The following is a 288,358-nucleotide window of genomic DNA, read 5'->3' on the forward strand; positions in this document are numbered from 1 at the left end:
CCTCTACTTTTTTTATGTAAGGTTGCGTCCCGGACGTATTTAAGCATCGACTATATCAGCCATCTGCTACAACAATTTCTTGTAAAATTGTGCGAGTAGTCATCGAAGGCGGAGCACAAAGCACACAATGCAGCAAGAGATTGTGTTGAAACAGAAAGATAGTTCCCTAAGAACGAAATATTCTGAAGAGAAATGGTATTAGCTGACACGGCAAGTGACTTGGATTGGTCGCTTATAATTCGAACTTAAGTAACACAGCATGTACCAAAGAAAGTTGAACGCGGCAGCACCGGGAAAGGAGTGGGCTGGAAGGTCGATCATATGAATATATTATGACCAGTGAAAAACGCAGATCTTTTTCTGCGCATGCATTGTCTCACGTTTATTGGAATGGATGCGATATCAAAAGCAACTGTTGTCTGACGTAACGTACTACATAGAGAACAACCGTATCAACGATGTACTTATAGCAACTCGACCAGGATTTCATGTTTAGACGTTAGACACGCTCAAGAGATTTCAACTTGTTTGTGTGTAACTTTTATCGGCCCTCTTTTTTAGACTTGATGCGCGTGCCGTGGACCGAAATAGGGCATGCGAATGAATTGGTACAAAAACCCATGTGAACGTCACTGTGGCGTCATGAGTTGACGTCACAGATCGTATAAGTTTTGACGTCATCGTGAACGTCACTGGACGCCGTCATCACATGGCCATCGCTGCTTGGTCCGAAGGTGCACTGATCCCGGAGGTTGTGCAACAAACACACGCGAGGTACAGAAACTTTCAGGTGTGGAAGAGCAGTGCATCGACTGAGAACCCGCGTAGGTAATTAACGCTGTGTCTCTCACACTGCGGCTTGTTACGTCTTGAAATAAGTCTGGTCCCCGATTGTACTATAACTCAATGCATTACCTATAATGTGCAGCCGGCTTTTGCCTTCAAGTGTTAGAATGTAACATGCTACCGAATTTTTTTCCCCCGAAAGTCGTGTGAATGCAATATATTGAAATTCAAATATTTGGCGCGTGAAAGTGCGCATGAATTAGTAATGAGGTGCACAGCAAGCCGAAATCTCTGCGCAAGTTTTATTTCTCGCATAGCCGACGTCGCCAAGAGGGGCCTTTTCTAAGCAGTCGCCTTGGCGTCACGGCGCGACCTTCGCTGTTGCATCACTTGCTTCACTGCGTCGCCCGAGATGGCAATCGTGGCTTTCGAGATCGACGAAAGGCAGCGCGGAAAGGATGTGCAATCCGCGATACCCGAGTCGTATTCACAAAATACTTCTTGCGCTAGAACTGTTCGTGAAGCTGGCTTCACACGACGACACGGATCTCTGATTCAGTCCGCCAGCCAGCGTGACGTCGTCGAACCGAAGAAGAAAAAAAAAAAAAAAGGCGACCGCTAGCAACTCATTTACGGCGGATTGGTGATCCGTCCCGGCGTCGTGTAATTCCGCTTAAGAGAGAAGCTCGGAGCAAGCCAATCACGATATGCCAGGACATGTCATTAGAGAAGATTGCAGGCCAACGAGAACACTTCTGACCGCAAGCTCGCTTCAAGAGGCAAAAACTCGCAAGGCTTTTTTCGCTCTTAAATGTTGGTTGCCATGGGCCCGAATGCAGTGCGCTACAATGTCCGCCATCACGATTGCTGCACTCTTAATTATCTTACGAATAGTTCTAGCCTACCTTACCTATACCCAACCTAACCTAACCTGTCGCCATTGCGAACCACCTTCGTTAATATAGGCGGCATAACTACTGGATTACGGGTGTTCTTTGAATAATTACTCGTAACAGCTTTTGAGATACGAATGACCCAGCTTTATTTCTAGTTTGCTTGCGGTAAATTATACCATCATGCATTCGGCCAATTCTTCAGCTACTGTAGCCGACTGTGTATGCAAGGAAATATATTAACAGGAATTTGTGGGAACAACACCGACATATCAAATACTTATAGCAATGAACTAACGGAATTCAATCTTGTCAGCGCTTATAAATTCGCTATAGTAGTCGCTTTCGTAGTACAAATGGCTTGCAGGGTGCTTTTCATTTTGCCCCGCAACTTCCCTTGGTCAATGGGGGGAAAGTCTATGTGCGAAAACCGTGTCTATTCACCGCGCTTTTGGATTGATAATCTTAGGAGTAACATAATAAAAGTCGCGCCGCGACTTTTATTATGTTATAAATGTTTTCTTACGTTATTAAATGTTATTTGTGTTTTAGAAGGTTTTTATGTTTCGGAATGTACCCACATAATGATTATGTGACATGCTTAGGGTAACTTGATTCCATTTACATCCAATTGGGCGCTTAAGTTAATTATAGTGCTAACACCTTGGTTACCGGATAATATGCAGCCCCCGCACGGGGTGTAGTGGTTATGGCGCTCGACTGCTGACCCGAAGGTCGCTGGGATCGAATCCCGGCCGCGGCAGCTTATTTTCGATGGAGGCGAAAATGTTTGAGGCCGTGTACTTATATTTAGGTGCACGTTAAAGAACCCCAGATGGTCGAAATTTCCGGAGCCCTCACTACGGCGTCTCTCATAATCATATCGTGGTTTTGGGACGTTAAACCCAGATATTATTATATTACAGGAGGATGGCAGCAAATCTTGCCACAGTTGTAACCACATTTATAGACATTTTTTTTTGTGTTCGACCTGTTTTGTTACCGTAAAAACATCTAATTAGATATAGTTTAGGGGTTGTTAGCAGCACGTTGTGCCAGCTTTATATAGAAGCGGTAAGCTCTTGTTTCTCTCTCGAATATCTTGTTTCCTAACCGTTACCACCTTCTCCACTCTGACGACGTGGATGTTTTCCATACCTTGACGTAACCTGGGCGAACACGTTGCGTAATGAAACCGAGAGGAAGTCTGTGCTGACACCTCACCTCGGCGGCAACCTATGCATAACGCATTTTCGCTCTGTGTTACCGCCCTGCCATTGCCTTACTGTTCTCCCCGATAACTTCGAGGTAACCAACCAACTGACTGAAAGATTAAGCGATGCAACGGTGTAAGCTTGCAGCCGCATCCGTGTGTCATCATATAATGGTGAGCCACCGAGCAAGTGCCTTTTTTTTTCCGCGCTGAAGTTTCTCAACATGACATGTACCTCGCTGTGAGTGAACACTATTAAAGGCTTGTAACACAAAACATAGGCGCAAATGGTAAAACTCGTTTGGCGCCGCTGCGTTTCGTTTGAGCGTCCGCGGAATGCTGCTGCTGCCTGTGTGCCTTGGCAGCCGTATATTTGAAGCCACTTTCGCGCATGCAATTTCAGCGCGCGGGACACGCGCTCCCGGGCAAGGTTATGCTTTCTCTCGCACTCATGCGCACGCATACACTTGCATACACGTTTTTTTTCCCCTCTCTTAAAGCAAGGAGAACGAGAAACGACAGCGATTTTACAGAAATTCCATTCCGTGCTTTGTTTAAACTGTTGACACCAGTTGTTTTTTATTAGTTATTGTGGTCATGCATGGTGCTGTTAGCGGCGCCTTCTAGAACTGTGCGTCGTCAAGAGCGAGCGTTTTCGCATGCATTTTCTTGTCGGACGAAACAGCGTGCAGCATTCCAGGCGCACCTGTTTTGTCAGACGGCACATGGCTAGGCGTTGAACGCGCTGATGAAACACCATGGCACGTGTCGGTAAACTTAAACTCTGCGCACGCCTAAAGTCCTCCGCTGCAGATGCGCAGTAGCGGAATGGAGGTTTGCGCTGAGTAAAATAATTGACAGAAGCGCCTGTGTCGCTGTGTACCTTCTTCTGTTATGCTATTTTATGAGCAGGCTATTCGAACATGCAACCGCTACAGTCTTGGTAAAGACGCGCTCTTTTCTTTTCCAAGACCAGAACACCATTGTTGTGTACGCACCTGCGCGAACCCTGGACGCACTTTTGGTCTGCAGGGAGCCTGAAGATGCACTCTAACTTTTTGTTTCACTACGGCGCTCGCCATATTCAAATTAAGCGTGCAAGAAGAGCAACAAAAACTTTGGAGAGGTCATGCGTCCTTATAAACTTTCCTTCCAACGTCTCTGCTGCTCCATAGTGGTTAGGAGAAGGCAGTGTTGTAGGCGTTACCAAAAAAATGCTTACGTTATTCGTTACGCGACCGCGAAAGAGGTACGCTTTACCGCACCACGTAACGCATTACCGTTATAGTTACAAAAAATAAAGTAACGCGCGTTACTTCATCGTTACAGTCCATGGTCAGAGTTACTAGATCGCTGCAGAAACAGAAAATACGTTTTATACTGTCTTATTTTACAGAGAGCTTCTGGCCTATAGTCAAGAAGTTTTTACCCGTAACACTGATTTAATGATAAAACTTTGCACAAATGTACGGGACTTTAGCAATATTCGTGGCTAAAATTGCTGCCCAGAGTTACCTCTGACGACTGCTAACAAAATAAAAGTGCACATGCAATAAGAAAAAGGAATGTTTAAGTGCAATTTGTTCGGAAATTAAATATATTTGCTCACACGAATCAATGTTCTTGTTTATTTTTTGCCACTTGTAGCTGCATCATCACCGCATATATTGGAATTTCATGAAAAGGAGAGTAGGGGGGTGAGGGGCAATAAAAATCTAAGAAACGTGACCCGTCACGTTACCGAAAAATGTAGCGAGCGCGTTATCAAGTTACCAAAAGAAAAAAAAAAAACTAGAATTGCAGCCAGTTCTACGCCGTGAAAACCGTCAGACAACGAAGCGGTATTCGCGCGAGTGTGTGATCGAGCACCTTAATTTCCGAGCACCTCATCGTCGTCATTTCGTTTTATTTATTTCTTTGTTCGCTCCTCTGGTCATGTGACCTGCGTAACGCCTAGTACTAAACTCGCGGACAACTCTTCTTGACAACGAAGGGAAAGCTGCGGGGGCGGAGCTTCTGCACATGTACTCCTACGCGAAGTAGTCCGGTATGGCGCGCCTTTCGCATTGCTGTGAAAAGTGACGGCTGCGCGCAATCAGCGTTTAATATCGACGCAGACGCCGCGTAGCGTTTGATAAAAGGCGCGACTTTCTCTCGCTTGCAAAAACGCAAAGTGACAACGTATAAAGTAAAACAAATGCAAATATTTCACTGGTGTGAGCTGCGTCCTGTCCGGAAGATCTACTTGTAGAAAATAAAGGAGTATTTTGTATACGTCTCACGCAGAAAATACGGATACAATTGTGGGACCACATTCATTAGCGGTAGGATACTCGCGATTTGGCTCTGGAGCGTTCGCTTCATTGCCAAGAAAAGTTGTCCGCGAGTATAGTACTACTACTACTATTACTATGACGATGCGACGACGACGGTACAGGGTAGACTAAGACAACTTCGCTGTAAAAGAAGGCTACCAGTAACGCCGTTATTTGTAGCACGTTACCGCAACACTGGGTACAGGTGACTATGCCTTCAAGGAGTCGCCGCACGCCCGCGCGCACACCCTGCGCGGACAAACGTGCACGTATGCATGCGAGCATTCAGTCTTGCCAACGGGACAAAAGCGAGTCAAACGCACAGCAGCGGGTAGAGAGGAGGCTGGACTGGCGCCCGCCTTGACCAGGCGCCCATGTGGTGGTGGAGCCCAGAGGGGGCTCGGGAGAAACGAATCGCGCGGCGTGCAACCGCGCCAGTCTTGCCCGTAGCGCTGCTGCGCGTGCTGACTGCCATCTGCGGCCTTCGTGACTCCGTTTCTCCAGAGCCCACCCGGGGTTTATGGCTTGCTTCAGTGGAGGCAGGAGGAGGCGACCAGCGCGACACTGCAACGGTTTCAGCTGTGCGGCCTCTCGTCGCTTTGATCGAGCGGCACCAGACGTGTGAGCCATACCCAAGTATCCAAAAAGAAGGAAACGGGCACGCAAAAGGAAATAGGGAAAGTTGATGAAAGTAACTTGTAGGCTTGCGCGCGCGTGGTGCGGTGCAACCATGTGTTTTGCTGGTGTCTTCACACACGGTTTATGACAGCTTCGCCCCCAATTTTATGACCGCCCACTAGAATCGTTTCAAAAACAATCTCGTGTTCTTTTCAACTCGTATGGCGATCTGTCTCGGTCGGTGCTCGGTCGCCCCCAATGTTGTATGACTCGCTTAGCTTCGCCCCCAATTTTATGACCGCCCACTAGAATCGTTTCAAAAACAATCTCGTGTTCTTTTCAACTCGTATGGCGATCTGTCTCATTCGGTGACCCTCGGTCGAATATCGAAATCGTGTGAGATCCCGATAGGAAAAACTTTTTTATTTTTTGCGCAATGTACTTATCTTTAGCAGCTCCTGTGTGCTTTTTTTTTTTCTTTTTTACAGCAAAACTGTTACGAGGTCACAACAGCCGATTTTGGTGCCGTAGTTGTCCGCCACCGCCTCCGTAACCTCTATCGCGCGAAATGAGGAAAAAAAAATCCAGGATCAGATGCGATTTGAACACGGGCCCTCTGCGTGAAAGTCCAGCCTTCTACCACAGGGCCACGCCGCCGCTTGAAAGTCCTCACATTAGCATATGTTATATAGCGTGATAGAAGAGTAAGATGATAACCAGGCATCGCACAGCGCGAATCGCACAGCGAATGTGTGGTTTAAAGCTTCCCAGCCACTACAAAGGGCTCAGCCATAATTCTTCATCGTCATCAGCCACAGCATCAACAGAGTGCACATAGTGCCTTACAGATGTGTAATGCGTACCTCGCTTCTCCGCAGAATGACGAATGGCATAGTGGGTGCTTCCCTACTACATAAAACTTATGATTTATGGTGTAGTGGATTATTTATTTATTTATTTATTTATTTATTTATTTATTTATTTATTTATTTATTTATTTATCATACCCAGAAGATACGTACAGTACATTATAGGGGAGGGTTAGGAGCAGTACGAGAAGTCAATGAAGACCAAAATGTCGACCGAAGCCCATGTTAAAAGAATTGTATCGCTTATTACTGTACACGTATCTTCACTATTGTCGATTAATGAAACGGCAGGTCACGTTATCTCACTTTGACCAATCACGTGAAAGCGCGCACATTTCAAATGTAGCGGCGCATTCACATCACGTGATCTCGCTAGCCAGTCGTGTAGATTCGCGCGCTTTCCTAACCACACGTTAGGCCACACGTTACCAGTCGTTAGCCAGTCGTATAGACGCGCTCCAGGGGCGTAGGCAGAAATTTTTTTAGAGGGGGGGGGGGGATGGTTTAACCAACCTTTATGTGTTCGTTCAGGCGTGCGTTTGTATGTGTGCGTACACACATGCAAAACTGGAATCTTTTCGGGTTGGGGAGGGGGGGGGCGTGGTTGAGCCACTCGATCCCACCCAGGTTACGCCAGTGACTCGCAAATCGCCATGCCGGAGACGCAGTGTTGCGAGCTCGCTAAGCGGAGGCAAAGCGCCAGCGGATAGCCGAAGACTTCGAAATAGGGACTCTCGAAGTCGAGGCAACACGGCAACGAAGGGTTGTCGCCACTGCTGAGGGCAGCACCACTGCGAAGAATCCCGCAGGGGGGTCATCGCGCAGAGACAGCATCGCTGTACGACCATCTTCACGGAGTGGATGGGTCTACCCCTTAGTTTCACTCAATCGCAGCTGTCCCGTCATTGTTTAAGGAGCAAGGTTACGGCCACGCAGGCTTTTGACGACAATGGCGTCCGAATATTAATATCTGGGGTATAACGTCCCAAAACCACGATATGATTATGAGAGACGCCATATTGGAGGGCTCCGGAAATTTCGACCACCCGGGTTCTTTAACGGGCGCCTTAATACACGGGCCACGGGCCTCAGACATTTTCGCCTCCATCGAAAATGCAGCCGCCGCGGCCGGGATTCGATCCTGCAACCTTCGGGTCAGCAGTCGAGCGCCATAACCAATGGCGGCCGAAGGCCCCCGGTGTTGAATTCCAAGAGCTGTTTAGTGTTTACTGCCCATCTTTACTACCGGAAAGCCAAGGACCAAAGGCAGGCCATGGTGAGAAGCACGTCATGACTTCGTTTTCATTTCTTTCATCCATTGTTAAGCGTCTTTTGGACTCGATGGAGGGGGCGGGACGCCGAGATGAAACTTTGCGCAATGCCCCCTCCCTGATGGGTGGAACCTTGCGCACGCCTTTGGGGTCTTAGACTTTTGAGGATTTGGGACACGTTTCTTGAAACACCCTGTATGTCATGCAGATTTTCCCTTCCGATTTCTTTTCTTTTTTGTCTTTTTACGACCTTCGAATCTCCACAATGTTTCTTTGCATGCCTTGTATCCAATTAGTCGCCTCTCTTTGTTACCTATTCACACATTCAATTGCTCTGTACTCTGGTCGCATTTTCGATGAAGGCGATGGAGGCGCGGTCCTCCACTACGGCGTGTCTCATATTCATATCGTGGTTTTGACACGAAAAACCCTGCACCTTATTATTATGCATACCAGCATGCGAATAACAATTCCTGGACTTGAGCCTGTTCTCTGGAGGGGTTGGTGTCTGATGCAGGTAACGATCACGACCAAGAAAGGTACCACTGTGAACTTGCTAAGAGAGGCGTTGCATTGAACCGTATCCAGTGGCGTACCCACTCGTTCACGAGTGGGGATATATATATATATATATATATATATATATATATATATATATATATATATATATAGGGTGTCCCAGCTATCTTTAGCCAAGGGTTTAAAAATACAATATTAGAGGCAGGCGAGTGAAATCACTTGCAAATTACTGACAGTCACCTTGCGCACTACAGACAATTTTTTGTTTGGTAATTAACTAATATGTTAATTAGGATTATTTAATTAGATTGCTAAGTACTGACTGTAGGCAAGAAATGCGGCTTGCAAAGTTCGAGGGCGTCTTCAGAAGCCCCAATTCTATTATTTGCGATAAAGAAAGTCTCACGTATACCATTTTTTCCAAGCTGCAAAGAAAGCCCGCGAAATACAAAAAGAACCACGTGACTAGCGCATTCGCCCGCCGCGAGAATGCTGCCCTCGGCCGTGGTTTGAGAGAACGAAATCAGCTGCTGCCGCGACTCGGCGGCTCCGTTGCAGCGGTAGGCTGATAAGTTGACGGTGATTTCGACGGCCGCAGCTCACTCTGTCGGCCGTATTATAATACATATATATATATATATATATATATATATATATATATATATATATATATATATATATATATATATATATATATATATATATATATATCGTGGTGGTGCCGTACATGCACAGGTTGTCACACAACCTGAAAAAGATAGCCCAGCGGTGTATATATATATATATATATATATATATATATATATATATATATATATATATATATATATATATATATATATATATATATATATATATATATATATGTGTGTGTGTGTGTGTTGGTCTATAGCTATGAATGACTACGAATTTATATACTAGGTGTCGTTCCTTACCCTCCTTTTCTCAGCTCAGGCGGGAGGGGGGGGCAAGCGTCGCTCACTCTGTCGGCCGTATTATATATATATATATATATATATATATATATATATATATATATATATATATATATTATAATACGGCCGACAGAGTGAGCGACGCTTGCCCCCCCCCCCCCTCCCGCCTGAGCTGAGAAAAGGAGGGTAAGGAACGACACCTAGTATATAAATTCGTAGTCATTCATAGCTATAGACCAACACACACACACACACACACACACACACACACACACACCACACACACACATATATATATATATATATATATATATATATATATATATATATATATATATATGAGAGAGAGATAACACTACATTTGCTCTCAATTTCACGTGATTTTTTATATACAGAGCGATAATTTTTTAAAACTGTTGTCTCAAATCACCGAAGATGCTACACAAACAGATTGTGCAGGCTGGGCCGCCCTGTACCGCGACAACACAGCAGTGTTTAATAACATTATGGAAGAATTACCGTTACTTTGAGAAAGTACAGCCACATTTAACCTGTTCTTCATCTGAGCATTCTATCTGCAAACTTCAGTCTCACTTTGGCGTTGTAAATACGATAAGTTTGAAGAACCTGCTTTGACTCTCGTACCTTAAAATCTCACTTATTAAACAAAACATGTGGCTGACAAAGCAAGGTACTTCGCAGAAGTCTTCAGAATAAGCCGAGTGCCAACTTTTTTTTTTTTACTGTGAGAGCCCTCTAATTTAAAGTCTTCGAGTCTGAAGAAGACCAAGTTAGTCAATTAACTTTTATGGAAACCCACATTGAGCTATCGCTGTGTATATAAGATTATGAATGACTACGAATTTATATACATAGGTGTCGTTCCCTGCCCTCCTTCTTTTCTCAGCTTGGGCGGGGGGTGGTGGGGTAAGCGGTGAAGTTACTCCTCCCATCCGGCTCCTCCAAGTAAATACGCCTACGTAAACTGTTAAGCTCAAATTTTGTTTTTTAAAATGTGGGCGATTATAACGTTAAACTACCCCGCATTGTTTCCTTCCGTATAGGTCGTTAGCTGTTAATGATTGATAAAAATTTTCCGGGTTATGCTCACAGCACCTGCTCGTAACACGGCGCAACAAATGACGCGTAAGTGATCCACCGCGTAATTACCACTTACGCACGACTACGTCAAAAAAAAAAAAGAAAAGAATGAACTATTTTCAATACGGCTATTGTTAGTCATTGCTTTTTCGCTATTCGTCAAAAAATTTCGGTGTGCCATAAAATCGCCTCTTTGTTACGCGACATCACAAGTCTGCGAAAACTCGCGGCGTTAAAATGAAGTGTGCACAATAAACAGCGCACTATGCAGAACAATAGGGAGTTTTCGAATAGGGGCCCCAAAAGTTTGGGGCCCCAAAGCGTTTTGCGTGTGCTGGCTTTGGTTCAAGCAGGAGCTAAGAGTTTTCGAATAGGGTCTGCGACGCTTGGGGCACTCCCCCTATTCTGTATGTCACTCTAGTCTTGGCCAAGAGCCGTTGCTTCAGTGCACGGGTGCCGTCATGTTTGTTTGACGCAAAGATTCCGTTTTGTATGTTCCGTTTTGTATGTTCGTGCGTGCGTCCCTGATCTTTTCTCAGTGGGGGGGGGGGGGGCTCTTGCCCCCCGGCAGATACGCCTATGACCGTATCAGATGTGCCCTTGAACCGCCATGCTGGCAAGAGATGGCACAATTAAAGCATGAGCAGTCAAATTGAAAGACTAGAGCCGGCGGGTTTTCCTGGCGAAGCTATCTATTGTAGTGTGAAGCGAGCTTGACTGGTCTGGGAATAGAGGAGCAGTCGAAGGACGACCGAGGAAGCCGGCGACGATGCCAAATGTGCACCTCCTCTTTCAGCGCACGAAAAAAAAAAAAAAAAAATCCGACCAGCTCTGGATCGAAGCTGATGGCCTTCCCCTAACGCATTTCTATGTTTTGCCAGTCTTTCAGATATGTTGTATCACTGCTCTGTAATTAAACACTCTTTGTTAAGCTTTGAGGTGTAAAACACAAAGTATCACGTGACAGTGGTGTGACTATGGTGGCGCGGACGCCATTTGTTGGGATAATGTTGCCATCTTCCTTTTTATAGGAAGTGTGTGTGTAATGCGATTTACCAAATTTCTGTGGCACATACGCGTTTATTACACACACACACACACACACACACACACACACACACACACACACACACACACACACACACACACACACAGCACACACACACACACACACACACAGCACACCACACACACACACACACACGCACACCACACACACACACACACACGCACACGCACACAGCACACACGCACGCACACACACCACACACACACACAGATATATATATATATTGTTCGATTAAGTGCTAAAGGTTAACTGATGTGTTTGGGGCGATAATGTATGAAGCCAACTGTCACAACTGAACTGAATTTAACAAACGTACACTTATGAATTTTATACAAATAAATATATTACTCCAAGTGTATTTAGGACATTTATTCAATGTGCCAATCCAATCAAGCACTAAAAGAAATTGCCATTTTGGAAACGATCTTTCAAAAATAACTCGGGATGCAAAGGGATAAAGATAAGTAAGGGCAAAGAAAACAATTCAAAGCAAATAACATTAGTTCACTCAGTGCATTGAGAACCTCAGGCCCGAAAAGGCTATATTTTATTTTCACATATACTTGTATAAAAAAAAGGTAGGCAGAATACATGCGTCTTTGGCATTACACCGGACTTGCAATGCACAACTGAACGAGAGAAAATTCACTGGTAAGATAAAGAGGCCAAGGTGCACCTTCTCTGATTCACGAGATGATAGCTTCACGCTCAGGTGCCTCGTTGAACAATGCTGTGCCGAGAACCTCTCCTTAAAAAAGGGGAGCAGGGGCCGGGCCCCCCAGGCCGCATAGATTTCTGTGGCACATGCCCGTTTGTTGGGCTAAGTGTTGCCCTTCATTTTAGTGGACCAGCGGTGAGTAGTGGGATTTACCCAATCTCTGTGGCGCATACCCGTTTATGATGCCCTCAAGCCTTACCACGGATCCCGGACATGAAGGCTCGTCCAATAACAGCTTCGCTGTTAAAAAGGAAGGCCGGAAATGCGGCGTCGCTCTAGAGATGCTGACGCGTATGTACCGAGACGGTACTTTACAAGCGGTAGGCGGGCCCAATGTAGCAATAGGGAGTTTTCGTATAGGGACCCCAGAAGTTTGGGGCCCCAAAGCCCTTTGCGTGTGCTCGCTTTGGGTCAAGCAGGAGCCAAGAGTTCTCGAATAGGGTCTGCGGCTCTTTGGTCACTCCCTATTCTAGGTCATTCTAGTCTTGGCCAAGGTCAGTGGGTGCCGTCACGTTTGTTTGACGCAATGCCTCTGGGGCAGGCTTTGGGGCCCCTATTCGGAAACTACCTATAGGTAATGTTGCTACGCTCTTCGGTATTGTCAATGCACCGCTGCGGCGGGGACCTCTTGAACATGAAAGGAGGCGTGTTTTTATGTGTATCTTGCTAGCAGACGGCCCAAAGAGGTCATCGTTGACGACTGGCCGGCGACGTGTCGTTCTCTTGCCGCTGTACGGGTGTACGCTGCCAGGCAGTAGTGCACCGCATCCCGATATTCCGTGGCAAATGACCACTGCGAAAGGTGCCTGTGCATTTAACTCGTCGACTGGCATAGTTCAATGGGATGCGCTCATTTTCCCTTACTCCAAGGTGCACATGCGCTCCTGCCTCTTGCATGCATTATAAATATATCTGTGGTTTGAAACTGCTGACGATTTTTCTTGCATGCATTTTAAATATATCTGTGGTTTGAAACTGCTGATGATTTGTTCTGCAAGCTTTTCAGTGAGGTAAGGGGAATCTTCTCGCAATATCTTTTCGGCATGCTTTCCCGCGCTTTCCGGTGCTTGCTATCGCTACTGATGACAGCGCCACCGCACATGTGAGCAACTGAACCGACTGAAGTGGCCGTTTGTTTATTAAAATTATAAAAATAACAGAATAAGTCGTCATGTGACCTGAATTATTTAGCTGTCAAAAAGCGGTTCAGAAAGATAAAAGATGCTTCTGACCACAGCTTTCATGGCAAATGTGCAAGTGAATCTTTGAGGCTATGCTATGGTAATATTGGTGGGGTCCAAAGCTTGACGCCTTGACGCAGCTACGGCTTCGCCGCTTGCAATAAAAAAAAAGAAAGGATCTTTAAACTTGTTATTGTCGATGTGCGAGTTTGGAAAATAGAGAAGGCAAGAGCGGACACCCAAACGCGCGTGCCCGGTTTTCTAATGCACAGGTATACTATTAACCCTGAATCTTGTGCTTTTGGGTACTGTGCACTGCCCAGATTCAGAAACGCGTCATGTCTTCCGTATTTCTAAAGATTGAAACATTTTTTGCTCACGGAACGAGCAGAACAACGGCCTCAAGATCTGCGTAATTTTTATTCAGAAGGCGCTGTCGCCGACGCCGAGGCGTGTAGAGGGAAAGCCAAGCCATGTTGTGATCGTGTTATAGCCAAGCAGTAGCGAAGTCGTAGCCTCCCGTGTCGCCGAGTGGATGTGTCGGAGCCACGTGCGTGCACCATGTCGGGCAAGAGGAGCAGTACGAGAGGCTTTAAAAAAGCCCCTGACCGTAGGGACAAAACGACAGAGTTCGCAAAGGCCAGAGCAGTAGCGCGAACCCGAGCCAACGGAAATTTCGTGATGAAGCGAAGAGCAAAGTGTTCGGAGCGTTCCCTCCTAAAGGTTGGTATACCGGGCACGTGCTTTTTGTGTATATAAAACTTCTTTTTGCTTTAGAAAGTATCGCTTGTTAAGTAACTTCTGTAAAGAGTGACTGAAACGTACGCTGCTTTTGCCATTGCATTGGTTTCTTGTGGTGGCTAACATCCTGCAGGACTATCTGCGCAGATGACAGCGTAGCTAGCCTTGCAGCTTGCCCACCGTCTTTCGTGCTGCATAAACGCCATGATTTTTGGACAGCTAGCCAGAAACAAAAGCAAATAAAACATGAAATGGTCAAGATCAATGCTGGTGCGAGCAGCATTTTATCTAAAGGGCATTCGTTTTGAAACGCATAAAGTACGTGCGCTATTCACCACTGGTGCGGAGAAATTTAGCCACGCCGCATTTTCCGGCGGTCAAGCGGTCAAATAGGTTGTGCACATAGGATACAGTCTCTAAGGGTGATGCAATTGTCTCGAAATAGGTTGTGCACATTGGGTACAGTCTCTAAGTGTGATGCAATTGTCTCATTGCTGTTCCCTATGCATGGTGCATGGATAAATAGGCTATCTCAGGAGCGCAGCCGTAAAATATTTCATGGGGTAACCCCCCCCCCCTCCCCCAAGAAAAAAACTGCAACCTGTAAAGATGTCATCCTGTAAGATAAACTGCGGACTGGTAAGCGTCAATGTGTAAATCGTGATGGTAGACTCGTCGTGAAGTGGTGGCCGCAGCGCAAGTCCTGGCGTTGTTAGGTATCAAGTTACAAAGAGCTTGATGCTTAGTGTACCTATTCGTTGCAGTCACTCTGTTAGCAGGTTTCCTTGCACAGACACACTTCGCCGTTTGATATGTCGCCATTCACAAAGTTTGCAGCCCACTTTGCATCATAGAAGATTCTCTCAAGAGAAGAAACCATGAGATCAAACGAAAAAAACCAGCTTACTTACGCGTACACGAGAAGAGAAGACGACAGACTCTTCTTGTGTATGCGTCCGTAAGCTGTTTTTTTCGTTTCTTCAAGTATGTACCAACAGGCCCAGCAACAGATTCTCTTGAGATCAACCCTAGTCGTGAAGCTAGCATCCACTTGGAGCACGTAATGCCGGCTGGCTACGCAAGTTTTATGGAAGTTCCCAAGTGTAGTTGTAAATTGTGATTGCGTATTCTTTCTGTTGCAGCATTTTTTTATATAGGTGCTCCAAATATTAATAAGAATGACATTTGTTCACAATCAAATTGAAAAAGTTACCTATGGTGCTTTTGGCACCGCCAGTCAATGTAGTTGCCTGTGTTACGTTGCTCACCTTGCTGAAAACTTGCAAATTAGCTTATGCCAGGTGCTTAAATATGTTGGATGACGATCAACTGTGTGTGTTTCTACAATATTGTCAAAGCAGCTTCAGCATCCCTTTGATCCAATTACACAGACCAACCACTGGCACAGTAGAACTAATGCACAATGCAAAGCGGACATTCAGCGAGTTGGTTTGTCTGCAAACTTCTGGGCGCGAGTGCAGTACAAGTTTACTGGGGGCATAAACATAAGTGTTGGCATGGTGATGCCATCTGATTGTACAGAGCTCACAGAAGCAATTATTACAGTAACAAAGCCTACATCACTTTGCTGCTGGCATAAATTTTTGCAAGAGGCATAGTTGCTTTTTTTAACCCTGTTTTTGGCAAGAATGCTTGTCGAACACAGAGGAATGTACCTATAGTTGTTAGGTGAAGTTAAACATGTTGCTACAATCATCTGGTAACTTAGTGTTCCTCTAATGACCTTCTGTACACAGTACACGCTGCAAGTAACTTTAGCGACTGTTTAACATTCTGGCTCTGTACATTCTGTACAAATAATCACTGAGACCTACTTAAGTGCCTCGACCTGGTCCAGTCACATTTGTGCACTTTCCCATCTGCCCTACATTAGTATGAATGCAAGACAAGGGGATGCAGTTCATCTCTGTAGTACGCTGTGCGTTTTCTTGGTGTACCCTCAGTTTTGGCGATTTATCCATTTTTACATAAGCACTTTCTCTTGTATTCTTACCTTAACCTTTATGTCCTGTAATTTTCATGGCTGATGCCCTTATTGAACAGTCTGAAGTGCATGCAAAGAAATTGTGGTTAGTGCATCTTTCCTTCAACTTGTCCCCTGGGCAAAGAAGCTGGTTTTCTGAACTTTGCTGAAAAAATAAAGGTGCTATGAGCTTTTGAATTCATCATTTTAAGACTGCTGGAGAATAGGGTTGGCGGTTACTGTTGGCCACCCTGGTAAAATAGTGTTGCCATAAAGTGCAGTGCAGTTACGAGCAACAACTCTGCTGGCTCACTGAAGCAAGATTCCCACAGAAGATCCTGCCCTCCCTAGGCAGGAGCTTTTGTCGAAGGTGGAATAAGGCCAGTAAAATATGTTTAGTCCTGGTGCTTCTTGTCCAGATCTGGTTCTGCTATTTGTGCATGGTTTCACATGCAACTTACAGAGAAGCAGCAAGACACACCACAAAGCAAAGCCCCTTTATGTTGGAAAGTAGCGACACCCTCCTCTGTGCATCCATTCTCCTCTATTTTCCTCTGATTGCTTTGTCTCCCTCGCGCTGTGCACAACACACTGAGCCCTCCACTGGCGCACACACATTTGTGACAGTGCGACCAAAACTTAACAGGTTCATGCCGGCTGTAGAAATGTAAAAAATAGCCAGAAGTTTTATCATGTTTTCGTGATGTCGGGGTCACCTGATGGGGCGCTGTCATGCACAGCAACCTATCAACGTGGTGGAAGCGCCAGTGCGGCAAACAGAGGGGAGCAAAGAGAGGAGGTTGGTGGCATGGGTGAGGATGTCGCGGCATACTGCTTTCCTGAATAGAGGTGCTTTACACAAAACATAAATGTGGTTTTTAGCTCCTTCACATAACAGCAATGGAAAATGCTTCACTCACTGCACTGAATGTACCAGGAAATGACTAAACACTGTACTCAAGATGTTACTTTCAACTGTAAGCACTTGCTAGTTGCTATGAAAAGAGTGCTGTGCAGTATACATCTTATGTTTCTCATGCATGTGGTTATCTTACTGAGAGCATTGTCATTTCGTGTTGTCTCATTTCATTTTCTTGCTGTTGGATCGATTTCTGCACAAAATTTCTGTACAGGTATGTTTGTCCATGTGCGTTTCCCCTTTACACAAGTTTCTGCATGTTCTTATTCAAGGCGCTGGAACACTGACAGTGGAGAAACTTCAGCAGCACAATGGCTGTGCTTATGAAGATTCTGTGGTTGGGGCAGACGATGCAGTGGATAAACTCAGCATTGCCGAGACTGAAAGCAATCGCACTGCTGAATCGGACTGGACTCTTGGCTCTATTGTGACAATGAACAGGCAAGCGAATGAGGTTTTTGTGTTTATTCTTATGCATTTCTCTGATGCTGGGTTGTTCTATCACATTGGGCAATTTGGAAACATTAGCAATACCATTTTTCGTAGCAGTTGTGCTGTGTTATCTGCCATGCTGTGTTGATGTCTGAATTCAGGAATTAAGACCTCAAAGGCAATTAAAAAAATACATTTATCATGCCAGTCTTGCTGTAAGAGTTGTGAATCTGTTTTACAAAATACTACTAGTCTTTGCGTATTCTCGCTAACTGGCCATTTTTTATTTTGAAGTTAAAAAAAATTCTTGAACTCTCTTCGGTGCCACTGTCTTTTTATGCTTCAGAAATTTTAGTCTAGATTTGTATTAAGAAATTTTGTTACCAAAGGCATTATTGACTGGCATTTGAGCACAAGAAATGTTGTTACCAAAGGCATTATTGGCTGTCCATTTGAGTACCCGCTACTATCTGCAGATGCCTCGTTAAAGAGACACTGAAGCATTTACCAAAAAAAATTGGTTGTATGGCACCATTTAAAAATTTTTCATGCTGTGAGCTCTAAATGCTGCCTAAAATAAGCTTAAAGTAGAGCAAATGTCTATTTGGCAAAAATAAGCAGCAGGTTCATCGAGCACTACCATGCATCTCTTTACCGCCTATGATTGGGAGGAGCTTCATGACATCTCCTTGAGGGTCCTCAAAGCAACTCGCTGTGCTTCAAAACAAGTGATGCCACCATTGCATGTGTTGTCAGTGTTTTTATTGCTTGACATAAGCACATCACTCTTATTTGGGCTAACTTAATCGCTATGAGTTCTCTGTACAGATGTGCATGTTTGGGCCATGGTCACCCATGGACCAGTAGGTCAATTTTATTCATGCAGGCCAAATGACAGCTTATGATTGCTGAAATTGTGATGCTTGGATCGTGACCGATTTGATCTTGGACCGATCGAACTTGCGGCGCTGTATGTTCTGGCATGCGTCATATGATAATACAGGACACATGCAATGGGGTGTCTGAACAAGTGAGCAGTGCATAGATGCCACCCAGATCCAGTGCTTTGCACGTAGTACATATACCCGCCACAGTGGTCTACTGGTTAAGGTGCTCGACTGCTGACCCGCAGGTCACAGGATCGAATCCCGGCCGCGGCGGCTACATTTTCGGTGGAGACGAAAATGTTAGAGGCTCGTGTACTTAGATTTAGGTGCATGTTAACCCTTTGTGCGACAGCGGGACACATACGTCCCACTTTTCCGTCTGCAGGATAAATTTTCTCCCACATCACCCGTTGCAATTAGTGCAACGATAAATCACTCATATCTTACCTAAGTCTTCGTATTCTCGAGGAAAAAATCTTTTACCACACTTTCAAGGGCGGAAGCAGTGTTACAGTGACGTTGAATTTCGATCAATTTTTCATGATAGCTTCGCAATTTTCTTCTTCTTCAGATAGAAAAAGCCTACCCATCTAAATGCCAGATATTTCCTCTTTTTTCTGGTTTTTCAGAGAGGTGATTTTAGCTTCCAGTCATCAGGTGTTTTTGTAAATTTGCGGAATAGCTTGACCGATAAATGCATCAAAACAATCTCCTGCGATATTGCCACGCTCATTCCTCAGCGTAATTGCAGATATTGGTGCGTGGAAATATTTTTCTTGATATCATATACCTCTTTGAAGAGTAGGCGCTTATTCAGGGACAAACAGCTGTACTCTACAATTTCGACAGCCAAAGCAAGGACAGGCAAATGGTTGGTTAATGCGGTGAAGTAAGCTTTGTAATAACAGACCACAGCGCTATGACGGCTCAGAAGAGGCGCAGCTGCAGCTGGTGTTCTACTGCTGGAATGAGATCCCCACAACTTTCCTCAGCTCACCTTGAGAAGCGATACTCCGTGCCACTTGCTTCGGCCGTTTCGTCCTAAATACCCGTTGATGCAATCTCGAGATGGTGCCTTCATGAGACAGTGCTTTCCTACTTTTTGAAAACAATTTCATGAGTCAGTGGGACATATATGTCCCACTTTTTTTCAGTAAACTGCTGGCTTGATTTGATGAAATTTGTTTTATACTATTTCTTTGGAGCTTATATGAATACACCACAGCCATTTTATACATGTCATAAGTATAGGCAAACCCACAAAGGGTTAAGAACCCCAGGTGGTCAAAATTTCCGGAGCCCTCCACTACGGCATCTCTCATCATATCGTGGTTTTGGGACGTTAAATCTCAACATTATTATTATTATTATTGCATGTACATATGGAAGACTTGGTATTAGCATTCACATCAAGAAGTATGAAATAAACAACTTTTGCACGGCGCTTATTCATTTTGCACGAACATAAGGATAAAAGCATCCCTTGGCGGTAAAAATGTGGGAATAGGGCACTGTCATGATTATTCTGCTGACTGCCATGGGTGGGGACAGCGACGCCATGGAAAATTCTGTTCATTTAACTTGTCATATAGTGCTTGTAATTGACAGGATTAATATTTCACTTTCATGCTGTGCATTATGTGCAGTTGGTTTTCTTGACTACCCGACACCACCTGAGACAGGTGGTGTCGCTGTTTTTTTGTGCTCTGGCTTTGCAGTTTCAATCTTGCAGGCGGTTTGGTATTGGACGCTGCTTTACAAACTAGGCCCACTTTATACATCATTGGAAGCGATTTTGATTGTGTGAGACACAACTGTAGCCATTTTTTTAAAATGGTGCTGGGAGCGGTGATGCCAGCAGATTCATCAGCCAAGGGCAGGCTTAAAGGATCGGAGCAGTGAGAACCGGCCAGTAGTACCTCCTCTCTGGTAGGCAACACTGGACTTATGTCTAGCTGTCTTGATGGCGGCCTAGCAAACTGCATTACAGATAGGCTTTGCACGTAGTCGCGGTCTCTCAAATCCCCCGAGCACAGCACACTTGCTTTTGTACGTTTGAAGGTCTTCTCTTGACAGCAGTTACCCACCCAAAAGCCATAGTCTTATCTTTTGAAGAAGTTGCATTTGACAAATTCTCTCAGCCGTAGTTGCTATTTCGGCAAAATGTGGCAGAACCTCGGCATGGCTGTCCCTTTGTTAACTGGCAAATTGGCCATGTAGCAAAGGCCGTACAATAACATCTGGATCTGGTGAAAGTGGTATTGTGAGAATCCTTAAATTAAGGTGTACAAGAAAACTGAACGTGTGCAGCAAGAGATCACCACAAACTATACTACTGATCTTCGCTAAGCAGCACAAATGGGCACCAACTGATGGCAGCAGTCTCGCTTGTGTCCTCATGATGTCACTTCTCTAAGTTTTTCTCTGCTGCCCTCATTCCCTATACCTATGTTGGCTTATAGCGTCGCTGTTTAATAACATGTCATTGATTCCAAACATTAATTAATTCTGAGAATTCGTAATATCTTCAGTGTCTCTTTAATGGAATGATTGCCATGGCAGTGGCCAGAAGTACTTGCGTAGCAAAAGTTTTGAGGCCGTTGGTCACAAAACGGTATATCAGGCTCACTTTTTGCTAAATGTGTGGCAGTTATGCCACCACTACAGTGGGAGAGAAACATAAAGCAAAGTGTTTATTACATGTGGTTGCAGAAATGCTGAAGGTCATGACTGTTGGGCATTCATTCCTATTCCTGCATTTTCATGCTAATTTTTTCTTCTGTTCTACTTTCAGACTACTTCACAATGGGACCCAACGTCGGAACTGCACAAGAGATGTTAGCAATGTACAATGCATCAACTGAGATCATAAAGACCAAGGGTGGTCAGCAGACTGAGATGAGTACTTTGCTGTTCTGATGACAACACTAGAAGCTGTTGATGCTGATATTTCGAGAACATCAGCTGCTGCTCTGCTAGCAATTTTTGCCAAGAGGTGGGTGGGTTCATTTGCTGGTTTTTTAAAGGGGCCCTGCAGGACACAATTGGCTGATTTGAGCATTCTTGTGCTGCATTTTTACCATGGCCATTGCGCGCCGGCACCATGCTTTATGATCTGCTAGAATTAGACAGTAGTGACACTACTGTGCTTGTGGTCACATTAACAGTGTCATGACGCGCACTGACATACATTCCTGCCCCGTTTTTCATCTCTCTCTCCCCTCCTCCCGTCATGTAGCCTTCAGTGCGTTTGTCGTGACGAAAGGAGAGAAAAAAAAAAACAAGTGTGCGACCAATTCGTAACTCCACTTGCACTTGACGAATTCAAAGACATTTTTACAGCAGTCGATTTCTGAGGCAATAAATTAAAATTGTTTAGGGCCCTTTTAATTTTGAAGTAATTCTTGCAAATCAACCAATTTATATGTGTGTATTTCACCTTACAGGTGCCTACTGCTGTTCTTAGGAAAGAAGTTTTCTTGGGATAACAACCATGTGCATAAACTTCATGCAATCATATGCACAGTCCCAACATGTCATGCTGCTTCGTAATGTACGTATATGCAGTGCTCTCATTGGTGTCGATGGTTGCATTAATTGATGCTGTGTTCATGCCAGTGCTTTCACATCATGTTTGCTTTCTACTTTTATTTATTTGTTAATGGTCTGATTAAGCTGTGAACTGGCAGATGAGATTGTGACTGAGGTTTGCGAAGAACCGTATGGTTAATGTTGGAAATGGCATAAGTACTTCGAGGTGTAAATAAACGAATAGCCAACGTTAGCTTGTTTTTCAGGCCTTCCCTTAAAGGGACACTAAAAGTAAAATGATTTTTCTAATATGAGTAAATTTCTCTTTCCAACTCTAAAATTGCCACGCTTGCCACGAGAAGATGCTTGGCAAGTGAAAAAACGCGTAAAAGAAAATGCGTGTGGCGAACGTTGCCTTAAATTTCCGGACCAAACGCCGTGACGTCATGGATTGGCATCTACTAAGTGCTACGTAGTGCCTAATCTGTAAAAATGAAGTACATTGCCCTCTTAGGGGGCTATAGACTTAACACAGAAAGTTTAGGGAAATTTCGTTAAGGCAATGATATGAAAAAATACGCTTTGAAATCCGCAACATTGCTCGCGGAGATTTCGGCGCCAAATTTGAAAACAAGGTTCTCTATTAATAAACCTATGATGGTGAAATTAAAGACATTAGAGTTCTTAGAGTACAATTAATCAATCTAAACCGATTCATTGTGTCACTTTAGTGTCCCTTTGATGCATGTACTACTGCAAATTAACATCATTGTTCAGACTTAAGAGTGGGGCGGTAGAGGAGGTTATACGAAACAGTATGTGCGTTTATCAGTGCAGTTTCCCTTTTTACAAGTTATTCCATGTAAGCACGTACTATTCGTAGAACACACAGCATACATCTGCTTATTCTGTTTGCACAAATAGTTCTATATCGATAGTGGTAAAATATTTTCATATTATGTTCAGCTGCTGGGCTTGCTGACTTCATGTTTGAAGTCGTGGACCTGGCCTCGTGAGTGAGTCATCTACGCTGCAAGTCTCAGCTTCATGTTTCCGTACATTGTCCATAGCAGGCCTAAGGTAAGAATAAAAAAGATCTCTGCCTTTTGTAAATCAAGTGTTAATTAAGCGACCAAACTTGCCTGCATTGTAGTCATATGTGCACTTTTTAACAAATAACATTGAAATGTGTGTGACCCGCCACGGTGGTCTAGTGGTTATGCTGCTTGACTGCTGACCGCAGGTCGCACGATCAAATCCTGGCCGCTGCGGCCGCTTTTTGAGGAAGGCACAAAATGCTTGTGGCCCGTGTGCTTAGATTTAGGTGCAGCGTTAAAGAACCCCAGGTGGGCCAAAATTTCCGGAGCTATCCACTACCGCGTCTGTCATAATCATATCTTGGTTTTGGGATATTAAACCCCAACAGTTATTATTACTAATGAAATGTCTGTGCCACCATTGTTATCTGTCAACCTTTTGGCGTGTGGCCATGGCAAAAAAGACTAAACGAAATCTTCCATCTGGGTGCATATCTCAACAACCTTTTTATGTCTGGAAAGCTTATAGTTATCTAGATCTGTATCATAAAAAATGTCCAGCATACAGTGGGGCCTCATGTTAACCTTTTTTTTCTATATACTATGTATGTTTTTTTTTCAGTGTCAGTTTTCCTTATGCCGTTTCATGACGTTGATTGCAGCTGTTCAGATGCTCACAGAGTAAGTAAGAGGTTTAAAGTTAAAAAATTTGCTCTTAAATTGAAATACAATGGTAAGGGGCTGAAGAATGCTATTTTGGCCAGCTGAGAATTCCTTAATGTGCACCTAAGGCATGGATATAATTGCTTTTAAGCTACATTGGAGTGTAGCCATGGCAGCCAGGCATTGAACCCCATCAGGGCTTATTAACTACTGGGCCACCACACTGGCGATTTTGATTTTGCTAGAGCTACAATATGAGGAAAATAGAAAAAATAACCCGAATTCAGGAGAGTTTGTGCACCAGAAAACCTGCCAGCTAGCATTTTAGGTTGAAATGGCGGCCCAGCATTGTGTGTAGTGAATGATATGGAATGCGTGGGGCATATGCAGTGCTTCGTTTAAAGAAAAAATGCCTCAGTAGCTTTAAATTCAAATGCGGCAGACTAATCGTAGCAAATTTTCTTATGAAAATCTGTGTACTTTTGATGGTGATGAAGTCGTGAAACAACTCGTGTAGTAGCGCTTAAATTTGTAGTAGCGCTTACAATGTTTTTGCTGTGGGAATTGTCTTGTCTCAGTTTGTTTAAAGCTTCTGTCAGTTTTTAAATACTATATGATTGTCATTAAGGGATAATATGTGCAACCCAAGAGGTTGCACATTCTCGTTGCACAGTTGAGATCACTTGTCTGTCCCTTTACTAAATGCATTCACATGTGAGCTCAGGGCTGCTGCAACATTACAGCTTTAGTAGTGAGCATCATGGTGTTAGGTGCTCTGGAATATTAAGATTAGGTTTATTTTAGCGTGCATTATAATTGCAAAATTAAGCCTGTTCTTGTGTTGTTTGTGCCTTGTGTGTGTGTGCAAGGCTGCTTGTGACATTCCTTAATCCCCGCACAGTTTCCTGCAATGCGCATTGTGTATCCTCTTCAGTTGTTCAGTGCATTATAATTTGTGGTGGTTTTATGGTGTGTATGTAGCTCTCTAAACTGAATTGTGGTTTTGGCTACCTAAACCACAGAGTTTAGGATAATTTAGATTGCGGCCTTATTAGGCTGCACAGTCCGATGATTATTGCGTTTGAGAGAACTGTATGGAGTATTTATTATGATTGATCCTTTCACCGTATCTGCTTGCTATGATAATAAAGATTGTTCGAGGTAAATTTTATTTTTGTACCCTGGTATGACGGTAAGGCTTTAATGAGTTATTTTTTTGCAACTAGCTTCGCAAGTTTGCTCAGAAGCTCATCTGCAGCATCCTGACAAGCAGCAGCATCATGTCTGTACCTGATGCTCCACCTACACATCCTGCAGTACCTGCCTCTTGTTTCCTTCTGCCTTCCAGTCATAAAGTCATCGGCAGGTGAGGTTAATTTGTGAAGTCCAAGTTCATGATCTTGATTTGCTTTCGGTCTACAGGTGTCTTGCGACTCCTCTTTGAGGCACGCAAATGTGCTTTAAGTTTAGAATAATTGTCACTGGAGCAAGCATTTCATAAGTGCCCTTGTGTAAACATTTGTTTCACAAACATTATTTTTTCTCTTCAGTGTTTGTTTTTCCTGCCACTGTTTATCATATTAACCATTCATATTCCTGTGAATTTCTCTCTCTGGATGTACATTAAGGTGTTCAGTTTCCAACATCGGATGTTTATTTTTGTGCACTTTGTTTCACAGACATTCTTTTTGCTGTTCCATGTTTGTTTTTCCTACCATGTTATCACATTGACCATTCATATTCCTGTGAATTTCTCTCACTTTGGATGCTCATTAAAAGTGTTAGTTTGCAACGTTGGGCATTCATTTATGCGCACTGACGACGTTGCAGTGATGTGATTGCAGTGTCATGGTATTTCTGTTCTACTTCTAAAGTGTCACAAAAATTTGTGTTACAGAACTTGTCAAAATTGAAAGTAGTTCACCGCACAGCTCAAACGCCTGAAAACACAAACCTCATCATAGTTCTTTTCTGCACGCGCGTTACAACCCACAGATCGCGCATCAAACAAGCCGGTGCAGTTGCAAGTGCTGCACAACCAACCAGATCAACATAATGCAACGACACTGCCTTTTCGTCACCTGCGTGTAAAGAGTAATCGGAACTTGGCAGAATGTGGCCGAAAATGACCAACATTTGTTAGAAAAATGCACTCCCTGGAGTGTGGCGCGCCGCAGCGTTCGATATATTGGATGTTTCGCTGTGCGGGAGTTTGATGTACGTGTGCACCAGCCCTATACTTTTGCATGGGAAATTCAAGGGCATTTCTCAACTGTTCGATATAGCCAATAATTCGATATATCCGAGTTTGATATACCGGGATCGCTGTATCTCACATCCCTAGAAATCAGCTTGCCAATCACCACGGTCAGGAATGGAGTGGCACCTCGTGGAAAATGCGTGCGTATGGTACAGCATGTGCACCGGCAGTGACTGTGCAAGCTGAGTAGCAGGGATGCAACAGCTGCGCCAATTGCGCCAATTTGATACTATTCCTTATTTTTGCGCCAAGCTGAGCCAAAACCGTGAAATTTGTTGAAATTGTGCCGTGCTGCGCCAAAATGCTCAACCAGCTTCAATATTTTCTCAGTTGCGCAAATTTTAGTGAGAAATGGAGGCCACGTTGGTCATCTGCAGCGTGGGCATCATCATCCAATACAGACGTGCAGACCCTAACCCCGCCGCGAAAGAAAAGAAAAAATGTCAGTTTCACCGCAAGGTTGAAGCAATGAATGCGATAGCAACAAATTGTAATGTTATACGAAGTGAGGCTGGCAGCAAACTCTTTTGTATCCAATCTCGCGTAACTCTACAAAACGTTGGTGTTAGAGAATATGGCCGCTCCAGGGAAAGATGCTCTTTCTGCACAGTGTCTTCACATTGAGAGCGCAGCACGTAGAAAGGTGTACGAGTCACCCGCTGATGGCTGCCGAGATAGCGTGCGCGCCAGCGATCGTGACCGGGCCTTGAAAATCACTTCAAAGTTGCTGTTCGAGTGACACCCCCCCTCCTGCCCCCTCGCGTCTTTTCATGCTCGTTGAAGACTGCTGGGGCTTTTCCTCTCTCCTTCGACGGCAGGCCTCCCGGGCGGAGTGGTGTTATCGCATGCGCCCTCCGAGCGACGGTGATGGCTGGCTAGTTTGATCTCTGCTTCAGCCGTGTTCATCGCCCGCACTCGCGTGCTTTTACCCTCGGTAGAACGTACTATGCGCGGGGGGATGTTATCAATTTAAGCTTTATACGGAACATGACGGCAAAAACCTGTCGAGAGGGTCCATATAATTGCCATCGAAATAAAAAGGACAGTGGTTCTCAAATTTCCTGATGCTTGTTTTATTGCGTGCAGAACGCTTGTTAAGCCTCTTTTGCTGCAGTACACTGGTGTCCTGCGGAAAAGCGTACTGAGATTTAGATGGGGCTATTAGTACTATTCAGGGACACAGCACATTTTGTTCCTTAATTACTCATTCGTGCACACGCTGTGTAATTACAAGTACTAGTATGATTGCCGACGTCTAAAAAATTAGGCAATCATTTGGATCTGCTGTGTATGGCATTTCTGCAGCCTTGAGAAACAGACAAAAACATGCGCCAGTTTTCTTTTTTCTCCATCCCCACTTGCTCCTGCTTTACGAATCCCGAATTTAGAGGTTGCCAGGTTCTCAGGTCCACATTAGCATTTGCAGTGCCTGTCGAATATTTGACAGGCCCTGCAAATGCTAATGTGGACTTAGTCATTGTTCGCACTTTGGGATGGCTCAACACACTGCTTTTATTGAAATAGCAGTGTTCACATGCACTGTGCACGAGTTAGCTGATTTTGAATGGTTTGTGCATATTTTTGTTTTCTTTTCTAAAAGTAAGCCTTCTTTAATAATATTGCGCACGCAACACGAAGACACAGAAAAAGTTTACAAGGACCAGCGCAGTGTCTTCGTGTTGTGTGCAATATTATCATTATGCAGCCAAACCAACTAGCCCGCCTTTCCGTTTTTTTGAAGCCTCCTTTGTTATACTGCTCCAAATTTGGGTTTTCATGCTAAAAAATTCAGGTTTTTTTCCGTAACCTGCTCCAAATTTGAATTTTTGTGCACCAAAAGCAGCATTTTGCTGCTCCAAAAATTGCTCTAAATCCTATTTCGCCTGTTGCCCCTGTTAGTAGGCCACATGCTGCATGCAACTAGGAATGATTGACTCCACATAGCATCAAATTCTGCATTTCAGTGAAGCTGTGGAGATCATCGAAAGTATCACGTTGTTTACGTGTACACTTGCATCGTGGAAAGTCAGTCAAGTTGTCCGCTCTTCCGCCACAGTTTTTGTGTTCTGCGTCATTGTTTCGAAATGATTCTTTGTATAGCAACTGTGCGAGAGAGCTGTAATTTTCTTCTGCACTTTCCTGGTATCAGCGGTGCTCGTCACGAGACGCAAATTTGCAATTGGCAGTTGGCTCATATTAAGCGGGGTTCCTGGCAGGTACCGAGCATATTCACGGGAGCCTATGCGAGAAGCAAAATGCGTGATGAGTTTACTGGCAGGCCTTGAGAGCTAAGCGTTTTTACTTGCCACAGTGGCTTACCATATCCTGCAGCTTAATAACCTAACCTAACCTAACCGAAAAGTTTCTATTCTTATTTGCATTTTGGTGAGACCACTGTGTGGTATAATGGCCCTCATTCCTTGTCCCTTGGTTACCCAAAAACTGAACCTGCATTTAATGGCTACTTTTCTAGTGTTTTTTTTTTTTTTTGAGGCAAACATATGTGAAGCATGAGTATCGAAAATCTATGATATTTTGTGTTAGGTGTCTTGCTGTTTGCTGTAAGCAAACTGCAGGGTGCAATTTCAGATCTTAGGCAACACCTGCACATTTAGGTAATAAGCTCTACACCTAAACCTCATTATAACAGGTCACATCTGCCATGAAAATAACTTTGTTATATCCGAAAATTCGTTATAAACGTTTATTTGTCACACTGCATTTATGACAAGACTATTCTTCATTTACTTCGTTTTAAACGATAATTCGTTATATCCTGGTTCATTATATCGAGGTTTGAGTGTATTTCTGTTCAGAAAAACTGTCTGCTGGGCATGTTTTCAACTCTTTTTTCTAGAGGTGTGCGAATATTCGAAAGTTTCGAATATCAGTCTAATATACATTTGCAGTATTCGTATTCGATTCGAATACCGTTGTATTCGAGAAGTTTCGTATATTCGAAGGGACTCGAATATTCAATCTTTTCGAATATTCGGTCGTATATATTACTGAAAAGAACTTCCAATTTGCGCCTTTACGGTAAGCGCATAGAACGGTCGACCAGTGATTACATTTGCCACGAGTGCGGTGATGCCCACACGGATAGCATCTTAACTACACGGGGGCGTGATGACGGCACTTCTCCGCGACGAACCAACAAACCTATCAACGATCATGAGCTGCCTGCTCAGCAGTGCGTGGTGGCTTAGCTCTGTTGCCACTGGTGTAAGTGTACTGCACGCTTTTAAGAACAGGTGACAAAAACACGCCGTCCCTGCCGACCCTTGTGCGGGGACCACTTCAATTAAGTGCGTGTTAAGTGCAGAAATGAAAGGGCTTGCCGTCGCTGCATTGCCCTGAGATCGTACTCTGCACACTTTTGCTCGGTCTGGTGCTTTCCGAGCGCGGAGAAATCACGCTGCACACGGACAAACACACGCGTACGTTACAGCGAACGTCCCGGCACTAAACTGGGTGAGCTTAGCAGGCGACGTGCTTCACAACTAACGAGGGACGCTCGGTAACGGATCGCCGTACAAACGTACGCGCAAGCATCGTCGTCGTCCGCTGTGCCGCGATGTCAGCCACTATACTTGGCATAGTTCTGAAGTTATTCGATGGTAACGCCAGTAGTAGGCACTTTTGGTAACCTTTACTGCGGCGTCATTGGCGTCATCACATATATTTCTTTCTAGCTAGCTGTTACGCTGCGTTCCCGACAGCGCCAAGAGTGCGCCTCTAGAATCCATCGAACGTGCATCACACCTGGGCGTATCGTTCGTGCGATCTCGCCAATCTCGCTCTTTCGCGAGCGTCAGTGTACTGCCGGCAGCAATGAGTGCACGAAGGTGTTCCTCGAAGTGGTGAAATAACGCGCTCATCGCCGAAACCGCATTTTGAACAGGAGTTGCGGCTCCGTAAACTCCAACAAAAAAAGGCGTATTCAGGGCGCCTTTTTACCGCCCAACAATAATGTCACCTATCTCGCGGGCTTTCCTTGCGTTATCACCACGCGCCCGGTGCTTCCCGATCATGAACGACATGGCTATCAGCATGACATAGCGTTCGTGATAGGAAAATAGCCAGCGCACAGTTTCGAGAAAAGAAAGGCAAGCAACCCCAATGATGATCGTTGTGTGGCTGATAGACGACACGGATACTCCCGTTTGCCTTAGAGTGTCGATGGTGATAACAGGATTGAAAGTGTATATAAAAATAACAGAAACATTAAGTTTGGGGGGGTTGTAGTGCCAAAACTCCCAAAACCCCAATATGATGATGATAGTGGGAGAATCCTGATCAGTTGTGACCCACCTGGGGTTCTTTAATGGGCACTGTTGCATTTGACCCCTTCATAATGCAGCTGGGAAGGACTCAAACCAGCGCCCTTGTACTCGCTAGTATGACGCCAGAGCCGCTAAGCCACCAAGGCTGGTGCGAACGCTTTTTTTAGTTGTTTTTCTAATACAGCGCTAAAGGAAAGAGAAAGTTTGTTGTTTGTTCAACATGTGAATTGAGCCTAAGCCATTAAGTCACAAGCTCCACTAAATATAGCAGTCATGCACTTCCTGGCAAGTACAGCTCAGACCACTTATAACGTAACCACTTACAGTGCAGTACGGCTATAATGCGGTTTTTTCTGCCTCCCGTTTACCCTCCCATAGAACTCCATGCATACGCATACCCTTATTGTGCAGTCCCCCGAGATGAAAGACCGGTTATAATGCGGCTGCCGGAACGTTCGCAGAGATGCGAGGGAGTGAGCGTGCTCTCAGCGGAGATGCCGGCGGGGGATAGAGCGGCGGCGGCGTTACGAAGGAGGAGCGGACGCGTAACGAACGAACAAGGAGCGGGGGGAGAAAAAAAGGGGGCGGCGGTGGGGGACAGCAGCTTGGCGCGGGTGCGTGGTGTGAGGAGGGGGAGCGGTTGCGTGGCCGACGGAGAAGCCTTTGCCCCCTTGACATGTGCGCTTTGCCCCGGCCGCATGAAATGTGCGCTTCGCTACGTACGGGCGCCCGCGTCCGCATCAAGAGCGCGTTACCGCTATTTGTCTCCGTCGGGAAAATAGTTGCTTCGTCGGTAGAGCACAGATATCGCGCGTGCAACCTCGATTCCCCCGCAAGTAACAATGCTTTGAGTCGTGATTGAGCTTTCGCCTTTGCCACCAACAGGCGGACTTACAAGCGTGAGAGACTTTTTCAGGATAGTTGCCGCGGCTGTTCTCCCAGACCGCGAACCGAAACTGCATTTCACGCGTGATGCCCTTGGTTTAGCTCGCGAGTGCGATCTCTTCTACAACCGATCTCCATGTTGCCTAGGGCAAGCTTCTCGCGACAGCATGCAAAGTTGCAACGCACACGCTAGGCCTAACGAGCGCTAGCTGCCATGTCGGCGGCCGTGGACTACAGAAGTTGCGGTTTGGTGCCGAGTCAATGAAACATTTTTCAGTTGTTGCATTTAGAAGGGGTGACTTACATCTTTAACGAAAACGCGGGCGGGCGTGTGAAACACTCGAGTGGTGGTTTGTGGTTGCCACCGTTTTTGACATTGCGCACGCGCAGTGTGCTACTGCAGCGACTTCCCGTGATGGCGCATTTTTTCCGTGTTCGTTACGTCGGCACCGCAGGTCCGCGGACGCTAACCATTCAACATTTCCAAATGTAAGCAGACGCAAACTTACGTCCCAGTCGCATATGCCTCGATAGTCGGAAACGCGCGCCTACCCGTTGGTCATGTTTTGCACACGTGCAACCTTTCAAAACTGTTGTTTTGGTTATAGTGCGGTACCGCTTATGGTGCGGATATTCGCGACTCTGGCGACTTACGTTATAAGCGGTCTATGCTGTACAGATATTCTCTTGTGCAATAACAGATTTTGTGTTGAAGCATACAAGTGTACAGTTTTCAACATAATATGTAGTAAAATAACAGATTACTAGTGTAAAAAAATTACCTCTTTTGACTACTCGGTATTCGGTTGTATTCGAAGCTATGTATTCGATTCGTATTCGAAAATTTGATATTCGCACACCCCTACTCTTTTCACATTTTCATACTGCAGCCCTTTTAGTACTATGGCGGGAGTGGGAAATTAAACAGGGTACAGAACACAGATGTAAGCAGCATGGGAGCGAAAACATAAACCAAATCAGTCGCTAGCATTCATGTTGGAAGTATAAATTCGTCCAACGGAAGACAATGAGTATCTCAAGGCAACGAGTTCTAAGGTTCAATAGTAAAAGAAAAGAATGAACGCAACAGTTCATGACCAATAGGGTAAAATATTAATATGGCGAAACAACAACTGCTGTATACCTGCTTTGTAAGCATGTGACCTTCAAGAGCCCACCACCTGGTTTGGATCTTGCTGACAGAGAAGCCTTGTTCATAGATCAAGTGGTGTCGATTGTTTCTGGAAAATGTGTAATGAGTGCATGGTTCAAAGCAATCAACACCAGGGCAGCTTGTCCTTCAGGAGGTGTGATAGGAAACTTGGTGATAGCCTCTTCGCTCCACTGCAAGAAAAGGCAGTGCAGCTTGCCTCCTGATAGCTTGGTAAAAGTACAGTTCTGTTTCTTCCATCTTTTCCAATGATGGTTCAATTAGAAATTTTATTTTTTGTTAAGTAGTGCCCTAATGACATTCAGCAGGGCCTAGTGTGGCAGGCCCCACTGAACAACATGGGTCTTTGTTGACCCATGTCATGCAATGTTTTATCACTTGTGGGCACTGAGCTCTGAGTTCGATTGGTTCTTCACACTACGACACCTTGCCTTGGCTCTCAGGCAGGGTTTGTAGTGGTTCTTGAAACCCTTTGAAAACCCTGGAATTTTCAAATAGCATTTTCAGGGCCTTCAAAACCCTTCAATTTTTGTAGGTCCTTAAATGTCCTTGAATTTTGTCAATACACTTTTGTTGAGCCAATTTTTAGCAGTTGCTTTTTGGATAGTTCTGTGCAAATAATCGAGCACATATTGCAGTTGTTGAATTCGCTATGACATTAATTTAAAATGGCCTCGCCACGGTGGTCTAGTGGTTATGGCGCTCGACTGCTGACCCGAAGGTCGCGGGATCGAATCCCGGCCGCGGCGCCTGCATTTTCGATGGAGGCGAAAATGTTTGAGGCCCTTGTACTTAGATTTAGGTGCACGTTAAAGAACCCCAGGTGGTCGAAATTTCCGGAGCCCTCCACTACGGCGTCTCTCATAATCGTATGGTGGTTTTGGGACGTTAAACCCCAGATATTATTATTAATTTAAAATGTGAAAGTATTTAAAAAGAACGAATAGACATATATTCTACTACATGTAGCCCGTCTTAAAGGTGGTTTCACTGCACCATGAGACTGCTGTGCCATGAAGCCACCTTGTCAGGGGAAATCCCTACCAGCACGAAGTCACACTTCTGCACTTCAGTAATTTTTTCTTTTAGAGCATCTTATATTGCGTAGGTATGAGAAATTTTTAAATTAAAGTATTTTTCCACATATAATTTGCATTCTACTACTATCAGATCATCCTGCTACTATTCGAATTCACTTCAAAATTATTCAACGCTAATTGTCATGCACTTTGAGCCTAGAAAGTTATATTCGCATGAGCCCACTTTTGATCAGTGGGTTAACGAGTATTTTATTTTGTGGCAGTGGGGAGAGAAAGGTGTCCGACCCCTTTGTAAATGTGCGAGTGTATGTGTATATATACTCATCAGGTGAACGTGTTCATGGCCTAGTTGGTACTTCCTATGTGTCATAATTGCCCTTAAAATGACAGAAATTAGGTTGGAAGTGCTGCCTGTGTTGTCGTGTTTGTGTTTCTTTTCTTTGTTTTTGTGTTATATTTGCGGCAATTGTCATCTATATAGTCATATAAATTTGAAAAAATTCTGAGGCTGGCGATGCACATTTTGTTTGTGTGTGCGTGTGCAAGCTCACGTAATACATCCATATTGTGAGGTGAATCAGTTTAAGCAAGCGAGCAGAAGAATACTGAAACTTGCAGGGAACAAAATATGAGCGAAGAAAGTAACTGGGTGTGTCCAGATAAGATCGAACACCAGGTCCCGGTCACCATTCCCGATTGTGATGAAATTTACTGCAGGTCTAGGCATTACACCCAGAACAATGGTTTCGCAGTTAGTTTTGCGAAAAAAAATTTTGTTCGCCTGAAAAAAAATATACAAATTTTGGCCGCAAAAAACGCTTTTCCGCCAATTTCGTGATTTCTGAATTTTGAGCGCACCTAGGGAAAAAACGGTGCACTTCTTCGTCACAATATTTATTCCCCTTAAAGAACAAGTGAAACACAATCTTATGAGGCTATTATTTTCCTTGCTTGTCGAAGCACTTTTGAAGAAAAAATCACAAACTTGGCAAATCGCACAAAATACCTGTATTTCAGGAATTTATTGCTGCAAGCACGTTAAAGTGAGGATAATAAAAATTGGTACATATTAACTTTGATACTCTCGCTCTCTTTTAAAATAATTTGCGTGGTTTTACCGTGCTCCGTTTTACTCGATAATTGGGCTGAAACGTAAGTGATTTACCAAAAACGCCGAACTTTGAAAATGATTTTCTCAAAAAGGCCATTTTTAATTTTTTTTTAAATCTCTCTGATTGAAGTCAAGGGCGTCATCTACCATTGTGCAGAAAAAAAACGTTGCATTATTTTGGTTGCTAACAAGTTATAGTGCGTCACATGTGACCATGCCAGCCTAGCGGCCGCGTCGTTCGTTATGTGCTGAAACTCGGATATAAGTTGCTCAAAATACTTGTACGTGACATAATCACAAATCAGCAGCTCCACACCAACAAATGCGCAGTCCGGTGTCATGGTTCAGCAAGCTTTGTCTTGCGATCAGCCGCTTGACAAACCCGCAGCAGCGGCCGCTCGATACTGCGGGCACTCATGTACATGAGTGCCGCTTCGACGGCGGATGAGCTCCGCCTGCGCGCGAAACTACGCTAAGAGGACGAATGAGATAAGGAATGCATCACTGTGAAAGTTAAAGGCCGTTAAGTGCCAACAAATGTCATAGTATGCAACGAAAACACTGCCGGCGATTTCCAGTGAGCGCCTTCAATACAGCACGGATGTATTTTTTCCCCTGCTGTTATGCCCGAAGCCGCATAATATCGTGATAAGCGCTCACTTGCGTTTAATATTCTATCTGCGGACGCACAACAATACAGTATTGTAAAAGCGGTTCTTTAATGAAGCAAAGGACTTGGACACACTTCTTTTCACAGCCGGCTGACACAAGTGTTCTGGCACGAGATGAACAACTGCAGTTTGAGTTGCTCGACCATCGGAAGCACGTATGACAGCTTTCTTTAGATGTCAATGGCTTTATTTTGTGTCATATGTTGCTCATAGAATGAACCTAATTATCTTTAGCCCATCAGAAGAGAGAAAGCAACACATGAGCGCACTACTGGAGGCGCTCATTGGGAAATCGCCGGCAGTGTTTTTGTTGCATACTATGACATTTGTTGGCACTTAACGGCCTTTATCTTTCACAGTGATGCATTCCTTCTCTCATTCATCCTCTTAGCGTAGTTTTCGCGCGCAGGCGGAGCTCATCCGCCGTCGAAGCGGCACTCATGTAACGTGAGTGCCCGCAGTATCGAGCGGCCGCTGCTGCGGGTTGTCAAGCGGCTGATCGCAAGACAAAGCTTGCTGAACCATGACACCGGACTGCGCATTTGTTGGTGTGGAGCTGCTGATTTGTGATTATATCACGCACAAGTATTTTGAGCAACTTATATCCGAGTTTCAGCACATAACGAACGATGCGGCCGCTAGGCTGGCATGGTCACATGTGACGCACTATAACTTGTTAGCAACCAAAATAATGCAACGTTTTTTCTGCACAATGGTAGATGACGCCCTTGACTTCAATCAGAGAGATTTTAAAAAAAAAATTAAAAATGGCCTTTTTGAGAAAATCATTTTCAAAGTTCGGCGTTTTTGGTAAATCACTTACGTTTCAGCCCAATTATAGAGTAAAACGGAGCGCGGTAAAACCACGCAAATTATTTTAAAAGAGAGCGAGAGTATCAAAGTTAATATGTACCAATTTTTATTATCCTCACTTTAACGTGCTTGCAGCAATAAATTCCTGAAATACAGGTATTTTGTGCGATTTGCCAAGTTTGTGATTTTTTTCTTCAAAAGTGCTTCGACAAGCAAGGAAAATAATAGCCTCATAAGATTGTGTTTCACTTGTTCTTTAAGGGGAATAAATATTGTGACGAAGAAGTGCACCGTTTTTTCCCTAGGTGCGCTCAAAATTCAGAAATCACGAAATTGGCGGAAAAGCGTTTTTTGCGGCCAAAATTTGTATATTTTTTTTCAGGCGAACAAAATTTTTTTTCGCAAAACTAACTGCGAAACCATTGTTCTGGGTGTAATGCCTAGACCTGCAGTAAATTTCATCACAATCGGGAATGGTGACCGGGACCTCGTGTTCGATCTTATCTGGACACACCCAACTGTGAAAAATTCTTTAGTTAGCTATTAATTCTGAAAAAGTGCCTGCTTTCGCTTGTGTGCAATGAAAGATATGCTTCATCCTGTAAAAGCTGGTGTTCTATTTTTCTACTATCTCAACAATTGTTGTTTCAGGTCCTTGAAAATTCTTCATTAATGCTTGAAAGTCCTTAAAAACTCTTAAATTTTTTTCATCAAAGTTGCTATGAACCCTGCTCTGTGATGATGCAGTTTTGGCCGTGCAGTTGTCACACTTCGCATATTTGCTTACCTTATCAGTGCCTCACACTGCACCACTGACACGAGCAACACATGGAGAAAGCCTTGCTCGGTTGTTAGTTGTGTGCGGAGGATGTAGCCGCTCATGTCGTGTCGTGTTGCCGACGTGTGCGTAGTCACGATGATGGGCTACACCTACCCCTAGTAGGGTTGAGAGGCTGATCGAGAAACCGAAACCAGCTGAAGTAGCCATGAGAAGGTTGTTCTATCCTCTGTAACTTCTGTATGACAACACTTATTCGCAAAATTCTTGCAGCAGCATCTTCACATCGGGCAAATATGCAGTTACCTCTTCACTGCAAATTTTGGACCTTGGGGTTGTTTACTGGCCCTTTCAGTGTTGATGTCAACTTCATGGAAAATGGTCTTTACACATAATTATTTGTAGGGGTGTTTTGCTTCACTTGAATATGGAGAAACATGTCATGCTGGTTATATCCATTGTTTAACAACATGCAACTGTTGTTTGAATTTGTAACACATTTGCTTTCGTTGTCTGCATTAATGTCTGCATTGCCTTGGTTTTGGAGAAGACTGAGATCATTCTCACCTGTTTTTGTTTTTTCTCTCTCACGTAGCAACATCCTTGCCAGTTTCAACATTGCACATCTTCGGCTTTTTCAAATTGGTGCTGCACCTGTTCCCTCAGGCAGAAGTTAAGGCTACATGTGAAGCAGTGCTCCAACTCATGGGGGCTGGCCACCCTGTGAGTGATCGTGTATTCTTTTGTGCATTGTAGAGTTGAAGAGCAGTTAATTTGCATGTGCAACTGTGAATTTTGCCATACTGCCAGGACTCTCGAAGGGACTGTCTCTCGCTTGGAAAAGTTCTTTGGATTACGGCGAGAATGGGAAAATTGTTAGTCATATTGGCTGAAACAATCATGCTTGTACCCCATAAACAATGGATCATATTTTAATTTAGCTCTGAAAGTTAGGAAAAATTGACCGCTAGCGTCGCCTAACAGTGATGTCTCAACTGATTGGTGTCCAATAAAGACCCACACATTATTCCGGTTGAAAACAAAAATGTACTACTTAAACTTGTATTTTATGCAGCCACTATAGTTACACCAAGTTTTGTGCTCAACTGCAGGGGTTTTTCATGTTGAGTCGACAAAACTGGAAAACTGGTAATAATGCTTTATTTGACCGAATGATTTTTCTAGACTATACTATTACTGTAACCATTTTAATGTTAAAACCGACCCCAAAAAAAAAACTACGTAATCCTGCAAAAACTGCACGTGCTTCCAGTTTCACTTTCACTGGCACATTTGTGGTTCTTTCCAGAGAAACCACTGTGAGGTTGCAACACTTCATACGGTACACTTTCCGTTGATACAAAATCGAATGGCAAGGGACGGCAATTTGAGAGGCCTTGTGTAGCACGGAAATGTTTGTGGTTGCCACTGTGCAAGGCATTTAAGGGGAGATGCTACTCGAAAAATGCAAGTTTTTTTCAAAATTACGTATTTTTTGTTTTTACTTGTTTTATCAAGTTTAGTTTCTCTACTTCCATGTAAAAAAAAAAATCGCGATTGTATTTAAACTGGAAAAAGGTTGAAATCACTTTTAAAGAGCGCAAGGCGGCTATTAAAAACTAAAAAGAGCTCATTGTCTAGAGTCCCCTGGAAAACACCACCTGGCTGCTTGACACTGCATTTCACATGAGGAGTTCACCAAAGCCACATGTTCAAAATAACCATGATTCGCAAGCTCTCATGATGGAAGAAATAATTTTAAAAAGCATCTTTTTGCCGCATAGATGAGGTTTCGCTTCTACCTTTAAAATGCATTTTTCTCGAGGTGCAATTTTGGGCAACTTCTTGAGTTTGTACATCACGTTTTCAGTACTTCTGATGGCCAGATCAGAACGAAATTTTTGCCACAGATTCCTTAACATGTGAAGAGTGCAATTATCTCCTTCAAAACCTGATATCACTTATATAATTATTACGAACTTAGGGTAAGCAATTAGTATTGTCTGAGCATTTTAAGACTTCTCATATTATAATTTTTCTTGTTCAGAAAGTGTGTCTTATACACACTTTCTACTTATATATTTGCATTGTACAGTTAATGTGGAGTAATATGAGCCATTAATGGCTCTTAACCATAAAAGTTTAGTGACAGAAAAAGTGTTCGCAAAAAGAGCTATATTTTACACATTGTCAAAGTACAAAATGAAAACTATGCAACTTACTATAAAACTGATTACATATTTAATATCAGTATAAAAGCTATGTAAACAGCTAAAATTTCATTGCCCAAGGCTACAGATTAAAGAAACTTTTTTTCCGAGTAGCATCTCCCCTTAATGTGTCTTGTGAATATATTCTGCTTGTGTATGCAGCTACCATACTATTGTCACTTTGCAGTGCTTGCCACAGGGCTAGCTAGTGAAGCTCCATAACTCCTTCAGGTACAAATTATGATCGACTGTCCGCATATGTGTCGAATTCGCACAACAGAATTCTAAGGCACTCAATATTAGTCACTTTGCAGCATAGATCGGCAAACTCACTCATGAGTCGACTCACTCAGACTCACTCAGTCTCAGGTCGAGCCGTGAGCTTGAGTGAGTCCGGGTGAGTAATATTTTGGTGAGCTTGAGTCCGAGTGAGTTCAGCTGAGAAAAATTTTAGTGAGTCTGAGTCCGGGTGAGTGGGGTAGAGGAAATTTTTAGCGAGTCTGAGTCCGAGTGAGCCCTAAGCGCAAAATATATTTCTTGAGTGAGTCTGAGTGATCTCCACACTATTTTGCCGACTTATGGTTCTATATACCTAACTTCAGCATTACTATCAGCCATACGTCGGCTCACGTTTATACTCCCGCCGACACACGCATAATTCCAAGCACTAGCGTTCATACGCCAGTTCAATATTTATTAAGAGGCGTGAGTTACATATAGAAGAGGGGTGGGGGGAGGGCAGGTTGACCTCCTTCCCGCATACTCTTTTACAGTAAGTTCTTGATAAAATATTTCATGTGAGCTACCTCTTTCAGTAAAAATGTCCTTGCTGGGTTGCAACCACTGATAACTCATATCTGAAGGTACGAGATCAAAAGGCGCCAAGAGGAGCACCAATTATGCGAGGTATTGGTGTTAAAGAGCATTGACACCATGGTCGAAAAAGCCAGTTATACGCTAACGGACTCGTGAGTCGACTCACTCGGACTCACTCAGACTCGGATAGAGCCGTGAGTCTGAGTCAGAGTGAGTAATATTTTCGTGAGCTTGAGTCCGAGTGAGTGCGGCTGAGAAAAATTTCAGTGAGTCTGAGTCCGAGTGAGTCCGGTTGAGGAAAATTTTGGTGAGTCTGAGTTTGAGTGAGCTCCTAGGGCAAAATATGTCATGAGTGAGTCTGAGACAGCTCCACATTTTTTGCCAACCTATGCTTTGCAGTGCTTGCCACTGGGCTAGGTAGTGAAGCTCCATAACTACTTTAGGCGCGAATTGTGATTGACTGTCCGCAGATGTGTCGAATTTGCACAACATAATTATAAGGCACTCGATATTACATTCCAAGAAAGAAAATGAAGTAATATGTTGTTTTGCATTAGTTTAGTAATGAATCCTAATTAGCATGCAATTACATAAATTAATTATTCCAGTCAGTCATGTTTTATTTTTACATAAAAAGAATCAAATAGTGTGCTCAAAATGCATAAGGTATTTGTTTTTCGTTGTTTTTGCTTGGAGCAAAGATAAGTAATACTTTTGATGTTGGTCTTGGAACTCGCCACGACGATTGAGTCGTCAAAAATCATAGGGCCTTCATCAATGTGGTCGGCTGCAGTCATACGTAGCACGTCGAGGTTAAAGGGAAGCTGAAGCACTTTTAAAAAAAATGTCTTTGGACTGTGTAATCATAGTTTGAGCCCTGCTGAATTCAAAAACCAATGTAAGAGTTCACGGAAGTGAAAGCAAATAGCATTTCTTGGCAAAAGACAGCGGCTGCAGCCGTAGGGCTTCTTGAGATGCTGAGTGAACGCGGTGACGTCATCTTCAGCGTGCCGCGTCATTGGCAACATCAGCACTGTTAAAGCATGGCCTTAGCGATCAGTTCCACCAACGTGTGCAGCCGGAACTAGTCACGGAGGCCACAGTTGAAGATACGGCAGTGCTGCGCAGCTCCGCCAAAGCTACAGACGATGACGCAGTTCCGGTTAGTTCGTTTCCACACGCACACTTTCTATGCGTTCGCGTGGGCAAAGCAAGACTAACTTTTCTTTCGCGTATTTTAAAGCTCCTGCTGCCAGAACAGCGGAAAAAATTACGTCATCGTTGACAATAATGTTGGTCCTTGTTAACTGAAAGTTTTACCGAATTCTAAAACCACTTCAGCTTCCCTTTAAGTAAAGATGATGTGGTCATGCAGAAGGTCAAATTCATCTTATGCGCAATATACATTATGTATTTTCTCACATATAATCCGCACCCTCAAGAGCGATTCGCGGGAAGTTTTCTAAAAAATAATCCATGCATATTGCCGTGAAGCCACCTTTGCAGATGGAATTAGCGTTTTTTGTTTTGACTTTAGCTCAATTTAAACAAATTTTTGTGCGGGTTACACGCAAGAAAATACGGTCTTGGTCTGTCTTGACCACTAGTCCAAAGAACTCGGAAAAACAAGTTGCGTTCACGTATGTGAATGCTCTGCCTCAAGAGGAGGGTGATTCCACGTAAGATCGAACAAACGATGGCTGGTCGACCTCTTAAGTTTATTTCAAAATTTTATATATTATTGCCTGATGAGTGGAAAGAAGAGATCCGCAATTTGTTTTGCCGCCAAAAAATTTTTCGAAGCACAGGAAATCAATAACGACGAAGAGGTGGAGTGGAGCGCTCATCCGCTCTGCTGTTTTGGCCAACTTTCGTTATGAATTGCACAAAATATATTAAAGTTACGTGGCTGAAATTTCTTTAAATATATGCATGTTTTTGCTTATTCTCAGGTATTTTTAGTTTTTTATGTGTTGGGTAGATGTTTTTATAAAAAACCTCAAAGTTGGCCCAATTGGCAAAATTTTCTTTACTTTGAAGGTCTTTATCTCAAAAAAGCCTTGTAGCAGAGCGACCAAAATTCCGCATTACGTTCTTGGCATACTTATCTACCAAACTGCCGAATCTTATATTTATATAACTTTTCAGTAAAGAGATATGATCTGGCTAAGTTCAAGAAAACACCGAACAATGGAAACTTCTGATGGCAATTAAAAAAAACCCCATTTTTTAAGTTTCTTAAACTTTGCCCACTTATTCTCCTCCATATCAGGTTTCACAATCATTGAAAACATGTTGCATGATATTGTTGCACTAATAGTTACGGCCCCTTCAATGAGACCCTTAGGCAAGGATTGGCAATTCCGACTTCTTGCCCAGCAAGTGTAGAAAATGCAGGCAGGATTGAATTTCTTTTTATTAAAAGGCCAACAGTACCGAAAAAGGTGTCGCCGGCAGTGAAGACGTTAATTTTGGTCACTGTAGCGGCCACGAGCGCGGGGCTACCGATCAGGCGCGCGCGCACCCGAGATGCTCGTTGTAAGAGACGGCGCAGTGAGAGCTCGTTTTCGCGTCCTCAGACCGATTGAGTTCGAAACGTAACACCTCTCGTGTGTCTTGAACGCACGTGCACCGGTAGTCGCAGTGATCTGGTTAATGACGTCGATTTCTTTTTCAGGGGGCATAAGAATGTCATCGCTAAACTGTGCGTTCCGTGAAGATCTTTCATTGCAATGGTAGCAAAAGCACGCGCAGCACACGTAGTCCGTCTCACTGACAGTCACTGATCTTTCGGGGCGTCAAACGTTCCTTTAAAGCATTTATGTCTAGGTCGGTAACTCTGCGAAATTTTGGCTTCTTTGCGGTAATTAAAGGAGTAGTACTGACACGATTTTGAGACATCGCAAAAGGGACATTTTTTGCTTCGTTGGTATGCAGTATCCATGCTGTTCACACACTGGAGTCGGAGAACACGTATAAAATATTTTAATTTGACTTTGGAAGTTTTCGCCGCTGAGCGTCTGCAAGCCAGCCACACTGCAAGGACATTATCCCGACGAGTCAAGACAGTTCCCCCGAGTTCGTGAGTTCTGCGTCCTGCATGCAGCCTATATCGTAGAAATCACTGTCAGGGTCACTGGACGACAATTCACTCATCGTTGTTTATGTGCACCATGAGCAGATGACGGATTTGCTGCAAGTACGTCGCGAGTTTCTGCATCTTCGTGACGTCACACTGCTATGAAACGACACTAAGAAGCCACCCCCTCGATATCGAAACCGAAAGTGTCTTTTTAAGGTGGCGCTAATTAAAATATATAGGATGCATTACCAGGCACCGCAATAGTCGTTTTAGGTTTCTCGACACCAGTATTTTTATTTAGAGCAACAATCCGAAATTTTCTAAAATTCGTGTCAGTACTCCTTTAAGCTTCTTATGCTTCGAAAGGTAGTCTCCACAATAGACTCATTCAGAGCTATACTTTCTCGCCATGAGACCCACAGGAGGAGCAGAGTAAGAGCAAAGCACAAGAACTCTCCGCGCCGAATGAAGTGTGAACAGCGCACCGAACGCGCGGCCAGTTCAGGCCGTCTGCTGCCGACATCTAATAGAGGCAAGCGCATCCGGTTTTTGATAGTTTTGCTTTTCTTTCCTTTCACATTCCATATTTTTCTTTGCCACTGGAGCGCCACGTTCATGCTTTCCACTGATCGCAACTGGCGCAGCGCAGTTTCTGTGGCAGCAGCGTGCATGAAGCGAGCGCTCATAGCTCCCTTATAGAGTTTCATCTTGCTTCCAAATCCGCCGTGTTATCAGCGCCTAGGTGAGATGCGAACAGAGGGCGGATAGAATAGCGAAGCTCCAGTGCACGTGCGTTCAAGTCACCCGAGAGATTTTACTGTTTCGAACTCAATCGGCCTGAGGACGCGAAAACGAGCTCTCACTGCGCCGTCTCTTACAACGAGCATCTCGGGTGCGCGCGTGCCTGCTCGGTAGCGCCGCGCTCGTGGCCGCTGCAGTGACCAAATAATTTCAAAATTAACGTCTTCAGTGCCGGCGACACCTTTTTCGGTACTGTTGGCCTTTTAATGAAAAGAAATTCAATCCTGCCTGCACTTTATACACTTGCTGGGCAAGAAGTCGGAATTGCCAATCCTTGCCTAAGGGTCTCATTGAAGGGGCCGTAACTAATAGTGCAACGACATTATGCAACATGTTTTTAATGACTGTGAAAGCTGATGTGGAGGAGAATAAGTGGACAAAGTTTAAGAATTTTGCATGCTCTGACGAATTGTCGTCAGAAGTTTCCATTGTTCAGTGTTTTCTTGAAATTAGCCCGATCATATCTCTTTACTAAAAAGTTATGTAAATATAAGATTCAGCAGTTTGGTAGATAAGCATGCGAAGAACGTAATGCGGAATTTTTGTCGCTCTGCTACAGGGCTTTTTTTTTGAGATAAAGACCTTCAAAGTAAATTTTGCCAATTGGGCCAATTTTGTGGTTTTTTATAAAAACATCTACACAACACATAAAAACTAAAAATACCTGAGCAGAATCTAAAACATGCATATATTTAGGTAAAGAAATTTCAGCCACGTAACTTTAATATATTTTGTGCAATTCATAACGAAAGTTGGCCAAAACAGCAGAGCGGATGAGCGCTCCACTCCACCTCTTCGTCGTTATTGATTTCCTGTGCTTCGAAAAATTTTTTGGCGGCAAAACAAATTGCGGATCTCTTCTTTCCACTCATCAGGCAATAATATATAAAATTTTGAAATAAATTTAAGAGGTCGACCAGCCATCGTTTGTTCGATCTTACGTGGAATCACCCAGCATAATTCTTGTGGTAGCAAAGGACCACAAGGGCATGCATGCATACACATGCCCAGAGAGACAGACAGATGGAGAGGGAGAGAGAGAAGTTGGACTCATTCAGTCTTGTTTCTTCGTGATCACCTGTCATTGTGGACTTTGTTAGTGCAAGTATTATGTGATCACCTTGTAATGGTATTGTTATTTTGGTTGCTCTCCACTGCGTTATCGTTAATCGTATTGCCTGAGGCTTTTGGCTGCGGTATTCCAGCACGCTTTTTTTTTTCCAGACTGTCGTGCGATGTGGCTTGGTCATGTTGCAGTCCTTCTTTTCTTCAAGGCCATGTGCTGCTGTAACATTGAGCCCAGAGTTAAATGCTCAGCTGGTTAATGTGAGTGCTTAATACCAATTTCGTTTCAGACTACTGTACCTACAGAATATTTCATGACTATTTTATTTCAGGCACTGTATGACTACAAGCCTGGTGTGCGAGATCACAAACTGTTCGATGTGTGGCTTGTCACTGTACAAGAAGCGTTGGCGAACCTACAAAGGTTAAAGCAATTGCAAATACAGTACTGCATGACTCGTATTGCACGCTATTATAGAGTGATGTCATTTATGTTGTTTCTTTTCCCTTTCAGTTCGTCAGATGAACTCTTCCTAAGCAACCTTCCAAAGTTTGTGGAGATTGTTGTTGAAAGCTGGCTCAGTGGAAGGTCGGAGACCATTTGCACTGCCTCAACAGTGCTGATGGTAAGCTGCCAGGGAATTGGTTTGAAATACCCTAGGCCAAGTTCGAGCACACTTGAATTGTGTTAGTTTTAAATTGGACTCTAAAGGTTATTCAAATCAATCCCAGTGTTCAAAGTAAAGGGACTGCTTACAGAGCTTTGGTATCCGACTTTTGGATGTGATAAACTAAAATTTGAGTTTAATGTTATGTCAATGTTATGTTGAGTAACGGATGTGACATGCAGATCAGGTTGAAAAAATCTATGTATGTTCTGCCTCCATTGAGTTATATAGTGTAGAGCTTCTTTAGTATACCTGAAATATTCTGGAGCTTCTTTAAAAAAAAAAAGGGACCAGGTAATCTGGCAAATTTTTCTCAATTAGGCCACCATAGGTGAACCATAGTAATTCTATTTGATCCATATTATCTGGTGTGGTAGCTTGGCAGGTAGGTGTCTTACTGGTAAGCTTTAGCGCAGGTTTGATTCAGGGCTACGGCAGCCGCATTTCGATGAGGGTGAAATGCAAAAGTGCCCCTGCACTTGAATTTAGGTGCATGTTAAGGAACCACAATTGGCCAAAATTAATCTGTGGTCCCACTGTGACGTGCCTCGTAATCATATTGTGGTTTTTGCATGCAAGTCAATTTTACAATGAAGTTGTTTGAAATAATTTATGTTAATTTGGAAAGTGCCTTACTATATAATATTTCTGCAGTTTATTAGTGATGCTTTCCAGATGGAAAATGGGTTGGATGTTGTATGAATTGGGCTACACATATGAACAAATTTCAGTGTTCTCGTCTCATCAAAAATTTGATTGCTATGTCATTTGTGCCCAACTGTAAATAGTTGCTGTATCTGCTAAATCCTGCTTGCTTCTAACCTGACTCCAACAGACTCCAAGGATATCCGTCTTTAAACAGAGCCACAAGAAAGCCAAATGTTGCCCTCGATTTTTATAGTACTTAACATTTCAAAATATGATTTCAGCTAACAGAATGAAAAAGTTGGGTTGACAATTTTTAAGGTGTTGCTATTGCAGATGTTTTTATCTCATTTTTACAGCCAGGCATGAAATATAATATGTAAGGTAGTCCATTGCTAGCCACTTATATGCCAGTTAAATGTATTGTTAGTTATTGCGGATTTACTTACGATACCAGCAAAAACTATTTTTCACTAAGGGTACATGTTACCGTATGTATTTTTGTGGTATGCATTAACCCATTGTAAAGCCTGTCACCTTCTCTGCACATTGGTTATCCTAAAAATATTTTTTGATTGAAGCACCTAGCCATTTTATATCTCTGCCAAAATGCCTGCTGCTGTGAAATGTACGCAACCACTCAGCGTACATTACTTTGAATGGCACGCAGCGTGCCAAGTAATGAGGCATTTCTATAAATTGCGTTTTCAGACATTGCTTAAGCAGAGCTTTCAAGCCTGCTTGGACAAGGAAGCAGAAAAGAGTCCTACAAATAGCTTGTGCCACACTACTGGTACCAAAGTTATCGAGCACTTGCAGCGAGCGTTGCACTACCAGTTTGCGTCGGCCTGGGACCTGGTGCTTTTGACATGGGCTGCTTGCTTTGAGGTATGTTCATTCACGTGATGGCATATTTCATTTGGCCACTAACTCGAACTCTTGCTCATTGCAGGTCCTCGGCAAGAAATGTGCACCTGACATGCTTCAGGTTTGCTTTTCAAATCTTGTGTATCATGAAAAATGTTTCTATTAACAAGTGTTACAGGGTCTGTTCCGAAAGTTCCTGGAATTTGTTTTTATAAATCATTTATTCAATATTAATTCACAATATTTTCAGAACTTTTCAAAGTATTCTCCCCCTGCCTCTATGCACCGTAGCCAATGCTTCACCCACTCATTGAAGGTGCCCCGGAAGCCGTCGATGGGCACCTGCTTGAGGTCATCGCAGTTGCTTTTACTGTCTCCAGCGTGTCATGCCAAGTTCCTTTCAAATTTCTTTTGATCCTTTGGAACGAAAAGAAGTCCGGTGGTGTTAGATCGGTGCTGTACGGTGGCTGGGGCAGTGTTGCTAAATCCATTTTGGCCAGCAATTAGGAGACGATGATCGTGTTGTGGCTTGGCTTGTTGTCATGGTGCAAGATCCACTTGTCATGAATTTCTTTTCGGACGCATCGAACCCTGTTGCACAAGTGTTCTAGCATTTTACAGTACAACTTCTTGTTGACTGTTTGTCCCTGTGGCACAAATTCACTGTGAACCATACTTTTTCTCTTTAAAAAACACAATCAGCATTGCCTTGATTTGAGATTTGCTCACGCTTGCTTTTTTCGGGCGAGGAGACTCCGTAATGTGTCACTTGCTGCTCAGACCTTCTCGGAACCCCTTGAGCCACATGAAGGTTTAGCTTTGTTTCATCACATCATCACCGTAGGCTTTCCGAAGCATTTTGAGCGTCTCTGCCCCATTTTTAAAAAACCCAGTTTCACACAAAACTTGATTGCCTAACGCTGCTACAAAAACTGCTTTATTATTTTTTTCTCTCGACGAGATTGCAGTAGGTACCTCTGCTCGGAGCATGACCTCTCAACAGCTGCCCGCAGGCAACTGAGACCAGTCTCATTGCGAAGTTTACATCCCCCACTAATTTCTCCGCCTGAAGCCCCGTCCCATCAGGTGGTGTTGCCGACTGCAAGAAAAATTCCGGGAACTTTTGGGACAGACCCTGTGCTCCTCAGTGCAGACCTTAAATGTTTTTTTCTTTTTTTTTTGCAGGCACTGAGCAATATTGCAGAGTTGCGTGAATCTCAGGCCTACTCAAACAGTGCTATGGTAGACAGAACTATAGCTACAGCTGTCAAGGCCATGGGACCCGAGCTTGTGTTGAAAGCCATTCCACTGGATATGAGTGGAGAAGAGTGAGTGGCTCTATCCATGTTGTGGGAGAAGTCCTGAGCTTATGTTTTGCTATATATATCTGACCCTGCTTCATTTCTTCTGTACATAAAAAGGGGCCAAGACTTCAAAAGGAGTTGGATGCTGCCACTCCTGCGTGACAACATACGGGCTACGCGGCTTTCTTTCTTCACGACCTACTTCCTCCCGCTAGCTTCTGCTTTCCACGAGTTGGGTACGTTTTGCCTGTGTCTTTTGGCAGTGGTATAGATGTGGTGTCATTTTTATGCATAGTAAGTCTTGTACCGCATTTACTCAAATCAAGGCAGGCCTCACTTTTGAGTCAGCACCCTGAAGTCCAAAGCAAGGAGAAAAAGAAAAAAAATTTAGCTGTTAACCAAACTTAAAGGGGGACATGACACTTAAAATTTTTATTTCTTGGTCTGTTTTGGTGAAACTTCCAGAGTTTATGTATATTTGTGTGCTGATTTCAAATATGCAATTATTTTTCTCGTATAATGTGTAGTTTTTCATATTAAAAATATTTGATGTTCCTTTTGGGGAGCAAGATTTTTTCTAAACTGAGCGAGTTACAATGTAAATCAGCATATCGCAGCAATTTGGAATTGGAACTGTGTGCAGTGCAACAAAAATGAATGTTCAAAACCCATTTGAACAAGAGTTCTAATATGAACATTCGAGAGCGAAATCCCAGCTTGAAATGAACTCTCGCTCAAATGTTCAACATACCATATCTTTTGTTCTAATGGGTTTAGAACATGCATTTTTGTTGCACTGCACAGAGTTCTGTTTCCAGATTGTGATATGCTGATTTACTTTATAACTCTGTTTAGAAAAAAATTAAAACCAGATACACGCCTGTGCAATTCGAGTAAACAGCGGAGCTGGCAAGCAAAGCACCACCACATGGGAAATGCAGATTGAGTTATTTCTTTCTTGCTTATTTCTTTATCTCTGTCTACATCTTCTTCTTTGTTTCTTCCATCTTTCTTTTTCTTAATCTCTTTATATATTGCCTTCTCTCCTCCTTTCCCTCATCCTCACTTCTTTCCCACCCCTTGCGGTGTTACACCGTGCAGTCTCAACAGAAAAAGATTGGCACAAGTCACCGGTTGCCGGAGCAAGATTGTGAGACGCGGCGCTGTTTTTCCCGAGCACACTGATATCGAGAGTGCCAAGCACATTCCATTTTCCAAAGCAGGGGAGGCCGGCGAAAAGCACTCCAACAAACAACTTTTTCGGGGCAACTGCGATAAAGATACGGTTGCTCACAACTCCAGTGAAAAAAGAAAAAAAAATCAGAAATCATGTGCATGGCCACACCTGCCGATAAGCAGTGAACAAGTTTCTTTAAGATATGGACTTCGCATGGGCCAACAGCAAGATGGGCTGTTTTCCGCCAGTCCACGGCCACCCCTGCTTTGGAAAATGGGATGTGCTTGGCAATGTCGCTATCGTCGTACTCGTGAGCAGCAGTGCCACATGTCGCAATTTTGCAGCTCCGGCCTCTGGTCACTTGTGCTAATATTTTTCCATTGAGACTGTACATGCTTGTGCTATGGTATACCCTTTCACCTCCTCCTTTTCCTCCTCACCCCAACATCAGTCCTCCTTCCCTCCATTTCTCTTGCCCCGCCACAGTGGTCTAGTGGTTATGGTGCTCGACTGCTGACTCGAAGGTCGTGGGATCGAATCCGGACCGCGGCGGCTGCATTTTCGTTGGAGACGAAAATGTTTGAGGCCTGCGTACTTAGATAGATTTAGGTGCACGTTAAAGAACCCCAGGTGGTCGCAATTTCCGGAGCCCTCCACTATGGCGTCCCTCATAATCATATCGTGGTTTTGGGACGTTAAACTCCAGATATTATTATTATCTTCCCTCCATTTCCCATCCCCTTGTTAAACTATACAAGGTTATGCCATGTTTTACCTTCCTCCTGACCCTCGAATCACTCCTCTCCCTCACTTCCTTTTCTACTTCCTTGCTATACCATAGTATGCATAGCTATGCTATGCTAGGAGGTGCATGGCACATACTATACAAGGCTATGTCACGCTTCCTCCGCCCTCCTCCTTTCCTTCCTCCTCACCACCACTCCCTTGTTATAATATACTACACTATGCATGCCTGTGACCCGCTTTCAGTGGCGCATACCCGCTCTAGATTTTGCGTCTCGCGCCGGAATCACCCAAGCTTAAACAGCTCCGCTGTTATAAATCTTGCTCAATAAGGATTCGACGGGGGCTAGTTGATATGGCATAGTTCTTTTTGCTGCACTGTACTGAAACACCAGGACAAAATAAGAAAACTGGACCCATATGTGCGCAAACTTGCAACTGATTATTGCTAACAATGCACGTCGTATATACACACACATGAAAGGGTGAGAGGCATATAAAAAAAGAGGTAAAAAGAAATGACGGTGAGCTGTGCAAATCTAGGATTCATGAAGACACATGTGGTTTGATGTAATGGGTGTCTATGAAATACATGGGCTAAAAAAGATAGCTCAGAAGCGTGGTACGAAAGTTGTGTTCTCAGCTGAGCTTCTTTGAAAGTAAAAGGGCTCTGGAAAAAAAGGTAATTCCGATAAAGAAACAGTTGCGGAATTAGGCATTCTAACAGGTATTTGGATTGTGTAGACGATGTGGCTTACGAAATTCCCCTCACGTGCGCAAAACCATACATAGGGCAGGCACGGCAGGCAGAACAATGTTTAAACATCAGATTAAGAGAACAGAGATATACGACTAAAATGCTACAGTCTCCAGGGCATTTAGCGGCGCACTGCGCACGGTGTGGGTGTAAACCTATGTTCAGCGATACCAAGGTTTTGGATCGCTGTAAGTAAAAAAAAGGATGAGAAATCATTGCTTACTTCATGCAAAAAAAATGATCCATCAAACCATGTAAGTTCGTTTGTCCTGGTGTTTCAGTATAGCGCAGCAAAAAGAATGAAAAATCTTGCTCCCATTTCAAGAATTCTTGCTTTCAAGAATTTCGCATTCTTGAAACAGTGTGGCAGTCCTTTTTTTGGTAATGAATGCCTCAGTAGGTACACTTCACTGCATGGCTGTTCATTCTCTCTGCTATTAGTATTCTTCACTGCATTACAGTAAAACTTCTACGATATGCTCAGTAAATGGAAATCTCTTAAATGGAATTGCTGCTTAAATGGAACAACTGCCTCTAATGTAATTTGCTTTGTACTTGAATTCTGCAGCCTTGTTCATCTCTCAGTAAACGGAACTCCTGTTAAACAGAGCATATTGTCTTCCCAGGGATGCAGCATAATCATGCACTAACACTACGGGCAGTAACTAAATGCTATGTAGAGTCCATGCAGAAAAAGATTAGCACAAGTGACCGTTCTGGCCAGCGGTTGCTTATGCTAATCTCTCTCTCTCTTTCTTTTTTTTTTCTTTTATGTGGTGACTCTACATTGAGGGAACACAGTTTCAGACATGGTGGCTGAGCGGACTATGTACTTGTCCAGCTTCTCCCAGTATGTGTGTGCATGTTCGTACGGCACTGTTGCTGTGCGAAAACTGGCACCCCTTCACTGAAACGCAGTACCTGCTGCCATGTTATGCCGATTAGCATTAGTGATTAGTGTGCACCTTGTTGCCTGTTCTGTTCGTGTGTCACTGCACCGGGGCCCTTGTACACATACGTTTACTGCACGAGTGTCTTTGCAGCCAGGTTTCTTCATGCACAAGCTGCTCATTTATGACCACGCATGGGCGTGGCACACATCGAGTAGGGCCAATGTGGTGACTGCTATGTTCTCTTTTCTGGAAGCGCGAGGCTGAAATGAATGGAGAAATGGCGAGTTTGGGTCTCCTATTAAAAGCGTGCAGCACGCTTGAAATGGCACTGTGCAACAAGCATTGCTGAGCAGTTAGTTGAATTGCAATAAGGTTGTCAGCAATAAGTTGTGCTTGGGCACTCGTATGTGGCTGCCATTGCCACACACAACACTGGAAGAGACACCAGTGTGCCCACATCAACCCCTATTTCGATGTAGGCACACTGGTGTCTCTTATACCCAATGGTCTGTTACATCAGTTGAACCCCTTTATAAGAGGGGTTCAACTGTATTACATTCCAAGAAAGAAAACAAAGTAATATGTAATTTTGTGCGAGTTTCAATAATTGTAATTGGCGTGTAATTAGATATTTAATTATTCTGCAGTCATAGAATGAAATCATAGGCTCAAAGTGCATGCGCAAAGTGTTTTTCATCATATTCATTTCGAATAAAGAAAACTAATATTTTTGATGTTAATCCTGTAACTGGATGGAAAGCGGCACATTGAACTACCCGTTGAATGTCGTAGTGCAAAGTGATTGACTAGTCATACAAAACACATTGAGGTTGTCAAGACACATTGACTATGCCGAAGGTTCAATTCATGCTATGTGCAGTGGATCTAGCTCTTTCTCAGCCACTAGGTCAAAGAACTGTAAAAACAAGTTGTGTCTACATGTGTGGGTGTTGCACCTCAAGGGCATAACACAATGTGCCTAGATTCGATGAAATAAAGTTGCTGTACACATCACATGGTGCACAGCTCTTCTTAATCGCAGTTGGTCTAAGCTATTTTATACATGCAGCTGAAGCTCCGGACAAGCCTGCATCGGTTACCAAGGCCTACGAGATATTGGAAAGGCAAATATGGTCACTTTTGCCTGGCTTCTGTACTAGGCCGACAGATTTTATTGAGGTATGAAGTTTAATCTTGTCCTTTTATAATGCATGTAAAAAAAAAAAAATGTGGTGCTTTTGCATACACCATGTGTTCATTGTTGTTGTGAGTAAAAAGAAAAAAACCTGCAAATGGTGGTTAGATTGAATTGTGGAGTAATGTGTGCGAGCAGCTCTGCTTTCATCATCAGTATGAGCAGTGCATAGTTGGAATGCGAGGCTGTTTGAAAGTTGTGTGTGGTTGAACAGTTCAACCATGGTCTTCAGCAGCCATTTGTAGTCTATCTAGTCTTGGTTGTTTGTGAGAAGGGGATGTCTTATTTTAGGTTTTTTTTTTTTATATAACTTCTGATAGATACAGTAGAACCTCGTTCATACGTTCTTGTGTAGTACGATTTCTAGGCTCCTACACTCGCAATCGCGAAAACAAAAACTAACCCAATAGTGTAATACGTTCTGGTTAATGCATTCCCAGAAAATACGATTATTCAGCAGCAACGTTCAGCACCGCAGGAAACTGCGGTCATATATGTTCTGCAGCCAGAAACTCATTCAGCCATGCAAAAAGGGCCCCCTCGTGTACTTGTGAAGCGCTAAGTGGCAGACTGCCGCTGGCGACTTCCCACGCGGCGACGGCGGCTTCTCCGGAGTGCCTAAATTCCCGCCTCCGCGTCGTCTCTGCTTTGCTCGATCGACCCCTCCACGTCGTTTCCAAATTGCTCGATCGCCTCCTCAGCCATTTTCTCAGCTCTCTGTCAACCACACACCAACCCGATGGCATGCGGCCACGCTGGCCATCAAAATCTTCACGGAAAGAATGAAGGCTGTCGTTTCTCCAGTCCGCCACGGTTCGGTACGAGACCTACGGGAACGCACGTGGCCCCCGCTGCTACACAACACACCGTGCCCTGTAACCATAGCAATGCCGCCATTGTGTGCAGTTTATATGGCCGATAACACGTCATTTCCTCCACACTTTTCTCCCAGAGCTCGTTCGTTTACGGGTTTCTCCGCCCATCGCGCGGCGCACTACCCGCGGGTAGCCAAAACCTGCCAGGACAAGTTTGTTCTGGAGAATATCTGGAAAGTTTCTGGCTATCAGACGCCAAAAAGATACGATGCGCGCTCGCCGCCATCTTTGTGAGGACTCGACAGATTGCAATGCGGACTCTTGGGGACTTCACCTTCAGTTGCCATTATGCCTGGCATTATCTTTTAAAGCCCATTCCGCCCATTCCGAGATGGTGTGATTACGAGTGGCGGTGAACATACTGCCACATGTCTAAATAAGTTAAAACAGAATGCAATCAGCGCGTGTGTGCGACGTAGTACGCGATAGCCGCGAGCAGCTGTCGCTTTCGGGGACGCTTATCACTTTCACGAGATTCCGCATACACAGTGCGCAGAGTTGAGCTTGTTAAGCCATTAGCGGCACGGTAGTTTTTTTCGCGGACTGGGCGAGTCGCGCGTGATCGTATCCCAATTGCGTATGCCCGAGAATATCGCTTCAGCTCTTCGCCAAGCCTAGCCAAATGTTTCCAAGCGGCAATGCAGAAAGAACCGATGCTCAAGCGGCGCAAAGTTTCGTTTGCTGCCACGGCGGTAGCGTCGCTTTACGTGTACGCTCGTTGTCCCAGCGTTCGATTTTGCAATATCCGGGTTGTCTCGGGATTTCAACACACGTGACGCACCTTCAATTGCCTGAGGAGAAAAATCCTAAAAGTGCACCTATACTTCTACATGTGCTCCAAACGGGACCTGTATAGCACTGTCATTCGAATACATGCAGGTGTTGTTAGTCAACTGGAATATATGGCCGTGTGCTGAACGAACACATGCTTTGTATTTTTGCATGTGCCACATGTAGTATGTCTAGCTAAACACATAGCACCATCCATCCACGGACTGTCTGAAATGTGCGTCTTGTGGGATGCATGCGCCAGACCAGCCATGCTCCAATGTGCTACACGCTTCACTCCAAATGCACCATCGATGTATAGTGACTGCAGTGCTGCCACTATTAATGGCACACACCATGCCAGGAGGAGGCAATGGGTGCTACGCTGAAGACCCAGCTGAGCACACAACTGTGGCCTCACTCATGCACATGTGCACGAGTGAGGCCACAAGGTTGGTTATCGCTGTAGAAACTTGCATATTGTACTTATATGCACTACACTAAAGCCTTTTTATTGCAGTTGCTCAAAATATTGCTATAAGTTGTCTGTGTTCAGTGCCCCTTGCCATTGAGATCGGCCTTTTGTCAAAACTTCTTTCATCTGGTGGCTGAACTTGCACCGTGCAGTGATGCGATTCCTGCACCAATTACGCCAAACTGTGTTAAGAGGCGAAAAGTGTTACATGCTGCTACATTTTGGCAAAAATCACATAATTTGTGCCGAACAGGTTTCGGGGTAAAAGAAGGCAGCAGGTAATCAACATAGTATATAGTCATGTTGCCATTGTAACTTTCAGTGGTCATGGAAGCAGACTCCGCTGACCATGAGAAAAGTTCTTTAGGTAGCGCCAAATCTGGCTCATGTCTGCAAGTTGGATATAAATAAATGAATAGGACCATGTCCGCTTCCTCATAGCCGCTAGCATAGTCAGTGTTGTTTTTAATATAGCTTCAACCATTTATAATGTATCAGTCCGAACTGGCTATGACACGATTTTGGCTCTTGGTTTATCCACTCCTAGAACTACACTTATATGCATACTGCTTCAGTGCAGCCCCCAAAGTGAAAGATCGGTTATAATGTGGCTGCAGGAAAACTGATTTTACTCCACATAATCACCTTGCACCCCCAAATCTGGGTCAGTGTTTTGGAAAAAGCATAATCATAAACCAAGTAAATATTAAATTATGACCCTTTATTCTAACAACCATTGCATGACAAACTAGTATCTGTTATTATCGTCATCTTGGGGAGCTGGCTGGCTCTCTGCCATTGCGCCAGCCATTTTGTTTTGTGGGGTAGAGCATTTAGTGCAGGGAAGCTGCCATTTGTTGGCAACCATATTTGGGAAAATTCACATCAAAACACTGTGCCACAATGTGTTTTTATTGTGTGAATTCATTAGTTTATTAGGTTTTTTTCACCCTTTTGGTGTTTGAGTTCAAATTTGCAATGTATGCATTATTCTGCCTTTTCACGATGTACTGTGGCTCTAATTTTGTATAGTGTGGTCATTGTTACCCACCTTTCTCCCTATTGCAGTCTGTTGTAATGATAAGCATTGACTTACACACATGAAGGGCTCAATGCTGAAAACTACTACGTACTGGCAAATCGCTAGTGTTCTGGCTTTCTTAGTTTTGCAGGAGCCTTGCCTTTGTAAATTCTTTCACAAGTTCTTTCACGGGAGGGTGTTAATAGGAGTGTCAGTTGCATGACCTGGCATGCCCTCTGTCTTAAAAAAAAAACATTGCTGATTGGCTAACATACTAGAAACTTATTTGTTAAGGGATGTGTTAAGGGATGGCAATTTTTTTCTCTTCCAGTCCTTTCCAAGGATTGCCAGAACACTTGGCGTCTACTTGGTCAATCGATTAGATCTGAGGCTTGACATCATGTCTGCTCTGCGGCACCTCATCAGCAGCAACATCATAAATGGTAAGTAATCAGTGGACCACGTTTTCATGCAAAATTTAAAATTTTTTTGTTCAGCAGCTTATGACCAAAACTCTTTTCCTCCTTCCTGCTTACTCCAGAGGAGGGTGTTCCAGAGATGCGTAGGTATGCGAAGAACTTTCTGCCAATCTTGTTCAACATCTACACAAGTGAGTCACCATCGCAATGTGAGGAAGGAATCCGCCTGGCTGCCTACGATACCATCAAGGCATTTGTTCAAATTGCAGATGACCAGGTAACCTGGGTCCTTTTAGTGCTTTCAATTCTTGTGCTAGTCGAAGGGACACTACAGTATCTCATTTTGTTGCAGCTTTGTGCTACGCTTTTCTTCAGTGCATCTGCAAAACTGTCAGATGAGCAGATTACTTCTCACAGCAAGTAAGTGTGCCATATTTGGATAGGGAGAAGCATTCTGGCAGAAAGTCATGCTTTGTAGGTCTGTTGCATAAACTTGTGTCATATACTCTTACTTAATAATTGCAGGCATGCCATCTTAGACCTGGCAAGATCCTTAGTCTGCAAAATGGGTCTTGAGAATGTTGAACGCCTGTACATGCTAGGCAAGGGCAACTTGGAGGTGAGAATCCATGTTTCTGTTCATTGTCTTCTAGATCATCTTTCGATCTGCTATTTGCATCACAGGAAATGTCTATTAGGAGAGTTGATGAATGCACCGTTGTCTTCAGCTGATTTTATATTGTATTTTACTCTTTGTACTTCGCTAACCTAGTCACTTACCACACACGTAGACTATGCAGCCTGCTTATTTTTGCATTTTTTTAATAATCGATATTTTGCTCTGTAGGACTCTGACCGTCGAGTACAAAAAAAGGCATACCGTGTCATGGAAGAAATTTGCCGTTGCCCAACTCCTGTTTGTAAGGAATTTATTGAAACTCATGTTGGAGAACTTAGTGAAGTTCTTCTGGATAGCCTGCAGAGCATAGCCCCAGGATCAAGAGCGGTATGTGTATCTATTTGTTATCACTTGATGTAATAAAAAAAAATGCTGTTATTCTAATAGTATATTTAAGAGCCTTCATTTGTAGTGATATCAAGTTGTTTACGGTTGTATGTAGGCTCGACTGTGCTGTTCCAATTCAGCTGTATTACTTACCACGCAGTTAGCCTCTGTGCGGACTGGTTTTCTCATATTGTGTGCCGGAAGAGAAGGCATTTGGAAGGAGATGCATGGGAAAGCATTGTGTTCAGTTCTCATAATGATCACACTGACAAAAACTGAGGATTGCAATCATTATGCGGGGCAACATTTTCAGAATTTGGAGCATCGAAAATTTAAACAAGTTACTGGTTTGAATTCTCATGATGTCTATACTGTGGCCATAACTAAAGAATCTGGTTGAACATGGTGCACCTCTGTAAAAAATGCATATGTTCACTATGCATTGCATTAATTGCTCCATGGAGAGTATGGTGCATATGTGGAACATTGATGTAAAGTTCTTTTGGGAAAACACTCGTTTAGTTATCTGGAATGCTTAATCTATGCTGTATCTGGAATGCTGTATCATAAGTTACCTGATAACTCTAGTGCGCCTGATAATTTAGTCGGCAAAGCCGACATTGCATTGTTACTACATTCTGCCTTTGCGACTAACTTCACCATGCCTCCCCTTATTTCTGCTGTGCTAGCAAACAACACAACTAATGTCGAGGCTATCCATATAGTGCATCTTCCACTATACAGGAACTGAGGGGTGCGATTTCTGATCCTGCTTCCTGTTGCAGAATCTGTATTCTCACTGTTGTCCCTTTTATCTGAAATGTCAAGCCAGTTTTTCATGGTGATAGAGATAAAAAAAACTAATTGCTTGCTGTATTCTGTTTATGACTACACTGCTACTGGCATCCCTTACAGCAGCATTAAGGTAGTGAAACTCAATTATGTAGTGAGATTGCCTATTGTTTCAAGCAGTTGAAGATGCCCCTAGCACCTTTGGACACTAAAGAGGAAACAATTTTTCTTGTGTTAGTAGGTTGCTCCTTTCACATTACCCTGCTGCGATAAGACAGGTGGTAAGCAGAAAACACGTAAAAAGAAAATACAGGTGGAAACATGCTACCTCGAGGTTCTTGCACAAACTCGCTGTTATGCAGATATTGATGGTGTCTGTAAGAGTCTTTATATAATTCTTTATAGGCAAATAATTAATGTATGCATTGTGTCGAAGGGAGCCAGAGATTTTGCAAGTTTCAGGAAGTTTTAATGAACCAGTGTGGCCGAAACGAAAAAAAGAAAAATGAAAATTGTTGAATGTGACTGACATTCAGGTTCTAAAATCCTGGCATGATATTCAAAACTGACACTTCAAACTTAATTTTCTCTCCTAATATAATGAGTTTGTGATCACTAAATTTGCAGCAGTAGAGCTTTCTAAGAAGGTGGATTATCAATCTGGACTGATTTAGTGTTTCACTTGAGTGTCCCTCTTAAAGTGCAATAGGTGGGAGGCGCTAGGCATTGCAGGTGTCTTACTTAAGTAAGAAGCTGAAAACGTATGAAAACCAGAAAGCGTAATCAGGAAACATTGCTTAAACAGTCACTGATTTCCAAAATGTCTTCACTGAGGCCTCTGCAATAGTATATGCAGTGATGGAAGTGCTGCTCCAATCGCTCCAAAAGAAAATGCTGCTACATGATGCTCCAAAGTGTAATATTTGTTAGTAACTGCCCCGAACCTGCTCCAAAATGGCAGTGGGAAACTAAAAGCAATGAACTTTAACCGTGTGACCATCCAGCGAGCCTAAACGAAACCAAAACAAGATGTATACTATCATCTTATGCTAGTATGCTTGCATACTAGCTGAATACTAGCACATTGAAAATGCCGCAAACACTGACACTATAATATATAATATGATTAAGCTGTATATTTGTACCTGACAAGCATACTATTTCGGTGAAATGTATGTGAGATTAGTTCGATATCATACTGACTACTAACTTCTGCTGTGATGGCTTTGATGTGTGACGGATTACATTTACCACTTTATCAGCCTTTACCTCATTTATGCCACAAGAACTGGTATTTTAAGTGTATAGCTCATTTAGCTGTTCTTTTTCTTTTTTTTTTAATTTTCAGTGCACGCTGTTTTGGTGAAATGAAAATAACATATTGCTTTGACCTCGTACCGGTTATGAACTGCTGCTTTGGTGATAGTTACATGTACTAATTGTGGCTGCTTTTATAATTTGGTGCTCAGCTTTATCGCTTTTATATCATTTCTGCCACAAGTACTGGTATTTTAAATATATATGTAGCTCATCTTACTTAGTGTTCAATGACCATCCATCTGCTTAATTGTTTGTTTCGTGCAATTTGCAGTGATTATTGCTTATGCAATATGTTTAATAAATGTTAATATTTATGAGATGCTTAAATGATGCTTTAAACTCTAGGAGTCATTTGGAATATTTTGCCATGTGCTCTGAAAACACCAATACCTGTTCGAAAGTACAATTTTTTCTGCTCCAGAATCTGCTCCAAACTGTACATCACTGTATATGCACATCCATCAGTGTTGCATGTAACCGTCATTGCAGTTTAAGCCATAATTCTTCATCGTCAGCCACATGCAGTATCAACAAAGTGGACATAATACCTTAGAGATGTGTAGTGGGTACCTCGCTTTTCCGCAGAAAGACGAATAATGGTGTATGGGTGCTGTCCTTCACAAAAATTGATTTATGGCGTAGTCAATACCTTGCGGAAAGCCGAAAATTCAGACACAGTTGACCTTGCTCCAGCACAAAGCTGCACTCAGAATTCGCATTAGGCAGTATCGTAATCATCGTTTACTTAAAGAGGCCCTGCAACACTTTTCAGCATGGCCGGAAAACACTGCTGATCTGTAGTTGAGGCTCCTGAAGACATGTGAGTGAAACATTATAGCGCAGTGTGTGGTCTGGAATTTGCAATTAATTCTCAAAGTCGGCTAGAAATCACTCCCTCTTGACAAATGATGCCATAAACCCATATGACTGCGCCATAAACCCAAAGTACACGGCCATTGGCTGATATGAACATCGTGAGCTGCATAGCTAATGGGGCTACTGCGGGATGGCTCGACATGCCTGCTCGCGATCACACTTAAGGTAAGCCGCACATTCGAAGAAGAAAAAAGTGCTCAAGCTCTTGATGTGCGTTGACAAGATTAGACAAACGGGCGCGCCTTCTCGCCTTTCGTTTTCGTCTTTTGTGTGCGCGCTGAAATGTTTCCAAGAATGTCCCAAACCAACTCGCCCAGCTCTCCATACTATTACATGTGACAAAGTCCTGTAACTCTGCTTTTACTTGACGAAATCCAAAATTTCTTGCGGCAGTCGATTCTTGAGGCAATGAACTCCTTTAAAGAAGCCATTCCATGATTACTTGGAAAAGTTGCAGAGCCCCTTTAAATCTCTTATTTATTTGTTGTGAAGAGAAACAAAATAACCCTTCATTTTCTATCTTGTACACCACTGGATGGAGGAGGAAGATTAAAGGTATTTGAAGATCAATAGAATCGTGCAGGTTTCCAGGAGCTGATGTTCACATTCACCTGAGTTGCATTTGTTCATAGCAGCTTACCTAATTTACTGAATTGCTTGCTTTGTGTGCAGCCACGCCTACGTTGTTTGGTCCTTTTGCTTGGTAACCTGAGTGTTGAGCACAAGTCTTTTGCGTGGACAGCTCTTCATGAGGTAAGTCTTCTGTATCATTTTTAGTTTCCTCATAAAGAGAGAGATGTATTTTGTTGTCCTGAAGTTAATGTAAAGTTAATCCTTTGCTGTTTAGTGCATCGTATTATTGCACATAAAACTACTTTTAACATAGAATTGGAGAGAAAACTTTCAGAATTCATGCCCTCTCTAGCAATGATACACTGCCTATAAACTTTAGCAACTTTTTTTCCTTAAAACAGTGCGTGATGCTAGCCCGACATACATTGTACAAGAACTTAAAAATAAACGATGTTTACCGTTTATTTGCCAGCTGTTGTATTTTGATTGTGAAAGACATTTGGGTGACCCTGCATGGCTAGCATTATTTGCTATATCATACATAACGCAGCATGCATGTATCGGTTGTACTGTGTAGAGAAGCTGAGATTGTTTTGCAGTGAAGACATGCATTGGATAAAAAGGACTGTTCAACTTTGGTTTGTCACACTCCTAAAGACTGTGCGAAACAAAAATTGACAAAGCCAAGATCTTAATGTAGCCAAATTTTTTAAGCTATCACTTAGTGAAGTTGATGGTGTCATCGAATTTAAAAAGAAAATGTGCCCTGGCTTGCAGGGACACTAAAGGCAAATATTAAATGAATTTGCATTGTTGGAATCGCGTTCCTGAAATCTCGTAGTGTTTGTTTGGTGCCAAGGAAATGCTTACTTTGAAAGAAAATCTCTTCCGCTTATTGTTAGTGCACTTCATACCACCTGCCTCGGAACAGGCTTGTGGCATAACATTTGCCATGCCCGCCCTTTATTGCCCGACAGCCTGCCCTGCGGTTTCTTGCTTCTTTTGCTGTAGCTCCTTTAAGTCAAGTGGAATACACCATTCGAGTATTCGACTTCACATGGATGTGTCATTTTGTCGAACTTGTAGTGAGAGCGAGTTTCATAAGTGAGCAAAGCACGCACATCAGTACGCAATTACGAAACTACCACTGAGACTAGAGCACGACAGCGGAGCACAGCCAAGTGAAAATGGAACTTTTAGACCACTTGTGTCGTTCTCAAGAATAACATCAAGAAGTTATTGTTTCCATATAAAAATCTGTATTATGTGGAGACAAAAATGGACAGCTTTATAGCACTCGTCAATGTCAGTGGCACTGCGAGGTGTCAGTTGACATCCACAAAGTGTTTGGTTGTTGGAATCCAAGATGCCAATGTGCTAATGCCTAGCAGCCCTTTTGGGCAGTCTCCGCACTAGGTGCTCTGTCTTAGGCAGACTATGCTCTCCATGTGGTTTGTCATGCAGTCCAAAGTATCAGTTCGTGGTTCTGATGAGTTGGCTTGTGATGTGCTTCCTAGTCCTAGACGTAACGCCAGTTTCTACAGCCGAGCTCACTTGGGCAAGGACTGTGCTCCCCCAGAGAGCACTGAATCAACTGAAAAGCGTACTTGAACCAACTGCATATTGGTTCACTTTAAATCATTTGCTTTTTGTGCCCTTGTTTTTGTGAAGAGGGGCGGCTGGCTGAAGCAACAGATTTGAAGGCTGAGAAATGCCCTTCCTAGCAAGACTAAGATGGTGGTGTATGGTTGTGCCGTTGTAAGCAAGTTTTTTTCTTGATTACTTTTCGGCACCTTGGCTGATAAAACAAATTTTTTTAGAGCTTTTCTATGCTGTTTCCAGCAAACATTAAAATCTGATGTCAAGCAGATGGTGACTACTGGTGACATCATGCAAAATTTCTAACTTTATACATGTCTGTTTTCAATTCTCTTGCAAACATAAATACGTCTGATCACACGTCAGTGCTGCACATACCAGAGCAAAGTTTAATATGGTTTTAAAGTAAATGCGTGTGCATATTGGAGTTGGCAGCACCTTGTCACATCGCTAATGAGTATTTGCAACAAAATTTTGAAGGCGAGATAACTTGTAAGGTAGATTTGTGTGGGCACACATAAATGATCACCAAAATATCAACAGCTGCTATAGCCTAGAAGTTACTTAAAATAGATTTTTAAGTGTGAGCCACATAACTGGGCACGAAAGTAAGCACAAGCACATTGCGACATTGTTATCAGCATCGACTTGGTTTGAATGTAAACAACCCACAACTACCTATGTCATGAGTTAGGGTTAGCTGCCATGCTCCTTGCGTGTACTCTCCTGCAGTTGTCAGCGCGGTGCTCGTGTTTACGCGTTTCTGGGTGTGTGTCACTGTTTTGTGTGTTCACCTGGCCAACTGTGTGCACAGACAAACCATGCTGGGTCCATCTTCTTTTGGTACTCTGAAACTGCAACTGCAACTGGACACTAAAAAAATGTCTCCAAATAACTGTCCTGTGCATGAGCAAACAAGGTTTCCAGCTGCGATAACTCCCTGGGACATTTCGCCGTTCTGCTAGCATTGTCGACAGTGCACTCGCCACGTAGACTTGTGCCCGATGGGGGCTACTGTCCCATCCCACAATCTGTTGCCGGGCTGTTTATGATACTGGCGGAGAACATGCCTGGTGTGTCACACCCTGTCTGATGGTACTGCAACATTGTCGTTTCATTCCTTCCCACACGAGGGGGTCGAGATTCAAAAAGTGCACTTTGAGCATTGCCAGAGTTCAAGCACATGTGATGTTATGTTGCTCCACTGTGCTGGGGCGCTAGTTTCTTACAATGTTAGGAGGATGTTTGGAGTGATGCCAATATTGATCATAATTAATGATCCTAAAAATAATTATGCATTATATTAAGGCATCAGATTCCATTTTGTGATTATCAGAAAATTGGTTTTCCTGGCCATATTTCTTGATGCAGTTGCCACATCCCTTTTTGAGGGGACGCAAGCTATATTTTAACTGAAAAAAAAAAAAAAAAGCTGCCTCGCCACGGTGGTTTAGTGGTTATGGCGCTCGACTGCTGACCCGAAGGTCGCGGGATCGAATCCCGGCCGCGGCGGCTGCATTTTCGATGGAGGCGAAGAGGTTTGAGGCCCGTGTACTTAGATTTAGGTGCACGTTAAAGAACCCCAGGTGGTCAAAATTTCCAGAGCCCTCCACTACGGCGTCTCTCATAATCATGTCGTGGTTTTGGGACGTTAAACCCCAGATATTATTATTATGTGAAAAAAAAAAAAGCTCAGAAAATAAGCTATTTTAATGCCATGCTGCTTCTGAATGATGTATGCTGCTGCATTAGGCATGTGCAACTTATGTCCTTGGTGGCTACTGATAATCTAACAAAAATATTTCAATATCTTCTTCTACATGTGGTCCAAAATTAGCTTTATTCATTTTCTTGCATTTTTTCAAAACAAGCCTTTACTCACCTGCTTCATTGTTTGGTGCAACAATTTCTACAGCTACTTTTACTACAATTTTGACATTACAGCGACATCTGTAAGGTTTTTATCTCTATGACGCTAAATGCATAAAGCTTGAAATGCTGCAAGCAGATTCTTTTCTTCCCCTAAATTTTTTAATCTGTTTTTGTTCTTGATTGTTAATAACTGTGCTGCCCATTGATCTTTAGTGGCCTGCTAAATTTCTAACTGTCGTTAAATTTGAAAACTGCTTGCAGCATTTTGATCCTTGTACATTCTGCTTTCCACATGTGCATTAAACATAACTTTTTCTCCAGTTTTTTTTTTGTTGTCGTCCCCAGTTATAGCAATAAACGTTTCATTATCTCTATAATTATTTGAGCCACCGAAAAAATGATTGCACTTTTAAAATCAGCACACACAAAAAAAATTGGAGGACGCTTCAGCTTCGTGTTCAAGAGTAGAAAGCGATAGCGTAATCGGGCCCCGTGCGTATCGCCTTCAACTGTGCCACAAGGAAAGCAACATTTCTGCACGTAACATTGGCCGTTTTCAAACTCCCCTAGAATGTCTGCTGCAAGTACAGTTGCGATGTGCCCACTATGCCTCTATAAAGTGCCAATGCACCTGTGCAGCTGCACATTTTATAATGGGTTGGCAGCTTCAAACCACCCACTCATCGCGCAATTCACATGTTTTGATGCCTGGTGCGATTCTGCGATTCTGTCACGCAATATCACATGCGTTAAAGACACTCCTCCCACTACATGAAATTCCTATAATAGCTTTTTTTCGAAGTGGTTTCGAGCAGTGGCGTGGCTCTGTGGTAGAATACCTGCTTGCCACGCAGAAAGCCTGGGTTCGATTCTCAGTCTGACCGAAGAGCAGCACTGCAGCCTGTATTCCTAGCGGTGGGCAGCTACATACAGTTCTTCCATACATGGCTCCACGATTGGCACCGACAGTCGCGAAAGCCACGTTTCATAGTAGAGTGCATGCTATCTTTATTTATTTATTTGCACCCAGTATTGAATTTTTGCTCACAAGCAACAACGCCGACACCGGAATTTCAGTGAAACGAGCTCTTTAACACTATTGCGTTCTGCTTTTCAGTTCATTCCATGTCCTCCCTTAAAATGTGCAAGCTGCATTCTTCTCTTTTAGTTCTTTGCAAGTTTTTCTGCCATTTGAGTGTATTTCTACACTGCAATAATTCGTAACTGCATGGTGTACCATTATATGCAACGTTGGCTTCCTAGATTACAGCCAAACATTTCTTCAGCTAAAGTAGGTTTGGAAATGCATATTGTCTGAGAGTCGTCAGAAAATTTAGTTTAACCTGCTCCCTCCCGTGTGCATAACTTAATTCCGTCTGCTTTCTAGCTCTCTGCTATAGAGAGGTGTTCACTACTAATTATTATAAACACTGCATGTCTGTAATAACAAATGTCATTCAGCTTACACTCGCTATATACTGATGCATGTGACTACTATGTTTTTCTAAGGAAGAGCACCTCTGTTTATTCGCAAATTAGGAAGTCTGATAATTGGAGAATGGAGGTCGTCATTAGTTTTTGGTTGACTATCACCAGGTGGGCTTATGTTTTGTAAATCACTGTTTGCAGGCAGTGCTGTCCACAAAAGTCAATGCTGCTAAGGTGCGGCAGGCAGCCTACGAAGTTGTCATAAGTGTGGGCAAGGCACTGATCCGTTGGCAGCCAGAGGACCCTGGAGCAGCTATTAGAGAGCTGGTGTCCCAGCTTACAGCAGGTTTCACAGGTGCTTCCTACCTAGTCAGCTGCACCATCTCGTCTCTCTCCGTTGCCCTCTTCGAGTTCAAAGGTACAAGTGCCCATTTCTGGTGTTTGGTGCAGATTATCTTATGTGCGATAATGAAATCAAATTTTCAGATGTGCTGAGCAAAACCAGCGTTTACACTTCACCTAGGTACCACGTGTCTGTGGAACACTGGACGTAGCTTAGTAGAATAACACTGATGGAAGTTAGAAAGCAGCTACTCCAATCCGATACAACAACATAAGCAATATAGCCCCAGGTACCATGCCCCATCAAAATATTGCTACTGCTACTGTCTATATCAATAGAATCTGATGGATAAGAATGAAGACATGCAAACTGATGTTCCTTGTTCACTAAAAAAATGTAACTGATGTTCTGCTGTAGTGCACTGTTAGACATCACTGCTTAAATCTACCAGTGTGAAAATGCTTAAAGATGGTTGTTTTGTGTGCAGATGTCTGCAGCAGTGACGTGCTGAATGCTGTAGTTGAGGCTGTGGAGATAGTCATGGCATCGCATAATCGGGAGATTGTGCAGGCAGCTCTTACTTTTGTGCGGATGCTGTTTGTCATCCTTACGCCAGAAGAATTGGCTCAGCATTTGAACAAGCTGGTAAGTTTGATAGATAGTTGGCCTTTTCATTGCCTGTTATGATTAGTTTAGCAGTAGTGTGAATGAACATTAAAAATATTGAGCTCATTCTAGCTCTTATCGCATATGATAGAGCTTGCTTCTGCTGTCTGGACCTGGTGGTCATTGCCATGTCCTGTTGTAGTTGCTTGTCTTTCAGATTTGCTTCTTGTGTATTTGTTCAGTGAGCGCTTATTTAATTAAGCGTGTGCTTCCCTTAGATCCCCAATCTGTGCTCAATGTCTGAAGACTGCCGGAAGCACTTCCGAATGAAGCTCCGGGACATCTTTGTCAAATTGATTCGAAAGTTTGGGTGAGTGTTTCTGCATGACCTCGTACTTATGTAAAAAAGCTTTGCACAACCCTTTGGCTGATGGGAATGACACCCAATTTTATGGTAGTAGCTGTTTTCTTTAGTGCAATGGAAAGCTTACCGGTCACACTTATTCATGGAATGATAATGCGGAAAACGCTGTGAAACATTTTTTTGTCAGAATTTTTTGATGTGTGGCGCCGATGATTGCTTAAACGTAACACATGCTGCCAACAGTGTTAGGTCAGCGTGGTACTGATTACAGTAAAACCTCGGTGATACGAATCTCACAGGGTCACGAAAAATATTTGTATCATCTGAACACATGAAAAATTAGTATGAGACTAAAGGAGGCTGGCATACGTTTTCATTTATTCGCAGGAGAGCAGCAACATCATAGACAGACATGAATGATTGCAAATAAAGTTTTTAGACGTCAGCAATCATACTGGTACTCGTAAATATGTGGTTCGTATATGTGCGTGTAATCAAAGGACCAAATGTGCCGTGACTCGCGACCATTCCTAATCTTAGTACGCTTTTCTGCATAACACCAGAGTACTGCGGTGAAAGTGACTTGGGGGGGGGGGTCTTTGAAAGCTGGAAATAGTGACTTTTTGAAGCAAACAATTTCAGAAACCATAGGTATTTTTTGCTTTAATCTGCAATGTTTCTAGCTTCATTGTCCTTGATCATTGTTTCACTGAATAAGATTGCAAAGTTTTAACCATATTTTTAGCCTTTTCTCAGACTATGGCTTTTGGCCACTTTTCTTGTTTCCTGCATCAGTATATTTGTACCTAGGATAGCTAGAGCTCCAATCTTTCTTGAAGCATGAAGCTAAAAAGCAGGGTAGGCAACTCTGGTAGTAAGGTTGTCATTTATGTAGGGATGGGCGAATACTAGTAAATTTGAGGTTCGAAGCGAATAGTGATTTGGTCAAATAATTTCGAATCAAATAGTTCGAATAGTACTCACCACATATTATTAAGAAAAATGAGCATTTTCGTCATGACCCTTGCACAATATTTTTAAGAATTTGAACTAGGTATGAGTGAATGTCACTTTTTTGGTTTGAAATGAAGTGGAAGAAACCTTGAATAGTATAAAAATTTGAATAGCAGTAGGGTGCAAGTTATAAGTGGTACAATATGTTACGATTTTAAAATTACTAGACTTAGCGCATATAAGCCCATATAACACGCTTTTAAACTTAAAAAAAAAAAAATATGTACATTTAACCTTGAAGTGTGGCTTCGCGGCAGTGCAGATTTCCCCTGGATGGGTGGTTTCACGGCACAGCAACCAGACGCTGCAGTGAAACCACCTTTACAGGGAGTTATGTGTGGTCAAATATATATATATATATATGCGTTCATTTCGAATACTTCGAAATTTCGAATATTTGAAACGCCCGAATCCCTACATTTATGGATCCAAAATTTTTTGCTTTTAATTTTAAATGTTCTTTATTATTTACAGTAGACTCTCGTGAAATGAAACCTGAAGGGACCAAGAAAATGTGTTCCGTTTGAACCGTAGTTCCATTTGCTGAGAGTTGAACAAGGGTGCAGAATTAAGTATAAAACCAATATTATTAGATGCAGTTATATTCCATGCAAGCAGCAATTCCGTTTAAGATTTCCGTTTACTGAGAGTCTGCTGTATGTGGAAACACTGAACTTCATTGTGCATAGTAGAACCTTGCACTCGTAGTTTTATATCGCCCAATCATGACCCATCTTTTTGAGCCTAGCATACATCAGTCATCTATTATTATGACAAAAGGAATTTTATTATACATGTATTTTACGCCCTTCATGGAGACCTGATTGTAGGCCACAAAAAGCCATGTCACGTTACCATTAGTATTCCACTGTTTAATTAACACTTGTGAGTGCAGTGTCAAATAACTTTTCCATTTCGAATCTACTTGCAGCATTGCACTCCTCATGAACTCCAGAATCCATCTAGTAGTTATGTTAAAAAGATACATTTTCATTATTTCAGCAAACAATAGAATGTGATTGCCAATTATCTCTGAAACTACTTGACCTATTAAGACACGATTAAATATTTTAAATCGGCTCAAGAAATTGAACAAACCTATGTAACTTCCATGTAATTTGGTCTGTAAATAAGTGACATTATCTATAGGACCCATGTCCCCTCTTAAGATTAAGAAGTGCTCCGCACGTGATAAATGCACGGCCAGAAAATTTTAAAACCATTGTCCTTTGTGTTTATTAGCTTCTTATCGAGACGTGGTTGGGGCCATTATTCCGGGGATTTACAGCTGTGCCTGCACAACTGAGAGGTCTGTTTAAAATTCGGGAGTCTCCCGGGCAAATCGGGGGTTGGCAGGTGGTGCGCGTCCCCAACAACTGTGCGTGTTGACATTGCGAGGCCTAGCTCCTTCGCCAAGCTCGTCCGCTTCCTCTTCTGGGCTTCTCGTACAGCTTTCGTAGGATCTTTGATTGCAAGTACATGGCTTGCTTCCATGTGGCAGGCAGATGTAAACACATTACAACGCTGCCTCGAGCGCAGCAGCACGCGTCATGTTGGGAAAAAAAAAGGAAGTAGTGCAACCCCAACGCCATTGGTAACCTAAAAGTGAAGACACACAAAGGTGCATTAGGGCCTCCAGTATTTGCGTACCATATGGGAGGATACGGCGTGCCACTGATAAGCGATGCTGATAACCCACCAAATTAGTGGCGTGGGATGCATGCCTGCACTAAGGTTCCCATGCCCTAATTTGGTTGCAGTGTCTTCCGCGGCAGCATGGGCAGCACATATTCATACCTCCGTGGTAGCGTACATTCGTATCAAACGTTGCGGGGTGAAAATCTGTTTGCAACAACCATACTCTAGCACACTGCAATATAATGGTCCTTGGCCAAGACCTTTGAAAAATTATCGCCCCAAAATTTGTACGAGCTGTGATCATTTCACCGAAGTTCTACTGTATACACCAGAAAACAAGTGAGGCCTTGTCAATCAAGCCTGAATTGTGGCAGTTCGTGTTAGTGCTCTGTGGTGCACCGCATATGCGACGCAACTGGTTTCCGGTTCCCGTGGTTGCCATGGAGGCAGTGGCGCTCCTCAATGTAAACTCTTTTAACTTAGTGATAAGCACAGGGCAAGAATTCTTGAGGAGGCGAAATGGTGGTCACTTGGGCGTCTTTATAAAGTCATGGAATCTAGCACAGCACTGACGCGTCCTCTGTCATAAGAGTCTGCTAGTGGAGGGAGAAAAACGCGTGTCGCGCTCTCCGACAAAGCTCGTTGATTCAAGGCCATTCAGCGCTAATTCGCCATTCACTGTTTACGCCAAAGTGCGTGTGTTTCTTGTGCGTTCTTGCTGGGTCCATATTTTTAGTTAGTTAATGGAAAAAATGGCGTCACATACAGGAAGATTACCTGAGTGAGATATCTTGTGGAACGGTGAAATCTATAATTTTTAGTAACATGAACTCGATAGGTTAGGTATAATTTTTAAAGCTAAAGCCTTAGATGCCTCATCAAACGCAAAAATTGACCATCGGCACCGTCAACATGAGTGATGCAAAAAATCGCCCCGTCATGACGTCACCACATGATGCTATCATAACATCACAGATCGCCAAAATTTGTGACGTCACATGACATCGTCGCTTTGCATGGCCTCTGTGATAGGTGGTCCTATCTTGGAGGCAGTGCAAAACCAGGTGAGGTGCAGAAAGCTTGTAATGCCTCCGATCCTGGAGGCAGCGCAAAACCACGTTAGCTGCAGAAAGCTTTTGCATAAGGGTAGGGCAGGATATACACATCGACTGAAGAAAAAGATAACTTTCGCCTTCGAGTCGTCTTAAGGGGAGACACTGCTCTTAAAAATGTTTTTTTATTTCTTGATCAATTTTGATGAAACTTTGTGACTTTGTGTATATTTTTGTGCTGATTTCAAATATGCGATTACTTTTCTAGTATATTGTGTAGTTTTTAAAATACAAAATATTTCATGTGCCTTTTGGGGAGCAAGATTATTTCTGAACTGACTAGGTTACAAAGTAAATCAGCATATTATGATAATCTGCATTCGGAACTGTGTGCAGTGCAACAAAAATGGATGTTCTAAACCCATTTGAACAAAAGTTATGGTATGTTGAACATTCACGAGTGATCAATTTCGAGCTAGAATTTCACTGATGAATGTTCACCATACCATAACTTTTGATCTAATGGGTTTAGAACACCCATTTTTGTTGCACTGCACACAGTTCCGATTGCAGATTATCGTGATATGCTGATTTACTTTGCAACTAACTCAGTTTAGAAAAAATCTTTCTCCCCAAAAGGCACATGAAATATTTTGTATCTTAAAAACTACACATCATACTATAAAAATAATTGCATATTTGAAATTAGCACACAAATATAGATTAACTCAGGAAGTTTCATCAAAATCGATCAAGAAATAAAAAACTTTTTTTCAAGTGCCATGTCCCCCCTTAATCTAATGCATAAGGGACCATATGAGTTTTTGCAACGAATGATGGGACTCTCCGAGAAGTGCTTCTCGCAAACTTAGTCACGAGGTGTGAGCTCTCGATCTTTCCTTGGTATGGCAAGAGCCCACGCTTCCAACCTCACCGGGTCACTAGGAACTTTGAAGGTTGCGTACTCACTCCTTGCAGGATGTGTACCCACTGTGTACCCACATCGTAAAGGAGCACTGGTGGAAATCTGCAAAGTGCTCTCCTTTGTTCATGGAGCAATACTTCTTTCTGCATGCTTTTGTTGCGGTGTGAAAAGTGCGCGCAAAGTTCGAGAAGTCAGCACCGCCGGCACAATGCGGAAGCCACTGAGTGCGCTAAAAAGACAGAAAGCCTGTAAATCGCAAAGGAATGCACGACAGCTTGCCCGCGCGAATTGGGAACTTTCCCTCCCAAGGTCATCTACGCAAGCGTGTGCACAACATGCAAGCTAGGAGTGAGGGGCCCATGCATACAGCGGACGTCGGCCACAACTACCAGCTCGTTCCAAGCACTGCATGACCTATTATTCGGGCAGTATCTATTAGTAATTGTAGCTAAAATATCTGTCAAATCTATCAATTGATGTCACAGGCAGAAATCTGAGAAATTTTACAACGTACGTGGCAGTATCACGATTTTTATACGTCGCGTCATCCATAGAAGAGCATGTAAACGATGGCAATGCGCCGAAAGCATCATCTGTCGTGCTGCAGCGAAAACAGCATTTCCTCCTTGATGCTATTGCGCCGCCCTCGCGCGCTGCGGTGGCCGAGCAGTTTCTCCTCCTCAAGTAACTTCTTTCTCCGTGGTAATAAGCATAGAATAGAGCACGAATGCCTTATAATATACAGACTGTAATATTAAGCACGAATTTTGGTGTGCCTAAATAGCAGGTGACTTGACATGCCAGTGTTAGTAGTGACTTTCCATCGCAGTTAAAATAAAATCCTTTTCAAATTGTGAAAAAAAATGCTTGTTTTTGTCACTATAATTATTAAATGGTCTTTCCACTTCCACCAGTGTATTACGACATGTTCTAGCCTCTTGCCAGTTGCTAGTGGTCACCAGCAAGTCTGTTGTCCGCAATGCCGACAGTGTTATGGTAATTTCGCTAGTGCATCTGGGAGTTTTGTCTGTCTCCCGTTACATTTGTTGTATGCACTTTTTTATTGCTTACACTAGAACCTCGTTACGTTTCCGAAAGGACCATGGAAAAAAAAAGCATGATGTGGAAAAGCATACGTAAATTTTTCAAATAGGGACATCTTTGGTTTGTTGGTCAGATGACAATTCAAGTACGAACAAGTTCGAACAATTCCTGCCAACTAAAATGTTACTTACTATTTTTTTCGCTGGCACACATAACATCAGCATGATTTCTACTTGCATACTTATTGTGAGGGTCAAACCATCTCTTGCAACCACATAATTAGCTGTAAGAGATAGAACTTTAGAGTTATTGAGTGTGAAAGCTCTTCTGCTTTGCAGTTGAAATTTTCAAATATTCAGCTATTCGAAAAACATTTGCTTTTTAAATTATGTTTAATGTAATTTGATTAGATATTCGAAAATATTGAATATTTGCGCACTCCTAGTTTTATATTGCTGAATCATGACCCATCTTTTTGAGTCTAGCATACATCGGTCATCTGTTATTACGAAAAATTAATTTTGTTAAACATGTATTTTACACCATTCACAGAGACCTGATTGTAGGTCATTATACAGCCATCTTACGTTACCATTAGTACCTTTAGTACTGTTACTGCCCTTGCATTGTGAATGCTTCTCAAGTCTAAAACTTGTCAAACCGCTTATATTCTATAGACCCTAATACAGATCACGTTTGGACATGGACAAAACTGATCCTTTCCATTCACAAGCATAGGTCGGCAAAAAATGTGGACCTCACTCAGGCTCTCATGGAATGTATTTTGCCCTTAGAGCCCACTCGGACTCAAGCTCACGGAAACAAAATTTTTCTCAACCGGACTCGCTTGGACTCAAACTCACCTAAATATAACTCACTCGGACTCGCTCAGACTCGCGGCTCGATCTGAGTCTGAGTGAGTTGACTCATGAGTCTGTTAGCGTATAATTAGTTTTTTGATCAGGATGTCAATGCACCTAAACATCAATATCATAATCGACGCTCTATGATAAGCATTTTGATCTCATACCTTCACATACGAGTTATCAGTGATTGAAATCCAGTAAGGACAGCTTTATTGAAAGATATGACTCACACATGATATTTTTATCAAGAATCTTGCAGGGGGAGTGGGGGTCGAGGTACTCTTCTGATCAATAAATATTGAGCTGCCGTATGAATGCTAGTGTGCTGAATCATCTGTGAGTAAGAAGTGACTACCAACGTGAGCCGTCATAAGGCTGAAGTTGAGTAGTTATCACCATAGGTCGGCAGAAAAATTTGGAGCTCAGACTCGCTCAAGAAATATATTTTGTGCTTAGGGCTCACTCGGACTCAGACTCGCCAAAATTTGTCTCAACCAGACTCGCTCGCCAAAATATTGCTCACCCGGACTCACTCAGATTCAGACTCGCGGCTCGATTTGAGTCGGAGAGACCGAGTGAGTCGACTCATGAGTGAGTTTGCCGATTTATGTTCACAAGTCGCACGAACATTTCTATGCCTGTGTGGCTTGGTTGACCGATAACCAATCCACACGGGCCGCTCCCTTCTTTTTGAATCTAACCACCTTGCAAACCACATGGTGTCTGTTATAAATTCTGTTAACAAGAGTGATAACTCATTACTTATCGCAATTGGACCGAAAGAAACAAACAGTTGCCAATGAATGGCCAGAGAAAAGACCTTATTTGAAAAAACACGTAGCAGCAAAAAAAAAAGGGGGGGAACTTCAACAGTTAATGCCCCCCACCCCACCCCCTCATGTCCAAGGTAACGTGGAAAAAAAAACCTTAATAAAATTTCTTCCATGTTACACCAACACTCTTGCACAACAGATGTCATTTATTTGCTTTATAGCAAAAGTTAGTTGAAGGTTTATGTATAGTCCAGCCCTTTAGCCAGGAATTTTTTTCAAGGGGGGGCTACTTGCTGAAAACCTTGACTATTGGAGAAAAACGCCTATTTTTATTTTTGGTAAAAAAGACTACTTTACCAATATTTTTTTTGGGGGGGGGGGGCTAGGGCCCCCTCCCCCTGGCTACGTGCCTGGTATAGTCCCTTTACACACTCAATAGCCTCCTTAATTTTACCCTTGTTAATTCGGAAAATTTTATAGTTCAAGGCTTGCCTTGTCCCAGCAAGATACCCTGTGAGAGTCAATGATGTAGTCAACAGCAGATCTTTTGGATGGCCGATTTTTTTGGCATGCTTGAAAATTCTGACGCTTTCGCGACACCACCACAAGCCCCATAGAGTCAGTGTATTTCGGACGCTGAAGCTATCCTTTATGCTTAAATTGCGAGTCGGGAACGCATTAATTGAAGCCACCATCTCTGCTGTGTCGATCATCTTGCAGACTCGAACCAGTGCTTTTGCAAGTCCATATGTTTGCGGCAGTGGCGGATTAAAAAAGTTGCCAGTATGCTAAGGTGTTACGGGGTGAAGCATACCAAGAATCTGAAGGCGCCACTGTCATGATGGCTATATGTATAAGCACCAGAAATGCTCGGAGGCGTGATGGCGGCAGGTGGCAAATGTGCCAGTGCGATTTCATTGCTGACAACCCTCGGTAGTGCATGTGGCCTAGCGCAGTTGTAAGCGAATTGTGCACTTTTAATAGGCGACAACTCAAAAGCGCTGCGCTGCTGTTCATTGCTGCCTCTTCGTGCGACAGCGCTAGGTGCGCCTTAAAGGCGTGTTGCTTTCAGGAACTCGCCATCGCCCTGCCCGTGTGTGGTCAGGAACACTCACGGTAAACGCGTGTGTATGGTGCAGAAAGCGCCCTGACAGTGACAGCGTGAGCTTAGTAGGCTACACGCAAATAGGAACGATCGGCTGGGTTCCCTGCAGGCATTGAATGTATTCACGAGAGCATGATAAGTGTACTGTTAGGCCTTGAGAGCTATTTCCAACGTGGTTGTAGTGATTTGACTGTCTGAATGAAGCAAAAAACCGTGAATTCGTTTTTTCGGACGATTTTGCGGCCCTTAGGGTGTCCGAAAAATTGGACGTTGATTGTACATCTATGGCAGTGTCCGTATGTTTGAAGAACACGTTACTCTTTTGTCCATAAAGTTCTTTCACCATGCAGTGATACAGAGGATTTTGTTTCTTGCGCCATTGATGCCATTCGGGATAGTGCATCGGCTATCACTTGCACATTCGCTTTAACATATTAAAGGGGCCCTCCAACACTATTCAACCCCCCATTTTTTACTTGCGGGTTGCGTAGACTGATGGCTGGGGATAATTTTAGCATAAGTTTAAGCACCGATATCAAATTATTTAGTATTTTAATCACGCGTTGAAGTCGCTACATCGCTGCTGACCGCATCATCGCGTAGTGGCGCTTGCCAGAACTATTGCGGGCGGAAATGACGAAGATGAGCGCTGGCCTATGATTGGATAAATGTAACGTTAAAAGTAATAACGGCGTTGCATCAAAGTTGAGATTATATTGTGCTTCGTTTTTCTTTTCTGTGCTTTTTCAATGAACCCCAAATAGCCGCCGTCGCAACAAAAAAATATCACTACACCCACAAAGTACGACAGAGGCGCCGGTTGCCATTTCGCCTCTGGTTGCTCTGGCTTTCTTTCTTTTCTTTTTTTTTTGCCTGCGCCGGTCGGATGTCCATATGAAACGCTTGCCCCTCTTCCTTCTTTTTGCGTCTGTACGTTTGCAAGCTGCCTCTTTCCGCATATGCTGTAGGCTCATGATTGTTGTTGAAACGGTGCAAGTAATCCTCTTCGTTGAATTGTTGTCGCTGCACACTTGTAACTTGTCGGGCTGCTCACCGAACAACCCACGTAGGGGCGACCGTGTTTAACCGCCCATGCCGCTCCACAAATTCCCTTCTCAGAATGAGAAGAGGGAATGACACGGAATGTCGTTGTAAGGAACAGCAGACAAAGCCTCCCCAGCCTCGCTTCGAAGCAGTAGCGCCCGCTCAAGTTCTGACAAGTCAGGTTTCAGGAACCACGTTTGCTACTAAGCAACAATGGTGTGCGAGCTTCCCCCACGTAAGAGCTTTCAGCCCATTTCATTGGAGCGCCATCCGACGTCACAGCATTGAGTGAAATGTGGTCACGTGACCCCGCGAAAATCGAGTTGAGGGTAGGCATTTTTTTTTTTCTTGTATTTTGAATTTTCTAAATCGAATAACTTCGTACTGCGTGCCGCTATCGCTGCCGTTCTTGCTGCACTAGTTCGTCCGTACTTCAGTCTACGCAATCCACGAGTAAAAAATGGGGGGTTGAAGAGTGTTAGAGGGCCCCTTTAAGGAGGCTCTTGTAGACATGCGAGTGGAATCTTATTGCTTTGCATGCCACAGTTTTTTCACATTCTCGTGTCGAAAGCTGCCAAAAATTGTTTGATTTCTCGTTTTGCTGTGTGGTCGTGGATAACTACCTGTAATTCCGCTTGTACCTATAAGATGTGAAGTTTTTGCAACAGGAGATTTGTGAGACTACCGTATTTACTTGATTCTACCGCGCCCTCGATTGTAATGCGCACCCGTCTTCCGCGACCCCCCCCCCCCCAAAAGAAAAGTAAAACATCGATTGTAATGCACACCCATTTTTCGTGAGAGAAAAGAACAAAAAAATATCTGCAGGAAACTTCGCGCATTCAGAAGAACAAGCACTTGGGTTTTAAAAAAAACTAAAGTTTCAAAAAAGTAAAACACTAAGTCAAAAAGCGGGCCTTGCCGCTAAAACTGTCACCACTACGGCAGCGATACGAGTCGCGTAATGGATCAGTCCTCGTCGCTGTCGGACAACTCCTTGTCGCTGTCAACGCACTTCGATTTCGGGAAACCGACCCTGCTTTGGTCCACTGAAACCTTTTCGTGAAGCTTTGCTGTAAAAAAATCTTCTGCTTCTGTTTGCGCCAGTCTCGCACGCACGTTTTCGGAACTCCGAACGACCGCAATGCGGCCCGATTTCCGTCCGTCTCTGCACATGTAATAACTATTCTTTTAAATGCGGCATCGTGGTGCACTCGTCGAGTGTTTGGAGTCGGCACTTCCATGCCGTCGATGTGAACGCAGAACGGGATGACAATCTCCTCAGCACACGTACGAACTGAAACAATAATGGCACAAATGGCCAAGGCGTGTAGGAGGCGGCCATTTTGAAATGCCGATGGCAATACGATAACCCGAGTTTTTTTTTTTTTTTTCGGTACTCGATTCTAACGCGCATGCGGTTTTTGGACTCATTTTACCGGAAAAAAGGTGCGCGTTAGATTCGAGTAAATACGGTATCTGGTGCAACAGGGTCCCCTCATCATTTGTAGTGGCACAGTGCCTGCATTGTAGGCAGGCTAGCATAGGTAATGAAGCCTCTAGCAGTGCTGGCGATCTTATTTTTCTACATCTGCATTTTCTCTTCATGTGCAGACATATAATTTACGTATGTATATATTGGCGTGGTTCGAGATGTGGCTTGTGGGCTTAGTGAAAGGCATGCGAAGTCGTTAATGCAGTGTGCTGTGAAGGCATGTTTGGTACATTGTCCGTTATTGATTTAATAACTGTTTGTTGCTAATTTGTCATTCTTCTCTTATTTGCTTGTTTTTAGCTATGAAAACATCATTGGACTCCTACCAGAGTCCTACCGGAAGTTAGCCGTCAAAATTCGTAAAGTTGAGAAACGAAAAAAGCGAAAGAAGGATGAGAAGAGCAGGGAGTATCAGTCCAAGGACAGACATGAGGATGATGTGGCCAGCAGCTCGGGCATCCTTGGACCATCTGCCACTGAAGGGTATTCATTTGCTTGTGCTTGCCTTCTCCGATGTGTTGACACAGTAGCAGGTAGCCTGTCTAAAAGTAAATAGTGCTAGTTTGCCGACTTATCATGCTAGTTTGCAGACTGCTAACTGGTGATTTACGAGGTCAGTGGGTCTCGACGAAATTCACTGGGTACATTCCTCTGCCGACTTGGCTTCCAACAGTTATTGTCCACAGTGTCTGGCACTACACATCCATATGCAAAGTATGCTGGGTATGAAAAGCAGACACTGAATGTAGCTGGCAGCATCGAAAAGTACAATGATCGTTAGCTAGTGTGTGGTGTTAAATGCTACTGTTGATAGAATTTGTTCTGCATGAATGGTGAAGTGGTAGGTAGCAAGTGATGTTGCATTGCTGGCTGCATGCATTCAGCAAGAAGTGGTCACTTCGATAGAGCAGCATAAACAACCGCGTTGTCTAGCTACCATTCACGTCAGTACTGGCATTAGTGATTCCATGCAAGGTATTTATATTATTGAACACAAACTGTATTGAAGTATGAGGAATGATCAGTAAGCAGGTATAGCAAAGCCTGCTCACCGTTTTAGATGTCTGGTTGCTCGCACCAGCGCAACTCGAGACGTGGTGGTGCTTGAATGTGCAAAATCTGCTTGTTTTGCTATCTTCTGATGTTATTTGATATGACTGAAGCAAGGTTTGTATTCTGTATCAAGTGAACAATAAGTGGTCACTGTACTATCGCGCTCAGTATGAGCTACATCACGTGAGTTGGGCCGAGCGCTCTGCCAGGTTGTATAATGGCGCCGATTATGGCATATTTTCGAGTTATCGGGAGAGAGTGTGGCTGTCCCTGCGAGTGCGCATCACCTCCACTGGCTTTCACCCTCGCCCTCGTTTTGCTCTTTGGTGATATCAGCTTCGGAAATGATAACTTCGAGGACGAAAGCAATCAAGTGGGGGTGATGCGTGCTCGCACGAGCAGTCAAACTCTCTCCCGATAACTCGAAAATATGCCATCATCGGCGCCACTGTACAACCTTGCAGAGCGCTCGGCCACGCGCTCGCGTGATGTAGCTCATACTGAGCGCGATAGTACCTTAACAGATGCACTGGTTGTTCCTTTGAGCTGTTACTAGCAACCTTTCCGGGGAAATAAGATCAATGGTTAGGGCTACTTCGTACCGGGATGTGCTGCTCTGGGTTATCAGACTGCAATAGGATGGAAGAAGGTGATAGAGCGAGTAGTGTTTGCTGCCACTTGCGCACAACCATGTGTGGCAACACGCAGCAGTGTCGTTGGGAAGCAGGAGTTTTAAAGCGCCGCGCCAACAACCATCAGATACTGTGGAAAATGACATGGTTGGTGCAAACGATTTTTCTTTTTGGCTTTAGGAGATTATTTTGTTTACTATATTCACTTATGGGTAAATTTTACAAGGTTTCAAGTACATGTATTTAATGAAGTCTTCAAGGGGAATTTTATTTACTTCGTTATATCCATGATTTCATTAGAATGAGGTTCACTTTCAAGTTGTTAGCCTTAAAATGCATTTCATTTGTTCCTTTACTTCGCTCGTATTTGAGTGTGGACTTTCGTAGGGTGCAATATGTTGCACATGCGCACTTTCTTTTTGCTCCGTGTTGTGTGCTGTTGGGCTGATTGCCTGTTGAATTTTTTTTAGGATTGAGCAGATTTTGCAGGACAGCAGTGAAGATGAATCTGATGATGGCGATGAGAACGTTGCAGCAAGTAGGAGAGGCAAGAAGGCTGCGTCTGCATGGATTGAAGAGCAAGGAGAAGATGACATAGTTGACTTCCTGGATAAATCTGCTGGAAAGCAGATACTGTGTATGTATATTGTATATCATGAACATGAAAGTGCAACATTAATGTGTGAAGTGCCATCTACTAAAGCAGTTTGTCTTCGCATATTTCCTCTTTATACAGCTACTGATCCTAAAGCACCGCCAAAAAGGAAAGGAAAATGCCCGTTTGAAATGACAGAGGATGGGCGGCTGCTTATACTGGACCCAGAGGCTGGAAAAGCTGAAAAGGATGGTAAGCAGCCCATCTGTTCAAGGGACACTAAAATTTAGTATAGTCTGATGAAGCACAAGGCGGTAGTGTGAGTGAGTAGCGTTTGCCACTGCTTGCATGCAGCCATGTGCATGTCGATACTTAAACACCAGCAGCGGTGTGTCCTCTTGAAAGCAGGGGTTAAGTTTTTCACATTTAAGCCATTTTGACCTAGTAAATGTCAAACCTGTTTTTGGAGCCTTTATAATACTGTAAAAATAGTACTGATATATATATAAAAATAAAAAGCTAGGCCAAGGCAGATAGCATAAAAACGCATGACGTCCTGGTAGGCTGGTGCAGCAATCCAAATGTTGGCATGACCAGTCTTTGATTTTTGTATATGGCCAAACTGTAATTGAAGTTTTTTTGGTGTATTGTAGTGTATTGTCATATAGCTATAGCTGTGGAGGATGCAAGTCAAACTAGTAAAGGCTGCACATCTTATTGGGTGAACCCATGGCCAGTAAAACAAAAGCACTCGCAGCACGATGATAGCAGCGAGCATGGTCATTGATCATCGAGAATCTGATTTGCAGGTGAAGCGCATCTGCAGTTATGCATGTGATGCAGGATGTAGTACTCAACCACTCATGTCATGCCAACAATCTGATTCAGTGCAGAGTGATAACATGTGCAACATTTTTAACCAGGAAAACCCAGTTACAATTAAAAAAACGAAAGTAACAACCTGGTTTTCTCTTTTGTGTTCCTTTAAATTGTGTGTGCAGTATGTCACCTACGCACTTTTTGCTTTACGTAGAGCCATCAAGCGAAACAGAAGAGGCAGCAAATGATCTTTTGGAGGCACTGTCTCACTACAAGGTTTGTGGTGCTTTACCTTCATTGTTTCAGATGAACCTTTATGCTGTGTGCAAAATGGTTTATCTGTTTAATAACATGATTATGTATTACCCAAAGAACCTGGGTAATATTTCAATAATCCAGATATGGGCTCTAATTCTTGTCTTTGTTGTCGAATGCAAACCCAAGCCAACTGAATATCATTCTCACTTGTTACCTTAAACAGGTGTTACATAAGGGGTAGAGTATACAGAGTGAACCAAGATATTGGTAACAGTCGTCAAATACTAAAGTGGCAAGTTTTTTTTTACAAGTCCCTGCTCGAGGCTTCCCTTTCTAATGACTCAAACCGCTATATTGGGACCCCGTAACAAGTCCGGCCCTAGAAGTGACATTTCAAACTATCATCCAATATCTGACATTCGTTCTATGTAAAATACTAACGCATAAGCTACTCATGGGTATTATAGCTCATTTGAATACTAATTCTGCAATTATGTCCTGCCAACACTTTTGTATAGGGTTTTCTTATGTTACATACAACAAAGGTTTCGTTACAATTTTTTTTGCTTGTGCAAAGCATGTGTCCTTCCCAACTCATTTGACTTGCCTTGTTACAGAGCAAGAAGCGAAAGGCATCTCTTGATGCAGATGGTGGAGAAGGCACATCAGGAGCAGCCAGTGGTACGTTTTCATGAAATTAAGCGACTGCCATCAATTCTGCAGTAAACTTCATTGATCCATCTTTGCATGTTCCATTGTTGTAGGTGCTGGACTCTCCAAAAAGAAAAAAACTGAGAAGGTATAAAATTGGAACGTGCTTCTTAGCTTGTTTATGCCATTTGAAGAGATTCATATACTGATCCATGCTCAATTTCATGCACAGACATCTGACGGGGATGCAAGGAAGGGCAAGTTGGAGCCCTATGCATACTTGCCATTGAACCGAAAGTTGCTGAACAAAAGGTAGGCTTGTGGGTAATTGGTCGTACGAATTTAACTTTAACGAGGAAGTGCTAAATGCATGGCACTTGCAGTTCTGACAGATCTGGCAATGGATCTGAAGAGATGTGACACAGTCAGCATTTCATGCTTGTCTGCTTGACACTGTGTCCATGCTGGTTGCTAAGTGCTTTTGTATACATGCGATTTTATCCAGGTTCAAGAAGAGGCCTGCGGCATTTAAGAGATTGCTTTCAGCTGCACAGAAAGGTGCACGAAAAGGACAAAAGACAAGAGCAGCCAATGTCAAGAAAGCCAAATATAATAAATAACATATTTATTAGTGTTTTTCTCCTAATTTCTTTTAAATTTTAATTTATTTAGCAGTTATTTATTGTACATAAAGTTCAATAAAAATGAATCTGTGTTTCATTCTGTGTGTCTGAAGAGATGCAACGCAGTCAGCATTTCATACTCGTCTAATTGAAACTGCATCCATGCTGGTTGCGAAGTGCTTTTGTTCAGAGTTACAGTAGTAACTCCTGAGAACATGCAAGCCAAACATTATAGCACAGCATGCGGCCTGGAATTTACAATTTTCAGTCAGTCATGGCCGTTGACCGATTTGAGCATCGTGAGCTGCATAGTTACCGTGGTAGCGACGGGATGCCGCCACGTGCCTGTGTGCGTGCACTCGCGATCACACTGAAAGTAAGCTGTGTGTGTGTGTGGTCATGACTCACGCCGGCGAAAGGATGCATTTTCTTGGCCCCTTGTCATCCCCCTCCCTGCGTAGCTTTCAGCGCGCTCGCTAGTACGAAAGGAGAGAAAAAGTGCTTAAAGCGTGCGGCAAATACCTTTAACTCTGCTCATACTTCACGGACTCGTGAAGCAATAAGCTTTTAATGAAGCCATTAGACGATTACTTTGAAAAATGTTGCAGGGCCCCTTTAATGGCAAAAAAGCTAAAGTGGTGAAAAAATTCAATTTGTTTGACAATGTGTAAGATGAGCAATGTATACATATTTGGTCACACATCCACGACACCATGAATATTCATTGAAGGCAAAATTTTATTCAACAGTGCACAAGTCTGCAGAATAGACAACCAAAAGCTTGAGACTGTCCATTGTCAATATATTAGTGAAAGTTCTTAAACTCTAGCAATGGATGAAGCAAAGGAAAAGCCTGGAGCTGCCATTTTGCAAACCTGCTGCTCCTCTGTGGCAGTAACCCAGTATACTTCGGTGGTAAAGTCTGCTGGTAGCACCACACATGTTTGTGCATATTGCAGCCACAACAGCCCGTGTAGTACTGAATTTCCTGACCTAGCTCTCTGGGTGGAATGTCATGGTGTTTGCCCATGCCATGCTGGGTAAATACCATGCTTTCTGGGTGGAAAGGGTGTTGGTGACATCGCATCTGCTGTTGCCAGCAGCGGCACACCAGGCAAATGTTCGTCATATGAAGCCATATGGTAGACTTTAGGACCATTACCTGCCTGCCAAGCCCCTACTTAGGGCCAAGGGTGTGCTCCCTCCCCCCTTCCCTCCAAATTTCTGGTTATGAGAAAAATTTGCGTACGAAATAGCTTACCTACAAAAGAATTCCATTAGGTCGCCCTCAGATGCATTTCTCAGGCAAGTGTTCGTCATATGAAGTCATATGGTAGACTTTTCAGGACCATTACCTGCCTGCCCAGCCCCTACTTCAAGGGTCAAGGGTGTGCTCCCTTCCCTCCAAATTTCTGGTTATGAGAAAAAGTTGTATACGAAATAGCTCAACTACAAAAGAATTTTATTAGGTGGCCTTCGGATGCATTTCTACAGGAGCGCGCGTTTTTTACAGGAACTGCAAGTATGGCAGTTTATGAATTTGCCTTGCTGGTTACAAACTGAAAGACAATGACTGAAGCCACAAGTGCAAAGATTTCACAATGATGAGTTTCCCATGGTAAGAGGTTGCCAGTTTGTCAAGAGCAGTGGTTACATAGAGATCTACAAGGGCTGTTGAGACCACAAATGCACAGTATTCCCTCGGTGCTTGTTCTAGCACTGAAAGCCTCTGTGCTTGGTGTGCTTTGCCACAACTGTAATAGTGCTGCAACTCAAGCGTGCAAGGGCGAGTTGCTCATAATCGCATTTTTGTAGTGCACCTTTATTATTTGTGAACATTGCCACAACTGTCCATTGCATGTCAATTTGTGGCTCTCCATAATGACCAGACGTGGCTGCTTGACCTTGCTCGAGTGTAACAGCTTAAGGGAAAGGGGGGGGGGGGTCATGCTTGATCTGTAATCGATGTTCCACTAATTTCTCTGTGACACTTCATAGCAGTTTAAACATATAATTAAATTGTCATCCTGAGGAGGCACAAAGATACTCCACAGGTTTGCGTTGTTGCCAGCAAGCAGCGAACAAGGAACATTGCAACTATGATGGCATGGCAAATGATAACAACCGTACTTAGTGTACAAGCCACAGGCTGGCTACAATTCAGCTCCGTAAGGCCTGCAATCGCTCTTGCATCTTGGTCACATCGTCTTCGTCTTCTGCCACAGCAGACGACGGACCAGCTTCTTGGATGTCTTCCGATGGCAAGGACTCTGTGACTGCAGTTGGGGCCTTGCCGAGCTGGCCTGAGAAAACGTAGTGAAATTCATTTCAAGCTAACACGAGTCCACTGTTAATGGAGGCCAACTCTGGCAATTTTTCAAGCTCTATGGATCTTAAAGAAATTGGCTGGGTGCGTGCGTTCCTATGCACGTTTCCGTCATTTACGCATAATTACTGGCTTGAGGGATGTGCACACTGCTTACAAACAAATTACCTCAAGCTGGCCACTTTGCTTCCCACACTCTGTGTGAGGTCGGCCTTGGCAAGGCAACAGAAGTGATGGAAGCACCAGTAGAAATATTCGGGGTTGCAGCATACTAACCGCTGCAGTGTTGGCCAGTGCCTCACTGGTGTCCTTGACGTTAAAAAGCTTTAAGGTATGAGGCAAAGTGGAAAAAGGGAATTTTTTCTTTTCAAAATGCCATTTTTTTGTTTTTGGTCATGTTAAATGCGCAATTTATTGCCCATCACTTTGCTGCACAAAGTTTCTGTCTACACAGTTTTTCAAAGATACAGGCAAAAATGTTAGACCACCAGTCATCTACGAAACCAAAACTGAAAGTGCCACTTTTGTGTCGCACTCTGTGTGAGGTCGGCCTTGGCAAAGCAACAGAAGTGATGGAAGCACCAGTAGAAATATTCGGGGTTGCAGCATACTAACCGCTGCAGTGTTGGCCAGTGCCTCACTGGTGTCCTTGACGTTAAAAAGCTTTAAGGTATGAGGCAAAGTGGAAAAAGGGAATTTTTTCTTTTCAAAATGCCATTTTTTTTGTTTTTGGTCATGTTAAATGCGCAATTTATTGCCCATCACTTTGCTGCACAAAGTTTCTGTCTACACAGTTTTTCAAAGATACAGGCAAAAATGTTAGACCACCTGTCATCTACGACACCAAAACTGAAAGTACCAGTTTTGTGTGCATCATAAAATTAGCTTGATATGTAGTACTTCGTTGGTTATTTAACAATCATGTCAAGTGCGAACATGTAATAATGCTCTAATAGCATTGTAAACCCATCATTTTTAATCATAAAAGTAATAAACCGCTCCAGGTGGATGTGCAATGTCGTACACATCAAGGACAGGTATGTGAGCCTGTAAATCATTAAATTTGCTTTGTATGATGCTGTGTCATTTTAATAATGGCAACAGAAGCACATTTGATATTTTGAAGCAAGTTGGCTTTGAGCCTGGCCCTCTACACTGCAAAAACTTGCCTCACAAACGATCGGCACCGCATCGCGAAAGCGTCCTATCACGGCACTGATGCTGCAAAGCAAGCTAGAAAAGAAAAGGGAATTTGCCGCTCGAGCAATGGCACACAAGAGTAAGAGATTTTAGGGCTCTTGGTCACCGTGTGTAAGCGCTGCACATGTTTCAAATCTTTCTTGAAGATTTTCTCAGAACTAACATTTTTGGTATTTTTCCGTATGCGAACATTCATAACGTTTTTGCTAATAAAGATTTTTCATTAAAACTTGGCACACTTCCTTATCACATTAGTGGGTCTGCAATGAACCTCAATAAGAAAAATTGTGCCACAAGATTTAATATGGCTGCCTGTTAGACGAAGGTGCCCCTAGTGTTAGAGCACAATTTTTTGGTTATTTAGTAAATATAACTAGTATTCATCTGATCTCATTTGTTTTGGTTCATTGCACTGACCAAAGCTTCTTTTATGTCTCTGCAAAAAATGAGGTGTTTTTGTTGAATGGAATTTGAGTTAGGACTGTTTGCGTGAGGCCCACTTTCAATGAAATTTTTAATTATGAAAAATTAACAAAAAATAGGACTTGCTTCCTCCTAAAACATCCTCCTAAAAAAGGTCTGCTTTACAATGTAGACTAATATCTAGTATTATCGCTTTCTAAAAATTTTTTTTTCCGACACTTGGCCTCGTACCTTAAAGCCAGCACATTTGGAATCGTGCCACTGTTGAAAATTTACATCAGCAATGAGGTGGAATACATTTATTATGTGCTTCCCTGGTTCATCTAGATGGCGCCACCTGTCCAGGCCACTGATGTTTGTGACTGTGGTAATTTGGTAAAGCGCTAGAGCTAAGTTTGTGGCCAAACTAAAATTCTCTGATATCATTATAAGAAGAATGAACGATTTTGTGAACAGCAGCATTTAGTGTCATGGTGATAGATAGGATCGATGAAATTTAATGCAAGCAAAGTACAAGCCACCTTTCACATGACGCACCAGGGAGGCACAATCATGAATTTACCAATGGCCAGAAATGTTCATTTGCCCGTAGCCACATTTGCGTAGGGCAGTACGACAGTAGCCAATGTCGACTTGCATCAGAAGTGCGCACACTAGCCATACTCGGTCATAGTGGCAACAGGTTAGCATCTATCTCCTTTTCTTATTAGTTTTTTACATCATTGTTCATGAGCCATGGTTCTGAGTTGATGCACATTAAGCAAATCATGTAGCTTGCGGGGGCACTGACACCAATTTTTGAAGCTGAGGTAAGTGCACCATACAAATCTCCTATAGCTCTGAGCAAGTGTGAAGCTCAGTAAATGCTGATATTTTTTTTTTTGACATTAAGCCAATACTTGCATGGTGCACCTACTGACATCGGCACTAGCATGCTGTATGGCTAGTTGTGAGGACAACGGCAGGTACCAAAACATACAAAATGGTCACTTATGCACACGTCGCCAATGAAGCGGAGCGGCCGTAGAAATGCCACAATATCTTGTGCGAGCATGTGGCTGTGACAAGCTCTTCTCAGTCTGCACTTACGCTTACCAGTACATTTTCTACGCTACTGAGGGCTTGCATTTTCATTAGACAAAAAAAAAGGAACAACTGAAAATTTTGTGTCAGTACCCCTTTAATACTGCCTATCATTGCAGCTTGGTACCACATAATTTGAACAATACAAACTCGAAAGCGGCAGTGCAATAAAACTATGCCTACGACTTTTCAAGTGTAGCACGTCGCTTCCCTCGCTACTTAAAGCACGCTACAAAGCCTCACATGCACTCAATTGTCCAAAACTTCCAGCGCAACATGTCACACATCACGGATACACTGCAATGCCTTGCATTCAAAAGCATGGTTTTGTAGTGCATGAAATGCTGGCAGCAGGGGCGTAGTCAGAAATTTTTTTCGGGGGGGGGGGGGGGGGGGGGTTCAACCATACTTTATGTATGTTTGTGCGTGCGTTTGTATGTGTGCGTGTATATATACGCAAGCAAAACTGAAAAATTTCGGGGGAGGGGGGGGGTTGAACCCCCCAACCCCCCCCTTGGCTACGCCCCTGGCTGGCAGTGAGTGCAGCACAGAGAGTGCTGGCGCTTTCTGCAGCCTGGGCAATGCCTGGGCAGTGTGTCGCACCACTTGCCAACACACTGATGTTGTAAGAGTAAAATGTGGCACCTATAACAGCAAAAACTTGAGGATAACACTCATTTTGCTTGTAATTTGAAATTTACCTGATGAAAACCTGAATTTGCATGCATTCTCACAGTTCCCTTTGCTCTTGAAGCCCCTTTGAATTTAGCTGCTAATCCGGAATCCCCCACTATGGTGTACTCCATAACAAGGTAGCAATTTTGGCATGTGAAGCCTCACAACTTTTAAGTATCTTAGTGACATCCAATGGGTTGAGCAGTACCAACCTGCAGTCAGCTCCCACAAGACTTTGTCGACTTCCTCCTGTGCCTCTTCCTCCAAGTCGTCCTGGTCATCAAGGCCTTCCATTGTGTCATCCAACATTTCTTCTATTATTCCTGCCTGAGTTAACAGACTTAATGAAAAAACGCTGCACAAAAAACACGAGGACAAGAAAGAAACACAACGCAAGTTAACAAAGCGAAATTAAGGCACTATAGAAAGTGGGCTGGTAATCTTTCTTTTCTTAAGCCATTGTAGGAAAACAGATGAATCTTGTGGTTTTACCATCACTGTGATCAGCCTATTTTATGTCCACTGCAGGACGATGGCTTTCCCCAATGATATGCACTGTCCTGTGTGAGCAGATTCGATTTCATGTGGTTTAGGTAGCTGAAGAAAACTGATATACTCGATCTAAGAAAAAATGTCAGCTCCGCCTGCAGAGAACTTACATAAGTGCTCCGTCCAATAGCACTTACTCATTGTCATGACATCAAGCGCTTCTCGAGTGCTTCAGACAGCTTACTTTGCCATAGAGACCCATGTTACTTACTCTCCTCCATATCAGGTTTCACAATCATTGAAAACATGTTGCATAATGTTGTTGAACTAATAGTTACGGCTCCTCCAATGAGACCCTTAGGCAAGGATTGGCAGTTCTGACTTCTTGCCCAGCAAGTGTATAAAATGCAGGCAGGATTGAATTTCTTTTTATTAAAAGGCCAGCAGGGTACCGAAAAAGGTGTCGCTGGCACTGAAGACATTAATTTTGAAATTATTTGGTCACTGCAGCGGCCACGAGCGCGGGGTTACCAAGCAGGCGCGCGCGCTCTCGAGATGCTCGTTGTAAGAGACGGCGCAGTGAGAGCTCGTTTTCGCGTCCTCAGATTGATTGAGTTTGAAACAGCAACACCTCTCAGTTGACTTGAACGCACGTGCACCGGTAGTCGCAGCGATCTGGTTAATGACGTTGATTTATTTTTCAGGGGGCATAAGAATGTCATCGTTAAACTGTGTGTTCCGTGAGGATCTTTCATTGCCGTGGTAGCAAAAGCACGCGTAGCACAAGTATAGTCCGTCTCACTGGCAGTCACTGATCTTTCGGGCGTTAAATGTTCCTTCAAAGCATTTATGTCTAGGTCAGTAACTCTGCGAAATTATGGCTTCTTTGCAATAATTAAAGGAGTACTGACACGATTTTGAGACATCGCAAAAGGGACATTTTTTGCTTCGTTGGTATGCAGTGTCAACGCTGTCCACACACTGGAGTCGGAGAACACGTATAAAATATTTTAATTTGACTTTGAAGTAGTTTTCATCGCTGAGCATCTGCAAACCAGCCCCACTGCAAGGACATTATCCCGACGAGTCAAGACAGTTCCCGCAAGTTTGCGAGTTCTGCGTCCTGCATGCAGCCTAAATCATAAAAACCACTGTCAGTGTCACTGGACGACAATTCACTCATCGTTGTTTATGTGCACCACGAGCAGGTGACGGATTTGCCGCTAGTACGTCGCGAGTTTCTGATCTCCGTGACGTCACACTGCTATGAAACGACACTGAGAAGCCACCCCCTCGATATCGAAACCGGAAGTGTATTTTTAAGGTGGCGCTAATTAAAATATATACGATGCTTAATAAGAACTTCTTGTTGGGCGAGTTGGTGAGTACTTAACATCGTGGTTTAGCACTAAAAAAAGACTTAACATCGTACTTAACATCGTGGTTTAGCGCTAAACCACGATGTTATATACGATGCATTCCCAGGCACAACAATAGTCGTTTTAGGTTTGTCGACACCAGTATTTTTATTTAGAGCAGCAATCCGAAGCTTTTTAAAATTCGTGTCAGTACTCCTTTAAGCTTCTTGTGCTTCGAAAGGTAGTCTCCACAATACAATCATTCAGAGCGATACTTTCTCGCCATGAGACACACAGGAGGAGTAGAGTAAGAGCAAAGCACAAGAACTATCCACGCCGAATGAAATGTGAACAGCGCACCGAACGCGCGGCCAGTTCAGGCCGTCTGCTGCCGACATCCAAGATAGGCAAGCGCATCTGGTTACTGATAGTTTTGCTTTTCTTTCCTTTGACATTCCATATTTTGCTTTGCCACTGGAGCGCCACGTTCATGCTTTCCACTGATCGCAACTGGCGCAGTGCAGTTTCTCTGGCAGCAGCGTGCGTGAAGCAAGCGCTCATAGCTCCCTTATAGAGTTTTCATCTTGCTTCCATCTCCGCTGTGTTATGAGCGCCTAGCTGCGATGTGAACAGAGGGCGGATAGAATAGCGAAGCTCCAGTGCACGTGCATCACCCGAGAGGTGTTACTGTTTCAAACTCAATCGGTCTGACGACGCGAAAACAAGCTCTCACTGCGCCGTCTCTTACAACGAGCATCTCGGGAGCGCGCGCGCCTGCTTGGTAACCCCGCGCTCGTGGCCGCTGCAGTGACAAATAATTTCAAAATTAACGTCTTCAGTGCCGGCGACACCTTTTTCAGTACCTGCTGGCCTTTTAATAAAAAGAAATTCAATCCTGCCTGCATTTTATACACTTGCTGGGCAAGAAGTCAGAATTGCCAATCCTTGCCTAAGGGTCTCATTGGAGGGGCCGTAACTATTAGTCCAACAACATTATGAAACATGTTTTCAATGATTGTGAAACCTGATATGGAGGAGAATAAGTGGAGAAAGTTTAAGAAACTTAAAAAATGGGGTTTATTTTAATTGTCGTCAGAAGTTTCCATTGTTCGGTGTTTTCCTGAACTTAGCCCGATCATATCTCTTTACTGAAAAGGTATATAAATATAAGATTTGGCAGTTTGGTAGATAAGCATGCGAATAACGTAATGCAAAATTTTCGTCGCTCTGCTACAAGGCTTTTTTGAGATAAAGACCTTCAAAGTGAAGAAAATAATGTTTCTTGGGCCAATTTTGAGGTTTTTTATAAAAACATCTACACTACACATAAAAACTAAAAATACCTGAGAAGAAGCAAAAACATGCATATATTTAGTTAAAGAAATTTCAGCTACCTAACTTTAATATATTTTGTGCAATTCATAACGAAAGTTGGCCAAAACAGCAGAGCGGATGAGCGCTCCACTCCACCTCTCCGTCATTATTGATTTCCTGTGCTTCGAAAAAATTTTTGGCGGCAAAACAAATTGCGGATCTCTTCTTTCCACCCATCAGGCAATAATATATAAATTTTTGAAATAAATTTAAGAGTTCGACCAGCCATCGTTTGTTCGATCTTACGTGGAATCACCCAGCAATTACCGGCTGGTAACCGTAATAGCCACCCTAAGTGGAATGACATACAGAAACATGGCAGCCCCCTCACAGCCCAGACCGTCCGTTTCCATCCGAATTCGTGCTTTGTACTGGCTCTCTACTCGGACAGCAAGAAATAAGTGGTATAATCTGTCATGGCTTAGTCTCACCTAACGCTGAGGGCAAATCATCACGTATCTTTTGTTGCTATTATTTAGATCAGTTGTTTCGATGCTGCTAGGACTAGTTAGGCGGTGCCGAGCTGTAAAAGTGGTTTGATGTCAAGTGAGCAGATGGCGCCACAACATTAGCGATGGTGATGCACTCATGATGCAAAACACCCTGAATATCTTTAATTGTTTAATGCAACAATAATTTGCTGTTCCGCTCAAGCACAATACGTTATGACCGCAGTCAGTGTGTCAACTGAATCTCCAGAGCGCTATAGGCCAAAGATCCAGTATTTTCCGAAAGAAGGAAGGTTAGCAACACTAAATGTGTTTGGTGCAGTCAAAAAAGAAGTTGGTGAAAGCGTCAGTATGAATGCTGTTACAGAAAGAACTGCGTTCCTCACAAACACCAGTGAACGCTCCCTGTACAAGTCGGTTTCTGAACATCAAAGAAACGGCGAGGTGACGTTCCTGAAGAAGTTTTTACGCACTATATTACCTGCGGGGAGCAAGTATTGACAAAGCAGGTGAGCCGACGCCAAATAGACGCCGAGCAGACGACGTGACGCAAGGTACTACGAGATGGAGTATAGGAGGGGGCGCCACGTGACACTCTTGAAGCCCAGCCATAAAAAATGAAACAGGAGCATGCCGGGAATTCTACCATGAGCACAAGGAGGTAGCAGCTTCGGAGGAGGCTGGCTTGTGGACGCCAGGCGTGCTTCCTCCAAAGTTTTTTTTTTTTCTTCATGGTGCGACAGTTATCTATGCGAAACTATTCTTTTTCTCGCGTAGAAACAACTCGTTGTAGTTTTTTCTATGACTATTACTCTTCTGACAGGACGAAAAGCAGCATTCTTGGAAGTAGGAAAGTGGAATGTGTGTGCCCATAATTGCAGCAAATAAATCCCAGTGTCCAGTACACTGGACATGGTTCTCCCGTGAAAGCGACTGTACTTACAGTCTCCATTATTTTTTTGCATGCTTTTCAACAGCCTCTTAACTTAAAAAGAACACAAAAAAAAATTTTTTTTGTATCCCATAACTTTGGGATCGAAAGGGATAAGTGTATCTGGTATTGCAGATTTTGCAATACCTGATGAGCTACCGGCGCTTATCTCAGCAAGACATTTGATCACTTCACTCACTCGCATCATTTCCTTCGACAGGTCTCGCATCGTCTGCGCTACTTCGGGCACTTTGATCAACTGCTGCATGCTCTTCATAACTTCAGTGCTTCTTTGCATTGAGCCGGCCAACCGAAGGGTAGCTGCAAACAATGTTTGATTGCGCTTAGGGGCTGCAAACATAAAAGTATTTTGGTGAGGAATCGATGATCCGACTTACCAAGCTGATGGTTCATGCTCATCACGACTGAGTTCAACTGTGCCTTGGAAGCGTGGATACGATTGATAGCCTTGCGAGCACGAAGCACCTCCTTAGCAAGTATAAGACAAACCTCCTTGTCATTCTTTTTCGCCGCTTCTTTCAAGGACCTCTTGACACCTTCTTCTTGCCTCTGAATAGCTGTCGAAACAAGTGACAATCGCAAGTGACAATACTGCCCTAAGCTCCGTGACAAGCAACAGTAATGCTTTTATGCTACACTCGTGACAAATATACCTCTGATCTGGCGATCCAGCTGGTACCCTTCTTTTCTCAGCTTTGAAGTCCATTCTCGCACCTAAAACGATAAACGCCAACGCTGAGATGACCGCTCCCTGTGCGGCGTGCGTGCTCTAAACTTGTACTTTATCGGTACCTGTTCTTTCGGCGATCGCTCTGGCGTTTTCCCAAACAGTCCCATTAGGTACTACGAACACTTTAATTTCGATGCATTCACACAGACATTTCAAAGTCTGGCTGCATGGGCTGATACCGCTGATACTCCGTATAGTTACTTCGATGTCCGCGAACTTCGGCCCTTCGGCAGCAACCACAACACAGGAAGTGAGCCTGAACCGGAAGCTGACGTATCAGAAAGTGCCACAGCCTGTCATTTATACCCTTTCGTTTGCTCGATTTTTTTCCCCTGGTATATTCGCTAGATGTCGGGGCATAATGTTCACCCACGTGTTCACCGAATGCATCAAATAATTCTTAATATTTAAATTTCTTAGACTATTAAACACTTTATTAAAGTATAATTGTATTTGTTACTTCAGATAACTTAATTAAATGATAAATATTAAGCGATTGTGATGCAAGCACAAGTGGTGCTGCCACTTCGCGGCATTTGTTGGTATCTGACAGGTCTGCGTCAAGGTAGTAGTTCTGTTGTGTTCTCTTGAAATATGTGCACGTGCGTCTGTGGAACACTTCTTCGAGTGCTGCCGGTAGTCTGGTGGAAATGAAAAAGGCGAATGTGCCAGTTTGCTTGTAAAGGCGATTTTAGCTAACTCCTTGAAGGCGTAAAAGGCTCGAACAGCGTCCGTGGCTTTCTTACGGAGTACTGACACTTCTCAGAAAAGGTAAAAAAAAAAAAAACTTTTACAGCTCTTGCATTCATTTTGATCATTGGTTTTCTTGAGTGCTTTGTCTTGCTGCAAGTACTACTACCTGAATTCATTTCTCTTTACAAGCCTTGTTAGGGAACGAGCAAGAAAAGCGGCGGACGCAGTGCGTCGAGGCTGGAATGGCGCAAACATTGGTTGCGTTGCCATTCATTGTAAAGCGGCGTTGTCGCTTCACATTTCATTGGGAAAATGTCAATTTCGAGCCTTTGAGTAGTGAAAATTACAAAATGTACGCTGGTCGTGGCTCAAGCGCTCAAAGACAGCACGTTTATCACTGGGGTCCCTAACCGCCGAGTGTACAAAAGAACGCGTGCAGAGTGCGAGGCTCTTGAGTACGCATTTTTGCGCCAGCACTGCTGGCATTACTGTGCATAGAAGCCGCAGAACAATGCCTAGAGCCAACGTTCCTTGGTATGTAGTAACGTTGCCTAGAGCAACAGACAATTTCACCGGCGAGGAAATGTGACCGCTCTGCTGACAGCGATGACACTGATACCCACTGCAGAAGCCAGTATTAGTGCGTGGTCCTCGAGCTTGTCCCGAGACAAGTGAGAAAGCACTTGAAATGGAATTGAAATCATGAAAATAACCTCTTCGCAAAGGTGTTACAGCAGCAGCACACGCTGGACATTGCCAACAACGAAAGGTGCCATGTGCAAACGCTGAGGACCTGCACCACATGGCACTTCTGCACTAGTGACTGCATGATGTTATACGAGTTCTACATTTGGGTACCCAGGCCTTGAGTTCCTTGAGTACGCACGCTATTAGAGAGTTTTAGTGCCGGGGACCCCTAACCGTTGAGCCACCAAGCTCTTGCGTTTTTTTGAACGCTCCTTGCTGGCGAGTGGTGAACAGAACAAGGTGTGAAGAGTACGAGAGAACGCAATACCTTGGGGTCACCACCACCAGAGCCCTTTAAAAGCATTCCAAAGACCTTCCAAAGTAACTTCAGCTCAAAAATCGCAAGAAACCTAACTTACAGTTACCGAAAATCTTTAACCTAGGTTAATGATGTTTTAAGGCAGGAAAAAAAAAAAAAAAGAAACCAAGGCTTGCCATAGCTGAATAAATGCTCTGGGTGAGAACTGCTAGACGCTTCTTTTAGTTGTAACATATGACATAGAGTTGCTTTCATGCGCTTTTTCTCATTTATTCCAAGAAAACAAGGCTGAGTGCTTTATTGTAAATCCAGCCCTTATTTACATAATGGAGAATATTTTGCATGATGCAGTTCATGACCTGGCAGCCCACTGCCTGGTAAGCATTCCAAAAAAGCCTTGAAATGAAAAATTTTCTTGGCAAAGAAAGGAAAATTCAATCCACTAAGAGTGACTGCGCTTTGTGTTCCATTTTTCAACTTTTGTGTTGTGCTTCAACATGCAAGCGACCTAGGCAGAGGAAGGCTCATTGAAATCTGCTCTGAGGGCTAAAATTCAAGCTGCTATATAATTTATGAAATTACAGAAAAATGGCCAAGTTTTTGAAAGGAGGATAGATGGCTTGCATTGACGTCTCTGAAACAGCCATGTTGGAGCACCAGCATGGGGGTACGCGATGTTTGCAATGTCACATTCACGTTTTTCATGCACAGAGGCATTTCTGCCATATCGTTATCAAACTGAAACAGGTTAATTGCATCTTGTTTGTCATCAAAGCTGCCATCAAGGAGTGCCAGTACGTTCAGAAGCTGCGTCTCACACATCACGTGCAACCTATCCATAAGTGGTATTCATTGAGCTCGGCTCGCCAGGCAGCGGAGCCAAGCACCTTGATTGTAGTCCTACGATGACGACCGTGCGTGCGACCACGGGTATGGCAACTGGCGTGCTAGTGCCCCTTCAAGATGATGTCAGTGGAATGCCTCCTATAAGCAGGAAGGTTATGTTTCTGTAACTGCACCAAAAACAAATATGGCAGCTTATAACTGCATCTGTTGAATTCGAAAGTGGACTGATGAAATCCTTGCACTGTTTGCAAGGGTGTTTCGGAAGTCATTTGCTAAAATTAGTGGTTTATTTCAGAGCAATCAAAACAATAATGTTTATACAAAAACAAACTTATGCACATCTGTTTGTCGTAAGCTGTACAAAAATATAAGCATGTAACATTTCAAAAATGCCCCCTTTATCCACAACACACACCCAAAGCGTCCATCACAGTAGTCATCAGGAATTTTGGACCATGCCTTTACGAGTGAAATACTTCAGGGTCTAGAGATTGTGGTAATGGGTGCTTTGCTTTATGCGCACCCTCAAACGGCATAATCTATCGAATTGTGGTCAGGCGAGTTTGACAGGCAATTCTCTGCAGTGGTTAAGTCTGGAAATAGGTATCTGTACCGCTCCATGAGATACTGTTTTGACTTTGTGGGAGGGGGCAGGCTTTTTGGGAGCCAAGTGCTCCATTTCTAAACTACTGTGTGGTCAGTGGGTCCAGTTTCTTTTTCTGGGCAAGCCCCTGATGAACATTCTTATTCAATTTGCACCTTCTACAATGAAAAGAAGTCCATACTTTTCCATCAAACATGTCTGTGCAGATCATTTGTGCTGAGGTCTGGTCTTCCAAAGCATTTCTCTCTGTCTGGTTTGTCTCCTGGACACTTCTAGCAATTTTGTTTGCATTTTGCATTATTTCAATTTTTTTTAGTCTTGGAAAACAATGCGGTGATGGCGTTTCTGCAGCAAGGTGTCGGGCAAGCTTTTGGCATCTTTGCAGCCATAGCTCTCTCATTTTCTCAGTTGATGCATGGCACTTTTGTAACTCTTCATGCCCAGTACATTGTGACGTATCCTTCGAACATGTGTCTGGCAGATTTTTAGGTCTAGCCCATTTGACATCATTGTTGCGCATTGTGTCGCATGCGTACCCATTTGCATAGCCGCCCGCTCCCTTTTCTGTGACTCTTTCCAAATTCGAAAAAGCGATTCATGAATGTAATGAACCATGGACATTGGCACATGAAGCCTGTTCAAAATCCAGGCAAGAGGCTCTTGGCAAGATGCAGTATTGCAGAGCGATAGTTTTTCTAAAATACAAACCATCCCGTTTGCTACACTAAAAAGAGAACATATTAAGGAAAGCACTGATTGAAAGAAGTATCTGCAAAAGAGACGAATTTTTGTAGTATGCTTTCAAAACTGGCACTGTTAAGACTTTTGAGAAGCCACATAGGTGTATTAGTAGATGCAGTTAGCAGAATAGCACTATCATTTTCTGTGTTCAGTTCCAGAGTTCTAAGCTGCTTACTCTAGTCACTAGAACTTTTTCTGCTAAATGAAACGAACCTCATGGAACTCAGTGCAGTGGTTCCCCATGTACTGAGATGTAGGAGCAACCAGTATTTACATATTTTTTTTCTTTTAATGCGAACAGCTGTGCACTGGATATTTTGGCTTTATAAACTATTATAATTGGAAGCTATGCCAGTAGTTTGGAATGTCGTTCCTCTTCAAGTGTAGACTCGTATGCCAGCTCTAGTAAAGTACCAGGGCATATTGTTAGCAAGCATGTCATTTCTTGGTTGCCTGCCAAAGAGTTTTTTCCGTGAAGAAGCACAGCTTCAGCCTTGGCTCCACTGCAATTTTTGGCAGTTCACTCGAAGTTGTAGGAGAGCATTTTAGTGATGAAATATTTCAAATCAGTTCTTCTCGGAAGAGTTAGAAAAAGTTGAAAAAAAACTTAATTTTTGTAATTTGGCCAAATGCATATTGGTTGCCGAAAACCACATTGGTTTGCAAAGCATTGCATTTTTAGAAATTGTCCAAATTATTGTTAGAAGCTACTATCTAGCAGAGTGGGAACTGAGCTTCAGTTACTCTTTTTTTTTATAATCACTTGGTCCCCGTCCATGTATAGCATGCAGAAATCAATACTCGGAAGCTGCTTTGGCGAGCCTGATGTATAAGACACTTACATAAAGTTAAGTTCACCATTTTATCGGCTGTATATATTACAGTAAACGTAAGCTTGCTAATCAAATTAACAAGCATGGTGCCATGCACACACAGGTAAGCATAGACAAATCTCACTTGATGACCGCGAACACTCACTATCTCAACGCTAGCCTGAGAAAGTGCACAGGCAGAGCTTTGCCTGCGCACGCGTTCCCTTTCACCTGCAGCGTATGGCTAGCAATCTGTCATAAGGTGTTATTGTAGTTGGCTTTTATGCGGACCATCACAGCGATGGTGGAAATTTGCCTGGAGTGTCGCTAAGATTGCGATAGAAGTAAAAAAAAAGGACTGTGTGACTGTGTTCACCGTAGTCCAGGCTGCAGTCTTACAACAGAATGCGAACCATTCGGTTGAGCTCTGGCGATTCCTAGGAATCGCACCTTTGTTAGCGAGAGAGCCAGAATTTCAGACTTCGCTTGGTTACATCAGGCTTCCGCATGAGCAGCCGGCGGAAACGGGAATTTTTATCCGACTGTCTCGCACCTTTCTCTTCAGACACCGAGAGCTTTTGCCAATTTAGATGTGTGGCACGATAAATGGGCTCAATGAGCTGTTATCAGTTAGCTTGAAGTACGGGAGGTAGAATTGGCTGGACTTCATTACATAGGCGTGCACAAGGTTGTCCATTAGGGGGGAGCCAAGTTTCACCGCAGCGCCCCCCCCTCCCCCATCCCCCATTGGTCGAGTCCGAAAGACACTGAGCTCTGTAATGGATGCAAAAATGAAAATGAAGCTATGTCATACTTCTCCCAAAGGCCTGACATTGGTCTCCGGCTTTTCGGGGTAAAGGAGGGCAGTTAACAGCTCTTTCAATGGAAGATCAGGGGTCCTTGGTCGCGGTTATCGTCAAAAAACATAAAAAATGACGTTAAAGGTCCGACCGAGTAAAGGTATGAGGCAAAATTGGCGCCCCCCCTTCTGATGAATAGGGGGACAGCCGCTCCCCCTGTGCTTCACTTATCTAGAAACACTAGAAAACGGGGCTCAGCTGTCTTCTGCACCCTCATGATTAATGTTCAGGGTTAGCGAAATTCACGGTAACTTGCTACATTTAGCTCCTGCATGCACGAAATATTCTGCTCCAGGCATAAAATTTGCAGCTTGAAGAACGTGCTTTGGCCCTGTTAATCTGCTCGAAATTCTACATGTTCTGCCTTCGAAACCATGGTTTTCCTGCTCCAAAAATTGCTCTTACAAAGCTTGTCCAGCCGTCTTATTCCTGAATGCAGCAAATGCTTTGTGTATATATGCACTTTTGGAATATTTGAGAGACAGAATGATTGGTTCACGTCAAGTGTGTTACCATTATATATATTCTCTTGCATGATATTTGCGGTGATTGTTTAGAGGCACCTGTTTCTCAGCGAATTCACATGCCACTTTCGTGAAACAAGTAAACATGCTGTTCCGTTGTTTTATTGTACTGTCATTTTCATGGAGTCCCTATTATCAAAACCACTTTATCATTTACACTCTCCCCAGTTAGTGTGACATCTCATTACGAAGGGTATTACATGAATTAGGGACTGCCACTGAGCCAGATTTCTGCTTTTCTGGAATCTGCTCAGACTTCACATTTCATGTTGCTTTACAATATCGAAAAATATTTAATGTTCCATTCAATATTCGGTGAAAGTTTTTCTCTGATATGCATTTTCGATGCGGAGATCTCAGTATTATTCGTTGACGAATGGGCTATTTAAACGGCAAATTACGGGGCCAGCTCTGTTCAGTACTAACACAGGGCAAAGGGCTTCTCGAATTGGGTGGTCAACTTTTCTGGGTGTTTGCCAAGTCGGTTTTTATTGACATTAAAACGTGACATCATGACAACGTCCTATGGGTTTTGTTACCATCGGATGTTACCGCCGCACAGACGCAAGATTTTCCGCTGGTGCTCGCCCTGCTCGTGCAAAATGGACAGATGCCTGACCTACCGTCTCGCTTTTGTGACTTCCAGGAGAGCTCGCTATGGCTGAGTTAGGTACATTTTGTAAAAAAAAAAAATAAAAACTGGGCAAGAACGAAACATTGTGTTTCTTAAACGTCGGTCTCAATTTCGCGCTGAATCGCGGATAAGCTACCCTGGCGTTGCTGCATCGAAGTGCTGTTGTGGCCCCCAGCAGCCCTCAGGTTGCCGGCCTACGTGGCGTAGTAATCTCGGAGGCCGTGTGTTCACAATCGTGCTGCCGGCACATTAGTTGCATGCTGGGCGCTAGGTGGCAGCACATTTACTGGGTCTGGGTGCGGGCGATATGGCAACAAGGCGGGCGGGCGGAGAGGTCAGAGAGGCGGAGAGGACTTATTGGATGGCAGCGATGGAAAAGAAGCCGGCTCTGAGTAACTACCGAAAGGGAAAAAAAGAAATAAGGAGGGAAAGGTTTTATGATAATTCAAGGGGAAGCGCTTTACTGTTTGAAGCAAGGTCGGGCTGCCTTAGAACGCGTAGTTATAAAGCGAGATTCAGTAACGAAGAAGAACAATGTACATGCTGCGGGGGAACTAAGGAAACGATGGAACATGTACTGATTGAATGTGGCGATATTCACCCAGGTATACGTGTGGGCACGAGTCTACATGAAGCCTTGGGTTTTAGGGACAACAATGGAAAGCTGCACACGTCCGCGATAGAAATAAGTAAGAGACGGTAGAGAAAAGTAGAGATAAAGAACAAAAATAATTAATGGGGGAAAAATAAGGTAATTCTGCCTTAAGAGGCAGAGAGATGGACCGTGAATTTATATTTTTTTGGTATAATAACATAGATTTAATCAATGTAGATAAGGTATTAGGCCAACATGAAACAAGGAAGCTTTTCTTTTACAGCGAAAGCTGTTATGAGATCATTTCACCGGCCGTTTTTGGCGCCGTAGTTGTCCGCCGCCGCCGCCGCCGCCGGTGTCCGTAACCAGTATCGCTCGAAATAAGAAAAAAAATTCCAGGATGGAACGAGGTTCGAACCTGGGTCCTCTGCGTGGGAGCCCAGTATTCAACCTCTGAGCCATGCCGGTGCTTGAAACTGCCTTGCAAAAAGGTCCTATACAGGCTTCATGTCGGGGAGGAACCACATTAGCATATGCAATATAGCGTGGTAGAAGAGTAAAATAAGCACCAAGCCTCGCACAACGCGAATTCTGTAACCAGACGTCACACAATGCGAATTGCGCAACGAGTAGGTTGTTGAATGCTTCCAACCCATTACAAAGGACTCTGCCATAATTCTTCATCGTCATAAGAACTATATTTAATAAAGTTCCACCATCCATTCATCAGGCACAGCGTCAACAAAGTGCCCATAATGCCTTACATGCGTATAGCAGGTACCAACGCTCTCCGTAGAATGACGAAAAATGGCACAGGGCCTGCTGCCCTATCAAAAAATTACAATGATTTATAGCGTAGTGGGTTCCTCGCAAGTGCACTTGTATTGGTTGCCAAGGAAGCCCATAAGCGCATGATCCACTTCCTCGGGGTCTCAGTAAAATTACACTGATTTATAGCGTAGTGGGTTCCTCGCAAGTGCACTTGTATTGGTTGCCAAGGAAGCCCGTAAGCGCATGATCCATTTCCTTGGGGTCTCAGTAAAGTTCTTGGCCCCCGCCCCGCCCCCCCGCGTCCCTCTTCCACGTCAACGTATGTTATACAGCATGACGGGAGAGGGAAATAGTGACCGGGCGTCGCCCAATGCAAATTACATAACTGGTGGGCCGTTTAAAGATTCCAACCCATCACAAAGGGCTGAGCCTTAATTCTTCATCGTCATCAGTCGTCGCGTCAACAAAGTGCACATAATGCCTTACAGACGTGTAGCTGGTGCCTCGCTTCTCCGCAGAATGACGAATAATGGCTTAGTAGGTGCTTCGCAACTTCACAAAAATTGTGATTTATGGCGTAGTGGGTACCTTCTAGTGTACTTGTATTGTAGCCCCAAGAGAGCTTAACGGGCTCTAGAAACGCCGCTCTTCCAGCTTTCGCTGTGACTGTGCTGCGGTTTCAGCGCAGGCCTGGCGTTTTTTTTTTTCTTCGAGCCTGGTGGCAGACATGTCACCGCCCCGTTTTAAAGGGGACGCTCATAGCATCCATCCGTCCATCCATGGGTCACGTTGGTAACGTTGGTCTGGAGTAGGCGTTTGCTATCGTCGCTACAACCACAAATGGTGACGTGGTGGCACGTGCCCCGGCTCTCGTTGACCGACCGCAAGTGGGCGTGCGCGTTTCTTCGATGCAAAACGATGTTTGTCGATAATGATATCTGTGGCTTAACGTCCCAAAACCACGATATGATTATGAGGGACGCCGTAGTGGAGGGCTTGAAATTTCGAACACCTGGGGTTCTTTATCGTGCACCTAAATATAAGTACACGGGCCTCAAACATTTTCGCCTCCATCGAAAATGCAGCCGCCCCTGCCGGGATTCGATCCCGCGACCTTCGGGTCAGCAGTCGAGCGCCTAAATATATATATATATATATATATATATATATATATATATATATATATATATATTTCTTTTTTACCTTTTTGGCCTTCTCAAAAATAAAGTTTTTCACCACCACCATAAGCACTAGACCACTGTGGCGGGGCGATGTTTGTCGATATCCATCGCGTCTCTGCATCCTGTGTCGCCGAATGCCGTGACCCTGTGTGCGGCATGCCGGGAAAGGCGCTGAACACGGTAGACGCAGACTGTGGAGCCACTTTCGGTGCAGTTTTGCTGATAATGAGCGTGACTTAGGAAAAAAAAATGCATGCATTGTGAAAGGCTCAGGAAGCAGCTTGACTTCCGGATGGCGTATTACAGACGCGTGAACGCATGCAAATTTGTTCTCGTTATCTGATAAATCTGCGCAGATTAATAGTGCTTGCGCGCGCGCTTGTGAGTGCGTGTGTTCCACAGGACGAAATGTCGGTCGTTGTGGCTCTTTAATTTTGAGTGCCTTTCCGCAAATAGGTGCTGCCTGCATATGATGTGTCAAAATGCTTTATTGCAAGTGCTGGCGTTAGAATTTGTACGGCTGTGATTTGCCCATTATCGAGAAGAAAAACAAATAGTGTAGTAACTGCGTGATTGAGGAAATATATATAAATAAAATGAAGGGTCTCTCTTTTGTCAGCTGTATGGGTGGAAGCAAAGAAATGAAGGTTTTGACGGCAGGTTTTTTGCGCGCGCGTGTGTTTGTGTGTGTGTGTGTGGAAAAGGGGGGGGGTGGCGTGTAGCGGACTCCATTCTGACCTGGAGTCGCAAATCACGTCGCTCCCTCCCCTTCCCTCTCCTTTTACGTGCGCAGATGTTCCGTGCCTAGGCTGTGAGGCATACGTTTTTCGCGCGAGAACTGAACACTTGTGTGCTCGACGAGGTACGTACACCGCCAGCTCAACGCTCTAGACAACGCTTTTTTCTTAACGATTGCGCTTGACTGAATGCAGCCATTGTTCTGAAAAGGAAGTCAAGGCGACAGGAACTTCTGAACGAAAAAAAAAAGGAATAGAAAAGTAAAAAAAAAAAGACGGCGGCGGACAATTTTCGTCTGCGCAACAGCGGCTGTGCACCTGTTTGTAACGTAATTGTATTAAAAGCGGATAAGAGGCGCGTGGAGGTGTGCAGCGTAAACGCAAAAAAAAAAAGTGTAGCAGAGTTTTTTCGTCTCTGTGTATACGAAGAATAATGGTTTTTGTCCAGGAAAAATAGTATTTTTGTTCACTCAGGTTAATGCCGTATAATTGACAATTTCCGAAGTCTGAAATTTATTTTACTTTAATTTTGGCGAATGATGTTGCTTTCTGTCCATGAGTTGTCATCTTGGACTGTTATTTACGCAAAGTTTATGGCTTCGCATGACCTCTATCGACTGGTGAAGCACTAAACGCTTATACGTGCGTTCATTTCCATACCTACAGATGGACCGCCAGTCTCTCTTAAAGGTACACTAGAGGCAAATACTAAGTTGACGTTGATTGTTGAAATAGCGGTCCAGAAACCTCGTAGTGCCACTTTTATGCCAAGGAAGTATACTGCTTGCTTATTTTGAAATAAAATCACGTTTTAGTGGTCCGCATCGCGTTAGCGCATTTCAAATCACCCGCCTGAAATCAGACTTTCATACGTCACTGCTGCCGTGCCCAACGTTGCCCGCCTTTACTGCGCGGCCACCGACACTAGTATAAACAGAGCGAAAGTAGCGGGACCCACAGCAGCAACAACGGCCATCGAAGCTTGCGCAATGGATGTGGACGGAGAACTTTACAACGAGACATTGGCTCGAGATGCTGGGCTGTACGCCGCGGCAGTACGCGATCCCGAAACTGCCACTGAGACGCGACCGCGTGAGCGAAGCAGGGCGCCGGGCGAAGCGCAGTTCGGCGAAAACGGAACCTTTGAACCACGCACGCCGTTCCCCATGGCAACGCCACAGAGGTTCCTTTTTTCAAGAATCAAACGAAAACGAACAAAGCATTTTATTACGTCTTTTGATGCACGGAAGGTTCTTTTTTTATTGCTGCTAGTTTGATTACTAGTGATTTATTGTAGGCAGACTCTCATACGTAATCGGGATCACTTCGAAAATGTCCCACTCGTGGCGTTCATCATGTGATACATTTAGCTTAATTTCTCGGTAAGTAGGCCACTGCTGTTGATAATATTGCCGTTTTAGAAGTTGTCATACATTGAGCTTTCACTCTGACATAAATTATTTGCTTTTAGTGTCCCTTTAAGTTCCTTGCATTGTCTGCTAGTGGAACTATGGCATACGCCTGCATAAGCGAAGGGCCCGCCTGTGTCACGTATTTCCCATAACGGGTGTCAGGTAAAACCAACCTAATGCACTGTTTTTTTTTTTTTTTAAATCTTAAAGCGTGGGCAATACTGGAGACTGAGGGCATCCTTGTTTCAGTCCTCAGTGAGCATTCTTTTTTTTGTTGTTGTTGTTGGGGTTTCCAGCGTGTTCATGCGATATGTACTTTGTGCGTACATATATCCTTCAGCGGCGCTAGGAAAATAGTCTACGCGCTGGTGCTTAGAATATGTCGTAAAATTTTCCTGTCTGCATAGGCTGTCGTAAGATACTTTGATGGGGTGTTTTGTTAGAGCTGCTTTACCGCACGGTATTTGTACGGCAATAGCTAGCTGTGTTAGTCTGCAAGACCTGTATTAGCCTTTCTCATCGTGTCACCACGTTACTGAATGCATCGAGCAACTTGCGCAGCAAGAACGTGCTCGGATCGCGGTACGCTAGCACTGAACGGTAATATCGTAGCGTAAAGGGTACACAGTATCACCAGCACTGCGAATAGAATATCCTGTCCATAAATGTTTACTTGAACGTTTCATACAGCTCAAAAGAAATTCAGATTGCTCTATGCACCGAGTTCGTGCTTCGTCTACCAATAACGCCTTATTGATACTGCTTGCATCTGAGCTTGCACAGCCGCACAAAATTTTCACATTACCGCGCGGTTACCGAGAGATCTGCAGTCACCTGCGATCGCGCCGCAGCATCGTCCCGGGTACAGCAACTCTACGGCTTACTCTACGGAAGCTCCCCGCGTCTCGTGCAAGACGAATGTTGGAGCCAGGGTAGCCGTTGGTGGCTGCCTTGCGCCGAAGGATGGATGGATGGATGCTATGAGCGTCCCCTTTACAACGGAGCGGTGACATGTCTGCCACCAGGCTCGAAGAAAAACCTTCCTTGTTTCATGTTGGCCTAATACCTTATCTCCATTGATTAAATCTATGTTATTATACCAAAAAAATATAAATTCACGGTCCATCTCTCTGCCTCTTAAGGCAGAATGACCTTATTTTTCCCCCATTATTTATTTTTGTTCTTTAGTTTGAGGCCCGTGTACTTAGATTTAGGTGCACGTTAAAGAACCCCAGGTGGTCGAAATTTCCGGAGCCCTCCACTACGGCGTCTCTCATAATCATATGGTGGTTTTGGGACGTTAAACCCCAGATATTATTATTATTTTTGTTCTTTATCTCTACTTTTCTGCCACCAATACTCTAACCGTCTCTTACTTATTTCTATCGCGGACGTGTGCAGCTTTCCATTGTTGTCCCTAAAACCCAAGGCTTCATGTAGACTCGTGCCCACACGTATACCTGGGTGAATATCGCCACATTCAATCAGTACATGTTCCATCGTTTCCTTAGTTCCCCCGCAGCATTTACATTGTTCTTCTTCGTTACTGAATCTCGCTTTATAACTACGCGTTCTAAGGCAGCCCGACCTTGCTTCAAACAGTAATGCGCTTCCCCTTGAATTATCATAAAACCTTTCCCTTTGGCTAGAGTTACTGTATATGCTACCTTCAGGTAGCAGAGTTGCGCATCTGTCTTCCAACGCCGCTAGCAACCATGCATTGCGGAGAAGCTGCCGCTTGCGCCAATTTTTTTATTTCTCGACGCCGCCGCTGCAGCGAACTGAATTAACACTAGCCATCGACAGCCAATGTTTATCGCCGATCTTCGACACGCCAGGCAGGTTAATCGGCGACACAGTAGGCATGTCGCCTGCAAAAACGAAGTGCGACTTCACCGCATAGCTGTGGTTGTTAGCCGGACCTATGCGCTACTCTGCTACCTAAAGGTAGCATATACAGTGACTCTACCTTTGGCTGCTTTTCAGCCCCATCTGGCGACGAAAATTTCGGATTGGCTCAATGGCTACTTTCTGGCGACTTTGAACTTCTATTTTGGTGCATTTAGCCCTTTTTCTTGCTATTTGCAGATAAAATACATTTTTTCGAACTTTTCTGTCGATTCAGCCGATGCACGCGCATGTCCTACCCCCGCTAGCAGGCTGGTGTGCATCAAGGCACACCAACACAACGCGCGTCGCGCCTGCAAAGACGGAGTGACGATGTTGCGCGCATGTTGGCAAACGCGTGGCTAGCACGCCGCTCACGCTGCCTTGTTACCTATGCCGACGCTGCACTCCACTTTATAATGCTTATGCACCGCGCGTGTTCTCGTGTGAACTTGACAAAAACCGAGATCAGAAACAAAATGAAGATGGACTATTCATCTTCGACAGGATTTTCCAATACTGCTGGATTGTGAAATCTGTAAAGCCGAACTGGTGTGGTCTGCCAATCAACGTCGGTCTGCGGCCTCAAGGAAAAACTGCGTGAACGTCCATTGTTCTTACTGCCTTGTTGGCTGGAATTTTCCAATACCACTGTCTCTGCTATGAACTCAATCTATTCTACATGAGCGGCATGCGGGTGCACTGATCTTTCAAAAAATGATTTATTTGCAACTAACCTGTGGCTTGAAGACCAAGCTAAGGGAAAAGAATTGTGCTCTTATTTCTGTTTCCACTCATTCATAATACCTAACTCTATTCGTAATACCGATTCTTTTGTATTTGGCGGTAAAATAAACAGCTTTTAGCTTGACCTCGGGCTCCTTTTCAAATCTACCCCACGGCAACCCTGGTTGGAGTATTCATGACAGATGACGAAAGCTTGCTGGTTTTTCCTGTTGCTGGTATGGTGCCGTCCCCGATAAGCTCGCGTTGATCTTGGGTAGGTCGGCTCGGAGTCGAGTCGCCGAGGACGATGTTAGCGCTTGTTAATGCGGGCGAGTCGTTACGCCTTGTGTCGCTGTATAATCCGAAGCAGACACCGTCTGCTGCCATTCTTTTCCCACGATTGTTGAGAAGCGCCGAAGAAACAATGGCCTAGAGGCGATAGGCTAAAATTCATCATACGAGGAAATTCCGGCTACAGCGTGCGGTCACAGGGGACGTTTAGCTCGCTTCGCGACAAATTTAATCCCTGCTGCGGTTACGCAGGGATGTTCGTGAAACGGTTGCGTAAAGTGCCTAATCTGTGTCGGGCGCTTGTACCTGATAGAGCGCACGTAACAGTGGTACTTCGTGGGTGTATTGTCCTTCTTTTGTATGGCTTAATTAGCGCCTACTAGCAACATTAAACGGATCGCATCAATTAGTCCAATATAATTGATTCGCATTCAACGGCCGCTGTTTGCGTTCTTGAGCATGTCACTAACAATTCATAATAGTTTCAATGGTTGTTAACGTTTGGCATGTGATATGGCGAGCAGTCGTCTGTTTTGCACGTATTCGCCTGCATGGTGTCACGTGGTTCGGGTTGGGTTATCGGAGCATTCACAGCGACATGTACGTGACAAAAGACCATGCTTGTTTGTCAACGATATCTGTACCTACGGGGCACCAAACCTGGTGGCTTACGAAAAGGGTTCAACTTAAATTGAGGACGACGCAGCGAGCCATGGAAGAGAGCAGAGTGGGTCAGGAAACAAAAGCGCGTTAATGACATCTTTACTAATAATTGTTTCGGTTTAACGTCCCAAAACCACAATATGATTATGAGAGACGCCGTAGTGGAGGCTTCGGAAATTTCGACCACCTGGGGTTCTTTAACGTGCACCTAAATCTAAGCACAAGGGCCTCAAGCATTTCCGTCTCCATCGAAAAGTCTTAATCACATCCTAGCCGAAATTAAGTTTAAGTGGGCATTGGCTGGGCATGTGATGAGAAGGCAAGACAACCGCTGATGAACATCCCGTGAACATGCCTATATCATCTGCCAAATCTCAACAGCGAATATAGGTTGCAAGGTAATTTATATGAAAGTTGGAAGTTCGCATGCGGAATCAGCGCTATGAGCCGCATCTCGCGACAATGACGTCAGCTAGTAATGATGACGTCATAGTCGCGTTTGCCACTTTTGCTCCGCTTGCGCCATCAGTTTACTATTAGTCGGCTCTTCTCGTGTCTATGCGCGCGGCGAACATGTGGAAACTGGAAGCCTCAAGAAAGTCGTTCTCACCAGACGACGATGATAACGACGACGATGATAACGACGACGATGATTACGGCAACGACATCGTGCAGCGCATGTGGCTGGCGAAAGAACGCGAGCAGACGATGGAGGCAGCGCGGAAGTGCGTCATAGTTCTGTGTGCTCACGTGGTCGAGTTTGTTTACCACGTTTCTCACTCTAGATGACGTTAGTTGCACGCGGCGGCTTGTTCTCGGAGCTCTCCCAAACAGGAACTGATACTGGTCGGTAATAAACAGAGTAATGAATTATGTCGCGCACCGCAACAAGCTATGTGCCGCGCTATGACAAATAGGCCCTCAGCAACATATTGCAACAAAAAACTGCCAGACCAAAATTTTGGTGTCAATTCTCTTAACGGGGCTAATACCCCTGTCACACGGCAAATCTAATGTCATTTATAGCTAATGTCATTCGTTTGTAATGCCATTCGTTTGCTGTCACACGGGGAAACTGTCATTCGATGAAAACATTTCCTGTCGAATTAGTTCCCGAAACACATTCGCATTCGATTTCAGACCGAATGCGTAGTCTCTACGCCAGGGATCTTTTATGGAGATGACTGTTGACTTACGTATACGAAACATTTGTAATTCGTAAATACCTTATTCTTTACTAGATTAACTTATTACTGGTTTGATGACGTAACAGCAGGCGCGACAGTTTCTAAAGGAAAGCTACTCTCAACTACAGCGGCTGGACGCCGGCCATGTTTCATTGTGCTCTCTTGTTGCCTCTATCGCGGGTGTTGATCGTCCGATTGCACGTGTCTTGGTGATCAAGGTGCTGACTATACGAATTAGCTGCCGCCGTTTCATTTCTGCAGCCGGAGTCTTGCTCCCACTCTTCAGTTCACTGTACCCACGCCCGGTCATATCGTCGGCCAGGTTGGTTTTCGCTTGGTTCTTGGCTTGACTTCGTTTGTGTCGTGCAGCTGTGGCAAGTTGTGTAAAACGGCTGCGTTTATATTCTTGGAGCAGCTTTTTAGTGATAGAAAAGGATTTTAGAGGATGCGCGCTTGTTAGACGCAAGTTTTAATAGACTTTTATTTCTCCCAAAATCACGGCTCAGGAGGGCTAAGGTCATTGTCATCATTTTAAAATGATATTTGTTTTCGTCGTGTGGCAGCAGGCAGGTAAATGACATTGTTCACCTAATTTCATTCGTTGTAAATGACGTTAGATTTGCCGTGTGACAGGGGTATAACGTGGCCGCAGCAAGCACAGGACCGGTTTAGTTGGAGAAACACGAGAGCGGCCTTTGCCCTGCAATGGACGTAGCCAGGCAACCAGAAACTGTTTTTCGGGGCAGGGGTGCGGTGGGGTGGGGGGATTCAACCATCCTTTATGTGCGTCCGTGCGTGCGTTTGTATTTGTGCGTGCCAATGATACAATTTATCCGCAGGCTGACAAGCTCCAGAGGTCGCAATAAATGTTTTTTTTTTTTGCCAGCCCTTGTCCGTCGGATAAGTCGACCACTCTCTTCCGGAACATTGTGCGCCCAACCGAGAACCCAGCTGTGCTAAACACACCTTTACACGGAGCATTCGAGCGAACAAATAAGTGGGAGGTCGTTCTTGAAACGAGCCTTCTTTATGCACCTCCAGGCTGTCAGTTTACGTGAATCCCAGAAAGGCTTGCAGTGCGACCGCTGACGTCTGTACCTCTCGGAAAGTGGGCAATCGGGAGCCAGGGGTCGCTGCTCGATAGCAGGTTCTTTGGCGTGTCCACGGGGTAATCGGCCCCACAACACGTGTGCGCCATCAATTCCATGACACGCGACGAAGCCACGTCGAGCACCGCGCACACAGCCGACTTTGCCTCCTCCAGTTCTTTGCGTGGTGTGGTAGCTGTTCTAAGCGCGCAAAGGTTGGGCACCATTCCTGTTGACGTCAAAGGTGATCTGACCACCTAGCCTTTAAGTTTGTTGCTGTGCAGTGTGTTAGGAGCGACTCTGGAAGACCTTTTAAAGTATGCCGTGTCGGGACGACTGGTCTGCTCTACCGACGTCGCATTGTACTAAGAAAACTTTCTCTAAGCCTAGTCCGCGTCGTTCCATGCAAGGAGGTTTATTACCTCCTTGGTTCCATGTGTAGGGGGTTACAAGTGGGGCCTCTTGTGGCGGAAGGGTCTGGTGTATCACGTGGCTTGATAGATGGTGCAAGAGATAGGTTATTTTCTCAACACGTGTTCTCATCCGTACAGGTAGCTGCAAGAGAGAGTTCCGGCTGCGCGTACTTTCGTTCCTTCTGGCTTTCGATCAGCCGGTCGTTGGCAGACTCGATTGCGTTGTCGCTGCTGCCGCGCAGCTGCGGCGGGTACAATGGCCAAAGTGGGCGGTTTCCCGAGCGAATATTATTTCGACGCGTCGTGCACGCAACAACAGGATTGACGCTCTTGCGTGCGCGTTCCATGCTGCGGCCTCGTTTAACTGCTGCTTTGTAGTAGAATGTAGCAAATGCTATGTCATAGCTGTTATTTTCTTTTCCTGAAGGCTATTATTAGTGCCATTCAGCAGTGATATCCCAGCGGAGCATCTCACATCTGTAGGTGCCTGGTGTCTGGGCCAAATTGGGGGTGCAAGGAAGGGCATTGCTTTCCTGAAGCTTCATGCCACGGCAGAGTAGAAAACAAGGGCTTAATTATTGCCTTTAATGACATATGGGAGGAAAGCGAACGAGCACGCTGATCGAGTAGTGGCCACTGAACTTTGTTGCGGCGCGCAGCTGATTCCGGATCCTCTGTTAAACGCACTTTCGTATATGGGCGATTGCTGCATCGACGAAATAATTGAAAATTTCGGAGATATATCCAGCTATTGACCGATTTATTAGACTATTGTTTAACAGGCAGTAAGTGCAACGTTCGCTTGTCAAAAAATATTTTTTTTTGTTCCGAACTGTATTTTTCGCTACTATTCTCGCGTGTACCTTGTGCACTGGCTCTCTGCGTTGTGTACTTGTGCTGGAGCTTTGTGTGTGTGTGTGTGTGCGTGCGTGCGTACGTGCGCGCGCGCGTTGTCTTTTTGCCAGTAAAGGGGGTCCGCGGCTCCATCGGGCCATATGATACTTAGGTTATTCGCCCTCCAAATTCAGCGACGACATACATCGATGTCGCACGTATTTGTCTCGCACTGTCCAAGAAAGGATTTATTATGAAAATTACATGTAGAACTAATGCATTCGCATAAACTGTGTGGAAATTAAAATCACGATAAAGGTGCTGTTGTCTTAAGACTTGTACTAAGGCATATGACTTGGCCACTGACATGGTTCAGTTTCGTAGTTGCTTACATACGCTCTAAAGTAATCGAAGTAAATTAGTGAAAATTAGCTGATGCTCTTGCTGGAGTTGCCGAATAAATTCTGAGGTCCCTCACTGTCATAAATCTTGCCCCTACCGACCAGCCCACACCAAAAAACGAAGCAAAATTATAATATTCGAAGGCCTTTTTCCTTGGAGGCAGTAATCGATTTTTACGGGAAATTTCGCCTGGACAACTTACAAAAGTAGCCTCCCTCCCTTTTAGTATCTTTTGTACAACCAATTCGGCTTACATTTGAGCGTTCGTTATGAGTTGAACCTAGAAAGCTAACGTCAGGACCATAAGACAGTACTGTAGCTATTACAATAAGCTGCCGCAGGCGTACATGTAGGACAGCTTTGTGTAAAGGCACGCTATTTTGATCGCATTGACTAGGTGCAGTGCAAGCACAGTCTTTCTTTTCCCCGAAGTTCACTTTCGGCAAGGCGCTAGCAAGCAGGAGTGTGTGCCGGGTCAAGGGGCATTGCTTGGTTAGCGCTGGTCCTGGTGTAAGAAGTATTACTTGCTTTTTCGCTAGATGTTGCCGTTTGTTATATACCTCGGCCTGTATTCGAGAAAGGATATTCGCCGTTTCATGGCTACCAAGGACGAGGTATCTTGAATTTCATTAAGACAATGCTGGCAGCACCAACAGCTTGACTCTTGTTCTCCTGAAGTTACTTTGCATATAGAAACATGACTTCATAAGAAAAGATGTATTTATTCCATCGATGACTGATTTTCTCCTATTTTTGTTTCCTGACCTCCCGAACTTGAATGCTTAGCTTAGAATAGAGTTCAAAAGGGTGTCCTGCTGGGCGAGCTGGTACGATAACATCATTGTCACAGCGGACACAGCGCTGTGTAGTGTGTTCCTTTTCTGTGTCACTGTTTTTGCGCTGCGTTTAGTGATGTTATCGTACCAACTCGCTCATCAAGACACCCTTCTGAACTCAATTCTAAGCTAAGCATTCAAACACGGACACAGCGCTGTGTAGTGTGCTCCTTTTCTGTGTCAGTGTTTTTTGCGCTGCGTTTAATGATGTTAGAGTAGAGGCCGCCTCAATTCAAATACGGTATGTAGAAATGGCTAAACAATAAGCTCGCGTGATCATACACAGCTGAACGGAGCACAGCACGAGTGTGCTCTGTTTACACGAGGGGGGGGGGGGGGGCACGTGGACGTTGCGTCGTCGATGATAACAGCCGGCGGGGCTCGTCTCAGCCAGTCTTCTTTCTGAGCCGTGACGGTCGTGCATGTATAACTGACACTGCTTGATCCAGATGCCGCGCGACCTGCTTTGCCCGTGTCTCAATTTCGTTTTCCGTCGGCTCGTAGGGCATTTTCCACCGCAGTCAAACCAACTGCGATTACGCCGACACCGGCCGCCGCCATAAGCGTGCGATGAGACGGGCGCATGCGTTTGTTTGTTCCTTGGGGATGTCGACGATAGTCCCCGGACGTCCACTCGACGAGGGTCGCTCTATGTTTAGCGTACTCGCCGCTTATCTGCTCTGTTTGTATCTCAAGATGGACGGCTGCCGAGTGGACAGCTGATATGTCGCAAGTGAGCTGCCGTCGCCCTGCGCTAACTCCCTGGCGAGCAGCTTCTTGAAGACGGCTTTCCGAGGAGGCCATGGCGGACCGCATCCCTTTCGCGCTAGGGACGCGTTTTTGCACCCGGGTGCAGGAATCATTGTCCATCGCTGACTTCGTAGCCACATACGGCACTTTTGCCGCGTCCTCACTGGCTTGGGTCGAAGCCAAAGCTTTGATCTCATTTTCTGCACTAACCTTGGCACGCGTACATATTCGTGCACTTGCTGACAGGGCGGGAGAGGGCGCAATGCGAGGCTGGCCCCCTCTGATGTGTGTTTTCGTTGGCGAAGCAGATTAAGAGTCTCATGCAGTGTCACTGTGTGAGGCAAAGACCTCTTCTCTCAGCCTTTCATCTTCCAAGATGCAGAGATGCGTCACCTTGATCTGCTTACCTCGGTCCCGCGGACAGTAGGAAGAACCCTCGATCAAGCGATCATCGACCAGTCGCGTACGCCACTGCCACGCGGCGCACTTTAAAGGGGCCCTCCAACACGCTTCAACGCCCCATTTTTTACTCGTGGGTTGCGTAGACTGAAGTACGGACATGCTAGTGCAGCAAGAAAGGCAGCGATAGCGGCACGCAGTCCGAAGTTATTCGATCTAGAAAATTCAAAATACAAGAACAAAAAAAAAACCTACCCTCAACTCGATTTTCGCGGGGTCACATCACCGCATTTCACTCGCCCTGTGACGTTTCAGAGAGCCCCAGTGAAATGAGCTGAAAGCCCCTACGTAGGGGAAGCTTGCACACCACTGTTGCTTGTAGCAGCGATGTAGCGACTTTATTGCGTGATTAAAGTACTAAATCAGTTGATATCGCTGCTTAGACCTATGCTAAAATTATCCCCAGCCATCAATCTACGCAACCCGCAAGTAAAAAAAAAAGGTGGTTGAATAGTGTCGGAGGGCCCCTTTTATGTCGCCCAGTAAAAGAACAGGGCGCGAACAGAGGAGAGAGAGTAAATAAGGACTGTTTACATGTATACAACAGAGCGACTCGTTCAGAGTTATACCCCTGTCACACGGCAAATCTAATGTCATTTACAGCTAATGTCATTCGTTTGTAATGCCATTTGTTTGCTGTCACACGGGGAAACTAATGCCATTCGATGAAAACATTTCCTGTCGAATGAGTTTTGGACGAAATGCGTAGTCTCTACGCCAGGGACCTTTTAGGGAGGTGACTGTTGACTTATGTATACGTAACTTTTGTAATTCGTAAATATCCTATTCTTTACTAGATTAACTTATTACTGGTTTGATGACGTAAAAGCACGCGCGAAAGTTTCTAAAAGAAAGCTACTCTCAACTACAGCGGCTGGACGCTGGCCATGTTTCATTTGTGCTGTCCCTTTGTTGGAAGTGGAACGCGGGTGTTGATGCGCGTTTGCACGTATTTTTGTGATCAAGGTGGTGACGACAAGAATTAGCTGCCGCCGTCTCATTCCTGCAGCCGGAGTGTCAATCGTGCTCCCACGCGTCAGTTCACTGTACCCACGCTACCCACGCCCGGTCATATCGTCGGCCATGTTGGTTTTCGCTTGGTTCTTGGCTTGACTTCGCTTGTGTCGTGCAGCTGTGGCAAGTTGTGTAAAACGGCTGCGTTTACATTCTTGGAGCAGCTTTTTAGTGATAGAGAATTATTTTCGAGGGTACACACATGTTCTGTGCAAGTTTTAATAGACTTATTTCTCCCAAAGTCACGGCTCAGGAGGGCTAAGGTCATGGTCGTCATTCTAAAATATTTGTTTTCGACGTGTGACAGCAGGCAGTTAAAATGACATTAAGTTCACCTAATGTCATTCGTTGTAAACTCTGGGTGCGCAAAATGTACAACGTCATTATTATAGTTCGCTTGTGGAGTGACTTCCTCGAGGGAGTTTGTCACCCGGCCCCGCAAACCGGTACTTAGGTCACGGAGAGCAGCCGACTGCACGAGGAAGTCGCGCAACGTTTTGTGAGCTGCCTGCCGCATGAGAGGGGCCGCGTAAGCATTACAGCATCTCGGCGCTGTCGGCCGGCCGCCCGTGTCGGCCGCCCGCCTCGAAAACACTGCTCCGCAGGAGCAAGTGTTTTGAGTCTCCAGTGCGAGATCGAGGCGTCTCCTTCTTGCTATAACGTACACACGCACTTGATTCGCAACCGTAGCAACCCATCTGCGGCTGCAAAATAGTGCATGTGGCGACCGTGGGTGTAACTTCCCCCCGCGCGTGTGATACGTGGGTAGGGGTTTTGTTCTTGTAGGCGGCGTCGGGTAGTGGCTAGCACGTCTTCGCTGCTCATGAGAAGGTCGGTGGGCGGAGGTTGGTGGGCGCATGCCGCAAGGTCTTCACCGCACTCTTCGCAATGCACGCCACAAGGACAGCGGACCCACTGTCATCGGATCCTGACAGCCCTCCCCACAAGTGCGGCGAATTTGCTACGTATCTCGCGGTTGAGGCAAACCGCAATCCTTCACCTGGATACAACCGCGCACGGGTCGCGGAGGACCGCGTCTTTTGGTTGCGCTGGCGTAACTGTACTCTGCAGTAACATTACTGCGGGGGAGCGAATCTCACGCCTAGGCTCTCGTCGACAGCCCCTGGTGCGTGACTCCTCGTTCGTGGCGCTGGAGCACGGTCGGTCTGGAGGCGCGCGCTCGCTCCTCGAGCGCGCCCCTCTAGACCGGCCGTGGCTGGAGCGTTAGAATGGCGGTCGACCGCAACACCGAGCCGTCGGTGTATACACTTTCAGACGGTCGCGATGTTCTTCGTACCCAACGGCTTGTGTGAGCTTCTCCAGAGTGCCTTGTGGCACTCTGCTTCGTTTGGCGCCAATACCAGGGGATTTCCGCGAAGGCGTTGTATGAGGGCGAGTCGGTGCGCGCGCCCCTTCTCGAACGGAGGTGTCGTCAGTCGCGCTGTCGAAAGGGCCCTCGTCCGTGGCTCTGCGCAGCCTTGAAATGTGGGACCGTGCACGTTGTGTGGTCGGGAGCTCCAGCGGCCAAGACTCCGCTTTTGCCGGGGTGGGGGTGCGCACTGCGACGTGTGCGGTAATTCCAGGAAATTTCTGAGGCCATTCCTGTATTGCACTTCGAGCCGTTTTCCGCTGCGTTCTGCGGGCATAGAGTCGGCGGAACTGTGGTGGCAAACTAGCAACGTTGTTCGCTTCCAGCAGGCACACGTCATGGTAGCGGGCTTCTCCCTAGACACGTTCAAGCAGAAGGTGCAGCCGCGCGTCGACAGCGTCGAGAGACACCTGCAAGCACCCCTGAACGCTAACCGCCTCTCTCGTTGGCCCGTGGCACCATAAAGCAATATCATCCATGTGCAGCGCAATGCATACGCGATGTCGGGAGCGAGTCCGGAACAGTGGGAATCATGGTTCCGAAAAGGTGATAGGACAGAACCATGTGGCACGCAGGCGCGAACGGAACGCGGCTCGGTGAGGGCGTGCGGTCCGACAGGAAGCTCTCGACGAACTGACTAGGTCGTCCGGCAGCACTCGCGCCGCATCGAGGATGGCTGCTATGTCGACGTAAAATGCAACGGAAACATCGAGGAAGACACAACATGATTTGCTTCGTGGCTTTCGCATACTCACGCGCAGAGACGTACATGTACGTAATCGTATTTCCCTATCAGTGCATCCTTCTGAAGACTTCTCGCCCAGTTTCGTTGTTCTGCGAACAACTCGGCAGCCCCCATGCGTGCCGGACAGATAATGACATTGTTGTTATACTGTCGATTCTTGTATTCGTCCGCGTGTATGTTACACTGTCGATTGCTGTGTTAATTCTTGGTGGCGTTATGTTCATGCGCCAGTGGCCGTGGTGCATGGCTTTCTTTGTGTATTTTGCCCCTTTGGCTCGCAAGGAAACGTCGCATTATCTCTGTCCAGATGGAGCGTACGCAGACTCTAGTACATGCTTGTCTGAGGTCACTGGCACCGCTTCGTCACTAGTGCCCGTTCGCTTAAGTGCCTGCAGACTTTTTAATTCCGTACACAACACAGTCGCGGATGACACCCACAATTCCCCTCGTTGTGTGTCGCCACTCGTATTCGGTTAAAATTCTTCCTACGCTCACGAATGTGTACATCACTGATTTATACAGTTTGTATGTTGTGCACTTGCGTGAGGCAGAATAGGTTTCAAGGAAGCTGAAAGCTGAACAACTCGTCCACTACCATGCCTGTAGTCTTGGTGCGTCATCTATAGTTACATATCTATATTCGTCCGTCACCTGCCGTGGTAGCTTAGCACGTAAGGTGTCGCATTGCTGAGCCCGATGGCGCGAGTTCGATTCCCAGCCACGGCGGCCGCATGTCGATGGGGGCGAAATGCAAACACCACCCGTGTGCTTAGATTTAGGTGCACGTTAAAGAACCCCAGGTGGTCAAAATTAATTCGGAGTCCCCCACTACGGTGTGCCTTATAATCATATCGTGGTTTTGACACGTAAAACCCCAGCAATTACATCTATATCCGTGTTGAGGGCCGTCCATAGGTACACCATGCGTCGGTGAATGTGATAACATGTAGCGAGAGACTGGTGGGCGGAGTTGTTTCACCGACGTTAGCGTTAGGAAATCACAAGCGTAGACACAGTACTCGCGGGCGTCCAACGTTATCTGTTTTTATAGGTTTATGTGGACGTTGAGAATATAATCGTTCCTATTGGTCACGCATCTTGGTAGCTCTTGAAATATAAAATTTACTGCTGAGCATCAGACCACGACGGCACCATTCGGAGTGTCGCCGTTTCGAACAAGCGAAGGGCCGCCGCGCATAGCTCAAACGTGCCGAATACCGCCGCGACCTCTTAATGCGAAGTCCCGCCATGGTTCGTTCAGTCGACAGGACCTGAAGACATAGCGCGCTTAGTTCGCCTTGAGCTTGAGACCACGTCTGCAGCTCCAGCCCGTTCGGACTGTCGTGAAAGCATGTCCTCCGTCTCCCTCATACAAGCTGTCGTTCGGGAAGAGATAGCGTACTTGGGTGTGCCACCTCTCTGCTCGGTCCACCATACGAACACTTAACAGATTTCTCCAGCCGCTCGTTACCAGACGCAAAGTTTCCTTCCGCCCCGCTGCAATCCAGCTTAGTGGAATTCTTCGCGTATTGCACACATTGCCTGTCATTGCCGCAGCCGCTTGTCGTCGACTCCTCGGTGGTCATCTCCTAGGAACTATCGCCCACTGTCGGACAGTTAAACTTTCTGGCCCTGTGCGCCGACCCGGAAAATCAACGCCGACGGCGTTCCTCCAAGTCCAGCCACTCCATCTTCTGAAGGCCGTAGATCCCGTTCGCCCCACATTCACCGCTTTTCGTCCCCATCTACAACCGGTCACTTCACTTCGGGAAACTAGGCGGTGCAGCTCCCGGAGGTGAAGCTGCAACTACGACCCGGCCTGCAAATCCTCTGTTCACCGTGCCTACATGTGGAAATCTAGTGGACGTTAAAGTTGATCGTGTTCCTGCCGCACCTCTCGTCGACACAGGGGCGCAGCTTTCACTTATGAGCGCTGCTCTCCGCCAAAGGCTCAGGAAGATTTTGACGGCCGCCATAACGCGTACAGCACGTGTTGCCATTAGTGTCAACTATGCCATTGTTTTATTGATTGTCCTCGAACAGTGTTCACACAACTTCATTCTTGCCATTGACTTTCTCCCAAAGCACTCGGTCCAAATTGCTCCGAAAGTGTTGTACAGTTGGATCTGCCGTTTTCTGCTTATGATGAAACTTGTGCCCCGTGCCCCGCACAAGTTTCGCCAGTCTCCACAAGCTGCTACAGATGCCCTCCTGACGCCCTGTCGTCCATTTCTAGATTGCGAGTACGTTCTGTCCCGCTCACAGACGTGGTTTTGACGTGCCATATTGCCCTGCCAAGCACCGTAATCCAAGTAACCCAGAACTGTGCTTGCGCATCCATCCTCAACTTTGGATTTTCGACTCAAGTGCTACTCCATGGTATCTCCATGGCTCTTATTACCCCTTTGGCAGAATTTGAGATATCTTCTTTGGCCTCTAGCCTCTTCCTAGCACCAGCGGGCCCCTGTCGCACACTACTTCGACGATGTGACCTTGACGGTGTGATAGTGTTTTCATTGACCTTTGAAAGCCACCTGCATCTCCTCACAACACACCTCTCTTACGCGGTGCTGCCCTTCAGCTGCCCCCTAATTAACTTGCTCGGACATGTCGTAGACGCTGCAGGAATCCAGCCTGATCCAGAGAAAGTACGTGCCGTGCGAAATTTTCCAGTTCCTTCTTCGAAAAAAGATGTCGGTACTTTCACGGGCTCTTATTTTCGTCGATTTGTAAAAAAAAAATAATAATAAAATTGCCTACATCGCTCGGTCACCGACCTAAAGAAATATGCCACTTTCTCCTGGGGACCGCAGCGAGAGCAAGCTATCTCTGTCCTTACTGAGCGGCTGACAGCTTCGGCGATTCTTTCGCACTTTGACCCACACAGTGACGCGAGGGCATCGGCGCCGCCCTTGCTCAGCATCAACAGGGTCACGACCGTGTCATCGCCCGAACGAAAGGACCTTATCACTGAACGAGCATGCCTTGCGCTCGTGTGGGTATTCGCAAAATTTCGACCGCACTTGCTTCGTGCAACCGTATGCTAAATGTAGAATTTAGAGCTTAACAAAGCTATATATAATTAGGTCTCCCGAGCATTCAGACGATTTAGTCTGTATAGTCTATATCTGAAACAATGTTCGTAAACTTGTTTGCAGTAAATACCACGCTTGCCATGACCGCGTGGACATGTTTTGTTTACTTTGTAATCAGCTGTAGGGAGGAATGTAATTAGTTGCCGTAGTCATCCGCAGCCCGTTGAGGTTATAACGTGTGGCGCAGTTCTATCTGCGATATATAAGTGAATTTCCGACGTTGCCTTCCAGTAATTGGCTATTGGCGTTTGCTTAAGTGTGTGACTTGTGTTTGTACTTGCCCTTTAAAACTTCTTTTTTTTTACTGCCTAGAAGGTGTGCGATCGAGAGAGGGAATGCGTGAATGCCTAATGCGCCAGATATGCGCTGGAAACTGCTCGTTCGTGTCTCACCTTCATGTTGTTTACCTTGACCGTTGTGCCGCTAGCGCTTGATATCTTTGTTTGCCGAACGGTGCCTTAGCTCCTAATTGAATGTTACATGGCTTCCTTCGAGTAGGGGCTCCGTTTTGTAGAGCCGCAATATGGTGATGAGATGCCTGCAGAATAAGTACTAGATGGCTATTACCGCTATCGCTTAGAGCACATAACGAAAGCTTTTGCTCCCGTTGCATCATCCGCCCTGTTTTCGATCGGCTTTAGTTACTTCATCTTTTTTGTTACTTGGAATATTCGCCGCTACGGTGTCTCTATTCTGTTGGTTATTAGCGAAATACTCCTGCATTTTACATAGATTGTGCAAGCGCGGCGGTGTGTATCGTGAAGCTTACATTATTCACCTGCCTATGCATTACAAGGGATGTAAAGAATACATGTACAACAGCCGATATGGAAAGCCTGGTTGAATTCGTGCCTGTTACAGCACTACTGAGGTCCCGTAAGTTCTGCAGTGCATTGTGAAACTTGCAAAGAAACGACTTCCAGGGAGATATTTCGCGTATGTTGTAATGAACGACCTTCGGCGTATGAAGGGGTGCTTACATCTGTTAACCCCCTTTGCACGATATTATATATGATGATTATCATTCAACCAGTCAATCGATCAATCAATCAAAACTGTCAATCCGTAGGGAATTGTAAAGGGAAGGTCAACTCCAAACAAGGCGACCATGATATATTACAATGGTTAGAACTCATTCGGGCAGCATTCTAATACAGTAATTGTAGCTATACAGCACAGCATGCGGCTAGATTTGTGCGGCTTTCAGTATGTCAAGGTTTAAAACCTGTTCAAATTTTAACGATGAGTAATTAAGCACAATACGCATCGATCATGAAAGAAGAAGACTGTACTAATAATAACCAAGGGACCCCACAAAAAAAACTTAATAAATAACCATTTCGCTACTACCAATTTCACCGTGTTATCGCATCCTTGGAACCTAGGGGTACTGACTTCTAGCAGGTTAGATGAGAAAAAAAAACGAGAAAAAAAAACCGAAAGAACATGGAACTCGTGTTAACGCAGCCGCTGGCGCCGTGAACGAGACGACAGTGTTGAGACTGTAATGACATAAAAACACAAATAATTGTCTCGCAGTATGACAGTTCTTTCGTATTTCGATTATCAGGTTTACTGTTGCTCAGTGGTAGTTGGTGCATGTTCATTTAAGAATGTAATGCGAATTAGTTCTCTCGTTCGGCCGCAAATGCTGTTACGTAACGGGATAGAACATCCACCACTAGTGTTGCACAGCAGCCGTGAAACCTTAAAGGCCAAACCCCATATACGCGAAAATGCGCGCGACAGCGACGAGCGACGCGACGTAGATTGTTTTCGCGCAAGCGGTCGCTTGGATGGGCAAACTCCATTCACGCGACGGCTTCAGCGAGCGATCTCCACTGTTGCTGGCATGAGGGCGTTTACGCGTGCCAAAAGTGGCCCGTAGTCAGCGGCATGCAATGTAAAATACGATGTTTTGTTGCTTAATGGTACATAAAATGTTTATCATTGTCTTGCAGCATTTTTTTCGATCCCATCACTGCTGCTACGTGCCGCCAAGCCGCGTCACAGACGGCGCGGGACTTGTAGTTCCCGTCCCTGAGGGCACGTTCGCGTTCAACAACGTCAACGTTGCGCTCGTCGCCGTTGGTCATGTTGATAAACGTCGTTGTTGATGCGCGTCGATAAGAAAGCGGCGACAATAAGCAGGACGTCACTTATGCATCTTGTTCCGGTGTTTTGCTATTGGCTGCTTGAGCACTGCACTTCCGGGCGACGAGCGACGGATTCCAAATCTGAAAAACCGAGCGATCGCGCGAAATCGACCACGCGACACGTCGCGCGAACGGCTCGTTTCGTCGCTCATAGCATCGCTCGTCGCTGTCGCGTGCATTTTCGCGCATATGGGGTTTGGGCTTAATGATTGACTTTAGTTTTTAAGCGCGACATCTTTAAAATCTATTTTTCGATGAACGTGAACGTTACGGTTTTGTGAGCACGCCGTAACACACGGAAGGGTGACGGTAGTATAGCGTGTTCGTAAGCGCCATCAGTCGAGGAAGAGGCAAGAAAAGTACCGCATGTGTCGTTTGGAATAGACCTGGATGGATGGATGGATGCTATGAGCGTCCCCTTTATAACGGGGCGGTGACATGTCTGCCACCATGCTCGAAGAAAAAAGAAAAACTTCCTTGTTTCATGCTGGCCTAATACCTTGTCTACATTGATTAAATCTATCTTATTATACCAAAAAAATTTATAAATTCACGGTCTATCTCTCTGCCTCTTAAGGCAGATTGACCTTATTTCCCCCTCCCCCCCCCCCCCATTATTTATTTTTGTACTTTATCTCTACTCTTCTGCCACCAATACTCTAACCGTCTCTTACTTATTTCTATCGCGGACATGTTCAGCTTTCCATTGTTGTCCCTAAAACCCAAGGCTTCCTGTAGACTCGTGCCCACAAGTATACCTGGGTGAATATCGCCACATTCAATCAGTACATGTTCCATCGTTTCCTTAGTTCCCCCGCAGCATGTACAGTGTTCGTCTTCGTTACTGAATCTCGCTTTATAACTTCGCGTTCTAAGGCAGCCCGACCTTGCTTCAAACAGTAAAGCGCTTCCCCTTGAATTATCATAAAACCTTTCCCTCCTTATTTCGTTTTTTCCCTTTCGGTAGTTATACTCAGAGCCGGCTTCTTTTCCATCGCTGTCATCCAATAAGTCCTCTCCGCCTCTCTGACCTTCCGCTTAATGCTCCCTGTTGCCATATCGCCCGCACTGCTAGCCGTATATTTACTGGTGAGCCTCCTAGTTCTCTTTCTCCACTGCGTGTCAACGCTTTTTCTATACAAATACCTGAAAACCTTCTCTGCCCATCTACTCTTCTTCATTTTCCTCAGCCTCTCTTGGATGGATGGATGCTATGAGCGTCCCCTTTAAAACGGGGCGGTGACATGTCTGCCACCAGGCTCGAAGAAAAAAAAAAAAAAAAGAGCTTCCTTGTTTCACGTTGGCCTAATACCTTATCTACATTGATTAAATCTATGTTATTATACCAATACAATATAAATTCACGGTCCATCTCTCTGCTTCTTAAGGCAGAATGACCTTATTTTCCCCCCATTATTTATTTTTGTTCTTTATCTCTACTTTTCTGCCACCAATACTCTAACCGTCTCTTACTTATTTCTATCGCGGACGTGTGCAGCTTTCCATTGTTGTCCCTAAAACCCAAGGCTTCATGTAGACTCGTGCCCACACGTATACCTGGGTGAATATCGCCACATTCAATCAGTACATGTTCCATCGTTTCCTTAGTTCCCCCACAGCATGTACATTGTTCTTCTTCGTTACTGAATCTCGCTTTATAACTACGCGTTCTAAGGCAGCCCGACCTTGCTTCAAACAGTAAAGCGCTTCCCCTTGAATTATCATAAAACCTTTCCCTCCTTATTTCGTTTTTTTCCCTTTCGGTAGTATCTCAGAGCCGGCTTCTTTTCCATCGCTGCCATCCAATAAGTCCTCTCGCCTCTCTGACCTTCCGCCTAATGCTCCTTGTTGCCATATCGCCCGCACTGATAGCCGTATATTTACTGGTGAGCCTCCTAGTTCTTTTTCTCCACTGCGTGTCAACGCTTTTTCTATACAAATACCTGAAAACCTTCTCTGCCCATCTACTGTTCTTCATTTTCCTCAGTCTCTCTTCGAATCTCATTTTGCTCTGAGCTTCCCTCACTTCAAAGCCTGTCCATCCCATATCACCCTTTACAGCCTCATTTGTCGTCTTCTTATGCGATATTAGCAGCGCCATCTAGCAGGCGCCGTTGCAATCGCCGGCGCCATCTTGGTTATGTCAGGCTGAGCAGACCACACCGTGCGCGCTCGGACGGAGCACACGTTTTTGCGTACGCCGTCGTGAATGCGGCAGCGGAACACGTGTCATTCTTCATTTTATTCGTGGTGATCAAGATGCCGCAACACTGTTGTGTTCCCTTTTGCAATCAACGTGGAGTGACTGACAGTGAAGGAAAGAAGGTACGTATGTTTGATATACGTGTCAAATCTTTCGTTCACGGTCGGATCGAATCGGAGAAGCATTTGACTTAGCAAAAACTGTTCAGCGAGATCAACCACCTAGCGCTTGTCAGTGCATAGGCCAAATTCCTTTTTATATCTCATGAATGTGTGCTGCAGCGTGCGCCGAAAATGCGCTTGTGCGCACTTTTCTTTAATATGCGCGTTGTTACCCAACAAGAGTGCGATTGGTACGACGGCGACGTGTGTTTTTTTTACTTTAATCCCGTGCAATACAATTTATTACCAGGATTTGTAAGCCTAAGCAAACCCTATTTAGTTGCCCCTTAGTGTGTAGCGCACGGCGCCTCCCCATGAAGCGTTCCAATGAATAGATTGGTGCGACCGCTCTGCTGCTTCTACGTTTGATGGTGTCTAACCTCCGAAACCAACACTATAGGGTTAACTTTATTACCGCAATAGGTTAATTACCGTGCACGACAACCTAATTACACGAATGTTCTTCCATCTCACTTCCACCGAAGTGCATTTAGGATTGAACACACGACCTCGTGTTTAGTAGTGAAACACCTTATCAACCAAGCAGGTGCTTGCAGGCGCACTCTTTTTAAGCAATAATTTTTGCTGTTTTACGCGCCAAATCCAAGATGTGGTCATTAGACAGCCCGCGAGTTGAGATGGGCATTGGTGCGCCGTCTTGCCGAGGGCTTCTCCAGTCGACATCCTGGAGGCTTGTTGGCTGGATGCCTTCTCGCCTGGGGCGCCTCCACTGTTGCGGAAGGTCAGTGCATGACAGCTCTGGAGGTGCCTCCTTGAAACCCTTCTTCTTCAGCAATGCGATCAATCGTGCAGTCGCAAGGATGTGGCTGCAAGCCCCACTTGCACCTGCTGGGCACTCACAAGATGCATCTGTTACAACCCCGCTGCTGGACTTGATTGCCAGATATACCTTGTAAGGCTTTCCTGCTTTCTTTTGGCTTCTGAAGCAGGTTGCTCTTGCGTAGACAGTGCCCTCACTGAAAACACAGCAGCAGTATGAGTAAATTAGGCATTAGCAATAAAAAATGCTTTCCATGACACGCACATGAAAAAAAAAAAACTAAAGCAATATTTCTGCATAGCGTTTGATGGCATTAGCGAGGAAGGAAAAAAAAACAGGAAACACACTAAAGTTTACGATGTTACGCCCACCGATTGCACTCCTGCGCGGATTAAGTGAGCGAAATTATTAGCACAATGATGTTACTTCAGAAGAGCTTGTTCAGACCAGGGCCTTCGTCTGTGTCGTTCTTGTCTGCCGTCGTGAACTTAGCAGCGTTGCCTATGCCCATAGGCGTGCGCGGAGGGGGGGGGGGGGCTGCGATGAACCTTCACCCGCCTTCTCCCCCCCCCCCCCCCCCTCCCGAAAGGGGAACCCTGCGCACGCCTATGCCTATGCCATTTACGATGTTGCTTCGCCGCTCTTGTATTCGTCAACGATAACTCGTAACACGTCTGTAAAATTACGCTGTCACTCGTCGACTGAAAGGATTGTGCGTTACTGCCACAACGCGTAGCGCCGATCACGACGAGTGTCATCGAGCGCTATACGCTCGTTGGTCAGTCCATTTCATTCGGATAAGGAAACAAATGCAACGATCAGCGTTCACTAACCATACGAATGAATGGCGACGTTTGACATAATCGCAATGTGTTTCCGTTTGCTTTCTTTATCGCGTTCTGAACGTGTTTAGGCACAACTGCGAAGCGACACCTCACTCGACAGACACTACAGCTTACGGCTGCCGATGTTCACGTCGCGCAGTGTCGAAGCGCTAGAATGCTCACGTACCTCAAATCACAGACGATGGCGAGGCGTACGCCTCGACAGCGAAGTTGTGAGACTTGGTCAGCTGGCGAGACGACACCGATGTGCAGAGGCTGGCTGAAACATCATCACTGACGTGCGGCAGAACTTCCAAATCGTTTTTCCACATTACGTGGCCGGCAGTTGGAAAGCGTAGTCGTTGGGCCATTTTTCGTAGCACGACGACCACGAGCGGCTAAATTAGAGCGCCGAAACACGAAATTCAACGCGAATACACTCCAACAATACATGCAATCCCATGCGAACGCAGCAACGTCTTGACATAACCAAGATGGCGAGTCAAGACACCCGGCTCACTGTTGCCAGACGGCCGAGTGATTTCGCATAAGGTCTATTTTACCACTGTGGTAACGTGCTGTCGGGTGGCCGGACAAGCTGTTCAACTTCCCCGTTTAGCAGTTCGTGTTGACTGTAGCACGTGCGGCGCGGTCTCTGTTTCGAAGACAACTGGAGACGGTGCACTCCTGCAGCGTAGCTTGTGTGCGATATGTAGAAATCGCTCGCAGCACGGTTTTCAGCGCAACACTCGTTCTCGGCGTCCCTCTCGTAATGACGACTCTTGGAAGTGTGTCATGTCTCGGTCGTCGTCAGTGTCATTGTGGCGTCATTGTCGTGTTATTCGCGTCGTACCATAAGGTCGGAAGCATTTACAGGGGGTTGCTGGGGTTTTGAAAAAGTTTGAGGGCCCGCCAGATGGTTTGTTAAACACGGTGCCACGCTTCCCATCAAGGGATCTGTATCATGTCGCACTCACACACACACAAAAAAGGAATATTAGATCGGGAACAACAGCAAACCTAACAAATAAAGCGCATATGTCCGAAAACTTTAGACTCTTTCGAATTTTTTATGTGTTCTTTATTGTAAGCACTCGTTGAAAAAGGTTGTAGTACCCACTGCCTTCGGATTACCAACTGCTTGTCGCATATGTTACTACCATGTTAGTGACTGCAGGTAGCTACAACAAGGGTATACTAGCTATTACTACCCTCTCTGCTGCTAACTAGGTAGTAAAATGCGGATAGTTACGGTTACTACCTTTAAAAAAGTAGTAACCGTTGCTAACGCGTTTATTTTGCCACGTAATTCGCCCATCTTTTATAACGGTCAAATTCGTGAGCCTCAACATCACGAATAACACAATACATACATAACTACAAGGTTGCTACGCGACACGGACTCCATAAGCGGTTTCATAGCCGTACCTTGGGTAACGCAGCTGATATGGATGAGCGCCTAGGCTTTAGGATGATCATTACAGTTGTCACATAAATGTGTCCTGTCCATTGGTCGGCAAACTCACTCATGAGTCGACTCACTCAGACCCAGATCGAGCCGTGAGTGAGTTTGAGTGAGTCCAGTTGAGTAATATTTTGGCGAGTTTGAGTCCGAGTAAGTTCGGTTGAGACAAATTTTAGTGATTCTGAGTCCGAGTGAGTCCGGTTGAGGAACATTTTGGTGAGTCCGAGTCCGAATGAACCCTAAGCACAAAGTATATTTCTTGAGTGAGTCTGAGTGAGCTCCAAATCTTTTTGCCGACCTATGGTGATAACTACACTCAAATTCAGCATTACTATCAGCCTTATGACGGCTCAGGTTCATACTCACTTGTACTCACAGATACTTGAACGCACTAGGGTTCATACTCCAGCTCAATATTTATTGATCCGAGGCGTGCCTTGACCGCCCCCCCCCCCCCGCCAAACTTTTCAAAGGAAGTTCTTGATAAACATATCTCATGTTACTGATATCTTTCAATAAAAATGTTCTTACTGGATTGCAATCACTCGTACCTCGTATGTGAAGGTACGAGATCAAAATGCGTATCGTAGAGCACCGATTACGCGAGATATTGGCGTTTAGGTGCGTTGACATCCTGATCTAAAAACCTAATTATACGCTAACAGACTCATGATTATACGCTAACGGACTTACGGACTCAGATCGAGCCGTGAGTCTGAGTCTGTCCGAGCGAGTAATATTTAGGTGAATTTGAGTCCGAGTCAGTCCGGTTAAGAAAAATTTTAGTGAGTCTGAGTCCGAGTGAGTCCATTGGAGGAAAATCTTGGTGAGTCTGAGTCCGAGTGAGTCCTAAGGGCAAAATATATTCCATGAGTGAGTCTGAGTGAGCTCCGCATTTTTTGCCGACCTATGGTCCTGCCTGATCTGCAGTGTTTGTCACTGAGCTTCCTTAGTCTTTAATTGTCAGAGCTGTAAGTTTTGTATAAATGTTAATTAATACAAGACTGATAGAATTGATCCGAGAGATTAATTTTTGTTCATTGTATCACTGCTATCAATCACCCTCATTCCCACCTCCCAGCGGTCGCGAATCTTAGGCAAAACCAACTACCGGTTTCTTTCCTTTGTCTCTGTTTTGTCCTAACTACTACGGTAAAATTGTTTCAGAGTAGGGTTCCTGTTGGTTCCCGGGCATGCCATTAATAACCAGCTACACAGAGCAATCTTGGTTTCAGTAAGGCAAGTACAAGAACGTGGTCGAAAAAAAAAAAGTCGCATGGTCCTTATTCATTCGCCTAAGACGACTCGAAGGCGAAGTCCATATTTTTCTTCTCGGTCCATTGTATTGATCCTCCCTCTCTCTGAAGCTTTCTGCACTGCCTCCGGGATCGGCCCACCTTCGATCACGGATGACTTCATCTGGGATCACGTGACTTTCTGCATCGTTCGTGTTGCCGACGGTCTCTATACGTGTGTGATGAGGCTTTCGCCTTAATAAACATAAACATCCCTCTGATATACTTTATCGGCTCTGACCGTTGGGTGTTCTCGCTCGATTCGCTGGGAAAGCGAATTGAGCGAGAACAACTAACGCAAACTTAACCCTCGCCCTCCTTCCCACCTCCTGGGAATATGGGAATGCTATATGACTCCGCAGCTTGCAGTATCACCATCTTGCTAAAGTGTGATATAGTTCTAGCCTTTCTTTTTTTTTTTCGGTCGGTTTATATGCATTGATATCGTGTACTAAAACCTGTATAACACTTGCCCTATATTCGATTACTCTTTACTTCCCCGCTTTCAGAATAACAGAAATGATGCTTAAACATTGCGGCTGCTTAATTTTAAGAAAAATAAATTGTGGTTTTCTGCTTCATTCAGTAGATACTTTCTTCGTACGGTTCCGCTAACAGGTGATATTCCAAGGTGACTGCGGTTACTAACACACTAGGTACTAAAGGCAATTTCGTAAAAGTAGTAACGGTTCAAGAAAGGTAGTAACCGCTGCAGTTACTACTTATTTGTTTGCAGTTACCCTTTCACTTTTCCACAAGTTCTATCACACCTCGCTTAATCAACCACCCTATATCATCCCACCTGCCAGAACATCTCATCGAACACGACACACTTTTCAAGTGGGCCGCCCTCGCTTGCGCACTACTACCTTTTCCGCCTCATTCTTTTGCCATGCTGCTACAGAGTGGAACAACCTGCCTCACCAGGTCGTTGCAATCACTTGCCCGTGTGCGTTCATGGAGAGTGTCATGGCGCACTTTTCGCAATGAAAGCGTTATTTTACTTTTATTTTGTATTTTTTAGGTATATAGGTATTTGTGCTGACGTAATAAACACATCACCCCATGTACTCATCTGTACATTTTTTCTTTTCGGTGTTCAGTTATGTATTATGCAAATGTATAGCGCGTGTACTTTTTTTTTCTATTTTTGTTCTTTCAGTTATGTTCATGCAAATTGCGTACTAATGTATTCCCACCCCTTATGTAATACCCCTACCAAGGGGTCTTTAAGGTAATAAAGTGAAGTGAAGTGAAGTGAAGTGAAGTGAAGTGAAGTTACTAACTTGTTACTATCTTTTTTTTTTTTTTAAGAGTGTATGGCCACTCACGTTTTTCGCAACAGCACGTGTATAGTATATGCTTGCTCGTCCATAGAATGATACTGCTGCGATCGTGGTCCCTTAGGACGAGGAAAACTTGCGAGACGGGGCCACTTTTCTTTCTTATTGACTGAGACGATAAAGTGTAGATGAGACGGTGGCGTCTCATTTGATGGCCGCCGACTAAGTAAAGCGCTTTCTGAACGTATCGGTTATTGATCACTTTCGCTATTTCCTGATGCATGGCTTATGAGGTTTTTGTCTCCGTTTTCTTTCTTTTACTCATTCTTTGTGTTTTTCCTGACGGGAGGGGCGGGGCAGGAATGGCTCGCGATCCTACGGTAAGCGATAGGCTTGACGAATATGCATTATATGGCCGTAAATAATTGTCCATAGCAGACGGGTGCTCCCATCTGTGCTCGGCAAAGTACGGCTATGAATACCGTCGGGGTCTCCCCCTTCGGCTCGTGCAGTGGGCTCTGCATTGAGCCGTGTTTGTCGCTTCATTGTCTGTAATTAGTTTTTTACCATGTAGTATATGCAGTGATACACGCTGTACTGTTATAATTAGCGGGCAGTGATTTTGGCAGTATTATTGGAGAACTCGCAGCACTCTCAGGCTCTACAACTTAATGGAGGGCATGGTATTACAACTTACGTAGTCACACCACAGTCACTGCTAAGCGAAATTTCTTCGTCGGTCTAAGTGGCATTTGAATAGCTAAAATGTCATGCCGTCGCATATTGGCATTGGCACATACGTGCTCTTATCCAGGAGTTGTGGGAATGAGGTGCCTTTTCGCGGGGCCTCATCCATCAGCTCGCACGTGGTGACTGCTATTTGCCGAGCTCGTGCCTCTAGAACCGCCGCACCAGGGACAAAATGGCGGGCATACCGGACTTCTCCCTCGCAACGACGAGTGACATCAAAGCCACCTAGAACTATTTACATGCGCGAGCATACGTCACCTTGACAACGTAACCTTAATTATTGCCCACCCTGTTACCGCCCATCTCCATCGCGCGAATGGCTTTCTTGGCAAAGATGCTTTCCCGTTGGAGCGCCTCTCACAGCGGGACGCGAGGCACCCGTCACCGTCCCTTGTTCGGCTAACTTGAAGCCTGTGTACTTCTGTGCCTTCTCGTGAACGTTTGCCTAAGTGTCATATAGTTTGATTTACAGTGACCACGGCGGTACTGAGAGGGCTAAACCTAATTCTCGCGCCGTAATCGTTGAAACACCAGCAGTAGTAGGTGCGTGGATTTTTTTCCTGCGATTTCGCATGGGATGTGCATTGAAGCGCAACACATTCTTTGTGGTTCCTTTGCATTGCACTGTGGTCTGGCAACGTTTACAGAGATTTATTACGTTGGCAATTAGCTCATTTCATAAGTTCATTTTGACCGAGTTGGGTTTTCTGAAAGATATTTGCGCTAAAATGACACGCGCGAAGAGGTACATAGACATGACGAAGACAAGGACTTCGCGCGTTATCAAAAGCTCAGATTAGAAGAAGAGCATAAGGCGTGCCTTCCCCACTCTCTCTAAGGTGTCCATCTTTCCGTGCGTGGCCTCCTATCAGATATGCGTTTTTTGAGCTGTCATTCAATGCATTTCCTTAATATAAGTACTTCACTAGACTTCTGAATATGCATGGCGCTAAACCTAAAAAGGAAAAAAAAAAACAAGAAAGTCGGAGTCATTGCGGCGTCACATGTTCCCCAATAATAATAAACGACACCAATCTTGCGTAAGACTCCTTTTTTTAACCCACTGTGCCAGTCCCTGTCGGGGGCATTTGCCCCCCATATATACATGCATGCCGTTCGTGACCCTCCTGCAAGCTGGTCTTCGCTACAGTGACACAAACAGTTATGACCGATGGATACATGACAACACATTCCACAAGACACTTCTTCACTTCATACACAACACCGGCCTAACGGCGCACATTTAACACAAATATACAAAACAAATATTATGCCTTAAGGGCAAGTCTATGTCGCAAAAAAAAAAAAAAAAAGTACCGTGAGTAACGTGTTATCATTTCTATCAACAGTAATTACACGCATGTGCAATTACTCTTGATTGAAATGATAACTCACAAAGTGTCCAGATTTTCCTTACGACTGTAGATGATGTTTGATAAGTGGCCTACTACAGAAGAATCGCTATTTTGGACGAGTTGGTACGGGTTGAACATCTTGAAGGGGTAGCGCAGAAAACGCGGACACAAGGATGGAAGAAACGCAGAACAGCACTGTCCTGTGTACCTTCCTGCCTTGTGTCCTCGTTTGTTGCGCTAGCCCTTCAAGAGGTTCTTCGCATACTAACTGTCGGTGCTGATTATTATTTTTTTGCTATTCTTAATATTATCGATTGCTAGAATTTAAAGGACACGACAAACTTGCGAAGTAAAGTGACGTCTAGAGAGCTTAGAATAACAGAGAGCTGAGCTAGTTGGTAAGTATTCATTCTAAAAAGACAGGGCGTGCAAACATGGACACAAGAAAGAAGTCAGGACACCACAAACGCCGGCGTTTGTGGTGTCCTGACTTCTTTCTTGTGTCCATGTTTGCACGCCCTGTCTTTTTAGAACGTCTAGAGAGGTTAGCAATGCGCCGATTGCTATAGGTTAGTGAGGTTAAACTAAGACCATCGTTCCCATCGTATGATGGCTGAGCAGCTGTACTGCTTGTGCGTGTATTCAGCGCCAGAAGTTTTTGGGATCTTTCTCTAATGCACCACAAGCTGGTCAAGCCGTATTCGTTGTCATTGATCCATGTCACGCTCGGTTAGTGTAATGAATTGGGGTTGCATTGTCGTGTAACTCCCTCATAGCATCCTGCATATGATTCGCATTGTGCGTCGCCGTGAAACCACGTACCACAAGAAAGCGCTGAAATGGCGAGTAGCGTGTCGTTTATATAGAGCTGAGAGAGAGAGAGAGAGAGAGAGAGAGAGAGAGAGAGGCTGCGGGTTTCCCGCCTTATCGCCAGTCGAGCGACAGCTACAGATAATGCATGCGCAGCGGTTCCATGTCTACTACGAGAAGCCAGAATTGCTCGTAAATACGCGGTCACGTGTCGCAAGATAACAGTAGATAAATGTGCTTATGTGAAAGTCAGAGTAGAGCGGATCGCTTCGGTGTTAGAATTGTGTTGCAACCACGGTGGTTGCAACCCTTGCGGGGTACAGCAATGCCATTGCATTTTGAGATAGCGCGTTCAACCTGTTTAATGTGCTGTTGTCTACTCTCTCTAGCGCATGCTCGTTTAAAAGAAACAGTTTATTTGTTCATAATTCAATACGGCAAATTTATCTAATAACGAGTCCCAGCGAACGGAAACGCAGCAGTAATTGGCGCTTTAAAGGGACACTGAATTGAAACAATCAATCTGTTTATATTGATAAATTTTACTCTGAAAGCTCTGAAGTTGTTAATTTCGCTATCATAGCTTTAATAAGGGAGAAAATCAAGGTGAAGGTTTCGTCTTTAAATTTTGCGCTGAAATTTCTTGTTTTGGGGACATTGGCTCAACGAAATTTCCTGAAACTTGGTATGCTAATTCTCTTGCCCCCTCAGAGGACAATGTACTTCATTTTTACCGATTAGGAACTACGTATGCCCTAGTAGAAGCTGTCAAAATATATGATGTCATAGAGAATGGTGCAGTAATTTCAGGGTGGCGTGGCCACCCGCGTTTTCTTTTTGCGCGTTTTCACGCTTACAACGCGTCTTCTCGCGGCAAGCGTGGTGATTTTGGCATTGTGGAAGAGTAATCTTTTAATACGAGAAAAATCGGTCTTCTCTTTAGTGTCCATTTGAATAAAGGCAACAGTGGTACGAAGGAAAATATGAGACGGAGCATATACACGTATTTGCACTTTATAGGGAAATTCAAGGATGCAGTAGTGCATCATAATGCTTTTGCTTACCTAAGCAAAAAAAAAAAAAAAAAGACTGCATGCATGAGGACAGGGGAACAAGTTGATAATTTCGCTTTTAGTCGATGGTCGCTGTCGGTGGCCGCAACACCAAGCAAAACAAATAAATTGCAGAAATGTGGAGACCTGAATACGTTCAGTATCCACTGGGAGAACATTAAAACAGTGCACAGTATGGCCACGTTATTTTTTTTCCTTCTTTTACTCATTTGTATTTGTGTTGTGTACCACGCAGCATGTATGTTGCAACAAAAAATTGGATCGGTCGTTTTGGATTGCCCTATACAACGTGTAGTGAGACGCACTTGGCCCTAAAGGAATATTAAAAAGGTTGTTGTTTGTTTGTTTATTAATACTGTTAACCCTAGAAGGGTCATTACAGGAATGGATCAACAATCAGATCCATTTTTTTTTGCATAATTGATCTTAGTTAACCAAGTAAGCGCAATATAAAAAAGTAAACTAACGTGCGCCATATGACGGTAAACCATATGTCGTTGGTTTCATTCAGTTGCAGTTAACCAATTAAAAAAAAAGAGATCCTTGCTTCTGTTATACGTGAAGGACCCGGTATATATTACGCAGCAGAGAACATCGTAAGGCGGATGTCAGTGATAAGCTATCAATGTCACTTTCGCCGTCCCTGCCGCGTGTGCACTGCAGGCTTGGTCCTGTGTTTTATACATATCTTCATACCGCGGGGCATCTAAGTGTGAAACCTTCCTCACGAGAGCAGTCACGTCCCTTCGCAGATGCTCGATGCGAGAGATTTGAATTTTAATCTTATCGCAGCGTGGTCGTTGCTATCGCTGTTGTGGAGCAACGTTTGCGGCCGCACGCTCGTGTTCTCGAGGGAGTTAGCAGACACTTGACAGTAGCGCTTGATTTTCCTTCATTTTCTTTTAAGTGCAAATAGGATTTTTTGGCTAGCAAGACAGGTTTCAGTTGGGCTATTCACCTTCCGGTGTTACGTCACCCACATGCACACACGCGTTCGCGTGCATCTGTACGCCGAATAAACAAATAGAAATTTTAGCTCTGTTCCGACGTCGGGGTTTGAACCCTGGGTTCCTAGTACCGAGGCCATGTGCTTCAACCGCTAGCCCACAGGCGCACGCCTTTGCGGACGTACTAGGGCGCTTTTAAGAATTGTCATGTGTCGATGCAAGCGCGTTCAGACGATTGGCGCGTTTTCCGCAACGCTTTTCTGCAGCGGTGTTTACATCAGTGTGAACGCTGGTGTGAAGTGGTGTAAGCGTATCGATTGTGCAAACGCTACAGCAGCGCATACCTAGCCTGGACATACGCAGAGTTAAGAACGTTTCTTCTACGTGCGGCAGTGCGAGATACAGCGGCCGTTGTGCTCATCCGGAAGGTGTGGTTGTAATATACGTTTTGCGATATGTCGAAAAAATAACCACGACTGCATAGAACTAAAATTGTTCGCCGCACTGCGCAGCGTGCGAACCGATGTGTGAGCGAGAAATAGTGTGTGATGACTGCCTTTAATCGTTTGTCGAACGATGGTAATGCTAAAGCTTTGGTCATATTTGAAGAGCATGTCAGGAAATAGACACGATATTAGGAACGTAATGGTGGCTAACTGCAACTCACCCTTTGAATTCAATCTGAAAACATACAAGGACTTCCTTTTTGCGGTCAGGCATGCCTCCCAATTTGAAGTTTACCATCGCATATCTCCGTCTTATGTCAGACATTGATTAGACTTTTGCCACGCAAGAACTGATAATGGCCTTTGCTTCTGTGAACTGTTATAGTTTCCTTGGAAAGCTTGATATTAGTCGGCAGGTGTTGCGCAACATCAGTGAATTGTAAATGGAGCCATTGCGGAGCCATGTTCCTTCAGAAAGGGCTTTGAATAGTCCATAAAAGACAAGGTGAAGTTATTCACCAACTTCATGGGCGGCCTAAATGTTCTCATCGCGACACAAAGCACCCTCACGTATATGCATTACAGGGTCTTGTACGTGCGCATGCCTTTGTCGGTATCATTGCGCGTTGGTGCGAGGAGCCTTGGGTACTCGCGTGGATACGGTCCGGACCACAGCGCACCGTGCGAGCTGTTACTTTCCTTTCCACCCTTCCGAGATTCGGTCCACCTCGTTGCCTGCACGCGGAGCAAGGAGTGCGAGCGACTCAAACGGCAAGCGAAACGAGAGCTGAAGGTGCTGAAAGCCGTGGATGAGAATACTGGTAACTCGCTGACCAAATGGCTCGCGCACGTCGCTTTCAGGCAGATGCCCTGCGAACTACGGGAGTTGGTACACGACGTCGTGGTTCGACCTTGTGACTCTCGTTAGGAACTTTCGCCGCTGCTTGTACACTGAACCAAAGGTATAGTAAGCCATACTCGTAAGCTTTCGTGCTCTCTCGTGCTCTCTTCTTCTCTACTTTCGTGCATGGAGCCATAACTACCCATAAACCAGGAAGAATAAGACATGGCGCCACCTCTGTGCCGACGAACATAGGCACGAGTGACGGCGCTGTGTTACGGTTGACAGGAGAGACGGTACTTATGCCCATCTCTTCTATCAGTCTTCCATCCAATGACGCGCCGTTTTTGCTACGAGAGGTGGAATTAAACGCTTCAAGTGTTTCCTCATGTCCGGCGATCAGCATTACAACTTTTATGCATCGTTAATTCTCCTTCCGTTCAAGAACACAAAACGTTTAGAGCAGCGACAATCTGTCGTGTGGTTAAATGCGGCCCAGCACAACGTGGCAATTGCTACACGACTAGCTATATACGTATAGCCCCGCCATACTCACTGACGGTATATTGCCATTGCATGAACAGCAAGGTCGAGATAGTTGGCCACTGCGCCTTGCGCTGGGCCGAGAAAAGGGGCCAGAGCTTTGTTCAAATAGTCGTATTTCGTACAAATAAAGAAACACGATATATATGGTCGTCGGCTAACCCCTGCGACAAAACTGTATTTTCCGGCCGTTTAACGCTTGCGATGTTGATCAGATGGGCGGCTTCGCTCCTACTGTGTCACTCTTTGTACATTTTGTTCCTTCTGACGCGGTGTACATTAAATACGAACGGGACCGCTGTGTGGATTTCCCGAGCGGAGACTAAACCCTCACGTTGTTTTGCTTGGTGACCGCTTCGGGTTTGAGAATTGCTGTGACGTGCGGCTATAGCCTTTGCAGAAAACTCGCTCCTATACTCTGCCGAACGTTAGCGTTAATAATGACGAAGCCACAGAAATGAGGCACAAGAAAGACCCCGTCGGATTTCCACGAAGCGTCCGACGCACGTTGACACCGCATACCCGTTGCCTTGGCCCTTGTCCAACTACAGCGGTGGAACGAAGTGTGAAGTGGATGCAAACAGAATGCGAGGTCCTCCGTCTAATCTTGGGCTGCTTGTAGGAGGCGGAGAAAAGTTCGCGTTACGGCTCTTGCGCCCCGTATTATATTCTTGTTTTTCTTTCTTTCGTGGTGGAGCAGGAGATCGTGAGATGATCTTTTAGCGCACAGAAAAGAACGGCCATATTCATTCACGTTCTTTGAAGACGCACGATAGCTTAGCGCCGCTCACTGGCACGTATACTGTACGTTGGGTTGCAGTTGACGCCGTGAAGTAATAAAAGAGGCAGTTGAATGTCCGGACAAAAGCGGCTGCGTGGATTAGGTGCATATAGCTCGGTGGTTCACGCAGATGTTACCTACTTGGTGGTTGTTTTATATAAGTTGCACATTCCTCGCACGCCAACTTGGAGGAAATGGGGGCACGGCAAAAGTTAATGCGTGCAGGCTGCCAACTTGGGCGATGCCTTCAAATGAGTCAACCTCTCGAAAGCGCGTCAAATATAAAGCCCCCTTCCCCGCACGCAACGAAAACCCCCTATCAGGTGATCGCTTCCGTTCTGACTCCTAGCGCTCTCAGTTCGTGCCGTCGCGTGCTTGGGTTGGCGCTGCTGCGCTTATATGCTAGCCCATAATGATACGCGATCAACGCTTCAGGCGATTTTTCTTTTTTCGACCGCAGATGAAATGGTCTCGCATGTTCGCGTCGCGTTCTGCCGTGGTCACACAGTTCCAAATTTCAAGGCAGAGAAACGCATTCACTTGTATGTCTAATACCCCTGTCACACGGCAAATCTAACGTCATTTACAACGAATGACATTAGGTGAACGTAAAGGCTGTTTTAGAATAGCGTACGCAAAGCTTTGCGTTGGCTTTTCGCGCAACTGCGCATGCATCGTACGCTAACTGCTTGCGGGCTCCCGTTAAGTGACGGAAATAGCGGGCCGCTAACGCTAACTTAGCGTACGCTATTCAAAAACTGCCTAATGTCATTTGACCTGCCTGCTGTCACACGACGAAAACAAATATCATTTTAAAATGATGACCATGTTAGCCCTCGTGAACCGTGACTTTGGGAGAAATAAAAAATATATTAAAACTTGCATCGAACATGCGTGTATCCTCGAAAATAATTTTCTATCACTAAAAAGCTGCTCCAAGAATATAAACGCAGCCGTTTTACACAACTTGCCACAGCTGCACGACACAAACGAAGTCAAGCCAAGAACCAAGCGAAAACCAACATGGCCGACGATATGACCGGGCGTGGATACAGTGAAATGAAGCGTGGGAGCACGACTGACACTCCGGCTGCAGAAATGAGACGGCGGCAGCTAATTCGTGTCGTCACCACCTTGATCACAAAAACACGTGCAATCGGACGATCAACACCCGCGATCCAGGCAACAAGAGAGCGCACATGAAACATGGCCGGCGTCCAGCCAAGTCCAGCCGCTGCAGTTAAGAGTAGCTTTCGTTTAGACACTTTCGCGCGTGCTGTTACGTCATCAAACCAGTAACAAGTTAATCTAGTAAATAATAAGATGCTTACGAATTACAAAAGTTACGCATACGTAAGTCAACAGTTATCTCCCTAAAAGGTCCCTGGCGTTGAGACTACGCATTCGGTCCGAAATCGAATGCGAATGTGTTTCGGGAACTCATTCGACAGGAAATGTCACTTTCATCGAATGGCATTAGTTTCCCCGTGTGACAGCAAACAAATGGCATTACAAACGGATGACATTAGCTGTAAATGACATTAGATTTGCCGTGTGACAGGGGTATAGGTCTAACTCTTTCGTGACCGTGGGAGAACTGGGCACATTTTGTACGGTTTAGTAATTAATTTTTGTTACGAATAATATGATAGATACAGTGTAATATTATACATCATTATGAAGCGAATTGATTGTACTTTTTAATTGTATTACTTTGAAAAATTCATATTTAGGTATAATATTCAAGAATTTTTATGAAAAACTAATTTATTGAACATTGCATAGAACATTTTTAATGTTATGCCCCCAACATGAAAGAAAAAAAAAAACGAAAAACTATCTGATATATACAAAATATTTGCTACAATTTTTTTTTCTGCCCTGTGAAAACTGCATTATTCCATCAGGAATCACGTTTATATTTTTTTCCCTCTAGACATTTTTCAAAAATACAGCAATGCAATAAACATAATTGAGAAGAGGAATAAATTTGCTATTGAGGCATAGGTATTTTAGCAAATTATGCTAAATAGTAACGCAGAAAAAATCAGATACCAAAAGGTAGCACTGAACACGGCACCAAAACATCCGAAAGCATGACTTCACCGCACACAATAAAAATATTGTAAACTTCTAAGCTACAAAAAAGTCTTCACATTTCGATGTTTGATACTATCGAAATTGGTGGAACCATGTGTGAAAGCTCTAAAACGTCAAAAAATTTCTTTTTCGAAGGTTGGTGTGCCACTGGGCAAAACAGGCGTTACAAGTGACATTTGTCCAGCCGTCAAGTTTGTTGTCCTCTTAGCAATTTTGTATTTTCTCCGCTTCGTCAATTGGTAGGTCTTGTTCCTAATGTACTTGTCTTGGGGAGGTGCAGTCGTGGAAGCTCGACGATGCCCAAATAGATCAGCAGGCAAATGAAATTCACCATCTCTGCGGCCGTGACCATTTCCCAAGAACCATCATCTTTGGCATAAGGCTGCTTCTACAGGATTTGCAACCACGCACACTCGTTTTTGTTAACACAAATCCCGTTTATTACCTCCGTTGTGAAAAATATGCCCAAAACGCCGATTTTCATTGTGACACATATCGCTTCACTGCGCAACACTACTCTGAAGTCACGGCCTGGTAGCCTTCTTGGGATAAACATGAATCTCTACTGGTTGAAGATTATGTCACCAAATTTTCACCATATACTGTTGAGACATTACAAATAAGAGATATAATAGTGCGAACATCCTCACGACATTTCGGTCGGAGTAAAAAATTGATGTGCCAGAAAGCGTAACGTACTGATCAATACCTGACTACGATCCGGGCTCGTTCTACGGGTTTTTCTCATCCGAACTATATTTCCATGATTTGACATCATCCTCGGAGTCGCTTCTGCTAGAAACAGCAGAAAAACCGCTTGAGGACGCAGCAGAATCGTACAAGGAACAAAATTTCTGAGAGGGTCTCGCTACCGTTTTTTTTTTTTGGCATTTTCGCGAACAAACTAAGCGAACCGCTATCTTTGAGTCGCTGTTAAAAATCGATGCCGCTTGAGAAAAAAAAAAAAAGACTAACTATGCGGGAAACGATTAGTGCTTACAGAATGTGCTGGATGGTGCAGCTAGTTGATCGGAGCGCCCGTACTTTTAAACTCTCGTTCGGCGCGTTCGGGTCACCTGTGAGCCACGTTCTATAGGCGCGTTCACGAAAGAGTCAAAACGACTTTGTTTTTCTTCTGGGGATGCGACTCAATTGCGTGATGCCTCGACGCGTTCGCCCACTGTCGCACTGTATATTAAGTGCATATTTTATTCGGGTTTCATTTTTAGCTGGTCAATTGCGTAGTCGGGTCCACTGCGGGATCGAACACGACAGAGGGCACGTTCTCCATGAATACCCGTCATGCAGCAGAATAACACGCGTTATTCCTCCGGCGATGTACCGTCACCAGACCAACGGCGACCTACTGTCATGAGACCATTCTCAAGAAGACAGCAGTTTAGGTTTTCTGTTGAAAATTGTTGGTTTGTTAATCAAATTCAAATACGGAAGTCAGTAATTGAGAAAACGCGTTCTTGGTGTTTATTCTTGGCTGTTTATATGAGAGGCTGTATAGGACGTTTAGCGCAGTTAATCCGTTGCCGCCATCCCTGCGAGGTACAGATACAAAACTGTATACATTTTAGTACAGAAAATGGTCCACTGTAGGGGGACCTCATTATAATGTAAAAAAAAACACACCACTACTAAACAGAACAAAAAACGGCAAAATATTCACAGTACAAAGTAAATAATGACAAACGTGGGCGATTTTTATGTAAACCATATTTATGTAAACCATAATACAATGGAAAACATTAAACGATATGGATAAGGAACTGCAGCAGAATACAAAGCAAACAATGATCAGAACGACTGAGATGAAGTAGGGTCTGAAGGACGTTCAGTAAGCGGGGCTGTCGGTTAAACATGAAGTTTCGTTTAATGACAATACAGAAAAAGCACACTTAATGTTGTACGGCGAAAAATTCCAAACTTTGATTAAAAGAAAGGCTAGTCTTTGAGAACCATAGTTCGGACCTTGGAAAGTAAAAAAAATATATATATTTAAAGAAAAGCGCGTTATCTTTGAATTACTAAGGTCTTGGATGAGAACAAATTTCAGAAGGCTGTGGTCTTTAACCGCTCGATAAGCAAATGTGCACGCATTAAATTTGATTAGATTGCCAATATTTAGTATGCTTAGTTCATGGTACAGATCAGTAACATGAGAACGTCGGTTGCTCCAGCTAAGAATGCGAATGGCTTGATTTTGTACATGATGGAGGGAAGAAAGATGGCGATAATATGTTTGAGCCCATGAAACAATGCAGTAGTAAAGATGACTGTCAATGAATGCATAATATAAGAGGATCAAAGTAGTCAAGTCAAAATAACACCTAGCTTTTAGTAATGCCCTAATACCGTGAGACGCTTTCCGCTGCAGTTCTTCAATATGCAAGTTGAATTTTAACCGGGAGTCGAGCTCAATTCCCAGGGAGGAAGAATGATGTGAGGGAGGAATGGGGATGTGTGCTTGTAAAAAGCGGCATAACTTGGGCGTTATTTATTGACCTGGAATTAAAAATTAAGAACATAGTTTTGAAGGGATTTATCAAAAGCTTATTTTTAGCACACCATGCACTAACGTTAACAAGTTCATCATTAAGGGTTCTTATAAGGTTGCTTAGGTAATTACTCGAGCATTGGGGAGTCGTGTTGTCAGCATATAAAATGCATTCAGTGGACGTGGCTAGACACTGCGGAAGATCGTTAATGTATAGTAGAAGTAAAAGCGGGCCCAAAATTGAGCCTTGTGGAACACCGGTGTTTATTTTTTTATTAATTGCTCTCGACCAGATAAGTAACTATGAAAAAGATTGAGAAAATTGCCACCCGTGCAAGTTTAGAAAAGATAATGCCGGTGCCGATTTCATGTGCTTGCCATTCCAAATACTCGCAGATGGTGCCTCAAAGGGGCTGTAATGGAAACATTTAAGATAACTATAAAGTGGCGACTCGCTGCTAAAAGCGTCAGTTAAACGCGCTGTCAACAGCAGCTGTTCGTAGCGTGGGCCACATGTTCGTGTCTCCTCCATCGTGTGCCGCGAACTTACTTTTAAATTAAAGCTCAGCAAGAAACAGGAAAGCTGATGCATGGTACAATGCCCATTTCCGCCGTTTCAATTCGTTTACTCGAAGCGGCCTGCGATTCTCGCATGACAGCTCACAATGGTTTTGAAGCAATTGCATAACGACCTGCTTTCACATTTTGGCCAAAGCTTCTAACGGTGTGGGTGTGTGTGACTTTGGAAATCAATGTAGAGTTTGTGTGAGCATTATTTGTTATTGCACCGCGGAATTAATCGCAGGCAAGGATAAAATTTGCCATTCTTTCTTTAACTGAAAAAAAAGAAATCGCCTGTAGGAGCCGAAGTGGACGGCGACTGTACGAGCATATGTACTAAAGGCACGTTCAAGATAAACGCTAAATCAGTTAAACTGATAAAGTATTCTTTGGGAGCTATGTTTTCCCTTGGTTTTGCGACAAAAGGTTTTAACTTAAATGGGCAACATTTGTACCAAAATCTCGCTTTTTTATTTCGCATCGTAACCCATTTTGACGAAGTTTCAAGGCACATTTTCGTGTTTGGGCCGTTGTAGCTGAGTAAACGTTTCTGTAAGCTGCTCCGTTATCTTATAGTTCTTGTAGAGTGCAGTTTGGTCCATTTCGGCGCGAAATGCGACAACGTTGGTGTTCTTAATTTGGTTCACGTTAATTGAGAAGGCCATGTGGTGCTGCTCACAATAAAACAATTGTTAACCTAATTAATTCACTTACTTTACGGATTCAACTCAAGTTAATTTTGTCTTTTCTATTCACGGGATGCGAAAGCGACACTAAAGGTGTGGTGGGGGATGTGGGCCAAATCGAACTAAAACAGCCGCAGCGAGGTCCTTGGGAAAGTTCCAGTTCTCTGACGCACGTATACTTACGCCACGTGTTAGAAGTGTTAGTAAAGACCTTAATGTATAACCCTCTAATGGCACTCTCTTCGACGTGGGTTTTTCACTTAAGCGCCGCAGGTTTGGCTGTTGCGAAACGCTGTCGTGACCCGTTCAATGCACTCGAGGACGCGCTTCGATGTGGGCGACGATTTAAAAAAAAAAAAAGCAAAAAAAAAAGCGAGACAACTTCCGCGCGGGTTTTGCACATTGATAATGGCATTGAGGTAACGATCTCGAAATTACCGGTACGATAAGAGCCACACAAACTGCGTGACGTCACGATTGATCGCCATCGACCTTGCGCGCGTAAAGAGAAAAAGCCGAGTGGTATAGCCGTCGCTCAAAGCGATGCGGATGTTTTTACAGAGCTGTCTAGCAACTGCGCAGAAACTTCGCTTTGAGACGTTGAAGCCTGCACGTTCTTGTTACGTGTCTCTCTGTTATGGGGGAAGCGCGCTCGTATCAAAGTGATTAAGGACGAGGAGAGGAAATCGAGCCTGCTTGAAAAAAGAAAAGAAAAAAAAAAACGAGAGCGCGCAACACGCCTGTGATAGTAACACGCCGCCCTTCTGAGTTTTCGAGTATCACTGCTATTTCTGGACGCATAGGCCGAGGCTGGTGAGCTAATCTTTCCCTCCCCTGTCTGGCGTGATTACAATGTTCCGTTTCCTCCGGCGCGCTCGGTGGCCGCGCTGGTTGTAGGAAAGAGCGGCGCTTGTTGCGTTGCCTTGCGGCGATAACCTCGCTTCGCGGCGGGTGACAAGAACAGGCTCTACTTTGTTACGGGACGAAAGCAACAAAACAACTGAATGGAAACGTCCCTGGACCGGGCTTGCGGCAGGCGCCTTTGTTCTTGCTATTTCTTCTTCATTCCTGGAAAGAGTGCTGAACCGGAAACCTCGGTGTTATCTGGTGCCCTTTTTTTGGTGGTGTTGGCTTTATTTTCTGATCGCGTCCGGTTTCGATTTCAAGCTCTGCATTCTCACTACGGTGAGAGGCGGTGAAATAGTGGTAGCTAATCTCGTTGCTGCGTTTTGATTACCCGAATGCTTTGTTACACCACAAACGTCGCAGTTCAGGTAGCCAAAGTTCGAGGGAGATAATAGACGTCTACTATCCGGAAACGTTATTTATTTATTTATTTATTTATTTATTTATTTTATTTTATTTATTTATTTATTTATTTTAAAGGTTCACAGTATCGACTTCATTGGTGGTATGAGCTTAAGAATTGGTTACATTTAGTGATGGAGTTATGTTCTAGCTGGTACAAGTTCCTCTAATAAAGGACAATGAATTGGGAGTCCGGAATCCGAGACAAAAACGAAATTTCGTCGCAGCTAATTTGTCTGTATTGGTATTGAAAAGTGGATACTTCTCTACAACCTCGCTTCTCGTATATTTTTGTGGCATTAAAAGCAGCCATGAAATTTAAGTTTGTTCGGTGTGCTTAAGTGCCTTTGAAGTTCTTGCTGCCCGGCTGCTTATGTTGCGAATACTCAGCAGCTTCATTACCTTTATGAGTAACTTGGCAGCTATGGTCGGTTTCCACGCATGTTTTGCGCACTTTACAGGGGACCTTTTAAGGCCACTATACAGTCATGTATATTTAAGGTATGTCATCTTTAGTGTATAAACTCCAAGTTTTAGTAACTATTCTAGTGTAAAGTTTAACCCTGGAAATTGTTTCCGCATGGGCATATTAGAGTAAGCTAAAAATATCCGCTTTTCCAAACAAGTATTAGCCGTTAAAGGCTTTAGTAAACCAGTTTACTAAAGAAGCATTAGCCGCTGAAGCTCATTTTTTGTTTGTTTTGACAGTTTACGGAGACGATAACAGATAAACTGTTTTTTTTTTTTTTTTTTTTGGTATTGGTGTGCTTGTGGTGCTTGCTGTTTATTGGAACACGTGGTTCTCAGTAAAGTCGAAGTAGAGCTACTTTTTTAGTAGTCTTTTTTTTTTTACTGTAGTAAATTTAAGTAGAGTAATGAGCGCTCACTCTTTTGCGTGCTACCTAGTGAATGATATTTTTCTAAATAACGTTGCACGGCCGGGAAGTTCACTATTGTCCTGTATAAGAAAAATATTCTTTTAGATCTTTCAGTCTACCGAGAACAGTGTCTGTTTCTTGAAGAACTTGAACTTCCCCGTGCCACGTGAGTTTCACCTGCTGCGCTCTTGAAACTGTCTGTATTGGAAGGTCGAGCTTTTCGCAGTCGGTTCTTGGAGTAATTCGCCATATTTTATCAGTCGCAGTGAAGTGGGCTCACGTGTAGCTTCTGCAGCCGCTGTTCTGTGGCTTGATCATGTAGCGTGGCTCTCTGGTTAATGTATCAACGGTAAGAGATTCGGGATTACTGTCATATCATGGTTTTTCTGCAGTGACGAACTGCTCGTTTGCCTGCTGCGTGGGTCTGTAGCAATCCTTATACTTTGTTTCCATCTCGGTGCTCATTTTTAGTGACTTTAGCTCTCGCCTAGTGACTCTGACTTAAAGATTTATCCGTATGCTAGCCTGGTTTTGCACTCTTGCGCCTCGTTGGTGAGGACGCTGCAAATTGGCCGCCGTTGGAGGCACATGCATGGCCACACGTTTCAGCCGAAGTTTTCCGTGCCCACTTTGCTAACGAAGGCGGCTCACGGAAGCCTACTTATCTCTCGCCGTCAAACCGGTGGTATCGCTGTACGAAACAAACAAGCCCTGACTCCAATGCCCCTTGCGACACGCGTGCTCGTGCGCTCGTCCTGGCCCTATACATACATAGGCGTTGGATGGGCGCCATCGGCACGCCGCTACAGCCTTGCGACTACTGCCCTGGCAAAGTAGTGTCGACGCAATTTTTGGCGCCGATATGGCGGTGCGATGGCTTGGACGGCTGGGATTTATCTCTGGCTCTTGGCTGCCACATCTCAGGGACAGCGGTAGAGAAAGCAGCTTGCTCTTGGGCACCAGTTAATTTCGCTTCTAGTGCTATGGCACGGAACTAGAATGGTATGTTTTTCTTAGTCGTTGCAAGAACCCCACAAGACATTTAGATGAACGTTCCTCATGCTTGTTTTCAGTTTTTTTTTTTCATGCATTACTTTGTTTTTTCATGCATTACTTTGTTTTCTAAATGTTTTTGTTGTGTAGGTGATTATTCGTTTTATACGTCCGCATCAGTATGCGTTGAATACAGTGTCTGTACGTGCGAGAATATCCCACATACATCTTCATGAAATCGGAGCAGACATTTACTGCACACAGTAGCGTCGGAAATAAAAAAAGTATTCATGATTAACAATTTCGTCAAGACGTTTTTGTCGATACACTGTAGCATCGTGATTCCACTCTATATCAAATAAGGTGGAATATGAGCTATTCTTCGACGCTTATTGCAAAAAAGAATAATAAACGTCGAAAAGTGCGCTGAGAAGACTGTATTTTGCCGTCTTGAGCCAAATAAAGTCTATTAATACGGGTAGCAAAAACGAGATAAGTACTTTTCAAAAGGAACGAATCTAGCCGTGTCATTTGTTTGCTAGGACAAAGGTGTTCTGTTGAGGTGCAGCGCCTCTCAAATGAGTACTGACGTGTAAGTACTTTCGTAGTTGTACCAACTACAGCGCACGCTTCCCGCACGTAGAAAAAGGATCGCGCTTATCAGGTATGGCTAAACTCACTAATGTCGGGTCATGCGGGACACTTACTTCCCCGTAATCTCACCTAGGCGCAAGAAGTGTGTCTTTCCTTGGGGATCGACAGAAGGCGACCAAGGAACGTGCTCGGCACCATTGGTGACATCAGATGCCATAGACGTCTGTTTTGGACGTGCCCTCAGGCTAAATGAACTGAAGCCAGACCTTTACCAGATTTTATGAGAACGTCTCGAAGTGACGAACTTTTCCGTGACGCCATGACATAGAGCATAATTGGCGTAACTTTTTTGTGACGATAAGACGTCACGCTTTTCTTCTGACTGCGCTAGCGTGCGGCAGCCGAACCTATCGCAGGAGGGCAGATGTGTTGCTGTTGGTGTGATGTGATGGTGTTGCTGTTGGCTGCTGTTAGCAAAATTTAAATATATATGCATATATACTCAAAAACCCTAACTCCGTTGTACGCTTGACCGATAGCGCTCACTCGGTGAACTGCAGTTGGATTCACTGTGAGGCTGCAGGGTAACATAGGCGATGCGCTTGATTTACGTGCTTAACTACATGTTTGCAAACACAGAAATGAGACCATAGAGCTCCCTGGCATCCTTCCAGGCGACGCGTCTACTGTCATCAATCGGCCGGAGCAGACGAACACAGCAGACAGGCAACGCGATTGCTGCAGCGTATGCGCGATTAATGAAGGCTGTATATACAAAGCTGGTAGGTTCGTACATTTGTCGCATGAGCTGAGGGAAAAAGATGTTTATAGACGTCACCGGCCTCTTAATGTTATCTAAATGCGTATGTACACCTACAGCAATGCTATAGCATTTCTGTAGGTGTACCTCCCCGTCATTTGGACCGGCGTATCGGGTATTAACATCTACAGGACCGGATGCGGTTTAGGTTTATGGGGTTTAACGTCCCAAAGTAACTCAGCCTATGAGAGACGCCGTAGTGCAGGGCTTCAGGCAATTTTGATCTCCTGAGGTTCTTTAACGTGCACTGAAATCACATAATACACGGGCGTCTATCTAGCATATCGACCGCTGTGGCCGTGATCGAAGTCGTGACCTCCGGTTCAGCAGCCAAGCAACGTAACCACTCTACCGCCGTGGCGGTTGCCGGATGCGGATTACCACCGTGAGTGACACACACATGCACACGCACGCACGCACGCACGCACGCACGCACGCACGCACACACACACACACACACACACACACACACACACACACACACACACACACACACACACACACACACACACACACACACACACGTGCGTGCGTGCGCCTGATAAAAATAACGATTTTAAAATTGTTTCGATGGCCGTATTCTAACTCTCACAATACGGACATTTGGGCTACTTCGTATTTTAACCTTTTAATCAAATCGGGCCTCTAGTACCGAAGCCCCATGGTCGGCACGCTTTCCACAACTCCGACGTGGATTTCCTTCGTGCAAGCCAGTGCGTTGAAACGCTCGGCTGCAATCGAATGGAGGAGTAGATGGGTACCTCAAGAAACATGCCGCCGACGACAGTGCTGCACGCATTGATTGCGCCGGACATCGACGAATGGTTTCTGGTGTAATTTTACCCCTAGGCTTTCCTGCATGACTGCAAGCCACCAAATTCCGTAATCGTCATTACCATGTACACTTTGTATGTGCTGCGGGATATCCACCGCGCATCATCGTCAGCCTATATTGATGTCTACTGCAGTACAAAGACCTCTGCCAGGGATGTGTAATTATCCCTGCTAATGCCGGGCTATGCCGGTAAGCTTTCTAATTTCATCATACCACGTAATTATCTGCTGTCCTTGACTGCACTGCACTTCCTTTCACACATTCTGTAACTACAACCGTTGGCTGATGGCTTGCAGAGTCAGCGTTACCGTTCTTGAACGAAGAAAACTTAGAGGCCTTTGTACGACTTTCATTTATTCTTCATATGCTTTGCGGCAAATCCCCTGGACACCGTTGACAGCCCTCTTGTCGAAATTTGTCAGTCAACAGTGATCGGATAGACTTCTGTTGGGACGTTCGCCTGATCCTCGCCATCAGGTCGATATTCTCAAAGCTCTCCGCGAATTTGTGCACGAGGGCGAACTGGACAAGAGACTGTGAAGAGTATTTGGACATTGTTTTTCTTCCACCGCCACGTTCATCCTTACAATCGACATCTCCTCTGACCTTACACCCCTTCTCCTTCCCTACGCTGAGTAGCAGCTTGGAACATTGATTCAGGCCGGCCACTCAGCATTTCAGCCGTAATAATAGTAATCAAATAAAACATCCATGTTTCTGTCACATATGTTGGAATTGTTCTTATGATCGGAGTTCCCTGTGACTAATCGGCCTAGATAGACGTACTATTGCACATATTGTAGAGGTTGGCTGTACTTGATAAGTTCTCGTTCTTCTGCCAGCCTTTTGAATATTTTGCTTTCCGCATGCTAACCTTCAGCCCTGCACTTGCACTTAGTCGGCTGGGACTTCTAATCATTAGAGGCCGGATTTTTAGGCACTAAAAAAAAGCTCGTTTTAGGCGCCAAAAATAGGCAGGCAAAACAATGTTTTAGGCTTCCAAAATTGTAAATATATAGGCACAATAAATTTTCACATAAGTGCAAGTAATTTCAAATGAAGACGTGCACGACCTTTATCTACGACAGGAAAACAAAAATGTTATTGCTTAAGATGACACAAAGGCGCCAACAGTTGAACATAGCCGTACAATTGTCCCGTACGGTGCGCCCGTGTTCTGCACGATGAGTCAAGCGTCCAATGTCGATTCAACACACTCCTCAGTATCATTCCGGCATGACTGAGAAGTGCAGAGCAGGAGCAGACAGCCAGATTGCTAAAAGACCAGAAGGGAGGGATTCCTCCCACTGGCCGGGTCAAATTGCGTAATGCCAATTTCTCCCCTGGCAGTGAACCACTGGCGTAGCCAGGTGGGTGGGGGGGTGTTCAACCTCCCCTCCCCCTAAACTTTTCAGTTTTGCGTGTGTGTATACACGCACATACAAACGCATGCACGAACATATATAAAGTATGGTTGTCCACCCCCCCTCCCCCCCTAAAAAAAATTTCTGGCTACGCTGCCGCGGTGAAACACCTTTAAAAGTAAATTACAAACAAAAGAAAAGCTGCGCGCGCATCACATTTTTCTTTCTTTTTTTGCTCTTTACTCCCCTTTCCGCTGACGGCTCTTCGCATTCGCCAACCGATGGGGCCATGTCGGCGCGGCGGCGGATGCTCGCCGGCGTGTCCCGCTTTACTGCTGCTAGCTGTTGGTTGGTTGAACTAGAGGACTAGGTTGAACCCCATAGTTCCTAACAGTCAATCTTACGCGATAACATGAATAACGGTCTCAAGCAGCACCCGGGATAAAAAAATCGAGGCTAGATAGCGTTCATATAAGCGCAAATTTGAAAAATAGGCATTTATAGGCATTTGTAAGCATTTAGGCACGAACGCCAAAAATAGGCATTTATAGGCACTATAAAAACACTATAAAAGCCCTTCTTAACCTCTCATTCATGCTCATATATCAAAATGGCGCGATAGGAGCGCAAGGAACAAAATAGGCATTTGCCTAAAATCCGGTCTCTACTAATTATCGGCTGCAAGTAGTCTGCCGTGTTGCTTAACAGGACGCTGACACCGGCAAGGAGAAGGCTGCTGATATATTTGCCATTGAGCCTCATTTCTAATTATTTACTGTATATTAAAGGGACACTAAAGAGCAAAATGATTTTTCTCATATTAGTAAAGTACTCTTTCACGATACCAAAAACACCACGCTTGCTGCGAGAAGACGCTTAGTAAGCGAGAAAACACGCGAAAACAGGATGTAAGTGGCGACGCCACCTCAAAGTTTCCGCACCATTCGCCGTGACGTCACATGTTTTGACGGCGCCTACTAGGGACTACATGGTTCCTAATCGGTAAAAATGAAGTACATTGTCCTCTAAGGGGGTCATAGACATAACATGCCAAGTTTGGGGTAATTCTGTTGAGCCAGTGGCGCCAAAATACGATAAATACACTTTGAAATCCGTGACGTCACGCAGGGAGGTTTCGGCGCGAAATTTTAAAATGAAAATTTGAGCTTGATTTTCTCCTCTATTAATAAACCTATGATGGCGAAATTAACGACGTTAGAATTCTCAGAGCACCATTTATCGATCTAAACTGATTCAGTGTTTCTCTGTAGTGTCCCTTTGAAGACCTAATTCTTAGCATGCATGCATTCAAGAGATAGTCGCTTGCCCCTCTGCGCGTTTTTTTTTTAATTTTTTTTTCTCCCAGAGAATTGAGGGGGCTGTTTAGTCCTCCCTTGTTAGATGGGCTACTCACGTGTGCTTCCTGGACTCTTTCACTGCGCAATGACCCCATAATTGATTGAATCAAATGCATTCTCTATTGAATCAAATGCATTGATCAAAACCATTTAATAAGGTTTGTTGTATTTCGCAGATTTCTCAATTACCTGATTTATGACGTGGGTGAGATCATTTGTAGAATAACCCTTCCTGAAGCGAGCCTCTTCTCAGGGTTTAACTGAAAACAGGTGTTCTCACGTTTCTATTGCAAATTCCGACGGAATCCATCTTACAAGACGCTTTCAATTAATTTTCTCTTTTTCCCACCGCGTGGCCCTTGCGTGGGTTTGCTGCGATTTTCCCTATATGCGAGTGTAGAAAACATTTTTGTTGGTAATTGATGTACCGTTTCATTTTTCTCTAAGATAAACTAAGAGCATAACCTTGGTTTTCAAATGAATAATGGTTGTAGCTACCTGCATCTGTTGTGAATGTTTCTTCATCTGTCATAATAAGAACCCCGAACAGTCACCCCTAATAGGATACTCATTGAAGAATAACAGTGTCACTTATGACATCAATAAGTCGTTTATTGCGCGATGATGTTTTGTTCAAATGAAAGATAAACCAGGCTGCTCCCCGCCGCTCCCATTCGGGGCAGTGTGTATCCATTATTGCAGAACCGCACTTTCACCCATTCTTGCCGGCATTTACTTTCGCATTGCACTTACACGCAAGATCAAACCAACGAGCATACGTCTTCGTTGAAGCGATTTGCCTCCGAGCATCGCTGAGTTGTCTCTCGTTTCGGAATATAAATTACAGCCTTCAAAACCGCGGTTTCTCTGCCGAAATCCGCTTGGAGTCGCGAGAGCTGTTAGTAACCTGTCATTGAGCGCATCCCCAAATTAGTCCTATGTGCACTGAACCGAGAGGAATGCGGGGCGTTCCGAAAGTGGGTGGAAAAAGAGAAGCACGGAGGAAGCCTCTCTCTCTCCAGCTGTACCGCCAGGGCCGCAAGTGGAGTTCGTCGTAAGCGCGTCGACGGTTTTTTCTGTCTGTTGCGGCCCGTGCTGTGCTACGCTCACTGGCCGGCCTCGTTTTCCGCGTCACATGTGTGCGCGTGGCTCCTGGCGGCTAGCCGCCGCTCCATTCGCGTGAGCGAGCCAATCGAATGCCGCGCTGGCGTGTACGCTTCCGGTCCGCTGCGTAGTGAGCTTCCGCTTTGTTTTGTAAATGTTGTGTTCGCCGGCCCGGCCATGGCGTAATCTGCAAGTCGCTATCACTGCACCGGTCGCGACGTCGTCGAGAGCATGATTGTCCCGGGTGGATTCGGTGTCTTCGGTGCCGCCTTATTCGGCCGCCGTCGCTTTCACTGCGAGGACCGTCAGTAGTGCGTCGAAATGCTGACCGCCCTGGTGCTGTTTGTGTCGGTCTACCTGGCCGTCAGGTGAGACCCGGTTCCAGAACAGCGTCTGCTCGCGTTTTGCGCTCGGTGACCGCGGTTGAGACAGCGTCATCCGTGGTTTACTGCCTGCCGTGTTTCTGTTCTGCGGCAGTCTTGCGCTGCCTAGTGGCAAACTTATTCGCTGCGACCACGCGTCAAACGGCCCGCGCCGCGCCGGCTGATCGAGGTGAGCCGGTGTGGATGAGCACGTGGGTTTGGTAATGCGCAGGCTGATGCAAGGTTGCGCGCATATTGGTCAGCGCGGGCTCGATTGAAAGGTGGTGTTGCTGCTGGCCAGCAGAACTTTAGCATCGTGTGCAGAACTCGCGAGGTCCTGACGCGGTCGCAGGGCCATACCGCGGGTGAAGTTGTGCGCGCAGCGGTGCGGCGTGTTTACGTTGCGCGTGTTGGAGATTGGGATGCGGGCAGAGGTCGCCGTGGCACTCACAGCTGCGGTGTCTGCCCTCGCGTGTTCATGCCGTCGACGTTCGTCTACTTATGCTGTAACGGTCGCGCACCGCGCTCCCGGAATCCGTTTATTTCTGATTCTGCCGTACTTGGTTTTTCTCGCTGTGCGCGTTGGAAATTGTTCGGTATGAGCCTGTCGCAACTTAGCGCTCTAGATGGGAACTGCTGAAAATAAGCAAACATTATTTTCGACATACGTAATCTTCCTGGGCCACATTACGTCACAAACACGATTAACTGCTTGGTCGAGCGCCGAGTGCATCCGAAGAGGAAAACTGCAACCGTCGATATGAATGTGCGCCGTTCGCGTTGTTTATCCTCGTAGCGCTCGCGGGCGCGCGTCGTCATCACTTGATCAAATCATCGCGACTCACTGGTTCATTATCGCAAGTCCGCAGATTTTATCCTCGCAATACGAATAGTCTGCAACTTAGCTTTAGGGGTAGACAAAAAAAGAACGCATGCTCTAATAAATTTGTTACTCTTTTTTTTTTAACCATAATGTTTACAGCAGGCCGCCCGGCTTCAGCATTTCTTTGTACACTTGGTATTATATTGCCAGCATCGTACGCCACTGGTAGTGTAATGTTCAGTGGATATTTCATTCTAGATTAACTAATTGTTGGGCTCGTTAGTTTCTGTTGTTCATGACGTAAAAAAAAAAAGGCAAAGGACGCAGAAGAGCAAGACTAAGGTGAGCGCATGTCTTAGTCTTCCTTCTCTGTGTTCGTTCTCCTTTCGTTTCGCTAATTTAGCTGATCTTTCATAAACTTGTATTTGCTTGTTCGACTTTCCCGCGAAACGCCGTTGCATTTTATGAACTCTTACGAGAACCGTCTGAGTGCTCTGCAGCACTATGTTTAGTTACAAAATTCTGCTAAAGAATTCTGTAAAAAAATCTCGATTGGCGTTGGAGCGTGTTCGGACATCACGTGATGGGAACGTTTTTTTATTATTTCCGTCGGGTCGACGATGTCGGGTAGTGTTGGAGCACAGATCAGCGGATGCTACCGTTCGTGACGCTGATTTCGAGAGGTGAAGCGTGAAAGGCGCGAGGGCGTCACGTCGTACCCCAGTCATCTTTCCTCGTTCGCTGTGCCGAGTGTGAACTCCTGAAGTGTTCGCGCCGCCTCCTTTGGCATTCCGCTCACCCCTCTAGTTTTTTTGGAATGCACCTGAAAGGGGGCGACTGGGCCCCTCAGGAAACTGGCTTCCATCGCTCGCCGTTTCCTTTCCGAGATCCACTTGTTAGCTGCTCGTCGTCGCGGTCTGGTTGGCCGCGCCGTGGCCTTGACATGAATGAGCGCACGGTGGCCGTGCGTTTACATTCATGTGCTGACCACATGTCCGTCACGCCCGCCACGACTGTGGGCCTGCTTTGAGCCTCCAGAGCTCGGAAGTACTTTAATAACAAACCGCACACAGTCTGAACAACCGAGATGCGCTGTGGATAATAGTAAAACTGATAATATGAATTTTACATCACCGTAGGTGTACTTTCGTCGCATTATACTTTTGTGTAGCGTAAGCTTCCCTTTAGCAGTGTGCAACCCAGGTTGATTTCAAATGTTTTTGATAAGTAAACACTTGCAGGAACAAAAGTGCGCGCGATGCTGCGTGACAGCAGGTCTCAAAAGGTGCCCTGTCCCGCAACGCTTACAAGCAGAGAGAGAAGAAAATACAAGCAGCTTCTTCATTATACTTGGGACGCTTAAGTGGCTTCACTGGTGAACTAGTGTCGCATACCTAGTAGGAAAAGCTGGAATTTGGAATTAAAGGTCGGGAAAGCTGAAGCCTTAACGGAGTGGCTGGGTCGAGACACGCCTATTATTCATACATACATTTCTTAGGAGTAGCTTGTGCTTCTGGTGCGAATATGATGGTACGACATGAGGGTGTTTGCACATACTAGTCTACAGACTGGGAATACTGATACCAGGCTGTGGAAATATGGCGGGTACACTCGTGCAGTACGTCTACACTCAATGCAAGTCTACAAATACATACTCAGTGTAAAATAAAGCAAACTATTTTGCAAATTTAGTTTTAGTTTGAAGACAACATGCACATTTTGAGCAAAGGCAATATTAGTAGAAAGTTGTTCTAAAGTTTTAAATACACAAAATATACAAAATGTGCCCTTGATATTTTTGGATGAATACCACATTGTGCTCTATTTCATAGAAACATTTTGAGCCCTAATGAAATGGATGGAACAGTGAGCCGCCCCTGAAGAAAGGCTAGCGCCTGTGGGAAGGCAGAACCATAAAAATTTCAGATAGATGGGTTGACACTGAAGTGTCCTTTTACTGGCTTCCAGAAGTAGAGCATCAAAAGTATGAGTGCCTTATTTTCTATGTCTACATAAGTAAGCATAACATGCAGTTACATTCAACCATCAAAATGAAAGCTTTATTTGTACATGTTTTTTTGTGTCCGAATTTTTATCCATTTTCTAACAACTTGTGTTATAAAACTTGTGCATTACATTGAAGTAAGAATATTACAGAAAAAGTTCTCCTTTGGAACAGCTTTCTTGCAATATGCAAGATTGCCTTTGGATTTGAGTGAGATACATTAGCTGCATAAGTACACTTGCACAGGACAGAACCATATCAGTGGAAATGAATTGATGTGCCAGGAAGCTCACAAACAAGCTATCTGAGAATGTAATTGTAATAGTGCCAGAAAGGTGTCTCAGACCAGCAGTCTGAGACCATTTTGTTCTGACTACCCACTTTGTACAACTCATTATGTTATATATAATTACCCTATGTAATTTATAATTGTTTATTAAGATTATTACAACATTGCCTTGCCTAAATTTATGACCATAATTAGATGTTTTTCCATTCAATCCTCTTGTCAAGGTAAATTTTTTAAACATGGTGTAAGGTTTATGCACATGACAATAGAGTGAAAGAGAAAAAAATCTCACGACTAGGACGATTGCGTTTTGCTATCTAGGGCTCTGTTAGCGGTGGTAGTGCATGTGTCAGCTGACATCAACTATTCAGCTCTTTCTGAAAAGCAAAAGAGGGCCACCATCTGTTACCTGTTGGATGCTTATTTAGAATTGTCGGCGTAGAAAGATGTGCCATTTGCGAGTTATGCAACTAGCAAACACTAATAAGTAAAAGTTATTAAAATGCCAAAATGCAATTATTTTTTATGGATATGCTATTTTCAAAACACCACTCCTTTCATAATGCTGCCAAGGAATTGACAGTATGAAGGCAAAAAATATGTCGAAATAAACCAGCCAGTCACAAGAACATCTTTGTTTTATTTTGTTTAGTATAGAATTTTTCATCATGGTGAAGGAAGACTCATTGTATAAGTAAGCTGTCGCAATTATTTAGTTTGATTTTCCTGTGATTAGTAAATTACTCTCACAATTCCAAGATCACCTTGCTTGCGGCCAAAAGACTCTTGGTAAGCGAGAAAACGCTCAAAAAGAAAATGCAGGTGGTGACGCCACCTTGAAATTCCTGCACCAAACGCCAGGATGTCATAATTTGACAGCGTCTACTAGGGCCTACGTAGTTCCTAATTGGTAAAAACGAAGTACACTGACCTCTGATGGGGCCATAGACTTCACATACCAAGTTCAGGAAATTTTGTTGTTCCAATATTGCTAAAATATGACAAATAAACTTTGAATGAAATCTGTGGTCTCACATGTGAAGATCTTGACGCAAGATTTAAAAGTGAAACTTTGACCTTGCTTTTCTCCCCTATTAATAAACTTATGATGGGGAAATTAACGACATTAGAGTTCTCGGAGTACACTTTAACAATCTAAACCGTTCATTGTTTGACTTCAGTATCCCTTTAATTAGGTATAAAACACACACTGTTCAGTATCGGCACAAAATACATGTGATTGTTTGCTTTATTCCTCAGGAAGTTTGGCACTTCATAGCGATCACTTTATGTGTATGTTGTTTTTTCTAGCAAACCATAGATTAGACTTCGAAGGCTAACAAGTTGTCTTTTGAAATGCAGCCACTTGATGTCCTTGTAACAAATGGCTGCCAGGTTGTTGTGAATGTTTCAGTTCATTGATGAGCACAAGCAGAACTTCATGTAGTTAATTTTTTTTTCCTTTAAGTTATGGTTTGGATATCGTGTAATAACCAGCTAGTGTTACCAATTCATTTGGCATCGAAGGGTTAAAATTTCTTGATATGATCCTATAGAATTTCTTTAAAATTTCTTCATGTGAATATAAGTTGAACGCAAGGTTCATTTTTCTTTGCATTTCTTATTTATGCACAGAGAAATGTCATTTTCTGTGTGCATGAATTTTGGCAATTTTTCTTTGCTGTACTTTAATTTCTTTTATGCGGGCTATTTGTCACGTTTTTGTACACTCAGATATCACGGAGCCTTCGTACTTTAAAACTAAAATGTAGAGGCCACTGCTTACAACTATCAATGTAAGCAAATAGCCATATGCTTTCTGGAAAGTTTTTAAGTTTAATAAAGGAATTCTGTGCTTCAAAGCACATATTTGCCACGCTGAAAACATTCAGGTATAATTTATTGCTTCATTGCTTAATTTGGACATGAAAAGAGCTGTTAACCAGCTCTTCAGTAGCACTGACAAGGCCCTCTCCTGCAGTCACCACAGGTTAAGGGGGCAGCAGAAGATGAATGCTATCCTTCCCCGACATATTACCATAGCTTTTAAAGCTTCACAGACCCCAAAACTCGTGCAACAGCACAAGTCAGCAAGCTTGGCTATTTGCTTGCACACTTAAACCTGCTAAAGCTGTGCTATAAATACACAATTACCACAGGGCCAAGTTACACCTTCACATTGTCTTTTGATGCTTACTTTCATAACTTCTGCAATAGCCCTGATTGTTTAACAAAATATACCCGCCACGGTTGTCTAGTGTTTAAGGTGCTTGACTGCTGACCCGCAGGTCGTGGGATCGAATCCCGGCCGCAGTGGCCGCATTTTCGATGGAAGTGAAAATGCTAAAAGCCCACTTAGATTTAGGTGTACGTTTAAGGGGAAACTGAAGTGGTTTTAGAATTCGGTAAAACTTTGTTAACAAGGGTCAACATTACTGTCGACGATCGCGTAATTTTTTCCGCTGTTGTGGCAGCAGGAGCTTTAAAATACGCGAAAGGAAAGTTCGTCTTACTCCGCCCACAGGAACGCGCTGAAAGTGTGGATGTGGAAATGAACTAACCGGAACTATGTCATCATCGGGGAGCCGTGCAACACTATTGTATCTCCAACCGTGGCCTCCGTGACTAGTTCCGGCTGCGCGCGTTGGTTAAACTGGTTGCGAAGGCCACGCTTTGATGTTGCCAATGACGCTCACATCACAACATGACGTCACCGCGTTCGCTCAGCATCTCAAGAAGCCCTGCGGCTGTAGCCACTGTTTTTTGCAAAGAAATGCTATTTGCGTTCACTTCTGTGGACTCTTACATTGGTTTTCGAATTCAGCAGGGATCAAACTATGATCCCTGCTGAATTCGAAAACCAATGCTTCAGCTTCCCTTTAAGAACCCCAGGTGGTCAGAATTTCCGGAGCCCCCCCACTACGGCACCTCTCATAATCGTATCGTGGTTTTGGGATGTTAAACCCCAACAATTATTATATTGTTTAACAAAATGACTTTTTTTTTTCCATACCAAATACCGTATCCCGAACTCTTGAAACTGTGTTTGCAAGAATGATTTTTTAATCTCTTATATTATTCGTGAATGAAATATATGTTTACTGCTGGCATTTGTGCGGACATGAATCAGTTCTGTAAGGGCATGCATGCACTTTTTATCGGTGCCCTTGCATGGGTGGAGGACATCCGACCACAATCTGATAAAATCGGCAAAATACTCTAAAAAAGCTACTTGCTTTAACATCCAGAGAGCCTCTGCTGTCAAGCACAAGTGGCTACGTAAACTTTGCCGTTGATGCGTTGATTAATCCACTTCTTTCTCGTTGCTATATTTCGTTTATTATCTGGCAGTAATCTAGATTTCGATCAAGCTGTACAGCATATCCCTTTTTCGTGAGTGACCTTTGCACATGTGAACTCGCATGATCACACATTATCTGGGCAAAGTTCTCTCTGGCACTTGCAAGATAGCTGATTTGAAATGGGGCTCTTGAACCTTATCTGTTAAGAATACCATAAAGAACACAATAAGAACTTCATTCAAGTACCATAGCAGTCTTGACCTCTTGAACATGCTTATTCAACTGTGGAGTTCATACTTAGCACAGCTCACAGTACTGGTCTGAATTCATATTATTCTTTATGTGCTTACTTGTTGGAGCCAGCTCGTTGTGTTTATCATAAGTCTTTTTTAATGATAATTCGAAGTTTTTTTTTCTTTTTTTACAGCGGAGCTGTTGTACGTTTTTTTCCAGCAGATCGCTGCACGTGTAGACCGAGTACATAGACCAAAGAATTTTGCACAGCTTGCACTGAGGCGCACAAGGCTGGGGCAGAGCAGAGCTGGTTGACACTCGGCTGGTCCTGCCTTGACTAGGCACACGTGCATTCACATGCTGATGCACGAAGTGTTCACGTGATCACGTTGTAAATCACGAGTATCGGCTGGATATCGATCGGGTTTTATTGGGAATCGCTTGGAAATCACACCACCAAGTAGCTTAAAGGGGTGGTGCCACCATGTTTGTGGCTTGCGCGTTCTTTGCTGTAAGCGTTTTCTATAGCTCCAGGAAGTACGATGCACGCACCAAGATTCATGTATTCTCGCTAAATAATTTAATATCGCCTTTTGATGTGGACAACTTTCGGTTTCGGTTTCTGGGCGCCGAGGTTGGGCAGTGACGTAGAAGTGTAGGAGGCGTGGTCACGTGACCACACAAGGCTGTGACGCACTTAGCCAGAAAACGATCGAAACTCGGCGAGTGATGTAGCAGCCGATGCTTTGCCAGTACTATAGTGAACTAGAATATATTCTAGTTCACTACAGCCGGTACGTACGTTGCGGAGGTGGCGGAGGTCCGCAGGTCACTCAAGTCACTGCAGCAGATCTGGTGTGACGTCACTACAACTTTCGTTGTCCATCCTACAGATCTACGTCAGTGTTGGCGCGCTAGCGATGGGTTTTGATCGGGAGAATGAGCATTTAGGTACACTTTGGAAGTGAATTAAAATATATTCTAAACGTTTGCTGCGTCCGACCCTTCGTGTGGAGTGTCCTTGCATACAGAAGAAATCCACAACAGGCCTGTTATAGCCTCGAAATTTGATGGCACCACCCCTTTAAGGTGTGAGGCCTAGTGAAAAATGGGCATTTTTTTTTTTCAAGATGTCATTTTTTGGTTTTTGGTTTTGTTAAATGTGCGATTCCTTGCCTGTCATTTTGCTGTATTATGTTTCCGTCTACGTAGTTTTGTTCAAAAGATGCTAACAAAAATGTTAGACCACCCATCATCTACGAAACCGAAACAGAAAGTGTCAGTTTTGTGCGCATCATAAAATTAGCTTGATATGTAGTATTTTATTAATTATTTACCAATTATATCAAGTGAAAACATGTAATAATGCTCTAATAGCATTATAAAGCCATCATTTTTAATCATAAAAGTCATAAACTTCTCACCAGGTGGACGCGCAACGTCGTACATCTCAAGGACACGTATATGAGCCTGTAAATCATCAAATTTGCTTTGTATGATGCTATGTGTCGTTTGAATAATGGCAACAGAAGCACATTTGATATTTTGAAGCAAGTTGGCATCGAGCCTGCCCTCTACACTGCAATAGCTTGTCTCACAAATGATCGGCACCACATCACGAAAGCATCCCATCAGGGCACTGATGCTGCAAAGCAAGCTAGAAAAAAAAAGTAAGGTCCAGGATTGAACTGGCTACAAATATCAAGGATTTTAGGGCTCTTGACCACCTTGTGTAAGCGCTGCACCCATTTCAAATCTTCTTTGTTGATTTTCTCAAAACTTACATTTTTTGGTATTTTTCCATACGCAAACATTCATAACGTTTTTGCTATTAAATATTTTTCATTAAAACTTGACACTTCCTTATCACATTAGTGGGTGTGCAGTGAATCTCAATAAGCAAAATCGTGCCACAAGATTTAATATCTGCCTGTTATACAAAGGTGCGCCTAGTGTCAGTGCATAATTTCTTGGTTATTTAATCGCCATAATTTTAATATTCACCTGATCTCATTTGTTTTGGTTCATTGCACTGGCCAAAGCTTCTTTCATGTCTCTGCAAAAAATTAGGTTTTTTTTTTATAGAGTGGAACTTGAGTTAGGAATGTTCGTGTATGGCCCACTTTTCATGAAATTTTTAATTATGTAAAATTAACAAAAAATAGGGCTTGCTTTATAATGCTCACATGCGCCTAAAAAGGTGTGCTTTAAAATGTAGACTAATAATTTCTAGTGATTATCGCTTTTACACAAAAATTTTTCCGACACTTGGCCTCATACCTTAATTACCTTATCTTAATTATGGTATTTAGCTTAATTGGCCTAACTTGTATATTCGAGACTTGCTCTTGATTACCTTGCATCTCAAGTCAACCTAGGCTTAATTAGCCTAATTAGCTCCAACCAGGCTCACTCTTAATTAGGCTTAGCTTGGCTCATCTTGCCAACCTCAGTATTTATTTATTTATTTATTTAGTATGACTGGGCATGCCACAATTTCAGCTCGGCTTAATTAGGACTGGTTAGGCTTTGGCTTAGTTTAATTATGCTCAGCTAATTAGGTGATCCACTAGGCTTAATTAGGCTCGTCTGTGATTAATTTGGCCTGACTAGGCACAGCTATGCTTACCTTGGCTTGACATGTACACAGCAGCATGATTATGATAATTTCTTGTCTACATCGTGAACTGGACAAATGGTGGGCGTAACAGCTCTGCTGTAAAACAACAGTGGTTGGCTACTCTCTATTGGCCTCTGCAGCGGTGCGCCTGTCGCGGCTACTGCCTGTTATACGGGGATGTACTGGTGGTGGAATAAAAGCCCTCTGCAGGACATATAAAGCTGATATGGAGAATTGCATACATCAGGAAAACTAGCTTTGCAAAAATTTGATATCAAATGTGTTTTGCCACGTGCTCTTTAACTCTTTCATGCACAGAACTGCGCTTTTGGCAGGAAACAGAGTTTTATGCAAAAAACGGTGAATTCTTTTTGAGAAAATTATTTGCTCACAAGCAAAAAAAAAATTGGCACCTTTAGTTCAAAAGATATGAGGTGGTCACCTCAGGTGACCACCATGCAGTAAGGATGCAGTAAGGGTCTACCTTACTGCAAAAGCAAACAGTGCTTTTTTCCCTGCAGGAGCACGGGGACATTGTATGTACCACACATACATCTGAATCTTGAAGGCTTGTTAAAGTATTTCGCAAAACTTCTCCTCCAAGCACCAATAAAAAATACTATATAACCAGCCCTCTAAGACCCTTCATGCACAGTGGTCACTCTAGGTGACCACCAACTTCAGCGACACAGTGCTCTGTGCTGACTGAGTACAACTCTTAATTTCTGGACTCCTTGGCATTAGCTACTTATACAACGTGTTGTCCTAAGCTATCAACTTAATAAAAACCGGACATACTTTCATTTCTGGAAAAATTTCTCGGCTCCATCGTGTAGCGCGCCTTGAAGACGACGACAGCCGGATGAAAACAGACGTAACCCGTAACAGTGAAGCCCAAACGAAGTGGCATCATCTCTTTCACCATGTTGAAAGCTTTAGAAACGTGCCGTATAAAATCTGACGCGAGGGGCTCGTGTGCTTCAAGAGAAAAAAAATGAAGAAAAAAGGTGGTAACCGTGGGTGACCACCGTGCTGGAAAGAGTTAAGGGGCCGCTGAAGATGCTGGCAAATGCTAGATGCCACCTAAAAGCAGTGTTCTAGGGAAGGTCGCAGTTTACAATAAAATTCTGTGCTTACACATCCCTTAGACAACTCCCAAAGGAGATTTTGCGCTTGTCAGCTCCGCTGGTCACCCACCTTCACAGAGTAGAATGGTCCAGAGTTTGTTTTTTTTCTGCTCGTCATCATTATCATCAGCCTTTGTCCACTGCAGGACAAAGGCCTCTACCAATGATTGCCAACTACTCTGTCCTGCGTGAGCTGATTCCATTTTATGTTGCTCCATTTCTTAATTTTGTGTCTCGACCTAACCCTTTGCCGCCCTTGGCTGCGCTTCCCATCTCTTAGTACCTATACTGGCACTCTGACTGTCTGTCATATGTCCTCATGACGTGACTTCACCAGGCCCATTCTTTTTCTCTGAACACCTACCAAGATATTGGCTACCGCTGTTTTATGATCCACTCTGCTGTCTTCCAATCTCTTCTAGTTATGCCTATCATTTTTCATTTCTTCTCAAGCTTCTTAAGTTTCTTTTTTATTGTCCAACTTTGTGCTCCACATGTTGGAACTGGCAAAATACAGTGGTTGTGCACTTTGAGCTTTAGTGAGAGAGATAAGTTGTGGGCCATGATTTAAGAATACCTACCATATTCACATTAGCCCATCCTTATTCTTCAGTCAATTTCCTTTACGTGAGTAGGCTCCTCTGTTAGTCTTTGACCTGGATGTACTTACTCTTCTACTTATTCTAGGGCCTGGTTGTGTAACACCAACTCTCACTCTCTTGCCAGACCACCTAGCATTATCTTTGTCTTCTGCTTATTCATCTTCAACCCTACTTTGATGCTTTCTGGGTTTGTCTTTAATAATTTTTTTACAATTCGTTGCCATCATTGCTAAAGTGCTGACGTTGTTTGCAAACCATAAATTCTGTAAGATATTCTCTGTTAATTTTTATTCCTATTTCTTCTCAATCCAGTTGTTTAAATACTTCACTTCCTGTGAGCTGTGCAACACCAAATATTTCTTCCTGTGCACACTTCCTGGTATTTTTGGCTTGATCTCTAGCTTTTTAAGGCTTGAAACAAATGCTAAATTTGTGACTTGATAGGATGGCCAGATTTAATTTTCCATTCAGTGCACATTTTAAGATGTGTACTTTGATGAATATTCATACTCGTAACTTTTTTTGCAAAGTGCACCGAGATTGTTTGCAAGTAAATGAGCAAGTTTGTGTGCATGCCTGCATATTTAATTCAAGCTGGATTATTTATTCTGAAATTATTTGGCAATGTTCTTGAATATGTGTGGTGCAGGTGCTGATAAAGTGCAGTCACTGATGTGACCATCAACTGACAGTGTTTAACGAAAATAAGCTATTATGTGAGGCTTACCTGGATGCCTTACATGTCTACTTTCCCAAAATGCAAATAGAATTCATGCATTGTGTATATAGCACAAGCTTCAGGCTTTGCTGATTGGTATTTAATAAGCACACAAATGCAGTGCTCTCTGCAATTATGTTATTCTGTTTGCAGGGCCCTGATGGTGAAGCTGCTGCAGAACCTACAAGATGCTTCCACAATGTGGAATTTCAAATCACCTCCGTGTGTTAAAGAATCCTCCACATCCTTTGCCGGCCGGGGGCATGACCAGCGCAGGTACCGCAATGGAGATCGGGTCCATTGGCGGAGCCCGGCTCTCAAGGTCGACAAGCATGGTGTGGACTCCATTCGTGTTCCCAATGTTCCCCGCGGCAGGCGGAATAAGGTCCCTGAGGTCAGCCACCTTTTTTATAACTAGTATGGCGGCTTGTATGTGACATAATTTTTTAATGTGACAAAATTTGTGGCGCGAGTATTTTATGAAAGAGGTGCATGAGCACCTCTTTCATGAAGCGCAGAGCAATGTCTCAAACTGCATGATTGGAACACAAGTGCTCTTTCTGGAGTGAGAAAGAACATGTTTTTCTGGTCGCAGTCCCCATATTTGGTGCATTGGTTCAGTCAGTCACTTTTCGCAGGGCAGTAGTGGCGGCTATATATGCTGACTGTGGCTCAACAGTCGTTCATCACAAGTCATTTAAACACTTGGTTAGAGCTCTGATCTGCTTTAGGAGCAGTCTTGCTCCAGAAAGAGCAGAAAAAGTTGCAGTGGAAGTACACAATATCTGTTGTTAAAATTCATCATAAGTTACAGGTGTTCAGAAACAATTTTCCTCACTTGCCTGAATTGCTAAAACCTTTTGAAAAGGACAACTGTCAAGTATTTTCGGCGAGATTCAAAGTCACTGAATGCATTTTCTCTTATGTATTATTGTGTTCCTGAGCCTTCTGTGTGAAAATCCCATGTATGGCCACTGCTGGTACAAGCAGGATCAAAAGTTTATGGGATTCAGATTCCTCAGAAAGATAGAACATCGCTCCAGTTTTAGTTTGCAGTCATTAAAACGGAGAACACTGTTACTTGATAATTTATTGCCACAGCCTATTACCCCCTCATAATATTTTGTCCTGTTGTTTTATACACTACTAAAACTGACCTTTTTTTTTTTCTTCAGCTCTCACAGTATTACTGTTGTTGAGTTAATTAGCTGTAATTTTGTCCATGGGCCAAGGGGAAAACACCTTTGCCCCTGATTCTTGAACTTTTGTGTTGGCAACAGAGGAGAGGCAGAAAGAGTGGCTAGCCTTGATGGTGAAAGGGGAAGAGTGGAGGGGCTTATTCTGGGCCGAGCTATTTTCTGACTGTAGTGAGGGCATGTGCGTTTCAGGTCCTGCCGCATTTCAAAAAGTGGCAGCCTATGGAGGAAGTGCGGCAGCCCGAAGAGCTGCACTACCTTCCCCTTGAAAGCTGTGAAAAGTGTCTGCCTTTGAGCAAGGTAGGAATCGCGTTTGCTTGTATTATTGGTGAAAATAGTGGGCCTCTCTTGTGCTGTTCTGCAGTGATCACCTTGGCTGTGCTGCCATGAGCTGCTCTTGTATAACTCAGAGCTGCAAATTTATTAAAGTAATTGTTTGAGCATGCTTTTGCTCAGTGCTGTCTGTCTGGAGCACAATATTGTGACCTTATTCATCAGCTTAACCTGTATAGTGCACCTGGTACAAGATATTCAAGAAGACTCTTGAGCTGCGTGTATTCAAGCATCTGGTCAGCTGGTTTTAATGTCAACTGGACAATATCCCTTCACAGGACTATTTTTGATATTATGTAGCATTCCATGCTACTACAATATATGTGGTATATGTCATGTTTTTTGTGCATTTCAGGTACAGTTAGGTGCTGGTGCAAGTGCAACTTTGCAAGGACTTGACAATGCCCTCATTGTGCCGTCTGTTTGCAGGTAGTGTTAATACTTGGGCTTTAATTAGTGTTTGCTTCTGTTCATTACTTATTTAAATTGATTTGTCTTATTGTAGGAGTTGGCTGACACCAGTAGAATTTCTGAAGAACTCTATTTATCTTACTTGCAAGAGCATACCACATAACTATGTACCTATCCCTAAAGAAATCTTGACTTCTGAAAGGTAAGTAAGCATATACCAAGATTTTATTCATATTTAATCATGTACTAATGCTGCTTGTGCTGTTGCAGGGTTGAAGATGCAATCGGCCGAGCTGTTGAAGATGACCCCGAAAGTGAGCTTTTGACAGCTTGTTTCTTTTGCTCGTCTCCTGTGTTCAGTCGACAAATTTAAACTTAAAAAATGAATAATACCTTACAGCTGACCGAGCAGAGCATAGGAAACGGGCCGCTAGCATCTTCGAACGTATGCGAGCATCCATTTCTACATCATTGCTGAGGTAATCCAAGCCTGCTCCTCAAACCTGGCTTATAGTGTGTTCAGGAGCATGTTTGTGCATGCTGAGTTTTGCTATTTTTCTTGCCCATTTAATGAGAAATGGCAATAATTCCAGGGTGGCAGTGTGGTTCATGCATCGTATCATGTCCCGCATGTTGACTGGAGTGTATGTGCCAAGAGGGCAGATCGACATGATCAAACGCGCCTCAGAGGTGAGTGATAAATATAAGAATTTTACGCAGTGCTCATACTGTGTTTATTTTTAGCAAAATGTTCCCATGGTGTACTTGCCTCTGCATCGAAGCCATCTTGATTACATCCTTGTGACGTACCTGCTATACCTGAATAGCATGAGGGTGCCACTTGTGGCGGCTGGAGATAATCTGCTCATTCCTCTTTTTGGGTAAGGACTGCCATTCAGTGTGGTGATATTTCATATTTGCTGTAGTCAGGCAATCGTTAACTGTATTTTTGATTCAACAGGCAACTGCTGCGAGGACTGGGAGGATTTTTTATTAAGCGGCGGCTTGACTTCAAAGATGGACGCAAGGACCATGTGTACAGAGCAGTTCTCCAAGAGGTAATAGAGCAGTTATAAATTCCCTGCAGGTTTAGTTCTAACATTTTATTAGACAGCTTTCCTTCATGTTAGATTTGAGAGAAAAGCGAGGAAAATGTTTTGCACGTTAAGACGTTTGGTTACTTTTATATTGCAGTTTGTCTTCAAGGAACTGCAGCTTTCAGTGTAGTCAGCTGCCACAAGCTAGTGTACACTAAACTTGTGTGGACGAGTTGAGCACCTCTGAGCTCCAAACAGTGCTGCTCAGAGCTCTGCATTTATTTCTCGTGCTGTTTTTCAAGCCTTGTTGTTGTTCCATTGCTATTCTGCAGAATTTTCGTTGTTCCCTGGGAACTTGCAACTTAACTGGTTTCGACCTTGTTCACTTCATAGCTCTTAGCCTTATTTTGCTTCTGCAAGCTTTCAGAGACTTTTAGCGTACCGCTTGAAATTTATTTAATAGTATAATATACTGCTGCACTTTCACTTGTTTTGCACCTTACATTTCTGCAAATTTCAGGGGTGCACAGCTAACCTAGCATATTAAATTCGATAGCAGTACAGTACAATATGTTGGTGCAGCCTAAGAAAACATTTTGTAATGGCACAAGCAGGTGTAGGTGTCTCAGTGGCAGTAAATATTAATAGTGAAAAATTGTTTGTCGGTTATTTATTCTAGCTAATGCTAATGACAGGAGCTTTTTACAGTAGTGCATGTCGATGAGATTAAATAACTGGCAAAAATGAAGATGATACCAGGCCTCCTCTTAGTTATTGACAGCTTGTATACAGTTTTTCCTTAAAGTTGACGAGGTTGGTCAGCTTTGTACCTTCACTTTACATGTGTTCATGTAGTGCTGTGCTTTAAGTGAAAGCCATTATCCCAGCAAGACATCTTTTTAACTGCACGTGTTCACGGAAATGAGAGCTACAACTTACATTCTCTTGCTGTTACGCTGTGTTTCAGTACATGAAAGAGATTCTGAAGGCAAAGCATAGCTTGGAGTTCTTCCTCGAAGGAGGGCGATCACGAACTGGAAAAACGCGCCTCCCCAAAGCAGGTCTCCTGTCTGTCATCGTAGACTCCCTCAATGAGGGTAGGCGTTAATTCCTTTTCTCTCTCTCCTTTTTTTTTTTTGGCGGCCACATATTTTTAATCACTACTGTACATGCTGCAAGAATTGCATGATGTTTCCTTATAAGTAAGATATATATATATATGTATCTGTGTGCGTGTGTTTGTGTATTTTTTTTTTTCAGAGCCTGTAGATGATGTTTTCATTGTGCCCATTTCCATCAGCTATGAGAAGTTGTTGGATGGAAACTTTGTCAGTGAGCAGCTGGTTAGTTTATTTGTTATACTGCCTTGTGTTTTTTATTCAGGGCTTTCTTGCGGTTTACTGATTTCTCCTTGTCTGTTTCTAGGGAGAGCCGAAGGTGATGGAGACATTCACAGCAGCACTCACTTCCATCTGGAGGATATTGCATTCCAACTATGGGGCTGTTCGCGTTGATTTCTGTCAGCCATTCTCACTGAGGGTAAGGTCTTCAGTAGTGTTGTTTATAATGCGCCAGTTGTTGAAGATCTATTATTGTCGGCAGTCTGTTGTTTTATCTGTTCTGTTTGTGCACTTATCATTGTAGGAGTTTCTCAATTCTGCCAGAACTTCATCTTCGGCACCACTGTACTTCGACTGCCCACTTTCTTTGCTGGGACCTGCAAAGGGCGATGCAAGTCCAGTCAAGTACAAGGAGTCAAGTGCAAGTGCAACTTCACTGTCCAGTGCAGACAGCATGGCAGAAGACACTCGAGCGGCTATTAAAAGCCTCGCTAACCATGTTGTTCACCGTGAGTTCTCTCTTCCAGTAGTGTATGAGGACTAAATTGAATATTTTCCTTTTTAATTTTATTAATCTATATGTTATCCTTCAGAGTCAACGGCATCCCTTGCATTGATGAGCACGAACTTGGTTGCTTTCCTACTTCTCACAAAACATCGAAAGGTGAGCCTGTGTGCATTTCTTGCTTATAAACTGAAGCCTTTACAACCAGTCCTCGAGATAACAAACATAGATATAATAAACTATTGAGTATAACAAAGGAAAAAATGTTTTGCCATAGTTAGACATTTGCTTATAACAAGTATTGAATTGTATAGCAAAGCCATTTTATGTATGAGATTTGGCTGTATTATTGAGGAACTCTCTGGTGTTATGATCAGAAGGCTGCAGAAGAAACTTAGAGCAGATGAGGGTGTTAGTATATGTCACGGAAACTGTTGTGTGCTTTAACTGAAGTAAATTCCGCTCTTTTAGTTCTCAAAACTACAGTCTCGTTCTAAGGCACACCTTAGACAAACACTCATTCATTTTGACCACCTATACAGTTGAACCCCTTTATAAGAGACACTGATATAAGAGACACATGGGGTATAAGAGACACCAGTGTGCTACATGAAAGTAAGGGTTGATAGGAAAATGCATAACTTAGTACCCTGTTTATAAGAGACACCTCATATAACAGGCAAGAATTTCTCCCCCATGCGTGCCTCTTATAAAGGGGTTCAACTGTACTAAAGAGATGGGGAGTACAGCCGAGGATGGCAAAGGGTTAGATGGTGCGATGAAATTAACAAATTAGCGAGCATAGTAAAATGGAATCAGCTCACGCTTGACAAGATGGGTTGGATATCATTGGGAGAAGTCTTTGTTTTGCAGTGTGCATAAGACAAGATGATGATGATGCTGATAAGGTCATTAAAAACTCGTCTAAATCTGACTGCACAAGCGTTTTTGCATTCTGCCTTTGTTAGAATGCAGCAACTGCAGCAGGGATTAAACGGACAGCTTTTTGCTTATCGCTGCAATGCCATGGCCACCAAGCCCCTGCAGCAGGTCTTGGCAGTAACTCATGTGTGGGGTACAGTGCACAAATTCAATTATATTGATGTACTACTTGTAAGGCAGTGAAAAAAAAACTGTAAGAGCACTCGTGAGTGCAAAGAAGGCACTTACAAGGGCCTTATTTACTGAGTCTCCTCAAAAGCTAAAAATAGCTCCTTTGCAATTGCAGAAGCATGGTTTACTATTAATGTAACTTCAACATGTCTCAGTCTTGAGTGAAGCTTAAATGGTAAGAGACAAAGTATAGGGGGCTGGGGTTTGCGAGTGCCCTTTGAAAAGAGGAAAAGGTGAAAGTGCACTCTGTAATTGTCTCTCTGATGGAGAACAGCCCCACAGTAGCGCATAAGGAAGGGGGCCGAGGAATATAAGAGGAGAAAAAAGGAGCAGTTGAGATGAAGACCAAGAAGAAGCCCTGTGCCTGAGCAACTCTTACAAGTAGGACACACACCTCTTGATGCAGCAGTGTATGATACTATGCCAGGTACACTTGCAGGGGAAGAGGTGTGTACAAGTGAATCCTGTCAGTTTTATTTTTATGGAGGCCCTAGTGAATACAAGTTTGCTATATGTATATAGCGTTAATTTCAGCTAAAGTTGGGAAATCGGAGCTAACCCCTTTGACGGGCTGTGGAAAGCATACTTCTCACCTGCTATATGTGTATGTCAATGCCATAGGCACATTATTTCCATTATTCCCATCTTACCAAAATGAACGCAGTGGTATAGCTTCTGTTGCTGGAAAACTAGACCTACAGCATTACCTACCATTAAGATCTTAAGGCCGAACCATATAGAGCGTTTTTGCCGGCGTCCCTCGACGTCGACGCTACCGGTGACGGTGGCCGAAACGTCCACCTCTGGACGGTCCAGACATCACGGGCGGCAGCGTCGACGCCGGAAGCAGTTCGATGGACGCAGAACCAATCAGCGTGCGGCTGGCAGCGGCTTCCGCTACGTAACGGCGTCGTCGCTGCTGCCAAAATGGCTGCCGCCCACCTCGGATCTAATAAGTCGTCGCCGTGCACTGTGTGGCCCTTAAGTTCTCAACTGATGCTTTTGTTTGACTTAGCTTGTTCCCTAGAAGCTTCGACAGCAAAGCGATCGTGATATCTTTGAAGCCTTTCAGAGTGCCGTACTCAAGTTCATCGGTAGGCTTAGCAGGAATTAGTGTATTGGCCGAATACGTGGCCTCAAAGATGTACGGCAGCTTCAAGCTCAGAGGCCATATATTACAAGTTTGTGCTTCTTCTTAATGCCAATAGCTGGCGCTACAAGTCAAATAAAAAAAAGACTTTTCGGCGGCGTTGTGTCACTGTGACTCGTTTTCCTGTGACTCGTTTTCTGTACCACAGGACTGCTAATGAGACATAAAAGCTATAATCAGGAATATATCTTGTTGGTCCATTGACGGAAACTGTACACTGCTTTACGAGGTGTCAGGTTCATTCCCTCTGGTCACACTGTGTGACGCTGAGCTAACGCTCTTCATATGGTTTGCCGCCCTCTCTGACGGCGTTGATGCGACGCCGCCGAGGGACGCAACGCCAGGAGACGCCGGCAAAAACGCTCTATATGGTTCGGGCTTTAGTGATGCTGTCTGCACAATCTTTTGTGTGAGTTCTGGCTTCAAAGGTGTGTAAAGGCTTTGGAACAAGTTTCTTGGCAACATAAGATAAATACTTATTTGGAATTTGCTGAAAATCTGTTTTGTTGTGAATTAATGCCAACCGTAAGGCAGCAGAGAAGCCGATGCGGTACATTTGTCAGTGCTGTGGTAGGCCACTTTATTCAGGCCCCCAGCTTCAGGACATAACAAAAAGTGAAGATTAGGTAGCACTCAAATAAATCTTTGTTTATTTTCTGTGCACCTATTCAGCAGTGGAATTAACTTTTTCCCACTACACTATCTTGGCAAACTTTTCTTGAAAAAGTGAAATTTTACAGGGAACTTTCAGAACCACGTCTTGTGGAAAAGCTGCGTAAGTAGACAGCTGTGCTACATATAAAGACTTGGCCCATAAAGGGTTAAAAGCAGTGTTGGCTTCATAAATGTCAAATATCTGCTCAAGAAGGAAGCATTAAAGGGTCTTGCAAACAATTGGCATTTCCCTGCTGCACATTTTGACACCAGAAACCATGCTACGTCTTTGAATCTCAGCTGGCGAACAATGTTTAACTGCACAACCAAACTTGTCAGTGGTGGCTTTCAATACGCATGTGTCTCGGTACCACCAAGAAGATGAAAGGTCACAAAAAGATTTCTTTTCCACACAGTTTGGTCACCAAGTAGTGGGGGTGGGGTTGCCTTTATGAACTGTTATGACATGTCTGTGCAGGGTGGCACACTGCAGCAGTTGGCAGAAAGCCTCTGCTGGCTGCGGTCAGCAGCATCGCAACGGGATCACCAGGTGATGTGCCCTGGTGAGAGTGCAGAGACAGTGCGCCATGCATGTGCCTTACTGGGCAAGGAACTGGTCATCTCCGAGACAGTCCAGATGGAGTGGTCATCGGGAGACACTGAGAATAACAATGTCAAGATTGTCTTCTACCGACCCGCCCTACACCTTCCCTCTGTGCTGGAGCTGCAGTACTATGCCAATGCCGTACTGCCAGTGTTCGTGCACGAAGCGATTGTTGGTGAGACATTTTAAGGCATTCAGCAGATGTGAAGGTTCACCAAGTGCCATCTATATTGTGGCAAAAAGAAGTAAAGGCCACAAATGTGCTTCCTTACACACCCTGTTTGACCAACTGAAAGTGGCAGGCATTGTATGAGGGGTGTAAATGAGCTTGTGCAGCCCTCAGTTTCAGCAGTAGCTGAAAAATGAGCTCTAGCATTTTTGTGTACTGCTATACAAATGTGTGAAAAAAACCTATCCAAGGAATTTTGCATATCCCCTATTTATAGTACGTGTCTGTGCTTGCTACCAGCCTTTACGAGCTCAAAAGTGTGTCGCAGCCAAAAGAAACATGAAGGCACTTACCAACACATAAACATGTACTGAAAGGTCCCTGCATTATAGCTCTCTCTCTTTTAAAGAGAATGGGGGGGGGGGGGGGGAGGCCAGGTGAAGTTGTGAAACATGTCTGATATTAGGGAGTTTTAGCTTGTAACGTATACTTCTTTACGTTACCGTTACCGGATTACGTTTACCGTTTTACCGGAACTCGAGTTTTAATAAAGATTTTTAGCTGCCCAAACGTAAACCTTTTACGTACGTACGTAAACCCTTACATTTGCGCAAACCACTAAGTGGTGATGATAACTGCATATAAACTGCATTTAAACTACATTTTACAGTAGAACCCCGCTGATACGTTTTTGAAGGGACCGTAGGAAATAAACGTAAGAGATGGGAAACGTAAGAGACGGAAAACAGGAAAAACGGCAAAATATTTAGTGGTATGAATTTTATTTCAATTCTTACGAGCAGCACGAAAATTGGCGCGCCCAGCCGCGATCTAGTCGATGGATACAAACGCGGAGCTTAGGACGGCCTCATCCACAGAAATGTAATCAACGTATGTGACTTTTTTAACACCAACAGCTGTAGGCACGAAAGAACTAAGCACACGCAATCACGACCGGCGCGGCGAGTCCGACCGCGAACCGCACGCACGACCATGCGAGCACGCGAGCATGCGAGCTCGAACCAGCTCGAACTCCTCCCGTTCTCCGACAAATAACGATGATGATGAGTCTACGCCAACGCGATGGCAGAAGTGAATGCCAATCTCGAAGGCCTTGCTTTCGCAAGCAGTTACGTCATACACGCCATGTTTGTGAAATACAAATCTCAAAGGCAATGCTTTTGTCAATAGTAAATGCCAATCTCGAAGGCCTTGCTTTCGCGAGCAGTTACGTCATAGACGCCATCTTTGCAATTTGAATCTCGAAGGCCATGCTTTTGTTTGCATCACTTGAAAGATTCTGTTGCTTGCGACTCTCATGCGGTTGCGTGAAAATGCACCATGGCCGCTCTCTTTGGTAGTCACTCGGTTGGCTCCGAGCGCACTTCGCGACGTATCATACGGGAACGTCCGACAGTTACGACGTAACAGCGGGGTTCCCAATACATTGTATCCTATGGGAGCTATGCCGGGACCGGCGGAAAACGACGTAACAGCCGGGAAAACGCAGCAGTGAGGAACGTAACAGCGGGGTTCTACTGTATTTAGATAATAGTATTGAATTACGCTGCGGCAAAATCATAAGAGAGGTTTTTAGCGTGTGCAGTATCCCGGTATAAGCGAAAAGGTGTAGCAATACCGGGTTACCGGGCGATGGTGTCGACATCTTGTGACGCTTCGTGCAACCACAATCATGGTCACGTTTCTTTTCGCTTAGTGTTCTTGAGGGGGGAAAATGATTTAAAAGGCAACTCATTCGTAATTATGCCACTGCAAGGCATTTACATTGGAAGTAGAACGCCCGATGTTTCTGCAATAACAATTTTGTGCTTGCCTGGTACACCATGGCCCCGCTAGATGGTGCCACCTATCCAGCCTGTCAGCGTCTTTAGGCTTCTCACATTTGCGGATTTGGTATTCTAGGTTGCTCTAGCCTCGGTAATCCAGCTGAAATTAGGTGATCGTAAGTGGCGCTCACACTTCGGCTTACTTTGACTCGGCGGCTGGAGTCTCCGCGAAGCGGATATCGCGAATAGCCGTGAACGAAAGTGGATTTGCGAGATAGAGCCGTGAACGTAAAGCCTATCCGGCGAGTAGTTTACGTTCCGCAAAAGTTTACGTTCCGTAAAGGTTCGCGCATGCGCAGATTGCATCCGGTATCTGGTAACACTGTAACGTAAAGAAGTATACGTACAAGCTAAAACTCCCTATTTCGTCTGACAGACCAACTAGGTGCACATTGTTTTTGCTCTGAATATTCTTGGGCATGCTCTACAGTTAAACTCCTAACAGTGATTGTGGCAAGTTGACTTGGTTGTAGAGACTTAAAATTTTAATGGTGCTAACTACTCTTTCAAGAACCACTGAAAACAAATGAACCCCTTCAGGCAAGAATTGTGATGGACTGTCTGCAAATGTGTCATATTCACACTACATAGTTTAAAGGTACTCGATATTATATTCCAGGAAAGAAAATAAGGAAATGTGTTGTTTTGCGGGAGTATCAGTAAAATATTGTAATTAGCATGTAATTAAATATCTACTTATCCTACAGTCATTTTTCCATTTTTGCATAAACAGAATCAAATCTTAGGCCCTAAATGCATTCCCAATTTGTTTTTGGTGGTATTCATTTCTAGCAAAGAAAACTAACAATTTTGACGTTGGTCCTGGAATGCAACATGTTGAACAACCTGTCGAACATTGTTGTGCCTTTGCTGAAGTGATCAGTTGTAGTCACACGCAGCGCAATGAGGTTTTGTCAAAACTAGGCTTGTGCGAATAGTAAATTTTTGGTTCAAAGTGAATTCGAAGCGAATAGTGATTTGGTAGAGTAATTTCGAATTGAACTTGAATAGTATATGTCACATATTATAAAGAAAAGTGAGCATATTTGTCATGAGCCAATTAACCTGCACAATATATTTTGAAGTAGAAACGAGGCATGTGCAAATGTCATTCTTTTTGGTTCAAAGGGAAGTGGAAACAACTTTAAATAGTAGCAGGATTTGACTTTCGGTAGAATGCAAGTGATAACCTGTAAAATACGTTACGTTTTAAAATTTACTATACTTGGAGCATATAAGCCAGTATAACAAGCTTTTAAACTTAAAAAGTGATGAATCGATGTGAAAGTAATACATATGTTCGTTCAACCTTGAAGTGGGGCTTCGCGGCAGTGGGGATTTATCCTGGATAGGTGTATTCACGGCATAGCAATCCTGCACTGCAGTGAAACCACCTTTACAGGGGTTTTATGCGGTTTATATACAGGGTTTGTCCGAAAAGTAATGTCAGTGATTAAATTGTAAAGAGTCTATACTAAAGCCCCTCCATGCGTTTCCGCCAGCTAGGTTAGGTAGTGCCAACTCGTCCTCTCCCTTTACACCGGTTCCTCGCCCAGCGGAAGCCGAAGTGCTGCCATGATGTTTCTGCTGCTTTTATTATTTTTTTAATTTAAAAATACCTTAAAAATACCTTTCCAGTTGATGCACCCGCCCCATGCCCGCCCATGCCCTCGCGACGCAGAAACACTGAGCGAAAACTGACTCGGCAGCGGGCAGTTTACGACGAACCTCAAAACAACAACACTTGCGAAACGGAGAAGGAAATATTTGCTTTCTCGTGTGTGCACATGCATGTGCAGAAACAAGATGGAAGGAAAAAGTGGAAGGAAGTGGCTCAAGAACTTCTTTCCGGGAGCTCCGGAACCGGAAATGGGCGGCGGCATCGAAACAGTAGATGGCGCTCCTTAAAAAAGCGGCAGCAGACGCGATGGAGGGGCTTTAGTCTATACCACACAACAGGCTAGGACCACTTGATATTGGTAGAAGGGAAAGTTACTTTACGCATGTGCGGTCGAACTGTTGTATACTAGCATCTGGAGAGTAAGGAGAGGCTTTTCAGTGAAAGTTATTTTCATTTCCCGTGCAAGCCAGAGTGCAGCGCTCATTGGAACAAAGGATTGCCATCAAGTTCTGTGTGAAACTTGACAACACCGAAGTGGAAACATTTCCTATGATAAAGCCCTTGGGTGATAATTTTTAGTCATAACATCAAGTGTACAGCAGCATAAAGGTCTTTACGACCTTTACAAAAGGTCGTAAAGATGTCAGCGATGATGCCCACGCTGGACGGCCGTCAACGAGCATCACCGATGACAACGCGCTGGTCCCCGCCACCTTCGTCTTGACCCGCTTCCTTGTCTATTCAAAGGTGACAAGGGTTCACCAGCTGCCCTACAGTCCTGACATGGCTCCTCCAGACTTCCTTTTGTTTCCGCGCTTGAAAACTCCCATGAAAGGACATCATTTCGGGACAGTTGACAAAGTCGGAGGTTTGCACCAAGGCTTTAAAGGATGTTCTGGAGGAGACCTACTTTGACGCCTTAGATGCCTGGAAATCTCACTGGAAGCGATGTATCGCCGCAGGAGGAGCCTATTTTGAAACCTTTAATTGTGTTGTACTGATCTGATCAATACATAATTTTAATCAACTCATTGACATTACTTTTCGGACATACCCTGTATGTCTATTCATTCATTTCGAATAGTTCGAAATTTTGCATAACTTAAATTCATGTCGAAGTGAATTCGAATACTGTAATATTTGTTCGAATATTCGAAGTGCTGGAATATTCGAACAAGCCTGGTCAAAACACATTGACTGTGCAGGAGACTCAATTGATGGGCAATGTATCATGCTCTTTCTTTGCCACTAGTTTCAAAGAACTGGAAAGAACATGTTGCGTCCACATTTGTGGACACTGCCCTTTAAGGGGTTCATGAAATCTGCATAAATGTATCTAACAAGCTATAGTGGAGGGTGAAATGGGCCTAACAATGTTCATGGTATTCGTGCAGAAGGGCCTTCATGTGTGCAAGCGTTAATCTGGTACAGCTTTCTGTTGATTTTTGAAGTCATTCAATCAGGCAACACCGGAGTTGTCTAGCTTACGGATTCCTTGGTGTGCGCCTTCTTATTTCCTCTTAGTTTCGGTGTATGTTTCACTTTGAAAAGTGGACGATTTCTTAGAGAACCTGGGCTTGTCTAGGAATTTTGTCTATATTTGCCTGGTTAGCCAGTGTGTCGCCATTGGGAGAGAATGGACTGCCTGGAAGAATTCGCGGTTTCTTCCCATTCCTTTACATTCAGTTGCAATCACCATCTGGTGTTATCCTTAAAGTGTGCTTCGCTATTCATTGCCCACATATTCGTTGTCTTTGCAGTGGCTGGTAACTCGTGCAGTCTTAAAGTTATTTCCAACGTTTTTCATTTTGGAGTATTTTTCATGTCATTTGAATTGAACTGCGAAGCACAAGCCCATAAGATGTGCACATAAGAGGCTGCCATGACAGGGGCAAAAGGCCACAGCTTTAATTTTTGCTGGAGTTGCTTACAGAGAAACAGCAGTGGTCTTGAAACTGTATACAGTCCTAATCATGGGGCAACAGCTAGTGCTGCAAGCATGTATGCGGCGCGAAAGATTTGTCCTTGCACGTGCTCGTGCAGTTTCGAACGCCTTTCGCTCCTCATCGTCGTTTTCTTTCACACCACATGCCTCTTACTCATCACAATTGCACATGTTACTATTATTATACGGGCAAAGTTTTAATTGGCTGTTTTTTTATCTAATGACCACTGTGTAAAGGTGCATAGTTTGTCTAAGCCTTTTTTTTTTCTGCTTATTTCTCATTTCAGTCACTTCACTATATGCTCTTGCTGGCGACTACATTACACTCATGCAAGGTCGTGACAGCCCTTTAGTTGTTTCAAGGTGTGACCTGCTGAGTAAGTGCCAGGATCTGATCAACATTCTCCAGCGCGAGTTTGTGTTGGTTCTGGTGAGTAGTGTTTTTGTTTGATCTGTGTCATTAGATGTATTAAAATGTTTTACTCATTCCCACTCCGTATATCTTTTATTCCAGCCCTGCTCCAGTGTACAGGCAGTGATCAGTGATGCCATATTGAACCTTGTCAGGGAGAACATTCTAAACAACTGCCAGGTAAGTGTCAGTAAAGTGCTCCTGAACCACATTTAGTCAAATGTTGGAAGGAACAGAAACTGATATGCAGCGCTGTTTGAGTGAAGGCATAGCTGCTCATTGCTGAAGCCATAATTTTTCCTCGTGAACACACCATTATGGATTTATGTCATGGTTGTGCCGTTTTTTACAGTAAAGCTGTTAGCCTCTAATTGGTGTCATTCTTTTTGTGAAATTGTTTGGGTCGCATGAAAACTATAATCGTGAAAGACTTGCACCTGCAAACTTAAAGAATAAGTAACAGTGTCCACTCAGACTGAGCTCAAACAGCAGCTGGCAAAGTGGGCGTAACGGTTGACATCACTGCATCCTAAATAACAATAATACCCCCCCCCCCCTTTTTTTTCCTGTCAATACTCACCTAATGGGGTGGCACATTCTCGCATATCACAGCCTGGCGTATGTAGGAATGTTCCACTGGTGCTGAAATGGTAATCTTTAGTCTGTTTCAATTCAGGGACAGACAAAATAGACAGAAAATTTTATGAGGATACACTTTGTGTGGGTTAAACAAGGGAAAGGCATACCAATTGTTATAATTGGTGATTTTTAATGTTGACATCAATCACACAAGCAGACAAATGGGAGAGCTTTGTGTTGTTCATCAGGTAGTTGGACTTCTGTGCTCTAACGATCCAAGGCAACAAACCACGTGGTACAGATCGTAAATAAAAGCATTCCATCAGCAATTCTGGTGGTAGCACTTGTCTGACAGCTTTGCTGTACTTCCATGTTCACAGGGTAGAATGGAGATGGAATTTTTTGCTTGCTTATTAGTCCACAATGCCATGTACAGTGCTCACGAATTGAAACGCAACAACTTAGACCTAATTAATGCACATACTTTTGTTTCCATCTTCAATTTCTGTTGTATCAGCATAATTTCAACTCAAACACTTGCATCGCAGTCAACATTTCTTCAACGGCTAGATTCATAGGGACTTGACGCGGTTGTCTCGAGGAGTCACGCATACCAGTCATTATGCTGAAAGTACTGATGTCGCGGCTCAATCCGTGAGCACCTAAGATTAAAAGGATACTAAAGGCAAATAACAATTTATGTCAGAGTGAAAGGTGAATGTTTTGGGGCGTCTAAAATGTCGGTATTATCAACAGCAGTACTGTACTAATTGAGAAATTAAGGTAAATGTAGGACACGATACGCGCCACCAATGGGACATTTTGGAATGAGCCCAATGACGTCAAGAGTCCCGAGTACAGTAGACCTTATAAAAAATCTGCTGCCATCTAGCGGCCGCTGTGCGCATTTCCACCATGTTGAAGGCTAAGCGCGCTCCGCATGTGCACACACAGAGCATACGTATCGACATGTGGTGGTTGATAGGAACGGCAATGCCGACATATTTTCATGTGCTGTGTTGCTCAGATTGAGAAAATTGAGGTGCTGAAAAAAGGTTTACAGGAAACTAACCTCTATGTTATTAGATTTCCTCGCGGCCGACAAGAAGCGGCAGATCGTTCCGTTGCTCCGGCTACTGCTCACGACTAAGGCCGTGTCTGCGTTTGCCGTTCTTAATAGATGCGGTATGTGACAGCATCGGCACTCATCAGAGAACACTTTTTCGTGTCATGCCGGTACGAGACAGCTTTCGCACCTTGTGCTTGCAGGTACAGACAAACCGCAGCTTTGTGTACGAGCTTCACAGCTGCATCGCGGCTACTCGTGCATGCCTGCGCTGCTGTTGACATTACTTTGTTTACCGTATAAACGTGTGTAAGGGCCGCACTTTTTTTTCAAGAAATGAGGGCCAATTTTCAGGGTGCGGCCCATACACGCGACATTTTTTTTTTTTTTTTAGTAAAAACGCACCAGTTAGTGAACGAAGAGTGTTTATTGCAGTATACGACATTTCTTGCGACATACGTGCTCAATCGTCGTCACTCGGCGAGTCCTCAGACTTGGAGTCCGAGATGAGATGGTGTGCTGCGAAGCGCCGTCACCCCACAAGCAGTCATCTTCCGTGCCATCCAAGCTGTTAGATATCCCGGCGACTTTAAAATTTCGGGACACAATGTCCGTCGACACCGAGCTCCACGCAGATAGGATCTACCCAAGTACAGTCGCCAAGGGTAGTCCCTTCACACGCAGCATGTCCGTTGTGAGTGCAAGACCATCATTCCGCACTTCAGTCACATAGCGGAGCAAGTCTTCTTCCAAATCGGGAAACTTGCACTGCTCTCCTCGGAAAGCGCGCTTAGTGCTGTTGGTGTTTCGCAAGGCTTCTTTTTGAGCACACCAACGTCGAACACACTGCTCGTCAACGTCGAATTTTCTGCCGGCAGCGCATTTCCCATGCTCGAGAGCATACTCAATCACCTTCAACTTATAGCCAGCAGTGTAGCTATTCATGTGCTTGCCCATTTTGGCAAAACGTGAACGCCGTGTAGAAAACAAGCTAGCACGAAGGTAATCGAACAGTGCAGAAAACTACAGCAAATGGCTGGCTGAACTGCACAAACCGAACAACGCGAACGCCATGCTATGCCATGCCAAAGTTGGTGATGCTAATGCCGATATGGATAGCGCCGATAGCGCGTTTGTATAGAGATGTGAGAAGCTAACGATAAAATCCTGCTTTAACCTTTAGTTGGCGGGTCTATGAATACTAATAAAAAAGTTAAAACTTTTAGCCCACTTCACGAACATCTTAACACGAATAAAAATATATATATATATATATATATATATATATATATATATATATATATATATGCTCTGGTGACGATGATGATGGTTGCGTTTCCTTGCGCCATCTATCGACTACGCCTAGAAGCTTACGCGCGCGCGCATTTTGAATACGTATTGGTTGAGGAAAGTGTGGGTGCGGCCCTTACGCAGATTTTTTTTTTTAGAATATGTACTTCAAAAAAACGGGGTGCGGCCCTTACACGGATGCGGCCCTTACACGCGTTTATACGGTATTGCATTGCGATAACAATTACATGTTAGAGAGGTCGGTCGAGTGAGTCATCGATTCTCAGCCAACGGATCGATTGTGCTGGAGCGTGTTGTTTGTAGTTGGCTTTCGTTTGTGAAGTTTAACATGGTAGCATTTGGTGGGATGTTTGCGCGCGTATTGTTTCACTATGCGTATTTTCCAAGCATTTCATGTGCTATCACTACCAAATTCAGAGGGGTGGCCCGGATGGCCTGAACACCCCCCTTACTTTTTTTTAAAATTAATACGTAACCCAAGAAAAGAACATATCAAGCTTCCCCAGAAGCTGTCCCCTTTTGGAAAAATCCTGTATCCACCCCTATGTGCTACCAAATGGTAACAGATGCTTGTGTTTGGCACTTTTCGTGTGAAATTGAAAAAAAAAAAATGCTGTTCCGGCAAATGCGTTACACTCGACCGTGGGTGCGTTACCGCTGGTTACGCGCTTAGGTGGGTTCGCAAGCGTTCAGTCGGCGATGCAAAACTGCCTTGCGGAAACGGGCTGAAATTGTAATGCACCAGAAGGCCCCGAAAGTGACGATGTGAACGCGAATACTCTTGGTGTATCGTGTTATTTACGAGCACATCTTCGTTTTCAAATGGGTCAACAGCACTTTCTTAGCGTCATTGCTGTGCCTAGCCGTGTCGCGCGCTAAAGCCTCCTCCCAACCATCCTACACTGCACGCATGGTATTCAGGTAGCTAACAACGCTTTATTCGTTACACTGAAAACAGACTGACAAAATTTAACCTAGAGCAAAGCTTCATTCTCAACGACGGCAGGCCTACATGTGACTTGGTGACAAACTTGTACCTTGTTCTCGATGTGAGGCCGTTCTTTACGCGCAATAACTAGGAAATGCCGGTAACGTGTGCATGCCGTTACACACTCGCCTGGCGTTTTTATGCCCGGTTACCCACTATCAAAGCAGATACAAGCAAGAAGTTACAGCAGCAACAGCAATGCGATTAGGACACAAGCCTCCAACATGGCGCCGAATCGGCAGCTTCGTGAAACCTCCGAGAGATGGCAGCAATTTTGCATAAGGTCTATTAATCACTAGTACTCAAACTACTTATAATAAAAAAAAATAACATTCCGTACATTACAAGATGTAATCAAATGCCGCTTGAGCATTTCTGTTTCATCGTGGAAAAACGAACTTGGCGTTACCAAGGAGAATGGCGCCGCTGGTTTAAAAGTTCCGTTTTCACCGGGTTGCTCTCCGCTCACGCGGTTGCGTCTTGGTGGTAATTTCATTATCGTGTACTGTTGCGTGTGCTTTGCACGCTCATGAAAGTCGCTCTAGCGGAAACTTCGACAAAATACCGCATCCCTGTTAGGTTGCTGGATACCTGAATTTGTGTGCGCCGTTTGAACAACAGCAGCTGCAGCAAAGGGCTGAGTGCCGTGCCTCTGCGACAGTGTGCTAAACAACCAAGAAATCTGCATGTGTGCCCGCTGCACTTTCGTGCAGAAGATTACGAGATCAACCGCAAGTTGGGCAAGGCTTGTAATGTGCCCTTCAGAGCAGAAACATCAGCGATTTGAAGAATGTCGCCGATGTAAGTTTGAAGTTCCGTCTATGAGGACCAAATCCTGGCCGTCCAGCACGCCCGTGATCGGGCCGGCAGGCTAGACCTGTCAGTCCCGTAGTGGGATTGGCCGGATGTGCGATTAATCGCGTTTTGCTGGACCAACTAAACGTTTATTCACTCACTCACTCCAATCAGATGGGTCGCTGGGTGCTAAGTCTATTGGAACAATTCTATGTGTAAAAGGCGCGAGAAGTTGAAAATCGTTCGGCTGAGCCGCTGCGATTCATAGCGATTTACATGTTTAAAGTCTTGTAATAAATTACACAGTTGATGCAAAGAGCTTAAAGCGGTCTTCAAATGATTCTTAGGACTTGCTTTACCGGCTCAATACGTTTATACAAAATCGTCAAAACCGTTTCAGGGTCCCTTTAAGCTATCATGAAGAGTAATGTAAACATAGTAATGGTTCATTGAAACTAGTTAGACATTTGGGCTATTTGTCAAACAAGTATTAAGAAGACTAGACAGTGCTTGTGCCTGGTATTTGCCTTTGCCCTTCTTTGTTGCGCTATTGTCATTTCGCCATTGTTTGTTAGTTTCCAGTCCTGTTCAGTTAGGGGTCCTACTCCAAGTCATACGCTGTGCAGTTGAACTGATGAAATTTATAATTCTTTTCAAGCACTTTGGTAATAAAGTGCAACCGTTGAAATCTCTAAATCATCTAGCATTTGCATATAAGTCATTAACTAGTTGAGAAACTGATTAATATGTCTTGTTGTGAAACTGGTCATTCAAGCTTCTTGCGTTTTAATTTAAGGACACCGCCACATTAGGGTGGCAATTTGCCGATTTCTGCCACAATACACTGATGCCAGTTTTTTACAAGTGGTTGGCCTACAGTCGTGTCAGCTGATTTTGTTTTGCTGGAAACATTTTGTTTAACCAACATCCCTATCTCTATACCAACGATCCTGCGTCAATTTGTCGCCGCCAGTTTCTACACATCTGGCTTACCTCTTTGTTACCCATAAATAAATACAGATCTGTTTTCATTTAGCTTTCTTTTCTGCATGCATTACAATCAATAGACTGCGAAATGATGTGAAACTAGGAAGTATTGTCGATGTTTAGTGGACTGTGAACAATTTCGTGCCAAGAAAGTGTGTAGCATAGAAGATATGTAACGTGCCATGTCTTCGTGTGTTCTGTTTTGTGCATTATTTTCTTCACGGAGCAGCATCATCACAAACGCACGGTTGAAAAACAATGATGAAAACGTTTAAGATGTAGCTGCCAGTCAAATTGCTACAGTCTTACCTCCCCATCCCCCTTTCATTGCGATGTATTTACAAAAAGAGCAGAGAACATGTAATGTCGGCTCGCGTGTTTCATTATTCCTGCATCACAGATATCTTTCGTGCAGAACATCGTTCGCTATGCTTAAAAAATATACTCTTAACTGCACAGTGTATCATATGTACTACGAGGTGCAGTAATAGTTGCTAATGTAGTCACAGGAATGCCTTTCTTTGGAAACTGAGGTTTCTTTAGACAATGCTGATGTAATCAGTGCAGTAATGGTTGACTTTATTCAAACTGTGCTCCACAAATATTTTTGGTGTTGCTCATAATTGAATTCCCATTGAGATTGGACAAACCTGTTATTACTGCAGAGACAAATCTGCGCTTCGTAAAATCAGTGTAGATATTATTTTTCGTGTGTGCCTTTCAAAATGTCTTAAACAGAATGCATTTTTTTTTGTTATGCAGTGCACCAACCAAAAGCAGATTCCTGGTCCACCCAAGAAGTGGCCTGATGCTGTACTGCAAGCCCTCGATTGGGAAGACGAAAGTGGTGAACCGAGAGAGTACAACATCATTGAGGAACAGTACAGGGTGTGTATTAGTTCTCATACCAGCCCACTTATTCATGAATAAATATTTGCATGTGTTGTCATTACTTTTGATTACTCAGACATCATAATTTATAGTACATTGACATGTTCATATTTTGTTAGTCTGTGGTAACTTACTGGCTCTTTTTTTTTCCTTCTAAAGGTCGGTTGTCACAGTACAACTTTGTTTGCATTTAATGATTTAAATGTGCTTATCTGTCTGGCATATATTGATTGCCCATTATGTTTGTGTTGCGTAGTATTAGTGCTGTGTTGATTTTACCCACCCCTTGTGTAATGCCTCCAACTGAGGTGGACTTGATAAGATTGAAATAATTTATGGAGGGTGATACATTTTTATGAATTTTATATTGACAAACGTAGAATGTTTTGCCCACTTTTCAACTCTGCAGTTTGGCATGCACTAGTAAAGAACTAGAGCTGTGTGAATAGCAAAATTCTGGGTGCGAAGCGAATTCGAATATTGAAGTGTGAGTGCGAATCGAATCGAATATTTTTCGAATACTTCGAAGCGAAATTGCAGAAAAAAAAGTTAGGGAGGATTCCTAAGCATATTCTTATGAGATAGCAACATGAAAGTGTTTCTTTTCGCTAGGTTGATGAAGCACTGGCGGGGTGGTGTTTCATAGTTGTCTCATCAAGAATGAGGCAATGTAGAGGCTGAATTCTATTTATGTGCATGATTTGGTGCAACCAAAGTGTTGCAGACAACACTTAACATGTGATAGGCAAAGATGCCATTTCCTCAGCCTCTCCTCCTCTTTCAACTTCTGTGGAAGCCCAACTGATGTGGCGGACAAGGGTCTGCTCCCTTCAAGTCCGGAGTTCCAGATCTGCCTCGCAGACGTCGATATACAAGAACATCTGAAATTCTGGATGCTAAAAAGCTTTGGCGTCCGATTTTTCGGACTTCCTGCCCAAATTTCAGGTCCAAAACAGCATTAATTGAGCCCCCAACTCTGCCACATCTTTCATCTCCATGCTGGAACCAGCGTTTTCTTGAGTTAATCCATTTGCGACCATAGCGGAGCTTGAAAGGCAGCTTTGCCGCAATACGGGGATGTGATGAGGTGAAGCATATTGAAACTCTAGGGACCACTTCCAATCGGACGTTGACTGTCTCTGGGCAAAGTTCGACCGTAATGGAGCTTGAAAGGCAGCTTTGCTGCAATACCAGGGTGTGATGAGGTGAAGCTTATTGAAAATCTAGGGACCACTTCCAATCGGACGTTAAATGTGTCTTGGCAAAGTTCGACCGCAACGGAGCTTGGAAGGCAGCTTTGCCGCAATACGAGAGTGTAACGAGGTGAAGCATATTGAAAATCTGAAGGGGTCACTTTCAATCGGACGTTGACTGTATTTGTTTTTGGGAAGTTCGAATAGTTCAAATAGTAAAATCCCAGTGCGAATCGAATCGAATAGCAAACACTGTTCGAAAAATATTCGAAATTTCGAATATTCACACACCTCTATAAAGAACCCCAGATGGTCGAAATTTCCGGAGCCCTCCACCACGGCGTCGCTCATAATCATATTGCGGTTTTGGGACGTTAATCCCCAACAGTTAATTCATTAATGGCATGCACTAGTAGCCGTCACAGTTCGTTTGCTAATTAATGGAATTGTTGGATTCACTTCCCAGTTACTGGGAAGTTACTGTGGCCTGAATGAAGGTAGAGCAATTTATGCAGTTTTACAAATGCCCCCTATTGTTTTGATATTTGTCAACAAAAATTAGCCTTTTTTCATTGCATTTCCAAAAAGAGTGCACAAAGAGCACTGCTAGTGCTGCCCACATTAATTGTGATGCTGTCTGGGTGCAGAGAAGCTCACGTGATTGCTTTACTGAGGCATCTAATTTGTTTTATTCTTTTATTTAATGTACCCTTAGGGTAATCGGCATTACAGGGGGAGTTGGTTGTTTTTGTTGCACAATTATTCCACATGTGAGGTCACGAGTGTATGAGCTTTGAGAGATGTGAGGTGTTCAACCCTTTTTAAATGAACCATACCAGGCGGGAAGAACCACATGTGCAACACGGTTACCTCAATGGTGGGCACTGTTCACACACCCAGTTTCAGTATAGAAGTGGGGAAAAAGTGAACTCTTATTGATAAATATCTTAACAATGTATGACATCTTTAAAATCACATAAATTGATTTTGTCTCCTGCAGCACCCTCTTCTTTTACTGCCATTTCAATGTTCTTACTACAGTCAGGGTGTCTACCGACCAGGAAAACCAGGAATTCTGAGGGATTTTTGATAAGTCTGAAAATACTCAGGGAAAACTCTGGGAAATTGTGCCCCCATCAAGGAAAATACACTGTAACTTTATTGGAAGTTAACGAAAGTCACAGTAACACGGGCTTGAGATTTTGTGAACGCATTTTTCAAATCGAACGGCCGCAGCAGGGAAAGGGCGCACCTTGATGCTCTCCTTGCCTTCAGAGCGGTGGAGTGGGAGAGAATCCGGTTAATGCATGGCATACGGGAACCACGGCACATCGTATCGCGCAATGTTGTCAGGGCGTTGTGTGACTATGCGGTGTAGTTCTGTATTCTTTGTCGCACGTGCTGTGCGTTAGCACCCGATATGGTGTTCTTGTTAACGCCACTTGTCAAGTAACAAGCATGATTAGTTGTAGAAGTGGTAGCAGTAGATGTAACGACCTTGAGTTATCTTGCAAGAGATCGCGATCGTTCAGGAAGCGGATGTCGTCAACAAGGCTGGTATCTTGCAAGCCATCCTGATCGGCGAGAAAAGAGACGACGGCTCTTGCTGGCGGTTATCGGAGAGCTCACTCGCTCTGATCCCGTGCTTCAATGATGCTATTTAGAACTCTGTGAAGAATAGAATAAATTTCCAGGTGAGAGTGAGCGTAACAGGCCCATTTACAACAAGTGAAAGCTTTTTTTCCTTTTCCTTTCTTTTTTTTTTTTCCGGTGAGGGAACTGCTGAAACAGTCGACCGATATTTTTTGGGGCTGCAGCTCGCAATTACCAGCTACACCACGCATGTGGATGTTTTACTACAAAGCCGAATTACAAAGCTTTTCAGAGCCAAGGCATAGCGGCGACCGAAATTCACGACACCGACACGGGTCCCGCTTGCTCGACTGGGCGCGCGATGTCGGAAAACAGTAACGCGGCCACCATAATCGGATGTGCTGTAATTCAGGCTGTTGCCGTGCTTTCATGCGATCTTTTAGTGATATCACCTGCAAAATTTTTCTTAATTCAGGCTGTTGCCGTGCTTTCATGTGATCTTTTAGTGATATCACCTGCAAAATTTTTCTGTCACTTTGGCATTGCATTATGTGTCACTGCATGATTTGAAAAGTATGTTTTCAAGGCCCTTGAAAGTCCTGGCATTTTTATTTTTCCTTCAAAGCCTTTGAATTCCATGAATAACAATGAAAGGAGCCTCAAGTGTGTGATGGGTCAGCACAGACTGTCAAACTCCCAATTTTGGAAACAGTGATATGGTCGAACTCAGATGTGTCACATCTGGAAGGCATCATAGAATAGTAGTTTGTTATATTGGTAACTCGTTACGTACAGGCACAGGTAGCATGCTTCCTGGCACGACAGTTCTTGTGGCTATTTCTATGCTACGCAATTATGTTGCACTGAAGCATATTAAATATGCCTTACTGCAGCACAGTCAATGCAAATTCTTCATTATGTAGTGCAAATAAGGCTTTTCCTTTATGTTCTGATACACGCGTCTTGCTCATTTTCCCCATGGCGTGTAATTGCCTCCAGATTCAGTGCCTTCTTTGGCAGCATACTTTGGCATGTATGTTGCTGCTTATGGGAGAAACGGTTCTTGCAACACAAGTTGTATTTCAACAATACAAGTTGAAAGCCCCCGCAAGTGCAGTGCGCAACTGGAAAACGCCAGAGTGCGAGAGAGTGAGCGACACCTGTGCTCCGTGCTAGTTTCTTTCTGTCTACACTGCTCTTCTTGGACCGCATCCAATAGTTCCTTTCACATGCCTACCCATTGCCCCACATTGTATTCTTTGATTTACCTTGTGTGGGCTTTGCACTGGAATCTCTTGCACTTTTGGAACTTTTTTTTTCTCTCTCTCTCTTTTTTGACTCATGCCATTGTTTGCTCATAAAATACTTTCAAAAGTAAGGTGGGAGAATTCGTAAACACTACCCCATACAAGAAAGGCCAAGTCCCAGCAATGGCTGGACATTTCTAATGTAACTCTTGTGTCTTTAGTGCAGTAAAGCTATCTGTAGTGTTTCGCAAATGTTGCTATGTTGTAAAGTACTACATGAGAAGCTACCCTTCAAAAAGCTTTGACACGGGGTCTTGGAAGTCCTTGAAAATTTGTCTCTGATACCCGTACAGACTATTGTTTCGGGTTGTAAAATTGTCACTTTGAGTCAAAATTTTAAAAACTTTCTTTTTTCAATTCTCTGCAGATTGTGTTGGATGACAAGAACCTGATGATGCTCGAGTTTCTTCGCTCTGTGCTTGCAAGCTACATAGAGTCCTACTGGGTGGTTGCCTGTTCCCTTTCGAAGCTGGTGGGCACACAGATGGAAGGTATGCCTTAATGTTGCATCCATTGCAAGTATTTATAAAGTGCATGAATAAAGTGTCTGGTACACCAGTGTACGTTTTAAAGTTTAAAAATTTTCTTGTGCAAGCTCAAGTGTATAACACAAGTTCAGGCAAATACTGCTTTTAGCATCTTCTGATCACCGCAAAAGTTCAATCAACTACTTGCATTCACACTTCCGATACATCTCTGCTCATTGCTTCTGTCTTGTACTTAAGTCTTTTTGAAGTTCTAGAATAGAAATTCGAGCGAGGTGACGAATCGGCACTGTTATTCTTCATCAGCATGCTCTCACGTGGTTGCAGAAGTAGCCACGAGGCATCCCGCAATAGCAGCCACTGAGGTTGGGCAAGCGACGCCTTTACATTGTGAAAGGGGCCGCCTAACAGCTATTAAAAACGGACATCGACCAAGAAAGTTTATAATGTCAAAGACATTTCAGCACAGGAGGGAGCCCTGATCACATTTGTGAACAAGGCTCCTGTGCAGAAGCCAAAACGTCTCCGATTTTATAAACTTTCATGGTCAGTGTCAGTTTTTAATTATTGTCATGTATATTCTAGAGCTGTGCGAATAGCAAAATTTTGGGTGCGAAGCGAATTCGAATAATAAAGATTGAGTGCGAATCGAATCGAATAATTTCGAATAATTTTCGAATATTTCTCAAACATTTTTCGAATAATTCGAAGTGAAATTACAGAAAAAGTTGCAGAGAATCCCTAAGTATGGTCTTGTGAGATAGCAACATGAAAGTGTTTCTTTTCGCTAGGTTGATGAAGCGCTGGTGGGGTCATATTTCATAGTTGTCTTTCTTATCAAGAATGAGGCAATGCAGAGGCCGAATTGTATTTATGTACATGATTTGGTGCAACCAAAGTGTTGTCGACAACACTTTACACGTGATAGGCAGAGATGCCATTTCCTCAGCCTCTCCTCCTGTTTCAACTTCTGTGGAAGCCCAAGTGATGTGGCGGACAAGGGTGTGCTCCCTTCAAGTCCGGAGTTCCAAATCTGCCTCGTAGACGTCGATATACAAGAACATCTGAAATTTTGGATGCTAAAAAGCTTCGGCTTCCGATTTTTCGGACTTCCTGCCCAAATTTCAGATCCAAAACAGCATTAATTGAGCCCCCAACTCTGCCACATCTTTCATTTCCATATTGGAACCAGCGTTTTCTTGAGTTAATACATTTGCGACCGTAGCGGAGCTTGAAAGGCAGCTTCGCCGCAATACGGGGGTGTGATGAGGTGAAGCATATTGAAAATCTAGGGACCACTTCCAAACGGACGTTGACTGTCTCTTGGCTAAGTTCAACCATAAAGGACCTTGAAAGGCAGCTTTGCCGCAATACGGGGGTGTGAGGAGGTGAAGCATATTGAAAATCTAGGGACCACTTCCAATCTGACGTTGACTGTCTCTTACCTCAGTTCGACCGTAACGGAGCTTGAAAGGCAGCTTTGCCGCAATACGAGAGTGTAATGAGGTGAAGCATATTGAAAATCTGAAGGGGTCACTTTCAATCGGACGTTGACTGCATTTGTCTTTGGGAAGTTCGAATAGTTCGAATAGTAAAATTTCAGTGCGAATCGAATCGAATAGCAAACACTATTCGAAAAATATTCGAAATTTCGAGTATTCGCACACCCCTAGTATATTCCCAACCAGACGAGTTTCTGTCAATCTCTTGACTTCATAAAGGGACTACCATTCATTCCAAAGCAAACAGTAAAGCGAACAGTGAGCCTCGCTGCCATTTCCACTCCTAGCAAAGATGTACAAAATATGGGGACCCACATCTCCGTGCTGCCGTGCATTGCCTAGAGACTCGTGAAAGGTTAAGTGAACGTTCGGAAAATCAAGTGGTTCGCGCAATCAGGGTGCCCTAGCTTTGTGCGAGTAAGAGATGCATGGTTCAAGCTCAGAATCTCCCTCGTGGCTCACAGTAATTTCGTGGAGAATTTGTGTCAACTTTGTGCTTGTTTTATCATACTGGTCTTTTAAACCAATTGAGCTGCCTTTTGCTATAATATTGCATGGGGACTTCTTTTCATTCACAGAGAGGATATTCTTCCGACAAATCCAGAAGGTCGCTCAAGACAAATTGCAACAAGGGACACTGTATTATGGTGAGAGAGAAAAATATTTGTTGCGAAAATATGTATATAGATTTGTGCTCATTCATTTGCTGCTGTTTACATCTTTAATTTATGTGTGCATGTGCACACCTGTGGGCATATAGCACTGTTGGATATTGCTCAAGAACAGTAATTTACTATATGCATATTGTACATGGGTCTAGCACATCGTGCTAGTTAGGTTCATCTTCACAATTAGAATAGGTCTGGGTTCGCTTTTATTATTTTCATTGGCATGCTTACAGATATGTCCCTGCCATATGAAAAAAAAAAAATGATGCTTCAGTTTTGTTTGAGCACTTTGCCTTGCGGTGTGAGTCATGAGGTGTCTTGTATCCAAGCCTGTTGCCTTGCTGTTGAAGTATTTTTAGTCACTTTTGTAGTTTTCCAGTGCCTAGCACTAAAATGTGGCTACCATTTAGGATCGCCGTAAACAAATTAGCATTTTTGTGCTAATTTCAGGGGTGCAACGGCTGTGCCAATTGTGCCAATTTGATACAATTCCTTATTTTTGCACCACGCTGAGCCAAAACCAGGAAATTTGTTGAAATTGCACCACGCTGCACCAAAATACCCGACCAGTCTCAAAATTTTCTCAGTACCGCTAATTTTAGCAAGAAATGCAGAATGTGTTAATCACCTGCAGTTCGCACATCATCATTCAATGCAATCCAGATGCGCAGACCATAACGCTAACTACCAGTTCACTATACCCTATCACCGCGAGAGAAAAAAGAAAAAAGGACAGCGCTTCTGAAATTTCTTGGCCTTGTTCTATCATGGGCAGAACGGTTTTTAAGCCACTTTTTCCGCAGCACACCTTTGCTGTGCAGAAAAGTGTACTATGATTTAGGAGGGGCTACTAGTACTCACTGTCACGGGACACAGCACATTTTGTTCCTTCATTACTTATGCATGCACGCGCCATATAATAACGAGTATTACTATGATCACTGACATCTCAAAAAATTACTGGCAATCATTCAAAGCGGTGTATGACGTTTCTGCAGCCCTGAGAAACAATGAACAGAAACATGCACCAGTTTTCTTTTTTTCGGCACCCCTTGCGCTTCTGCTTTATGAATCTCGCGAATTTCGAGGTCGCCAGGTTGGCAGGTTCACAATAGCGCATGCAGCACCTGTCAAATGGTGTAACCAGGCCCTGCAAATGCTAATGTGGACTTACTTCAACATTGTTCGCATTGTGGGGTGGTTCAACAGACTGCTTTTATTGAAATAGCACTGAGCACGAGTTAGCTGATGTTGAATAGTTTGTACATATATTCTCCTTTTCTAAAAGTCTTATCCTTTTACTGCTCCAGATTTGGGACTTCGGGCTAAAAAGGGGGGGGGGGGGTTCTCCCGTAAGCTGCACCAAATTTGGTTTTTTGTGTTCCAAAAGCAGCGTTTTGCTGTTCCAAAAATTGCTCCAAATCCTAATTCAGATGTTGCATCCCTGTAACTTTGATTAAAGCATGTAGACAATGGATGTGACTAGGCAGAAGAATATGCTTAAAGTGTCATTTGCCATGTAAGGGGTAGCTTGGAGGCAGGCCCGTAGCCCCCCCCCCCCAAAGTTTTGGTGAAGTATGTGTTTTTACCAAAAATAAATAATAAAAATAGGTGTTTTTCTCAAAAAGTCAAGGTTTTCAGCAAGTGCCCCCCCCCCCCCCCCCCCCGAAAAACATTCCTGGCTACGGGCCTGCTTGCAGGGGGTGAATGGCAATGTCATAAAATGAATGAAATTTGCATAAAGCATTTCACATGCAGTCAGCTGATGATTTTTCGGACATGCTTGAAAATTCGGACGCTTTCGTGGCACAGTCGCAAGTCCCATAGACATAAACGTATAAGATTATCTGAAATTTCTGACGCTGAAACTCTCTGGCGTCCAATTTTCCAGACTTTCTGCCCAAATTGCAGGTCTAAAACGCCGCTAATTGAAGCCCCCTACCTCTGCTGCATCTATCACATAGGTTCGAACCAGCGCTTTCGCAAGTCGATCCGTTTGCAAGATCGCCTAGGAAGCATTTAGCACAAATGGGCAGAAACGTCAAGAAGAAAGTGTTGTCTGCCCTGTTCAGATAATTATTCTTGCGAAGTTTGTTCCGATTATACTTGCAAATGAGCTCTACTCATTAATGGGTGATTCAGTGAAGAGGACAAACATTTCAGTTCAAGTAAAAATGATTGCACTGCAAGAAAACAAGGCTTTCTTTGCAAGTAAAAACTAATCTCTAACACCCCATGTTATCCCGCAAACAAATGTGATCGCTCTCTTCACCAATGTTTTTAGTTCTAACTTCAAGTGCCATGAAATTCCGTCTGTTTGGTATGTATTTGGTATGCCTATTGGATTTTTCATCTTTGTGATAACCGATTATTTTCTGAAATTGTCTTAGCGATAGCATAGTCCTTCAATACTTTTTCTGGTCACGAAACTTCGCCGTCACGCTATGGGGGAGCTTCATATGGCGCGAAAAGCTACCGCGCCACGGCACCACCTTCGCTTAGAGGCCACCTTTCTCCAGATGGATTCCGCAGAGACCGCAGATGCGGCCGCCGTGAGCTGAGAGTTTGCACATGTACTCTGTGTCTGTGATTGCTTTTTGGATAAGGGCCAAGTTCAGGTATTGTACAGTTGAAGCGGCACACTCGCGTGACGATGCCTTTTAGGTGCTGCTTACCGAGGCGCCGTTTTGGCTATAAGGGCAGCAACTGAAAATGTATCGCTGTTTTGCATGCCAAGTGTTCGTGGGCCGTTTGAGAACTGGAAGTGAGCCATAACGCTGCTACAAACGGACAACTTCAGCATCGATACGAAGCATGTGCGTGTGTGTGCGAGGCACTTTGATTCATCGGACATCATCTATGTGTACAATTTCACGATAAACGGTGACGCCGTAACGTTGTCGAGAGACAAGCCGCTCCTCAGGCCTAACGCCATTTCTCGTGTGTTCCACAGCCACGGCCAACTTTACGAATAGAGTCTCGACCACGGACAGTTTTAACGCCACTGCTGAAACCACCGAAACGACCTCGAAAGCCGTCGTATGCAAACGGGGTTTTCAGCCGTGATAAACGGGCCATTAGCTATTTATTGTAACAAAAAAAAAAAGTGCAAGATTTCTGTGTCACTACACCTTTAAAATGTCTTTTGAACTCTACCCCAGTACTGAGTGAAGGCGAAAGTTATCCATTTCTCATAAGCATTTGCACGGCTTCATTTCCTTCAAAGAAAGATCGCGATTACAATCCTAATAAGCGTCCTGGTTCGCCAAGAAATCACGGCACTGAATGCAAGCAGGCATCAATCCTCGTCACCCTGCTCGTGACAATGCATAGTCAGGGGCATATATTAATCTGTGAGGTTTTCATCGCCGATATTGTCATCATAAATCGCGTTGGAAAACTGTGTCGGACAATTGGACTGATACGCACGAAAACTAGCAAAGCTTTCGAGGCCTGAAAATGACAACACTTCCCATCAAGCAAGCGTTTCGTTGACGGTACGATCTGCCGATGTATCTGTTCCAAACAGACTGCCGGCAAATGCAAGCTCACGTCCTAGAACATTTTATGTTACATAAAATTAGTCCGTAACCACTGCTGGAACGACACGTGTGCAATCGGAGGTTCGGGAAATAACAGTGAGCTCAGGTTGTCATGCATTTAATGGTAACACCGCTGATCTCTCATTCTCTGTACAGTGCATCACAGTAACGTCAGTGTGGTTTTTTTTTAAGGCCTGTTGGGGCAGCTAAGGACAAATTTCGCAGTAGCAAAAGTTCTATGTGTGTCGTCTGCTGGCACATTGAGCTGCCAGCTGAACTTGAGATTGCTTACTTTTTGTATGCGCCTTGTATTCGGTAAGAAAACATTCTCAGTAGTCCCAGGTCTAATTCGTATAATTGCTACGAAATACAATGTAAATATTGTCTAAAGAGAGCGGGGCTTTCGGCCGCAATGTACGAGAGAAGAAAGAATACAGGTGTCGCCTACGGCGGCCGCTCCGCAGGGTGGCGTTTCTTTTACTGTGGCGCCCCTAGCAGCCGCCGCCAGCTCTATATTAAACTGAGGCGGCAGTTTCGTGACCAGAAAAGCTATTGAGGGACTATGGCGATAGCTGGAATAAAAAATGGTAGTCTACAGAGGGTGATTTGGAACCATAGCTTAAAGGGATACTGAACAAAATTTTCGCCGCCGACATAAATGGCCCAATTGAAAGATTGGGTGCCAAAATTTGTTGAAACAACCTTCATTTCAGCCAGAAACGAGCAGAAAATAATGAATTTAATGCATTTTTCGCAAATTGGCGCGTCTAGCGGCCGCGCCGCGAACTAGAGAGGAAGTGACGCGAAACTCGGCGGATACTGACTCGCCAACCGTGCTCGCTGCAAAATCGCTTACCATTCGACATTGCAAGCCGCCACCCGCTGCCGCGCGTCTTTCTCAAAACATGTTCTCATGGTCGGGAAAGTGTTCTTGAGAGGAGAGGTGGAGAAAGGGAAGTGGCAGGGCAGGAGAGAGCGTGCCGGTTGCCCCCCTCTTGCTGGAGCATTCGACGTCACGGCCGTCGACAAGCGCACTGGCGTGCAGCCGCCGTGCTCTCACAATCCACTAAAAATACGGCCAACTGCTCGAAATTACGTGAAATACACGCTGTTTATAGGAACAGTCGTGTCGTCAGAGTCGAATGCAAGTGTTTTCGTAGCTTTTTCAAATTTTTGTTCAGTATCCCTTTAACTTTACTGAAGTAGGGTTAAACTGTGTGCACATAATATTTTAGCTTTTTAAAAAATTTGAGTCGGGTTTTTAAAGCTTTAAGGGAGATGCACGTCGAAAAATCGCAATTTTTTTCGAAAAAGTTGAATTTGTGTTTTGTTGTATTTTTTATTCCCCCAAGCCTCCTCTTTAATATATTAAATAACCAAAGCTAAGAATCAACTATAAGTTATCAAAAAATGCAATAAAAGCCCTCGTGGTGGCTTGTGAAAGCGCGAATTTACCCAAATTTCATGCACGTGTCATTGCCGGCTCTTGAATTTTTGCGGGCATGTAGGCCCAACTCTCTTCTCCCAGAGCCCACTTCGACAACGTGGCTTTCTTGCTGAAAATACAGAAAAAAAAATAGTTTCTCCACCGTAGTCTAGCGTAGTGTCCACCATAGTCTAGCTTTCAAACATGTTTTTCTCAGTTATTCGTTTTGCTGCATTTTTAGTTTGTGCACTAAAATTTGTACACTTTATGTAGTCGGATCGTAATGAAATTTGGCATGCTTATAGTTTAACATGTCCTGAATTCAAAGAAACAACTTTCACAGTTTTCCACAAGCATATTCAGCAAGGTGATTTCATAAGTTTCTTCCTTGAGAATGGTAAAACTGAAACTCAGCATTGGAATTTTTTTCTAGGCTAACACACATATGTTACCCTATGTTTTCTTGCTTTATTGAATTCCTCAATTCATTAGGAGCAATATGAGCTATTATTTTATTGGTGCTCACTATTGTTGCCTAAGCTTGCACAAAAATGCAGTTTTCACAAATGCATGGTCTGCAAAAGATTAACCAAATGAGCTATAAAAAAAATAAAAGCAAATTTGAAAAGAGGAGCTCAAACTCTATAAATGGTGAAAGTTTCATAGAGCTGTGACAAATACTTAAAGAAAAATTTTCCGAGGAGCATCTCCCCTTAAGGTTGGCAGGTCTAGCACACAGTGGCAACAGTGTGAGCCATGGAGAAATGGTGTTCATCATGGCACATTCTGTTCTTTCAGAGGAAAGCTTCGCTGCTGACACGTTGCACAACGCCGTCCAGCTGTATGAACAGTGGGGTATTGTGGAGCATCACACTCAAGACGGCATGCGTGTCCTGTACTTGAATGAGCGTTGGAATGTGGATGAAGCCATCGATTCTGTGATTAGCTTTGTGGGGGCATTCAGACAGTGACAGAAGGATGTTCACTTGTGAGATGTTCAGCTGGGAGCAGCAGCTGCCAAAGACGAAAGCAACTGTTCATGTTTAGTATTTGTGTTTTTGTAATGGTGGCTGCTCAAGTCTTAGCTTTCAGTTTTTTGTTTTGTTTTCAAGGTTCTGGTCATTTGTGTCATGTTGGTATGTGTATGCAAGTGTGTGCATCTATACTGTCATGGTGTTAATGCTGACCTGCTTTTTCAGGTTTATTTTTTTTTAACCCAAACATTTTGATGTCTTTCCAGTTTTCAAGATTTATAACTTGGGTTTTGTGTTCCTTGTTATGGTTTTGATGAATCCCATGAACTGTCAGTGTGTTCTTTTCATTTTTGTCCTGCTTTAAGGTAAAACAAGGGAAGAAAATATGAGATTAGGTTAAAAAAAAAAAGTCTTTCTACAGGCAGCTTGTTGGCAGGAGTTGAATTGTTGGAGCTTCACGCTGTAACCTTTGCTTATCAGAACCATTATTACGCCGTTCTACTCATCCAAGTTCAAAACATTGGTGTTTTATTACTTCCATATAATGTTCGTGTCCTTTCATGTGGAAATGTGTGTGTTGTTGGCACTAAAAAGCACAGCCCTTTTAGATCAAAAGGCAAGGATTGCACCATAAAGGGGCAGACTGCATTTTTTTTGTGCGTCCTGCACTTTGTACATAGTAATGAAATTGTTCATTTGTGAATAATGTCATTTCATGACTGTATAATTCAATTTGTGCCATCACTGTTAACAAATAAAACCTTGTTATGTATTATCTGATAGAAATTTATATACCAGAAAGTGCCTTCAAGGTGAGCAATGCAGTGCTTTTGCTGTGCCTTTAAACAATAAAGAAATAAACTTGCTTTTAGTTGCCTCAATCCTTAGGATCATGACCATCCATGTTACAAACACATTAAATATTATTGCGATAGCAATTATATGGACTCTCTCTGCTGATTTTTGCCGTCGGCATCATGTCCAGGATATGTATATGTATGTATATATATATAAAAAAGGCAAAGAAAGATAAAGCAGAAAAAAATTCCAAAGCACCCGACCGGGGATCCGAGCCATCGCCCCCTCGCTCCCCAGCCCGCTGCATTAGACAACTCAACCATGCCCCATGCATGCGCCGGTGAAATAACGGCAAACTATTACACCATTTACCACTGGTGGTAGGCAAACCTCGGAGGAGTTTGAGCGTGTTTTCTATCACGCAACACTCCTAATTTTCTTTCAGTTTGGAAACTGCCCTTGAGACGCGCACGACAAAGTGGCCTTTTTCTGTACCCACTCGTGATGTGGAAGAAAAAAAAATGAACACCAGGCACACCTTGCATCAGACGCCCTTGTGTGGCAAGAAACGCAGGGGGTCACTCCACGCGCTGCAGTTTAAAAGAAAAAGAAATATCTAAGAGCGTCTGATTCTCCATTGTCGACACTTGCAGCACATTGCTCAAGCTCAAAGACGTAACAACTGTGACAGGCGCTGCACGTATCGAGCTGCTTCTCGTTCTTCGTATGACATTCCAATTTCTTGCTATCTCATTCATTGCTTTGCCCTTGCAGCGAAACTGTGACTTTTTTTCTAGAGGTAGCCTGCATTAGAGATGTGGGACTTTGAAGCTGTTGCCAGTTAATGCTTAAAACTAGCAGTGTATGTTGTCTTACAGTGAATATCTTACAGCTGAATAGTGTCTTACAGCCGAGTCTGTAAGTGTCTTACAGCAGTGTCTTACACAGTGTCTTACGGCTGAAGTATATACAGCTCATACATGACATGTCTGTGATATTGAAGGATACTACCAGACTATGGGTCATGTGCGGAAAATGCTGTCGTTTGCTTACCTGCTAGTGTTCATAGTGAGGTGGCACGATACAAACTTTCAAATTGTTGCAGTGCAGAAACTTGAATCTATATTTTTGTTCCACATGATCACTCGCAACTTTTTCAGCACATTCACAAGTGTCTTAAAAACATATACATTAGGCAGGCTTGCTGAGATGATGTAATGCTTTGTACTTGTTTGTTGAAGTAGCGTTGTGGCTGTCCTTGCGCAGGTATATAAATTAGCATTGTATATATTGCTTGAAGTTCTGCACCATATTAAAGGGATACTAAAGTGAAACAATGAATCGACCTAGATTGATAACTTGTGCTCTGAGAACCGTAGTGTCGTTAATTGCACCATGGGTTTAATGGTTTAATACTAGACAAAATCGAGGTCAGTTTCATTTTTAAATTTCGCGCCGATACCTTCGCACGTGACGCCACGAATTTCACAGCTTGTTATTATTTTTTTTTTTGCGACATTGGCGCAACGAAACTTCCTTAAACTTCGTATTTTAAGTCTGCCCAACTCAAGAGGACAATGTATTTAATTTTTACTGATTAGGAACTACGTAGGACCTAGTAGACGCCGTCAAAATCTGACATCACGATGTTTGGTGCGTGAATTTCGAGGTGGCGTCGCCACCCGCGGCTTTTTTCTTTTTGCGGCTTTTCCCACTTTCCAAGCCTCTTCTCACGGCAAGCGTGGTGATCTTGGAATTGTGAAATAGAAATTTACTGCGCCATCCTGATAAAGTCGACGTAATTTGCGCCAAACTGCGCCATAGTCTCGGGTTCGACCGTCAATCGCACCGCCGGCGTGTCGAAACGTGCAGCTTGATTTTGGGGGCCCACCGAAGTCACCGCCATGGACCAAGGATTATTCTGCAGACGAAACAGTGCTCACGCGTGCTTTGCGATTCATCCACGACTCCGTGCACGGTGTTGATGCAGCTTCTGTTGTGCAAGTCGGCTCTCCACAGAGGCTCATGACTTCTAGGCCAATCGGTCGCGATCAAGTGTGGCGGTGATTCATCGGCTGTCATGGTCTGTCCCAGAAACGCTGCTGGTAGCTCATTTCAAGTGCCGCATGTAATTAAGGCCATACTATTCAATAATCAATCAAAAGGGTCAATGCAATCGACTAAGAAGAAAAAGAGGCTGGCTTTCGGCTTCGTAGAATGTACAAAGAACCGTGGTAATGTTTAGCATCGAGGCATGGGCGTCAGCAAGGTGGTGCAAATACGAAGGGGGCACTTTACCCCAGGCCCGTAGCCAGGGGGTGGGGGAGCCTAGGGGCCCGGCCCCACCTCCCGAAATTTTGGTGAAGTAGGTGTTTTTACCAAAAATAAATAATGACAATAGGTGTTTTTCTTAAAGGGGCCCTGCAACACCTTTCTTTGTTATATTGGAATAGTCCCATTATTGGCGTATGACTCTTCACGAGCCATATGCCGCAAAAATTTTTCGAATCCGTCAAGTCTAAGTGGTGTTACCAAATTATAGAGATCACGTTCCGCAGCTTTCTCTCTCAACTCAACGCAGCGAGCGTGCGGAAAGCTGCGCGCGGCGTGAGGGGAGGGAAGGAGGGCGGAGGTGCGAGGAGGCGACGTCAGCGCCGGCGGCATTTTTTTCATTTTTTTCTCTCTGGCGTCTCGGCGCAACCACGTGGTCTGTGCCGCCACTTCCGGTCGGCTTGCGTCGTTCTCGTCGAGCGGAGTCGATCGCGCTGTGTATCGCGCGTGCTTGAAAACTGCGCGTCGGTTTGGTAATGTTGGGTGTGCACCTCGAACGCCGTAGTGTTTTCATCGCTCTGCCAACCATGGAAGCAAACGTGCGCGCTCGTTTGGAACGAATGACAGCTGAGATCGGTTTCGGCCCATACTCCGATACACCGCCTCGTAAGACGGCACTGGCAGACGACCCGAAGCGCCGCCATTACCGGACGCCAGCATTGTTATCGGAGAGACGCTGCGCCCGTGCCTCGGTCGGTCGTGAGAACGTGCCGACGATGCAGTTCTCAGCTGACGAGGCAACACTCGAACGGCTGCCACTCTCAACGGCAACCGGCGATGGTCAAAAGCACAGAAATATTCACGTTTTCGGCACTGCGCATGGCGAAGAAAACGGAACCACGCAACTACGAGCAGACGAGCTGTCGGTGAGACCGGAAGTGCTAATATTAATGTTTGTTCGGTGTTTTTAACGCGATAACATAATATAAACATACATATTATCTACTTATTGAACTAAAAATTAACAACGAAAGTAAAAATGAGGGTGCTATCGTGATTATAACATCAGCCAATGGTGGAACGGCCGACAATCGCGTCATATTTTGCGGACTAATACATCATTTGTCGAGAGAAGAGGGAGCGGTTTTCAGCTGACTTTGAGAATTTATTGTAAATTCCAGGCCGTGCGCATCGCTATAATATTTGGCTCGCGTGTTCTCGGGAGCCTCGACTACCGATCGGCAGCGCTTTTTGAGCATGCTCGAAAAGTGTTGCAGGGCCCCTTTAAATAGTCATTGTTTTCAGCAGGTGCCCCCCCTCCCCCCCCCCCCCCCCCCCCTTGAAAAATATTCCTGGCTACGGGCCTGCTTTACCCCCCCTCCTCCCTCAAGACAATCCAAAATCCTGCCGACACGCATGCATTGAGGCACTGTTGTATGTCGCGGCGTTTCTCTATCACTTCTGATTTAAGGTGTAACATTTTATTAAAGATTATACATTTCTAGCAGGAGTCCTGTACTTTGATGGCCACATAGTTGTATTTAGAGTGTTATTTCATAGAACAACAGAGAGCTGAGCTAGTTTGTAAGTATTCATTCTAAAAGACAGGGCATGCAAACACGGACACAAGAAAGAAGTCGACACCACAAACGCCGGCGTTTGTGGTGTCTTGACTTGCACGCCCTGTCTTTTAGAATGTTATTTCATGATATACAATTTTTATTCCACTATTCTATTTATGTGCTTGTTGGTTGCAAAACTTTATTGCTTGTGTCTGAAAAAAATAGCTGAGGAGGTTATTCCGCAATATCCAATTGCATAACGCCCTTATTCTTGAATAATCGAGTGAAATGAGTGCCCTAGAGAGCATTTTCTCCGTGAGATTTGCAACGAATTGAGATATTTATGTAGCTCATCGCAAGAGCTCATAATAAATGTTCAGATGTCTGAATGTAAATGCAACTTGCGTCTCCAATGTACTCCAGAGTGAAATTAGCTGCTCCAGGGTTCTCCCAGATGCAAAATTAGCTGCTCCAAAGTGCTCCCATGCTCCCAAATGGAAATTTTGCTGCTCCAGAAATTGCTCCAAATCAGAAGCCCTCGGTAGCATCACTGATATGAGAAAAATAGTTTTTTTCTTTAGTGTTCCTTTAAGCAATAAATTAGTTTATAAGACTGATAAATCGTACTCTGAAAACTCTAGTGACGTTAATTTCTCCACCATGGATTTATTAACAGATGAGAAAATCAATATATGTCAAAAGTACCACTTTTCGATTTCCCACCGTAATCTGCGATGGGGACGTCACGGATTTCAAAGTGCGTTATCGTATTTTGGGCCACATTGGCTCAAAGAAATTTACTGAAACTTGGTATGTTAAGTCTCCGTTTCCCTCGAAAGACAGTGTACTTCATTTTACCGACCAGGAGCTACGTAGGCCCTAGTAGACTCCGTCAAAATCTATGACGTCATGGCAACTGGTGCGGAGGTTTCCTCTTTCCCTTGAAAAGGTCTGCCAGGAGAGCGCTCACAAGGAGCATGTCAGCACTGCGCCGTGCTCCTGCTGCAGAAATAAGTGCCTTTTCTTTTTCCTTCAAATCACTATACATATGTCAGCCTACACAAACTCGTGATGCAGGGTTGTTTGCATTCAGGACAAGTTGGCGATAGTGTGAGGTGGGGCGTTTCGCGTGCAGTTACGCGACAGTCATTTTAAAATTCATTTTAAATATATTGTAGCCTTGTAGGTTGGATTCGCCGCTGAGATTTTGTAGACGATACCCGTGTGCCCACACAAATGTATCCAAGATATCTTGCCTTCAAAAAATATTGTGTCGGTATACTCCTTTAAAAGGGCTACCCATGGTTCGCTCCATGTGGGTGGCCGAACTTTCGGTGGCGGCGTCGCCTCCGTCGTGGGACGCATGACAATCCTTAGCGCGCATCGCGTTGTCACGTGGTATTTTCAAAATAGTTTGGCTATTCTCGTCAGAAACAAACAATGAAATATGTTAACTAAGGAGCTCGAAGATGCGGTCATTACAGCGGTGGCTTCACGCACGCCACGGTTGGACACTTCGCAAAGGCTGCGTCCGAGTCGCGCTGACGACGCTTGTACTCACAGCGGCTGGTGTCACGATTGCGAAGGACGCAGTCTATCAGCTTGGCGGTACAATCGAAAGAACTCGTATGCGCAACTTGAAACGCTTTGGCTGGCGTGCAGTCTGAATCATACTTGTCTAACACAATTGCCTACGAATCTGTCTAGGCCTCCCGAAGAGCTCATCAACCTCGGGAACTGTAGCGGAAGCAGGATGTCTTCCGCTAGAAGTCATCTCTACTCAAGGAACCATGCGCACTCATTTTCGACATCTCCTACAAGGGAAGAAGAATTTTCTGTACCGCGCACATCTTACCCACAGCAATTCTGCATTCGGACAAGCCGTGCAAATGCTGTAACTTACTGCTATTAGACAGCCACTGCAAACAATGCCTCCGAGAGTTCTTCCTTGGACACTTTTGCCTCTTGATATAAAACCATTTGTACCAGGCATCAATGGAGCAAAGAGACGCATCTCACAGGCCGCACTGCTGCAGACTACTCTCCTCTACTTAGCCGAGCACTATACCCAGCACATTCATATTTACACTGACGCCTCCACCACTCAGGAGACTTCATCCTATGGCCTCTATGTCCCCTCCACAAGACAAATGCTATCTTATCGGCTACAGAGGAGGACATCCTCGACGACAGCAGAACTTCATGGCATCAGAGAAGCTGTCCTCTATATACTACGTCAAACGCCGAACCGATGGGTGGTCCTCACCGACTCCAAGGGAGCTCTACAGATACTGTTCAACCTCTTAAAGAAAACAAATCATCACCCGACTTCATTTGATATAGCGTACTTACACCACTTGGCTGTTACCACAGGTAATTTTATCACATTTCAGTGAATACCAGCTCATTGCGGTATTCTGGCCAACGAAAAAGCGGATGAAGCGGCACGCAAAGGACTTCAAAACCGAAATTATAGGCGAACATATTTCACTAAATCTGATGCTTCCCAGCTGGCTAAGAGACTTGCGTCCGAAGAAAACAAGAGGCTCTGGAACATTTCGACACATCATTATGCTTTCCTCTACTCTATCGACCCACATCTAAGAACAAGACTCCCATGCAGAATTCCTCGACATCTCGAAACTTTGTACCATGGTCTTCGACTAAACAGTGCTTATGGAAACAGTTTACGGTACCGCTTCGGTCAAATGGAAAGTCCGTACTGTAATAACTGTGGCTCCATATAAACTGTCGAGCATATTTTGTTTGAGTGCCGAGCGTATGGTGAAGAGCGCGCGCTCTATGAACATTGCATGCATATGCTGACCAAGAGAACTTTATCAATTGACTGTGTCTTGGGCCCTTTACCCTGCGCCACGCAACAGAGGCAAGCGATGAAACTACTATTCAGATATTTAGAGAGCATCGGTCAGCTCGACAAACTTTAATGGCACCTTGAAAGCACATAATAAGTCAGCGTCAGCACACGTCCCCGCCCAAGATACAAAAAACTCAGTTTGTGTTTTTACCTCTTTTTTATTCTATTTTAACTTTTTTATATATTTTTTTCTCTCTCTCTCTCTCTTTGTGTCTTTCAGTCCACAATCCCCTTCCCCACGCGGAGTAGCAAGTCATGAAACAAGGTGCTGCGCAAAGTAAACACGGACAAGGAAGTGAACAAGGACGGGCGCAGCGCTTGTTCACTTCCTTGCCCGTGTTTACTTTGCGCAGCACCTTGTTTCATGATGTACGACCGAGTCGCCCAGCAACATGCATTATTGGAGTAGCAAGTCAGAGAATTTGCACACGCCGGCTAAATTCTCCGCCTTTCACTAAAGAGCTCTCTCTCTCTCTCTCTCTCTCTAGAGCGGCCAGTCGGCCTTGCGAAAATATGCCCAGACCGACGCTGCAATGATACCTCGCATGGTCATACCGCATACTATAGTCGGATACAACTTAAGAAGTCAGGAGAGCCCGCCCAGACGACCGATAGCGCGGCAGCCGATTGTCTCCACGACTAAACATAGATGGAACCTTGTAGCTGCAGCGGGGTAGCTACAAACTGCGTAAGCGTTCTCACCCACACTGTAAACCACTTTGCACCCTTAAGGGGGTTTCAAGCAAGCAAAACACCCTTTTGCCTAACCAAATTTGCAAAAATTAGGGTGTAAGGGTGCTTTCCTTCCCCAAAACAGCCTTTAGGGGGTAATGCTCTAGCTAAACACCCTTTAGGAGTTAAGGGTGTTATGTGTTATCGAAACACCCATGGCCCATACCACAGCGTGCCAGATGATAACTGGGACTCGCTGATTAAAATGTCGTTGGATCTTCGGCGAGTTTAGATTAAAAGATATGTCTCTTTTAGGGCTATCTACAAGCGTACCATAAATTAACGATATTCTCCTAATGTTTAATGTTCATTTATACGGAGCAGAAATATCTCCACCGGCACTTAACGGCGGCTTAAGATACTATGGCTATATATACTAGATGGTCAGTGTAAGGCTGTGTAGCACGAGCGCTCCGTCCATGTGGTATTTTACAATACGCTTTGGTGTGTGTGCCGCGGTGTGGCGCGTGCGCACACCTTCTATGCTAATGTCATCTATAATTGCATGTTCCCTGAATGGTAGATTTTTTTTCAAAATTTTCAGTGATAAGGGTGTCTAGGCCGTTTGAAACACCCTATGGTATGGGTGTTTTGATACGTCAAAACACCCTTTTCCTAGGGTGTAAGGGTGTTAGTTATACACACGGCAAAACCTCCTTAAGGGTGTAAAGTGGTTTACTGTGCAGTTGCTAGAATGCTCTAGACAAGTGTGATTCAGAGCTTACACGCATTCGCACGTCAAGAAAGAGCAGTTAAGTGTTCAGTTGGACGTATGCCAGGAACCTGCGCTTGTAGTTCCTACATCGTTGGGGCTTTCCAAGGGGCCAGCCTTTTCATGGGCCTTCCCCGAGAGCCCGCGGGTTTGCGCCAGCTTTGCAAAGCGGGGCGTTCACGACTCGTTCCTAAGCAAAAGGGCGTGCGTGAAGAACTGACCGAGGGGGCATTCGGTGTTCACTGCCCCTGTTTCACATTTGCGTGCGAATCAAGGGTACGCTTTCGTTGCGTGCAAAAGAGTGCCATCTCGTCGTCACGCAAGTCCGGCGGTTTTGGGAAAGGGAAGCACACTTTTGCACCGAAACAGCTTTTCAGTAATCCTTTCCAGCATACCGCCGGCTGTTGCGCAAGTGTTCATTGCGATAACACGCGCTGGTGGATTTAGTTGCAGTATATATAGAAAAATACCTTGGTGGGTGAATCGGATATGAAAGCGGCCTTACTGCACTGTCACTCTTCCCAAAAAATACGAAAATTGGTGTCTTGTTGGCAGAACACCCTTACGGCACACGTTTTCTATTTTAACAACGGAGCTGCTTAAAGGGTCACTGAAGGAAAAAAACTATTTTTTCGCGCATTAGTAAATTAAGAATTCAATACCGGAAACATCACTCTTACCGCGAGAAGACGCTTGGTAAGCGGGAAAACCCACGAAAAGAAAATGTGTTTGGCGACGGCACCATGAAATTCCCGCACCAAACGCCGTGACTTAGTAGATTTTGACGGCGTCTGCTAGGTCATACGTAGTTGCTAGTCTACAAAAATGAAGTACATCGTACTGCGAGGGGGCCATAGACATAACATACCCAAGTTTCAGGAAATTTCAGTGAGCCAATGTGTCCAAAATACGAAAAATACCGTTTGAGATCCGCGACGTCACGCGTGGAGATTTTGGCCCGAAATTTAAAAATGAAACTTTGCCCTTGATTTTCTCCTCTATTAATGAGCATATGGTGGTGAAATTAACGACATTAGGGTTCTCAGAGTACAATTTATCAATCTAAACCTATTCATTGTTTCACTTTAGTGTCCCTTTAAGCTCGGGGTAAGGCTGGTGTCTAGACAGAAAACTCGGCGGATATCTTAGAAGAACTTCTTGTTGGGCGAGTTGGTGCATGACTTATTGTAGAGTATGTGCGCAAAGCTTGGACGAACACGGGAAAAACGATGTAAGCAGAAGGAGCGTAAACTATCAACTGATTTATTCGTTCTTGAAATAGCTTATGTAAGCTTATTCTTCAAACATCACAAGGAAAGAGGTTAAGGAGAGAATGCAAACAATTCATGACCACCTCATGTCAAGCAAAACCTGCGCAAGAAATTGCCTTCTGTCTTATATAGGCGTTAGCCGAAGTATCGCTTACGCAATCATCACCCTTCTCTTTAACGATAAAAGCTTCCAAAAGTTCCCGCCCCACTCTGTTTCTGCTCTTTCCTAAAATCTTTATCTTTTTGAGCAAAGGCTTGCATCCTAAGCATAGGCCGCAATGAGCGGGCAGGTGCGCTCCTTCTGTGTTTAGAACTGACAAGGCATGCTCCTTGGCGCGCTCATTTATGCAGCACCCCGTTTGTCCCACGTAGGACCTTCCACATTTGAGCGGTATTTCATACACCACTTTCGTGGCACATTTCACAAAGCATGCTTGATTACGCAACCATTGCGTAGGGATTCCTTTCCGCCAATCCTAGAACATAACCCGGCAAGCTTTCTGGGTGCCGAAAAAACCTAGACGCCATGCCGACTTGCCACTTTTTTCATGTTATGGCCGACCTTGTGCATAAACGGCACAACAATGGGCTTCTTTTTCGGTGGGCACTCGGTGCTGCCACCATGTCTTCCGTCATTTTTTATCTTCTTAAGAAGATAGTCAGCCACTGCTGTGATTACCTCACAAGGGAACCCGGCTGCTAGAAGCCTGCCAACTTGATTATCAAAACTGTCATGCGTTGTATGCGGACACGGTTTAGTTAAAGCGGAATGAAGGCACGAACTTGCAATCGCCCTCTTTACAATCTTTGATTGCGCAGAATCAAATGGTATAAGCCCTTTCTGCGCTCGCGGTCAGGGTTGCCAATGGTGGCTACTTTTCGCCAAATTGGCGAATTTGAGGGGCCCGTGGCGACCTAAAATTAATTAATGGCGACATGGCGAATTTTTGGCGATTTTCGGCTTAGGTCTCCACTGAGTCATACATCCTAAGCTCAGTGTCTTCCCAACGAATGAGCGGCAACATTCTCTGTATTTTTCTTGGTTTTAGACCCAAGAGTAGAATGTGCACATTACGCGTCATTCCGTATGTCCGTCCTGTAACTCGTGCGTATCTCCTCAATTCATCTAGAGCCAGGAGATACGGCAACGTCCCCCAGAGACATTCAGCAAAATGTAAACCGCGAGGGGGCAGTGTTTGACTATAAGTTAATAGCTTTCGGCGCTTTAAGCTTCTCTAAAGTTTCGCTTCTGAAGGGGCTGAAGGTTCCAACCATTTGTTCCGCCAAAGTTCCAACTGTTATGAATAGCTCGGCGACTTATTCACTGTTGCAGTACCCCCAATTCAGCTCGTAAAGACTATTTTAGAATAGCGAAGAGAGGCGGATACGCGGCTATTTGTGCAATCAAAAAATATTTATTGAGGCATTTTCCACTGTTCTCGGTGAGCTTGTGCAATGAAAACAATTGGTATACAACATTTTACATTGCCTACCTGTTCATTAATAACGCATCGGATTGACGCGTGTAGATATAAGGGACTATAAGAAAGGGTCGGTGACGTCCTTTATCATATTAGTTCGCACTGAAAAGGCGTAAGACACACTAATGATCGGTTCCTGTAAGACTTCTGTCGTGTTACCTTCAATAAACCTTTTAATCCTTTTAATTCATACAAGGGTACGTAAAGCCGTCTACAAACAACGCTTTCGCGGTTTTCGCCCAATGTTTACCACACTTCTACCTTTGAAACGAGCGGATAGGGATGGAAGGATATCGTGAGTATTTCATTCAATCACCCTTGCGCCACCACGCACATCTTGCGGCTAGTCGGAGAAGCAGCACCATGCACTCTCATGGTGAAGCGGGCCATACGACTGGCATTGAGAAACTTCGATATAATTTAAGGGTCTTGTATGGTACTGTATTCTACGAGGCTATACGTGAGAGGAAAATGTTATTACTAGGTATGACGCACATATCTAGAGCGGCGACTTTTTTGGCGAAATTTGTAAAAAAATGGCGACTTTTGGCGACTTTTTGCTCGTCGTTTGGCGACATTTACTCGAAAGTCAGTGGCAACCCTGCTCGCGGTGCATATTTCCAGCGAATATGGCGTCTTCCGATTTGCAAAGTAACATCTAAAAATTGTAACGAACCGTCTGAAGGGATCTCGTGTATAAATTTCAAACCTTTCCCATGAAGCCTGAAGAGGTTTAGAATACTGCTGACTGAATCCGTGTAAGTCCGGGCGCTCTGTCGTGATAAAAGTATTAAAAAATCGTCGACGTATCTGAAGGTGTTAAGTACCCCTTCATTTGAAAATGCAATCCCTAGTGAGCGGTCAATGGCGGCTAAAGATATGTCACAAAAGACCGGGGCAACACAAGACCCTATACAAATTCCTTTGCGTTGGATGTAGAAATCATCATTAAAAGAAATAAAGGTAGCTTTTAAGTAAAACTCTAGCAAGGACATGAAACTGTCTACTGACACTCCAGCAGTGCTCTGAAACCCAATTGCACCATTAGTTTCAATGCAGTTTCTGACGGCCACAAAAAGTTCACCGTGAGGCACCGAATAGAATAAGTCCTCCACATCAATGGAAAAGGCTAGCCTACACGTACACTGGAATTCAGAAAACCAACTAGTTCCACTGGATCTCTTTGTAGCAAATGGATCATCAACATGCAGGGCACTGAAATGCTTCTGCAGAAACTGGTTAATTAGGCAGTGCCAGGACCCCTTCTCGCTGACAATCGTTCTAAAAGGAACCGAGTCCTCGTGGGTGTTTGCAGGAAAGAAAACGGTAAGAGCTTTCTTTCTACACCCTGTAATTGAACTTGCAAGCTTACTCAGTTCTAGGTCCTTGCACAATGCAGCGGCTCTGCCTTTCACTCTTGTCGCACTGGGTCTGACACGCACAAAATTCTTGGCGATGGCTTCATCAGCTCTCTTGTTAAAGTCCTCTTCTCTTAAAACTACAAAACCTCCATTCTTGTCAGCCTGGATCAACCGCAGATTGTTCTGCTTGAAGAAATTAACGACACTTTTAGTCGGATTCTTGGCGTTCTTGGTGGGCTTTGAGTTCACGGCTTTGTTAAGGGTTTCTACGCCTTCTAGAAGGCATCTTTCACGTCCCTCTTGGTCGACCTGGCTTGAGATACTGCGGTTAATCGCCAGCAGGTCTTGCGCAGACACTGAAGGTTCGTAACTGAACTTCGGTACTTTGATGATAGTGCAGGCAACTTCTTCAGGCAGAACAACATCCCGCAGGACTACAAAGCCTTTTGGCCCATTGTTCTTGCCTGTTACTTTGCTACAGCCAAGGACTTGTTGTATGCACCTGGCCCACCAAAATTCAGTCATCTGTGCAGCAAGTCTTTAGCAGCTCGTGGGTTGATTACGGCTTCCCAGACCGGTCTCGACGCATAGCAGCCCAGACAACACACTACATCCCAGGGACTTCCCAAAAAAGTCCAAACGTCCCACATCCCAACAAGGTGGTTTTTAGGATGTCCTTTAGACATGTGCATAGGGATCATTCCTAAAACATCCCTTGTAGGATCTGATTGGGACTTCAAGTTAGCAGTGAAATAAGCTACCGTGTTGAAAATTGGCGATCCTAAACAATCGGAAACAGCAACTCCGCCGGAGAGCATGGTTGGCGCGAGTGAAACGTGCGGCACCTACAGGTGGCGCGACAATGCAGTGCGCCAGCGCGCCGTCAGCGCCGCGAGTGGCCATTCAGTTGTCAAGTGTCGTGCTACGAAATCTCGTCTCTCCTTCTGCTGCGCCCGCGTTTTGTGGACGTGCGTGCGCGCGACGGCGACTGGTGTTACAAAGCGCGCCGGCTTCAAGGGCGTAAATAGCGCAGGGTTTTTTAGAGCCTCCAACGAAGAGAAGGGACACAAATTATGCAGCAGCAGGCACGTTTTCGACGTGACGGAAGAGAGCACGGTCAGATAGAGTAATCTGAAAGGGAGATGCGTGCGACAGGCCAACGTGAACCAGGAAGCATACGCCGTCATCATCGAAGTTTGTGCGCACGCTTTTTCATCATTTTACCTGCTCATTACTGAGTAAACGATTACATTAACGTCAAACATGTGCTGTAGCAAGATGTTGTCTTGAGGGTAACCGAGTGCGATCGGCGCAATTAGTACGCATGATCGCCTCCCGTGTTGCATTTAGTGATGCCGTAACAACTGTGCGAAGCTTTCTATGCTGCAGCTCCGTTTGTGGATGTTGCTCGGGCTGCATGAGTGCTTGGGTAAATCAGTTACCTGTCATCTTTGCAAGCGATATCTTAGCCGTCACGTAGCATAAAAACAGCGTGGCGCAGCACCTCTTGCATGCGCAGCGCTGTCAAGGGACAAATACAATACAGGTGTAATAAAGATTAAAATTCGCGCGGTCCCCGATGCATTGTGCCACGCATCCGGCTCCTTGTTTCTCACTGTTCCCGTTTCCGAACTGCGCTATCTGCTTATACGTATAGGGCGTACGAGTAACATTTTTCCCTGCAAATAAGTATGACTGAATGATGCTCGCCTTTATGTACCTATCAAATTGTCTGAACTACAACGCACATATAGCTCGATGGCGTCAAGTAATTTGACAATATGGTCATCGCCGTGAACTGCGAGATAACTGTTGGCTGATGTACGTAACTTTAAGTGCTCGCGCTCTGTAGTATGCATGTGTACTTTTCAGCATTAATTACTTTAGACTATTAACACCAAAAACGCGTCTTTTTCAATCGTACCTCCCGGAGGCCGGGTGTAACTTTTCAGCTTTATGCAACTAGGCTGATCACCAGAGCTCACTACAACTGTAGGGGTGGTGTGAAGACCACTGCAAGCATGCAGCAGCAGTTGTAACTTTTGTCAACAGTGAAGAGTCTGCTAAACTTCAGCTATCGCCGCAGTTTTGCGGTACGTCGGCGGAAAAACAGCAGGAGCGTACGAGGGAGAAGCTGTATCTGTCGATGACTTTCCGCACACAAAATGTACTCTGCAGACCCGAGACCACTTTGCCGGCTGCCGCTCGGTTCCGTTCGCACTGTAAAAATACCGGTTCACTTGCGTGAAGCGTGAATTCACAGTGAACTAGCTACAACATGTACTTCATAACCATGCACAGGATCAATTACTTCACATGGCGTACGCTGCGAATCCACCGTTCCCGCTTGTCTCTGAGGCTTTCTCGCCCCGCAAAGCGAGAGAACTTTGTTCCAGGATGGCATTCCTTATATCTATTAGCGCAGTTGACGACCCAGCAACTCATGCGCGACATTGCAAAACTCCTCCAACGGCGTGACACGGCTCGGGCAGAGAACATCTGGCTCGGCTCGTGGAGCGGCTGCTGCAAGTAACACGCCAATTCGTTTCGTTCGCTCCCGCACAGCGGCGCCACCAGCTCAGTGCACGTTCCCTTATTCGTTTTTTTTTTTGTTTGTTTCTTTCTAAATGTCGCGCCGTTATGAGGACGAGGGATCGATTGCTGTCTGCGTGAGCAAGTGTTGCACTTGGTAAAGGCGGTACAGCGGTACGGCCCACGTACTCGCGCCACGCACGCCGTGCTTTTCGCGAAAGAGAACGGCGGCCGCACCGACATTGCCATCGCCATCATGGCGCCCGGCGTGTTTGGAGTTCGGATAGATCAGACTCTTCGTTGGCCTCGTATTTAGGTGTTTGATCCGTGACGTTTCGTCGAAAAATCACAAGCGCTCATGCCGTAGTTGTTTGACTGGTTGCAAGATCTTGCCGATTTCAACGTTTTTCCACCTCTTCGGTAAGTACTTGACATGCCTGGATTACTGCAATCAGCACGTTCATAGCACTTTCTTCTTTGGCTCCCCATCGCGCGCAGGTTGGCGTACGCTGAACTGGACCCTCGCAGCAAGAATGGCACGTGGGAGTAAGTTTTATTTGTGACGCGATTTGGTTTATCTTCCGCAGAAACTGTTGGGTGATTCCACGAGAGATCGAACATGCCTGTCCGGTCGCATTTTTTGTTTTGCCTGGGTTTTTTTATATGTTGTGTGGGCACATTCAAAGTGCACGGAACTGAAAATTTTATTTGCTAGAAACGCGCCCAGCGCGCCAAAAAAATATTTGAAGGTGGTGGCGCGTGCCTCCTGTTTTTGCTCACTGCAATGTTTTCGGATTTCACAGCCGAATTTAGCGCGAACTATAAATGATGTGTCGAAAATTTCTTTTGCTGGTTTTAATACGCATTACTGTGAATTACATCCATGCTTTTTTTATGCCGTCCTCAAAAAGAAGAAAATGTGAAAAAATGGCAAACACGGCCGAAATCAAAAAAGGGTCCTAAGTTTGAGGCGCCTTGGCGCCTTTACTATTTCAAACAGAAACTTGAAAACAGTGTCACCTATAGAAAAGAGCCTTTGCAACATTTATACGGAAGATCATTTTCCTACGGCCAGCGCAAAAAAACAAAAAAATAGTTAAAGAACCGAGTTTTTTCAAAAAAGTACATTTTCAAAAAATAAAATAAAAAAAACTCCGGTCTCAATTTTGACGGCAATTTTTTATCGAAGAGCGCTTATGTCAATGAACACACGGTTTTGATATCATATGTCCTCATTTGCTTTGTTTACGAGATATAACTGGCCAAAGTGACCCTTGCTGTGAGTGCTCACTTCAGTGCGACTGATGGTTGTTAATAGCTTGCATTGTGCGTAAATCGCAGTTTTAATTATTCTGCTGCAGCAAAACCTTGCTCTGGTGGCTTTTCGTCAAGAAAAATGTGTTCTCAGATTTTATTTGGTTCTACCGTGTGCGAAAGTGGGCTGCTGCCGCCCTCTAAAGCGTGATTCCACGAGAGATCGAACATGCCTGTCCGGTCGATATTTTTGTTTTGCCTGGGTTTTTTATATGTTATGTGGGCACATTCAAAGTGCACGGAACCGAAAATTATATTTCCAAGAAATGCTCCCAGCGTGCCAAAAAAGTATTTGAAGGTGGCGGCGCAGACCTCCTGTTTTTGTTCACTGCAATGTTTTGGGATTTCACGGCCGAATTTAACGCGAACTATAAACGATGTGTCGAAAATTTTCTTGTTGGTTTTAATACGCATTACTGTGAATTACATCCATGCTTTTTTCCAAGTATTTCAAGGAGCCTTTGCAACATTTATGCGGAAGATCGTTTTTCTACAGGCAGCGCGAAATAAGAAGAAAATAGTTAAAGAAGCGAGTTTTTTTCAAAAAAGTACATTTTCAAAAAATAAAACAACTCAGGCCTCAATTTTGACGTCTTTTTGTCGAAAAGTGCTTATGTCAGTGAAAACACCGTGTTAATATGTATGTCCTCATTTGCTTTGTTCACGAGATTTAACGGGCCAAAATTACCCTTGCTGTGTGTGCTCACTTCAGCGCGATCGATAGTTGTCATCAGCTTGCATTGCACTTAAGTCTAGTTTTAAATATTTTCCTGCAGTAAACCCTTGCTCTGGTGTGTTGTCGTCAAGAAAAATGCATTCTCAAACTTTAATAGTGTCTAGCGTGTGTGGGGGTGGGCTGCTGCTTCTCTCTAAATGCCGAACGCGTACGCAGTTTGCAGCTTACAACCTCAACTTACCCCGCCAGTATTCGTTAATCAGAAGCACGCGAGACACCGCGAACACATGGTTTAGGTCACTTTGTCAAAACTCTCCTTGCACACAGAATAAAGCATCTGTATGCAGCGAAGGCCAACTTAATCTGTAACTAAATGCCACAATCAGCAGGCGCGCTGTTATGCAATTGTTTTCTCACTGCCTGCTTGCTTCCCTTCCATCACATGCATTGTACGCTCTAACCATCTTCCCCATTCGACGCACACTGTGCCTAAACAACATTTGTAAAAAAGTTAGCTTAATGATTTCCGAGCCGTTTATTTCACTTCCCGCTATCACATGTTTTCGGCGTCGCAGATAATGTCTTCCTGTATCATCTCGACCTTTACCTCAGCGTTTCAGCAGCCAGAAAACGTGCGGTGCGGCATGATTAAGCCATGAGTGTCCGAAGCTGCCCAATTTATGATGTTTTGTTGCCACTTTACTAAAGTGCTTTCCCACGTCGAGGACAGCAGAGGTCATTGGTGGCACCGGACGGACATTACCCTTAGTTTTGACAATGAGTGCGGCCTACAAATTAAATATTACAGCCCAAAGCGCTTAGACACCCTTAGACTTAAAATGTTAAACCGTGAGCAGTTCTGGAAAGGCATTCATGACAGCTGCGCAAATGTGAGATAATTTGTGCGGTGCCGTTCAGTATAAACGCTTCGACTTGCTCTAGGTCTAGCTGTTGACTACACGCGATGCCCGCGGCCCATGGCTAGGTCCTATTATTCTGGGCCGATTATTTACGCGTTCACAAAAAGAAGATTGCTGAAGAAAACGTTTTCGTTGCACAAATTTTTCTTCTGTGCTCTTTTTGTTGTTGCCTACCTCTAGAAGCTACTGTCATAGGCTGAGGATCTTCGCGACACCTGCGAGGTCTTCTTGCATTGCTTTAGGCTCCTCAAGGAAAACCTGTCTACATCTAACCGCGATGAGGTAGACCAGGCATTCCTTCAGGAAGAAGAAGCGGTTGATATCTTGAACAGGCGCGCCCATCTTTCCTCTGATGATTGTAGGCGAGGTTGTAGGCTGCAAACTGTTTACACGTGAGCCATTTAGAGGGCGGCAGCAGCCCACTTTTGCACACGCTAGACACAAATAAAATCTGAGAACACATTTTTCTTGACGAAAAGCCACCAGAGCAAGGTTTTGCTGCAGCAGAATAAATAAAACTGCGATTTACGCACAATGCAAGCTATTAACAACCATCAGTCGCACTGAAGTGAGCACTCAGAGCAAGGGTCACTTTGGCCAGTTATATCTCGTAAACAAAGCAAATGAGGACATATGATATCAAAACCGTGTGTTCATTGGCATAAGCGCTCTTCGATAAAAAATTGCCGTCAAAATTGAGACCGGAGTTTTTTTATTTTATTTTTTGAAAATGTACTTTTTTGAAAAAACTCGGTTCTTTAACTATTTTTTTCTTTTTTTGCGCTGGCCGTAGGAAAATGATCTTCCGTATAAATGTTGCAAAGGCTCTTTTCTATAGGTGACACTGTTTTCAAGTTTCTGTTTGAAATAGTAAAGGCGCCAAGGCGCCTCAAACTTAGGACCCTTTTTTGATTTCGGCCGTGTTTGCCATTTTTTCACATTTTCTTCTTTTTGAGGACGGCATAAAAAAAGCATGGATGTAATTCACAGTAATGCGTATTAAAACCAGCAAAAGAAATTTTCGACACATCGTTTATAGTTCGCGCTAAATTCGGCCGTGAAATCCGAAAACATTGCAGTGAGCAAAAACAGGAGGCACGCGCCGCCACCTTCAAATATTTTTTTGGCGCGCTGGGAGCGTTTCTAGCAAATAAAATTTTCAGTTCCGTGCACTTTGAATGTGCCCACACAACATATAAAAAAGCCAGGCAAAACAAAAAATGCGACCGGACAGGCATGTTCGATCTCTCGTGGAATCACCCTGTTAAGCTGACAATGCTGATATGTTGTTGTTGTCGGCCACGTGTGTAGATTGACACCGCGATCATGGAACACATGGCTGATCTGCCTCGAGTAACTGCAAGCCGGCGCGTGCGTAGTGCCGTGGAGAACGATCAGAAGTCCTGGACGACAAAGAAAAAAACTTCAAAGGTTTGTTGTACATGTTTTCCACGGCAACTGACATAAACGTAAAAAAAATTGGAATGGTCAAATGCATGTGTCAAGTTTAACCTTTTGTAGTGGGCTGTGGACATGAATTAAGCATTGCTGCACACAAGACTGGCTTGCCCTCAGTTTATGCCCAGTACCAAATTTTTTGCTCTCATTATGACACCATTTGTAAGAAAAGCCAGAACTTATGTTCAAAACAGCGCATATTCATGCTATTCTTTTATTCAGTTGCACGTGTGAGTCCTGCTGCTGGCCATCAGTTAGCCGGTTATCAGAAGAAAAGGGCACAGCCCAGTTTTGTACTGGTGTATACCGTATCGTTTGTGATTATGATCATGATTTTTGTCTTACTGAAACAACAAACTGAAAAATGTATGTTGGTGTTTCTGCTACATCTCTATGAAGCAGCAGAACCTGTTGCTCAGTCACTCGGTGCATATTAGCAACTGGCACCTTGTCTGGCTTCCCGATACGTCCGCCTTTTTTCAGTGCATGTTGTTTTCATCCTTTACCAGCAGTCAAGTAGTTTCACACAACCGAAATGACCAACTAGCCCACTCTGTTTGTCAAGTAGGTTTTACTTCCAAACAAATGTAGCACATTTGTGATATGCACTGTTGCTCAATGATATTCTTTTTGCATGTGCTAGCTGTGTACACATATTACATGATCTTTTTTCTTTTTTTTTCAGCTGCTTCTAGTAGTGGTGCCCCTGGTGTGCACCTTTACCCCAAATGTCTGCACCTTTGCCTATCGGTAATGACATAGAATGTGCTCAGCTTCCTGAACATAGGCATGCAGGTTACGAGACGGAAAACGTGCAGCTTAGACTTCATGCTTGTAAATGTGAAAGTCGTAACCGACATAATTAGAGTAAGCTAAAAGGAGAAATTTCTGCTTATGAGCAAGTAATTATGAAGCAGGTTTTACTCCTCTTAAACTAGCACACATGCAACAACACAGTTGTGCTATGTTTGTTTTGTGCGCCACTTTCATGCATATTTGTGCCTGCAGTGGATATGCATATACATGAAGGATTTGTTTTTTTTTTCCTCAGCTGCCTCTGCGAACCCCGCTCCTGGACAATAGCTGGGAGGCTCTGTGTTTAAACGCGTGCACCTTGGACGTCATGCTCGTAAATACCAATTCCTTTGTCATTCCTGGCATGAATTTCGTTGGTAAAGCAATAAGTAAAATAGTGCATTGTTGTTTACAAGCACTTCAATATGAACCAGGCTTAAAGGAGAAGGGACCGACAACTGGCCAGAACTTGTGATTAGATCCTGTCAGAAATGAAAAGACCGCGCTATATACTGACATATTCCGGCATCCTTTTCGCGCTGTGAGTAGGATTTATATCTCTAAATTGTGTTTAAAAGTAACAAAAAAAAGGCATGTTGTGCAACCTATCGCAAGAGCCTTGAAGCTAGATTGCGGAGTTGATCACTTTGCTGTACAAAGTCACGTAGTCTGATACCGTCATGTGTGCCATTATTGGTCCTAAAAATATTAGTATGTATATTACTATCCATATTCTGTGCTGCTTGAGAGGTAAAAGGAGTTGCATGGTGACAAGTAACGGCGCTGCCTTCGCGGTAGCCAGTGGACCATGTCGAGCCGCAGCGCATGCGCGCGAGCACACACGCACGCAGTAAACCGCCGCGCTCGAACACGAACCGCTGTCACGCTCACTGTTTGCATCATGTCTTGTCACGTGTGTATACGACTTCATATCCGTCGCAGATAGAAAAATTCGAATTACAAATGTTTCACGGCATTTTCCACATCACCATTCCTTGATTATATACACTCTGACTGGTAAGCTTTCTGTCGCGTTAAAGAAAATAGGTACCATAAAAGTTGGTTGTCGGTCCCTTTAACCTCTTAACACACACACAGGACAAAATAGGCATGCTATATCCCCGTTGTGCACCATCTTTGTGCGTTTGTGTGTGCAGTATGGACATGTACATTAAGGCTTTGTTTTTGTTCTCAGCTGCCTCTGCGAGCCCTGCTGTTGGACGCCAGCTGGAATGCTCTGCGTTTGAAAGCGTGCACGACAGATGTCATGCTCATAAATACAGAGTTCTCATGATTCTAGTGTTGACAAAGCAATAAGTAAAAGCAGGCACTTGTACATCTGGAATGAGGTTTAACCCTGTCTCAGGAGACATAAGACAATATAGTCATGCTGCGTTCCTGTTGTTCACCATTTTCATGCATGTTGTGTGCAGTACGTATACATACATGCAGGCTTTGTTTTTGTTGTCCTCAGCTGCCTCTGCAAGCCCTTTTGCTGGACGCCATGGAAGGCCCTCCACTCGAAAGTGTGCACCTTAGACTACACGCTCATCAATACCAAGTTCTCTGTCCTTCTCGGCATGATTGTAGTGCCATATAATAGTGAGGCAATAAATCATTTTTGCTGGTCACTTGATGTTCCATGCATGTTGCTTGGTTTCTGAACACGACTTGGTTTTAAGTTATCTAGTTATCTATGTGAAAAAAAAAGTGGGTTGGTTGGACGAGGAATATGCTTTCCTGGAGAGGCAACTGGCTCTCTCAGGTAGGCGGTGGTCGAGCGCGATGAAGCAAGTTAACATGTTATGGGAGCAGATGTCCCACCCTTTTGAAATAATCCTGCAGTAAAAAGTGGCAACATGTCCCAATAACATCCCACACGCATGCAGTTTTGGGACATCCCAAAAAGGTCTTTTTCTGTATCACTTGGGATGTTTTTCCACCTTGTGTGGGACGTCTCTTGGATGTCCCGAACTCCCAAAAGGGATGTCATTTGGATGTCCCTAGGATGCCTTTGCGTTGTCTGGGAGATCATCCGCAATAGATCTTGTAACCTACGCACTTGGCGCCATAGTTCCTCTCTTAAGTATCTGCAGATGTGCCTCAAATGTCCCGCGTGGTTTGAGGAAACCAAACATCTTCAAACCGCGCGTGGAATGAGGGTTTGGAGGTGGCAAAGCAGAGAGAACAGTATAGATAAAGAAAGGAAGAAGAAGACGTAGAAAGAATTGCAGGCGTGTGGTTCGTTGGGATAGTTGGTCACACATTTGTAAATGGGAAAAACAGCGTAAAAGGGGACGTAGCACAAACGAAGGAACACATTGGACGAGCGCTGTGCTACGTCTCATTTTGCACTGTTTTTACCACTTACAAATGTAGAAAGAGAACATTTTAGAAAGAAAGAAGAAGATGAAGAAAGAACTCAATCTGCGTTCGTTGCCAGCTCCGCTGTTTATTCAGGTTTCACAGGCGTGGAACTGGCTGTTTCTTTTTTGTTTTTTTTTAACGCGATAGTGTTAAAGAGCTTGTTTCGCAGACATTCCGCCGTCGGTGGCGTCGTTAGTTGTGAGCGAAAAATGGGCGTTGTCCGTGAGCGAAATGTTGAGACAGATGCAAATAAATAAATAATTGAAAAAAAGTATTCGGTCCGAGTGAGAACAGAACCCAGGCTTTCTGCGAAGCAAACAGGTGTTCTACCACGGAGCCACAGCGGTGCTCGAAACCACTTCGTAAAAAATAAAAAGAAAAAAAACCGCTATAAGAATTTAATGTAGTGGGAGGAGTCTCCTTACCGCATGTAATACTACGTGGTAGAATCGTGGTATCGCACCAGGCGTCAAAACGTGAATATGCTTTTTTCAAGCACACGAGCGCCACCAACGGGCGCGCAAGCGCTCATGAGAAACTTATGTACGCCACAGCAGCTGCCGCAACGAGCGCGCGGGCCTCACGCTTTAGCTTTCTACCTGCGCCGTGCCAGCACTTCTCAGATCAAGTGCATGTGACAAGGTGTAACATATTACTGCGTAATTCCGTCATGAAGTTTTTTTGTGTTTAGCTACGACGACCTGTCTACGATTTCCATCTGACTAGTGTCCCCGCGTGCCACTGTTGGACCAGCTGAGCGGTTACGAAGCGTCTTTTTTTTTGCGCCAGTATGCCCTACAGCACAAATTAAACAAAAAGGTACAACTCGGCTTCCTAGACGAATTCATAGTTCACCGACACTGTTGACGAGGCTCTGAGATTTAAAGATTGCGCGAGAGAGTACAGTCGGCGTTTGATACATCGCCCCAGACTGTCGCCCCAGACGGCACAGCCCTCAATGCTCTTACCATACAAACACAGAAAGCCTGCGAGGCCGAACAAGTGGCCATTGCTCTTGCTCTAGCCAGTGACTCTAGCTCTAGCGCTCCCTCAGCGCGACACAATATTTACCGACTCCAAACCCGCTGCACTGGCATACCGCCGCGGTAGAATATGCCAGGCGGCCTTAAGCATTCTAGCATCTGCTCAAATAAACGTAGATAAGCACATCCACTGGTTCCCGGGGCATGAAGGCCTCAACGTTCAACCAGGGGTCCCCAACGGTAATGAGCTGGCCCATAACCTCGCGCGAGATCTTACGCGCCGCGCGGGGACGCAGGCCAGCTCACCGGCCGGGGACCCCAACACACACCGGGAGCCACTCCTCTCCTATCACGAGATTTGCTCGCACTATAAGTTATCTAGAAAGGAATTCCCTTCACCTCACTCAACACTAAATAAAGCACAACAATTAACACTTAGACTGCTGCAAACGCACAGTTACCCCAGCCCCTATATCTGCAGCAAATACCTCCCAGATATAAGGCCAGAATGCCCTAAATGCCAAAATCCAAGGTGCGACTTAAATCACATGCTGTGGCAGTGTCCAGCGCTAAACGCTAACTTCGGGTCTCCTGCCACCGAGGAAGACTGGATCGACTACCTCAGGAGCCCCGACAGGGCCCTTCAACATCAGGCCGTCCAGAAGGCCCGAAAGGTGGCTGGCGAGCTCCGACTCCCAGTCCCCACATGGGTGGAGCCCCCGGGCCGGCCTCCGTAAAGGGTGCCCAGGCCCCTTCAGGACCTTTAATAAAGTTAATTCTCTCTCTCTATCTCTCCTATGAAAGGACATGAAAAGAGCGAACGCGGAGTGCAGTGGAGAATAAACGACAGCGATAGCGAAGAGACCGAGATGAGGAATGTTGCGACCTAGGAGACACCGCTGCACGAGCTTTTATATTTATAAGCGTTTAGTAAATGACATTGGGATTACATCAACGGAAAGCAACACCATTGGCAGACATTGGTCTGAGAAGGGCACGCATAGGGTGTTCAAAGGGTGTAATTGCGTTGAAGCAACTTTTCGTGAGGGTGCGTAAGTTCGCTAAACCCACATTTTATCTGGGTGTAAGGCGGTGAGTTGTAGACAAGAAAACACACAAGTGAAAAATTAGTGTTTGCTGCTCGCCTTTTCCGATGGCGCTTAGACATGTGCGATTGTATTCAAGCGCGCAAAATACTGCATGTTTCCGCGAACACCTTCAAAAATTCCTATATATATAAAGATGGGTTTTTAGAGAAAAAAACAAACAAACTAACTAAAAAGACAGTTCTCTTAAGGAGCAAGCTGCCAGGTTCGGCAGACGCCAGTAATGTGAGAAACATGCGAATTGCATCGTTAACTGAAATTATTTAACCTTTTGGGGGTCGAATGTTTTCGCGAAATGCAGTCCAAAAATGTGTAATTTTTTACTGCTAAAATAAATTCTTCAGACGATTCTATTTCAGAAAAAATTGTCTAAAATTTTTTTCTTCACCGTAAAGTAACAAAAATAATCATTTTTGTTGTTACGTACACATGGTTTATTCGTAGTAACATCAAGCACAATCCTAAAAAAAAAAAAAAAAACACTTATACGATTTTTTTCTAAATAAAAGTTATGCATTGTATTAAACATAGCTCACAGACCTACAAAAATAAGCGCACCAGAGTACTTTTCCGGTAAGAACTGTTCGTGCTCCCCAAAACAGGAAACGCAATCGTGGCGGCGTCGTTTGCGTAATTTAGCGCCGCACGGAAACAGATGTAATCGCGCCCCGGGGAGCATAATAATAATTGTTGGGTTTAATGTGCCAAAACCATGATATGAGAGACGCCGTAGTGGAGGGCTCCATAAATTTCGACCACCTGGTGTTCTTTAACGTGCACTTAAATCTAAGTACACGGGCCTCATGCATTTTCGCCTCCATTGCAAGTGCGGCCGCCGCGGCCGGGATTCGATCCCGCGACCTGCGGGTCAGCAGTCGAGCACCATAACCACTAGACCACCGTTGCGGGTGCCCCGGGGAGCAATAAACGAGAGAGTAACAAGCGGTCACCGTTTCAGAGATTAGAAACCAGACAGCCATCAGCTTTGCGGGCGCGAGAAGCGATAACCACCCGAAGGACGAAACCGAAACCAGCCGCACCGCGTGTGCGTACGTTGCGCCGCTTCGAAAAAAAAAAAAAACAAAAAAAAACGAAGAGACATCGGCGCATGAAAAAAATTCCACGTATCCCCGAAGCGTGGCAGCACCTTCCAAGCAAAAGAAATGATCGAAAAAGGCGCGCGTTTTTAACCAACCGCACCGCGAATACGCTCGGATGACCAAGCGATAGCCGGCGCGCCGCTTTGGGAAGCAAAAAAAAAAAAAAAGGAAGAAAACAACAACGGAGAGACATCGGTGCATGAAAAAATCTCCACGTATTCCCGAAGTGTGGCAGCACATGCATGTCAAGCAAGAGAAATCATCGAAAAAGGCGCGCGCGAAAAAGGGGCGTAGCCAGAAACTTTTTCGGGGGGGGGGGGGGGGGGTTCAGCCATACTTTATGTATGTTCATGCGTGCGTTTGTATGTGCGCGTGTATATATACGCAAGCAAAACTGAAACATTTCGGGGGGGGGGGGGGTTGAACCTCCCCCCCCCCCCCCTGGCTACGCCCCTGGTTCGTGTGTCGTCTCCTGCCTTATTTTGTGCCTTTGTTTCCTGCGCTACAAACCGTTTCTGATGTGCAACCAACAGGCCCAAATCGCCACCATTCTGATGTTGTATCAGCTTTTAAAGCAAAGAAATAGTCATTATCTGAAGCCGTGCAGCCAGCGGAAATCTGTTTTTTTTTTTTTTTTTTGGTTCCCCCGCATGAAACGGAAACTCGGCGCACGAGGAGCGTCGGACAGCTAGTGCAAGCGCAACGTTGGCTGGTCACGTACTACAATGACCGCGGCGGCCAGTTCGAAATATACGCGCTATTTGCCCTAGCTTACGGCCACGGCAACTGACCTCTTCCGTGTGCCCTGCGAATATGCAAAATATAACGCCGGCTGCCGCCTTTGCTGAGCGTCGAGGCTTCCTAGTTAGGAAAAAAGGCACGTACGTTTGGTCAAGACTTCTAGCGCTCCCCATGCGCTTAATTTCGTTCTGGTGCGAAAAAAAAAAAAAATCTTGTTTTCCTGCGCTGCAGCGCTTTGGACAGCGACCTTTTCTTTGTTTTAAAAACTGATATGACATCGTCTCCTCCGGGGCTACAAAATCTCTGTCGACAATAACCCCCAAGCTTCGCTAATTAGGAAGCTAATTAGTAAATTTAGGTTAACCAGCTAACTAATTAGAACGTCTTTCGCACTTCCTGACGTCCGCCGCAGCTAACAGCTAGTTCCCTTCTGAAGATGTTTCTTCCTTTCTGTTTTTTTTTCAAAGAGCCTATTTATGAATTTTTAAAAAGTGTTCGCTGAAACACCCGGTATATCCAGTCGACTGTTGCCAAAGTTCACTGATAACATCGTGCGAAGGTGGAACACTGTATGAGGCAGTGGCGCAGCCAAGGTGTTATTTTCAAGTGTGGGTGGGGGGGGGGTGGTCCGACCGTCCCTTGTGTGTATATTCGTGCGTGTACACACACACACACACACACACACACACACACACACACACACACACACACACATATATATATATATATATATATATATATATATATATATATATATATATATATATATGGTTTCGGGACGTAAAACCCCAACAATTATTATTCATTACGATTTAAAAAGACGGTACCTTTTCACTTCGGTATCGCACCGGACGCGTGTATATATATATATATATATATTGCAACGGGTATGAGCCGAGCTAGAAGAAGAGGAAGAAGACGTGAGCTGGTTGAGCCTACCGACGCCATCATTACCTGACCATCAACCTCGCCCTGTAAATAAACTTAATTCAACCGTACCCGTAACAGTTTTGTGGTGGAGGTGCGGGGTACTTCGATCAAGACGACGGAGCCGCTGCCACTAGGTCTACGCCGAAGCCGACGCCTCGCTCGACTACCTCCGACACTACCGGGGATCCCGATGTCCAACAACGGTGACCAACAGTCGTCTCCGACTCCTCCGGCGCGGACAACCGGTGCCTGGATGCGTCAGATGGAGCCACGCCCTTTCTCTGGCAAATCCGGCGAGGACGTGGAGGAATGGCTCATCCACTACAAGCGTGTAAGCAAGTGTAACGGCTGGAACCCCACTGCTCAGCTGGAGCATGTAGTTCTCTTCCTGACAGACACTGCGCTGGTGTGGTTTGAGAACCACGAAGAATCATTGACAACCTGGGACCGCTTCGCTACTGAAATCACTGAGTGCTTCGGAGATTCTACCACGAAAAGGAAGCGGGCGGAGCAGACATTGCTTCAGCGTGCACAAGTGCCAGGTGAGACTTGTACTACGTATATAGAGGCTATCCTGAAGTTGTGTAAGACAGTGAATCCTCGAATGTCCGAAGAGGACAAAGTTGGGCACCTTCTCAAAGGTATTGCCGAGGATGTATATAACTACTTGATTGCCAAGGAGAGTCTCACCTCGGTCGCTGATGTCATCAAGCATTGCCGCACATTTGAGACCTTGAAGCTACGCCGCATCACGCCTAAGTTCGGCAGGTTAGCAAATGTTGCGACTGTAGCAAGCGTTGATGACAGCTACAGTGTTCAATTTGACTTTGCGGCAATTGTAAGACAAATTGTCCGCGAAGAACTCGAAAGGCACATCAAATCGGCGGATGTCGAACAACCTGGTTGTGCTTTTAACCAACCGCACGAACCTGCATCCGCTGTATCCACATTGTCGGCCATGTCAGGCGGCGCAGACTTTTGCGCCGACCAGCTGCGACAGCACCGAAGTTCAGTTCCCAATGACGTGACGCACGACCAACGCACTCGTAGGGATACGACTACGAATCGGCACCCCGAAGATCGTGTTTTCTACACGCAGCGTCCCAGAGCTCATCCCGAAGCCTACAACGCCGGTCGCCCATCGCCTGTCTGCTACAGCTGTGGTGCCGTAGGTCACATCTCTCGTTTTTGTCGCCGGCGCCGCGAAACAAGATACGGCCCACCACCGACTTGGCCTAACCTTGAACAAGGAATTTATGACGATCATTGGCCGACAGAACCTCGGGCAGCAAACACCACAGGCTTGCCACCCAGGAATACCTTCCGTCAGTACAACAGAAGGAGTGACTCGCCAGCTTCAGACCGTAGCCTTACGCCACCGACCAGACGCCAACGCCGTTCACCGTCGCCACGGCGACGTTCTACGTCACCACCGCCGTCGGGAAACTAGCCGGCGCGGCCGATGGAGGTAAGGTCGCCGGCCAGTCTCCGTCTCTGCGAACTACTCCTCTTCCTATTATGATGGTCAAGAACAAAGTGTGTGTGTTAATTGATAGTGTACCTGCCACTGCGTTAGTAGATACTGGTGCTACGGTTTCCGTCATGTGTGTGACATTCAAAGAAAGGCTGGGTCGGAAAGTTATGTTCCCGTGGAATGGTAGTGTGACATTTCGTGGTGTCAGTGGAGAGTGCCTTGTTCCCCTCGGTATTTGTGTGGCAAGCGTCTTATTCGGCGAGCAAGAACTCATAACGGAATTTCTTATTCTACCACGGTGCACTCATGATGTGATTCTCGGGATCGACTTTCTTCAGGACTGTGGTGCTTCCGTTAACTGTGGCACAGGGGAAATTACGTTGAATAGCGCGCTTCTTTCTACTCTTGCGGACACATCCTTACCAGAGAAAAACTATTTTGTCGTATCGAACGATTCGCTTATAGCGCCGTGGTCCCTATCGCGTGTTCCTGTTCATGTTGCTGCTTCCGACCTTTCATCGTTCGACGCGCAAATCCAACCATTTGCCACGGGTTGCGTGAAGAAAGATGTACTTGTGCCGCGTTCTCTCGTGACAGTTGTGAATGGCGCCTCAAATTTGTGGGCTTTCAATTGTTCTTCGGTGCCTGCTATTCTTCCCCGCGATATGAAGCTCGCTAAATTTGACGAAGTGACTTACAGCTCTATCACAGTTTTAAGCGAGGAGGAGCAGTCTCAAACAAGCGACCCCCAACGAAGCAGTTCCGAAGAACAGGTCTTACGGATGATCAGCAAGTCGCTGCCCTCACATGAACGCCACGCTCTTGCACGAGTCCTTTTGACACATCTTTCTGTGTTCGATTTCACACAAGGTGATACGGAGGCTTCACTGCCACGTTCTCGTGCTCACCACAGAATTGACACCGGATCTGCACACCCCATTCGTCAAAAGCCTTACCGCGTGTCTGCGACGGAGAGGACAGTTATAGCTGAACAGGTGACCGACATGTTACGGAAGGGTGTTGTCAAAGAGTCATCTAGTCCGTGGGCAGCACCAGTGATCTTAGTAAAGAAGAAGGATGGATCTTGGCGGTTCTGTGTTGACTACAGAAAACTAAACGCGGTCACCAAAAAGGATGTGTATCCGCTACCTAGAATTGATGATGTCATCGATTGCCTACATTCCGCTGCCTACTTTTCGTCGCTGGATTTGCGATCAGGGTATTGGCAGATACCCATGCACCCAAATGACAAGGAGAAAACGGCCTTCGTGACGCCCGACGGCCTATATGAATTTAATGTGATGCCGTTCGGCCTTTGTAATGCGCCAGCAACGTTCGAACGATTTATGGACACTATACTTCGCGGACTTAAATGGGAAATTTGTTTGTGCTACCTCGATGATGTGGTGATTTTTGGCAGCACACTGAACGAGCACAACAGACGCCTCAGTCTTGTTCTGGATTGCGTGGAAAAGGCCGGCTTGATCTTAAACTCAAAGAAATGTCGTTTCGGTGAAACGGAGACATTAGTACTTGGGCATCTCGTTGATAAAAACGGTGTGAGGCCAGACCCACGCAAGATCGAGGCTGTCAGCTCTTTCGAACCACCTAAGTCCTTGCGGGAGCTGCGAAGCTTCTTGGGCTTATGCTCGTATTTTCGTCGCTTCGTTCCAAGGTTCGCAGACGTGGTGCATCCCCTAACATGTCTTCTCCAAAAAGACGTCCCTTTCAACTGGACTTCCGCTTGCGAAGATGCGTTCCGACAGCTAAAGTTTCTGCTAACGTCGGGGCCCATATTGCGTCACTTCGATGCGTCCTCGCCGACGGAAGTGCACGCTGATGCCAGTGGCATCGGCATCGGTGCCGTACTGGTGCAGCGTCATCAAGGAGCAGAACACGTAGTGGCTTATGCCAGCCGCTCTTTCAGTAAGGCTGAGCGAAACTATACCGTGACGGAACAAGAATGCTTGGCAGCTGTTTTCGCAGTACACAAATTTCGACCTTATATCTACGGACGCCCGTTCACAATCGTCACCGACCACCACGCTTTATGCTGGCTGGTGAATCTCCGTGACCCAAGTGGACGGCTTGCGCGTTGGGCTCTTCGACTACAGGAGTACGACTTCGTCATCTCGTACAAGTCTGGACGTCACCACGCAGATGCAGACTGTCTCTCCCGCCTTCCTCTGACGACGACCGAGTGTGACGAAGACAGTTTTGACGACTGCTTTGCCCCCATTTCCTCCACATTCCCAGACTCGACGACTTTCAAGACAGAACAAAAAAATGATATTGCTTTGGAACCACTATTCGTCGCTGCAACGCGTCCCGGAGCCACCGGTCGCTTTCGTGTCCGTGAGGGCCTGCTTTACAAGACGAATTATTCGGCTAAAGGCGCACGCTTCCTTCTGGTCGTGCCACGGAGTCTGCGATTGGAAATACTGAGAGCCATGCACGACGAAGCAACCGCTGGTCATTTGGGCTTCATCAGAACTTTGAACCGGATACAGGAGCGATTTTACTGGCCCAGAATGCGAGACACAGTCAAACACTATGTCGCAAGTTGCGAACAGTGTCAACGCTACAAGCGCCCTCCGACTTCTCCGCCGGGTCTACTCCAACCACTATCACCGCCTCGTCTACCATTTGAACAAGTGGGTATTGATCTTCTAGGCCCATTTCCACGATCATCTAACGACAATCGATGGGTGATAGTATGTGTCGACCATCTGACTCGTTACGCAGAAACGGCGGCCATACCATCTTCGACAGCTGCGTGCGTTGCAATGTTTTTGCTTCGATTTATCATTCTTCGGCATGGTCCTCCCCGTGTGATCATTAGTGATCGTGGTCGTCAGTTCGTCGCGGACGCCGTAGAAGAACTGGTTCGTCTGTGCAATTCGCAGTTCCGTCATTCATCGCCTTATCACCCTCAGACGAATGGGCTTGTAGAGCGTACGAACAGAACTCTGACTAACATGTTGGCCATGTACGTATCTTCCGACCACAAAGACTGGGACGATGTTCTCCCCTTCATCACATATGCGTACAATACTGCAAAGCATGAGACGACCGATTACAGTCCATTTTACCTCCTTTATGCACGTCCACCGCTAAGCTGCATCGACACGATACTACCGTTTGACTTTCATAGCGACTACTCTGTCGCGCGGACGCTGTGTCTTGCCGAAGAAGCCCGGCGTATTGCTCGCCTTCGTACTGTGGCATCGCAGCAGCGATCGAAAGAACGCTATGACAGCCGCCATCAGACTGTCTCGTACTGCAAGGGAGACTTCGTGTGGTTGTGGACCCCGCAGCGTAAACGGGGCTTATGCGAAAAGTTTTTAGCCCAGTACACGGGTCCATTCGTCATCGTTGATCGTTTGAGCGATTTGACGTACGTGGTGGCACGCTTGACGTCAGCTGGCCGTCGGTCAAGCCGGACCCAGCTGGTACATGTTGCCCGTCTCAAGCGGTTTCACCCTGCACATTCTCAGTGATTCAGACTCGCCCAGCGGGCTTCGTCTGGGAACCGGGGAATGCAACGGGTATGAGCCGAGCTAGAAGAAGAGGAAGAAGACGTGAGCTGGTTGAGCCTACCGACGCCATCATTACCTGACCATCAACCTCGCCCTGTAAATAAACTTAATTCAACCGTACCCGTAACAATATATATATATATATATATATATATATATATATATATATATATATATATATATATATATATATATATATATATATATATATATATATATATATATATATAAGGTACCGTCTTTTTAAAAATCGTAATGAATAATAATTGTTGGGGTTTTACGTCCCAAAACCACGAGGGACGCCGTAGTGGAGGGCTCCGGAAATTTCGACAACCTGAGGTTCTTCAACGTGCACCTAAATCTAAGTACACGGGCCTCTAGCATTTCGCCTCCATCGAAATGGGGCCGCAGCGGCCGGGATTAGATCCCGCGACCGTCGGGTTAGGTCTTCAGAAATCGTGTTATTTAGACATGGCAGAACTTTTTTTTTTTTCAGATCACCTCTGAGAGATAGCGTAATTATAGTCATTGAGCTTGATTACGCGATGCGGCGGACATCAATTCGAAATCGATAATATAGTCGACTAAATAACTAACATTCAGTGACCTTAATTATTTCACGATACATACTGACGGATTGCAGCCGCTGAGCTTGCAAGACATGATCACTTCGTATGAAATCTGAAAGTGGCGTGCAGAGGCGTAGCCAGAAATTTTTTTCGGGGTGGAGTTCAACCATACTTCATGCATGTTCGTGCGTGCGTTTGTATGTGTGTATGCATATATACACTAGCAAACCTGAAAATTTTCGGGGGGGGTTTGAACCCTCCCCCCCCCCCCTGGCTGCGCCCCTGGTGGCGTGCATGTTGAGATATACCCACCAAACTTGCGTAACAGGTGCACTGTTGTTTCAGTTGTCTTTACTGCGAGGCTGTTAGAGGTACAATGGTCGAAACTTTTCGTGTCGGTCCCCTTTGTTGTCCGTCAGCACAAAATGTAGCCCAATAATATAACCCCCCCTCCCCATATTTCTTTTCCTGCCGTAACTGGCGCCTCTGCTAGCGACTTCTCCGTGGCTACAAAAATTGCCACTGACAATAACCCTCAAGCTTCGCAAATTAGGAAGCTAATTAGGAAGCCTTGTCAGGAACGCCCATGACACCCTTCCGCAGATGTTCACAGACACCATGTCACCAAGGTGAAACCACTTGGGAACGCACTGTCAACACCCTCCTTGGTCATTAGCCTCTGAAATAACGCGCACCGTTGCGACTACACGTCACAAGTTCCTGTCCACTGACAGCTGCTGGCTGAGTTGACTGGGCGCAACAAATTTATGCGTGTAGTCGTTTTAAGTTAACAAGCTCCGTGTGTTTTCATCGTAGTACAAAACTGTTTTGACCACAGCATAGAAGCTGTCTCATGTTCAAGGCCGATATAATTTTTGTCATACATGATATGACTGGAAACGACGACAGGGGCAGTGCTCACTTGAAACGTCATCCTACGCAACTTACGTTTCGTTTGTCTTGAAAGCTTGTGAAAGCTTCACAAGCTTTCATCCTTTTTCTTTTCTGAGGCCCGAGTACAGAAAGTGCCGGAAGGAATTTCTGTTTGACGGACAATATTTGTGACAGGGAGCCGTCGTCTTCCGCAACGCACAATGTGTGCCCGCGTCTGTTTGTGCTGCATCGATGGTTCCCGGGACGTCGTTCCAACCGTGCATGTTTTCTGTTCCTTTGCTCGTCGCGTTCTTCTGCTCTCTCGCCAAGCTTTGTTCCCAATCGGTCGTGCTTGTTATCGTTCGTGGAATGCGATGACATGAAAACACGCGCCGCTTTGATGTCGAACAGCGCGTGCGTTCCCGCGTCGCACGTAACGTCCCCTTTTGTAGAGACAATTCGCTGTGCGCTCATGTGTGTTCGCAAACTTCACTGTCTCCACGAGCTTCGCGTGTGTGTTTTCGCAGTAAACTCTGGGCATGATGCTTACATGCACCGACTGGAACATGTACGAACTCGAGCAATGAATTTAATTGCTCCTGTTTTGAATTGTTTGGCTTGCCCTGTGTAATTAATGCGGTCGAATCTTCGAAAGATTGGTGCAATATTTCGAACGATGGCTATCGCCTGAGGATTTGCAACTGCGTGTAAAGTGCAGCTTCACACTCAGTTAAAATTTGTATTTATGATATATGCGCCTGTGTATAGGCACCTGTTTTTCAAAAAGCAGACGTGTCTTCCTAAGCTACTGGAGTATGCATGTGCCGTGCTTTCACTGAGGTCACAGTTGTGACTGATTGTCGATGTTCTGGTCCAGGGGCGTAGCCAGAAATTTTTTTCGGGGGGAGGGGGGTTCAACTATACTTTATGTATGTTCGCGCGTGCCTCTGTATGTGTGCGTGTATATATATGCAAGCAAAATTGAAAATTTTTGGGGCGGGGAGTTTGAACCCCCCCCCCCCCCCGTTGGCTACGCCCCTGCTGTAGTTCTTAAAACAGCCTGTTTATATTTGTAATAATAATTGTTGGTGATTTACATCCCAAAACCACGGTATGAGAGACTACGTATTGGAGGGCTCCGGATATTTCGACCACCTGGGGTTCTTTAACGTGCACCTAAATCTAAGCACACGGGCCTCTGGCATTTTGCCTACATCTAAATGCGACCGCCGTGGCCGGGATTCGATCCCGCGATCTTCGGGTCAGCAGTCGAGCACCAATCACCACTAGACCACCGCGGCGAGTTGTTTGTATTTGTGCACGCGTCCCTGACTCTTCACGTGTGTCAAGGAACGCCAACTGTCGGCTTGTCAGCAGGGTAACAAGCTATAAAACTAGACAGTGCGCGTGCGCGGGGCAAAAAAAAAGGAAAAAAGAAAAAGAGAAAACTGTACGCCACGTCTCGGCCGTTGTGCGCCCTTGCATAGTCGTCATTGATCAGTATACGTGCATGCATTGCTTTCACTGGGAGTGCATTCGCAGGTTAGAATTAAACGTCACCCGATGCTATCTTTCATTCGTCCGTGCATGCGATCAGTTGAAGAGGCGAAATCATAGGTTCCGGTAGTAAGGCACGTATTGAATACTAGAGGTCGAGAAAGGGAGAAGGGAGTCAGGTTGTATGTATCGGGCTTAGTTTTTTTTTTTTCGCCTTCGTTTTGGAAGAAAGTAACCAAGAAGAGCCTTTAGGCGAGCCGTGAGTTCGACTGGAAAAAGCTTGAAATGCCGAGGCCGGCTACGGGAGTGCTCCCTTGGGCGTTCCCCGTGAGAGCTGGGAGTCGTACTAAAAGCGAAAGTAAAGGTATAGAAAACGCGTACACGTCTGCGGAGTTGGTGCGTTCGATCCGCTGACCTCTGGACGGCGAAAAGGGGGCCGGACACTTTTCGCGTGGTTCTCGGAACCTCGCCAGCAGTCAGCTGTTCTTATCGCTGGCGCGCAGTGCTGATCGATTGCGCTACTCAAATGAAGGTTCGCAGCGATCGGCCTCTCTTTAATCGATCAGGTCGTTTTTGACTGACTAGGAGTGCGCAGTTTCTCGAGCCAGCGCAGTCGGTATAGGCACGCGTGCGGCATCGTGAGAAAGCAGCTATAAGGGGTGGTTCTGCATGTACCACCTATAGGAATCGGCGCAGAGTATCAAAGCTCTTCGTGCTCCTGCTGCTGATAACAGGCAGAGGGAGTAGATATAGTAATTCTTACTTTCGTACTAACTTCAGGTTTGCAGCACAAATGGGCGAGAAAAATTCGGCAGCCCTTCCCTTATCGGGAAAAGGGGAGTAAGCGAAGGTTGACGTGTGCGGGCCTGACCTACTACACTTTGTTTGTTCGTTCCTTTCTTTCTGTCATTGTTTCTTTCTGTCCTCCTTTCTATCCCCGGTGGAAGCGAAACGGCTCTGACTGGTTGCGGGTGTGACGTGAGGGCGCGCCTACGCAGTTGGCATCGTGCCTAAGGACTCACGTGCCACGGTGCCAGTGGTGGTGCGCGGGACGTGAGGTCATGTGTTCATATCCAGGCAAAGATGAAACGCGGCAACGTGGAATGACAAGTGACCTCGATAGAAAAAAATCGAATTTCTAAATCAGAAACGGCTGATCACCGACAAGCCCACGATCGAGAGAACATCAGTTATTGGAAAACGGCGCATACACATGGGACCGGCTCACCTTCGGGCGCGCACCTTCGAGGCACCCGGATGGCGCCGGGATTTTCGCGTACGACAATGCCGCCACCGAAATCTGTAACTCATAGCAAGGTTCGCTTTAAAAAAATTAAAAGAAGGTGACAGGTGTGGAAAATTACTTCGTTAATCTAGGACATTGCTACGTATACGGAAGGGTCCTGGAACATGATAGTAACGAGCAAGAAAGCATCGTTTTGTGCACGCACGCACAGGCAGAAAGAAAACTGATTATTGCCCACTGGAGTCAGAATGAGCTTGCGTATGCGGGCGTATCTCACAATTATCGTACATATGTCGAGTTCCTAGGCGTACCAGCCCAGACAACACAATAACAACCTCAGGACATCCTCAATATGCCACCTCCCAGACAACACTCGACGTCCCGAGGTCGTCCTCAAATGGTACAATCGTCCTCGCACATTTCTCGATGTCCTTGGTACGTATTGAGTACGACACGAGCTGGTTTGGCCCGGAAACGTCTTTGCGAGTGCTTTCTGAGGACAACAAGTTGTCCTGAAAATGTTCTTCCAGATACCTTTTGGGGATGACAAAAGCAATATCGAGAGCGCGCTAGCAAGCTGTCCTGAAAAGGTTCTTCCAGGGACATTTTGGGGATGACAAATGCAATGCATGCACTGAGCGCTTACATATGATTCCTCGCGTCCTTTTCACACTAAGTAGATGCATATCATATGTGAAAATTTTCTCAGCACGTTTATTTCACACAGACATTGCATATTTTCGCCTCGTTGCTTCTCTTTTGGTTGAAAAGCTTCAAATTACGCATTTCGCTTTCTGAAACACAAGTAATTAATAATCTTGGGTATCGAAGTTGATATTGCGAAATGTTCATTTAAAATAGTGTGTTCCTAAACGTGGCAGCCATATATTAGTGAATATCCGCCGCTGAAGCGCGTAATAACAAACTAGCCGCTGGCAACCATTGACCATGCGTTAGAGTACACTGTACATGCGTTGCCGTTCTGGATAGTCAAGTAGACAAACCAGCCAAGCCATTCCAAGTCAACTGACTGTCAAGATGGGATCTTGCAATGAAGGTTAGTGCAAACCGCATCTTTGTTGTTTGTGTGTACAGTACAGTTTAGTGTACAGTTAACAAAAGTAAGATGTTTGAAAGTGCAAATCGTAGACGTCGACGGGAGGTCAATCGCCGTGTTGATGGGTGCTTCACGTTACTCAACGCTCTGACTGGTGCTCCAATGAATGAATGGATCGGCACCAGTCGAACAAATCGCGGTGAATTGTGCTTCGGAGAGTCCCAACGTGAATAACGGGGAATCGAGGTCTGCGTCTGACACATGGCCCGACCTCGGGCAAGTGAACTCTATACCCGTGTCGAGTGCACTGGTGGGCTGTCAGAGCGGAGCCTCTAACACTAATGAGTGCACTGTGCACGATACACGTGGTGAGGAGGACATTGTGCCAGACATTCGAGGAAGTTTACAAGCATGGGCCATTGAGTCGCAGTCGTCGCATGCTGCGGTGACATCACATGAGACTGTCATGAAATGTAGCATTGTTCTACACGGGACAGCATCTGGTTCCTTTTGCATGTATTAATCCTTCCATTAAAATCGTAACTGCCTTTATTTGACGTCTTTTTTTTTTCCAGGAGTAGTCCGGTACAGTAAAACATCTTTGCAAGTTTGTGTTGAATGCCTTACTATTGCTTTTTTTTTTCAGACACTGCCTCTGACTATATACTTGGACTCGGATGCCCGAGAAAGCGGTCCTCATAACCAGTCGGGACTAATTACTGTTTAAATAAATGAATTTCAGTCAACAAGCTTTGTTTGTATTTTTTGTCATAGTCAAGCACTCATTGTCACCTCTCCGTTTCTTGACGCAGTATACATACACAACACCTCACAGAGGTGTCTTTCCTTTAATGTATGTAAATACCTTGAAAAGAAATAAATCATATGTAGTAATACAAAATATCACAGCCTACGGTACCGAACCGGCTGCACAATGGTTGTTTTGAAAACATACTAAAAAAGTCCTGAAGTGTTGTTTTGAGGACGTCCTGAGGTTGTTATGAGTACGGACAACAGGACTGGATTAGTGCCATTCTAGTACCATAACAGGACGTTCTGAGGATATCATAATGTCCTCAAGGTGGCATACTGAGGATGTCCTGAGGTTGTTATTGTGTTGTCTTGGCTTGGCTTGTCTTGGCCGCAGCAGCGACCTCTAAGCGGAGGTCGCTGCTGCGGGGAATACATTAAAGATAGCACTTGCCTCGCGGCCCTTGGGCTCAAGGGCATTGACGAGGCATTCGTGCTGATGTCATATCTTCAGTTTTATTCTTGCGACCACTTGTCATTCATTCCACTACACATATTTCACGTCACTCTCATTATTTTAATGTATATATATATATATGTTTTACCCGCCTTTAGCGCGAGGAATTTTAAAGCCCTTATACAGCTACTTAGCGCAACCATTGTTCTCATCCTTTGTCCCATGAACTGGCGCTCTTTGGCCATCTCTTGGCCCTTGCGCCAATAAACACCACATATCATCATTACGTGTAACAGGCCTCAGGCCTGGCCGACCACCCGACCTTGACCGCTGGATTAGTGGGCCTCACCACCGCTCATTACTGGACTTCATACACGAAGCAAATTTGTATGTGTATTTCTGAATCAATAATTATTATGCCTAAGGGCAGACTTTCGAAAATAAAAAAAAACACGAAAGTTGAATGGATCTCTCGGAAAGAAAGCTTTGCTACTGAAGAAAATAATTACATGATGGACAATGAATTGAACGATCAGATTACACACCAAGAGACAAGCAAATCGCAGAGACAGCTTCGTGCAGCTGACGGGCGGATAAAAGTTTTCCCTTTCATGAAACCACGTCCACCCTGCACTTCCGCACGAATGAGTGATTTGCCATGTCTAGCAATCCTGTCCTTTGAGTTGTCTATTAATTCGGCCATGCTCGGTGACCTGTCAGCCTCCTGATTAGTTCAGATGGAAGGACGATTGCCTTGGTAATGCCTTGCTTTGTATATTCAAGCTGCATTATTATTATTATTATTATTATTATTATTATTATTATTATTATTATTATTATTATTATTATTATTATTATTATTATTATTATTATTATGACCATGCAGTTGCGAAGTATCCTGCCTCAGAACTGCGTGTATATAAATTTCTTCTGCTGTTTCGTGCTACTGTCAGGTGGATAACAGTTTTTCACATTTCGAAGGAAACGACCAGTAGTACTACATCAGCATGGGTGGCGCGCATGGACGGTGGTTCGTAGCCATAAACATGGCGTTGCCTCCGCAAGCGCATGTCCCCAATGCGACGAGAAGGAGACATTAGATGATTTCCTCCACGCACCTGAGGGCGGAACAGAGGGGGCGTTACCAATTTCAACAATATGAATCTCGCCACTAATAGGACGGCAGTCCTTTTCTTTCCCGCAGGCAAAGCCAAGTGTCGGGCTCGTGAACATGAAAGCCGTTGCTTTCTTATACAATGACAGGATGACCCAGCATTACAATTTCTGTACTCAATTACATGTAACCAGTTACATTATTCGCAAGACAAAATGCAACACGAGATGCAGCTTTTGGCATTTGTATACTTGGCGCTAACAGCATGCCCGCAGTCGTGGAACGCTGCAGCCTCATGGGTGGTCATGTTTGGACAGGCAAACATGTGCTCTTTGTATCTGTTTCCACATCTTAACATCAGGCCGCGCCCCCTGTGTTGTTAGTGCCACATTCGGCACGATCATGGTTTCGCTTTTACGGTGTCATCCGATAGCTCCTGACCTTTGTTCCATATGTTCGCCGCTCGTGTCCTCTTGTTTGCGACGTTGTGAACGCTCGTTGTGTGATGGAAAGACGTGGTGCAGAAACTGTGTACACGCTGACTCTTTACGAGAAAGCGCTACGAGGTACTCTGCAACAGCATTTTATTGCGATTACATGGACACTCCAGGCGCATTTCCGCCGTCTCCGTCATGTTCCGTATAAAGTCCAAATCGACAACATTGCCCCGCGCATCGTCGTATTGTGAGCACATATTCACAGCATTCTTCATCTTCTTCACCTGTATGTAACCATCATCACTGTGAGCGTCTTCTTCGTTTGTAGAATTGGTCAGGCGGCCCTGCTGAATAAAAGGCGTCGAGTCATCGACATTGCTGCCGTCTTTCAGTATGTTCAAAGTGCGAATGAAAGCGCGCGAGTGCTGTCCACGAACGCGGGCAGAGATGAAACGAGCCCGCCGTCTCCGTCGCGCGAAAGGCGCATGGGGATAGGTACCTGGGGGATAGAGTGGGGTGCGTACCTTCGGCACGAAATGCGTTCTATGCCCGACCGGGCGTGGTCGCCCGCTGTCGCGCGCGTATCTTTGGAGGCGATCCGCAGATGGGTCATCCATGGCTTCTTAAGTGTCGTGCTCTCATCGCAAAGTTTGCGCGGAAGCCATAGAAAACACGATGGTCACTTCGCTCGCTGCAGCGGCCGCGTTTCCTGAAGGAGTAAGCTGCTAGCCTTTTTTTTTTTTTTCGTGCAACATTCAGATTTGTTGCTATCGCATTCATGGCTGCGCCCTTGCGGCGAAACTGCGGCTTTTTGTGTGTGTTTCTTTTACGAGTACATCGCGCAAACGGTGGGCAGACAGACAGACGAAGCAAGAAGAGGAAAGGCAGAGGTTAACCAGACTTGCTACCCTTCACTGGGGATACGGGAGGAACGGGCACTAGAAGGAGGAAAGAGAGAGAAGGCGAGCACTGCACGCACACAGGAGTTCAATCGGTCATTGAGGCCGGAGTTTCTATGACATACACGACTTCAGCCTCCGGCAGTCGATTGGGAAACCGAGACTTCAGTATGAAAAGAGGGCAGTTGGGGAGCCATGGTGATTACTGAAGAGCTGAAAACACTGGATTAAGAACATCCCGCATTTGCAGAGCAGTTCGGGCTGTCAGAGTATTCAGCTTATTCAAGAGCATGGTCAGGGCGCTATGCACACGGTTGATGTTCATTCATACCTCAAGACATGCGCACATAGCGTAGATGGCGCCACCTGCGCCGGCGTTGGCAACCGCCGGCGCAGGTGCGCGCAGCTTCGCACTCACTCCGCCCGACCCAGACGCGGCTCCGGCTAAAAACGTTGGCTCCGGCGCCAGCTGTGATCTACTGCGCATGCGCCGTGACGTCATCATTGCGCAGCTACGCCCGACCTCGCTCGCCGCCTGTACAAGCTCACTCAGCGCCTCCTCTAATAGAGGAGGCGCTGGCTCACTTTACCCGTACACTGCTATAACCACTGATCTCCACTAGGAGGAGCTGGATGGCCCATCGAGCACGCGGGCGTGAAGCCACCGGAAGCCGCCGTTTTTGTCCCGGAAAAGAGCTTTTCCCTTCTTTCTTTTAAAGAAATACCTGCCTGTAGCGCAGTAAACTGTACGAATCGACTGGAAAAGTCGTCAGGGAAGACATTTCACGCGTAAGTACCTCAAAGTTGCATTACTTTGTACGCATTTTGTACGTTGCAGCACTCCGCCGTATTCGGACGGTGTGGGCACGGCGACTGTCATCTTTCGTGTAGCGTTCGTCGGCGTCTAAAGTGATGCGTAATCGCAGAGTTTGAAAAAATTAAAAATAAAAACGACCATAACAACAGCTGCCACCCGAGAATATTTGAATTGCGCGACTGAGACGGACAGAAGACGCCAGCTTCCGGGACAAACAGGGGACCTTCCGGTGGCTTCACAAGCGCCCGCCTCGCAGAGCGGGGATGCGCCGTCCAACATTTTTAATGGTAACTCTGCCACCATCTGCACACTACTGCGCATGCGCGCTGCGCACCTGCTCTCGGCTCCTCCCCCTCGCCTCGACACTGCTTTCGCCCGCTCGGTCACGCCATACGATCAGCTCCGCCGTGCCTTTAGCTTTGCGCCACTAGTTCAAGCTACACACGGCTTTCTTTTTTTTTCTGCTTATATTCCAAACACAATTATTGCTTTCGTACCTAATTCCCTCGACTCGCAAGCTCCGTTTCTTATTCATGCTATTTGCCATTATTTTAGCGCGGTTTAGTTCAGGTACCCGCAAGGCAGAGAGGCAGTTATATACGGGGCCGAAAACCACACATCTGTCTCTTATTCGCATTTACTAGAATGCCTTTCTCTCCTTCTATCTCTCTCTTTCTTCTTTCCTTTTTTTCTGACAGGAACTGTAGGGACATTCCAGACAAATTGTTGCTGTCGCCGTAATGTTGCACATTATGGCAGGTGGCGGCCGTCCTGTCGATGTCTTCGTTTCGTTTTTTTTTTTCGCGCCTTAATGAGTAGACTACTGCAGTATGTTTGACTAGCTTGCTCAAACAAAAGTGCCTTTCCCTCATTTATCTCTCTTTTCGTCTGCTATGGTGGTTTTGATGCGTGTCGCCTTGGCCGTGTGCCTAATTAGGGCAGTGGATGGGTGAGCGCATGTCGATTTTAACTAGCCAGGCCGTGGATGATGCGTTAGGTCTCCGCGTGACTGAGCGCATGCGCATACGCGGCCCGCATGCCTTATCTTATAGCCAGGGCTGCCACTGGGTATATATGAAAAAGTAGTAGTAGTATCTGGGGTTTAACGTCCCAAAACCACGATATGATTATGAGAGACGCCGTAGTGGAGGGCTCCGGAAATTTCGACCACCTGGGGTTCTTTAACGTGCACCTAAATCTAAGTACACGGGCCTCAAACATTTTCGCCTCCATCGAAAATGCGGGTATATATGAAAAAGGAGCCAGAATTCAAGCTAAAACAGCCAAACGTAGCCAGGCCATTTAATCAATAATTACACGCTCAGAATGACCTCGCTTTGTCTACTCAAAAAGGTGCCGTGCGTTATCACTCCAACCCATCACAATTATGAAGAATTCCGCCATAGCTATTACCACACCCGCTACCACACGATAATTACTACACCCGCTAGGTCAGGCGCTTCTTCTTACCCTCCATTTCTTTTTTTTTTTTTTTTTTTTTTGAGCTAGTGTTGGTTTTACATTCAACAATAAATTTTGCGATATTTCCAACTCTTCATTTATTTCGCATTGGCTTTAAGCCCGGCATGCTTTTGCGGAACGGGCTTCCCTCACTTTTTTTTTTTTCGTTTCTTCTTGCATTTAGGGGGACTGACAAAAGCTATATGCGTAGCCAAATAGAACAGAAGTGGTATTATGACAATAGTCCTTATTATTGAAAAATATATAATATAATTCTTAATATTAAAAAACATAGAAATAAGAGCGCAGTTTTCCTCCTTCTTGCTTGATCTTCAAGCCACAGGTAAGTTGCAAATAAATGAATAAATTGTTATAAGTCATAAAGTGTTGTAAGTGCACCCGTATAGAGATTGTGTACAATATGTAGAGTTGTTGGCAGAGACAGAGTAATATTGGAACATTCCACCCAACAAGTCAGCAGGAACAATTAACGTTGAAGCAGTTTTTTCTTGAAGCCGCATACCTGAATTGATTAGTAGAGTTATCATAATACCAGCGCAGCTTCAAGTAGTGAAATTTGGTTGATGATGAACAGTCCAGCTTCAAAGCGTGCGTATTTAGGCTGGTTGGTTCATACTTGCTGAGTAGACCAGCTTCATTTTGTTGCAAACCTTTGTTTTTGTGAATTTCACAGAAGAACATGCGCTGTGCATCAGCATGCAGAAAATGAGCTGTGCATTAGTTTATATAGAAACTGGCGTGCAGCGTCACATAGGTTGTGGGCAGCGTGAACAGCGGGCTATAGACTACTTTATGGACGGGTTTCGGTGCGGCCATGCTGAGAGAGAGAGAGAGAGAAAACTTTTATTTGTGAAGGCCTCAAGGATTATCCTCGTTGGGTGGAGCCCTTAGTTCAGGGCCCCATTGGCTCGCGCCACACAACGTGCCCGCTGGATCAGCCGACGCTGCTCCTGCGGCTCTGAGCTGGTCAGCGCAGTCTCCCAAGAGGATTGTGAGGGTGAAGGAATAGGGCGGCAGCCCGGTGGTTGTGGACATTCCCAGGTGCAGTGATACACCGTGGGCTTCGCTCCACAATAGGGACAGTATGAGGGATATTGTGTGGGGTGGAAGAGATGAAGGATGTAAAGGCAGGGGAATGAATTAGTCTGAAGCTGCCGCCAGGCCATGCTGAGCTGTTAACCTTGCCGTGTTTTATATTGAACAACTAAGCGAACAGGGCTACGGTGGGCGTAAACACACGAAAACTGTTGGGTTGGCGCATTCCTGACTTTAGTTCGCGTCAGATACACAGAATAAGAAAACATTCGTTTAACAGCCCATGATGGCGGCGCCTATTGGCCTCGAGATCTTGGAGTGGCGCCCTCTCGCGTGTGACGTCAGAGCGGGGACTCCGCTCTCAACCGCGCTGCAGCAGCCGCTGCTCCTGTATGTGGATCGTCTGCTTCAGGCGGGAACTTTGTCGAACGAACAGCCTCGCGACGGTCAACTAACGCCTGCAATGAATGTTTTCGAGTGTAATCTTGAACTTGTTTTAGTTGCGGCCCAATCGACAGGGCCAAGAAACCCCCGGATGGCCGACGAGTGCGCCGATGCCACCGACCGCATTGCTGGTGAGAAAGTGAAACGATGTGTGAGTGTTCTCGCTCGTTATCTTGTTTCCGCCGTACGATACTAATTAATTTGGGTGTTTCTTTCGATATTTCAGTAAGCGTGCCGTTCTCCAGCATCTACAAGTATGTAGATAAAGCTTGTGAAAGGTCGCGGTGCCTCATCTGAGGGCGAGGCGGTGCACGACGCAGTCTACGTTGTTGAATGCGCGGTCGAGGCCGTCAACGGAGATCGCATCACCGTCGCAGCTCTCTTCCTGCAAACAAGTGCGCAAGTGCCGCCTTGTTGCACACCCCCCTGCCGATACCAATGATCACAGTTTGTCCCGTAATGTTGGTTCAGTGAGAACGATATTACGTCGTAGTTCATATATTAACACCGCACAGGGCCGTCGCATGGGTATTAGAATATAACAAATAGTTAATCGCTGATTATACCACGCACAGGACCACAGAGATTAACGTGGCAAAGGCAAGCTGGGTCGAGTTTCACGCCACGCAGCCTAACGAAAAGCTTAAAGAGCTCCGCTTTTAAAAAAGTGTCTGCACTGCCTCAGGTGAAAATTTTTAGAGAATGTGCACTAAACAGCGGCAACAGGTTTCGCTTATGAATTTATGATAAGCAGTCCGCTAGGCGCGCGCTTGCCTTCATAAGTAAAATACGCATGTACACCATCCAAATGCAGCCGTAGTCTCAGATATCCTGCGCCGCTCAGCTGAGCTCACGAGGCGCGCTTTCCTGCGAGGCGATTAGGAGGCCGCGTCGTCGGCTCTTTGTCTAGGGGCCTTCGCGGCAGGTCATTGGACGGCACCGCACCTGGTGTAAGTCGCCTATGCTTATAGCTTGCGTGCAATAACGGTTAAGTATTGGCGAGGCGCTTAAACGCGGTCACAAGCTTATCTAAGAGTGGCGCGTACGGTGGGTAGCAGAAGTCACTGTCCGCGAAGTGCTTGCTGCACACTGTCGATGAAGGCGTGGGGCGCTTTCCCGTTCTGAGCTTGACTATCCACTTCTTCTTCAGCTTTGGGTCATAGTTGTGAAAGCCAACGCCTTTTTCACGAGCGGACGAAGTACAGCCGTCATTTTTATGAAAGGGAACACGCGAACGCGTGGCAGATAGCCTCGCGCCGCCCATGTGGCGCGGTGCAATGGCAAAATACGAAAATAAAAGGAGAGAGGGGTGACGTTCCCGACTACTGCCTACACTCCCGTCACGAACGTGTCTTTACGCTTTCTTCTTGATATCTATGTTCTCTTGGGGCATTTCAGCGAACAATGATTGCTTTCGCAGCTTCGGAAACATTCGCGAGAAACGAAAAGCAAAACAAATGTTGGCACAGATCAGACTAGCGTAACAAAATAAAGCGATAAAAAAAGAAGGAAAACAGCAAGAAGGGGTGCAGGCAATACACGGAACGGCACCGCTCTGTCCTTTCAGTTTTCACGTTTCGCCACAACGCCGCGCCACATGTACGGTACGAGGCTATTCGCCACGCGCTCGCGTGTTCCCTTTCATAAAAATGACGGCTGTACACCGAGGCACAGAGCAGTACTTCACCATTGCGCAGCACTCGCCGCGGAGACAAGCGGCCGCAGTTCTAAGAAACAAAGAGCTGTAGTTCTAAATGAACGTTAAAAGCAGACCCACGGTTGTTCGAACAGCGTCAGTAGCCACCATCCGCAAGATAACCAATTGAACTGCTTTTCTGTTGAGATTTACCACAACAGTGGTTTCAACACGGCGCTGGGCCTACGTAGCAGACGAAAGCGCGCGAATCCCCGCTCTGACGTCATACAGGCGCCGTTCGCAATGAGTTGCCTCGACGCGCACTAGCCTGCCGGCGGAGGGAGGACATTCGCGCGCATCGGATGACACGACAGAAAAGCTTGGAAAGAATGAGTAGTCTTTAGGCTTGCTTGTTACTTTGTATGCAAATAATAGAAAAATCGGATACGAAGTACGTCAAAATAGAAGTTCAAGGTAGCAGATAGTGAAGCCAACCGGAAATTTTCGTCGCCAGACGTATGGTCGTAAAGTAGCCACCAATGGTAACCCTGCTCAAGGCGATCTGCGGCAGGTGCAGAGGCTGGGCGAGCTGCGATTGCTTGTGACTTCGTCAGCGCTCTCATTCCGCGCGCCTAGCGTTGGACGCCGCATGAAATTTGTGAGACGCGTTGAAGCGAGATGCAACCAGAAGCATTCTTCTCTGCCTTATCTGTCAATGTATTACGTCAGCGTTGTGACAGCGACTGTTCGCGGTTACCGAATAAGATGGGTTCATGTTTGCCTGTGCGGCGCGTGACATCGCACTTGTTAATTTCATTAGTAAGCGGATGTTACTGCAGCATACAATACCGATAAAGCTTACTTATACCTTGCTTCGTGTAGTCCCGGCCGCTCGATGAAAGAAAAGGTGCGAACTGTCGAACACGACCAGCCAGCCATGGTGTGCGCGTTCGGTTTAGTGGTCGGTAGTCGCGTCACCGCGTGGCCACATTTTGGTTGTTTATGTGCAACAATGCGTTAATGAAACACACTGGAGCAGTTTTTTCTGGCTGCTACTGTAACGCGCCACGGTGGTTTGGTGGTTATGGTGCTCGGATGCTGATCGGAAGGTCGCGGGATCGAATTCCGGCAGCGGTGGCCGCATTTCGATGGATGCGAAATGATAGAGGCCCATTTAAACTTGCACGTTAAAGAAGCCCGAAGTTTCCGGAGCCCTCCACTACGGCGTCCCTCATAATCATATCATGGTTTTGGGACGTTAAACCCCAACAATTATAATTATATTATTGGCTGATATTGCAGGCAAGGAAGTTATGTTATGCGGAGAAGACAGACCCATCTATACATGTAGCATGCTGTGAGCGTTAATTGGTTGCCACAGTTGTCTTCTTTATTAAATTTTGCTCCGTAAAAACGATACCCCACCTACTGTTGTTTGTTGCTGTAGGCTGACTTATGAGACTTAATTATTACGGCGGCTTTCTGAGTATGCGCCGTTACCATGTGCGCCACAAAGCCATGGCTTCAGAACTTTTGAGGTATGTTGAGGTTAAAGACATCGCTTTCTTGTTGCTGCGCACAGGCGGGGTTAATAAGTGTCCTTCTAAGATGGCGCAAAACTAGCGCATTTCCACTTGGAGTCGTTCGCTGATAACGCTGGTTATTCCGGCCTCTCCTGCAGATGAAGCGACACATTTCTGGAGCGTAGACCAGCGTGGCAGCCTGAGAATTTTACTCGCTGTCACGGTCATGCCGTTTATGCAACTGTTGCCTTCAAGGGAGCTCATTCGTTCACTGTATACTACGTTGCATTTCTGGTTTGGTTTTGTTAAAGCTTATTTGGACTCGTCCCACGAGAACTGTCGTCTTCTGTTTCTGCTTCTTTAATCTTTTGTCCTGTTTCTCCTGTCATCTCCTGTCATCGTCGAGCTATTTTTTTTTAAAATCTTTCGTAGTCGCTCGTTAAGTCTGGTAACGCGCATTGACAAGCAGCGCATATTTATATTAGTGTCTGAGATGAATTTCGGTAAATGGAACGCTGTGTGACATTCTTGGGCTTTAACGCGGTACCTTGCAAGCTGCGACGAGTGTCGTCACTGAACCAGGACTGTCTGCGCACAGCGGCACATGGCAGGGCTCTCTGCAGTGAGAGCTTTCGCCCTAGTGTTCACTGCATTCGCCGATGTTCAACACCCCCGCAGTCGCATTCGAAAGCTCCTCTCGTCACACGCTCTTCCACTGACGGTGCACAATATGTCATCGATAGGCCGCGGTGTAGATGTCTACTGCATTGATGTCACTGTCAAGGCTTCATCTTTCGAGTGAAACGGCGACATTTTCTGCCTTTGTTTCCAATCAATCAATCAATCAATCAATCAATCAATCAATCAATCAATCAATCAATCAATCAATCAATCAATCAATCAATCAATCAATCAATCAATCAATCAATCAATCAATCAATCGGTGGTGCAGGACGATACAGCTCGGTACGTTCCCCTCGTACAGTCAGCCCTTCACTGTCTTGGATGTCACTCAACGAGTTGTTGCCGTCATGCCTTCGTTTTATCTGGCTGTAAGAGTCAAGTCGCCGTAAATGAGCTCAGAGCCAGAGGGGTCACTAGGAACTGCAAACTCCTTGCTTCCTTAAACTCCTAACTTCCTTATAGTTTGCAACGCAGCAAAAAACAGAGTTAACCTAAGAATATTGATTCTTGTTAACCAACAATGAAAGGTGGTAAGAACTAATAAAGCCACACAGAATTCGTGATAATTCCAGGAACATTTCTTTCTTTACTCATACCAAACTTATCCTGTACAAGCGTAACCGACTTCAACGATGAAGCGGGTAAGTAGGAAATTTCATTGTGAGATCGGAAGCAAATCACAATAAAAGGCCAAATGGAAAACTAACTCGAGCGTCCCGTTTAGCGCCGACTCCCTTTTTTATTGGAATAGAAGCGGGTTTGCGTGTGTGTAGGGTGGGGGAGGAGGGGGGTCGTAACTGTCTTGCCGACCAAGTTACCAGCCTTGCATTCTATACCCTGACTCAGTCGTGCCAATTTCAATTTTCAATGTTCAAGTCTGCAACTCTCTAGTTCAGCCAGCAGTATACTCTTAAAAAAAAGTTAGGAAAAAGCTTGTAACCACGAGCAAATAGCTAGTAACAGCAGCTGTTACTAGCTTTCTTGGGCCATTACTAAGTTTTCGCTACCTTTTTACTACCTACGTTAGCAAAAACTTAAAAGTTGCAACGGTTACTACCTCTTGCGTACCGTTGCTAACTTTTTGCCATGCTCCTGTTAAACGAACTTGTTAAACGAATCTTAGAAGTTATTATTACGAGCTTTTTACAACCTATTCACTAGCACGGGTATCCATTGAAGTTCATTGAGGCGATATTAGTAAGCTTAGTACCCCATTTTGGGTCTTGTATACTAGGTCATGTTGAGACGATATTACGCAAAATAGACATATAACATATTGACTTTTTTAATATGCTTGATTAAAAGTTCTACGCTACATTACCTCGCGCACCTAATAAAATTGTACGCTATATAAATAGAGGCGCATAACTTAAACTATTTATCTTAAAGCCTAGCTGCCCACCGGCACCAGCTGCGTACCCCAGAGGTAGGGCTATATATACTCCTGGAAACACTTTTGTATTATACGTGTCGCGTAGCCGTGTCGTTGTGTATGTGTGCTGTTCTGATTCATGACATACTGTGCATAATTACCTAATGATATATCGCAATGTTGATGCTCGCGAATTTGACCGTTATAAGAACAAGAGACTCGTGAGGTGAAAGGGTCACGGTTACTAATGTTTTTTTGGTAGTAACCGTTACTACCTATTTTACTAGTTAGCAACGAGAAGGGTAGTAACCGCTACTAAGTGCCTTTGTAACGGCGAGGGTTGTAACGGTTACTAACCTCCCCGTTACTAACCGCACTTACTAACAGGGTAGTAACGTATGTGACAAGTAGTTAGTAAGCCGAAGTTAGTAAGTACTACAACCCTTTTTTTAAGAGTATAGTTCGTAACTCCAGCTCGCTCTTTTTGTTTCAACTACCTCGCTCATCCGTCATACGCCAGGAAACGACAGATCCATCAGTAATATAAAGAAATGCTGCCCGACTACCGATCACTATAAAAATAAATGCTGTTCTTTCTTTCTTTCTTTCTTTCTTTCTTTCTTTCTTTCTTTCTTTCTTTCTTTCTTTCTTTCTTTCTTTCTTTCTTTCTTTCTTTCTTTCTTTCTTTCTTTCTTTCTTTCTTCTTTCTTTCTTCTTTCTTTCTTTGTAACCACCTGCAATTTGCAATTCCCTGTAGCCGTGTGGAAAAAAGAACAAAAAACGGTATTATGGGCAGCAGTAAGTAGCAATGGAAAGACAGACAAGAGGCCTCCAAAGCAAAGAGAAGAAAAATGTAAACAGCACTGATCGCGACTGAATGGTGTAATGCGGCCGTTGGAAGGAGTCTGACATCATCTTCAATAACTGATGGTGCCTGAGGCAACTTGGAACATGCGCCATGCTATACACAATACCACTGAGTACCCCCTCTCACTGTAATATAAGTGTTCGCTATAGTGGGCTCCGTTGCTTGTCATTACTATGGCACTTCGATCTACCACGACGGATTAGCCGATCATCTCCTTAGCTTGCGTTAAAAAATTGAGCGCGTATTGGCGGTGGCAGCAAGGCTGCCGGTCCTCCTAGAAAGCACATTTTTTCGTAGAGCATAGCTAAATATTTACCCTCGCTGGTCACGCGGTAAGAAAGCCATGTAAACTGGTCGAGCTGGATTTATGTTAGCTGGATTTGTTATCGGTCTCGATAGCAGGTGCTCAAGAATGATACTGCTGTTTGCGAAGTGCTCATGTCGGTGAACAAATTATCTTGTATAAAAAGAGGGAGTGTGCAATGTGTCCGCTCGATGCATCATTTGTCACTAATCTCGAAAGGAGCGAAGAGGACATTTTGACAGCATCGATGGAAAGCAAAGGCCTGTCAGACGTGAAAACATTGTGTACCTATGCCGATGACTTGCTACTTGTTCGTCTACACTGTCGCGTCGTATAGGCTGGCACATCAGCTATACGTGTTCTGTGTCGGCCGTGGGCCATGCTTTCGCTCCAATGGTTATTGCGCCACCGGCGGAGCTATGATTCATTGACGTATCGTTAGCTGAAAGCGCCACAAAGGCGACCTGTAACTACACCCAGCTAGTGCTCGAGTGCTCTCGTTTCTTCACCCCGTACTCTTTATTTTATTTTTCTTGTCTGCGCGCGCACTCCACTTCTGCCCAACGTGCGCGCATCTGGCACGCCTTACGCAAGCGCGGCATCGCCGTGGGGTCACACGCGTGGCTGCGTGTGTTTACCGGCGCCGTCGGCGCCAACGTTACCTCGTCCACCGTTCGCTTACCGTGTGCTCCTGTATGTGCGCTTCCGAAACTTGAGCGAAAACGTCGCGCCGGAATCTGTGCAGCGCCGCCGCGGAGGTGTGACGTCCAAGCACGCGCAGGTAAGCGAGGCACTCCCATGGACAGCAGACGCTCGCTCCCCTTCCCTGTTTATAACCAACCACTAAATGTGCCGCGTGGTTGCGACCTGCTGGCGCCGCCTGCCTACCGTGGCGCGGAATTCAGCACGCTGTCGTCGGCTGCTACTGACACGACTGGCGCATCTGCCACCTATGCACCCATTCTCTCGCGCTTCAGGTTCATAGCGACTGTGCGCCCGTGCACCTCAAAAGGCGCTCATGCGCACGCCTGCAGGCTTCGACGTCGTTCTGGTCGTGGCAGCTCCTGCAGTGATTGTGTGACTGTATACCTTCGGCGTGGCTGCGCGTAGCTTTTAGTGATCGGTAGTAATAATGGCACCTGAATCTTTGTGAGCGAAGCGCGAGCGTCGGTGCACGCGCCGGCGCCCATTTGCGGTAATCGCGCGCGCTCTGTGCCGCGCCGAATCATTACCAGGTGGTCCGTCAAGGCGGCCAATAATCGTCGACGATCGTCAACCGAGACGACACTGAAGCGCTCTCGCTGCTCGTCGGTGATCGTCTTCCCTCGGAAAATGTTCTCCGTGGTTAAGTGCACAAATTAATAATAATAATAATAATAATAATAATAATAATAATAATAATAATAATAATAATAATAATAATAATAATAATAATAATAATATGAGGGAACTAGAGTGGTAGTTTAAAGACAAGATTGACAAATGCAAACGAAAGTGAAAAGAATTCGGCAGATCTCACGCCTTGTGGGAATCGGTTTCATGCAAAGCAGTCAACCAGTAGTTATATGGGGCATTTTTTTGGCTTTGAGCCAAGCGTTACGAGGTGGATCGACGTGTTTTACCAGGCACGCCGACTGCACTGACGTTTAAATGGTAACTTATGATCTGACGCAGTATCAGCACTCACGTTAGAGCACAGACGTTTGTGTTATCGAAACGAAGTGGTACGATGATGTGAATATCATACGTAACTTTTGTTAGCGTATCCCTCCGGGGTCGAGGAACGCTTCAATATAGCTTGCTGAATCATAGGAATATAAATGTAATGCTTGTTAGACTGCTGTAAAAGCGAAGCCAGCACTGGAACCACAAGTGACGTTAACCCGACATGACGCAGGTATCATAGGAGTACGTATGAAGTGTTTATTGCTTCGTTATAAAATTATCTAGCCAGCACTACAAACAAAATTGACGTTGCACCGACATTACGCCTGCACAGGGTCTTTTTCCAAAGCAGTTTCTACAGATCTGGCGTGGCTCTGTGGCAGAATACCTGACTGCCACACAGAATGCTTGGGTCTGGTTCCTGCTGGGATCCTAATTTTTATTCGTTGCATTCGTCGGGTCAGCGTTGCCGGTGTTGGTTTTTCTTAACGCTCTCGCATTTAAATTACCAGTGTCTGTTCTCACCGTTCCTGGGTAGATATAAACTGTCAATCACCTGTGGCGCATGCCCGTACACTGCGGCCCGTGGTAAACGGGTATGTGCCACACGTGTCTGGAGGAAAGCGTTTGACGACGTATACGCGACAGGATTTTCACGTTATTCATGTCATGACGAGACATTCATATTCGTCAAACCCTCTTACCCTCCCATGCTAATTTTGGTCTACTTGCACTAAGTTACGGTGGCGATCACGAGAGCGCCCAGACGATAGATAGATAGATAGATAGATAGATAGATAGATAGATAGATAGATAGATAGATAGATAGATAGATAGATAGATAGATAGATAGATAGATAGATAGATAGATAGATAGATAGATAGAAAGAAAGAAAGAAACGCTCAAAGTGCCTTGGGTTCGCTAAGAAATGCTTCGCATTTAAAACAGAAAGAGCAGTAAACGCAGCTAGATGCTGCGAAATATAAACAGCGTCATCAAAACAGCGCACGTGGATCCCGGAAATATATATTTTTATCTCGTTTAGGGTACGCCTAGACAGATCAGGAATTCATTCGCGGGATAATTAGTTTATATACGCTCGAAGGCCAGTTATGATTAAACATTTGATATGTCCATAGCCGGGACGAGATTTTCTTAATCATCGTTCAGGATATTAAGTATACACTGTGTACAGTAGGAGATTTTATCTTAATCACGCAAACCTTGATAATAGATTGCCCTTTTAATTAGTCGGAGTTCAAAAGGACGGCAACGTTTGTGATCATATACGGACGGAATAATTTTTTTTAACAATTCAGCAATGGTCGCGAGGCACCGAGCGCTAGAAATCATAGATATGCGTAATTTTATTCTATACAGAACTGTCAGTTCACGCATATTTTCCGCAGTAGCGGTGGTCCATGCGATAATTATATTATTGAGCAAAGAGGAGAAGAAAAGAACGCATTGATGTAGTCGGGGGTCTGCCCAGATGACCGGAGCCAGCCAGAGTCCCGGGGAGATGTCGAGGAGAGGAGCCCGGAGCTGTTAACAGTAACGTTTATTTACAGGTAGCGTGTTGCTACATGATGGGGTTAGCATCATGGAAGCTCTCGGAGCTCGTGAGAGCTTGAGAGAACTTGTGAGAGCTCGTCGGGAGCGCATCGGCGCTCGCATTTTATGTCCTGGCCTTCCCAGGGTTCCCTGTAGGAAAAAAACAATGGAGGCCAGGATAGTCCAATGAAAATTTCCATCTTCACCTCCGCCCCCAAAAGGGGAAGGTGAAACGCCGCCTCCTTCCCAACCCACGAAAGGAGAAAGAGGCACATCCAGTTCGTCCCATGGCGAGGGAAAAACACTGCCCACCGCGCACACACGGCACAGCACGAAGACGTTGAGCCTTACGTGGAAGTCAATTTCGTAGTCTGTTGCAATGATGGGTATGCGCGAGGCAGACCACGAATTGTGGAAACAGCGGCAACAAGGCGCCACGGAGAACATGGGAGATGCATCCGCAGACGGTTCCCAGACGCTGGGTCCTTTGTCCGGGGCACCTTGACGACAAAGCAAGCCGCCTCGACGGCCAACAACTCTTCCTAAACTGTCAGTCGGTCAGGCGTGCCCAAAGGGTTTTACGAGGGGCGCAGACAACCTGAGAATATTAGACGAACGACCTTCGTCTTGTCGCTGCTCTTGGGGCATCTCTGGAACCGCTGACCCGGAAGAAATCAGGGTAGTCTTAGCCGCAACGTCTCATGCGTCAAAGCGGCGCCAAGCCAGGCAGGCCGATCATAACAGCCCGTCCACCGTCACAGGAGGTCTCGAAGGGGTTGCAGCACCAAAGCACTCCGCAGAGACCGTAGATCTGCTCCCTTGTAGAAGTTGACGCAGGCTGCACCAATCTCTGGACCTGAGCCATGGCCAGCAAACGCCAGAAACGAACCACGCAAGACCCGAGGCACAACAAACATAGAGCACTCAACTGACCTCGAGAAATGCCAGGTTACAGTTTTGGTAAAACTCCCTAGAAATTTACAATTGGTGCGCTCACTCGTGAAAATCAAGAATCAGATAACGAATCCATAACAAACTCAGACCTACTACGTGCGAAGAAAATCAACAGCCTAACGTTTTGTATCATTTCCCGGAGAGATTCACAGCGTTCAAGGCACGCAGGTGCTACGGGCGAAACAAAACGAAAGGAGGTAGTTAATGAATAACGCCTCTCACAATATAAGTAAAACTCAAAATCAAACTTGCGCGTATGAAAATAAAACAAACAGAGAAACAAAAAACCTACACTACACTGATGCGCATACTAACAAGTGTGCTGCAATTTACACAAGGTTTATACAGAGGCTTTTACCCTCAACCTACTTCTCTGTTAAAAATCAACTTGCGCAAAACCCTCTACTCGGGTGTTAGGTTTCGCTAAATGTAAGCAAACACTCTGTTCAACAAGTATCTTAATGTCTGCAGTTATCATGAGGAAGAAAATAAAAGTTACAAAAATCGACATATTCCTTGCCCATCTGCAGACACGCGAACATTAAAAGCAAAACAATTCAAAACTGGATACAAGAGAAATTCTTGGTAGCCTTACACTGTCCGAACATTATGCGGATAAAATAAAATCAACAAAAGCAAAAACCTACACTACACTGCGAAAACATAAGGTTTCAACAGAGGCTTTTACCTTCAGTCTACTTCTCTGTTAAAATCAGCGCAAAACCCTCTACTCGGGTGCTAGCTTTTGCAAAATGTAAGCAAACAAGCAGTTTAACAAATGTCTCAATGTCTGCAGTTAAGATGAGGAGGAAAATAAAACTCAAAAATCGACACAGTCCTTGCTCATCGGCAGACATGCAAACGTTAGACAGCTAAACAAAACAATAATAAAACTGGATACACGACAAATTTTTAGTATCCTTCGTGACACTGCGTAACTTAATGCGGCACCCTTTCAGACGTGCTCTGGGGGGACGCGCATACCACAGTTGTCGATGGGCCAGATCGCGACGGAGGGACAAAAAGCCAACCTGTCCGAAGCACACAGTAGCGGTGACCTTTGTTCCGCGGGCCCCGAACTCCGACAAAGAAGCACCCGGACGCTTAAGCTTCCTCATTGTGGGCCTCCCAGAGCAGCGGTCACCCTCTCGCAAACTTGGGGGAGGACCTCTGTCGTTACAGTCGCGTACGCACCACCTCGCTTTGCTCCACCGTTTAGCCTTCACAAAAGAAACCAGGCGACCACTTCGGCGTCTTTTTCCTGGCCCTCACGACACGCTTCATGCCTAATCTCGATTTGTGCGCGACCCGCAACTTTTGGCTTTTAGAGAACTTATTAGGGGTTTCCAGCCTCCGCTCGAGGCAACTTGGACCTTTCCCCTTTTCCCGAAGTTTTCGCTGGCGCCTTTTTCTTTCAGGGCGGCACGGAACGCTCCCCGACTCGGCAATAATACTCGGAAGTACATTGCTCAAAACTCCAGGCGGCTCAACTGGCTTATCCTCGGCGTTATTTCTAGCTGTCTGCACTTCAGAAACAACGCTACAATCGACACTTGCTAAACCAGCCAGCTCGCCATCAGATGTCTCTCCTTGATGAGAGTCATCACCTCGCGCTAATCTAAGCGCTTCATCACCTCGCGCTATGTTGAGCGCCTCTTCCTCTCGTGGTAAGCTAAGCGCCTCATCATCTGAACTTTTACAGTCTGCTTCATTAGCGCTTTCTGCTTCCGGAACCTCATGAGCAGACTCACAGGCCATCGGATCCGTCATAGCTGCCGCCGATTCGTCACCAAAACAAAGGCCTTTCGAAAGCATATCCACGTCATCCTGAGAGGGATAATGCTCGGGCAGGTTTTGGGACACCAAAGTTTTCGTGGCGAGCAGTCTGAACGGTCCCTCACTCTCAACGCGGGCTAATGGCAAACACACACTTTCATTTTCAACTACTTGCCATGCACACGGGCGTTCCCCTGTGGTCACCTCATTTATCAAAGAGTACGGATGTACACTATCAAACGTTGCGGCAGAGTCCCGCGGTACGTTTTCCTCAACTAATTCCTGAATGGGGGGTTTCAATTGTTCCAGATAATTGTCGCTGCTGTCCCCAAAACAGAGAGCATTCCTAGGCTTGCGGCAGCCGATTGCGATGTGACCTAGCTCTTTGCAACGGTGGCATACAACCGGCTTCCTAGCCTTAAACGCCTTTTCTTTCTTTCGATCTTCTGAGTGGCTCACTGTAGACGTGGACTTAGCAGGACTGCCTTTCTTTTTCTTATCTGAGGGTGCTATCTTGTTATTCGGGTTACTCGATGCCTGATAAATTGCTAAAGCCAATCGCCTTTTCTCATTTATCCTGTCTTCTTCAGCCCATCTTTTGTTCTTCTCAACTTCCTCCCAGCACTCCTCAATTTCATCATCCTCCGCCCCGCATTCCTGAATAGCCTTAATCAGCTGTGACTCTCTCTCTTCTCTCCCAACCTTAATTCCCAGCTCTTCACACAGTAGTAAGAGGTCTGGTCTCTCTAGCTTCTTTACCAACTCCATGGTCTTCCCGAGTGAGGACTTTCTACCCGCCGTGACGTTAGGTAGCGAACAAGCGAAGCCTAGACGCACGGTAAAACACTGCCAGTTTTAGAACGTGAAAGCTAAAATGGTGAATAGCTGTGACGTATGGTAGCGGTACAACGAAGCCTATACGCACAGAAGATTACACACAGATTTAGAAAACTTCAAAAGCTAAAACCTGGCAAAACTCAAAGAAAGTCAAGCACTCACCATATCGTTGAGGCCCGAGTCAAGCTTGGGTCATCCCTTTGCTGCTGACCAGTTGATCTGTTCCAGTTGTCAGCAGCATCACACCGCTGCCATCCAGTTGGTGTAATCGGGGGTCTGCCCAGATGACCGGAGCCAGCCAGAGTCCCGGGGAGATGTCGAGGAGAGGAGCCCGGAGCTGTTAACAGTAACGTTTATTTACAGGTAGCGTGTTGCTACATGATGGGGTTAGCATCATGGAAGCTCTCGGAGCTCGTGAGAGCTTGAGAGAACTTGTGAGAGCTCGTCGGGAGCGCATCGGCGCTCGCATTTTATGTCCTGGCCTTCCCAGGGTTCCCTGTAGGAAAAAAACAATGGAGGCCAGGATAGTCCAATGAAAATTTCCATCTTCACCTCCGCCCCCAAAAGGGGAAGGTGAAACGCCGCCTCCTTCCCAACCCACGAAAGGAGAAAGAGGCACATCCAGTTCGTCCCATGGCGAGGGAACAACTCTGCCCACCGCGCACACACGGCACAGCACGAAGACGTTGAGCCTTACGTGGAAGTCAATTTCGTAGTCTGTTGCAATGATGGGTATGCGCGAGGCAGACCACGAATTGTGGAAACAGCGGCAACAAGGCGCCACGGAGAACATGGGAGATGCATCCGCAGACGGTTCCCAGACGCTGGGTCCTTTGTCCGGGGCACCTTGACGACAAAGCAAGCCGCCTCGACGGCCAACAACTCTTCCTAAACTGTCAGTCGGTCAGGCGTGCCCAAAGGGTTTTACGAGGGGCGCAGACAACCTGAGAATATTAGACGAACGACCTTCGTCTTGTCGCTGCTCTTGGGGCATCTCTGGAACCGCTGACCCGGAAGAAATCAGGGTAGTCTTAGCCGCAACGTCTCATGCGTCAAAGCGGCGCCAAGCCAGGCAGGCCGATCATAACAGCATGTACGAACTCAACGACAGAGCAATAGCGCAAGTTTATGACATGAACAGGCAAGACAATACAACCGCTAATTTTCAATAACTGTTAATAAACATATGTAGGAAGTTATTGATTGCGCTGTCTCGCCTCCTCTGTCCCGTTCTTCAACTTGCGCTGTTGCTCTGTCGTCACGCACCGACAAGTGCAAGTGATCCCGTGCACGAAATAAAGCTTACTGATTCGGGAGATTAGGCGCTTACGCTTAGGTACGTATTTCGGAAGAGGTTTCAGGTGGGAAGTTTTCTGTGATTCAGCTGACACCTAGCGACAAGTATGAGGGATGGAACATTCCTTGAAATTCGGACGTCATGTTGGGCACTGAGGAGCAAGCGGAAATATTATTCTTCATTCAAACGCGCCGATTTGCACGAAACGACTTTCTCGACCTTACAGGAACGTGACAAAGCGCTAAGGTATATACGATAAGAGATGCGCAGCGTTTTTCGGTAATGATAGAGTGAGTCCTTTAACTTCTGCCGTCATCGTCAGCTGTAGGTGATGCGTGCATGCGCTCGCCTTTAAGGTGTAAATGTGACACAGAACAGATAACGCACCAAGCGTCTCAACAGGCTGTCTTGCGCGAGGGAAATTAGTAGAGTATTTTACTCCGCCTTTTTTGGCATGCGTGTCCGTGGCCTCTTTAATAATCGATGGAGAAGAGGCTATTGAGAAGTATTCGGATAATTTATTTCAGCAAAACTACGTGCTGGGTTGTCAATTTTTTCCGGGTTGCGAAGAAATTGTGCGAAATAAGAAAAAGATCCTACAGTTGGATTCAGTCCCTGCATGCCTCCTGATTATCACTGTACTGTGTTTGCCTACGAGAACAATTCAGTTGACAAAAGATTACGTTAAAACGTTATACCTATAGGAATATTACAGGTTTGTAACTTTACGTTACAAGCGGTAAGCGCTTATCGCAGTAAAATATCACATTTGTTGACTCGCAATCTCGTTGTTATCATCTCTGCTTAAACGGACACTACAGGAAGAGCTAACTCGAGCTGTAAGGCCGAATATCTTAAAGGGACGCTAAAGAGCATAACGTTTTTTCTCGTATTAGTAAACTACTCTTTGACGATACCAAAAACACCACGCTTGTTGCGAGAAGACGCCTACTAAGCGAGAAAACGCGCAAAAAAAAAATGTTGATTGCAACGCCACCTCAATGTTTTTGCACCAATCGCCGTGACGTCACATATCTTGACGGCGCCTACTAGAGCCTACGTAGTTCCTAATCTGTAAAAATGAAGTGCATTGTCCTCTGAGGGGGCCATAGACTCAACATACCAAGTTTGGGAAACGTTTCTTGGGCCAATGGCGCCAAAATACGATAAGTGCAGTATGAAATCCGTGACGTCACGAGCGGAGATTTCGGCGCGAAATTTAAAAATTAAACTTCGAACTTGATTTTCTCCTATTTTAATAAACCTATGATGGTTAGATTAACGACGTTAGAGTTCTGAGAGTACAATTGATCGATCTAAACCGATTCGTTGTTCCTCTTTAGTGTCCCTTTAACCATGCTCAACAAAATAACGAAAGTAGGAGACGCTGCAGCCGTGACTTATGAATAAAAGCCGCCGCGTTGCCGCGTCACAATTTATTTTATTCAACTGATTGTTATAATCACGCACGTAGTTTATAATTCAGTCAGCAGTCAACTATGTCCGCTTTTTATTATCCTATAATGGTAGCAAAATTATGAAATATGCATCCAATAATGATCAGGTTCTATTTTATCTTTTTTTTTTTTCTCCGAGCTGTCTCGCGCGACGTCTAGGCGGAAGTTTTATTCCGCATAATCGAAATATTTTTTAGGGGCGAAGCTCCTTAAGGCGGCACCCGTTCGTCCCTCGTCGTGCTCGTAGTAGTGAGTAACAAGTCTTACCCTTTGACCTCCAAGGTGGTGCCGGTGGGAGATTTCTCCTGTGCGTTGTTGAACAATAAAAAATTCGCAGCGTGCGCGTTAACTAAAAGCCGAATTCTTCTGTCTCTGTAGAAGTGTAAGTGTTAGCTAAAAGCCGACTTCTTCTGTCTCTCATTCCCATTAGCAGCCATTGTTTACCTCCAAGGTAGTGCCTGGTGAGATTTCTCCTGTGCGTGATTAAACAATAAAAATTTTGTTCAAAACGCCGTTGATTGATGAAATAAACCAACGAAAGACGCCAGATGTTTTGTAAAAACAAAACGAAAGAACGCCAGATGTTTCTAAAGCAAAACGAAAAAGACGCCAGCTGCTTAACGAAAGACGCCAGATGTTTTCTAAAGCAATGGTTTTCTAAACAATGAAAATTCACAGCGTACATGTAAAATAAAGTGAGCTGCAAGTCGTCATAACTCATCGAACCTTTAGTATAAATGCGCCCTATCTCACGTCGGTGATGATGTACTGGGCAGAATTCACGGAAGATTCACGGTTTACCGAAGAACCTCCGCAGCTTCGCCCACTCATCATCATTCACTCCGTGGATATGCTGTGATTTTTTCTACTGACAGTTCAGGCGCCTACGTGACAATAAAAAAATATTTGTTCTCTATTGTTTGGCATAATTCACCGAAGACTGTCATATTGTGTAACTGTAAAACATCTTTGCTGGATATATAGAGGTGCTGTTCCATAAATTCTTGTTTTTTATCACATCTGGACTATACTGTCGCTTGGCATGGGAAACGACGAAGGCATAAAAGGACTAGACATGTTGCAAAGGAAAGCTGTAGTACGCATAACCGTCATGAAAAGTACGACACCAAACCAATATTTTTGTCTTACATTAGCTCAGTGCTAACTGACTAAGCGCCTCAACAAACACGCGTTGTGCACAATAACACATTTCTTCAGTAGCCATCGCAACTGGAACGAAAACCACGCTCCCGCGGTTCAACGAATAAAATGACAGTGAAAATTTTCTCACCGAAGTACTGGTTGCGGCCATGCGTGAGACTTTACTATACTAGGGTACAAGTCAAGAAAAAAGTGGCTTTTCGCGTCAAAGACCCCCCCCCCCCCCCCCCAGCCAATGGCGTCGCCGTGTCATGGTGATGTCGCGGCCGACCGCTTTGCGCATATACAGGCAGCGCTTGGACCCAAGCTTCTATGAGTGCGTCCACGCCGTACAGGAGTTCCTCTGGAAGCCTTCATTTTGAGCGAAGATATAACTTTAGGTAAATTTCTTTTATTTCCCCGTTAGAATTCAACACGTGAAAGAGTTTATTGGCCAGCTGGAGTAGTGAATTGCAACCACAGCGGCATCGTTTGCGTGAGTCAGCGCCTGCGCAAAAACAGGCGTAATCGCGCCCCGGCGAGCAATAAACGAGAGAGTATAACGATGTGGTCACCATTCGAGAGATTCTAAACGAGACAGCCATCAGTTTTGCGGGCGCAATAAGCGGGAACCGCCAGCTGACGTCGTGCATTATCCACAACCGTAATATTAACAACTTACTGGCGTAATCAGTGAGAAAATACAGGCAGTTATCGCCTCCTGTGGCAGTCACTGGTGTGACAACAGGCGTGTGAAGCAACGTACACATACAGACGCAGGAGGGACAAAACGGCAGAACGCGCAACACGTCACGCTCAAGACAAAACACCCGCAGAGGATGATGTCGAGCGCTTTGTATCACACAAGGTATTGGAGCGCCGATCAACGGCGCAAATATCGGCAGCTGTTTCCAGGCAGTGCCGAGCGCTTATGCAGCAAACGAAAACCTCGGCGATCGTCGTTACCGAACACTGCACACAACACACAAACGCGGCTCTTCGCGGAATCCAAATTGGGATGACCGCACTAAACTCAGCTTGCGAGAGCGCGACCCCACCGACGACGCCGATGGATTGTCGCGAACAGCGGAGGCGGCCATTTTGGCTGAGGTCTGCATGTAAGCGCGGAAGAACACGCTTTTTGATTCCTCACGTGAGCGCGGCGCGAAGGCGGACGGCCGTGATGTAACGATGACACGGCGACGCCATTGGCTGGAGGGGGGTCCTTTGACGGCGAAAAGCCGCTTTTTTCTTGACTTGTACCCGAGTATAGCGTCTTAGCCGCTAAACAAGATATGCAGATCCCATGTACACGATGAGGGCATCTGCGAAGTACACGTGGAGCTTTCATGCGCCAGCGAGGCAAAGTTACGCATTATGCCCAGTCTTGGGCAGCAACTAGTTACTAGTAACGCGTTACCGGTAACTAGTTACTTTTTCAGTAACTTGTAACTGTAACTAGTTACTTTTAAGTTATAAGAACTTGTAACTGTAACACTGTTACTTTTTTACTCAGTGGCTGTAACGGGAAATACCGTTACAGTTACTTCCGTTTTTAGAAAAAAATATCCAACAACAGCACTCCTTAAAGGCTGACGTTAAACGCTTTCGACTTTTTCGAACTGTCTTCTTTACCATATCCTCTCCACCTTTCAACTTTCCACAATAGGGCTCCCCTCGCAGTTTAGGAGAGGAGGTCGCTAAGAGATTATCTTTCCTGCAGAAGATCGAGATCGGAGGTGGTCCTTAGCGCAACTTCAAGTTTACTTGTAAACTAGATGTCGTAAATCAATCATGTTGCAACTGAACAGCTTGCTAACTTGTCGTCCGTTTCTCTTTCGGCATATATATCCTTTTTGCCACTTGAGCTTTCTTCTTGATGTGCCGATGGAGCATTAGGACGACAAGTTTACATTCACCTTCGTCCGAAGCCCCAAGCTAATCGTGTTTGACTGGCGGCTGGAAAGCAGCAGCGCGCGAAATGGCTGAGAGCCAGAAATACCGTGAACTAGCGAAGCAATTTTTTAAAACCTCTTTGGAACTGACTGTAAAAGGTTTGTTCCAACTTAACAACAAAATGACGTAGACATTACGCCTCCTGTGCACGTGGCATCCTCAGGTTGTTGCAAGCCAGAAGCGTAGCCAGAAATTTTTTTCGGGGGGGGGGGGGGGGGTTCAACCATCCTTTTATTATGTTCGTGCGTGCGTTTGTATGTGTGTGTGTATATATACACGTGCAGAAGTGAAAAATTTCGGGGGGTTTTCAACCCCCACCCTCCCTGGCTACGCCCCTGGTGATAATATTCCAACAATATAAACTATCAGCATCTGAGGAAGAATGGAGGCTTTATCGCGAGCACGCGCACTTATGCAGAACCGAAATAACAACAGCCAAAGATGAATTTTTCAACCACAACATTTCAAACATGCTTTGCAATGACACGAAAGAGTTTTGGAAAATTCATAACCCGTATCAAATTCGACGATGTCGTTATCCAGGGATGGTAACATTCTTCGCAGGGGCGTACCCAGGGGGGACGGGGGTCGGGGTTCAACCCCTCCCCCCCCCCCCGACAATTTTCAGTATTGCTTGCGTATATATACACGCACACATACAAACGCACGCAAGAACCTACGTAAAGTATGGTTGAACCCCCCCCCCCCCCCCCGAAAAAAATTTCTGGCTACGCCCCTGTTTCTCCGGCACGTGCCGCTGCAGAATTTAATGAGTTTTTCTCGTCTTTTTTCACGGTTGAGACCCCTGTACCAAGTAACTTTCAGTTTCCTGTTTTACACTTAAGCATGCTCGACATTAATATCACCCCGGAAGGAATACAGTCCTGCATCGATCGTCTCCCGACTAACTCGGCTCCTGGTCCTGACGGCAACTGCCCTAAGCTACTTAAAACGTCAAAACCTACAATATGTAACATTTTAGCTGCGCTTTTTCAGCGGTCTATCGACACGGGATGCGTCCCAAATGATTGGAAACAAGCTCGCGGAATTCCGATATTTAAATCTGGTGACCCGTCTAACCCATCAAATTGCAGACCAATTTCTTTTAACTAGCACGTGTTGCAAACTACTAGAACATATATAATTTCATCTGCTACCATGAAGTTTCTTACAGAGCATAACTTCTTTTTTATCAGCGCGGATTTTTGCAAGGTCGCTCTTGCGAAACACAACTGTTCGAATTAATTAATGACTTGCATCACTCTGTTCATTCTTTGCATCAAATTGATGCTATATTTGTAGACTTCGCGAAGGCTTTTGACAAGGTTCCTCACTTGCAGCTTATTCGTAAACTTACAGGTCTTAACATAAACACAAAAGTTATTGGGTGGATTACCAACTTCTTAACTAACTGGTACCAATCCGTTTTCGTTAATGACCATTCGTCTCCGTTAATTCACGTCAAATCTGGAGTACCGCAGGGTTCCGTGCTCGGGTCTATCTTGTTTTTAATTTATATTGACGATATTAATAATGGTGTGCATTTCACTGTTAGATTATTTGCGGATGACTGTGTGATTTACAGACGAATTACTAACCCCGAGGATAGCTGCCGCCTTCAGTCTGACCTAGAAAACCTCTGTAAATGGTGCATTGAGTGGCAAATACAAATTAACGTAAATAAAACAAATGCTATCAGATTCTGGACCACGGCTAACCCTATGTTATGCGATTACACATTGAACAACATGCCCGTAGACTCCAGCTGCATCCACAATAAAATACCTTGGTGTTCATTTGTCATTAGACCTGTCACGGAACGCTCATTTAGACGCAATTGTTAGTAAAGCATCCTGATCGCTTGGCTTCATAAGGCGGAGCTTGCATCCGGCTAACTCAGAGACAAAACTTCTTGCCTATAAGACTTTAGTACGCTCTAAAATTGAATACGCCTCCTTAATCTGGAATTCGCATCAGGCCTTAATTTAGCTCCTCTAGAAAAGCGCATGATGCTGGTACTATTGTCCTTCTTTCACAAGCTTCACTACAATCAGTCGTCCCACGATACGTTCAACATCAGGCCAGCTCGCCATATATCTTCGCGACTCGATCACCAATGTAAAATTGAGCCTATTTTCACCCGCACTAATCTGTTCTTTTATTCGCCACTTCTCCTCGCCATTCGTGAATGGAATATTCTCCCTGCTCACACCGCAGCCATTGTGAATCATGACTCATTTGTAAATATTGTCAAGTCATTTTTAGAACTCTGAGCTAATGTCTATCGGCAACCTGTGTCTCCCCCCTAACGAAAATAAGCGATAAACAAAATGGAAGCCAAAACATAAATTCTATACTCCCATTACTGGTGTTGGTTTTTTACACTTGTATCTCTTGATGTGGCAGTTTAATCTGTAATTTGTTTTATGCCCCGTAAAGTATGCTTATTATGTTTCTCTTGCCTTGTTCAATTCAGTGCTGTTTTTTATCATTTCCATGTGGTACTCTGATGTATATAATGAACCTTTACCTTGTGATTGCGTGTTTTTTAGGCATTGTGTAATGTTGTCGTACGTGGTTGTTTCCACACCATTTCATGTTTACTTATTCTTGTTGTTATAATTATTAATTTCTTGTTTAGTATGTATTTTATCTATTATTTGCCCCATTCATTTGCCCCATTCGGGATACTGCTGCCGTTCCAGTGCACCAACCACGTTTTCCGCTTCTAGTATCCTAGGACGTTTATTGATGCGACAAGACGAGGCGTACACAACTATTGCTTGTGTTGGGCCCCCATTTAGGTTTCCGTCGTCTATACCACGTACAATTCTGGTTACCCGCATGCCTTCGTGCGTTTTTATTAAATAAATTCTATAATTTGTTTTGTGACCTATTACTTATATTATACAGTAACGGAAAAGTAACGACGTTACTTTTTCACAGTAACTGTAACTGTCACAGGTTACTTTTGGAAACTCTATAACTGTAACTGTAACACTGTTACTTCTGGTAACGTGCCCATGACTGATTATGACAAGATCGAGACACGCTGCAGATTTCCATGACACGCCGTGCGATGGTGCGTTGATTTATAGGTAAGTTGTACTGTGTATCCTGCAGCTTCTTCTTTTGTTAATTCTGTGTTACGCTATGCATGTTGACATTTTTATTGGCGAAGCACCTTAGGGTCTCGGCGTGTCGGCGTGCATCGTGCATCGTCGTCTGCTGTCGGGACGGTCCATTTGCTTGAGCGCAAGAGAGGGCGCCACCGCCTCAGCGGTCGCTGTGTGGCGAGAGGGAGTGAACGGCGCGCGTTGACTGTGGAAACGCTCTTTCTGCGCTGAACGCTGAACTACTAGCTTGCAAGGAACGAAAACGCGCCCTCGCACGCGAGAGACAACGCCGACGCAGGCAGCGTCTGCTAGCGAGTTTCTTGATTGAAAAAACCGACTGCTCGCGCTGCACAACCGTGCACCGATCACCCCGTATATATAGGCACTGGATCTTGACCTGCAATGTAGTGCCGGAGGGAGATTTCTCTTGTCCGTAGTTGAACAATAAAGATTCGCAGCGTGCACGTTAACTAAAAGCGGACTGCGGGTCTCTGTGTCTAATATTACTTTTGTCTCTCATTGTCCATTAGCAGTGATCTTGCTGTGGGAAACACCGGCGCGCACTGCATGCTTCGCCCCTCCACAGATTTCACGTTAGTGGAGCTGAAGCACCCTTCCCTACATGCTTCGCCCCTCCCCATTTTTTTTGTAGATCTGTTTACTGCAGCGTCTTCCTTGCGAGTTGGTTGTTCAATGTTGCAGTAATACTCTGCCCTAAGTGCATAAGAGAGCTGCCAAGCGTATCGTCGGTGAAGCGCGGCAGGCACATCTCTGGCGTAGCACTTTTGGTGATACGACGTCGTACGAAACGTGTCATTGCATTTGACGTTCTGCTCAAGCTTAATTCTGCAAGCGTCAATAGTCTGTGCCAGCTGTTGTACTCGTTCACAAGTCCACGTAGCGTATACGTCAGAGCCTGCGGAGTCACGTGCTTATGATGAGGTTGACCCGTGCGAGCTTGTAAAACAGAGGCGTTACATATTTGGCACTGGGGCTGACAGCTTATTGGGCCCGCACAGAGGTGCGACGACGACCCGGGATTTCTTCGTTCGCTGTCCCTGTCTCCCCGCGCGGCTTGGTTCTGTTATAGCCCTGGCCGATCCCTTGCATCAGCCAGCTCGCGCGCATTTAGAGAGCGTCGTACTCTTGTTCAGGAGCAACACTGAGGGCACTAACACGCAAGTCGACGAGGAATGATGATAATAAGAACAAGACGGTAAAGTTTGGAGGTCCATTTCGCATTCAGTGCATACGACCGTATACACAGCCGTCCCGACGCAGCAAAATAAGGGAGATGTTTCTACTGCACGCTCAATCCGGAGAATTGAGTTACGTGCGATGACACATGTCTCCTTTTGTGTTGTCTCACGTTTTCACATCTGGCACACGTCTCGTGTGGAGCCTTTCACGACGGGACACTGATGCCGCAGCGTGCCGAGTCGCTTGCACGGTGCCCGCGTGGTTCGTTTTCTGCCAGCGTAACATGATCAGATTTGTATGCAAACCAGACGGAAAAGGTTGCGAGCGTTGTCGTGTGCCGCGCGCTGCGCTCGTCGGCGTGCTGCGACAAGCCAAATGCTTCTCTAGGAGTGCAATGGGGCTAGGCGTGCTTGCCCTTCCTATAAAGTAGGTTTATCGACGCTGCGTTTCTGCCTTGACGCCCTATAGCTCGTCGTTTTCGGTGCAGCTGCTTTTATCCCGTTGGAAAGAACTGAGAGACGGGTGCACAAGGGCGTTTATCATGTTCAGATGTAACATAAAGACGCACTATTTCGGAGCGCAGCCAGAACTGGCCCACGTCCTCGCTCATATCCGCCTATCCGAACTTGTCCTGCACCCTCTAATGAAAGGGCCGGTCACCAGGGGTGGTATTTTCGGGCAGTTAGTCTATATAGAGATACCATCTTTTTCGCGAGATTTCCCGTGTCTCGGAACCGGACGCATCGACGGCGTTGCTGGCTGGCACTGTGCGAAGATAACGAGCTTGGCACAGCGCCAGAAAGAAATGCTCTCGGGCGTACATACGTTGACACTTCCGGTGCCGAGCCACTTGAAATATCGCGAGAGTTATACGATAAATCCCGTTAGTCGATCCGGTCCTTCAGGTGGCATTACCAGACGCTCCAGATTAGAGTCGGATAGAGCACGCGTCATTCGAACTAGTCACTCTCCGGAGCATTGGGAACGAGGGCGGAGGGGAACCGGCGATGCCCGATTGAACGCCGCTGCATTACATTGCATAAGAAAAGGAAAGAACAAAAGTTGAGCGACAAAAGCGGCCGTTGTGTCTACCAAGATACAGTGGATGTCGCTTCCGAAACAGCTCTCGCCAGCACAGCGAGTTCCAAGCACTATTATGCATGCAGCTGCTCTATCTTGCCCCTCGATTCCAAAGCATTGAAGGTGCCGCTAAGAAATGCGAACGTTGCCGCTTCGTAGACATCGACGTGAGGCACACGAAACATGACGGCACAAAGTTAAAACACAATCACGAAACCACCTGAACGGTCGAGGTCACGACGCCTAAAGTGCGCTGAGAATCACGCCAGAATCGATGCCAAAAGTGCGTTAAGAATCGCTCAACGAAAAAGGCGATGAAAAAGGCGTAACGTACAGAGATCGGAATACGGCAGTAAATTATTTTAATGATGTTATTCCACAAAATAAATTCCAGAATTAGTGAGTGTTGACTTTTGGTTTTTATCCTTTATTTAGCGCCGGAAATTTTTTTAAAATTGCAGAAAGTTGCATGTCAAAATGCGTAAATCTGAACCAAAAACAGATATCGCAGTTCGGTAAGGTAAGATGACTAAAGCGGTCAACATTTATACCTATATCAACTTACTGCTTACGTGAAATAGTTGTAGTGTGTATAAGGGTGTCGCAAAAGTCTTACTCACAAATTAGCTCGCTCTATATTTTGAGAAATATGCATGATAAAGCAATTTTGTTCGATTTATGTGCATTGTTATTTGTAGTTTAGAAATTTATTTTATCACGTTTTATTGCTGAGTTGCAAAAGTTTCAAACTTCATAGCTTTCTTTTTAGTTGAAAATTCACAAGTTCCAACCATCGTTATAAAAGTCGACGGCCTAAGCAAAAATATCGGCTTCCTGCAGTCACTATACCATTTTACCTTTTAACTGTGACAAATATAGTCAAATCGGCGCGGTAGTTGTTGAGAAAACGACTTCTTTGTTCACGTATTTAATTTAAATAGGGACACCTGAGGTAATATTGAACAGGGTGAGTCTCCCAAAGAATGTTAGTTTCCTTAAGGCTATTAATTAGGTAGTTAAGTTAGAATTTGTTTGAATGCAGTGAAACTCGATAATTTCATCTAAGGGAGTGTCGGCCGGAATTCAATTTTTTCCCGTAATATGACGGACAATCCTAACAGCAGAAAGATATTAGTAAAGTTGAGACAAAGTGAGAAACATAAAACGGACGAAAAATCGAAAGGTTTTATGCTTTTCCTGTTTTTTTTCCCTCACAGTGTATGTTTTTTTGCAGTATATGTTTTCGATGCTTGCCACAAGCTGTGGCATTGACGCATCTCACTTGGCGAATGCATTAAACGGGGGTAAGAGTGTCACAACAACTCTTTGTCGGTGAAGTATTGGTTTGAGATAATGATTCTCAGTTTTTATTTAGCAACTAATTGTATGTATGGAGCAGCCATAGTTTTCAGAGCACGCTTGTCAAAAAAAAAAAAAAAAAGCTGAAGAGGCATGCGTTTGTAGTAGCCGCTTCAAGGGCAAACTGAGTCAATATATGATGACTGAGGGGCGCGAGAAAACGGCACACAACGAAAAGAAGTACACAGGACGACGCACTACTAGCAACTGGAATATTTTTATTCAGGAAAAAGTTCACGATGACTGAGGGGCGCCTTTTCTCGCGCCCCTCAGTCATCATGAACAAATACCAACTCGCCCAACTTTTTACTTTACTGAGTCAATATAGCCATAAATAGTTCACTTTTTCATTTCCTCACTGTCCGTGTTTGCTTTTTGCTCTTCTGCTTTTTCGGTGCTCATTTCTTTCGCGTCCGCGTACGTGATCGAAGAAACATTTGTTCTCGGTGACATTTATCTTTCGGCCGCCCATTGCAACGCAGGTCCGTGTAGCCTGGACAGGAGCGGTCGCGTGACGGCTTTGCATGCGTCGGCTAACCAGTGCATCGCAACCAGAATGGTGACTCGTGCTAACGTAGCAACCGTTGTGCGCACACGTAAAGCTATATGCTTGCTGAAATGAAAAGTGGCATGGTCTCGTTTCACTCTCGGCTTTCCAAATAGCGTCAGGCTTGTAGAAACCATAAAGCTTAATTATGATCAGCCGGTATAAAAGTTGGCAGCTTCACTTCATTTGAGCCCGCATTTATAGGCGCGCTAAATACTTAGCATAAGGGCGCTGTTCCTATGTGGTGCGTACTTCACAGAAGTACAGGTTGGGCGGAAATGAACTCTCTATTAAAATTGTTTATAACTGAAGGGTGAGGAGGAGGGAAAGGATGAGGAGAGAGAGTAAAGCATATAGCATACAAATAATGAGAGAGAGAGAGAAATACAGAGAAAGAAGGCTAGAAAGAGAAAGAGAGAGAGAGAGAAAGGGAAGAAAGATAGAAAGAGAAAGAAATCGAGAGAGAAATAAATAAATAGACACTAACAGAGAAAAAAAGATACATAAAAAAATTACACCATCTCCCACTAAAGGGAACCATGTGGGGATGCGAAGCAGCGCATGGGTCGACTTAAAGTTCCGTTCATCACGGGCACCTTGCCCGATGTCAACGCGTCCTTGCATGCGGAGCACACCATGAATTCACTGTAGTTGTTGTTGCTGTTACTCGTCCCGAACTCTTGTTGGGCACGCCACGCGGGTTCATCGCGCGTCTGCAGAATCTCGTTCCCCGACGCCATCACGTGATTGCTGAGAGAGGGTAAGGGGGAGAGGCCACAGCGTCTTACCCAGCCCCTTACACCCGAAAGCACTTGCGCGTGCCAGCACACATGGTTTTGTCTGCGTTACGCCATGCTAGGACAGCATGCGGCAGCCCGGGACCCTAAAGTGCTCTGCACGTGTCATCATCGAGGCGGTCGAAGAACAAGAGGAGAAAACTCCTCCTTGCTCTCCTCCTTACCCTCACATCTGTCATCCTCTCCCTCACTTCCGTTTCCCTCCACCTTGCTATACTGCACTGTACAAGGCTATGCAGTGCTCTGCTAGCCACTCGCCTTGGGATGGCGTGGAGGCGGGTTCGAACCTCGCCTCGGGAAGAAATCTTTTTCCCCCCTAGAATCTCTCTTTCTCTATCTTTATTTCTCTTTCTTTTCTCTCTCTCTCTCTGTACTCGCCGTCTCGCCCATCATAGTTATTGCATCCCGCGCTGGAGAAATCGGCGCTTGTGTTTTAGGAGCGAAGCAGAAAATGAAGACGATGACGACGACGAAGAAGAGGACGAAGAGAGCGCGTGCCGATTCATGATGATGTTTTTCTGTTAACACCGCACAAACTACGGCGAGCTAAAACAGCTTCCCTGTTAAAAACTGGGACATTGATGTCAGGGCACAGCAGGGACAAAAGTATGTGTGCGTCATTCTTGTCCCTTTTTTTTCGAGCTGTATTTGTTTTGTTCTGACTAAATGCGGAGCAATGTTCGCAACGCCTAGTCCAATATCTCGAATATTGCACGGTGAGCTCCGGGTTGATGCCAGACAACTTTCCCGCGTATGCGTAGAGCGAGGAAATTTCTGTAATGCCATTGACAGTGAGATGGAGGTGCTCCTCCTTGCAAAGTAGGGCGCAGACAATGCATTATGGCCAGGAGTGAGTGGAAGCGAAGCGACTCTCTTTTGAATATTTAATGTCCTGGAACATGGCGTTCAACCGTTATAGATCTACCGGACATCACCAGCGTGTGACGATCCAGGTCGATTTATAATGCGGGAAGCGATTACGGCTACGAATTAATGCGAATCTTCAGGGCTCATCCAAGGAAAAGCCAAGAGGAGATTCCGTGTGTTGTGTGTTAGTAAGAAAGACTTAACATAATCACGCGCTACGAGACCAAAAATCAGCCAGAATTAAACCTCGTTCCTCACTAGTATTGTGCAATAAACTGGATTGTGTTGCGTGAAACAATAGGGTGTTTTAGCAATGACGGCTTTCCGTACGGTAAGCACGGATATACCGCACTTTTATAGTTGGCACATAGCTGTCTTTCTTTTTCTGCAAGAACTGTATTAACCACTCTCATCATCTCATCGTAATATCGTACGCATCAAGCATCGCACGTCTGTAAAGTTTTCGGATCGCGGTACACTTACACGGAACGGTAGTACCGTAGCGTAAACGCTACGGTATTACCGGCACCACTAGATGACCGTAATAAACTTGAGCTCGAACACCGCCTGCTCGTTTGGATTACAATCGTGAATACCTGATATCGCTTGGTTTTCTTCATAGAAGCCTGACATTCTTGCGCATTATGTTTTAATCAGCGACTTCTATCCAGTAATACATAGATGACCACTAACATTGCTTGCAGGATGAGTTCGTCTATAATAATAATGGATGAAAGAAAGACAGCGAAAAAGAAACAAAACAAAACAAGAAACGATGATACCGAAGCATAACTAGACACTACAGGCGCTTGTTCTTTCTAGCTCTTCGTTCTTTTTTTTTTGTTTTGTCGCTGGATTTTTTTTTATCCACTACGAAAATGAGGGGGGGGGGGTGAATGACTTTTTCAGGGCCACAATAAAGTTTACTACCTAGCTACCTACGACCATAGAGTTTCCTAAAATTAACTAGAGGGGACTCTGGCGCTGCGATCGTTCAGCCGTCATGGGAATGATGGGTAGTACACAGATTTGCCTAATCTTCGTACTTACGGCTTTGAACGCACTTGTGGCTTTGTTTATTGCAGTGTTTTGGTTTTCTTTCGGATAAAAGAATGGATTGTTGTGAACTTCGGGACCAGATTTGAATTGGTGAGCCTAAAAAGGATAAAGCGGTGAAGTGGAACTGCTGACTCTTGCTGAACTTCGTCTTGCTACAAAGCGGATGCAGGTGACGCGTAGACAAACGGAGCCGAAAGAACGAAGTTTAGACAAATCCGTGTACAGCCATCATTCCCATGCTGGCTGAAGCGCCATGCGTTGCAGCTCCCATAGACACTAGCGCCAAAGTTCCCTCTAGTAAGTATTGTATGAAACTCTATGCCTACGACAGGTGACCAGAATTGCAAGCACCCTTTGCTGGGAACCATTTGGCTCTCTTCAACACGAGGAAGCAAGTGGCGATACATGGTTGTTGTCATAGTTTCCTACAATATTTACTAGAGGGAACTCTGGCGCTAGTGTCTATGGGAGCGGCAACGCATAGCGCTCGCTTCAGCTAGCATGGGAATGATAGGTAGTACACGGATTTGTCTAAACTTCGTTCTTTCGGCTCCGTTTGGCTCCGCGTTGCCTGCATTCGCTTTGCTGCAAAACGAAGTTCAGCAAAAGTCAGCAGTTCCACTTTACCACTTTAACCTTTTTAGGCTCACCAATTCAAATCTGGTCCCGAATTTCGCAAGGGTCCATTCTTTTACCCGAAACGAACGCCAAAACACAGCAATAAACAAAGCCACAAGTGCGTTCGAAGCCGTAAGCGCGAAGATTAGGCAAATCCGTGTACTACCCATCATTCCCATGGTGGCTGAACGATCGCAGCGCCAGAGTTACCCCTCTAGGTAATTGTAGGAAACTCTATGGTTGTTGTGGTAAGATTTAAGCTATGATTCTCTATTGGGTGCGCGTTGTCCTAAAGTGTTGGCGCCGCATATCGCGACATCATCAAACGCACAGCTGACGGCCCGAAGCATTAATTTTGATTTTCTTTTTTACTTCCTGTTCTGAATCGCATTTTTTTTTGTCGTTGCAGAGCAACGAACATCAAATAAAAAAAAAACGAACGAACGAACGAACGAACTCAAAGGAACCAACACTCGCGTGTGAAGCACGATAAGGATAACGGCAGAGGAGGCGTTTCTGCCATGTCGCCTTTAGAAAAAAAGATGCACAAAGAAAACAGCATCGAGAAAAATCATCGAATAAGCTTGCCTGAATGGAGCGTTGATCCTTGTGGGATTCCCAATGACTGAGATTTCGGACAAGTTAAGGACTTAAGAGCCTAGGCTTCGGAAGGGCCTGACCCAATTGCCTTTTTCGCGCCGTACACGCGAGGGAGCCAAGGGACGCGCGCTAATCCCGGTTAGCGGTGTCGTGTACACGGTTACTTCATTGCTCTCGTCTTGCCGCCTGACCACAGGCGTCAATTGTCTGCGGTCCGCCGTGGCCGTTCCGCGAGGCTGGAGCCAGCTCTGTTGAAAGCATTTGTCGGACTGCGAACACGACGACTGGCTCACGTGTTGTGGACAGCTTTTTTTTTTTTTTCGAGCAGCTTATTTGCTTCGCGCGAATTTACGCAAATGCCTCGCTCAGATGGCTTGTGAATCCCCCCAAAAATGAGCGTCCTGCAGAGCGTATACAGACGTTGTGGGCGTATGCATCAGTAAAGAATCTGGAATTGGGTTGTTGCCAGTTAGCTCGTCGCTTCCAGATGCAACAGCCGCGGCGAAAACGAGGATAAAAGCTAGGGAGATGGGCTCAACGTATACGCTGACGTGTGGAAATATGAATGTAATTGGCTGGGCTCCTCGAAGCTCGCCACTCTAAGTTAGTCTTAAATTTTGCTTCGCACCGCATTCGCGTTGCCTGAGAATGAGCAAACTCGAGGACAGAGAAAACAACTAGAAAAGGAATGAAGGCAGGACTTAGTGCTCGCCGTCTGTCGAGTCGGCGTATATAGTCGCCGTGCATTATGAAGTGCGCTCATACACCAGCAGCCGCTCTCAACCGCTCGGGGCGAGGAAACCGAGATTACGTCGTACGCAGCAAGCTTCGTCGTCGTCGCGAAAATCCTTCGTCGCTTCTTTGTGCGCCGAACGAGCCGTAGGCGCGTGCGTGGCGCGCCTTTACGAGATTTCCTACAATGATCTCATCTGCAGCGGACGGAAACGGCAGCATTGGCCGCATTAGCGTTTCAGACGGGACAACCTCCCATCTCTCGCCCACTTACCCGAATTTATGTGTTTACACGGCGCGCCCAAATCGAATCAAAAAGACATCAATGGTGGAAGGGGCTTCTCTTTTTACATATACACTCTGGTTCTTCTTTATTTAGTTTCTTCCTTCCCACGCCAGCTGCAAGCCAGCGAGATTTGCATGATGAAAACCAATTTTATTCTGTGATCTCATTTTGCAGCACTCGAGCGATTTTACTTTCCAGCTTCGGTCTTTTTTTTTGCTTCTTTATTTTTTAGTTAACTAAAAAGAAACTTCGACTGATGGTGTTTTGTAACAGATTTCGACCTTGGAACGGATCCGGCAGCAAGCGCTGTCCCATTGCGTCCCCAAGGCCGCAATAATGCGGGAGCTCCTTTTTCGCGGCAGCAACTGTCTGGCTATCACGTAGCCGTACGTCGGTCGTGTACGATCGAACTCGCATAACGTTTCAGACCGTAATAACAGTCGGCCCAAAGTCGCTCGGCGACGCAGAATTGGGTTTAGTGTTCTTTCTCATTTTTTGCCGTTTTTTTCTTCGCCGAATCAGATAACACTCGAGCGCTGAGTGCGGGATTGAAATGCCTGCGCACCATTCACAAGTGCGGAGTTGCGCAGTGCGTCTTTCCCAATTTGTCGGTAATACTCGTCGATTCTTCCCCCATCTCTATAGGACGTCACGGATAATCATTTATTCGAGTGGTCCGCCCACGCTCGCTTACAAAATACGCTACCGGAACGCAAGCGACGAGACGCGAACGCTTTTTTCCACATGCGGGGTTCAGCGGAAGTTATTGCTGTCGCTTCCAATATGATAGTAAATGAGAGAAAATTCTGTTTAAGCCAGCGGTCAATGAGTTTCATCAACTCACGCATGTATATGAAAACTATAAGAACTCGCTGCCACTTTAGACGGTTACCGCATTTCGTTTGATGTCCGTTCTTTCGAGCAGCGTTTTTCAGCTGCCGCAATCTGCTGATGGCGTTTAGCGCCCCAGAGCAATGGTTGGGCAATGAGATACGCGGTCCTAATTAATTTCTATCATCCGTAGTTCTTTAACGTAGTTTTTGATCTAAGTATACAGTCTTTGTTTCCGTCCTTTCGCTCTCCTTTATTTGCGGGGCTGCCACTTCCGGGGAGATTCCGCGAATCGTGCTCATCTCGAGAACGCCACCCACCCAGACACCGCGACAGACCATATAAATGTGAGTCTATAGGAAATGAACGCATTCCACGTGTGGAATATGGAATCCCAAAGCTCTAACGACAACGATTGTGCGCATACACAGTGATGCTGCACTGCAACCTGACAGGCACTGGTGTTCGAAATGAAATTATGCTGCGGTGACATCAAGTTAGCAGAGTTTTAGGGTGCGTTCCGTTCGGATTCTCGCACAAAGATATGTGTAGCAGCACTGCATGGCGCGCCACTAATTGCGCCTTTATGCTTGTCGAACAACACACTGCTGTTGTTGCTTCCTCTCGGCGGCACTCTCAGACATGTCCGTTATCGCACCTTCAAATATCCCGGCTCCCCATCGACGCAACAGATTACATTTTCCTTCCGTACGTCGGGCGCCTCGGGCTCCGGCGCCACCATTTAAAAGCACGGAATCTCGCTGATAATGCGTTTGGCTTTCAGGAGATGCCACAGCACATATCACTGAACACATTTATTTGAGAACTGTTTGGTTCCGGTTCTAAGGTTCTCTGCGAATTTGTTATCGCCTGACGCAGGCACGTAACGTTCACCGCTGAAACAGTATAATTACCTGGTAAATTTCCCTAACCATGCGTCATTGGGAACGCATTCAGTTTTTTTTGGTCGAAGGCGCGAGCTTATCGGCAAGGACAGGAACATAATATCACAGCCCAATGTGTCCCGTATTCTACCGTCTGCACTAGATATGTATGCAGACGCAGTGGCCGCCTGGGCTCGTCCCTTCGAACTGCATTAATTTCGAATGGTCGACACATGTTTTCTTCAACGCCCAGTTCGCGCTTGCTCTGGATGATATTGGCTGAGATCTTTTTATTGATCGACTAAATTAAAAAAAGAAAAACGAAAACAACAATATAGACAAGAAGGACCGCGACAGTAGCTAAAAGATTGAAGGGAAATCATTGATAAAAGTCGATATTTTCGAAGGCACGTGCATCACAAAACAGGAATAGACGTGTTCGCAGACCACCAGAAATAGACATCTGCAAATGTCGCCCAGTTTCTCGAATTTCCGATTGCTGACGTCCGCGAACTGTGAGGTTTTTATTTTTATCGGTGGATCCAATATAGCGGTCGTTGGTAAGTAGTCGTTTCGTAACAAGAATAGAAAGCACATGCATCTTACAAAAAAGATGCGCGCGCGCGCGCGCACACACACACACACACACACACGTGTGTGTGTGTGTGTGTGTGTGTGTGTGTGTGTGTGTGTGTGTGTGTGTCCGTCTGGCTGCGTCCGTCTGCGCGCGCGCGCGCGCGCGCAGACGGACGGACGGACGGAGCTGCAGTGGTTTCCCGTCGTTATGTGGCTGCGCAATGCTGTGCTTTCACGCGCCTAGAAATGAGGAGAATCAAAGCACGATGCTTGCTCCCCCACTAAAACACCTCGCAACGTGAACTGTGTTGTGTCTAGTCATTTTCATAAAAATGTGGGCAATGCGTTTGCTGTTGGGTGAAAACTGGATGCATCAACACAAAGCTGTGCGCTAGGTCTAATTCGATCATGTTTTTTTTTATATTGCAATAAGACATACTTTTTTTTGGTATGTAACTGTACGTTTTTCCCGAAAACGGGCTTGCCTTAAGTGTTTCAGAAGTAAATCTCATTGATATATGTTTCCATCAGCCTTCGCCATTTCTTTCTTGCTTGAGAAAAAAAAAATTGCTAAAGGCGCTGTCCTGGAGCAACAGCTAACGTTATGCCGGATATGCTTTTGGATATAACGAAATCAGGTCTGCTCGCTAGTGTCGCTGGGGAGTCACTTAAAGACGTCATACGACGCATTCCGAAATTTGTCCTGTTCATGGGTCTCTTCAATCCACGTGCCGGCAGCTAACTTAGGACAGACACTATATGTTATTACGCAATGTGGCAGTTTCGGGACTAAATTTCGTGGAATGATAGTTGTTGACAATGCGACATTCTTCACCAAAAGATAAGAAATTAGCAGTCTATGCGTTCTTCAGGATGATACGCTGATTTTTGAGCATATGCCAGATTTCATTTTTCTCGCAAGGAAGCAGTACGTTCCAAATAGGTCACCTCTACCGCCTACACGCCTGGAAAACCAAGGAAAACGAAACAGTGCCACAGGTAGTGGCCCTAAAAACGTGCACGCGCAGGGGCAGCCATAATTCCTAAGACGTTGTCAGGTCACAACCAAATACAGATACGGATATGACCTAAAATGCATCTCCGATATCCCAATAGCCATCACATATGTAAGTGCACAATAGCATTCCACCGAGGAATTTACATGCCTCGCTAGAGCGCTTCGGAGCAATCAGAGCAGTGTCACCTGGGGGCTACAAGCAGTGCTAATGGATAAGCGATTACGCCTGGCTGAGATGCCTGCTGGCTCCATGTAGGCAATGATTGAGGCAATATTGGCGTTTGAATCCTTCCTCGCAGGGTAACACATGAGGGCTTCAGGGTAACACATCGAGCTACAAGCAGTCAAGTTTGCAACTGCACTCCGAAGTCACCACTGATTATACGGTGGAACTGTTCGTGTCTTCATTTGCGTCTCTCTGAACTTACGATGTTTCCAAAGGGCGTTCTTGTGCCATTTGTGGCCCTTTGAAGCTGGTTTACCAAGCAATCTGTAGTATACTTCTTGACTAGTTATCCGAAAGGGTTTCTTAAAATTTGCATGACTAAAACTGCTGCAAATTATAATAAAGCCTGAGCTTGCATATTAAACATCCTTGTGCATGCAAAATTCAGCCGAGGCTTAAACACAATGAGTATCAGAAAGCTGATATACAAGTTATAGAAAGAGCGTAGGATTGAAAAAAAAAAAAATTGAGCTTTTAAACATGCTTATTACCATTGCCGATTACTAAGCTGCTTAAAATTTAGTCAGAGAACAGGCCAGCCTTTCTAGAAAAAGCTTAAAATTTCTTTATAGAGCTCTTAGAAGTCTCTTTATAGAGCTCCTAGGAGGTTCTTTCTCCAGCCGATACTTAAATGCCACACTGCATATATGACAACATTTAGCTGCTGTGTGCGCTGTAAATATTTTTTTCGCTTCTTTGGTTTCTTTGGTTGTTCAGAGTGCTTACTTCTGGTTGGAAAGGTGCCCAACTGTTGTAAAACCTCCTCACTGCTGTTGCAGCATCCGTTGAAACAGCGTATGTGGCTGTGAAAGTTGCCTTCCTCCACAACAGTGCAAGAACCAAATTCACGTTATCTTTTGGTACACACCTGTAAAATCTTACTTTTGAGTGACTCAGTTGCATTTTCCAGTTTGCCATTAATACAAAACAGCTTTTCGTCTGTTAGCATCTTTCAGTATAGGTAAGCATAACTTTCGCTTGAGCACTGGTAAAAAAAAAATGAAGAACGAGCAGGTGTCGACTCAGCCGCGGCTACAGTCCTCATTTCTTGTTGGAAAACTCACCATTTGGACAAAACATGTAGCTGTGAGCACTGCCAGTAGAATAAGAATGAAAAAAAAAAAAAAAAAAACTAAGGTCCTGACATTCCTTCATTATAATCATTTTTCAAAGTGTTTCCGTTCGAGAAACGCCTGGATTTTTTACACAGGAAAATATAATGTTGAAGCGAATCATGCTATCAAAGCATAATTAAAAGCCGAAGAAAGCTGTTCGATTTTTTTTTGACCGCGCCTCCGATTACGTTAGCTTAAAAAAATCACAAAACGTAGCCGGAATACGTCATCGGTTATTCAATAAGTCGAAACCAGAAACTCGCCGACTGGGGAAACGTAGTTCCTATGAACTTATTCCAAAGACTGAAGCTGTAGTTAACAGGCCGTGAAGTTCATTAGTGCCATGATCCGGTCCGGAAACTTACGTTGCTCGCGAAGCGCGCGTTGTTCGGTCAAGAGAGAACAGAGAGAGAGAGAGAGAGAGAGAGGGATGAGATTATCGTGCAGGGTGTTCCAGAAAACAAGTGAGAAAATTCTTAAATATAGAGAAACAGCGTTAGTTAAGCGATTTAATCGTGATGACTTTTTAGCGATGGGTGTAGTAATCAGACAAGGTAATTGTAAAATTAGATTGAATATATATATATATATATATATATATATATATATATATATATGTGTGTGTGTGTGTGTGTGTGTGTGTGTTACTGGACGTGTGAAAATGATTTATTCTAATGAGAGACTTGAAGGCGGTCGTCCGAGGAGTTCAGTACCGCTTTCGGTAATGCAAAACGCTGAAGTAAACTGCTCGGATGATATCATATTTATTTGTGTTTCAGCAAAATAATTCGATAAATTTTTCTGATTACTGGTCTAGTTACTACCCCCATCATTTCAGCGTTTGTGACAAAATCAGCCCCGAAGAAACCGCTTAATTATTGCACCTTCCATATTTGACAGAAATATTGATCGAACTGCGTGAGAACCCTGCATGCAAAGCATAGACACGTGCTGGGCGCAAAGTCGCAGGTTTGATCACGGCCACGGCAGCCACATTCCGTGCGCATTGAATGCACATTGAAGATCGCGGTATGGTCAACGATAATCCGTCGCCCTTCATTACGGCGTCTCTCGTAGGTATACTTGGACAGGGTGCAGAAAAAAGGTAGCCGGTTACACTTCAGTCAAAAGTGTGATGGCTTAATGCAATCAGTTACTGACCTCATAAAAGTAATTGGGCAATAGCTGAAATGTAATCGACTGCGTCTACATTGCTTTTCTCGCAATCTTCATTGACATTGAGGAATACATTGAATATGCCAGGTCGCGCGTGCGGCCTCTTTCCGGTGATTATATTTGAAGGATTAAGCCTGCCTTGCCACTATTTCCCTGCTATGTGCGGGGGTGTTTTCACACATTTCGTGTAATTTACCATGCAGGAAAAAAAAAAGAGAAAGCTATACCACTGAAGCTCCCCAGCTTTCAGGATCAGTGGTTGAAAAAGAGCGGCAATTCAGTTATGTCAGCAATTTTGTGATCAGGAAGCGCTCGAATAACGACGGAAGTCCTGTATAGCTGGATGTGCGCAAAGTTCGTGCCTGGCCCACCTGAGCTTTATATAGAGTGTGCTGCTGGCGATGTACAGCCGCGGCCACGTCTGTGTAGAGCGCGCGAGCAGCCGGTTTTTGCTCTGCGGGGTGACACTTTGAGGCAGTTTCGGGCTCTGACGTGGCCAGTCTGACTGCTAGGCCGCGCATGCTCCTGACACACCACGTCAGAGCCCGACACTGCCTCAAGGTGTCGCCCCGCAGAGCAAAAACCGGCTGCTCTACACAGACGTGGCCGCGGCTGTACTTCACGTAGATGCGTGTGATTCTGCCCGGATATTTTGAAAACATCCGTGTGTCCCCACTGGACACGTGTTGGCAGGCGCATGCACCCTAGTCGAATCCCATTGAGCGGGAGCATTATGTGCGGCGCCGTAGACCACTGTCGAGACGCGAGCGTGTTTGTTTCAGAGCCGACGTCCCTTGGCACGCGTTTTTCCCGTGACTGAGAGCCCGCTGTCTCGCGCGGCCGAAGTTTACGTGCCGCGCGGTCGTGACCACGCAGAGAAACGACGTTCCCCGGCGTACAAGGGCGCAGAGGGCGCGGTCGGCGTGGCGCGCGATCGATGCATGCGCTCGGTCCCTTCGATGCTTCCCGTAGTTTCCCCCTCGCCCGCAACTCGGTGCAAACACAGACACACGCCGGCCACGCTTTGCAGCAGCATGGCCTCTCACTGAGGCTGGTGCCCACGAGCCGAGCAGGAGCAAAGGCAGCGGCCAACGCGACACCAGTGGTCCTCCAGGTAAGATCCGACCACGGCGCCCGCAGCAGCGCAAACGAAAAGACACGCGCGCGCACGCGCGTGCGGCGTCGCACTCGCGCCTCGGGTCCACCGATGGGGGCAAGGGTGTGTAGGAGGTGCTGGTCTGGTGGAGAGGGGGAGAGGCGGACCGGCTGCCCAGGGTTGTGTTCCTGCTGACCGTCTGCGGGATGCTTTTGGCTTGCAAGTCTAGGCCTAGCAGCAAAAGGGCGCGCAGATCGGAGGGGCTGTCAACGCGACAAGCCGGCAGCCGGGCACGGCTCTGCCCCGACGCACGGCCTTGCTCGGCTCGGCACTCTGGAGCCCCCGGCAGCGTGTCACGCGAACGGCGGGTCACCCGCCAGCTGGCCGGACGCGAAATCGATGCCGCTTTCTAGCTCGGCGCGCGCTTTTCACCCAGTGAACCTGAGCTGCCACGACGAGCTCGTGAGCGCAAGGGTCGAGACGGCTCCTTTTACAATTTTTGAACGATGTCTCTGGGCTAAAAGTGGAGTGTCGACCGCGCCTCTCGCAACCGTTGTCATTCAATATTTAGTCTCGTTATACGTGCTATCAGCCGGCCGGATGTTTACAGTCAGAGCTGGCGAGCTCCTATATAGGAGCAATCACTCTAAGTGCCATGGTTCCGGTGTGGTAGACTCGCTACTTATCAGTCACAACAACACGCTGAATCGTAGATTCTTATGTTCATTTCTCTGGAGTCAAAAGCATGAAAAGCATCTCCATCAACTGCTGGTAAAATCTTGATGCTTTTGATATTCCAGTCTCATGCTATTCGTATTCATATTCATATTCCTTTACTGACTGATGTTACAGGAGTACATGCTTCAGAGAAGGGTGGTTGGTATCCAACGCAGCTGTTCCGACTTCAATTTCGGGAAGCCCATGCTTGTTATCATTTAGTTGGGTTCAGTATAACGAATGATTCCCGGTGTCGGCGTCAGCCCACGGGTTCCTTTATTTTTCCTCTTTTAAGTAACAAAGTGGAAACTAAAGTGGCACACGAAACATTGAGAATGAAAGATTTTCATAGGTTGTAATATGTTTTGTTTATGCGTTGTATAGTTATAACCGTGCTTGTTACTGCATATTCGCTGCAACTGCGAACCATGCTTGTGAAAATCCAAGATCACACGTTTCTGCCTCACTAACCACTTCCTCGGTTCATACATGCGCCATCACGTTATTGCAAATTCAGCGATTGTATTCACCCAGTCGTGCGCTGGAAGCCAATTAGGGCCTCTTCCTGTCTCGCTTCCGGGCTGTTTCGTAGCTCGTGCGCGCGTGCGCTTCTTTCAGACGCGATAGGGTGCGGTTTGGAACAGATTATTGCTCTGTATGCTTGGCACATTGGTTCGAAGCTTTCAGTTTACACACACCGTGCGTGCTCACGTTCTGTGTTAAATATGCTCGTTCACATATTCTCAGCCACTTTGAAGTAGTTGAGCGAGAGGAATATCGTCGTTTTGCAAGCAGAAAATTTTGGAAAAAAAGTGTTAGCAAACTCACACTGTTAGTTTCATTGGCGCTGCTATCACTGCTGCATCTGTTACTGTTAAACGCATCTTTTTGTGCGTGTTCTTCTGTAAAGCACTAACTTCTCTCCTGCTGCTCGTGCCCAAGCGGGCTCATGACCTCCCTGCTTTTTCCATACGACTTTTCACCCTCGTAATAGTTGCGGGGTTGAAATCTTTTGCAAGACCCCTCGTCGTCTCAGCCTTTTCCTTTACTCGGCCGTTCTCCTGCACCGTCCACTATCCCACCACATCCTTTCGCCTTACCACACCAGAGGAGGCGGACTGTAGCCCCATTCAGAAATCGGTGCCGTCACTGTCGCACATTCATTATTATGACTATTTTAACTCTCCCTTTTCACTCTATACTCGCGACGACACTCAGTAGAGCCGGCTGGTGGGATAGAATATAATCGTTGTTTCTGTCTCACTTACTTGACCCGTCCAAACAGATCAGTTCCATGGTATAGCATGCCGTCTTTCCATGGGAGGACCGAATTTTCGCTTATAAGCTGGCAAACGTCCTCAGTTCAACGTCTCACTTTAACCTGCCAATGTTGTTCACCTTTCAGTACGAGGAAAGCATCGATCGACGGTATAGAAACATCCGTTGTAAAAAGATAAAAAAAAGGTAGCGGGATTAGCAGGAAGGGCATCCGGTTCGTTACAAAAGGCAAGGGACAGGCAGGTAAATAAAGAAGAGAGAAATACAAAATGCGGAAAACCTCAGGCGTGCATGCCGAACATTTCAGCTGAGACACTGCACATAAATGACAGTTTACGCAATAGAATGGCTAGGCGTGCTGCTATAGTGGCGCATTCAGCAAAACGTCTGTCCACATGTTAAGATGCCGCTTGCTGAGTGAACGGCGTGTGAGGACTGTCACGACACTTACACGAAACTGAATGCAAAGTTCCTCTTTGATACGCATGTTACTGGTTTTCATACCAAGCAGTATTTGGTGGAGTGAAAATTCGTTTCGTAGTATTCGACGATTGCGTCGGCACACAGGAACTCCGATATTTCTACGTTTCTTGCCTAATTTAGTGCTCGATTTTCTATTGCTTGGAATACGGTAATTCCAGAATATTACTGGCATGAGAGCTTAGCGCTTTAAAGGCCGAGCGTTTGGTGTTATGCAGATGTATAAACATGCCTGCTCCGGCCATCCAGGATGAATAACTTTAAACGAAGAAACAGGTTGTAGAGCAGGTTCCCTCCCCTTTATAAAATTTTGATTTTGCATCTGTACTGACGTGCGTTATACAGGCTTGAACGATTCTAGTTTAGCAGCACATGAAACGATGCGACACACGACCACGAGTTTGTGTGCAATAATCGTCTCGATCAAGCACTCGACTGCATCAGCGTGTGAGAGAGCTATGTATCACTTAATAATTTTATTCTTATTATTAGATGCGAAGTATCTTATGGCGGAGTTCAATCCGGTGGTGGTGGTGGTGTGCGGCGTGACCGCCCTTACTGCGCATGCGCATACCCTCTCCACTCACCCTCTCCACTCCTTCTCTCACACCCCTCGCCACTTTCTCTCTCTCCCCTCCCCTCTCCACTATCCCTCTCCCCCTTTTCCACTCTTCCTCTGAAACGCGGGCTAGACATGCCGAAATTCTGTCCTGCGCAACGCCGCGATGAGCACCAGCGCATGCGCGTCCCCTCCCCTCTCCCACGCTGCCCCCCTCTCGCACGCCTGCCGACTGCGTTCCCCGCTCGCCCTGTGAGAATTAACGGCCAGGCTAAGGGAAGACAAGACGCGCGTTGCGTTCCTCTTCGCGTTCCACGACGCGAGGTCGGTAGCATGCCCAAAGAACGCCAACAGAACGCGATCGTGCAAGTGCTCCGGCTTCGCATCGCCTCATCGTCCCCTTTAGCGGGAAATGGTGTGATTTTTTTTTTTCATGTGTTCGGTACCGCAGAAGTGCCAGTGGCTAAATTCTTGTTTCTGACAACGTGTAATTTAACGATGTCATGCACATCATAGTAGTTCACAATTTCATCGTACTTTTTACCAATTGACTAATCGCAATTCATGGGAGCCTGGCACGCGCGCGCTGTTTGGAGAAATGCCGTAGTGGCCCGGGAGCGGGCACGCGAGCGCGAGTCTTTTCCGCGGAAGTGCGCCCATCAGGAAGAGGAAGGAGAAGAGGAAGCGTCGTTCCGGGTGGAAAAGATCCCGTGCCACGTAATCGCGCCGTCTTGGCGTGGGCGCGGGTGGCGGCGCGATCGATATACGAGCGCCAGGCGCCACGTGCAGTAAGGGAAGGGGGGGTGGGGGTCGGAGTGGAAGGCTCTTTGCTGGCGTGACCCTACACAGACGACCCAAAGTGCGTGGGCCACCTGGAAGCGATGTCGACGCTGCGTTCATTCGCTGTCTCCTTGAGAAAAAGAGATTCACGGCCTCGATCATGAACAACAGGGTCGTGTCCGATCTGCCAACGAATAGCAATAGTGCACTCTATTTATCCCAGATTCTTTCATCTCCCTTTCCCTGGTGCCCGCCATAAGAGGGACAGTCACTGCTCTTTTTCTGCACCGTGCCCGACAGCTCAGCGTGCAGCACTGCGAAGCGCTACGTCAAAATGCAAAAGAGCGAGGCGATGTGGTGAATCGACTCAAAGGCTTTGCATTCTGAACATCGAAACTAACGTATTCCAATAGGAGACTTGATGAGCTTTTTTTCATATCGACACCCACTGCTTGCTTGTCTTGGTCTAATCCGGATTATTTGGAATAATTTTCGGAAGGTTACATAATGAATATTTCGCGCTGCAAGGAGAAGGACCTGAGAGAAGGAGTGAGGCGGACTTTCACAATTTTCTTTCTTCGCCTTAGTTCCTTCATGCTTCCACCACGAACTACAAGTAGTTGCGTAGTCCATGTAATTTAAGAAGTATTCTCTTACAAACAATTTTAGCTGAAGAACTTTTTGCGAATACGAGTTAAATTTTAAGCACTTCAGTCAAAAACATTTAAAGATAACCTAGAAATTTTTGATAAGCTAAGACACATTTTGTTATTTTGGCTGATAATAAGTACCATCTGCAACTCTATCCATCCTATCTCCTGCCTTGACAAATGCGAGCGACCCTCATTAACGCTATCATCCACACCAGTCAATATTAAAGTAGAGTGACCTTGATATAATGTATAAGAAAAATGTGGCGTGCAACACAACCTTCACCAAGAATAAAAATGGACATTAATTTTAGCCAAAGACATGAATTTGTGCATATGAAACAAACTTCGGCAGAGGTGTTATATAAATCACGCGCATATAA

The 288,358-nt window shown here is 45.0% G+C and overlaps 4 protein-coding genes and 1 long non-coding RNA gene across 9 annotated transcripts in view; 4 read left to right on the plus strand and 1 right to left on the minus strand.

The window, feature by feature from the left end:
• The first annotated feature begins 22,996 nt into the window (after positions 1-22,996).
• LOC119379192 (RRP12-like protein) lies at positions 22,997-82,942 on the plus strand. Its single transcript, XM_037648408.2, has 28 exons — positions 22,997-23,062; positions 24,909-25,048; positions 37,293-37,420; positions 44,831-44,932; positions 45,004-45,095; positions 45,186-45,297; positions 46,696-46,872; positions 46,937-46,972; positions 48,037-48,179; positions 48,273-48,391; positions 52,796-52,905; positions 56,392-56,503; positions 56,602-56,756; positions 56,832-56,899; positions 57,005-57,098; positions 57,327-57,485; positions 61,146-61,226; positions 66,147-66,363; positions 66,776-66,933; positions 67,173-67,264; positions 78,515-78,697; positions 80,370-80,536; positions 80,636-80,746; positions 81,528-81,589; positions 82,189-82,252; positions 82,336-82,370; positions 82,455-82,534; positions 82,728-82,942. The coding sequence occupies exons 2-28, from the start codon at positions 24,976-24,978 to the stop codon at positions 82,840-82,842; spliced, it is 3,045 nt and encodes a 1,014-aa protein (XP_037504336.1). The 5' UTR covers positions 22,997-23,062; positions 24,909-24,975; the 3' UTR covers positions 82,843-82,942.
• A 2,021-nt stretch (positions 82,943-84,963) lies between these two features.
• Positions 84,964-94,171, minus strand: LOC119379194 (charged multivesicular body protein 3). Its single transcript, XM_037648409.2, has 6 exons — positions 93,967-94,171; positions 93,828-93,888; positions 93,552-93,731; positions 93,353-93,474; positions 88,765-88,879; positions 84,964-85,148 (listed from the first exon to the last, which is right to left on the minus strand). The coding sequence occupies exons 1-6, from the start codon at positions 94,009-94,011 to the stop codon at positions 85,006-85,008; spliced, it is 666 nt and encodes a 221-aa protein (XP_037504337.1). The 5' UTR covers positions 94,012-94,171; the 3' UTR covers positions 84,964-85,005.
• A 299-nt stretch (positions 94,172-94,470) lies between these two features.
• LOC119379195 (glycerol-3-phosphate acyltransferase 1, mitochondrial) lies at positions 94,471-200,505 on the plus strand. 2 transcript variants are annotated; one of them, XM_037648411.2, is made up of 22 exons: positions 94,471-94,675; positions 166,136-166,376; positions 167,371-167,478; positions 167,867-167,940; positions 168,017-168,124; positions 168,193-168,236; positions 168,323-168,401; positions 168,516-168,612; positions 168,667-168,803; positions 168,884-168,980; positions 169,927-170,056; positions 170,220-170,302; positions 170,385-170,498; positions 170,604-170,808; positions 170,893-170,963; positions 174,200-174,500; positions 180,195-180,337; positions 180,422-180,499; positions 186,808-186,933; positions 191,397-191,520; positions 193,595-193,663; positions 199,451-200,505. In XM_037648411.2, exons 2-22 carry the CDS (start codon positions 166,143-166,145, stop codon positions 199,621-199,623), a joined length of 2,595 nt encoding a protein of 864 aa, XP_037504339.1. In that variant the 5' UTR covers positions 94,471-94,675; positions 166,136-166,142; the 3' UTR covers positions 199,624-200,505. The 2 variants fall into 2 exon arrangements, with proteins under 2 accessions (XP_037504339.1, XP_037504338.1); XM_037648410.2 differs by lacking the exon at positions 94,471-94,675 and adding an exon at positions 154,033-154,268.
• A 15,216-nt stretch (positions 200,506-215,721) lies between these two features.
• LOC125757027 (uncharacterized) lies at positions 215,722-222,018 on the plus strand. Of its 2 annotated transcripts, XR_007415015.1 has the most exons (5): positions 215,722-215,770; positions 219,446-219,565; positions 220,278-220,342; positions 220,644-220,721; positions 221,862-222,018. It is a non-coding gene; the product is annotated as an uncharacterized LOC125757027 (long non-coding RNA). The 2 variants fall into 2 exon arrangements; XR_007415014.1 differs by lacking the exons at positions 215,722-215,770; positions 219,446-219,565 and having other exon boundaries at positions 219,972-220,342.
• Positions 222,019-283,323: 61,305 nt separating this feature from the next.
• The window catches only part of LOC119379196 (complexin), an 810,485-nt gene continuing 805,450 nt past the window's right edge, over positions 283,324-288,358 (plus strand). For 2 of the 3 annotated variants that reach the window (XR_005181119.1, XM_049411904.1), the window contains exon 1: positions 283,338-283,529. Coding sequence is in view for 2 of the 3 variants with exons in the window: in XM_049411904.1 (XP_049267861.1) it covers positions 283,353-283,529 (177 nt within the window). In the remaining variant the exon portion in view is untranslated. Of the gene's footprint in view, positions 283,530-288,358 lie in introns of all 3 variants that reach the window. The other variant, XM_037648413.2, reaches the window with a different exon arrangement.

The sequence above is a fragment of the Rhipicephalus sanguineus genome, chromosome 1 (assembly GCF_013339695.2).
Source record: "Rhipicephalus sanguineus isolate Rsan-2018 chromosome 1, BIME_Rsan_1.4, whole genome shotgun sequence".
In the NCBI taxonomy this organism is placed as follows: Eukaryota; Metazoa; Arthropoda; class Arachnida; order Ixodida; family Ixodidae; genus Rhipicephalus; species Rhipicephalus sanguineus.

Coding starts and splice junctions, on each gene's coding strand:
- LOC119379192 (XM_037648408.2), top strand. CDS start 24,976: ATGCTCCACCTACACATCCTGCAGTACCTGCCTCTTGTTTCCTTCTGC. Junction 57,486..61,145: donor TAGCCCCAGGATCAAGAGCG/GTATGTGTATCT, acceptor CTTTGTGTGCAG/CCACGCCTACGTTGTTTGGT. Junction 66,364..66,775: donor TGCCCTCTTCGAGTTCAAAG/GTACAAGTGCCC, acceptor TTTTGTGTGCAG/ATGTCTGCAGCAGTGACGTG.
- LOC119379194 (XM_037648409.2), bottom strand. CDS start 94,011: ATGGGACTGTTTGGGAAAACGCCAGAGCGATCGCCGAAAGAACAG. Junction 93,889..93,966: donor AGCGATCGCCGAAAGAACAG/GTACCGATAAAG, acceptor TTATCGTTTTAG/GTGCGAGAATGGACTTCAAA. Junction 85,149..88,764: donor CTTGTGGGAGCTGACTGCAG/GTTGGTACTGCT, acceptor ACGTTTTCTCAG/GCCAGCTCGGCAAGGCCCCA.
- LOC119379195 (XM_037648410.2), top strand. CDS start 154,222: ATGCTGACCGCCCTGGTGCTGTTTGTGTCGGTCTACCTGGCCGTCAG. Junction 167,479..167,866: donor AGTGTCTGCCTTTGAGCAAG/GTAGGAATCGCG, acceptor TGTGCATTTCAG/GTACAGTTAGGTGCTGGTGC. Junction 170,057..170,219: donor CGTAGACTCCCTCAATGAGG/GTAGGCGTTAAT, acceptor TTTTTTTTTCAG/AGCCTGTAGATGATGTTTTC.